This window comes from Dicentrarchus labrax, unplaced genomic scaffold (assembly GCF_905237075.1).
Source record: "Dicentrarchus labrax unplaced genomic scaffold, dlabrax2021, whole genome shotgun sequence".
NCBI lineage: Eukaryota > Metazoa > Chordata > Actinopteri > Moronidae > Dicentrarchus > Dicentrarchus labrax.
The window spans coordinates 12,778,166-13,066,523 of NW_026136708.1; the positions used below are offsets into that span (position 1 = coordinate 12,778,166).

A 288,358-nucleotide genomic window follows, 5' to 3' on the forward strand; every position below is an offset into this window, starting at 1 on the left:
CTGTGTATTAAATATATTTGGGTTTTGGACTGTTAGTCGAACAACTAAAGCAATCTGAAGACATGAACTTGGACTTTGGAAAACTGGAAATGTTTTTTATGAATTATAGGCAGAGGAAATGTATTAATTAAGAAAACCCAATAATGAAATTATCATAAGTTGCAGTAGTCTATATGGAGAAAAGTTTGGTACATGTGTTTGCATTCAGTCACATGTTGCCTGTGTGTATCAATCAATATCATCAATATTACAATATCAATAAGAAAATGTTTATCTATTTAATAATAGTGTATATCACTATATGGCAAAACAACAATCAAATGTAAAATAATCAAACTGATGCTTAATGTAATTAATTTGTTATGTATAACATCATGACATCATGATATGATCATATCAGCATTATATAAGTTCATAATAATTATATTATGTCATGATTTAATAATAATAATATTCAATTATCACTCATCCCAAAGTCTCTGGGAGGTTTCTTACTTTGCAACCCTGGCACATTGCTCCTCCAAAGAGAGGATGCTCCAGAGAGACGTTGAGGCTTCCACAGGAGATGCAGATATCTGAACAAACACAGACAGAAAACAAGCACACAGTGTTATATTGAACTCTTTGTTTGGCCCTTTGATTACATTAATGAACGAATATACAACCAGTAAGACTTTTACTGACCCAAACAACCACAATGTGCCAGTGATCAATAACACAGACTGAATAATTACTTGGCCAGGTGCTGTGATTTACAACTTTAAGTCTACTTTCCAGCTCATAATCTATTTTGGATTCCCAGACCCTCACCACCAGTCCACCGGGGAATTATTATTGTAGCTCTTGTTGAATGAATCAGCTAAATAACAAAAATGTAAACAAAAACAAGAATTGGATTCCAGAGATGTTTAGCTCTGAACTATAAAAACACTTCACAGTGAAAACTACACTGACTGAACCCTAAACTTCATTTACAATATAAGTAATTTAATTTAGGAGTAACTCTTAAACTGGTTAAAATGTGAAAAACTGACCCTAATTGACCTTTTTACTTATTTAAACAGGAATGAAACTACTGATACTGAAGGAATAACAGTCTTGCAAACAGTGTACTAACATTTAAAGATACAACCAATGTTATCTCCTGTATTGAGAATGGGATAAAACCTCAGTATGTATTGTAATGGCAGATAATGTAACAAAATTACATATACAAAAGATTGCTTCAGAGAGATAATATTTTCTTAAATAACAATGTGGGTGTTAAATTTAATGATTTGTCACCTTTAAAACTAATTTAGAAAGAAGATACTTTATTCAGTTTTCACAACTGGGATGGTTAATGCTGTTTAGCCATTAAAATTAAAACAGTCAATCCTTTTACAGAAGACATAATTAATACATAATTTCTTATTTCAAGTCTACATTTAAGAATGATGATTGAAAAAAAGCCTGAAACTTTTACCATCTATGTTCCTGGTCTTCTTTTTTATCTCCAATATGAGTCTCTCTGGAAGAAAAAATACACACAGTTCATAAAACAGCCAAGATTTTATGTAAACAAAATATAGTCAGCAGTATCTTGCAAAGGTCGGTGTCTCCAAAATGTGAATAACAGTTATTAATAAAAACTACCATCATTTTTTAATCCTTTGACATTTTTTCTTGTAAAGAATTGTCTATTTCTGATATAATGTTCTGGGTGTTTCTCAGTGCGACAACAGTAACACCAACAGTGACAAAGACATAAAATATTGACCTATATATAAGCAGTTAATCAGAAAACCTGTGCTGGTTAAGCGCAGGCATTAAACAATGACTCAAAAATGACCAAAAAGCTCTCAGCTCTTAACAAACTTAAAGGTTAGTGGTATTTATTTCAACATTTTTCTCTAAGTGGAAGAGCTCACTCACTCCTCCACTTACTCATTTTTTAAATAAACACACAGAGAAGTTTGAAAATAAGCAGCTTCAGCTGAAATTGTATGTTTACCTCTGGTCCCTTCGTCGATCACCTCTCTGATCTTTGCTTTTTCAGCTGCGTTCTTGCGCGGTTTCTTGGCAGGTGGAGGCGTGTACGCTGCCTCAGGTTCAGCCCACATCTCTGGGTACACTTCCTTATATTGATTCTGTTCACCTGAGGGGATATGGACAGAATTAACATTGTCACCTGACCTTCGAGTTTGGCTTTTCAGAACAGCTATAAACACTTTAAGCCTTTAGATAATTTGTACAAACTAGTTAGGATACACCTGCCTGTACTGTTGATACAGTTCCTTATATGTTTTTAAGCAAAAAACTAAAAATCCAAATAGTAAATGGGTCCTGCCATCATATTCTTGGAGCAAAACTGGTCAAATGAAGGTTATTTTGTTGGTTTTATTGTTACTTTCAATGATATTATTCAGGTCAGGTCTTATATAATAATATAATATAACAGTGATACTTTTCTGTTGGTCAATAAACTCAGAATATTTACTGAGCTGAGGGCAAAGACGAACACAGAGAAACTTGTTCACAGTTCACAAAACTGAACACATCTTAATTTCCTTTATTTTTAACAAGACATTTGCTTTGTTTTGTTTGTATGGGTTGTCATTTTGATTGTTTTTTGTGTGAATGTGTTTATCGTCATGTTTCTATGTATGAAAAAATAAATAAAATAAGTGCTCACCCTCTGGAGGGTCCAGTGATTGTGGACCATTGGGGAGGAAGCCGGTCATTGCCCACTCGATCATCTGTCTGGTTTGAATCTCTACCCCGTCTGCATCATCGCTCGCATCACAGGAAGGAACTGGCCTCCCCGCCCGTACACTGGCCACCTACACACAAAACACACACAGAACGTGTCAAATAAAAGACATAAATACGGTAATCATGTCCGTACATGAAATAGTGCTAAACATGTGCAGGTTTTAGTGTACTAATCCTTCGCTGCTTGTTTATAATTGTACAGAAGTTCTAATGAGTGCTAACCCAGTGTGACGCTGTGGAAGAAGTAAATGACCATGTGTTCTGTATTAACTACAAGAAATAAAAGTATTGCTGGATCAAAAAAAAACCCCACAAAAATATGAGATTGAAACAAACGTACCCACATGTTACCACTTATAAACTGTGGGCAGAGCATGATGAGAACAACACCTCCACAAACGCAAAATACCAGCCAGTCTCAATGCAAATCTGCAGAGGAATAAGTAAAATGTGACCTTTTCGACTTGTACATTTATATTTTGGTCTTTTTAGATGTTGGATTGCATCCAGACAGCAGCAACAGCGTCAGAAATGACACAAAGCCACACACACTCCCTGACGTTAAGAAGTAGTTTTTAAAATGGTGGGTTTGTTACCTGCAGAGCCTCAAAGATGGCTTTCCGGTACATGGACTGTTTGTTGTAGGTCGGCTGGTGGAAGGCAGATGAGAAGGAGCTCAGAGGCATCAACTTCTCCACACACACCTGTAAAACAAAGAAAAGGTCATTAATATTATCAAGATTAAAAGGAAAACAGATCAACACTAACAAGGCCTTAAAATCCTTAAATAATGTGAAATTGTGTGCCACAGTAAGTGCAAATATTTTTAGGAAAGATGGCTACAAAGGCAAAGGGGCATTGGTGCAAGATATCTGTGTCACGTTTTTATTTTTTTTTAATTGTTTTACTAAATTCTAAATTTAGTCAAAAGAAAAAGAGAAAAAGGGAAAAATCCAGGTTGTCTCATATCAGATCACAGTTAAAGTATCATCTGCTCACTAAAGTTTCTGCTAATCAAGTGTTGAATTCACACTGAAATTTAGTTTGAAATAGTTATGAATGCCTTAACTGGGACAGTTTTCTGACGTCTTTAAAAGCATGAAATCAGACATTAAGCTACTGCCTTGCGGCCAAATTACTTCCCTAAAAATGATATCTGTAACAACAACAGATGTTCTCTCTTTCTCTCTTACTCTTTGTAGAAGGACTTTGGGTCCCCTTTCTTTGCATCTGATGTGACTCTGCTGGGCATTAAACACACATTATACCAGTATTTGATCAACTTATTTAAAGGATTCCTCAATAAAACTACTCACCACAGAGAACTTTCCATCTCCAAACCACATCACCCAGCGAGTTCCGTCTGCAGCTCGACTTCGGCCACTCATCCACCAGGAAACAATCCTGCCGGGCCACCAAGAGAAACCTCGCAGCTTCCCAAACACCAGTGTACCGATGCCAAAACCTCTGCCATCCTGTTAGCACACGAAAAAACAAAGCAGTCAAGACAGAACAGACAAAGAGTCCAGTCAAGTCTTCTGTGTTACAAAAATTACAGATGAAAAGCAAATACAAAGGAATGTAAAGGCACAGTTTCAACACAGTTAGAAACTAAAACATTTTACACTGTTAGAGTCTAAAAACGTCGGATGTAATAAAGGGGAAATTACTTTTTCGAGGCCAGAGATGGAAAATTCACAACAGTACAACAAAAGGACTTTTCAGTCAGCGTTCTTCATCTTGCAATGGTTCAGTCGTAAAGGTTTATGAATATTTGAGTTTGCAGAAAGCAAAGCAATGAGTAAAAGATGTTATATCTACGAAGCATCTAAAGATTATATGTTTTATCGTGTGTGCACATGATAAAAACTTGTGGGCAAAAGTTATTACTTTCTGCAAGCAAGACAAAAAGAAAATCTTTTGGGGCTTTGGGAGCTCTGCATATTCTCTCTGCTAGTGAACTCTACCATTATTCCCTCAACCTCTACACCTTCTGCTGTTTTATTAGTTGATCTAAACACTGAAGATTACTTCCGGAGACCCACTGTGGTTTTCTGTAACATATCTTGGGCACGCACTAGAAACGTAAACGCAGTAGAAAAAAGGACCGAAAGTCATTCCGATGACTTATTAATAAATTTACCTGGTACTCTACCTCGCTGGGTGTGGCTTGTTCTCCCCTGGCAACTGGCTCCGGTGTCACAGCAACCGTTGGAGACGCGGGGTCCGTGTGTTGTTGTGAAGGGGGAGGGGCTGGGCTGGCTGGCTCCTCCTCTTTGTGAAAATCACCCTCCGATAGGTCGTCCATCATGTTCATCTCCGCCTCTCTGTACGCCCGTCGCTCTGCCTGTGGAGGAGGAGCAGAGACCAGCGTCAAATGGTGAGCCACCAGAGGAACGCTGAGACGATTTTAAAATATTTTAACACATGTCATTGTGTATCTATCCTTGCACAATGGCTGGACCTGTTCTGAAATCTATTTAAGTAAAGTTAAAATCAAGTTAACTACAGCACAAAACAATGAAAAGCTACACAAGCAGGGCTACCATGGGACTGTGCACTGAAAGAATACATAAATAAGTACGTCAGTGCACGGTATTTAAATGGTTTAATATTTATTCTGTACTGTGGAAATTAATCCTTAAATCACGGGTTGTAAAAAAGCTTTTTTCTCTAAATACATAGTTGTGGTAGTAGTGCTTGGATCTCAGCATTTAATTCATTTCTGTGAAGAAAACTAAATGAAATTGTTATTATTTAAAATATAAACCTAAAATAAATCTCACAGGATAAATTCAATCTTGAATTCAGTACTTAGTTTCATGGTACAGTTGTTCTTTACTTTTATTGTAATGCATAGGCTAATATAATATAATATATAATCACTTATGTCAGGGGTCGTCAGTTTACTTAATGATAGAAAAAGGTTAATGAAAAGGTTGGGAACCACTGCCTTAAACAAACTCTGGCTGTGGGAACCGTCCACTGGCATTTTTGACCTCATCTGGAATTAATTATAAGGCAGACAAAATTATCTGTTATTCTACTAACATCACCATCCCCAAGTCGGCAGGTTTCACAATTTCTGGCTGACGGTCAAATTTTCCTTTGGGGAAAACGCCTCCACATACACTACATAGCCTCCTCCACTAGCGCTGCTACGGTTAGATAATAGATTACTCATTCAGTGCTTTCATCAAGGAAAAATACAAAACATTTACAACATAATCTCATATGTCAGGAGTCGCAACTCTGCTAAATTTTCACATAATTATAAACTGAGGACCAGGACTTCCACTTTAGTCCAAGGAAAAGGCAACTGGAGGACATTTAATTGTACTCCAGCAACCTTTGATGGACAATTTGGAGAATTAAATCAATAATGCAGAGGAATAAGTAAATAATAATGATATTGAAAAATTCAATATTCAGTTAATCAATCTAGCACCTTTTGTAGAGGTTAGTGTAATCCAAAGAGCTTTAAACACAACACAAATGTCAACAGTAAAACAATTTCAGACTGTATGTGTGTGAAATTAGAAAAATGTAACAATCAAACCAATAAAATAGATAGAAAACAAAAACAATATCATGCATTAGAGAGTAAATGCAACAAAATAATTGCTAAAAAAATAAAACATTTTATTTAAAAAAAGACTGAAGAGGTGTTGTAGGTTTTACGTTTACATTTGAAGATATTAGAATTACTAATATTATTAATACTACCAGTTCTAATAATTATTACTTATTCTGTAGGTGAGTGTGGCATCTGATCGATAATCCATATTCAGATCAATTCAGATTATGGGACAGACAAGTATAACACAAGACCATTTTGTATTTTAGTAGCTACCTTCTAGTTTAATTTAATGCTTCTATCTGGTTGGATGCTACATTACATTTCGTTGTCCTGGTACTTTCAGTATGCAGTTGAATTGAATCTACGTAAACAAACTATTATAAATGTCATTTTAAATGGAGTCCACTGTCGGGTGCCTAGACGCTGTATGAGTCTAATCTTAGTTGAAAGGATGAGTTACAAAAGTCTCCACACCGAACGGTCATGTTGTCAACTATCATATCAGCTACAATCCGTTCTCAGACTGTAACATCGAATGTTATTGTCATTGAATGTCTGACAGTCTGGTGCTCCTGTGTGTTATTCATTCGTCATAACCTTTGTGCTTTATTCCTGTTCAGTCTACAGGCAAACACTGTCCTTCGAGGAGGTCCTATAATTGATGTTTTATGTGGGTCTTTCGAGCTGATGTGGTGGCTGCTCTAGATCAAGGCCTTAGTGCTCCAGGCCGTAGGAACAATCCTTTAATTGTTTCTCTAAACAGGAAGTGAGTGGGGAGAAAGGGTGCGGTGGGGAAGCAGTTCAATGGGTTCAAAGAGAGAGAGAGAGAGCGAGAGAGAGAGAGAGAGAGAGAGAGAGACAAAGAGAGGGGGAGAGAGTAAATAGGATTATATTATAAAAGTGAGGAATATAATACAGATAGACAGAAAGTGGAGCATTTTTAGTAGAAGACAGAGAAGATACATTACAGAAGATTAGGTTTTCAAGTTAAGGTCAGTTTTTCTACTTTATGATCAATTGTTACACTACAAAAGTGATTTATCCTAAAATGTATCAAGAAGTATTTAGATCTTGTTTTACTCTATAAAAATACACCATTACAACTTAAAGTCCTGCCTTTATAATGTTGCAGTACAAAAGACTTGGAAGAAAAATGTACTTGAAGGAAGAGTTGACACATACTTGCTTTCTGGTGTTGAGTTATATGAGAGGATCAATACGTCACATCTCCCAGTTAAATACAAAGCGACATCCAGCAGCCAATAACCTTAGCTTAGCATAAACACTGGACAATAGGGGGAAACAAGAAGTGTAAAAGCAGTAAGTTGTGCTTTTACTATGGGGGGGGTTATGTGCAGGACTATTTCTTAGCTGGGAGCCACATAACCCCCAATGAAACTCCAAATCGACACTTTTACACTTGGGTTAAGTTTGGTGTGTTAAATCTTGACCTTTAAAGTAACTTCTTCCCAAAGCTGAGACATAATTGTAGAAGAGGAAAAGTATAATATTTCCCTCTGATAGGCACTAAAGTAGAACCTCTAAAGTGCCTTTGAATGATGTGTAAGTGCAGTATGAGTCGCCTCTCTGACAGGCAAAGAAAGACAAAAACAAACACAAGATTAAAACTAAAAGTCACAATACTGCTGACATTGTTTGACAAATTATATGTGGGAATTCCAGTGTAGAAAGAGTGTAGCGGTGAGTGCTCAGCTTCAAAAGAGACAAATTTAAAAATAATCATGACCTCACTGGTTACCAAACTTCAAGAATCTCACTGGCCCAGATGTAAAATCCCACGACTCCTCCGGAGCATTTCCATGACCTAAAAAACATTCTCCCTTTTTGATTTCAGAGAGAACAATTTGGTTTCTCCTTCAACTGAAAACCACCGTCTAATGTAATAAATGTGTGAAACAATTTCATGGGAACACATTCTGCTAAATTCGTTCATAAAAAACCTGAAAGAAAGAAACACGTGGTAGAGGAAAAGGGAGGGATGATGGCCTAAATTCAAGTGGAAGAGACAGTAAAAGTGAGAGTGTTAGTTCATGACAGTTCTCTCCTCTGGCTGACCCCGAAAACACAAGGTCTCTCTTCCCTGCTCCTGTTGACCTTTGACCTCATAAAATCCTAATCAGCCTGTTACACGGATCATAGACCGACCACACACACAAACACACTGACATAGCGCACACACATATACGTGCATATGTTGTCACTAGTTTCTAAAACATCTGGGGTTCTGGGACATAAAGTCTGGATTTTTACTTCCTACGACTAAACTAAAGTATCGGTGCGTCTCAAATCAGAACTATGAAGTACTCTCAAACTATGTGACTTTAAACTGTACATTTTAAACCTTTATATTCTCAATATATTGTATTTCTATTACATCTGGAGTATATGTAATGAAAGTAATTTCCCCCTGGGATTAACAAAGTATTTCTGATTCTGATTCTGATTCTGAACTAGAAAGACTGCGGACTAAATATGGTTGAGTGTGAATGAACACAATGCAATGTACAAAGGAAATGGAGGAGCTGCTCACAGCTGGAAAACATTTACATTGATTGTGGTTGGTGGTGAGCAGCTCTTGCCCTGATATCAGACATATCAACTCATTTCTATCTTCAGTCGTACAGATTGTCGTCAACGCTGAGGCGTAGCCGTGCCAGTATGTCGGTTAAGAGCGGAGTGGAGCGAAGTAAAAACAAACTACAATGTCAGGCGATGTTGAGATGAAGGCAGAGTATGAACAGCCTTGAGAGCAACATCTATCTTTTTCTGTAGCAGTCGTCATTGTTGTTCTTACTCCTCCTTGGTTACAGCTTGACAACAGCATTATTCCCGCCAGTGGCACTGATTGACTAATCGTTGGTCCCCCCGACGGCGCTCACTGGATGGAGGTCTAATGTCACACATATTGTATTATTGCCTGTTAGTATAAAAAGGTAAAGTATTCAGTACTGTTAAAACAGTATACAGTGACGATAGTATATTATATAATATACTGCATAGAATCAGTATATAGTGTAGTACAGATTAGCAACTTATTTACTTTTCCATTTTTATGCTGCATGTGTTTCACATTTTTGTAACTCTCTGATGCTGCAAATATTAAATATTCATTTTAGAATTAATTAAAATGTTACCATGAATGTGGCGTCAGTGTCATTTTGTATCAATAATGTATAGTTTATTTTATCTGTACGTTTCTTTCATTCATGTTAACAGTTGAAAATGTTGGTGGCTTGTTGTTTTTGTGCAGCTTCATAATGTTGTTGGTTATCTGGATATTTATTTATAATTTATTACTAATTCCACATGTAGTTTTTTAAACTTAGCGACTTTGAACGTGCTAGCTGTGTGATTTGTTTTGGGGTTTCTTTATTCTTTCTTTTCTTATTTTGTGTTTTTGTTGACGGTAAGCTGCTGCAAAAAATGCCTTTGCAGGGATAAATAACGTATTAAATTCAGCTGAAGTCAAGACATCTAACCATATTCTTATTCAAACTTTTCATCGATTAGTAAATACCACTATTTTCTACATCAAGGACCACATTTTCCTGCAGCAATCATTTCTACACGTTGTTGTTGATGTGGAGGAAACCTGATGTCCGCATCTGGACCGGATCAGCTCGTTAGAAGACTTGGACCTGACTCATGTTGCAACGAGATATCAGCCAAAAATCCCACTTACTGGATGAAACTGTGTTTGTTGCCTGGCAACATTCACTGATTGAACACCCCGTCAGGAAGCTTTGCTGCTTTCAGGGATGTGGATGTCTCACTGATGACAGACAAATCTGTATTCATGTTTCTGTGGAAGCAACTCTGGTCTGAAATAAACTGAAAGGTCAGCGTCGTGCAACCAAGGAGGGTCCTCAAAAATAAAAAGCATGCGTCTCTGGTTGATTATTGTATCACTTCTGTCTCATTATATTTATACTGCGGTAAAAGAATGGTTGACTGCTACATAAAAGTATAGTTCAGTGTGAATAACACAATTTTAAATGCACACATTTACAAAAAACACAAACCTTTTGTGTCTAAAAAAGAGAGTTAAGAACAGAGAGTCTGTTTCTCTGAGTATTCTGTACACTGAGCTGGAGAAAGGAGCAAATTCACTGCAACAAGTGATATTTTAAATTACCTACTAACCTATAAGAAGTACAGTATTTAGGTCAGTTGACAGCATTATAACTGGGATATAACTTCCACTCTGAGCCTCATTTAGAGCTTCAACGGTGCAGAACATTTTCTGTGTTCTCCCAAAGATCAACACGCCACCGTGTACTTTGTGTTGGGGCTGCTGAGCGGCTAAATTTGAGCTAGTGTGGGTAATCAGTCTCAGGTAGAAAACAAACTAAAGGCAATTAAAATTACTAGATATAAACAAAAGCTTCTAATACACATGAATCAACAACAGTGCACACAGTCGCTGTAACAAGAGGGAAGTATTCACACCACCTCACTCAAGTCTTTTATATAAAGTTGTGAATCAAGCTGACCACCAACATGAACATTTCATTTGTATCTGGATATAACTGCTCAATGGTTCGTATTGATAAACCACTGATTCACTCACTCGCCCAGAGAAGTCTCACTTTTACAGTCTGCCTCATTCAGCTAAATGGATGTTTGATAAAGACTGACAATAGGAAGAAATCAAATGGACAGAGGGCCAAAACCACAGGCAACAGTGCCAACTGAACATCTCACTGTGTGTCATGTCCACAAGATTCTAGTGCTGAGCTAAACGCTCATTGATTAACAGCATTTGACATACTACAACCACTTCTAGTGTATGATTTATATAATATATAATATATCTGTGCACTTTTGATGATTTGTGCACATCAGATGGTTCTGTATTAAACATTATGGAGAGTTTAAAATGTGTTGTAGAAAGGTCAGTGATACAGCTTTTGCAATGTATTTAAACTAAAGCACAACAATACTAGATACTGATACTGAAATTGATATTTGAGAGGTAAGAAAAATTAAAAAACAAACAATATAATGATATACATTTATATTTTTTAACAGATAAATTAAAGATATATATTTTTTTGTTAATTAATTATTTTATTGAATAATTGCGACCCAGATATGTACTGAGTGGAAATCTTAACAGTTGAAAAATACACCTCTCACCACCCTAGACCTCAAACACATTGTATCTTTGTCATTTCTGTACAACAATATCTTGTTTCTTACTGGCCAACATATGCAAAAATGTATCTGTCTGAAATCAACGGATATTACCTGCCATGTCAATGTATTGTTCAGGCACCAACTTGTACCACAGCACCACCACAATGCCGCAGTCTCACATGTCTCTCATGTCTGTAACATGTTATGAGCTACATTAGAGTTTGTGTTGGTTATGTAATGGTTGTTAATGCCGAGCTAAAATATAAGTGATCCAGAACAGGCATGTGTGTTTTCATGTGAGGGACAAACCAATGCAGGAAGGGGGTAGGAAGGCAGAGAGAGGTTGTAATACTGTGAGTTACAACTTCGAACTTTGACGAACCCCGTGGCCTGGTCAGTGTTTTCACTCTTAGTGCCGCCCCCTTGACCTCCGACCCCTCACCCCACGACCTCGCCAATGAGCCATTTCTTAAACCACTCCCCCTTTATGAGCGTGACTGACCCTGACCTCGAGATGAACCGGCATTGCTCAATGAACACACACACACACACACACACACACACACACACACACACACACACACGTACAATCAAGAGAGCAGTTAAGATCCTCTCTTACATTGTCAATAGGCAACACACCAACAACACACAATTCTTTCATTTGGCGATCGATCGCAGCCGCAGGACATGTTAAAGGAAAACAATCAGTGGTTTTCCATCAAGCTCTCTGAGGTCTCTTATAATGAAATGAACCAAACAACATCTGTCTGGTGAATGTTTAAGGACAATACGAAAATAATTGACCTTGGCTTGGTATTGTTTTCCAATTAGTAACATATTAGGAAGCTATTTGCACACCTTTACAGCCAGTGGGAAACTGATGAACACTGTAAACTGGTAATTCAGCTAAAAGGGAACAGGAAAAAAGCTTTTAACTATTAATGCAATTCCTCTAATCCCAAAGACAAAATCAACAAACAACAACAATGGACTAAACAACAAGTGTCTGATAGCTGTTTAAGGACAATACCAACTCTGACTGTGCAGCATAATAATGTGGTGGTTTGATGATGTTTTTAACATATTTGGTGACTTCTTCAAACTTCTTTAAACTATCTATCTCTATAACAAGATGTATTTGTCTGTGACAGACAAATACATATTGTTATAAAGATAAATAAATTATAAAATAAATACAAATAAATGTTTGCTGTTTGCTTTTGGACATCACCAAAGTATACCAAACCTGATGTCAACCATGCAGCTTCCTACATAAGTGGTTTGTTTTCCAATTACAGCAGTAGCACTAGCTAACTTTTACAGACTACTGACAGTACTATGAAAAGTTATATTATTATTATTACGGTTATTGTTATTTTCAAAAGCGTTTTTTTGCAGAAATGTGAAGCTTTATGTCACAGTAGTTGACATGATGACCAAGCAATATCCATTTTTCTGAGGGCTAGCGTAAACTAAAATACAAATAAGAAATGTTATGTATTCTACTTCTGTCTGTTACATCAGTGGCCCTCAACCTGGGGGTCAGGACCCCCACGAGGGGTCACAAGATAAATCTGAGGGGTCTTAAGATGATTAACAGAAGAGAAAAGCAGCTGTTTTACTTTTTATACCTCCCTCTAATCTTTTTTGTTTCTTACAAATAATTTTACATGTTTGGGACTCTTTTGGTCACAACTGGTCGACATACCGTATGCAACTGATGACGAGGGTTTTGTTTTGCCAAAAAAAAAAGTTATGAGTTGTCTTACACTGCAGTTTGCCCTGGTGGACCATGCTACATCCACAGAAAACTCAACTATAACAACCACAGATGTCTGTTATTAGCCAGCTTATTAACTGACTTATTAGCTGTAATTTTGTCAGAGCAACCTCAAAAGGGGGGCAGGTGTTTAAATGGGGAGCATATTAAACATTCATTATCACGTCTTAGCTGCCAGTGGAAAAGAAACTGTTTTTTTTTTTTTTAAATCTGCACTCCCAACTTGCCCCAAACAAACAAACAAACAAGCACGTAAACAGAAAGTGAACTAACACGTCCTTTGTTCAGTCTAATCAAACTTTCTTTCAGATGTTTTACTGCTGATATCTCCCATGTGTCAAGCCGTTGGCATAATGCCAAGAGAAAGCACTAAAAAAAGCTGAATTAAACACTGTTTTACTTCAGCAAACAAAAGGAAACCCTGCTAGCAAACATAAAAACAAACCTGCCATAAAATAACTTCTTGATAGCAGAAACAGCTTGTATCACAAACCTTAACACACTTCACACACTTGTATAGTCTGCAACATGTGCACACATGGAAAAAAAAAATTAAATCACTTACAGACCCGACATGGCAGCTCTGTAACTGCAATCCCTCCTCCCTGGCTCTCTTTCTCTCTGTCATTCTCTTCGTCTGTCTCTCTCTCGCGGTCTCTCTCACACCGCCTCCACTTTCTCCTCCACTTTTCCGCTATGTGTGTCTACTGGGATACACTCAACCTCAAGTCTTCTTTGCCCTCTCCCTCTCTGCTGATTGGACACAGTGAAGTGTGTGATTTAATGGCTCCTTCACCGAACAGATGTTTAGGTTAACTTCAACAACACACACACACACAGACACACACACACACACACACACACACACACACACACAGACACACACTCGCACATCCAAGCTAGTGTTTACGTGTGTGCGTGTATATATGAGGTGGGTACATGCACTGAGGTCAAAGGTTAGGTAAGCCTCAGAGTTGACAAGGCAATAGGATGTGTTAGGGTCAGGACCTCGCATACACACACACACAGACGTACACACAAAAAGTACACATCACTGTGAAATGAAGTTACACAAAGAGTCACATTAGTTTAGAGTTACAGAAAGAAAAATAAAGTGAAGCTGACATAATATAATATAGTGAATGTATGAAATAGGAATGTATGTATGAAATCTGATGAAGTCGCGTAAAAATAAGTATTTACAGCTGTGTTTGTTTCCTTCCAAACAAAGCGGAGATAACTTGACATATAAAAGTCTTTACGATTAAGGTGTTAACAAACAGTTTCCCATTCACACATCCAGTGGTCACAAAGGAATATTAGCATTCACTTTTCACATTATACTCATTCAGTTCCTTGTAAAAAACAAAATACTGATTAAAGAAGTTTTAAGGATGTTGCCAGTTCAGTTACTTTTCAAGCTTCCAAAGATTTGCTGGTTTTAGATTCACAAATGTGAGAATTTGCTGCTTTTCTGCTGCTGCTCATATATGATAAGTTTCTGAAATGTGCGAAATAAAAAAGGGTAATTTTGAATCAGCACATTAATCAGTAATGAAAATAATTGTTGAAGCTTTACAAGTAAACCATAAAACAGTTGGTGGCCTTAAAAAGCACCTGATGAAGGTTGAAGAAGAGAGGATGGATGTAAACAGTGCAGGTTTTAAAAGGTTAAAAGGCACACATTAGTTAGCCCTCAAGGTTACACACAAAGCACCTCAGCGAGTCTCTGGAAGTGAACCATTTTTGTTATTTTGCATGTTTGTAATGATCCAGTGATCAGATCTTATTACAGATAGTTTCAGAGGTTGTGTGTCTGACTCTCACTGCGGTCCTGCACATCACACCAAGTGGTTAGAGGTCAAAACAAAGTCGCAGCTGAGCGTGTGTGCAGCACATGACTTGCTGCTCTACCCTCTAATACATATAGTACACTATAGCTCCACTCACTATTTATTTTCTTGGCTGTAACTTTAGACATAAAATTAAAAGATGCCAGATTTTTTTCCCCCATCTCAAATGGAAAAGATTTGCAGAGTTACCAGGTTTCCTTCAGACGGCAGTGAGCTGGGATATTGATGGGGGTGTTAACAGCTGGCGGCAGTTCAACTGACACACACACACACACACACACACACACACACACACACACACACAACACACACACACACACAGGCAGAAACCTGGAACTGGTTAACCTCTGTCTCCATCACTGATTTCACCTCGTTTTCTCTTTCTGTCAAACACACACACACGTACACACTTTCTCCCAGGTTTTTCTCTTCTTTCACCTTCTCACTTTGTTTCTTTTGTTGCTTTACATCTAAGTTAAGTATCTTACCTTTTATTCTTTCCCCTTCCGCTCCTATATTTATTTTCTTGCCCTGCTTTAATTATTTTTTTTCTCTCTACACCCCTGCTTCTCCTTTACATACCTTCCCCCCCTCTACTTTTTTATCTTTCTTCCTTCCTTCCTCCCTTTTCTGTAGCCTTTCTGTCTTACTTAATTCATCTTTCTTTATTTTACTTGCTCAGTTTCCCTCCTCAGTTGGTGGAAAGCTTTTTACCCAAGTATCGTACTTCAGTACAATTTTGAGCTACTTTACTTGAGTATTTCCATTTGTTAATACTTCTTCTCCAACACATTTCGGAGGAAAATTACCCCACGACATTTACTTGACAGCTTGCATTTACATTTAATATTAAGCTTTTTGAAAATAAATGATAAGATGATACAATGCATTGCTAAAGATTAAACCAGAGGTTCCCAATCTTTTTGGCTTTTGACGTCAGTGTCGAGAGTGTCTCTCTCTACCAAAGCATGATCGACCCTCTAATCTTCTCAGATAATTTAATTTAAATTGTTTGTGGCACCAAGAGGTAAAATTATCCAACATTTCATTGAAAAGCAAAGATTAGACAGAAGTAAAAAAAAAATGAATACAACTTTGTTTAGCAGAACTTTGTTTTATCCTCTTCCTCCTCCCATTAATCAACTCACAACCCCTCAGGTTTGCTTTTACTTTTAGTACATTTAGCTAATAAGTATTTTTACATTAAAGGGATACTTCAGGTTTTTTGGAGTAGGTTTGCACCAACTGCTGTCCATTGTAGGTAAAACACTAATTATGGATAACTACCTCATACAACCATACTCCAAAGAACCTGAAGTATCCCTTTAGTGTTTGGTCATTTTACTTAAAGAAGGGATCTGAATGATTCTGAATTAATGTGTTTCTGTGCTACTATTTTACTTTCTCTCTTTTATTTACTATATATAGTTCAACTTCCTTTCCTTCTCCCTTTCTTTCAAATTAACATAAAGTTATGAGAAGAACCTGACTTTTAGTCTCAATTTGTTTCACAGAAACACATGACTTATGTCTTGAGAGTAGGTGATGAGTCAGTTACTGAGAATATGTGTTAACAGGATGTCACACACACTTATCTCTCTCTCTCTCTCTCTCTCTTCTCTCTCTGCAGTATAAAAGACAAGCTGGTATCAGTTTTGACCAACTAGAGCTTGTGTGTGTTTAATTAGGCATGAAAGATTTGTGTTTTTAAACCATCATCTTCATTTAAGTCTCTCTCTCTCTTTCACTCTCTCTCTCCTCTCTGTCTCTCTCTCTCTGACACTCACATCCCTGTGTTTCCGTCAGCCTGTGTCAATCAACTTGAATGACTTTCTCTCTCATGACCAGACCCACATCCTGTGTCTCTTAGTAATTCTGTCTTTCACTGTTACTGCTCTTGGTTACAGCAAAGCAGCACACAGTATTTTCTTTAGGGTACTGCAGACTGTTCTCTGTACACTGGGGCCAGATGTAAATGCATGTGATACAATCTTATGATCATTTAATAATATGAATATTAATAACTGATCATTTTGAACCACACTGATATATTATCCCCATTAAGTTGTAAGGCTGAGCAAACATTACCATTTCTGGCCACTCTGTCAATGTAAATCTAATATTTACTCTCTTTCAGCTCTGTGTTTGGTCTCCACCAACTTCCGATGGAAATATTTGGCTCTTTAGCTGCTATATGCGCCACTATATTTACCAGCTAGTAGCTAGCCTGCTGGCAGGTAGTGTACAGTGGGTTTTTAGAGGTTTTTAGAGGGCAAAAACAGATTTATAGAGCTGAAGGGAACTGCAGAGTCTAGAGATAATTCTCTCTGTTTGTTCATCCTCTTTCTTATACAAGTTCTCATGTTAATATTAAAAATATTTAAGATTGCTGCTTTAAATGCAGGTTTAAAAGGTGTCCACTTTGGTACACTTTAGAGCAGTGACATAACATTATTAACATTTCTATCCACAAATTTGTGTTTAGGGGAGAATAAAGAGCCAAATAGGACTATGACTTGATGTGAGACTGATGTCTACGATATTCACTGTCACAAAAACCAGTAACCTTCAAGCCACCACAGGCTTTCCTCACAGACCTGAGTCAGCTGTAACACCTAAATAGCACACGTTCCAATTGAGAGTGAATAAATACTAGTTAGCCACAGCTAGGATTTTAGAAATATTGTAGTCAATGAGTCCAGATTTCATTTAATTCTGTAAAATAATTATTATAAGGGATCTTTCACATTCACAGTGTAGTTGCAAAGCTTTTTCTGCAAGTATGTAACTATAGTGGAGAATCCCTACTGCCTAAAACAGACTTTTAAAGACATTTACTCCAATCAGAGTCACACAAATCAGCCTTTAAAACTACAACATGTGTAATATGTGAACGTAAACTCCACTTGATGATATTAACCCCATAGATTTAAATAAGTATTATTTAGGACATGACCTTGTTGGCCTCAATGACAGCTACGGCCTTTATTGTCAAGTGAGCAGAAGTTTAAATAGATAGTTTACACTAATAGACAAATGGTTGAATTATCAGGCTTCTGCCACTGTATGTGCTAAAAATACAAATGAAAGGTTGACCAAACCTACTAAAACAAAAACAGATAAATGAGATAAAGCCTAAACATCAACAATTTGAGGATCTATAAATCTTGAATTAATTCAAATGTTATAGATCCATCCAGTGTGTTTTCTATGCAGTAAAAATCAAACCAATGAACCTATCTGACAGGGCTGTTCTCCAGCAATGTTATAGTCCTAAAATGTTCCACTGGTACACTTCCGGGCAACGCATGTCAAAATCAACTTAAGTTGAGTTCTTCTAACATGACAAATGGTGCATGACAGGGATTTGCAGCCACTGAAGGGCAAAGCACCATTTTCACTTTCAACGGCACGTCACTTTGTCAAATGTTGAGTAAACGTCACAAAGAAAAAAAGAGCCAATGAAATTAGAAGAATACTCTTCTTGTTTCACCAGCCAACTATGTGTTTGTATAGAAAGGAAGTTGACTCCCTTCCAGTGTAAACAAATACAGACTACAGAGTAAACAAGGACGGGAAAGCTGCAAAACAACAGTGTGTGATGAAGGATCCAAAAAATATCGAACAAAAAGTGAAAATTTATGATAATGTAATCATGTTAATATTAATAATAATGTCAAAAATTATATAATATTATTGTTTTTTTTGGGAAATGTATTTACGGTTACGGTTTGACAAATGTCCTTTCTTATATATGCTGAAGATGTGTTCCAACAAATGATGGCAATGGCTAACATTGGATAAACGGGAAAGAACCAAAGGGACTTGAATACTTTTAAGGACAATGAAATGTCGTGTCAAATGTTCAGTTACATGTAATCACCTTTATTTAATTAACATGACCAGGCCTGAGATATGTCATAAAAAATTAACGGCTGGATTAACCAAATTAAAATTTAAATTAATTTAAGTTAATTTAGTACATTTTCTAAAATGAACACTTGCCTAATAATGAGTCCATGAGCTTCCCAGCGACTGTAGCTAGCAGTAGTATTTGACCTCCTACACGTACAATACACTGTCGAAACAGTTATTTTATTTTTATTTTAGTTTATAGGTGTATAAGATCTATCCAATAGTCTACAGTCTGAAACATTTTATAGCTACCATTACTGTCCACTGCAGGAAAGAGAAAATAACTTCTATATTTAGAGATTATGCCCTCTGACATAACCTGAATTGCTTTTGCGTTGCAAGTGTTTTATATATTTTGCAATACTAGATGAAATAGATTATATGTGAATGTAGAATATGTACAGCGTTAATGGTTGTTCGCGTCGTCCCTCCCGACCAGAAAACACGCAGTTCAGCCCACCAGCAACTAGTTTACATGCTTCACTTCCCTTTTAAATTGTACAAATAATCTTCAGTAGTTAGTTTTTAAGACTGCTCTCTCATTTTATTTGAGTAAAATGAACATTTAACAAAAAACAGCAGAGTTAATAGGCCCTAACACAGGAAATTTAACTGCTAATCATGATAACATTTTTAGAGATATCGCCCACCACTGAGCACAGTGCATTTCTGTTGTGGAGGTAGATTCCTCAAAGGGGGTTTCCCCTTTACGTGACTACTCAGTGCAACACAGAGCAAACCACAGCTGACTTCTACTGTATTTTGGTTATTTTACAATACAAAGCACCCATCTACAGATCCAATCCAAAAGCTTACAAATCCTCTCAGTTAATTTAACGTTTACAGAATATACGATATGACAAACATATTCCAAAATTGAAATGTAATCCAGAGGATCTGTGAAGAAGCGTTTGATTGAGGCGTCAACATGAGGCATTTTATTCTGATTGGGCTCCAAAGACAATAAAAGCCTCCATGTTACTGTAGCTACAAATTCACACAGACAGAGACCTGTTTCTCTCCCACCTCCATCTTCCAGCGGCTGAGCCATTCTTCTCTCTGTCTCCTGCTGATGTAGTACGGATCCCCAGCCTGGAAAGTGACTCTGGGGACAGGCCTCCTCCGCAGCCTCCCAGTCTCACCCTGCACATACATACGCACACGAAAAGCTTGTTACATGCTTAACTCTTAAATCTGCATGTACTATGAGTGCGGTTTTCCTTCATTTTTGGATGTGAAAAAAGAAAAAAACATCAGAAGCAGGATATAAGCTGCTTTTCTCACCTCTCTGGGGGAGTCGCAGTTTCTGTCGTCTGGCTCGTCTGCAGGAGAAGAAAAGTGAAAGGAAATGGCCCATTTGTACAGATTTAACAAGAGCTTTAATGAGGAGGTAAAGCCATGATTTTCATCACTTTGCCCTGGCATCCATATTTAAAGTCGAAATGCCTTCAAACACTGCAATCTGGAAGTTATTTGACTATTTAAATTTCAGGTAAACTGACAAGTACTCCTGAAGACCTTTGGGTAAATAGTTTTTTATTAATTAGGCATTAATCATTAACTTAACGTTTCACATCCTTAAAGCATCTAAAATGTAAAAAAAAAAGTGATCTGTTGTGTAATTTTCTTAAATTAAAGGCTTTTAATTATTGTATAAATGAGCAAAGTCATATTATTAGAATTATATGACTTTGTATTCTATACCCTTATTCTTCTCGGTTTGCTCTAGTTTCCGACGCCCGCGCTTCTTGCGAGGGGAGGGGGAGGGCTCCGGCTCCTCAGGCGGGGTTGGGGGGGCGTTTGCACAGGGGTCAGAGGTCGCCATCTCCTGGGAAACAGACGGAGCACAGTCTAGGTCTGAGAAAACTGCTGCTGGCCCTTGTCTAGACTCATCAAAGACCTCCATAGACATAATAACTATACACACACACGTACAGGCCTTATACTCACACATGCACACACACACACACACACAAAACTCATGCATACACACACTATCAAAGAGCTACTGCAATACACGCACATACCTATTAGAGTCTGCCCTTGTTAGTACAATGCAGTGCAGATACGTCCAGCAGAGTGTGTCTGCATAGGATCAGTATAATAAACACCCCCAGCTACCATTAACACACACACACACACACACACACACACACACACACACACACACACACACTTCTGAGATGAGAGCAGTATTGATGTCGTTAACAGTGCTAATGATTAATGAGCACATGTGGGAGGAACACCTTGTGTTAAATGATGCTCACCCCTCATAAAATTAGGTTAAAATTATATATAATGTAAAATAACCTTAAAATGAATACTTTCAAACAAGTATTTACACAGCAAAACATTGAGATGACAGTATGCCGTTTGTTTAATTGTGCATTCAATCTCCCGTGTACATAATCCTGTCTCTAATTCAATGGCTTATCCATTAGCTCACCAGCATTAATGATGCTAAACGCTGATCATGTGTCCGCTCTAAAAGGCCAGCAGGATTTTTATGTGTGTGTGTCGCTAACAGGCGAACAGATTTTATAGATTGGTAGTTAGAAAGTGGAGAGCAAGGGTGAATGTCAAGCTCAAAGGCTACGCTAACACTAGCTCGGACTAACAAGCCCACAAAGGCTGTAATGAGCAGGTGAGAAGGCCTGTAAAAGGCTGAGAACACAAAAGGTGACTAAAAGGGCCTCAGGGCAAACTTAACTACACCAGCACACATCAGCACTAACACTGGGTACTTAAACAGGAAGGTTTTCAGTGCCCAAAACATCCCACCTAAACACAAAAATCTATATTTTGCGTTAATGTGTGCTTGCCCTTTTGTAAAAAATAGTTTTAGATAGCTATGTGCATGTGTAGGGCCATTTATCTGCCACTGAATCTGAAAATTAACAACAATACTCTAAAAGGCAGATGGATTTTTATGTCTCCATTTTGCAAATAGATGACAGTCAGCTCTAAATTTAAAGAATACTACACTATATTAGAGAGTTGGCTGCAGAATATTAGATTACTTCCAATAAGTCTCAATCAACTCTCATTAAAAGTGTGTTTTAACTGTGTGAAAATGTATAAATTATGTTATGTTATATGTGAAAAGCAACATGTTTACTTCACGTTGGGACAAAACACTGGGAAATGAACTGCTGAAACAAAAGTAAAGAGACTGGACAAATAACAAAGATATTTCTGTTTATAGCATTTCATAGAAGCAAAAAAGTCAAAACACATTCAAAACAAATTCAAACTAAACTCAAAGCAGTCAACTAAATTCAACCACTTAAGTCAAGTGGTTGAACTCAGTGTAAAACTTGCTACATAAAAATCAACCAGGTGCTTCTTTATAAATTAGCTCACATGAATTTAAAAACTGTTCGCACAAAACAATCCAAATCATGGCATGAATTAACCGAGATGAAAGTAATATGTTTCTTTAAAATTAAATCAAAATGAGTGCACCGGCGTCTATCCTGTGCACATGCAATACCATCACGTGCCCCTTGATGTGAACACATGGCCTTAGCATTTATTGTTTTAACCCCAAACGGAAATTAAAGCTGCATTAAGCAATTTTTAACATTAGGAGGCAAAAAGACTCTGATACTATAGCAACACCTACAGCTAACTTTAAGGCAAACAACTGACTACTTACACATTCAGCAGAAACAGAGGAATCTGGACTTGCAGTCATCTTTTTGGTCACATGTCGAATGTAAATCCAATTTCAGCCCTGGTTTGGTCCACCAACTCCTGAGAAAAATATCTGGATGTCTTTGGATTGCTATATGTTCGACGTTCTTCAGCCACTTCACAGCCTCTCCGCCATTTTGCGCTACACAGGAAGTGGTTTGATTCAGGCCGGTGAACCAAAACTATAACCTTAATGCGGCTGCAGACTACAGTTTTGACTCAGATCACAAAGAGTCATTTGATTCAATGCGCCTATCAAAGAAATTGCTTAATGCAGCTTTGAGAGAATTGTACTGAGAGAATTTAAACACGTCAGAACTTACTGCACAAGACCAAACACAATCTTGCCCTCTTATGCATCAAACTGTAAGAAATCTTCATAATTTGATAGTACAGACAAAAAGAGACAAACACAGATAGTGCTGCCTACATGTAACCTTGTGGTCTATGTTGTCTTTCACTTTTTCAAACACCTCCTGCTGTCCTACACTTCCTGTTCTCTTTCTGATATTGAATGACAGAGTGGAAAGTACCTGATTTTTACTGTGCACAATATAGCAATCCAACCAAGGGCAGTTTCTTTTTTAACTTGGATGAAACTTTGATTATACCCAAGGGGGGAGGGGGCTAAGGAGAGAACAGGATGCAGCAAACAATAAAACTACAGTGCACCAAAAATAATAAAATAAGCAGTCACACCAAGCTAATACAGCAAAAAAAATGCATGATTGGGCCAAAATGTGTCTGTTTTCAATATCAGTGTGACAGATAAATGTAACACATGTGTGCAAAAATATGTGCACAGCAGACATTTGTTTTTTTATTTCAGTTATTAGTTCCTGTCACAGTAGCCGTGAATCTCGTCCAGATTATGTTTTGGACATGACGTGATTTGGAGAACTGCCCAAACTGCACATGTCACAGCTTTAGCGGTGTCCTGCTTTACATCATAGATTATTATTTATTATTATCTTCAAGCTTGATACTTTTTATCACGTATACTTTTAATACGTTTTATTATATTTTGTTTTGATTTGTTTGCTTTAGTTTTGCTAGCTAACACTAGTTATTACTAAAGATAGCTACTGTGGCCATGTTGGTCAGTGTAGCTATCTCTAGTTATCCCTAGAGTTTTCAAACTATCTAACAAAGTAATTTCTTAACAATAAAAACAAAGATGAAACATAAAAACCTATTTTTTCCACAGTCCAAAACGCAAAGATATTCACTACTATCTACTTCTATCATCTATGACAAAGAAAAGGATTAAATTCACACATTAAAAAAATCTGGAACCATCCAATGTTGATGAAAAAAAAAGACTAAAACAAATACTTGATTATCAAAATAATTGCTGTTTAAATCTCTGTTAATCAGCTAATCTACGTTGCAGCTGCAGTTTCTATTATTTTGTCCACTGCACTTAAATCAATGAGTGTAGACCAAATGACAGAAACATCTGCAAAGATTCTGACCTCTGCTGGAAAAGGTCAGGCGGATCTTTATCCCTTTAAATGACGGTGAATATCCAGATTAAAGTCATGATTCAATTATTGTTTGCAGTAAATTAACGTGATTGTGTGGTTCGTAACAGCTTAAAGGACAATTAAAGGACCAGTGTGTGGGAACGGGCTGTGAAAGAGAAACTACGGTGGCAACGAAACCCGCGAAAAAGGAGATAGTCCCTACCTTTAAGTTAATTAATACAGGATCTCAACACAAGCTCAGTTGTTACTAGTTGTAACTTAAAAGCTGTTTCATTTTTTGACCCAAGAAAGTCATTTTTAATTTGTGAGCTGACTCATGGCACTTTTTGTCAAACACAACCATAGTTTTTTCCACACTGTCTCTGTGACCTTTGTGGTTTTGGCGCAAAAAGGAAACATCAAAAGAAACCAGATCAAGCTGCATACATGCCAAGATCAAATCGAAAATTCTAGCAATGAAGTCACGCTTAGTCCGAATTAAGACCTTAAGTTTTACATGAAAGAAATTCCAGTAATGATAGTTTTGCTTTACTCCTGATAAAGTCTAGCTATTAGTGTGCATGAAAAGTTTTATTATTTCTATCAGTTGACATCAAATCTGACTGTGGTTGCAAGATGATTTCCATGTAAAAGCATTGAATAAATGGTGGGAAAGGTGCTAATGTGTCTCTTTAGTCCTACTGTGCTACTACTCTGAAATGTTTAAGCAAAAAGCACAAGCGCAAACACACGTACACATGCATAAAGACCCACCAGCTGCTCCGCACATGGGAGAGAAACGAGGGAGAAAGGAAAGAGGAAGAGGCCGACACCTTAACTAACTTATAGTGTGAGTGTGGAACAAAAAAACCAGCAGCCAGATAAAATGCTAAACAATAAGTGTGAAAGGAACAGGAAAAAAGATGGAGGCTTGAAATAGTTAAGGACCATTTAGCTAATCCACTTATCCATGAAACTATCATCATCACTGTGATAATATGTGCGTTCGGGGTAGTGTATTTGTGTAAATGTGCGTGCATGTGATTACTTGTAATGGAGGTGAACGGGTGAGTGAAGGAGACAGAGGAGTGAAAGTGAGGCTCCCTCCCTCTCTGCTCTCTATAGTTAGTGTCACTGACTGCTCCACCCTGAGCACCACACAATGGCTCTATTCCTGGACACACTCCACTGTGTGTGTGTGTGTGTGTGTGTGTGTGTGTGTGTGTGTGTGTGTGTGTGTGTGTGTGTGTGTGTGCATCAGAGAGAGAGAGAGAGAGAGAGAGAGAGAGAGAGAGGGAGAGAGAGTTAATGGCTAACATACTGTGCGCTGGGCAAGAGGCTTCTTATATTATACTCTGATCCAAGAATACTACATGTGATAATACTGCTGTACTAGTACTGTCATCATCAGTAAGCATTACCTAACCTACTACAACAACTAAGGTTGTTATAGGTCTGTTATACTACCACTAACCCTATGTCAACACAGCAGTGTAAGCAGTGCGTGGTGCTGCTGCCAGTCTTTCTACATGAGTTTGTCCTTGATAAATACAATAATACAGCCTTGTTAATGTATGAATAGATTCTGTCCACAGAAACACAGAAGAGCTTTTAATCTCAAACAGATACAGGAGGTGTTGAGGTAAGCTCACGTCAAGGTTCACGTCTGTGACATATTCCACAGATGTAGACATCGAAACTGTTGTGAATGGTTATGTTGTTGCTGGTATAATGTCGATGTGATTATTAACAGATCACTTTCACTGTCTGTTTTTGCTGAGAACCGCCGGCTGCACGTAGAATAAATAGGCAAGATCTCAACTCTTCTAAGTAAAGTGTAAACGTGTGACACACACAGCTCACACGGGCAGTGTGGCTGCTCTAACCTGTTAACATGGGGCCCAAATAAAAAGCAAGACGTTTCACAATACACACACACGTTGCTCACGCATGCTGTGTGGAACGGGCTTTACACGGCTACAGCTTACCTATACTAGCCCTACTATGTAGTCCTGCTACCAGTGCTACTAAACACTACTAAAGCTACAACTGCTGCTACATGTACAATATATGACCACTACAGCTGGTACTACTACAATGCTACCACAACTACTATTTTCACTATCACTACTGCTACTACTAGTTTAACTAGTCTACTAGCTTCAATTACAACTATTACACCACTACTACTATAATGCTATTCTAACCACTATTATGCTACTATCAACACCATTACCACTACTATCTCTACTGCTACACCTACAACTGCTGCTACTGTTTGAACTATTACACTATTATTATTACTGCTACTAAAATTATAATGTCTACTACTCAGTGTTTCCTCTATGTTGATTTTGGAGTGGCGGCCGGCCGCTGTTAAATTTCTGCTGCCACGGTATCAGAAATGGGGCAGACGCACAATGTAGTTGTCAAAACGTTCGCTTTCTTCCAAGTCGACTATTAAACTAACAGCTCCACCAAAAACGTCACCGCGGTGGGTCCGTTTTAATTGGACAACGTTCAACTTGTCAGTTCTCAGCTCAACGTCCTGATATCAAACAAATGGAAACATTAAAACGGTAAGTGAGTCACTAATATAATATTAATTAAACTAATATAAATTGGAAATAGTCTATAGATGTGGTCATAGATGGAATGATGTTAAAGTAAATAGTTATGTTAGTTTAGGTTTTAATGAATTAGGCTTCACGCATGCACGAAGGCCACAAGGCCGAAACGTTTGTTACCCCCTGTTCGGACAGGCCTGCCCCAACTGCTAAAAAAATCCTAGAGGAAACACTGCTACTACTACAGTACTGTTGCTTTTATATTACCACTACAACTACTACAGTACAACTACAGTTATACTATCACCAATACTACTACTTTAGTACTATTATGCTCCACTACTGCTGCTATTCAACTTCGTTGAATCTAATAAAGTTGAATCTAATCAACTACTGCTATTTAAACTTCTATTGCAACTAATATATTAATACTGCTACCACTAAAATGATTTTGCTTCTACCACTACTGCTGGTACTATTACTACTACTATAAATATTACTCTAACTATCAACACCTGTATTACTACTACTGTAGTAATAGAATAACTAGTACTACTGTTACCACTACTATTACTACTGCTATGGGACACTACAACTACTACTATTGTACAACTACAACTACAGCTGTGTTAGTTGTGCTATATCAAATATTACTACTGCTGTGATCGATGATGTTATTACAACGACTACAAGTAGTGCAGAAAATACAACACTAACATGCAAACCGTTTGTTACGTGTAACACATTAGTCTGCACCCGTGTGTGTTGTATGTGCACGTTTGTGTTTGTGTATGTGCGTTAGTATCTGTGTGGCAGGACCAACATTAATCCTGCCTCCCTTGTCAGAGCTCAGACATCAAAGCATGATCAGACTTGCTCTCCTGCACACATGAATGCACACACACACACACACACACACACACACACACACACACACACACACACACACACACACACACACACACAGATAACACACTCACTCTCACAGTAGTTCACTCGGTATTCCTTTCTGTTCGGGGTTGTTTGATCAGCTATATTGACTTGCTGATTCGACCACAGAGTTCAGTCAGCACAAAGACAGGCAGACACACACAAGGTGAGCGATAAGAGGATGAATGGAGAGAGAAAAATAGAGGAGAGGAGCTGCCAAAGATCTGAAGTCAGAGAGCATTAAGAAATATAAAGTATGGTGTCATTACAGTAATAATGCAGCTCTGTAACACCACTCACAGCTTATTACTGCCGGCCTAAAGGTGATTGGAAGGTTGCCAGTTCAAACCCCCAATCAAGCTCACACAGAGGAAGTAACGCTTTCACCTTGTGAGAAAGTAACAAAACTCAGTCCCCAACTTTCTTAAAATAAATAAAAAACACAGTTGAAGTGGGAAAACGTTACAAACCGATTATAGCCACTGTAGTTGTTATACTCTGTTGTCTGATCAGTGCTGGTTATGGCTTAAAAAGATCGGTGACCAGTGATGAATCAAAGGTCTCTACATATTCAATCTTCCTGTCCAACATACTGCTTTATTTTGTTCTTTGAATATATGCTGAGTTTGATCTAGTTGGGTTTGTTTATCCATTATTTTTTGTTATTCTCCATGACTTGCTTATGATAAACAGGTAACACAAACAGGTGATCTTGCTTATATGTCCTTTGTTCTAACGTCTTTCCTGCATAACAATTCAAAAATAAACCAAACAGGATTTTGAAAACAAGAAATCTGCTAAAATCAATCGTTATTATAACTTTCTTCCTGCATAGTTTCAGCCATCATTTCTATCAGTTATGATAATATTGTACTTAACAGAGTAATTTAGAGAACTCAGAACGTGGCAGTATCTCTAAAAACAGGTCTGACAAGTAGACGAGAATAAGAAGACAATCATACAGCTTTAAAGTGAGCCAATAGCTTTGTCAGATGAGCTACCACGTTGCTAATAATCCCTCACAGGAAAACCACGAGGGTGCAAAACTATAGAAAGAATGGTAGGTCGAAGTTGAACCAGGAAGTTCAGCTGTAAATTGTGGTGGATGCTTAGAGCAGCCAGTTTGAGTTGCCTAAATTAGTTTGTATCAATGCGACTTTGATCCTTTCTGACTTATTTTTAACACTGTTTACACATTCTGAGCACTTAGCCATTACTCTGGCGAGTACAGTGTTAACATAATGTAAGAGAACTTGTGAGGTTTATTACATTTTCTTTCAACTTTAAGCAAACCGGTAACAACAAGTATGCGGAAAATGTGGTAGACAGATCCAGACTGAAAAGTAAAAATGGTGACATCTACGAGGAAATGCAACTAGCATTACATGTTGAGCATATGTATTGAATGTTGAGCCCTGCAACCGCTTAGTGTGTATGGGAATCCCTGTTCTTAGACACACTGCTAGAAAAAAAAAAGTCTAAATTTAACACAAAAGAGCAGAAGTAAAGCTACCAAAAGAAGCTGCTGCGAGGAGGCAAGTTCTCTGTCACATTATCTGTAAAACACACTCAGATGTGACAATTAATTAATGCAGTAAGTGTGTCTAGTGTTCTGTGTTATTAGAAAAAGCTGATCTCACTGCATGTGTCACTCAGCAGCTAGCAGGTGGAAATACATAAATGTGAAGCAAAGTGTTCCTGGAAACAGTGCATGCATGTTCAACATATCTTTTCATGCTAGACAGGGGAATTTTGTATAGGTGAATAGATAATCAATCACTCTGCTGCAGTGTAGAGTATAAAAGGCTGACGACAGCCTGTAATTACAGTACTCACAGGAAGCAGCTGTTTGCGTTTCCTGCCAGGACGACCCACTCTACGCTTGGCGCGGGGGCTTGCTGGCGTCCCCTCCTCTGGACTGTCCTGGTCTGCTCCATCTTCACTCTGGCCAATTATAGAGAGGCCACATCAAACACTGAGTCAATCCAATGATCGTATGAAGTCATAATTGATGTCAGCAGTGAGGCAAAACAGGAGGAAATAAATAAATGGTAGCACACTCTTGACAGCATCTGCAGTTTTTATAAAGTTTCACATTTTTAATGACATTTTCACCAGAAAACAAAAAGATTTAAAAACAAAGATCTCAAAACCCAGCCAAATTCTTATCGAACAAAGCAGTTCTCGAAATATAAATGGAAAGAATATGAAAGAAAAAACTATAAATTATATGTTTGCAGACATGAAATCCGACTTTGTTTAGAAAAGCAAACAGGACGGATGTTGTAGTGTTTCTAAATCTGCTCTGGACTGATCTAAATGTGGATATGCAGCACAAAAACTCTCATAAGATAAAAATGAAGACGTTACATTTCGATCATCATTCGAGATCTTTTAGAAACCTGTGGAAACGTCAGTGACATAATACCTTTTAATACCATCTTATATTGATTAATTCATCCCAGCAGTTTGTTCCTGTGCTCAGTACACAGCAGAGACAAGGTGGTATGGTACAGAGTTTTAGAATAGCAGTGGTATAATTTTACAGTGATATATAAAATAAAAAAACACACACAAATTTGGGACTTGACTTGTGACTTGCAATAAGAATTACTCTGTCCCACCACTGCCTTTTTACCTCATGATAGTTGGTGTTTTCTCATTATATTGACATAATCATAAGACATTAATGCACACAAAAACAGCCAATAGATAGTGGCTTGAGAGGAGGGGATTTCTGAGTACAGAGCCCCACATACACCAATCACTGTTTGTTCACTCCCTCCACTATCACGTACCAAAATATCCATCCTCATTCACAATCAGATTTTTTCCCAGAGCTATAAAACCGCTCTCTCCCACTGTGGGTAGATGCAACCCCCTCCCCAATAATTTAAGGGAACAACCAAACCCTCAGTTTCTATTTTTACTTTGGATCTGGGCAAGATTCGAGTTGCTGAGAGTCTCGTGTCTGTCCAAAGTTTTATTGGATCCAAGAGGACGTTAAAGAGCCGAATGAAATAAGCAAGACCTGCTGCATCTTTAGTTAAGCAGCGAAAACTTGAATGAATTTGACTGCTTATGTTTGAGCTTTTTTGTTTTATTTTATGAGAATCATATCTTAGCCAGGAGACAAGAATTTACCAGCCGCAGTGATTTTCATTATAGGCTCTTTTATCTGTATTTGAGCTCTCTCTGTATGCATTGCAGCCTCAGGCAGAAATTAAGTAACTGTTACAAGGAAGAACCATTAGACTCTTGTAATGCAGAAGTGAACAAGGCAGCTTTAAATGTACCAGTGAGGATGAATATTTTTAAGCGTTGGTTTTCCAAACTTGTTCAAAGCTTGGTTAAGAGGCAAATGGGGTTAACGCAAAGTGTGTGAGAGTGTTAACGATTTCCTTGGGGCATATTTAAGATTTTGGTGCAGTTGCTGTTGGGTTTGATGGACTGGGTTTTCTTAAGTTTGAGTAAGACATTAAAGGTTGAATACACCTTAGATTGGGGCTGGGCGATACTACTTGAAAAGACTATCACAATATGATAAAAGATGTTTTCCACTATTGATATATTCACTAAATTTTAAATTAATGGAGAAAATAACCAGACGGGAATGTTTGTGTTTGGCAAATCCAGCTAATTAAAAAGAGATAATCATTTCATAATTCAAAAATCCAATATTGCCAGAAAACAGTCTTGCACATTGATTACCACTATCCACAATGGTCTAATTCATCCAGAGATACTTGAGAGATTAAAGAATATAAACAATATGGCAATATCTGACTGAATTTATATCGTCTCATGGTATATCTGGTGTCTTATCGTCCACTTGTTCCACAACTAGAACTTTCTTATCTCCATCAGTACCTGTGTTATACTGTGTCTTACTGTTTATAAGACACACTGCTCTGTAGCCATTTCTCCTGCTCTGTTTGTTGTGTTTAGACTGTACAGGAGAAACTGTCACAAGTTTTGTGTCACACTGTAACTCTCAGAGTTAGTTTAATAATAACATCCGCTCTGTTTCTCGACTCTCTTCTCTGACCTGACACTGTACGCTGCCTGCTCTCAGCCTTGTGTTTCCATTAAAGTCTTCCTTTCTCTCTCTCTCTCTCTCTCTCTCTACTCTGCTGGACCCTCTGTTGCGGTGACAGTGGAGTGGTTGCTAAGGTGCAGAAACTGCTTAGCAACTGTCTCCAATGGGGCTGCCGTGCTGACTAAACATTCTGATGTCACTTCCCTGACGATCAGCATAGCAACCAGCTAGAACGGGTAATGGGCCCTGCTCCTGTCTGCCTGGTGTGCTGTCCATATGCCTGTTATCACGACGCACACTCGCAGACACACGCATTTTAATGCTACAAGTGTACTCAATCATGTACAGAAAGTGTGACAAGTACAAAAAACAATTTAAAAAAGCATACAACTAAGTCAAATATAGATCGACAGAGCAAGAAAACCACTAAACCAAATCCCTTCAAGAATGTGTCAACACACACAAAACACACCAAACTCACACACTGGCCAATCTGTCCATATATCTTTGGTCTATTTCTGTCTCCCGGCAGGTTATTTTAGGCCACTGCAGTTGCTAAGCAACCAGACTGCAAACCAGGCGAGCAGAGGAGGATCCCATCAGCAGCAGACGGCTTGTCCTCTTTCTTTCTACCCTATCCCCACGTCCTCCTCTATGTCTCTCTCACGTTTTCTTCATGGGGCTCGTTCCTTTTAACTTTCCCCTTTTCTGCTTTCTTTCTGTTTTTCACTTTAAATCTACTGTCAACAGAACAAATACTACACTTTCTTTTATCTAGCTTTAGCCTTCGTGCAGATTTACAACACTGAAACACATCAGTAGTACAGCAAGATACAGCGCTATACCAGTGTTAAAATTATCAATATTTACACATTTACATGCATTTACACACGGGCATGTACAAATTCACAACACAATGGATTGAAAATTACAATTGACCTGAATCCTAAGCGCCATTATCCCCTAGTTACTCGTACTTTAGGTCATGTCGAACCACCTTTAGTCAACAGAACACCAAGTATTGCTTTTACAGATCATACACATCTTTTTACAATCGATGTCTAGTTCGTTGTGCTATATATATATATGCTGTATTCATAGGCACTTGGCAGCCAAGGCATTGAGGTCTCTGCTCAAAACAAAGTAGTTCTTGTATTGTCTAACAATGATGTCAATTTCAGAATCAGGGGGCTGAATATTGGTGTAAATTCCCAAAACAGACAATCTGACAATCAATTTTTACGCAGTAACTGGTGAGGTATGGGAAGGTGACTAAATAGGGTTTGAACTTCTCTCTAAAGCTTTATTTATTTCATTCTTCACACAATTCAATACATTTTGATTGTAAAGCGTAGTGAAACACTGTTATTACAATCCATTGCATTGAGACAGCTACAGGATCGTAAGTTTGATGCAGCTAGGAGGAGGCTGTGAATTCAGATTGTTTGACCCACCGTTCAGAAAAGGTATAAACATTTTGCTTTTAGTCTTGATCAGACGCGTCATTAGAGCTAGTTTGTCTCAGGCATACTGTAGCCTTAAAGGTCCAGTGTGTAGGATCCAGTGGCATCTAACAGTGTAGTTGCAAAACCCAACTTCACGCATGAAATGCCATTTTTTCCCTCCCAATACCGATTCCAATACTCTTGCTGTGGGTATTGGCTGATACCGAGTACCGATACCGATACCAGTGTGTTAAAAAAAAGAAAAAAATCATACTATGCCTGTGTGTGATACTGTGATACGATTATCATTGTGGTAAGGCCTGGCTCAGGTTAAACCCTTTGTAAAACATGAATGAATACAGCAAATGGAAGCCATTTATTTTTAAAATGTATTTATAAATAGAACAGTATAAAACAATAGTGCAACAGCAACTTAACTAAATAAATATAGGAATAATTATTTAACAAAATTAAAGTGCAGCCACAATATTGTAAAATAAAAAAGGCATTACATTTTTTTAATAGAACAGTATAAAACAGTAGTGCAACAGCAACAGCAACTTAACTAAATAAATATAGGAATAATTATTAAAAAAAATTAAGTGCACCACATATTAAAAAAAAAGCATACATTTTTAATAGAACAGTATAAAACGAGTGCAACAGCAACTTAACTAAATAAATATAGGAATAATTATTAAAAAAAAATTTAAGTGCAGCCATTATGTACTAAAATAAAAAGGCATTTAAATCCTTAAATAGTGCAGTATTTAACAATAGTGCAACACCAACCTATAAAGCAAACATAAAAAAATACAAATCAAAAGAGCAGCAACTACACAGTAAACAAAAAATACTTTAAAACAAGTAGGCTACACATTGCAGTAGCATTTTTAACAATTTAGTATTGCTCATAATTTCAAGAGCAAAGGCAGATTCTTCAAGAAGATGAGCATTTCTGCCCTCTCTCCTCCTAGCCTGTTCCTTCTTGCATCAACAACGTTGGACGCTGCACTGAACAGTCTCTCACTGTCGACACTGGTACAAGGAGCACAGAGAAACTTTGCAGCAGTGGCAGCCAGGGTGGGAAACCGAATTTGGTTGACTCCCCAGTACTGGAATGGGCTGTCTGAGCGTGGGACCGTTAGCCTTGTCAAATACGTCTGTATTTGAACTTGTGTGCTTGTGCTACTTGCCCCATGTTCCTCATCATGCTCGTGCAGGATTTCCTCAAACAGGCCTTTCAAGCTGCTCTTTCTGCTGCTGCTGCTGCTGCTGTCTGGCTGTGCTTCCATACGTGGGGCTTTATGGGGGTTTTCTGGCACTGTCTCTGCTACCTCAGGTGTGGTCCTGCTCAGTAACGCCTCCATCTTCTCCACCTCTCGGATCAGAGCATCCTTGGCATGCTTGATGCTGTCTGCACCTGTGAAGTATCTGAAACAACAATGAAAAATAATAAATAAATGTCTTAATATGTAAAATAAATAAACAACCTCCTCCATAATAGCTTTTAGTGGTAACATATTAATGCAATAGTAATCAATAATGCAATATCTAGTTATCCAAAACACCATTTAAAAATTTTGTTTATAATATAGACATTTAATAAAAATATTAGACATACCTGTCTTTGAATCGTGGGTCTAAAAGAGTGGCAACTGCATACAAGGGCTCATTCTCGATGGTCTTGAATCTTTTCTGGACAGCCTCAAGAAGGGTTGTTTTCATGGTTTTTATCCCCTTGTCCCCCTCGTTCTTCTGTCTGGTCAGTTCTTCAAAAGGTGCCAGAACAGTGATTGTTTTTTCCAGTAAAGCCCACTGGTTAGCCGTAAGGGTCACTGGCAGGTCGTGGTCAGCTCCATATGCTGAAATTGACCGCTTCTGCTCCAGTAAACTCAATCATATAATAGGTTTGGTTGGCATTTGGAGATCTTTTGAATATCCTCCAGGTATGCAGTAGCCAGTGGCGAGTGTTTGAAATGCGCAACTATCTTCCTACCATTCGCCAGTGCATCACTCACACTTCTCTGTGACAGTAGCCCTTCATGCACCACCAGCTGGAGAGTGTGGGCGAAGCATCCCAAACTTGGTACATCCATCTCGTCCATGGCTTTCTTCATTTTGCTAGTGTTGTCGCGCAAAACAACATGGACGTTGGACTTGGGGATTTTCCACTTTACTAGCATCCCCTCAATTGATTCGGCAATTAATGTGCCAGTATGTGACCCTCGGAACTCGTTGGCGTGCAGCACCGCACTTCGAGGGGTAAATGTTGCGTCTCTGTCCACCCAGTGTGACGTTAAACTTAGTAAAGACATGGGGCACACGTCGGAGGTCCAAATGTCCATGGTAAAGCTGATTGCATGCACGTCTTTCAGCATACACGAAATGTGTTCCCTAACTGTCTCGTATAATTTGGGTAGCGCAGTTTGGAGATAAATTTACGACCTGGCAAACAGTACCTTGGCTCCAAATGCTCCATTAAGCAGCTAAATCCCACATTTTCGACAGACAGCGGTTGGTCATCCAGGACAATAAACTCCAAAATTTTGTCGGTTATTTTTGTTGCTTTTTGGCTGTCTTTGGGGAATTTATCACAACGCTGGAAGGCACTTTCCAGAGTTTTCTGCTGCTAGCTCCTTTTTCGGATTTAGGTGTCAGGCGTCAGCTAGGTGATCAATTCTTCTTCGCCCCTCTAAAACAACAGCTGCCGATGGCAGCACAGCACAACTGTTTTAAGAGCAGCGAAGAAGAACTGTGTCAGAGCTAACAGAGCTAACCAGTAAATAGACTCCTATTTCTAATAAATTACGTGGTATCGGATCGGTGCCTGGACTCCAGTACTCGCCGATACCGATGCCAGCATTTTCGGCAGTATCGGAGGCATTCCCGATACTGGTATCGGAATCGGAACAACTCTAGTATTAAGGGAAAGGGGCAGTTCTTAAGATACAGAATCAATTCTCAAGCTATTAAAGATCATATAAAGTATAGATGCAAATAAAGGTTTGAGCTGGTGAAGGGATGTTCATAAATAATTTGAAGGGCCTATGATTGTAAACCACATCAACCGACACTGATGTAACACGTGGACACAGACGCACACACATTAAGGTTACAGGTGTGAATTTTGTGAATCTGGTTTTACAGCCAAAGACAAACCTAACCACACCGCTGATATAATTTGTGCAAACATTTTATTTAAACATTTCTTTCAGTATCTTTAAATCTTTTCTACACATTCACAAACTTTAAATTGAAGTTTTCTTTCACAGATTTAGTGCGATATACAACTTCAGGCTTTGAAACGTGTTAACCCTTATTTGAACAGTACAGTAGCTTCTGTCATGTGTAATGGATTATAACTGGAAACAGTCAAACCTCACACAGCTCTATTCTCTTTTTATTTACAGTTTGCTATGTCTCCCACTCTGTGACTCACTCGGACCTCTCTCCAGGATATTTTTTTAAAATTCTGTGAGTTAAGTCCCAGGAAGTTCAAAAGCACAACCAACTCTATAGTGAAAGGAAAACTCTATAAGGGGAACTTGTTGGCTCTTTGCCAGTGTGTGAATGTGGAAGTAAGTGAGTAGGACAGCTCTTTATAGATAGCAGCACTATAGAATGAACTTCAAACTTCTCACAGATTTATGAGGGCTGCCCTGGGCTCTTGGGGTGCAAATGAAAGGAGCCATTTTTCACCTTGTGTATGTCTGACTGTGTGTTAATGTGTGTGTTTGTGAGTGTGCATGCTCATTTGTGTTAACCCCCCCCAAAAAAAGACTGTTTCAGACTCAAAACCCTGCGCTAGTTTCTCCTGCATGTGGTCGGGTTAGTGTGTGGAATGCAGACAGGTCTGAAGTGAACGTGAATAAATAACTGTAAGTTTAATTATTACAAACACACACAATCCTACTCGCCAGGTTTTCTGCGTGTGGAGGCTAAAAAAAGCTCTCAACTGCAAGCTTAGAAGCCAAAGTAGTAGTGGTAATGATAGCTGTAGTAAAAGTGGTGGTGGTTGTAATAATATCTGTGGCTGTGAAAATAACAGTAGTAGTAATTTAATATTTATAATAATAGAAGCAGCAATAATAAGAGTAACAGGAGCGGAAGTAGTAGAAGTATCTGAAATGTAGTAGCACAAGTGGTGGTAAAAGTCCTAGGTAAAAAAACTGAGTGTATTTATTTAAGTGCATATTTAAGTTAAATTTTTCAGTACTAGGAGTACTAAGTATTACGATGTTATATATATAATTCTGGTATATGCTGTTTACACATACTATACTATGTTGCTACTAATCATACCACCATGTCACTCCTGTCTGGAAGTCTTTTGTATAGTCTATTTTAATTTCTATTCTTATTTTTACTTTATGTACCCTAAATAATTTCTCTATGTATCTGTACTTATTTCTGTCCAACACCGGAATTTCCCCTCTGGGGATTAATAAAGGTGTAACCTATCTTATCTTTATTGGTATTTTCATTTCTATTTACAAAGGGAAATATTGTATGATTTATGCTTAAACATTTATCTGATGGCTGTAGTTACTGCATGCAAAACAACTGATATAGTGCCATAATTTAAATTACAGAAAAGGTCCAGCGTTCAGTCTGCAGGTTACAGACATCTAGTCTTAACCCCTACAACTTGATGATCTAATGCAGTGGCTGAGGTTGAAGGCTGAAGCACAATGGTTGTCAGTAAAAATGGCCCAGGTCGAGAGGCAGCCAGTTCTACGGAAGGATGACACACTTGCCTCTGAGAAGAGTCAGTCAGCCACTGTTTATCATGGCAGTGAGCAACCTAAAGTTAAGGAACAACTCAGCAGCAGGGACACTTTTAAATCTCAGAAACCAAACGGACCGGAACAGATCTGCCTTTTCTGATAGAGTCAGGAGCCTCTCACAGTGTGAAGAGGTAGCTAAATGTCACCCAGAGCAGATTGTGAAGTGGATCCGGGAAAGAATAGATGCTGGAAATGTGGGCACACCAGCCACAGCCCTGATGAGTGTATCCTGAAAAAGGCATGCAGTGACTGCAGTGTAATACATCTTCAGGTACTCCTGAAGCAAGAACCTAACATGCTGCTTGTGTCTTCACCAGGTGATGGGACCTAGTATATGCAAGCTGGGAACAAGGACATACTGCAGTAGGTCGAGCAGTGCTTTTATGTGGACAATTGTCTGCAGGGCCTGACATCAGCTCTGTCTGCCCAACATCCCATTGACAAAACGCAGGATCTACTGGCTGCCGGAGGCTTCGAGATTTGGCAGTGAGAAAGTAATCACCCCCCAGTTGTGGAGCATCTCCCCACAGCTGCACTCTCTGCAAACATCGAGTTGGGGCCTACTCAAGACCACACAAACCCACAGGATACAAGCACAAACCTCAAGAGCATCACATCCCAACCACAAGGATCCGAGCCTGCCAGGTGCAACCGACAGTTGTCTTGCTGCTCTTGCGCCTGAGATTGACAGGGACTCTTTTGATTTGGGTAGGAGGTAGGCTCAGACACACAGAAGGCCCAATACTGATTGAAATCCATCCAGTTGTCTTGGATCCTCATCATGCCAGCACTGAACATCATTAAGGTGATGAGCGCCTTCTCTATCCGGGTCCAGACTGTGTTTTTGCTGAAATACGACAACAGTTTTGGGTCCTGCGGGGCGGACAGGCGATTAAACGACACCCTTTGCAGAATGCCAGGTGATGCCAGGCATAACTCTGACATCTATTATGGCTGACCTACCCCCTTCTTTTCTACCGCTGTTGATTGTTTTGGGCTGTTCATGGTCAAGTTGGGCCATTGCACTGAAAAACGATGGGGACTCATTTTGAAATGCCTAATTACCCACTCTGTGTAGACCTCCTTCCCAGTTTCAGAATCAGAAATACTTTATTGATCCCCAGGGGGAAATTAGTTTGTTACAGTTGTTCTACTCACACGTTAAAGAAAAGAAATAATACTTATATTACAATACCAAAAAGTTTAGATGCCACCGCTTTCTCGCTGGCCTTACAGAGGTTCATAGCCAGGCAAGGGACGCCATCTGGAGCCAAAGCTACATTTCAGCGGGAGCGGGAGATTAGATTGATCAAGAATGCTCTCCAAGTGGTGATCGGAAGTAAGTCAGTGTTGGAAGATGTCTTGCTCACAGTTTTGGTGGAGCTCGACAACACACTGAATGCCAAACCCCTGAGGTACGTATCCTCAGATACTGCAGGCCTGAACCCGTTTATTATGTTTGTGTAGGACTCGATAACCACACCGTGTAGCTCCGTTCGTGTTGCTTTTTCTCAACTGCCTCAATTACATTTTACAACCCTGCCGTACATCAACGCTGTAAGCCTTAAAGGCACAGTAACCTGTCACTCACGGTGCATAACATAACAGAGTCCAACAGGCCACAATACTGAACATTTTCAGACATAACACCGTTGACACTCAATAAGCTTCTCAGGGGGCAGCGGGATGCCGCACCACCTCGAAAGATGTCTTGCTCACAGTTTTGGTGGAGCATGATGGCCCCCTGAATGCCAAACCCCTGAGGTACGTATCCTCAGATATTGCAGACCCGAACCTGTTGACACATATGCTCGTCATGGGGCGGCAGGATGCTGCACTACCTCAAGGCACCTATGTACCAGAGCCACGGACCAGACCTCCTTGGCGTCATAGCCAGACCATTGCTGGTCACTTCTGGTCTCACTCTTATTGAAACACATTATTTGTTTTAAAGGGAATTGTTGCTTGATATTTTGTTAGCAGTTACATATACTGACTGTAATGTTCATTGACAGAATAAGTATTGGCTGTATGTTTCATTTCTATTTACTGTTATGCTTGTATTACAGAAACCACAGCATTTTTTGCGTGTTTCACTGCAGTTTCTCCTTGCGTACGCCTCATTTTAATGTTTTATTTTGACAAAGAGAGAGAGACTTCCGCTCTACCACGTGACTGTGTTTCACCAATCAAACGTAGTTGTGCAGTCTCGTCACGTGACCATACTCATTCTCAGCAGTGGGACGGGTTAGCATTACAGTCGTAGCAAACAAAAATGTCAGAATCAACCGTCGGCAATGCAGACACAGACGAGGAGGAACACCGCTGGCCTCATATTGAAAGCATGTTTACCTTAGTAAAAGTGCAAAACAGCAGCTACATTATGCGGTGTCTTGTCACACACACACACACACACACACACACACACACACACACACACAGTTTATGAGAGTTTATGGGGCTGCCTTGTTCTAGTTCTGCCTGCAGAGCCTGGTAAAAAAGTATAAAGGTTTGGAAATTTGTGTTACTTGTGCTTATTTATTTTTCATTTATTATTATTTTATTGATTTTATTTTTTAAGTACTTGAATTTAACTGGATTATTTTAATTTAAGCTATTTTGTAATTCATTAATTAATTTTATTTAATTTTATTGATTGGATGAATTATAATTTGCCTAAAGATGATTATTTTGTATTTTTGTCTGTCTGATTGAATACTTGTGTTAAAAAATAAATCGGACGTTACTCAGTACTTGAGTACATTTTTACTCTTACTCAAGTAATTATTTGGATGACTACTTTTTACTTTTACTTGAGTCATATTATTCTGAAGTAACAGTACTTTTACTTGAGTACAATTTTTGGCTACTCTACCCACCTCTGATCACAATACAGTAATTGTTCTGTAAATTCAACTAAGAAATGGTTTAAAATAACCATACCGCACTGCACTTCATAACATTTGATTATTTTCTTCTTTTATGTGGAACTTCCATACAAACAAAAACAGTTGCCTCACATGAGACCAGACTTGAGTTACATCAGTCATATTGGTGAACCCAAAGGATACTAAAAGACAGCACCCACCCAGCCACAGCCTGTTCACTCTGCTGCAATCTGGGAAGAGGTACAGGAGCTTCCTCAGCTGTACGACCAGACTTACAGACAGCTTCTTCCCTCAGGCTGTGAGACTGTTAAATTCTCCCTCAACACTTAATCATACAAATTACTATTGTTTTCATTTTTATTTGTTTCTTTGTATTTTGTTTTTAAAAGTAGCATAAAGGAAAACTATATCTAAATTGAATTCTTCAACCCTGCGTTGTAATTGACAGTAGGTCCCACAGTGGAAACGGTACTGCCAAATCTCAACTGGTGGACATATTTCTACTGTTGCACGGTATATACTGTCATATCACCCAATCCTATTTACTAAAGAGTCATTTATCTCCTGCTATGACATTTATTGTTTCCATTTTGTGGGCGCTTTAATGTAAAGAGACAGCATATGTTTTGGCACACTCCTGACTCCATACACTGTATGGACAATACACAATGTTTACTAGGATATTTTCTCCATTGTGGTATGGCTAGTTTCACTCAAGTAAAAAAGGACATTATCTTACTGTTGTAATATTATATGTAATAACAGCAGTAGGAAATGTGCTTGCAGCATTCATTTTATAGATGTTAAAGTATAATCAGCAGTAGTAGCGATATATTACTTTCAACTGAAATCATTTAAGAAACAAAACACCCCGGTAAATCAATGATAATCAATCTCTCTCACCACGTCATTGGCGGTGTCATTCTCTGGTGTCTGGGGCGGTTCGGCGGCAGCAGGACTGTTGGACGGCATGGCAGGCAGCGGCTCGGTGAAACCAAGTTTAGAAAGTAAAAAATGGAGCAAATCAAAACATGGGAAAGGCCCTCAGAAGCACCAGGTGCAGCATCATTCAATCTGTCTGTTGGTCTGTCTGTCTGTTGATCGTTCGGACGTACACTCGCTCACTCAGTCCTCCCCCTCTCCTGGAAGAAGAAAGAGAAAACACACACAGTAATGACATGAGTGGATTTACAGCAAGAGTCAAGTTTGAGTAAGAAATGAATCTCAGTATGTGATCTTTTATTATCTCTCTTTCTTCCGTCTGGCCTCCTTTTGCTCACCCTTTCACACACACACACACACACACACACACACACACACGCAGCCCCAAGGTCACGGCTGTACAACAGGTGTGTGTCTCTATGAACTGCACTTGATTAATGGGACCCCACTATACCGTTTCCGAGCAGCAACAGGTTAACACAGACACAAACACACACACATTTATGCAGGTGGCCTCAAAGGAATCTGCTGGAATCAGGGTAGCTTTCAACATGGCTGTCACAGTGTGATTGATGTAGCTGGATAAAAAATGTCATAGACAAAATGGGTGCCTTTGAACTGCAGGTAAACACGGCCAAAATCATAACATAGATTAGTTTTTTGATGATGGTATAAAAAGTGAAAAATCACATTCAAGCTTAAGTTTTTTAATCTTGATTTGGGCCACTTTCTCATCTGTGTTTTTTATTTATATCTATCCATCTCGTTTTTTTTGTTTTGTTCTGTTTTGCTAAATATTATTTGACAGAGAACAGAGAAGAGAGAGGTGGGTGACATGCAAAAAAGGTGCCTAGGTGTATTTTAATGCTACCAGGATCCACTATCAACTATTTTTTTGGTTTAATTTAGAACATATAAATAATAATAATAATAATAATAATAATAACGAAAACATCTCTAATGATCATCTAAGGTGACATCTTTAAATTGCTTGTTTTGTTTGACTGACAGTCCAAAACTGATATTAATTATACAATGATACAAAACAGATGAAAACAGTAAATCTGAGAATTTGAGAGTTTTTTTTTAAAATTACAATAAATATTACGTCACTCCAATTTGACATTATTCATGATCCCAAGCAACCACACATACATATCATTGGTGGAGCTAGTGCAGGAAAATGGAGGGCAGCTGTGAATGAAGTGCTCAGTGGAGAGTCAGCCATGTGTGACCTTGTAAGTATTTGGACTCTCTTGTGTCACCCTCATAACCTTTACTTTATTATATGAAATGAACAAGTGACAAAACTATTGAGTGGGCACAAAATAAATTAAATCTGTAATTAATCACAAAGAGGGCAGAGGGAAAGATTTGTAAGCCCTGAACAAGTTGTGGCTTTTCGAGCTGTTTTGGCAGATTGTAAGCTCTTAAGGCAGTTAAAGGACGTTTACCAATGACAGACTTCAACAAAATGTGCCCATATCTGGCTGTGAGGCTCATATCTGTTTACAGTTTCAGACAAACGAACAAGCAGTAGAGCGCACCAGGAAGCCTAATGGTTCTTAGAGGGTGGCGTCTAACATGATGATGCTTCACTTCTTGGTCAAATTCAATACACTTGAGTTTGAGTTTGCATGTTACTGCCAAAAAGGCGGGCGGTTTTATGACAGCCCTGTAAAGGAAGGACTACTTATCAGTCAAAACTAGAGACACAATTCCTCTTGGCGACTTAAAACATTGCTTAAACTCATCTTGCTCTAACCTTACATATATCTACAGCTTTTGACCAGCAAGCAAAAACACACACTGATATACCAATAAGTCTTGTTTGTTATTTTCTGTATCATGATATCCCCAGGTGTATTATCGCACTCATGCTAAGGACATAAAAACAAACAAGGTCACCTGTGTTTAAGTGCTAGCTCATTTGTCGTCTATTTAGTGAGCATCGAGCAGAAGTGCTTTAGCTATGCAGGGCCGGATTAAGCCACTTGGGAGCCCTGGGGCAATATTTAGCTGTGGGGCTCTTTTGACACTGGTTCCTCCCACCCTCTTTTCATTGGGTAAGTATCATGTTACTACTATTATAGTATTTATTAGGTACAAAACACACAGAACTACACACGGCAGCTGCATAATATTTTAACCGGGAGACCAAGGCACCAATCACTGCCACGGTTGTGAAAAGTTGTCGTACTAATGCCTAAATCTAGGAATATACGAGATGTATGCATAATATGAGCTGAAACAATAATTAAAAGTTGATTTTGGCACAGAACAATCCCCTGTGGATTAGGTAGAAATGTGTCTTAAGGTTGTTAGGATTTCAGTTTATATGGTTCTTTAGTGGTGCATTTTCCCAAACAAATTTACAATTAATCAAATTACCACAAACTAACAGCCACACAGTGATTCTTAGTTTAATACACCTCATGCACTGATTTAGATCAGTGGTTAAACTGTTGACCAGATTTTTGTTTGAGGTGTCCTGAATTTAATGGACACCTGCCTCCCACCTGCACATTAGCATACAAATTACACCACACAAAAGAGCAAGGCATTAGTCACTGTAGCCTCCATTTCACTTCTGCATGAGTGTGTCGGGTGTGACGGTTTTTGTGGCTTGAATTTTTGCGAGTCAGTTCAGGAGTGTGATTTGTTCAGACTGGTGTCAGATACTGATCACAATCTGAACACAAAAGGGGCTTAAAAATACAATGTTTGCACGTAGCTAAAAAGAAAACTGGAACTCAGCAGTGATTTGGATTTGAGCACAGTGTGAGTGCAGCCAATACGTCTGGCTTTACTCATGATGTATTGTACAGTATGTCACTCCTCATGCTGTGGCCTTACATCACCTACTGTGAAGACAAGAGGCAGCCGGCCAGGGTTACCAGTGGAAAGACAAGGGTGGAAACTTTGCAGAAATGGGTGTACAGTATCCACCCCACACCCCCGGGGGCTCCCTGCACGAGCTCCAGGCTCCGGGGCAACCAAATCCTCCAAGTTCTGCGTATTTAGGTCACCCACACACCTCGCACTCCTATAGCAAGTCTATATACAATTATTTAAATTGTTTAAGTGTTCATGCAGCAGTGGTTTACATTAAACTATAGTCAAAGGCCTAAGCAGAAGCCTGCACTAGTGGGAGGAGAAATGGTTGCGCAGAGAAAAAGCTTCAGAGGAATGTCAAGGTAGTGAGAGTTAGGCAAGGGAAGTAGGTGATGTGTCATCACAATAAAAGCATAAAATATATGCTTTTCTTTAGAGCCCTGTTTATTTAATAAGTTAATTTAGCTCTTTGTCTGTTTCCTTTCCTCTTAACCTGTCTTTATGCTGCTCTATCATTCCTCCACTGGTGATTAACAGAATTATTTTATATTTTATCAGATTTCTGAGCTAAAAGGCAATAATAAATAATATTCTACTGTATTCTACTATTGCTATTGACAGATTCACACTTGAACAAAGTAACACATTCTTAAAGGCAGGTAACTTTTTATCTTTGGCTTAAACATCCCAACTTTTAACACTTCTCAAGCTGTCCAGGATATCTAAATAATAAGGTCATCTGAGGTCACAAGTCTAAACACATTATGCCCTAACTTAAACCCTCAGATAGGTTTGATAAGACACCAACAATTAAGTTCCTAAAATATTTTTATTATGTAGATTTGTCATGGTTTATTTATTCAGCTATATTTTATTTTTAAGGTTTTCTGTCACTGAGCCTGTTTCGAAACTTCTTGCTCCTCTACACTGCCAGGAACTAAATCCTCAAGGGGAAATAGTGAATCCTTTACTCATTTATTGTTGGCATAAAAGTGGTGCAATTTAAGTCTAAAAATATTGGGATCTGCAAAAGAATACCCATCATGTGTTAGCTGAGTTGATTATATAATGTAAACCCCACTCAGCTTACTGAAACCCCCAAATTCCCAGAAAAAAACACAGATGACCTCAGTGACCTAACTGTAAACTACGACAAGTAATGATACAACAAGACTTCAATGAACTCAACAACTAGAGATCACACAATATTAGAGATGAAACAGTTACACAGCAATATATTCAATGAAAAAAAAACAAACGTGAATAAGTTCTGTTTTTTAGTCTTCTGTGAAAGCAAATTGAACGCCTTGGGGTTTAGGACAATTTTTAGTATTTTCTGACAACCCAAATGTTATTTGATTACTCTAGAAAATGATATAATGATAATAAAAGTAATCTTCAACTTCAGGATAATTTAACAATTTAAACCTTTAACTAATAGGATATTAATTCAAATTAATGGCTTATAACCTGTAAAATATTGATTACTTCTAAAAATATCTATGTGACCAAATCTGAGCGAGCAGTGCAACGAACGTCAATGCTTTTGTTTTTAAAGCCAGGACCGGAAGTGTCGCAGCTATCCCTGCTAGCTCGATGCCTGCTAGCTTTATGACAATTAATATTGGGAGCGACCTTACGCGGCCTTTACCGGACGGCCTCAAATAAACGGCATATAATCCCGGTGGGGGTGTGTGTGTGTGTGTGTGTGTGTGTCTGTGTGCGGGGCGGGCCGCCGGTGAGAGACACGTGTCTGAGTGTGTAGCGACGATAAGCTTTACTGGGTCAGGTAAAAAAAAAAACAAAACACACACACACACACACACACACACACACACACACACACACACACGGGGCGCGTTTCAGACCGAATGCACTCAGTAACCTCAAAAAGGCGCGCGCCCGCCCGCCCGCTCTCTCGCTCGCGCTGATGTGTCTGTCTGCATCTGGTGGGTGAAGACTACGGGGCGCTGTGGTTTAACGTTACCTGCTGGTGTCGGTCGGAGCGGAGGGAGGGAGGGAGGTGAGGGGGTGAGGGGGGGCTGGGGGGGAGATGGGGTGTATACGCTGCACCGGACAACACACATTAACACACGTTCGTTATATAACGGTTGTGTGCCTGCCGTGATCCCCCCCCCCACCACCAACCGTTTCAAAAAGAACTCACCAAGTTCACTCTCCCCGTGTACGAACCGCTCCGTCTTCACGCGCACATCACCAGCTAAAACGGAACCAACGGTTTTCGTCTCCGCGGCGCGCGAGCGATGACTTTTAGGAGATGACTGTTAGCTTAACTTAACGGGCGCCGCTGTGCGTTCACGAGCCAAAATGTAATGTTTATATTTACCGTGTCGTCCGTCCCTCAGGCACACGGACCCTGATGGTCGTCGCTCTCTCTCCCTCCCTCCTCGCGCTCTACCGGGTCTTCTCTCTCCGTTGCTGCTTACGTTCCCCCCCCCCTCGCTTCTCTCTCTCACACACACACACGCACGCACACACACTCACATACACACACACACACACCGGCCCGCTCGCTGTTCTCACAAGCTGCAGAGGCTGTCGTACCGGAGAGAAGGTTTCCTTGTATGGAACGCCAACGAGATCAAAAAACGTGAATTCTAACGCGTTAACAACACGTAGACAACACGTAGACAACACGTTAACAACACGTTACCAACGCGTCACGCGTGTTTACGCGTTGTCTACGTGTTGTTAACCTGTTCCAAATGTTAGAATTCACGTTTTTTGACCTCGTTGGCGTTCCATACACGCGAGGTCCTACATGTCTCTCCACACACAGAGACGTGCTTGTACGCGCACGCGCACTAGCTAGATGAAGACAGGTGTAGAAGAAGCCAGACTCTCCAAGAACTTCAGAGTTCAGGTTGACAGCAGGGATTACTGAGTCAGTGAAAGACGGTTCACCTTCATTGTTTCTACATTTACATGTTCAATCTGTACCATTAAAGGAGATGTTACTTTTATATTGACTATATTTAGATATATTTTATTTAAATATCGTAACTTCCAGACTATTGAGCGCACCTGAACTTAAGTCGTACCAACTAAATTTAAAAAGAAATTTTTTTTTTTACGTATATAAGCCACACTTGTCTATAAGCCGCAGGTGTCCACGTTGTAACATGAGATATTTACACAGAAATATTTTTTTAATTTTTAATTAAATAAATGCTGCCGTCTCCAACGTCTCACCATCGATTCATTGATGCCAAGCTTACGTGCAGCAGCTCTTCTTCGACAGCCAGATCGATTGCCTTTAACTTAAAAGCTGCATCATGTGCATTTCTTCTTGTGTTTTCCATGATGAGGGTGTGCGCATGATGTGCAAAATGACTGAATGAATTGAATGAATTCAAACTGAATGAATTCAAAACAATCAAACTAGCGTCTTCCTCGGCGCATTATCTCTTCCACCTGTCTGTCTCGCTCTTGCGCTTCCTGCTAGAGCGCCCCCTGGAGGACGTTATTCTGTAAAAATCAATAGATTAGCCGCATCATTGTTTAAGCCGCAGGGTTCAAAGTGTGTGGGAAAAGTAGTGGCTTATAGTCCGGAAATTACGGTAGTCACTTTGTTGTTACAAATAACTGAACTATCTGTTGCCGTACTATCCAAATAAAGTCCAGAATATACGGTGATACAGTACTTTTTTGTGTACACATACAAGGGATTTGACTCCGGTTATAACTCACATTCACAGGAAGACAGAAATAAACATACAGCTAAAAACAAAACATAAACATATAACTCGTAAAACAAAACTGACAGGTGCTGAAAAGTCAAAAATCTAAATTAACCACCGCACACTGTGATTTATTAATAGTGAGCAATGTGTTTCACCTGTAGCTGACTTTGATTTATAAACATATTACTGTACATTTAAGTATTAAGTATAAATATAGATAAAAAGCAACAATGAACAACATTTGAATTATTGAATTATATTTGAGAACTAGACAATTAACATTAATTATCACTGGTTACTGACTGTTTAAATCCTAAGAGAGAGTTGCATTGTGGGTAGCCTTTTTGTTGTAGGAAGTTTAAGTCTGTCTGAAGTGTGTGAGCCCTAAAAGTGTAAACTAACTCCTGTTCAACCTACAGGAGTTTTCTGGTGTGTTTTACTGCCACGGAGGGAATAAATTCAGCGAGTCAAAGCGTCTCCTGACGTCTTTACTGCGGAAACAAACCTGAGACTGATCTGATCTGTCCGCCAGCCAAACAGACGAGGATGAGCTCAGACAGACGGCCAGAGAAAATCATTTGGACCGCCTCAAGAGCCTGACGGGGAGAGAGTGTGTGAGTATTTAATGTCTTAATGTCATTAAATCTACCTGTAGACTCCACTCAGGACCTCAGGGGGCCCGAAGGATCCAGGTTCTATGTATGTGATACATAATGTACTATACAACATATACTGAAGCATTTTTACCTTGTATAAGAGACCATAAATTCAAGTTTAAAAGCCTTTATTATCTCTGTTTATCTTATTCTGAAATACATTTTGTGGTTACTGGTAATTAAGCTGGCACCAACTAATTGGGGACTGTTTGAGAAGGCACAGAGAGCGAGAGACAGCTGACTTTGCCTCAGGGCGAATATAAAAATACAGGATTAATCCGGACGTGAAGGTTCTTCGTGAATGTGCAGAAATATATGCAGATGGATCAAAGATAGAAATCTACTTTTAAGACATTTCAGCTGTTATTGTGTTGTTAGACTGATATATTCCTAAAATTAAACCAATTAATACGAATATTTCAGGTTGATTTAGCAGGTTGTTGCTGTTAGAGGAGCGTTTACTATTATTATTATTACAGTAGACAGAGATTAGATTAGATTGATATTAGAGGATTACACAATACCCACAAGTATGTTCAATAAAAATATGTTTTAATGTTAAAACTTCTTGCTTTTTACAGCATCTGTCCCTTGCGGACTGCATTATTGTTTATAAAATAAAGGTTAATCCTTATGGACACTGGTCTGACTCACCATACAGTGAACCTGGGGGCCTTGTGGTAACCCAGGTGTACTGTACACAGGGGGCTTTGTAGAGTCCCAGCTGCTCATTTGTGACACAGATTACTCTCAGAATCATTAAAAAAGAGGTGTAACACAAGCTTCCTGTAACAATATACAGTATGTTTGATTAATGTCAACGTGTTACAGCCCCCGAAGGCAAACTGTCATATTTTTGTTTTACAGGTCCGAGTCAAGTCTAAGCTTCAGACACTAGCAGCACTTACGCTTCAGTTACTGTTGGACATGAATCAAACTTTAAAGTCAGTTTTACTTGTTGCACAAACGGATGTTACTGCCTAAGAATCAATCAATATCTGCTCCCCTCGTCACAGGCTGCAAATGTCTGAGTTTCAACAGTTTTTAGAGGCCTTGAAACTTCATAATACAGGAAGCTAAATTTGAGAAAAATAAGAAATAAGTGAGATAATTTGTGTAGCAGATACACTTCTTCCTTCCTATCTTCTTCATCCTGATCCACCCGGTTGGGAAAACCTCTGTAAAAGTTAAGTTTCCTTCAGTTAGAGTTTCACAAACAGCTACTGTTGATAGTGTTTTTCTCTAGGCCACCTGTCTCCACATACAACACAACTGAACTGTGAACTCATTTACCCATTTCTCTGTTTAGCAGGTTTGTTTCTTCTGATCTAAACTCCTGTTTCTCCTCCGGCCCTGCGACAGGTGAAGTCTGCTGAGACAAGTTGAAACCTGCTCTCTAACTGCTGTGGACACAGTACTGTTGCAAAGCTTGGAAAAGCAGAAAATGTAGTAAGAGCGAATAAGGCAGATACATTTTTAAAGAGCGATTTACAAAGTAACTCCTAGTGGTCTCTGTTTACCAACATCTGGAGACCTAAATATGGATGAAAATAGTGAAGTAATTATTGGTAGAGCTACAACTAACAATAAATATGTTAATTTAATCAACGTTTGAACCGTTTTGTCCATAAAATGTCATAAAACAGTGGAAAATAGGTGGGTAGTAACTTGTTAAAAGTAACACAGTTAGTTAAATAGCTAGCTTTCATGGTCCTTTTTGATACTGTACTCTTTATTGAAATATTATTTGTGCCAGTAATCTCCTTTTTTTCCATTCATACCTTTGTTACAACTGGTCTGTTATCTACTCTGCATTTTGCTGCATTAACCGTAAGAAGCTGTGATTCCAGCTGTGTGTGCACAGTTACACAGGAGAGCTTTAACCCTCCTCTACTGCAGTACAAAGAGAGTAAAGAGAGCAAATGCCTTTTAAATTTAAGGTTTGGTTGTTCTAATATAACTGTATGCTATGTCACCGGTGGCCATGTTGGAAAGCAGCCTGCAGAAATAGTTTAACTTTCCATTAATGGCGTATTAAACCCTTATTATTATTTAGTCTATGCAGAACACACTGTATAAAAATCTAAAGCAGACGATCATTAATTCTGATATAATAACTCTTGTTGTGCAGATCAGGGCTTTCTTTTGATGGAAATTATTGTATTTAATTGGTCTAATTCTCATTGATTGCTATTTGTTTTGTGGCGATGTTTGAACTTTAAACTTTACTTGGATTTGGCATAAAGTGATTGGGAAGAACAAATGGGCTGTTTTTGGATGTCTATCTTGTGTTAATGTTGTGTTTGTGTATGTATGAGACTGTGTACAGACTGTGGCAAAACATTTCCTGGAAAGAACAATAAAGGATCAATTTATCTACTCAAATTTGTTCTTATATACTTTTACTTTTTCAGTACTAATACAACACTCCAAAATTAAAAAATATCCAACATCAAACAGAGAAAAGAAGAAAATAATCACATTTAATAAGCTGGAACCAGCAAATATTTAGATTTTTTTCCTTAATATGACTCATCTATAATGAGATTCAGGCTCAAGCATTACTTCAAGTCTCAAATGGACTTTAAATTATCTTATTATTATTATATTTATTCATTATTACTAGTAGATTTTCTCCAGTTGGTGCTCCAGAAGAGGAGGTTAAACTCAGATTGACCTCCGAGGAGAAGAAAGTGTTTAGATCCACACTAAACAGGGTCATAACTGCACTGGGTGTTGTGAGTATAAGTATAGAAGGTGTTGGGTTGGGGAGGGGGTTATTTATAGCAGTCAGTGAGGTCACTAACAACAGACGACCTCAATGAGCTTTATTCAGTCTATAGTTTACACCCCCACCTCGCATACACACTCTCACAAAGTCAGATATACAACACACACACACACACACACACACAGAGTCATGACCTCTGAGGGAAGCTCATGGGAAAAGTGAGAACTGCTCATCCATACTAATGAGGACACTAAATCAGGGAGAAAAGTTAAAAACATGCAGGAGAAAAACTGGGTGTCCATGTTGGGGGTGTTTATTTATAGAAACTGGGTTATGACCAAAAAACACCGGCTCATAGGAAGATGTAAAAATAAAATAATAAATAAAAAAAGTGTGATCAGTCTGCGGTGAGCTGCTACCATCACACTGATATCAATGGTTGAATGGTTAAATGTTGTTGTACAGTGGTATAATGTAACTATGTTTATATTTCTCTAAGTATTTCCACTTTCTGCTGTTATTAACTTCTGCACTGCACATTTCAGGGGGGCAAATATTGTATGTTTCACTCACTCACTACATTGATTTCACAGCTACAGTTCTACGTCTAAAACACACGATCAGTTGTTAAAATGTGATTCACTGTAGACTAAAACATCTAAAGTTGTTAAGATTAACTCCAACAAACGTTACTTCATCAGTAATATTCCAGTGGTATACGTATATTATTTAACACTCTGAATGGGGCCATTTTATATGAGGACGTCTTTCACACTTTCTGTATATATTTTTTTAAATATTTTTTCAATTAATTATTAATTATTTCTTACTGTTCTACTTGTGTGTTACCTCAGGGAGTCGGGCAAAGTAAGATTTTCATTGTGCGTACTAGCCTTGTGTTTATACTGTACATATGATAATAAACCTCTTGAATCTTGAGTGTAGCAGCAAAGTCACTAAATGTTTACGGCTGAATTAAGTTTTTATTGCTTACGAGTTAAATTTTTAAATTAAGAGTAAGAATGTGTTATTTCTTATGACAGTGTGAAAATGAATTTACTTAAGTACTTAAGTACAAATGGTACTTTTAATGCCACTTTATACTTCTACTCCACTACATTTATTTAACAACTATAGGTATTAGTTACATGTTAAATGTAGTTTCTTGTCACTAAAATTATATTTACACAATCCTTTTGCATAAATAATATGTACTGTACCAGTATAACACACACAAGCACTGTAGCATTACTACTGGGGCAGATCGAGAGGGAGTTTGGCTGTCAAACACATTCATTTAGATTAATTAAAAAATGTATTGGTAAAAAATTAATTGATTTAATGATCTGTTATGGCCACATTTTAGAAGTAATAGGCCTTAGTTCAGAGAAAAAATGTCAACAATAATGTAAATAATATAAATACATATTTCTAGTCAATGCTTTAATAATAATAATAATATAATGAGTTAAAATATCTTCATTTGGGGGATTTTCCGAGGAAATATGGATATATGTGATTTTTCTGCCAGTCTCCATGCCACCCTCTTCCCACCCCAGAAATATTTCTCTAGATCCTCCCTGCTTAAGTAAAGAATCTGAATACTTTTTCCACCACTGGACATTTTTGTGTCTTAACATTCCTAAAATGGTTTAACTTTGTAGCCTAAAAATACTTGACGTTTTGTGAGGCAGAGGCTCCTTTTCAAAACTTCATTGCGTTTAAATCGAACACTGTGCTCGAAGGGGTGCTCTTGCTCTTTTAGATTTCCTTTGCCTCTAGTTTATTTTTCACAGTTGCTGCGATATAATGAGATTTGGGAAAAGCTGTATTCCAGATGACAGCAGTCAAGGAATTTTACAAATGGGTCACTTTCCAGGAATACAGCAGAGTTTAGTTTCCAACTGTCTGACAGATTTATTACATTAACGTTTGTTTGGCCAAACTGTAGCGCGAAGCAGACTTTTAAGGAACACGAACATGAACAAACCAGGAGGGACTGAAATGTTGAAGTCATGGTAGAGCTATGACATAGTAGAGGAAAGTCATGGAGAAGTTATTGAATTATGCATCACATCCATGTTTTTATGTTGCTGCCCAGATTATTAAGACCAACAGTCACAGAGACAGACGAAGCTCAGACGTTAAATATTATTTATTTCAGATGAAACACAGATGAACACGTTTCACTCACACCGTCAGCTCCAGCAGGCTCAGAGCTGAAGGTGTTTACAGTTTCATGTCAGGACACGTCAGTCCTGTCAGTGATTTCTCTCACTGTCCCTTTCACACATACGCACTGACACACATTCATTTACTCAATCACTCATAAGGTCAGTTAATCGCGCAGCAGACTGAAAATGTGATTATCTCAGTCACAAGCGGTCAGTCAAACAACATGGAGGGCTGGTGACGTCTCATAGACAAAACAAACTGTCCAACTAATCCAAAAATATACAGTACAGTTAAACAGCTTCCTATGAGCACAAACCAAACACCCTGAAATGCTAAAAAAAAAAAAGTGTTGAAAAACATATTTTTGATAATATTATCTACTGAAATTAAAATAATATGAAAATAAATCAATCTGACCTGACACAAACTCAGTAAGTCACTTTGGGTCATGTTTGATTTGCATACAGGTATCAGTCTGAAGGTTTTTGGGGTGCTGAGTGTACACACCCACAGAGAACATCATCACCCACAATGCACTGCATTTTACAGGAAGCTTAAAAGGCATCATTGAGTAGCAAAGTGTGATTAGTACCTGGCAGCTGGAGCACCTTAAAGTCTTGGGGTTAGCATGAAACTGGTTGAATCCTTGGTTATAAGACTGTGTATGTAAAAACTTAAAGGAGAAAAGTCAACTACAACTCCCAAGAAGCACTGCAGTTAGAATCATCCGGTCACAGAGCTTAAAATTCTGTTTAATTCTGCGTCAATTTTGAACGACTGTGTTTTGTTCTTGACTACAAAATTAAAATGTTTAATATTTTCTAAAGCTCAGCTTTGCAGCTCTGGCTGACTTTTGATCCATAGTAATAGCTGCAGAGGCTCGTGGGTATCGTAGTATTTAGACAATACTGGCATCCTAACATAATGTGGTTCAATTATTCAGGAGACAAAAGTTCAACAAAGTGAAAAAACAAGAGCTGGAGACTACAGTATTTCTGCAATAAAAGGAAGCTCCAGTAAAAACTTGTTTCTATTCTAAGAGCACTACAAACAAAAAGGCTTTTGCCTATACTGTGTATGTGTGGAGGGAAAATACCTTAAAGAGACAGATATCTCAAACATGGACAAGCAAGACGGCGACCCTGGCGTGATTATTAAACTGTCGAGTCAGGATTTTAAAAGAAGCACCAAGCCATCACGAAACTGAAGTTGTGTCTTTCTCTTAACATTCGGATTAATTATTGCTGCCCTTTTTCTTTCTTCTCTTGTTGAAAAATAAACATGATTTCTTGATATGTATGTTGTTATATCAAAATGCAATAAATAACTGATCACACAAAAAATAAATGTGAACATGTGTTGTCAGCAATTCAAAAAAAGTAGGGAGAATTCAGTGAAAATGAACATAATTTGGTGTTTTTTTTTCTTCCTTTGATCATCTTGTGACCCTCAGATTTATCTTGGGACACTCAGGTTGGGAAACACTTGACTACAGAGTTAAGTGAAAAACACTTTGTAATTTGGGTAAACTGACCCTTTAAAAGACAGATAAATACCTCCAGAGCCCACTTCTCCACCCACTTTGCTACTCTGTTGCTTCACTGACCCTGTTGAAAGCAAATGGTTTTATATTCTCCCCCTCACACACACACACACACACACACACACACACACACACACACACACACACACACACACACACACACATACAGTAATCAGATATCTCCTCTTTGACTGGAGTCCCACTGCAGTACCGAGATACACAGGGAGGCCTGGACAACCTGAGCTGCTATCACACCAGCACCCATGGCACTAATCTCATCCAAGTTTCAGACACCTGGACCAGGACTGGGGCTTCCACCCTGCATCACTACACCTGGAAGGGGAGGGCCGGGCCGGGCTTGTTACAGCAGGAAATGTCCCATTAAAGCTTATCGTCTCAGCAGGGCCTGAGCACACTCACATACATGCAAACTCAAACTCACTCAAACTGCATGAATAAATGCCAAAAATCAAATCAAATCAAAGCAATAAATACTAAGCACACAGTGCCGAAACTTTAAACGTTACAACTCGCTTCTCGTCTTTTTAACTTTCCTTTGTTTTTCCTCCTCTTTCTCTCTCCGATGTGGTTACATCCCGTATCTCCATCATGAAACTTTCTTGCACTTTTATCCTTCACAAATATCCTAAATGCATCTTTCTGTCTCTTCACGGCGTCCCTCTCACTTACTCGACCCTCTCGAACCCTTGAAAATGCAGAGCACACACACACGCACACGCGCTACAGTACAAATCAGTAGGTTTCGGACTCCTCGTTTAGCTATGCATGATCAAATCAAAACAAAAGTAAAACCACAGTGACAAGACACACACACAAAATCACAGCTATACATCAGTAGGGACCCAGCGGTCATTTGGTGTCCAGCATCGTGATTGTTGGTTGATTGGCAGTGGAGCTCTAATCCCCGTTGGCTAACGATGAATATTAGAAGATATATTTGAATCCCATCAAGGTCAGTCTTCTTTGGCCGTGATGAAACATCACTCTGCCTGAGGAGAGAGTGACCAAACAGTCAGACAACAGTTCATTTTCTTTCATATTCTGTCACATGGCATTAAAGGAATAGTTCGACTTTCTTTGTCGAGAGTTAGATGAGAAGGTTGATACCGCTCTTGTGTCTTATGTTCTCATATCATAAGACTGGAAACAGAAGGAAAGTGCTAGCCTGGCTCTGCCTATCAGCACCTCTAAATCTAATTTATGAACACATTATATCTTATTTGCTTATTTCTAAACCTAATGAAAACAACAATATACGGAGTTATTGCCCCAGAAAAGAAATAGTCTGTCTCACAACCTCCTGAAAAACCTGTGCTTGGCTTTTTGCACAAATTAACCAAATTAGATATTACGTGTTATATAATATACATATTTTATAAATTTTTTTTATTTGGACAGTGCCAGGTGAGTCGTTTCTCCCACTTTCCAGCTAAGATAAGCTAACTGGCTGCTGGCAGTGGCTCAAATTTTATTAAAACATGAGTGCAGCCTTTTTTGTTCAAAAGCAGAAATGTGTCTAATACATTTGGTTACTGATTTATAATTAAATAATACAAAAGGTAAGCAATAGTTGCACCATTGTAGCATCCTTTAATTGTACAGTGTGCTAAAACTGAAACAAACTAAATAAAGTAATTTATTTGTTCTAGTTTTTATCATCATGTGATTAAAAAAGGTGATTGACTTACTGATTTTGTTTGTCCTGCAGTCATTTTAACCTGCTGAAAAAAGAAACAAGGTTTGTTAGCAGTTAGCAGAGGACAGTAAAGTCTGAAGCTAAATCAAGTGCGACAGGTTTCTGCCAGAAACCGTAATAAGAACCAGACCAGTCCTTAGCATAGAAACATAAAACATGACTATACTTGGCAGGTGCTACACAAATTGACAGGAAAAAAGCTCTATTGTGGACAGTGTAACACAGTATTTTATCTTTAAACTTTAAGACTTAACTGTGTTGAACGTGGGGCTGAACCCTGGCCTCCTGTCTGTCTGTCTGGTCGGGGGTAGCTGGGTTAGTACTGCAGGTTAGTGTTCTAATAAGGGTTTAGTCTGAGCCCGGGGAGCAGACCAGGAAGCAGTTTCTCTGCAGGCGGTCCTCTTGTAAAGAGGAGGGGCTCCATAAAGCATGGCTAATGAGATGGCATGTTAATGAAGCTTGCTGCAGTACAGACGAGAGCACCTGGAGAATAAGTGGAGTCGTATAGAGACTGTGCATGTGGTTTGCACAGATACGGAAAGAAATGCAGGAAGAGCGCTAAAGTTCAAGTGGATTCAAAGTCTTAGCAAATAAATTGACTTTCATTTCATTTGTACATTATACTACAGTGCCTTTATCTGACAACTATAGTTAGTAGTAATTAAGTAACTAATTTTACAAATAAAACATACAATCAGCTTATAAAATATGATGCATTAGCACTGACACAGACCCACACAAGTGTTTTCAGTGTTTTCTTTTATTGCCTTTAATGGATAGTGAAAGCTGTAGAGTCCCAGGTTGGAGTTGAACCCATGGCTGCTGGAGCAAGGACTCTGGTATATGGGGCTAGGAGAGCTAGTTGTAATTTTGGTACTTTTACTTTAGTAAAAGATCTGAATACTTCTTCCACCTCTATCTTTTAATAGCTTTACTCCGGCCTGTTCACAGTGCTGGCTTTAAAATAATAAAAATCAGAAGGCCTGACGTTCGTTCATGTCCTCAAGAGCTGAACGACAAGATCAACTCAGCTGATGTGTGGACGGACGAATTAACTGGGGAAAACTGGCAAACTTTTTAATGTCATGAGATCGAATTTTGGTGCTTTCATTATGAAATATAATTTCCATGAATAATGGGTGCACGTGGACATGCAAAATAGATTAAAAGTTGATTTCAGTTATGAAAAGCTCGCCAGTTCTTTTAAACTGTCAGAGAAACCCTTTAAAAGGAAGCATGGAGTCTTGGACTTATAGGTTATTTTATTGATCTATTATGTGTGTTGTTAGTTTTGCATGATTTAAGCCACTGATTACCAGTTCCTGCCTCTTTAGACTCTATAGTGTGTTACATTAATTCAGAAATACTGAAATAAATCTCTAGAATTATTATGATATATGATATAATGATCATGTTAGTGTGAAGTTTTATACATTATATATTTTTATAAAGAGAGGATGATAATTTAGGGTTACTGAGGAGATTAATTTACCTCTGCCCTTCCCGTTCAGCAATCTCTCTTCTTCCTCCCGAACATCATCTAGTAAGAAAAAAAGACAGTATAAAGGCAACATATGAACATGTGTTGGATTCATTTCATTACTTTCTAAAGATTTATTATTAGGTTTGTGTGTGTTTGTGTGTGTGTGTGTGTGTGTGTGTGTGTGTGTGTGTGTGTGTGTGTGTGTGTGTGTGTGTGCGCGCTTACCAGAGTGCAGCTCTTTGACCAGTGAGGACACAGTGTTGGTGATGGAGTCGGCTGCTACCAGAAGGTCATTCCTCAAGTTTCTTCTTGGGCCTGAGAAGGAGAGATGTGACAAAAAAAAAAACCACCAATGATCACCCAGTTAAACAGTAAAACATTAGACTAGTGACTCTAAAATGTTAATATTGGGATACATAATCATTAGTTTTATGAGATCTGAATGACACTTTTATACTGTCTCACTGTGGCACCAATTACAACTAAATCATAAAACCACCTAATCTGCATATGATATAATGTGAATTTCAAAAAGCTTTTTAAATGGACTTGACTCCTTAACTTCATGACACCTTTTTCTTAAGATTATACCTAAAGCAGAGCAAAATTCATTAAACACACATACTGTAAAGCTCACAGCAGCTGGAGCAAAGACATTTTACCATATTTTAAGCCTTCTGAGGCAAATGTGTGATTCTGGGCTGTATGAATCAAATTCCACTGGATCTGACTTAATGTTTCACACCAATTTTCTGATAATGTTGTGAATGTGTTCTTGTTAAACACTATTTCATTGTGACACAGCATTTTCCTTAACAAATGGGTTACTTCTTATGGGCTACTATTTGTTTCTGTCAAGTGGTTTATATTACAGGCTGAAGTTTTTAAAGTGCACCATGAACTAAGACTAATCTTAAAAACTGATGGAAACTATTGTGTCTGTAGCGGAGCAGAGATTCAGTAAATGCATGTGATAAACACAGCTGGAAGTCTCACACAACAACTCATTTTACAAGTGATCATTAAAATATCAATATCTTTTAAGAGTTAGAGCCAAAACGTTTTCCAACTCATGTGATGTCCCATACAAAAGTCTTAACAGGGAAATTGTTGTGCTGTTCAGAAATGTGGTGGTCCAACATATAAACTTTGTTAGATCAGAAACATCTTTCCTGTGTGTCTCAAAGAGACTTATTGTACTTTTTCTCAAAGCTATAACTAAACCAAAGCCATCAGATCTGTATGTTCCTTTGTGTGCAAGACAAAAAAAAAAACTACTACTTTTTCAACTACTTAGTACCTCACTTACCTTGGGCGAATGCTTCTTGTACATCACCACCCACCCCAGCCAGTGAATCTTGAGGAGGGTACATGTGAGCCTGGGGTGACGCAGCACCCACAGAGCGGACCGTTGATGGGCTCGGTCGAGAAGGAGAGGCGTGAGAAGAACCAGCCGCCTGTGCCTGAGAGATGGATTTATAGGGGTTGTTACACGTCACCATCAGCACGTATAACTTTCAGAAAAATCTAACTTGTTATTTTTGTTGCAGCTGACATCATCTCCTCAATGTAGTAAATGTTCTGGTAACTGCTGGAAAAAGCCAAGCCATTATTTCGGTCCCAATTGGGAAAATGAAGCAGCTTCCTCATTGCTTGTAAAGTTGACTTATTTTGACATTTAAAGTCAATTTCACATTTACACCAGTCCAACGTAAGGGGGATGAACTTACTGCCTGTCGCTGTTCCTCATCCTACAGGGCCACAACATGGGCAGTCGGAAACAAATGGGGAAGAAAAGGATGGAAAATAAGAGGTCAGATACAGTCAGAGCTAGAAAAGGTGAAATTATGAAGGAGGAAATAGCAGAGGGAAAAGTGAGGCTTGTTACTGCGAGGACAGACACAGGGAGGGGTGAAGAAAAAGGGAAACTTTGCCCTCTTGTGTGTGATAATACACCATGCTGAAAACAATAGGCAGTCTATTTGTGTGTGTGTGTGTGTGTGTGTGTGTGTGTGTGTGTGTGTCACCTTCAGCAGCTTCATCAGTCCCTCTAGCTGTACCATTAGCTCCCTCCTGCTCTCTTGCAGAGACGACATCCTCTGCTCCAGCTCATCTTTCCTTTGTCTGCAACACACAGCAACCCTCCATTACTGTCACGTAACAGAGTGTCAGGAGGAAGCAACAAAAGGACCCAAGGACTCACAGAAGGCAGAAGACACAGTTAAAATAAAATGTTACAGGTATACAGACAGACAACAGGACAGAAAGCTGAAAGATAGATACGATTCTTTATTGTGCTTTCAAGGATATTTGCTGCTACAGTCTGTACATAGCCTCACCAGACCAGCATCGTCGCAGTAGAGGCCCCATTTACACTTCTGTTGTGACATACATCTCCAGATTTGATTTAATACACATTCATTTGTACTTAACCACATACGACAAAAGTAGCAACAGCAGCAGCATTGATCTCTATTAGCCAGATCAATAATCTGGAAATAGTTTTTTTTCCTGTGAAAGGCGTAAATGTAGAGTTACCTTGGGCGAATGTACTCCAGTCTGTCTGATGAGGACAGATAATCAATAGGGCTGCACTATTTAAATCACATCTGTATATAAAAAAGCTGTATATAGTATATCTTGGATTTTTCTATTACATTTTTTTGTTTAATCTGTATTTTCTTATCTGTTGTGTTGTATCTGGAGCTGCTGTAGCGAGTGAATTTCCCCACTGTGGCATCAATAATAATATCTTATCTTATCTTAAAATTAATCAAATATTATCAAAATCGCAATAAGTGCAACAGGCAAGTCACAGAAGCACTATGTAAATTGCAGAGGCTATAATTTTTCAATAAAGTTAAAATGATAAAATACTGTACTGTGCTGAGGAAAACATGTTTGTTTGATACAGACTACAAAAAAAATCTCAGCATTAAGATATTAATAGTTTTTTGATCACTGATTGTATATTGAAATATCTTTAAATATAATCCCAATATGATGTTTTTACCATATTGTGCAGCCCTAATTGTCCCCTGGTTAGCCAAATAAGATACATATGCTTTTGAGCTCAAGATCCCAGAAGACTTCCCAGGAGATCACTGCTCCCAGGCGTGAGCATTGCCAGAGAAAATCACAGAGAAATCAGATGGAAACATGGAGTTTCATGTTTGTAAGAGGAGACTCGGTGGAGATGAGATGTGAAAGAGCGAGCTGACTGGAACAGGAGAGTGTCATGAACATCCTAGACACACCACAAGACTTTTAAACCTTGAAAACACAATCACGACTGATGTATACTGGTTGTCAGATGACAGAAGCAGCAGGGATGTTCATCATGCAGACCACCAAGACTTTAAAAGTACTTGAGAAGCACAATTGATAAACTCTTGCTATTTATAGTGATTTGGCAGCAAAAAAAGGACGAGGTTCAAGGGTCCGTACATGTTCTGTAACTAACAACATAACAGAGTAACAAACATATAGGGGTGTTTACAATATTTTTTTCCCAAACAGTATGTGGTCTGGATTGGACATTAAAGCGGGAACATAGCTCTTTTCTTCCCCTCTTGGCTTCCTCACATGGTAGGATAAATGAGCAAATAAACAAGTACAACTGAGTCATACAGCAACTCCAGATCTGAGTCACTGTGATCCAAAAGTAAAGCTTCAACAGTGACAGAAAGCTTTAACCACTTTAACAACATATTTTACTAGAGATATTCTTCAATGATGATGTCTTGTCCCGAATCTGTGCTGAAAGAAACCCTTAAAGAAGATCTAAAAAGAGGATATGACCGAGATATACATATATCTGAGAAGCCACTAGCTAGTTAACTGTCCTGCACATATGCACAGTCTAGCAACTGGGAATGACTACAAGCTGCAAGAGTTTACACCATTGGACGATTCCAGAAAGCAATATTACGAATAATGATATCAGATGAATAGTTATAGTATCTGCTGTTGAGGTGTGAAGAAGGAGGGGAGAGTCGGTCATGCATAGTTTGCACTTAACAAGTTACCATCAAATAAAGCGTGTTTACCTTTAATTATGGCTATTAGCTAATGTGTGTCATGAGGTTGTTTCAGTTTTAACTACACAGTTATAATTTAGTCCCAAGTCAGATAATGAGAGAGCTTTCAGTAAAAATGCTGCATTCATCAAAGTGTATTTTGAATATTCTAGTCAAAACCATTTACAAAGAACTAGAACAGTACATAGTGTGATTTGAACAACTTAAACAATGTATAGAATACAACAATAATCCCTCTCAATCTCACTTCTCAGTTGGTTGTGGGCACTATAAAAACCTTGTGCTGGCTCCGGCTGCATTCACACAATGCAGTGTGAAGTGTGGCCATGTTTATTTGTGGTTTAAAACGTAACTGCGGTGAAAAAAAATCAGAAAATAATGTTTTATTTCTCCGATTCATTGCTTTGTTTTCGCTGCTCCCTCTCTTCATTTACTCTCTAGCTCGCTTGACCACTATTGCTCTCTCTCTCCCACGCTCGTTGAGCTGTGGAGGAGGGGCTAACTTTAGATTGCAACCAACAAATCCTACTCATTATGCCTTTAAAGCCACTATGTGAAGAATATGAAAACCTTTGAATTTAGCGCCCCCGAGTGGCCAGCAAGGCATACTGTCACTACCAGCATGACTGAAATAGTGCTGGGAAATACACAGGATGACAGTTTTAATTTCCTGTATGATGTTAATTTTTCATACGTCTCTATACCGGCGCATAGCAGAAACAACTGCTGTATATCTTCAAAACAATATTGTTTTTGCAGCGAAGAACGCTACAGTCGCGGCAAGCTATGTAGCATGTATTCAGAGGGGAGCCCTGTTAACTGCGTACTGTTCATAACTTTATAACACAACAATTAATAACCCACAACTAACTGTCTTCAACAGAGCAAAGCACCATGGCACACAACAGCTTTTGAAAATGTATTTCTTATTTGTGCAATATAACATCTAAGAAATATCTCTTCAAATATTCAAATACTTTTGAGTATTTTATGTGAGTTCATAGTGTTTATACAACATATCTTTTATTTTAAGTTCTGTTTTTATTACTTTGCAGTTTACACAAACCCTATAGTAATTAAAGCCTTCAGTATATATATGATAACGTGATGAAAACTTTATATTTACTATTATTATATATTTCTATGTACTCCTATCAGTAGAGTGAGACATTATAAATCTATATAAAGACCCAGTCAATAAAAACAAATACTGTAATATACAGTGAAACCCCCAGAATCTATAAATTGTTGGTCAAACAAAAATTTGCAGCATTAAAACAAGTTTAATGATGCCATAATCACATAAACATGTATACGCAGTGGATTTAAAGCTGCACTGTGATCATCATCATTAATGCAGCTCTCTCACGAGCAATATTACTTTATATCAAGTCTGCCTCATCTTCCTTGGAGTTTTTGTTGTTACCGGAAAAAACATAAACAAGTAATTTTTAGATCGGCTTTTCACAAATTCCACCATCTGTCATTGCCATCTGCCATAAAGCACTCTCCCTCTGTGCTGCAAAGCAACACGGCAGATTTCCCGCCAACTCTGACACTGTGGCACATGCGGGCTAAGGGCTGGCAAACTTTTTGTTTTTGTTTTTGAAAATTATATTTGGGCATACTTTCGGTAGGTTTGATTCACAAGGTTGTAGTAAAAACCAAATCGTTATATATACGTGTATATATGTGTAGAAGGAGACCCAGCTGGGCAGTCTGGTCTATGGTGGAGTCTTTGTTTACCTGAGCAGACGAAGCTCAGCCAGCAAAGTTGGGTTGGTGCTGCCCTTCTCCGGGCTGGCATGGCACGCTGCGTCATGCTCCGCACGAAGATGTTTGATCTCTGCCAAGATCTCTCTGGGAAATGAAAAACACACTTGTCAGCTGAGGCTGGGGGAGCGTAACATGACTGAACAGACTGCGTAAAGAGAACAACACACACACATGCTTCTGCACGAGTTTGCGGATTTTTTGGGAGGAAAGTACATGTTGGATTTAGAGAATATGCTTTAAATCTGAAAAAACACAAACTCAGACATACGCATATTGTAGATATTAAGCACATATAGTAGATTAGCACAGACATATGTATATACAGAGAGGACTTTTATTGTGAAGGGACATAGCCTTCTTTCAGTAAAAAGAAAAAAAAAACATGTCAACTGTGCTTAATAGTAGTAAGTAAGGCAACAGTTATTGACCAACAACACATTTATTTCAATAGTTTTGCCTTTCATATTGTGTCAAACAGTATAATTCTGTAAAAATAATTTCAAAATAAGATTAAAGTTCTCTAATGTGTAAAACTGGGCAGGGACACAGTGTAACAACCAGGAAGAGACACCTGTAATTCTACTGCAGTAGTTCCTCAGTTTGCACATCTACATACAGACTTATAAGAGTATGAGTCAAACTAAAAGAAAATGAATTTAAATGAATAACTCATCCACTATTTACACATTTCTACCTGTTTTTGCACTCCAGCTGAGCAATGAGCTCCCTCTTCTGTTTGTTCACATCGAAGTTGATGCTCCGGTTAGGTATCACCTGAAACACACACAAAATGACTTGAGCTTGTTTGGTTTTACGCTGACTATGGGTTGATCATTTCTCATTTAACAACCCAAAAAAAGATCTCAGTTTAGAGCTGTGGCTTTAAGATCGGAGAGCAACCACCCACAATTATGTGTCAGAGCTCTGTTTACATGTCACACACAAGATGATTGTGTATTTATGTATTAGCAGTTTACTGTTTACTGTATGTGAAAAACAAGGTGGTATTGACTCACTCCTGTGCCTTCAGTCTCTGCCAGTCTGGAGGTGTAGCGGGCGATCAGTTTGTGCTCTTCATCTTGTCTGCTGGGACTGTCCACACTACTGACACACACAGAGAGCAGGGAAATCAGCAACTTACTGAGAGCAACATTCACTAATGATCATTTACAGGGCTTTTTTAACCTGTTATTGTTCCTCTGTTATACTTGAGTTGTTAAATATTCACATACAGTATGGATGTGTCAAATGTCCCCTGGCTGTGGGCAACTGACAGTGACAAATGGGAGTTTTTGGTGCCTGTAGACAATCTTGCCACTATGCACCCATAAGTAGAGGACCGTGCTAACCCCACATAAACTACTATAACAAGAATAAAGCAAACAATAAGTGAAATATGTATTGCTCTAAGGGGAAAATGGATGTTCTGTAAGGTCAGCTGCCAGTTTACAGCAGTAATGTAAAAAAAAATATTTGTAAACATGCAATATAAAACTACTTTTTCAGTGCAACTACCAACCGGATCAAGGGGGCAAATATTTCCTTCAGAAAATAGTTAAATTCAAACTCTGGTTTGGTGAGATGTTTTTCATAACACTGACCATGTAAGTTTTTAAATCACTGGCCTAATAGAGAAACAGTCTACAACACAAACTGCAAACAAACAGCTTGGAGAGTTGATCATGTGTACATATGATTTACACATAGATTTGTTTAGTTTTTTACGTGCTCTTTGCTCTTCACTGAGATAAACTACAAGATCTGGATACACTGTGACTAAGTTAAGGAGTGACTGTACTGCTGCACCTTGCTCTCCTCTTTACACCCTCCCTGATTCCCTTATGTAACCGCCCCCTGCTGTGTCACCTCTCTCACCATGGGCTGCTCTGGAGGCGATTCACATACGCAGCAATCAGAGCGTGTTCCTCGTTCATTCGCTGAGCAGTTGCCAAACTGTGTGAGAGAAAAAGAGACAGGACATAAACACATATATGTTGTGAATTTACATTATTCAGATTAATTCACATTCTCATTAATTATATATCACATCATTTGATGAGACCAGTCCCACTCAGGATAGAAATGCTTCATCATAGGATAAAAGTGATCACTCAGAACAACTTCGTATTGATTTGCAGTGACGCTTCCCTCTGAGGAGACAAGTGGATCCAAACCATGCCAGCAAATGCCCCCCACAGCATAAAACAGCCACTCACTGTAGGGGTCAAGTTCCAGCATTCAGGCCTGTATCATTCTTTTGGTGTACACCACACATGCACTCGCCCACCTGGTGTGGATATGGTGAAGCATGACTCATCTTACCATCAGTTTTTCCACAGTGCCTACTATTTTTGCACCACTGAAGTCTCAAATGTGCATTCATCTGTGTAATGATGGGCTTATTCACTGCATCCCTACTATAATATCCCTCTGACAAAATCAGAATCAACTGGGCCTCCTCAGCATTATTATACATGCCACAGAACATGATTGGATGTTAATTCCTTAATTGTCCCATGCAGGACACTTGTGTGGAAGGATCTGCATTCAATCTGTTTCTCCACTCATTTATTGAGGTTTTTCCTTTAATTGGTTACCCATCTGTATATGTTGGCTGCAGCATGCTCTCTCAGCCAGCACAGAAAACATACTATTCTTTAGCCCAACTTCAAATGTCTTGTTTTATCAGGAAAATCCCTGAATATTCAATTTACTATCACATCAATTTAAAAGCTAAAACTCAGGAATATTTGGTAAATTTAGCTGGAAAAATGTTGCTGATTAATTTTATGTTGATCAACTAACTAATTAAATCGAAGAAGCATATAAGTTAGTTTACTTAACATAATTATGTGACTACATATTCTATTTCAAATAGCAGCTTAAAATAATTTTGATGCTACACTGACTTGTAATAAGGTGTTTGGTGCTTCTGCCATTCCCACCCTGCTTCATGTACACATTTTATTGAACTATGTAACTTTTGCATGCGTAACTCTTTATAGCAGTAGTCACACACCACCAACTATATCACTGATTTTGGTGAAACTGGATCAAATTTGATGGACAACATTTTACGATTCAGGCATTTTTGCATCATTTTAAAACACACATTCGATAAATCAATTTCACTGACTTATTTCCCAGCTCTGGTATTTGTAACAACAAGGTTTCAACAGGTTTGATTAGGGTATATATAATCTATCAAACATCTACAGACAAAGCAAAGGTTACAAATACTATCTATAGCTGGAATTTCTACTCTTTATTTCAGTCTTTACCTCTTGGAGGACTCTGCGGCTGATGGGGACAACAACATGGTCTGACTGGTGTTCCCAATAGGACGAGAGGGTCTGCACAAACATAAACACACAATGTTTCAGACCAACATTATCAACAATGAAAAGGATAGTACGGATAATAACATTAAAATACAGGGCCTGCCTATCAGAAAACACACATTCTTTCACTCACACTCACATACTAACACACTCTCACATGCTTTTGAGTGCAATCATGCAATAGTGAATTGTACTAGTCTGAGCAAACACAGGCAGGGCAAAGATCAGCAGAGGGAGAGAAAGAGAGCGAATGCAAGCCAAAGGGAAAAGGACAGAAATTCAGGAAAAGGCATGTTTGAGAGGAATAAACCTGATGCAGCATCATTATACGCATACTCACAGCTGTGCTAAGTGCTGTCTCTGTGTGCTGGCCTGAATATGTGCCCAGTGCATGGAGGTCTGTAATGACCCAGTCTGTCATGGTTGGGAAAATCAAACAGTGTGGATCCACCACAAGGGGTGGAGCAACCACAGTGGTTGGATATAGAGGTGGGACTTTAGAGGTCTCCTGTTATCTGAACTTTGTATGTACATGTAACTGTACCAGTGATAACGGACTAAAATGTTATTTTAGTCTGCTGCTTGGTGGTAAATGTTTCCTGTTCTGCAATACAAGTAACTGTTTTCAGAGTTAACATTCCCATTAGAAAGCTACAAAGCTCTTCAACCGCCTGACTGACCTGAACACTAAGTAGTGTTTTATGTGGCATTAACATTATGTGTACTTCCATGTAGGACTGGGCAATCATTCTGTACTATTGCACATAGTTTTTCAGAGGAATAGCATTCAATGGGATCACATTGTGTTACAATTTTATAACATTTTGTTGATGATCCCAATTAAATTGTAATAAAAACAAGTTATAAAGATTGAAGCATATTGCTAAGTCCTACTTCTGTAACCTTGACTTTATAAATATCATGCGACACTGTTTCCATCCATATTGTTGAAATAACAGTGCTGTTTTCAATGCCACTAAATGCAAGACTATGTAACTTTTGCCACCACTGTGGCCATGAGCGGTAATTACAGAATAATGGCACATTGAATTTCACTAAAATCCCTAAATCCCTTTTTGAGTCAGCTGCTTTATTTAATTCCTGGTCAATTCAGGTTTTCTTCAGCTAAATGTTTCTGTGATAGCTAAGAACTAACATAAATGTAGCACATACTTAGAAAACTCATAAACTCAGACTCCTGGACTCCTAAATATCTACATTATCTGACATTAGGCCCTGATTGTACCCAACAATTTAATGGCTGTAGCTGCATCCTTATAAATTCAACATTTTTCTATTTCTTTCTTAGTCAAATGTTAAACATGCTGGCTTTAAATAAACCATTCCTAAGTAACTCTTGTGTCAATTATCAAAGTGTTGTGAGGTCTTACACTATGTTGGCGAGGTTGAGGGTCCTCTCAGGTTCCTCTGGGTAAATTGGATGAGAGGGCTCTCTGGATGACACACAGCCCAGAGTCCTGCTCAGGGCTCGGCCAAGCTTTGTCGCCGATGACTTCTATACACATACATACAGACACACAAATGTCAAGTCAACATTCATGAAACCTTTTTTGACATTTAGAACAAAGATATTTTCTACATCAATGTCAAAGGTCCAGAGTGTAGGATTTAGTGGCATCTAGTGGTGAAGTTTCAGATTGCAACTCACTCACTTCATCCTCGCTTTCCAAGTGCGAGGGAGAAACTATGGTGGCTGTGAAACGCACAAAAAAATGCAAAGAGCCCTATCTACAGTCAGTGTTTGGTTTGTTTGTTATGGGCTACTGTAGAAATATGGTGGTTCCACACGGCGGCTGCCACAGAAGGCGACACGCTGCATTAAAAACAGCTCATTCTAAGGTAACAAAAACCCAACAATTCTCATTTTCAAGCGTTTATACACTAATGAAAACCTACCTATGAATATTACATTTAATTTCTGCCTATAGATCCTCCTAAATGTTACACACACTTCATGGATAAAAAAGCTAATCTTCCCCCGATAAAATCTGTAACCTTTTGGTACTTTTTTGTGGATCTAAGTTTGATGGTATCAGACTTGTTGAGTCTTGCCAGCTGCTCTTCTTTCTCATGTCCGCTACAGTACTGCTAGTGTAATATTTTCTCTCCAGGAAATCCTTGCGGACATGTGGGTGATAAATCGCTACGAAAATACATAAAATATATATATTATTTGAAGCACCTTTTATTTGTATTTGTTCATTTACATGAATACTTATGTATTATTAAGAACTGTTGTGTTGTATTTTAACATGCAGCATACCACATATAACTATGTTTCGTTTTAGTGCTACTCTGCTGAAGTGAAACAGATAAATAGAGAATAAAATAAAGCCCAAAGCTGAATCCTGTTGGAAGTGTAAGGTTAAATATGTCATAAATAAATAGGTCTGCTGAGGATTATTAGGATGAGTTTCCTGTGATGAGAAGATTCTATTGGAGAGGCAGGAGCTGCATAAGTGAAGACATTTATCCCTGAAACTGAAACATTAATAAGACAAATTATGCCATGGCTGGGTGATGAATAATTCAACAACTATGTTTCCATCTATTAATACATAATTTCTTCATTGAAAACATTCTTTGCCGGTCAGGCTTGTGCAGCTTCTTTGCAATATCATTTTGTAGGATTGTGACACTTAAATTCAGATTTTTGGCAATAAATACATCTTAATTAGCAAGAAGCTAATATTTGAATAGAAATACACCTGTCTGGCTACTGACTCCCAGTCCAGATTTATCAAAGGTAAGATTTGGACACAATGTGATGATCTGTTGTGCATTCACAGTGAATGTTTTTATAATAAAACCTGTTTTAAACCAGATTGCCATGTCATGTCTTACTTTTCAAGTGCCCCACAAGTGTCTAAAATGTAAGTGGTCCTCACAAATATTGAGGTCCAAGAGCACACACACACACACACACACACACACACACACACACACACACACACACACACACACACACACACACACACAGAGTGCCCCCTGGTGTGATGAATGAGCAATCACAGAGTGACTCACCCAGGATGAGTGCTCCTTCATCTGATGCTGGTTGCTATGAGAGCCACTGGCGTTGCCACGCCAGAAGCAGTTCTGGCAGAGCTGGTAACCGCGGCAACGGAGGCAGCGATAGCGGAAGCCTGTCATACCATTGCCACGACAGTAGGAGCACGACACGGGGTGATAGACTGGGAGAGAGAGAGAGAGACGTGAGACAGAATCTGTCAGTGATAGTTTTACAGGTTGATCAAGAGACACAACTGGTCTCCTGATACAGAAGAAGGTCAGAAAAAGATCCAATGTAACTGGAGCCAGACTGAAACTTTACTTTTGAGGCCAATATTGATAAATAGTTGACAATAATGAAGATCTGAAAATGTGTTACATATTTATTTATTTATATTAGTTTTATCGGAAGTGTGATAAAATGTGTGAAGCATCTGATGTCACCGTATGTTGCTGTAAAATATTTTTAAAATTAATTCTGAACATTAAAGTTTACTGGGAATTAAAATTCTCTTAAAAAATAGAAAAAAAACCCAATTATATTGAAGGCCCAGTATGTAAAAATGCAGCCTATGAAAACACGCATTGCTGCTAATTTACTTTCCTTCAGTGCAAGTAAATATCAGCCGATAAAAATTGGCCGGTTGATGTGTTTGTGTGTATATCTGTGGTGCGTGTGTGAATGTGTGTACCATGTTCCACGTTGGCCAGGCGGTGCATGAGAGGCAGCCAGACAAGACACTGAGGAGGGTCAGCTACAATGTCCAGGAACATGTTGAGCATCACTCTCTTCTACAACAACAACAACGACGACAATAACAAAAGAAAAAAACTCTTCAGGGTCACAGAAAAAGTCACAAAAATTATCCATTAGAATCAGATTCAGTTCTTAAAATCCTTTGCGGAGAAAGAAATTATTTAATACCGTTATTACAAATAGCAAGAAAATAGAGAAAAACCAGTTTACAATAAACTATGAAATATATGTATATAATAAAGGACAGATAGATTAAGTGTGTAAGCGTACCTGTTGTGGGAAGCATGAGCGGGCTAAGGTGTGTGTGTAGCCAAAGGACGGTCCTTCATGTACAGCGGTGGGCAGCTTGAGAGCCTCCCTCAGAAAACCATCAAACTTGGATTGAACCAACACGCCGCTTGAGTCAGATACCTGAGAAAACACATCTACACACATGCACAAAACACAATTAGAAGAGCTTGAATTAAATTACACCAGTTTACTAACTAATCCCAACCATAACCTTATCCACACAACATGCCTCACCCCAACCTTTAACCAAACTCTGACTTTAACCAAAAACTAAATCTTAACCTAAATTTGAATGGTTACCTTTGTAGGGAGTTTCCACAAGGTGGCGAATATGTGACATGTGTATATCTCCGTACATGCTCCATACATTCAGACTGAAAGATTGAGGGACCCTTACAAACAGTAAGTAAATTATTATAGGATTTCTGTAGGTTTCAACAGGTTAAATCTAAGACTTTTTAAGACTGAATGCAGTTTAAGACCTATTTCACATCCATACTGGCAAAAAAAGTATGTATGTAAGTATCAAAATCATATTTAAGACATTTGAAGGCCTAAAATCTATTGAATATTAGACTTTTTAAGACCCTACAGACACCCTGTATTAGACATAAATGGCAGTAAAAATGTGGGTAAGTAATATGTCCTAAAGCTGTGATCATACTGTACGTAGAAGAAAATACACGATAACAATTTGAATGACTGTGAAATCATGCTAACTTACGCATATTTACATTATAATCAATGTTGATTAATGAGCGTCCTCTTGTTATTCTATCATTATCACTATTTTTTGTTTGTTTTTACACCCAAAGCCTACAGGTTAAATTAGTAAGTTCAAGCCCATTTTCTGGGAAATGCAAGATCACTGATCTGTCAGTCGTGATGGTATCAACTGGTACTCACAGCGGAGTTTATCAACCAGTTTCCCTCCACACAGCATGGCCAACATCGCCTTCACAGAGAGCACTGTCAGACGGCTGTCTGGCTCACTGAAACAAACACACAAACAAAAACATATGATATTATAGTACAGTATATGGCATCCTCACTTTTACATAAAACTACATGTCAAACGATCACACGTGTTTCACATTTAAACAACAGAAAGTGCAAAAAGTGGGAATCCAAAAACTCGAATTTTCTTCCTAAACATCCACAAATTTCTCTATAGTTACCTGTCAATGGCAGCCAGTAAGAATTCGACTAACAGGGCGGTGCTCTCTCTCGGGTTGACGGTGTGTGTGGTGGGCAGGCGCTTGCTGAGCTGGTTGAACAGGGAGGACACCAAGTTCTCCAGTCGGGTCACAGAGATGCCGGCGTTCAGCTCTACAGCGTTCAGACCAGCGTCCCGCACCGCCTCAATCACATTGTATATATCGATCAGATGCACTGGAATGAGAGGAGATAATTAAATCTTCACACGTATTGGTTTTTAAGCTTAAAGTGTAACTAAACCCCTAACCCCTAGCTCCCTCCCTCCCAGCTACAGTCTGTCGGTATTGGTTTTATAGAAGCAGGGGCTGTCACCTGCCTCCAAATCAGCCAATAATGTAATTCAACTGGGTTTCAACCAGCAGAGGGAGGTTGCTATGCATGTTCATAGCACAATATGTAGAGTTCAAATATTTTGGACTAAAAGATTTGGACCCGTTTAGCTACTATTTAAACATTGTTCCCTCTTATAGTAAAAAAGCAGTGACAGTATTTTTGAAATAATTCCACTCGCGTCAACAAAAAGTAACTTGAATTAAAAGGGACATGGCTGACATTTTAATCTTATTTTGTCACATATACACATTTATATATCCCAAACATCTTTGATATAAAAGATCTCTGTAATAACACTTTGAAGTGTCATTAAAACTGCAACAGACTAAAATTCTAACTGTCATGTCATTAATATCTAATATTGGTATGCTGAAGAAGACCAGGGTTGACTTACAGTTGCATCTCTTCTGTATGAATCTGAGCTTGCAGGCTGTTCGATATGTAGAGAGACAAATGGCATCAAAGTTCTGCTCCCCTGTGACAAAAAGAAGAAGTTTATAAGCTCTGCTGGGTCACTATGCATACGCAATGGAGAAAAAATCTCTGGGCTTGTAACAATCTCATCAATCTCAGACCATAACCGCTCAGAATTAACCTCCTGTCCTCAGAGTGCTATTGATGGAGTGATACAAGAACACAATCCAAATGAAAAAACAACATTTCAGAGATGTGTGTGCTCTTTCATTTTAAAGCACAGAACAACTATCAAATAAATGGTAAAGGTGTGATGAGAAAATCTGTCCTAGGTACACTCAAAGATCGACTCACCAAGCTCCATGAAGATCTGTCTCCCCTCTGCTCCTGCTGTTGCTGGAGTCCCCCTCCCTCTGTCTCTCTGCCCCCCCTCCTCCATCACCATCCTGAACAAAACACAAAACAGCAGGAAAACTCAGCACAAACATTTCTAGCCTCCAGTAAGGAGATTTTAGCCTGTAAAGAAATTAAAATAAAATAATGATTCAGTGCTGCTAAGATCAGTCTCTTCAGTTTCTTGCTGCGTGGACATTTGGATTGACCTCCGGAGAGATCACAGCTATCGGTGCTTCCAAATACTGTAAGTTATTAGTTGGTATATTTGAAATCATAAGTGTTGCTATCTATTGTTTTATTTTATGGTCCATGTAAAACAGTAACTAAATGGTTACTATTTGGTGTATTGTACCAGAATTAGCTTAAACTTCATTTTCACCCACAGTGACCATCTCATTTTTTCCCATGTACACTGTGCTTGTGTGAGCATTGTTTGGCGCTGACGCAGCACATTTCCGTTTTGGTCTTTTGCAGGAAGTATGGACAACAACTTCAAAAACCAACAGCAATCGATTCTTGAACTGTTCTCTATGTTTCTGACAGGCGTGATTTGTCCAACATTTGAAAAACATACTTAAAACTTTAAAACACTGTTACAATTATATAAACTATAGAAAATGGACGGAAAACATGACACCAGAAACCAGGCAGGCACTGTCCAACTGTAACCTTTATTTTTACACACAGGTCTACTGTATGCATACCGACACACCCACCCGCAAACACAAGCTCAAGGCGGGCTCAGAGTCAAATTCAGGGCCACCAGAGGATGACTGGAGTGCTTGGTAAATAAACACATTAATGAGAGCAGCTGATGAAATCTGATCTGTAGGGCTGCCATTTAGACAACTTAACAAGGGTACAGAGAAGAAGAGAGAGGGGGGAGTGAGAGGGTTGGAAAGAAAGAAAGAAAGAAAGAAAGAAAGAAAGAAAGAAAGAAAGAAAGAAAGAAAGAAAGAACAGCTGTCAACCACTTCTGTCAGGTGACACAGAAAACACCAGAGGATATCAGTCACCATGGTAACAGTTACACTACACCACAAAACTGAAACACACACACACACACATACAAATATTTGCATTCCTTGTATAAATGTGGTGACAAACCAACCCCCAACACACACACACACACACACACACACACACACACACACACACACACACACACACACACACACACACACACACACACACACACACACACACACACACACACACATTCCAGAGAGGATTTGAAAGCTTCCCAGGAGACTTCATGCTTCATCTAGACAAAAGAAGGATTCCTCCTTTCTTTCAGTCACTCTCTCTCTCACACTCACTCAGTAACACACACTCTCTCTCACATTCTCATACATCTTCACACAACAGTTTCACTGCTATTCCTCACACACACACACACAGACACACACACAGACACACAACACACACACACACACACACACACACACACTCCAGAGGCTGTTGATACCAGATAGTCAAGTGTAACTTTCTTTCTTCTAATCCAAATGTGCTCTGTCGACAACTTACAGCGACAGTCCTACCACTTGCTCAAAGTGTCCTTGAGTAAGACACTATTCAACCTTTGTCAGTCCCATCTTGATCTCTTACTGAAAAAGAAAATGTGGATGAAACTATCAAACATGTTTACATCAGGAGTAGATAAGGAGCTTAGCACAGCAGGTAACGGTACAATCAGATATTTGGATGAACAAGCAAGCTGTCTACGACTGAATCTGTAGCACTGAGCAGATATTTTACATATTCAGCAGTTGTTTTCATTGCACACTGCCACTACAGGGAAGAGAGAGTCGGCCTCATTATATTGTTTAATGGTGCCTGACAATTCAGCTGCAACTGTTTTCCTTACTGATTAAGATTACTTTCTTGACTAATCACTTGGTCTGTGAAATGTCAGGAAATAGTGTAAAATTCCCAAAAGCCTCTGGTGATGTAATACAATGGTCCAAATTGGAAACACATTCGGTTTCCGATCACATTAAAACAAAGTAAAGCAGCAAATTCCCACATTTAAGAAGCTTTCACCAATAAATGTTTGGCATTTATTGCTTGAAAATACCCTTCCAATATCTAATATTACAGAAACAATACTGATGCCAAGGTTTTTAAAGATTTATTGGCATTGCAGCTCTGGATCTGCACTGGAAATGGAGCTGGTCTTGGTTGGTCGAGGTACAACTAATGACTACAACCAGCTTGTTTGAGATCTGAATCTCTTCCGAGTGTACAGGTATCCTGGCTCTTTGTATGTATGTGAATGCACCTGTAAACTGGGACACACTGACAACAGGGAAAACAACAGACTTCCCGATCCTGACCCTCCCATCTTGCTGATGTTAGGAATCAAGTATAACATTTTGAGTATTTGTCCTCCTGCCAACACTGTCCTCAAGTATCAAGATGTCCTTGAATAAAGCAGATAAATTATTATGTGTTACAGCAAGTTTGTGGAATAAGTTATTGGCGTCCTGCCAGAAAAGATAAATAATCTTAAATTATCCTTTTTATGCTTTGTGTTTTTGTACAAATGAAATGAACCAGATGTTATGTGTTAATTTGTGAGCTTTAGAGGTGCTGGTAGGCAGATTTTGTTACTGTTGGAAAGAGCTGGGCTAGCTGTTTCCCCATTTAGTCTTCATGCTAACCTAAGCTAACCTCAGCCAGAACGTGAATAAGCTCGTTTTTCAAAATGCCGAACTATTCCTTTAAAGGCCAGCCAACCATAAAGCAGCTAAACAGGTGGGTGTATTTGAGTCAATGAAAACTTTGTTGCTCAGAAGTTTTATTGATTCTAATTATGACTTCACTGGAGAGCTGTTTGGATTGGACGTTAACATGAGCCAAAAAAGAGCTATGACTGTGTCCAGAAGTCTCACCAGTTACTGCATCGGACTCCCATGGTGAGTAAATTGTTATTTCCAGCCTGGCCTTAGTGACAACTACACCCCGTCTGTCTGTCTATGTCTGTCTGTCTGTGAATAGCTGACACGGAGGAACATTTGGTCTGTGAGGTTTGCTTCCTTTTTTAACTCGCTTAAAACCATCTTAGATATAATTACCCTTCCCGCAATTACCCCCAACTATGTCAGAGGGCCAGGAGCAGCTTGGCTGCCGTTTTCCCAATCACTGGGTCGAAGTACAAAGGTTGGTCACAGGAAATTAATCCAAAAAATGTTTTAGAAAGTGATGTCCAAATCAGGATCACCCAGGTCTATAAATGAATGGTTCACCTGCAGCTACCCGACCAAAATTCACTCAAAACAATAAAGTGAAATATTGCTTTTGATAAAAAGGTAAACATACAAAATCACACTGAAGCAGCTCTAGGCTTACTAAGTAAAACATCCTTTCCACTTTTCTTATAATCTCAATTAGAAGTTAACAAATTACGCGTTCTGATTTCAAAGTTCTTATTAGCAGCTGAGGGCCAACGTCTAATAGATTTTGTGGTTTACAGGTTTTTTGTCAAAAGTAGACTTACAGTTGCATCTCCTCTTATCAACATACATCATATTACGTAGCTAAGCAACAGCATCGATGTTTGATATTCTGAAAAAAAAACATCAAGTAAGAAAGTCTGCACCATTTCTGACAATTTATAAAAAAGTAAAAAAAATATATTTGTAGGCCTCTTTTTGTTTGTATGACATTGTAATTACAATCTGAGAGCTAAATGCTAACAGTCACATGGTCACAATGATACATTGCAAATATGCTGATCTTAAGCAGGTATAATATTTATCATTCTCACCATCTTATTTTAGCGTGTTGGCATGCTAACATTTGCTAATTAGCACTAAGCACAAAGTGACATGATGGTGGCACTAGATGAAAGGTTGAGGGATGTGATACAAGATATTTTAGGACCGACCACCCGACAGACAGAACAATACTGCACTCCCTTGAAATACAAACGCCATTACATTATTTGAGTGGGTAGAAAAGTAAAAGCTTTACTACCACATTGCTTATAAAATGATTCTGTCTTGGATTATATGTTGAGGTGATAATTATGACAAAGAGCTTTGTTCACACAACAAAAACCTATTTTCCTGAATCATAATAAGCAGTGAACCTGTATATATGTTTCCAGTGTAAACAAAAAGCTCCCACATACTCTAAACCCTACAGTCTGTGCAACTGATGACTGACTCTGGTGGTTACAATCTCAGCTATAGACAGTATAGAGACAGAGGGAGAGAACAGAAGTAGAGAGGTATATACAGCTGACCGCATGTGTGTTTCTTTTCTATGTTTGTGTGGGTGGCAATGCACACTGCTGTTGCACCATGGTGTTTTATTGTGGCTGACATTTGCTGAGCTTTACGGAAACAAACACACAAACAACACACACTGCTCTGAATACACACACTCTGAACCAGAAGATACACTCTCAGTCTCTTCCACCAACTTCAGCACAGTCCCTCTGCATCTCCATAATGTGGGTGTGTGAGTGAGTGAGTGGTGTGTGTGTGTGTGTGTGTGGTCATACCTCTCTGTGTCAGGGGGTCACACAGGACAGAGGAGCCTCAATAAAGGACGTCTAGCAGAGAGACACAGAGAGAAGAGAAAGGCAATTTCAAAAGTCTTTTCAGTGTGGGGACAATAATGTCAAAGGCTCTTGGGGACAGCAGAGGACACACTCTGAGACAGACACACATTAAACACAACCAGTGCAGCACACACTCTCCTACATCTCTATACACTCATTAGACCTTTGCACAAGTTTGACTGACATCAAAAGCAATTTTTATTACATTTTTCTTTTTATAAATTCTGGTCAGTTATGTAATCTGTCTGATATGATGAAGGGTCCTCTCTGATTGTAGCTCACCTTAAACAGCTGAACATCCTTTAATACTGAATTTCTATCTGTCATGTTTTATCAGCTCCTCATTTTCTGACTTAAGTATTCACACTTTCACTTTCAGCTATGGCAGGTTGCTCTGTTTTAAAGAGTATTATTTTTTTGTGGGCTATCACAGATATGACTCTGCTGCGGTCAACCTTATCAATTCACATCACTGCTTGACACATTGTGGATCACTTAAGGTTATTTCAGTGTTATTTTGTAGTCAATCAGTACTAGGGCTGGGGCTAATGTTTAATTACCTATTTTTAGTAAAGACCAGGTGGAAAAAAAGGTTGAATGAAACCATTTTATTTTGAATTCAACCACTTTATTCTGAATTTAACCATTTTATTTATCAACGGTCACAGGTAAAACTTTTAATGTTAATGCTTTGTCATACGGTATTGTTGCTGAGGACCTCTCCATTGTGGACTTCCTGTGGATTGTCATTGTTATTGTTTTATTGCTCAGGCCTAATCAATACCATGTTCTTCTTGACATATGCACTGAATATATTCTGTAAAAGCCAAATTGACAATTTGTAATAATGCCATCAATTCCTTTGTGTTTCTGTACCATCTTTTGTTGTTGCTGAAAAACATTAGAAAGGACAGCAAATGCAGAACAGCTGGCAACTAACAAACAATTTCCTCCCCAAACAAAACATAACAAATATAATGGTTTCACACACTCTCCTACAACAAAGCATCTAAATATTGTCTCAAGTCTACAACTCAAGGCCCATGGATACAATGAGGACAAAACATGGGATATTTCTGCATTTTAATTATATTTCTGTGCATTAACTGTAAATGAAGGAAGCTGAATTCACAAAGACAGCTTTAACAACTGGGTGTGAATGTACCGAAAACCCTTGAGAGAGTTGGACGTGAACTACATCCAGTCTGAATACCAATCAAAACAAACTGCAAGAGGCAAATGGTTACATCCTGTCAGCAGGTGTCACAAGGAGGACAGATAGACATCACAGACAACTGATACGTACAGCAAATATTTTATTATCTTGTAGATGGACACTCAAAAAGTAGCAACACACACACATAAAAAAGCAGTGACACAAGGCTATCCTATAAGCCTATAGTATAATTAAAATGTGCTGTTTGCTATCACATTATCACCAGACATGTTGACATATGAGAGAAGAATTTGAGGTTTTTGTTCAGTCTCACACTTGTTGAATAAGTGTGGCTGACGATTCGGATTAGGAACCTTCATACTTTCTAAGCACTGTGTCCTTTATTTAAAGATTTTAATCCAAACCTGGTGTGTTTAACAGTTTTGGTACATGAATATCTGCCATTTTATGGTATAAATGATTTGACTTTATTTAAAAAACAGACCACAGCTTAGTGGATAATGATAAGATAACTGCCTGCTGTAGCCCTATACATGAGTACTGCATATGCATTTACTCAAGTAACAATGCATGACTACATAATGTAAATATTATTTTCAGGCTCATCAACATTTACTTCTCTCTCTGTGTTCACCACAGGATGTTTGTGTGTGTGTGTGATTGAGTGTGTATGAGGGGCGTCACATCAGTGCAGACCACCCAACCAGTGCACCTGTGCATTAACCACACACACACACACACACACACACACACACACACACACACACACACACACAGTATATTTAAACAGTGGTTACACTTTGTAGGCCAAACACCTGAAAGGTAAATGGCCCTGAAGACAAACACACACTATCTCTTCCACAACCCGTACTCTCTCACACACTCACATACACACCTGTTCTTAGGAATCAGTTGCTCGCAGTCTAAAACATGCAAACTACAGGCCAGATTTTATAGGCAAAACTGCATCAACACCCACACTTAACTCACCGCTGTGTTCTGTAGGTGAATCCACAAACTTAAGTGCTGTGTGGGACAGAAGACGGAGCGACACACTATCACTGAAACGGGCGTCAGGCAGGCGAGGTGGTACTAAAGAGGGGTAAGAGGGTGTTTACCACCTTCTGCACACCACACACACGCCATGCATGCCACATGACCACATTACCATTTGCAGCTGCTCGCTATTCTCACTGTCTGCTCTGACAGGACCTGACCAGTGTGTGTGTTTTTACATGATATACAGTATGCTGCAACTTTAGACACTGACGTTGCTGGAATACCTCTGAGCTCCATTTATTCTCTAATCCAGTGGTTCTCAACCCGCGGTCCATAGGGTCTCCAGAGAAATGTAGAATATTTTAATTTAAATATTTTGTCATTGACTGAAGATCAGCCCAATGAGAGAATGTATAGTAATGAGTACTTTCTTCACAGGTTTCACACTCTTCACTGTTAATCTGCCATCTATCTATCTACAGTATAGACAGTTATGGGATAACTAAATCTTATAATCTTAAGACTACATCTTATCAAATACAAAAACGTTGAGAACCACTGCTCCAAACAACCCAGTACTGTGACACATGAAACAGATGAGGCTTATTGGCAGAACCCACAAATCCCTCCAAATGCTCTGCAGCAACTTTCCAAATGATTTTTTTTTTCTAAAGTTAAGGTTTCAGGAATTTGAGAAACTTCGACGTTTGGGGATTTTGAAGAGTTGACTGCATTACTGGTGGTTTGCCTTAAATGTTTCAAATGTCCTGAAACATTTTAGGCATAATGGAGACCAAATAAACTGTGACTAGGTATTAAATAAAAAGCTGAGACCTTTTAGCTGAGGACAAGGAAAGTCTCTACAGTTTGATTACTGGAGGCCTTAATAACCCAAACTGAGTCCAATATGCTGCTGCAAGCATGCATGAATATGTCTTCAGAGGGTAAAAGTATTTGCAGATGGCTTGTTTTGTCTGATGAACTGTCCAAAATCCAAAGATGTTCATACAATGAACAGATTAATATTCTGTCAAATGACTAAACAAATAGTTTCAACACAAACGGATGGTCTAAAAACTTATTTATAGAGTTTTTTACACCTTGAAGAATACAGTTACAGTACATGTTAATATCACAGCATTAAGGCTCAAATTTAAAAATATTAAACTGTGTTTTGCTTTAGTCCTGTAATAAAGCCACGCTGATATTAAAAAGAAACTATCTTAACTTTTCTTAGTGCAACTTTTCCACAGAAAATCATTTTTAAAGGCACCGATTACAAGCAGGTTGAACCCAAACCAAAAGCTTCTCCTCCTGATTCTCCAATCTCTCACTCCTGACCTTTGATCCCTGTGCTGCCATAGAGACGACCCGACCGACCAGGCATGACCCCAGGGTTGTCACCAGCCAGATAAAAAGAGAAGCAGCACATCTTTGGTTTCACATTTTAGATGGACAGCTAGCATGCCGAGGGTGTTTAGAGGACCGGTCTAGAAGTTATAGCGTGTTCTGAGGTGGAGACATGGTGGAGAGGTGTTTACAGGTCCAAATAGTTGTACCGAAACCCCAACAAACCTGTTCCTATTCCACCCACACCCAAGATGGACTTAAAATAAAACATGACACCAAGCCTGAGCTGGCACTAAGGATCTTCCACAATAATTGGTGGAACTAGTGACTTTAAGTGATTTTAATATACCCAGACTGGAAAAATGCAAACTCTCCCTATTTTAATTTTAAGCTTTCCAAGACCGCATTCAGACGGGTGATGAAGCAGTGCATGAAGAAATACAGCTCCCCTATTCATTTTGATGGGAAATTAATGAGCGTTGACACAGCGGGCATGTGTGCCAGGTTACACACTGGGCTTTGGCAAAAAGATGCAACGTCATCCAGCGAGATGCTGCTTAGGCCGATAAAATGCTTACAAGCACACATTCTTGATAGATTACTAGTATTTCTACAGTTTATCTGGTGATTGACACAAAAAAGCTAGAACAATTGTTGCCATGATAACTTTACTTGTAGTGAATTTAAATCACTTTGAATTTATTTGGCATTTGAAAAGCCTTCAGACTCATGGATATATTACTCAAACCAGCCTTCCTGGATTGTATTTTGTTGTCTTACAAGCACCTGAAGCAACGTGGCCCCACCAATGCAGACCCTTGTATCGTTTTACAGTGACAGTGCTGTTTTCTGTCTAAATGCCTGATGCTGTAGTAACGTTTGTGTGTGTGTCCCATCATCAGACATCCTCACATGTACATTTACACAAACTGGCTGGAACTAGGGATGCATTAGGATACTGGCATATAAAGGCTTTAAAATGAAACATCAGCATGGGCAATTTCTTCAGATATGACAGGCTGAAAGGGATAGTTAAGTTGCTACTTGCAGTGATTAAGGCAGTCTCTGTTGTTATCAGGATTGGATCATTCGAGCCTGATAACGTAGGAAGAATCTTTCAGTTTTATGTCTCCATCACAATAGGAGTAGGTGTAATATGTTAATTCCAGAGCAGGAGAGCCTTGATGTTCTCTGCAATTAGGTTGACAAAATATGTGCATACATCAGCAATTGGACAAAATGAGCTGGAAAATAGCAGCATATCGAATGCTGGCAAAACTCCAATGTCATGCCTCCCTAGCTGGAACCAAAGTCGACTTAAGTGTAGAACTGAAACCTGAACATATCTGGCTTTTGGGTGGGGAGTTTGGTATGCCCAAAGGACTGTAAGGTGGCCATGCCAACTGCAAAGAAAGAGAGGATGAAATGAAGAGAGCGATGCATAGAGATAGAGAGAAATACAGCAGGAAATGAAGATGAAGATAAGAAGAAGAAAAGCAGAGAGAAATCAAGATGTACTAAGAAGTCAGACGGAAGGAAGAGTGAGAAACTAATATGATAAAAGATACAGGAAGACGGTACAAGAGAAACATAAACAAGAAGAAAGAGGAAGTGAAAGTTGTGTTTACTGTCATGAAGAAACCAGAGTGTATAACAGAGTAAAAATGTTTGATTGTTTGAGATTAATCTTGCAGGCTGACTGACTTGAAATATTCCACAATATGTGCAACCAGCTTGCAGATTCATACAAAATATTTCAGGGATTTTAAGACAAAAGGTCCCAGAATTCAACTCAACGTCTCATCACCACAACAAAACCCCTCCAAAGCAGGGTTTCTCAGTTAGCTTTAATCTTCTCATTTGCTAATTTCTTTGCCCTTGAACTAGTAATTCTAAAACAAGTCATATTATTTTTGTGAGGTAGAAGCAATAATCTAAGTATTTATACTGGAATGGATTAAGTCTCTACAGCAGATAGACTGAAGGTAGTATAGTATCAGTGACCTAAGAGAGCCATGACAGGAATTAAAAACAAGCTGTTATACAAACTTACAATGACAAAAACTGGTCTCTCTTTGCCTAAGCTTAACTTCTCTGTCATTACACGACTTAACTGCTATTCTGCAAGCTACCTGAGCATTAACTCGGTATGCATCAAACATACCAAACAGTGAACGAGTACAGAGCTCTGAGGTCAGGAGTATCGGAGGGCCATTCAACTGCTCCTGCGTGCAAAATGAGGAATACTTAAATTTCACTATAATTTAACTCTAGAGAAATTATATAAACTAGAAGCTGGATAGGAATGACTGTCCTTCTAATCACAGGTTTCACCCTCACAGCTATTATCTCCACACCCACAGTGGAGACAGTACCGCAATCAGCACTACTATAAATCAACAACTAAAATCTTTCCATATGGAGACACTGAGATGAAATGTTATGAATTAAAAGGCTGTGGAGAAGAAACCACTAACAATTCTCTGCAAGTAAATCAGATGAAATACTAAGCTTTTAAAAAAAAAACCTGTTTGGAGAAGCTAGCACACATACATACATATACTTTTTTATACCTGGTTATCATGTGCCGGGTGGTGGGAGCCAGGAAAAGTGGGACGCTTCTCTCATTTTGGCCTTTTAAAGATGTAAACGAATCGCCCACTGCCCAATTAAAGTACACAATCAGGGAAAAAGTAAAAGACCCTCGGGGGACAGTTTAGGACGCAGCCCATCAGTTACTGTGATCTCTCTCTTTTTACTTTCCTCCACAGGAAGCAACTGTTAGCAAAAGTCTGCAACCTGACTGGACACAGACTTTAAAATATACAAATTTTGTTTTTGTTGTAGGGTTTGGATTTTTACATGGCATTTCTGTAACAGCCTATAATTGCACTGTTAATGAACTTGACCCTCGTGTTTGATCTTTAGCTGCTGGTAAAACAAGTAAAATAAATAAAGAGCTGCTAGGTTAAGGGTCTGTGCACGTTTTAACTGTCAAAATAACAGCTGCTGAAAGAGAAAACACCTACATTTTGTATTTAAATTGGGATACTTGGGTTTGTTTGGTTTAAAGTCACAGGAAGAAAATAACATTTGAGTTCTCCACCCTCTACCTTTAGGGTTCAAATATTCAATGAGGGACAGGAAATGATTCATGAAGAGCCTGATAATGATATATTAGAAACATACTAATAACACTATGGGGGAAGCTCCAAAAATGCTTAGGCCATCTCTAATAACACCTTTTGACAGGCTGTGTGATAAATCATCCAACCCATAGGTCATATAAAATGATTCACTATATTCCTGATCATTCATTAAAGCACTTATGATTCATTAAACCATTGATTTTCAGCCAACAGGTCTGATTAAATGGTTTATTTGCCCTAATACTGGCATTCTATTATAATATAATTACTAGTTAACTTAGCATCTGTTTCCATTTAGTTTGTTGCATTTTAAGTGTATATATGTGCATACTTAACATTAATTAGACCCACTTAACATATAGTGTGCCGAATTTCGCAGTGGACCCTGACGATTTATAAAAAGTATTAAATTATACTGCACAAAGCCAGTGTGTTTAGCGACAGGACAGGTAACGTAAACTTGGCAGACTTTTGAATGGATCAACGTCCCTCCCATAGAGAACAGCGCAGCTACGCACACGTCAAACACCAGTAGTAGTTTTGATTTGAAAAGTGGGCATGACTTATCAGTCCACTACAGACGGACACCGCATCGGACCACTTTTAAGTACTTTATTTCATCGGACAAGTTGAGCTCAAATGAATTTCAAAGACTTGTGTCAAAACTCATTTTAGTTCTGCCTACTTCTAGGGAAGCTGTGTGACATCTGAGCGGCCATATTGCAGAAAGTTTAACTCCCTGTTCACCTTGTTCCCCCACGAAATGAATGTGTTCTTTAACTCTCTCCAAAATCAGATTCAATTTGAAAGTCAAACTTCACACCGACTTAAAAATCTAAACTTTTAGTCTTTGTGACTCTGTTATATCCTTTAGCAGACTATGTGAGACCGGGTTTACTCACCGGGACTATTTTCGGCAGGTATTCGTGGCCACAAATACATCAGCACTGACTTCAGCTAGCTGTAACTTCTTCTCTCTTGAAATATCCGCTTCCTCTTTTCACCGTGTTTTGTGGCCTCCTCTTTGGTATCAATATAATATCGTCCCGGTCCCGTTATTTATTTCCGTAGCGAACCATGTTTCACACCCTCCATACCCGCCCGCTGCCGCTGCTGTACCGGTTGCTTCGGTGATGAAGTGTACTATTTTTGAAAGAATCACTCCTCTCTTCGGTCCGGTCCTGTCCCCTCCCCTCTGACAGCGAGCGGTGTACGCTGCTGACACAAAACCAACTCAATACTCACTTGACATGTAACGGTACCGTTTCAGTTTCCACAGTAACTAACGTATTTTACTTCCAACGGTTAACGGTAAAGTTTAAGTTTCTATAGTAACTAACTTACTTTCCTTCCGCTGGTTAACAGTACGGTGTTTGTTGCTATAGTAACTAACTTACTTTCCTTCCAACAGTTAACGGTACAGTTTTAGTTTCTATAGTAACTAACTTACTTTCCTTTCAACGGTTAACGGTACGGTTTTAGTTTCTATAGTAACTAACTTACTTTCCTTCCAACAGTTAACGGTACAGTTTTAGTTTCTATAGTAACTAACTTACGGTACGGTTTAAGTTTCTATAGTAACTAACTTACTTTCCTTACAACGTTAACAGTACGGTTTTAGTTTCTATAGTAACTAACTTACTTTCCTTCCAACAGTTAACGGTACAGTTTTAGTTTCTATAGTAACTAACTTACTTTCCTTCCAATGGTTAACGGTACAGTTTTAGTTTCTATAGTAACTAACTTACTTTCCTTACAACGTTAACAGTACGGTTTTAGTTTCTATAGTAATTAATTGACTTTCCTTCCAACAATTAACGGTACAGTTTTATTTTGAGTTTTAGTTTCTACACATATTAACTTATTTTTCATGGCATAAAGACCTATTTTACTTTACACAGAAAGGATAATCGGTTAAATTAACCAGAGTTGGGGAGTAATTGATTACATGTACCTGAGTTATGTAATCAGTTACCTTTTTTGTATCCTCATTACCGAAAGACACGTCATAGACAGATTACTGTTACATTGAGTAAAAATGGGGATTATTTAGCAGGATTACACTTTGCAAATAAATAAATAAGACAAGGACACATTTTTAATGCTAAAAATGTTTCTGTTTCCATTTTCTTTAATAAGGTTACATTGTTCGGTTGTCTTGTATAATACACTTCTATCAATATTCTTGTTGACATTTCTTTTCTCTTGGTTTTATACATATTATGTGTTGAGGTAATCCAAAAGTAGAGGAAAGTAAATTACATTAATGTTACTTTCATGTTGTGATACTTGGATTACTGGCTTCATGTTTTTTTAACAGGTAGTTAGTAATTTGTATATTAAATGAGAATATTTAGGCTACTCTAGCCTTTTATAGCTCAATTTGGGGATGCGTTACTACTAGGCTTGGGGAGTAACGGATTACATGTAATTATGTAATCAGGATACAAAAAAGGTAACTGTAATCCATTATAGTTACAGAAAAAAAGACGTAATCAGATTACAGTTACATTTAGTAAAAATGGGTCTTATTTAGCAGGATTAAAATTTTAAATACATCAGTTTTACTTTATAAATTCACTGAGTATAGGACACATTTTGAATGGTAAAATCTTTCCATTTTCTATTTTTCCTGTCTCCATTTTCTTTTCTACGGTTACAAAACACTGAATTTGTAAAAAAAAAAAAAAAGAAGAAAGTATGTATGATTGTTAAAAAACAAAATTACATAAAAAGTTCCTAAAAATATAAAACTTCCTGCAGTTATTATGTTACCAACTATTTGGGTTCATGCAGTTTATCAGTTGTTCTGTACTGTTATTGTTATGCATTGAATATAATATGAGATATCCATAAAATATGTCACTAAGTTACATATTAACACTAAGTTTACTATCTGTTATAAAAAAGCGTCCCTTAAGTAAAAATGTTGGGAAACACTGAAAGGCTACTCAGATTTTGTGCAGTTTTGTACTTTTTTTAAAATTTCCATTTGTTGCTACTTTAGATTTAATTTCAACCACATTTCATAGGGAAAAAATGTCACTTTTTATGCTTGTTTTATTCTTTTTCTTGTTTATTTTGTATGTATTTAATCTTAGTTTCAACTCACGGTTCATCTTGGTAATATTATATAATACAGGCTTGCACAATGAAATGCAGTTGTAGCATTATAACCTATATATGCTATAACCACTATATATACTGTGTAAGCACAGGGCCCGTCTGCAAGACAAGGCCACTAAATTATAATATACTACTTAGTTGATATTGTACTGTGGCGGTTCTGATTCCTCAAGAAATGTGTAATTAATTCAAAACCAAAAGACACAATTGTCCAGTTTCCTCTGTTGCTAATCCAGCCTTGACTCCCACAGTGGAGGAGCTGGAGGATATTATAAAAGTACAATATTTGCCTTTGAAATTGAGTAAAATGGCATAAAATGGAACTTGTAAATTGTAACTTGAGTAAAAGGAGGCTACTTAGTTGCATCCCACTGCTGCTGATTCCAGTGACTTTTTAGAGCTGTAATTAATTATTGTAAGTAAGTTACTTATTCCTTAGTTATTCTATTCCCTACTAGGAGAAGAAGTAACATTACTGCCACAGCGTCAGTCAACCTCTGTGTCTCTTGCTCTATGTATTGTATTTGACAAACCTTCATTCTCCAGAGGTTGTGAAATTCACCAGCCCTGTGTGATTTAACTACATATACGCACCACACACACACACACACCCCTCTGCAGGAGTTTAGGCAGATTAATTACAATGAAAATTAAACATGGAGCATATTATAGGTTACCTAATTTGGTTTCTCTAACTGAACAGGTGACAAGAACCATGAACTCATCACACCTGTAGGAGATAAACACCTGTAACACACTGGCCTACTGTAAACTATAGTAGTTTTTCTTTATGCTCTACATCTTTTACTCAAGTAAAAATAGCAATAACATACAAGTAAAAGTCCTGCATTCAAAATGTTGTTTTGAACATACGAATAAAAGTATTATAGGCAAGATATTTAAAGTATTAAAAGTAAAATACTTGTTTGGCAGAGAGGCCCCTTTGAGAGTGGCGTATTGTTATATTTACCATATAATTAGATTATTACTGATACATTCACATGTTAGCAGCTGGTTGAGCTGGAGGTAAGTTTTACTACCCTGTAAGCCGTTAGTTTAATCTACTATATAACAATGTATCATACGTTAATAATAAGTATTGTACTGTATCATAATCTGTACCTAAAGATACTTCAGTTTTCAGACAAATGTAGTATATGTATCTATAGTGGAGAAATAGGTCTATAAAGTAGCAGTAAAGTACAAGTATCTCAAAATTGTTGTTGAGTAAATGTACTTAGTTACATGCCACCACCGTGTAACAGAAAGGGAGAATTATTCAACATATGACGAAGGAACCTGGAAGATCTGAAAGAGGAAGAGCCTTTTTAGGAAACTGTTAAAAAATGTGGTCACTGGTTGCACATTAAGCAAAGTCAGACCAAATGTTTCCCACTATATCCTGTGACTAAAACAGTTTCACATCAAATCCATCTGTGTACAAATATATTAAGTACATTGATGTAACTGAATTTTACTTGTAATTTCATTAGTTAATGTGGCAGAATTACTGGTGTACCATTTTAAAAATGCTGCACATTTTATATAAAATTACACATTGTCGCAGCTCTTCTTAAAGTCAGAGAAGCATCTTGAACCTACTAACTAATACAATAATAAACAGAATACTAATCCAATAGTCAGCTAAATATCAGCAAATGCAGTTATGCATAGTAAATCAAATTCTCTAAAATTTTTACTTGTTTCCTCTCAGAACATATGACCGGATTAATTGTGTGTCCTTTTGTATAGTACTTTACTATATCTAACAGAGTGCAGATTAACTCTATACACCAAATCCCAATCATACACATACAATGTTCATACAGCAACAATAAAACAGCTGAGGAAAAACAAAAAAAATACAAGATTTATATGTTTGATATCTAAATGTAGTCACTAGTACAGTGAAATACGTTATCTTTTGGGAGGCAAGAGCAACAAGTGTTTTAAACATTTTCATAGCAAACAATAAATTTATTCCATATTCCCATTAAAAACTAAATTAAAAAAATCCAATTTAAAACTCTCAAATGTAATCCACATAACTGATATGCAATTTATGGCTCTTTAAAGCATCTAATTCAATCCAATATACAATGTTGGAAACAAAAATCAAGACATAACTTACACAACACAAATGTGGGAACATCAGATTTAAAAAAAAAAAACTGCCAGTTGTGCAAAATAATGTACCATCATAAGCCCAGTACACAACAACAAAACATACAATACATAGCAACGACGGCACACATGCAAACGTACTTCCCACCCTCATATAAACTGGGCAAATAAAGGAAAATCCCATCCAGCGTCACGTTTACGCTGCAGGGTCAATGCAATGCCCAACATGAGTTACGCAAACACTCAGAGATAAAGAGGCTGCAAACAGAAATCTCTGCAGAAAAGAACATAGAGCTCTCTACACTGCAGAGACTGGATCTTCTGACTTTAACAGAGTGGGACTTCATCTGGAAAGCAGCTGAAGATGTGGATGCCGAGTCTTCAGGTGGCTGTCATCTGTGTTTTACTACAGGTACATACATTTATAACACAATACAAGTGTATATTAATATGATACTGTGTTCATTACTGCAACTATGTACACAGAAATTAGCCTAAAATCTTAAGGCAAGACAGGAATATACAATGTTTGGTAATGCAGAAAATCTTTTGTGAAAAAAATACAGTGGATTAATTCTAAAAGATATGTTTTTTATGTTACGGTTGTATCCAAAAGGACACAAATAAAGAAGAATGTTGTTATGAACAGGAAGACATAATATGAAGACCATTTATTGCTTTAGTGAATTATACACGGTGTATTGTTGTAATTATATATAAAGATATAAATTCAATCAATGAGATAGTATTTGATAATTATTTTCTAAGTAGAATTATTTTGTTCTGGATGACAGATAATTATACATAGAGGATGGATAGATCATAGATGGATGTTATTTCCGTGCAGTTACAGACCAGTAATAAATAATACATTAAAAAAGACAAATTCATCAATCAAAGGCAAAAGAAAAGAACGTTTCTGAAATTGGCTATGAGTAAAAAGATATCATGAGTAAGAATGATTTCTTTGTTGATTTCATTGTCCTGGGGTGATAAACATTATCTGTTATATGGTTTGATACATATATGTACATGTAAAAAATAGAAAAATTAGCATTAAGTGGTAATTGATCATTGCCCTACTTAATAATAACATTTCTGCTTACAGGTGCCGGGTTGTTTCCCTTCATGCCTCATAATGGGCTCTGTAGCCAATTGTGCCTCCAAGAACCTCCGCTGGGTTCCTCCTCTCCCTCCCCACATCACCCACCTGTACCTGGAGATGAACCACATCGGTGAGATCAACTCCACCTCCCTGCTGGGCTTGGAGGAGCTGCAGGAGCTGGACCTCGGACAACAGTACGTGCCGCTGGTGATCAGGAACAACGCCTTCAACAGACAGAGACACCTGAGGAGGCTGGTGCTAGGCTTTAATGTCGGCCTTAAACTGGAGCCAGAGGCTTTTGTGGGACTGTCCAGTTTGCAGAATCTCCACCTTTATTACTGCTCGCTTCAAGACTCCATACTGATGGAGAACTATCTGGAGCCGCTGTCCTCCTTAGAGACTCTTGACCTCTTTGGAAACAAGATAAACAGACTCAAGCCTTCAATGTTTTTTGCAAACATGAGTAATTTGAAAGATTTGAATCTACAGTTGAACAGAATTGACAAAATGTGTGAGTCTGATCTGGTTGGTTTCCAGGGGAAGAACTTCAGGGTTCTGAACCTGGACTCTGTTCACCTTAAGGCCATGTCTAGTGTAGGTTTTGACTGGCAGAAATGTGGGAATCCTTTCAGAGGAATGTCATTTCAGACACTCGACTTGTCCCACAATGGGTTCAGTGTGGGCAAATCAAAGCAGTTTTTCAGAGCAATTGAAGGGACTAAGATCTCCCATCTCAGACTGTCAGGACACATGGGTAAAGGGTTCTCATTCAATAATCTCCCTGATCCAGACCGTAGCACGTTTGAAGGTCTGAGCAACAGTTCAGTCCTCTCTTTGGATCTGTCTAAAAACAGGATATTTGCATTGCAACAGGGAGTTTTTAGTCCACTGAAAGAGGTCGCAATCATTGACGTTTCCCAAAACAGAGTGAATCAGATACACAGAAATGCCTTTGAAGGTCTTCAGGGACATTTAAAAATGCTCAACCTGTCACACAACCTGTTAGGGGAAATCTATTCTTACACTTTTGCTTCTCTGACAAACCTGCACGTGTTAGACTTGTCTCACAATCACATTGGTGCACTGGGTTATGGTTCCTTTAGTGGCCTTCCCAACTTGAAAGCATTACATCTAACAGGAAACTCTTTGCGAGATCTCGGCTTCCCTGCATCTCTGCCGAGCTTAGATTATCTCCTCTTGAAAGACAACAAGCTGACGTCCTCGTCTGTGAGCGGTATCACGCGGTTTGCCAGCAATATTGTGCATCTGAACATTCAGGACAACAGATTAACAAACCTGGGCGATGTTTACACCTTTTTGACTCGCCTGAAACGCCTCCAGCGTCTCCTCTATGGGGGAAACACAATCAGGTGGTGCACACTCAGTAGAGAAGTTCCAGCAATTGGTTTGCTCCAAGTTCTTGATCTTCACAGCAGCTCCCTGCAGTCTGTTTGGTCTCAGGGTAGATGCCTCAATCTGTTTGACAACCTTGGACATATGATTGGTGTCGACTTGAGCTTCAACACATTGCAGTCTCTTCCTCAGGGCATTTTCAAGGGTCTCACCTCCGTAGTGGAGATGGACCTCTCATCCAACACTTTGACTTACCTTCAGCCTGATGTATTACCCAAAAGTCTCAAAGTACTCAATCTGTCCAACAACTTCATAGCGTCCCCTGACCCCGCCACTTTTCGCTCTCTCAGCTTCCTCGACCTAAAAATGAACCGATTTCGCTGTGACCCAAACCTGAAGAGCTTCCTCACTTGGCTGAACAAGACCAATGTAACTCTACTGAGCCCTGCTGAGGAGCTCAAATGTGAATTTCCTTCTGGTTTCTATAATGTTCCTCTGTTAGATTACTCTGCTCAGGTCGGACAGCAGTAAAAGCAACTAAAAGTGAACAAATATATGTGTCCTTTCAGCATGAAACCTAGAAAAGTATAAGGAATCTAACACAGGTGTCATGTATTGTTGATTTGAGTTCATAACATGATGTTTTCTGTATCAAATATGTATTCAGATTTGTATCTGATAATGTTAAGAATGAAATATTTGATGTTGTTTTGCTGCTTTTATGTTTTTATGTAAAGTGTCTTTGAGTATTTAGAAAAGCGCTTATAAATAAAATGTATTATTATTATTATTATTATTATTATTATTATTATTATTATTTCAAAACCTGTAGACGTATTACAATTCCAGACCTACTGTACATAGGAAAATCACAGCAATGACTTGCAGTCCACATGTGGTCCAAATCTCATAGCCATAGCAGGCCCTATTTTGTCCCAATGTTGGATAAGACACGTTTCAAGTGGAGGAAGGATATGAGAGGAGATTAGGGGAAGGGAGGAGAGAAAGGCAGAAGAGAGTAAGGGACTGGGAGAAAGGAGAGGAAGAGAGATTGTATGAATTATGACATTTTATAGTTTTGCAAAAGATGCATGATGTGAAAAATCAATAAATATTTGTTCAAAATACTGTTGTTGTTGTTGTTAAGGTTTTAGACTGGTAAAGACTGGGAGGGTTGATATTATGTTTAGGCGTCACTGTGTTTCTATCATTATACCAGCAGAGGGAGCTGAAGAATAATCCTAAAAGCCTTTTGGCTGTAAAAGACTGTCTTCTTTTCCAGTGAATGCTGGGAGAAGCTCCAGCCCCCTATGACCCTGAACACTAAAAGTCAGGCTTGTAAAATGGATGGATGAATGATCTCTTATAGAATTAGGCTGGCAAAACTCTCTGAGACAGCAGGATGTGCTGCTGAAGCATCTGTAGTGCCCACTGACACCAACAAAGAACCTGGCAAAAGACAAAAAGCATTTATCTTTCACTCCTTTATTAACAGGTTTTCTTCAATTTATCAACTTTAATTTGTAGGTTTATCTTGGATGTAGTGCATCAACACTGTGCATCTCTTTAACACACAGTAACCAGCTTTTGTTGTACCAGCAGACATGCATTCATTTATAATTTAGCATGTAAAGTCCACATTAAATTTCAAGTGAAAGTAGTTCATCTGACACTACAGCTCTGTCTGAAGGTTCATCACAGACAGTGTTTTCACTCTGGGTGCCCCAGTTAATGGCAGCCTGAATTAATGTTTAACTTTACAATAAATAATAAACAATACAACAGCATCAAATGCAAAGAGATTGGTTGTTATCAGCTACAACATATAGATAAATAATGTGTTGTTGCGCTTCTCAGACACACAGCAACCATAGACGTGAATCTGTGCAACTAGAGGCACCAGTTGTGACATGAAATGGTTGCACTTATTTATTTGTTTATGTTGTTGTTGTTTACATCAACAGCTTATTGGTACATCCTCCCCTTTCTGTTCAATGTCAGTGGAAGTATACCTGGAAATTCGGAAGAAGGTTTATCTGAGGGACAGATGGTCAAATAAAAAGTACATTTCAGTCCACTGGAGCTGAAAGGACTTTATTCTTTTGATAAATATTTCACTCCCAATAGAAATACTGTTTTACAGCTGAAAATGAGCAGCGCTGCCTTCGAGCTGGTACAGGAGCTACATATTCCCCCACTTACAGCAGAGGGCAGCATCAGCCCAGTTAGACTGTTGGCCTCCATGCTGCTTTTCAACAGTGTGGTTACCTTTAACACAATACCAACCACACTTCTCCCAGCTGAGATAAGTGTGCAGCAATCCAGCATTTAGTTGTACAGCCTCTGATAAATTAAACAAACAGCTAAAAGCTTCGTAATCCATGAAGTCATATTTATGGAACAGGAATAAAGAATAATCAAAATGATGGATGATGAGATAAACTGGATAAATAGGTCTGATCAGTAGTTAAGTGAGACAATAACAACTGTTCAGTGTCAGTGAGGTGTTCTTGGTCAATAACAACATACAATCTTCTTATTTTAATGTCCAAGTCAGGATTCTGTATTGTGATTAATATTATTTCCTATTTCTGCTGGTAAATATCAACAGAGCTCATCAATTTATGTTTAATTTGTTTATCATTTGATGTTGATGTTGGAGAGCGGCTGAATTAAAAATGTGCTCCTACTGTCCTAATAAAGCTGCTCTCTGGTCATAAAATATTAAATGTCGACAGGCGGGGGGGTGAAGAAGAGACGCCCGTAAGTCAACTGATAAGACTCAGATTGCATGAGTGAATTTATAGACCTGTGTGTGTGTGTGTGTGTGTGTGTGTGTGTGTGTGTGTGTGTGTGTGTCACCTATGACTCATCACCAGACATGACTATATGACGTTTGTGTGAACGTTGCTCATAAATTGCTTTAGTGTCTGCATCCAAACCTGTAGGATTACTAATCTTGACTGTGTGTGTGTGTCAGTGTGTGTGTGTGTGTGTGTGTGTGTGTGTGTGTGTGTGTGTGTGTGTGTGTGTGTCTGTGTGTCTGTGTGTCAGACTGAATACTAACTGACTGACTCCTTTTGTTTGATACTAATAACAGTTCGGTTCCATGCAGGTCAAACAGAGTCATTGTGTTGTTATTGTGCATGTTGGCTCACTGGAAAGACTCTATTACACTAAATGTAATGGAGCCTTAATCAGTATCATTGGTAACAACCTGTGTTTACCCTGTTAGCCTATTTCATGTCAAAATGGCTGCTGTGAAAGTGGTCTATTGGACTGGTTCCATTCTCTTTAAATGTACCTTTATGTTGTATTTTAACAATGTATATATATATATATATACATTGTGTACATATACATAGACTGTGTATACGCAAATATGGAGGATTTATTCTAAATTACTCCTTGTTTTAGGATCAGAATCTATATAGTTATTTCATTCAAATGTTGAACTGTCGTGATAAAGCAGAATTGTGGTGCATGTATGAAATGTATTAATGTAATTACTTGATCTGTAAACCTCCTACTTTATGTTTTGGAGCTATATTGGTCTGTCAGCTGGTCTCTGGTGAGGCTATAATGTGATTTTTGGATCATAAATGTTGAAGGTAATGTAGCCCACAGGAAGAATAGCTTCTGCTCCAATTAAGCTAATGGGAATCTTAATAAAAATGAAAATGATAGCTCTTGAGGGCAATCGCACACATAGCGTAGCCTGAGTGTACACGCACACAATAACCTGAAACAGATCGTTAGATATTGATTAGAGGTATTTAAACACGGCGCCTGTGACAGTGTCTTTATTAATTTTTTTTTTTTTCCTTAGCCAGACACAAGCTCAGCCCGACCATGTAACATACATACATACATACATACATATAGATACACAACCCCCCCCATCCCCATCCCCTTTACTGGCAGGTTACCATGGAAACAGGCTCACCTCCTCCACAGACTCACTTCCTGATTGTCTTTGGATCCCTGCATCCATCCGTCCATCCTCCCCCCCCTCTTCCATCGTCATCCTCCCCCCCCCCCACAGCCCACACACACTCACGTTTATACAATATTTTACAGCCCTGACACAAACGGGAAACGTACACAGAGGATTTCACCGACTAATATGACCAAATGTTCGTAAACGAGCAATGTTTAGAGGCAGCGTAGACTGATAGTAACTGCCTGTTCTTCATCGTACATTTGTTCCTAAATTATTTAACCCAATCACGTTCATCCTTGCATTACAGTCTGCTCTATTTTTAGACCATAATTCATGGATATCTTGAGGCAGCAGAGGTGACTGATGTTGCATTACACTGAGATAAATAGTTAAAGGAGCTGCAAATTGTCAAAGTGTTTGCTTGAATATCAATATTTGAATATCTTTATCTGATTAAAAGCACCCTGAAATGAGACCTGAAACTCCACTCCATCCATCACTTCATTAAATGCACAGTTGCATGTATTTTAACCTCCATACAGCAAGAACCTTTTCATTGAAGCCTCAGAGCATTTTAGTTTTTTTTTTTTTTTTATAACAAACTGGGTCAATTATGTACCCAGATACTGATGACTAAACACATAAAATCCTCAGTGTGCATCTGTAAATGGTTCAGACAGTGAGAGAAGTAGGTTAACACAGAAAACTGCTTCTGAATGTAATTTGTACAACAAACAGAACATATTTTTGCCATTTTAACCCTTTTCCCTCATAACTGTTTTTATTACTGGCAGGGAGGTTCAGTAGGTTACTGTTATTTTCTAAAAATGAGTGTGAATGCAGCCTCTTACAATTATTTTCTGCCTCTAGCTTCTTAAATATGAGGATTTGCTGTTCTTCTTTGGGTTGTGGACTGTTGGACGGACATAAAACACAATTTTAAGACGTCACCTTTGGGCTCTGGCGCATGTGTGATAGACATTTTTCACTATTTTGTGAAATTTTCTAGATCAAAGTATCAATTTATTAATTAAAAGAATTGTTAGTAGATTCATCCATAATGAAAACACCTGATACACTCTTTCGGCCCTAGACTGAGCAAGTAATTGTCACATGCCTTTAAAAGGATCCGGGACTGACATCTCAGTGAACTTCTGTGAGGACATTGTCGGATATTATGAATGATATGGTTTGATTTTTGGGTCATGAACCACACAGGACACAATGCTGTATATCAAGTATTTAAAAAAAAAAAAAGGTTAAAAAAGGCTTCTAGATGTTCAGCACAGTGGTAATAAATGTTGTTTACCCACTATTTAAGGACTGCTGCTGTGCTCTCCTGTACTTATCAGGGGGTCCAGCTGCAACTGGATCTCTTGCATCAATAATACAGTGATAATTAGTCACCCTAACCCCCACTGTCTGCTCCTCTTAACCTCCAGCAAGTAAAGAACCCTGTGACACTAAAACTGTGCACACCTGACTGCAGACTGTCTAAACAACGAGCCAGAGAGGTGCACTTCAACTTGAGCAGTCACCATCAGAAGCCGGTGTGTTGAAATGATGTTTTACTGTATTATAGACCTACAGTATATTAAATAACTCCTGTACTGTACGCTCAACCTGAATGTTTAAAGTAGCTGGTGTGGGAACGAGACTCAAACAAGGTAGATGTGTCCAAGTGTACATATCGTCATCATTCATAGAAGCTTTTGTTGTTTTTTGATTGTTTAACAATTGTTTAGCCGGTTCTCGATTAGAGAGAGAGAGAGAGCAGAGTTTGTTCCTCTCTGAATGGAAAGCGAATGACAAAGTGTCCTGATACATGAAAAGAACACCATAAGGCAGAGTAGAGAGTCATTCTCCATTATTTTATATACATTTTGAGTAAGTGGCCATTCATACAAAAGGCAAAATCCCTTCTCATTGTTTTTTAAAGTTAGTTTAAGCCACAGTTGCGTTACCAGTGAGTTAACTGGTAAAGTAGGACACTGAGGGAGTGAGTGTCTACTTACAAGCTTTGTCTGAGCTATTAAACACATCTAATGGTCTTCCTCATTGGATGGATATAATCTAATCTCCATCCAGCTCCAGAAAAAGTTTGTAAGTGATTTGATTTTGACACAAAACTACAAAAAAACCTATTTCACACTCAGTTAACATTGTTGTTACTATGGTTACCCAACGTTGGACACTGATGTAAAAGAGCCAAACTTTAGATTCTTTTTTCGTGATTTTAATGGTTTCCCATTACCCTGCTGTGAATACAAATCCCAGTAAAATGATTTATGGAAGCGTGACATTGCCTCACTATTTTCATTTTAATGAGATTATTTAAAGGCGTTGCTTTTAAATGAGACACTGTTGGGGTGACACAAGAATAATGCAAGACGACAGATACGACAAAAGGTCATCATTCAGGTTTCAGAGTACCTTGTCTGACCAACAACATATGTTACATCATTATTCTCTACTGTGCTCAATTCCAATAACAATATAATCTCATCTGTCTCCCCCTTTTACGCAGAAAACAGAACAAACCTGCCCCGAAAAAACCCTGAATACATGAAATATTTACACTGATATCTTACAGGCAATTCAAGCAGTTTGTGACCTGTCAGATCTGTATTTGTCACAATTAGAAACACAAACAGGCAGCCATACAGCCCTGCATATACAGATAACACACACACACACACACACACACACACACACACACACACACACACACACACACACACACACAACAGTCTGGGCAGTACAGCACTGCAGCCAGTTGTTTAAGAGGATGATCCGAGGCTCATGGTCTCAAACATGCAAGGAAGAAAGGGTTCTGGTGGGTCTTTACATCTGTAGAACAGGAGGAACTGGTGTTTTACAGAGTTTCTGAGGTTCATCAGGTCATTTTGTTGTCTGTCAGAAGATAACGTCCTTGTTAACGACTCTTTAATGCAGTTAATCACCTCTCAGGATTCGGCATAGGTGGTGGTGTGTGCTTGTGTCCCAGCTGTAGGCCTCATTGAGAAGTCTGTCAGAAGATCACTGGCCAAAAGGGGAAGGGGAAAAGAAGAAGAGGAAGCAGAGGAACTAAAATAAATAACGATAAAAAAACCCCTCTTTACTAAAGCTTTACTGTGCTGCCATGGGTGTGGCAGTATGACACGCCGCCAAGGAAACATTAGAAGAGGAGGAAGTGATGGATTTTGGGGTCTGGCACCTGCAAGTAACAAGAAACAGTAGAAATTAAAACTAAAATACAGCTAATCGCCACCTTTACGTACAATTTAGACACAAGTTAATAATATTATACAGCAATATTGAGATTACAGGCATCTGAGCAAATGAGAGATAAACCATTAGATTAGGAACTCCTAGAGAGGGTGTGGCTAATCCTGAATAATCCCATTTAGAGATGCATTAACTCTAAACCATTTACACTAGTCAGACACTGGCCAGTAAAAGCAGGTGTCCCCACATACAGTAAAATGGTTATCAGTGAATAACATAAATAATAATGGATACATTTGTTATTACTAATATGCATTTTGATACTTGATTATATCAGCTAATACTCATCTTTTTACATAAACACATGATACAACCAAACATTTTGGATAAGGATCCCTTAAATTCAAGATATGTACTGAACAGGCTGTTTCACAGTTAAACTATAAAGTTTGTTGCACAGAAGACAGTAAATTCTTTGGAGTAACACTGATCCAATTTCTACTACTACTTCAGCAGTACTTTATGTGTGATAAAAGCCTATACTGGAACATAATAGATCATCACTCATGCTCTGGTTTGGGGGTTCAGGCTCACCAGGATCGAGACTTGCGGACCCCTCTGTCCTTGGTGGGCGAGTTGTCCAAAGAGTGACTTTGGTTCGGCTCCGCCACCGCTAGCGAGGCGGTGTTTGGAGGAGTCATGTCGAGCTCCAGAAACATGATGTTCTCAGCCTGCACACACACAGATGTTTCATTGACATAAAGGTGTTCATGCATTACGTTTTGCAAAGTGACAGCAAACATAAAGGTTTTAGACACATTTTGTTATTTTTTTGGTCATCAATGGGTCAAATGTGTAAAGTGAAAGGGCAAACTTCTGATGGTGACACCAGAGAGCTTTTGTATCTGACTCTGCAGTCCCCCTTTGTGTTTTAACATTATTCAGCTACTTTGGTTTTATGGAAGAAAACTGTTAAGGTTCATACTGTATATACCACTGTCATCAGTGCCACTTCCATCTGCAGCAGACAGCTGTTTTCAGCAAAACCTGCTGTATGCTGGTAGCCAAGCACCAAACATCAGATTAACACAGCTAGCGGCTAGCTGGTGAACATAATTGAGCATTTATCAGCTAAATAATCAAATATTTTCTTCAGACGCTGGTGGAGACCAAAATAGAACTAAAAGAGAGTGAATAATGGACTTTAAATTCATCTGGTGGCCAGACACTAAAATCTAAATGAATGCAAAGGTTGTTTTCTGTGTGCTGGTTGTACATATAACCAACTGTTTGCTAACTGTTTATCAACTTTATACAGTTATATTATGTCAATGTTGTGTTTATAGATAGTTGAGTTGCAACCACACGGTCAGTAAAATTATTATTTTTATTATGATGATTTATTGTAGGTTTATTATTAGTATTGTATTGTAGTATTGTAGTATTCCACTGAAAATCTATTTTTTGGGAATCAAAAAACTCCCTGTAGTCGTTGTAGGTGGTTTTTATACGTTTACAGTGTTTAAAGCCTGCAGTGTGATTTTCTGACACTCCAAAGATACATTTATGGCAGATTCAGTAAACTCTGGACATGGATGCTCTCCTGTAAAGTGGTTAATTCTCAGCTTCCCATTCAACAGACATCCTCCTGTAACACACACACACACACACACACACACACACACACACACACACACACTTACCCGGTATCTGGAGTGAGCTCCCATCGCTATGGCAACCCTGGCGTACTGGCTGATTGGTCGTTTGTATCCGACTGCAGATGTCGGTCTTTTCTTCATCTGCGAGGATTTACTGAATAGATGCGGGGGGGGGGTCAATAAGAAACAAAGGAATCAAATAGAAATCAATGCTGAAAATACCAAAATGCAGCCCAATGAAGCTCCAGTCGAGATATCTTCTACAAAATAAATATGATCTAGCTTTCACAGAGTCAGTTTAACAGCATCTCTAAAGGCTTTTCTGCTTTAATAGCATTGGAGGATGACGGGAAAGAGACGAGAGAAGAAGAACGAGTGACACAGAGAGCTGGAAGGTCAAAAGGTCATGAACCCCGACTCACATTAAACACAATGTTGAGTTCATTATTTTCACCTCACAGCCCAGATGGGAATATCCAAACATCAAAAAAAAAAAACCCCACACTGACCTTTCAGCAGGAACCAGAGGCTGAAACTTCCACTGATCCTCCTCGGGGTCAAAGGTCAGCCGGTTCATGATCTTATTCTTCTCCTCTGGAGGGATGAAGTTCTCTATGATCAGATACCTGCATGTGCACCACACACAGCACTATTGGGTTTAGTTTGAGGTCATTTCAGAAACAAGTGGCTTCAGAAAGTCTGTAGAGGTAAATAGTGTCTAAATTGTGTTTGTCACTCACTGCATCTCAAGAGCCTAAACTCTTCTTTCTCTATGTCTGTGTTTCTACAGTATATGATAGAAAGATTTATAGAAGAACTGTTCTGCACTAAGATTAGATTCAACTTTACTGTTATTGCACACAGAACCAGCACCAACCTGATAATTAACAAGATAATTAACATTTACATTCATTTATCTGACACACACTTTTGTCCAATGTGACCTTAAATAGACATTTTGTTGTGTCAAACACGGGTGCAACGAAAAAACATTAAATGCTGCATTACATTGCAGTAATTGCTGGCAGGGAAGCCATCGTGAATAGTTCCACCAGCTACGACAAGTCAAAATGTCAGCTGAGAAATGTGGAACAATAAATTAACGAGAGCGCTCTGATGCTAATATCAAGATTCAAGATAGTATGTAAAACATGATTAGTAGGAGATGGAGAAACTTTTGAGTTTGAGATGTTCATACAGACAACAGCAGCAGGTGAACACAGTGGTGGTGCCAACACAGAGGGCTCGTTTGCAGGAACAAGGTGGCAAATCAAATCCATGTTCTAGTTCCTTCATCTTTGTACTTTTACTGCTTGTATGCTGAACCGTTATCCTAACATCTCCGATCTGTCAGCATCTCTCTGTGTTTGAAATAATGAAATTCCTGTGAAGCGTGTACGTATCTGATGTGAGTGCGCTCTGTGTTTGCTGAACCGTCGGGCCATATTTTGCTGATCCCGCTGACTCTTCTGGATGTTTGTTCGACTCACTTGAACTTGAGCTCTCGGGTGAGCTCGTTCTGAGTTTGTTCCAGTTCCTGTCGGCTCCTCACGTGCTCGTCGTTCACGTCCTTGATCTCGGCTTTGATGCACTGGAGCTTGGCATACAACTACGAGGAGAGAGAGAGAGAGGGAGAGAGAGGGAGACAAACAGAGAGGGTGAGGAGGAGAGATGTCGCCCAGTGCAGTGTAGTCGCTGATGAACTGGTCTCCGACTCGCTGCAGCATGGTTGCCCCTAGCAACAGCACTGGAGGCACTGGTGTCTGGAGAAATGGGCAGCTAATAGGAGAATGGCAACATGGCAGCCCTCCCTCTCTCCAGCTTTATTCTCCCTCTTTCCTCGCGCGCTCCAGAGCTTTCACACTGTTCATTCTTTGACTGCATGGCCTTTAAACAAGTAGGCTAATCCTGACTTTAGCCCTGGTGTAGTTAGCCTGAGAGATGACACTGCAGTTCACAAACTCTGTGATGTGGCGGCATACAAGAAAAATGCTCAAAATGGGATTTGTTGTTAAAACAGCTTAAAGTTAGAATCAGATAGTTAAAGGGAATACCATGTACACAAACACAATTTTTTTTGTTTATTCAGAGTTTACTATGAACTACAAACAATCTCTTCCTGAACTGGGATGGACTTGCTGAGTAATCACAATATTAATGTAGCCCTGAAGTGTGCACGAAGCCTGCAGCAGCTACATACATAAGCTGTGTTACTACATTGCAACTCCTTAATGCTCCCTGACTATCATCAACCACTCTGTTACAACTGCAAAAAGTTCAGCAAACCACACTCTTCACAATCAACATACTTGTTGACTGCCTAAACCTGAAAGTTTCTCTGAGCTTCACAGGCTGCCCTCTGAGCTCTGAAATCACAGTGAAAACACATCCCTCTTTTCCTCAGAGAGACGGCTCCATGCAGTGAAGGAAAGGGAAGATGGCTCGCGTGCCGCGTTCGCACGTCAGGAGAGCAAAGATCAACATGGGATAATTAATCACATTGTCATCCACACTCACACCATGGGTTGTTTGGGGTTAGTCCTGCTGGCCGTGCAACGGATTGGGAAGCAAGAAGAGCAGGGAAGGGTTTGCAAGGTTCAATGTGTTGTTTTAGGGTTTGCACTGAGGGATTTAGGAGTGAGTTACTCGGAGGTCCTGAGCGATTTGACAAGGAAGGGAAGACGGATTGAGAAGGTTAGCATTGAAAGCGTGAAGAGGCCCAAAAGTGAAAGTGATAGAAAGTGACGGAAGGAGAGAGGAAGGGGACGGCAGGACAAACCTTGAGGTACTGAGATTTAAGAGCGTCAGGACGGAGAATGTGTCCGAAGAATGGGGTCATTAAGATCCAGGTCAGGGGTCAAAAGGGGTAAAGAGGGATATACTGACATTAGGAACAAAAAAAGGAAAGTGTATTTGTGTGTGCATGTTAATCTGTATGTCCCTCTTCTGTTTATAAAAGTGTGTGCATTTGCTGCATCTATAAACGTCTCCTGCATGTGGATTTGTGTACACATGATATTACCTGAACTTTATAAGCAGAAGGAATATCTGTGCATCTTTTACCTTTTTCAGTTTCTTGGTCTTGGCCTCCACCTCCTGTTGCAGAGAGGTGAAAGTCTCTCTCAGCTCCAGCGTCTCTTCGTCCTGGACCAACACCTGCTGCTGAATCTCCCTCTCGCTGCGTGACTGAAAGAATTTAATCAAAATGTTACCTTTCTCTTAAAGCCCTATCTCCCCCCTGTCTCCCCAGGTTAACCTCAACACTAAAGTTGTGTTGAGGGTTGAAAGGTGGACCTGAACTTTAGTGTTTTCAGTATTTCATGCTGCAGTAGATGCAGATTTACTCTTTTTAAAGCAGGCTTACTGTAGCCTGAGTATGCAATATACAGGTTATTATTATTATACAACTGAAACAAACAAACATCTTTATCAATTTGTGGTTAAACTAAGCATTATTTTCTAAGTATCTAACAGTAAAATGCAGTTTACCATGATGTAAGAAATATTAATTCTGTCCCTACCTACCTCTGTATATATCTTTAAACACACACACACACACACACACACACACACACACACACACACACACACACACACACACACACACACACACACACACACACACACACACACACACACACACACAGGTTTACCTGCTCAGCAATCTCATGCCTTTTCATCTCCAGCATCTTCTGCTGCTCGTTGGTGTGATCTATGATGTTCTTTCCTCCAACCAGCAGCTTGCTCTCCATCGCCTGAGAAAAACAAAATAATATCTGGATAAATATTTCTGATGAACAACCTGTATTGTGTCCTTGTAACAGCTACAGTGAACACAGCAAACCTTTACCTGCGCACTCTGTGTCAGACACAAAAGTCTGTTACTACACATTAGAAAGTAACTTAGATACATTAAGTTTATTCTGACTTTATTTATAAGGAATAGAGGCTTTAAAAGGTTGGTACATGGTAGATTTACAAAACAAATGACCAGTTAACTAGAAATTACTTTAGACATGTCTGGTGTTTTCAAATGTATTAAAGAACAATTGTCAATTGTAAATGCGGCTTCTGTAGGTTGGTTACTACTGTGAACTTCACTGTTTTGTTTTGTCAGTGTTTAGTAGTAAATGCCACTATGAGACAAAATAGTAGGAATCTATGAGGGAGGAAATTTGAGATTTTGAGAATAAAATTTAAATATTTTGAGTAAAAGTTTTATTTTACAAGAAAGAGTCATAATATTTCTTATCCTGTTAGGGTGCAGTATGTGTTGATACTGTGTTGATTTAAATAGATTTTAAATAGTTTCAATTTAGGTTTAACAGCTTGTTATAGACTTTAGGTTCAGAATGGGTTATAATAGGTAAGTCATGTTTGATTTTCATGGTACCATTAGATGATTACTGTGTATTTAATATTAATTTCTTACTAAAGCAGTTAGATCAGATAATATTTGAGTAGACTGATCTTCATTGTCAGAATTGTCTCGAACACAAACAGAAAAATTAACAAAAGATTACATTAAAGCACAAAACAGTACTGGATTTTACCAGGCAACATTTCATCTTAACTTAAACAGGTCTTTTTATTTACATTATATCTACACCAAGATCCAGTAACAAGAATATACTGTAGCTGGAATTAATAATTAATATAATTGAGAAAGTGTCTTGCAGTACTCCTCAAGGAGAAGGATGGAGTGTCTTTCTTTTGGTCAAACTAAGTTCATCTGCACATCTAACAGTTAAATCTTTGTGTTGGTGTTAGAGCTGCAGTCAGGGCAGACACTGTGCTGACGGGGCAGACGGAGCTGGAAGTCGGCAGCTTAACGTCCCAATGATGACACCATCCCACAACAAGCTGAGCTCGGCTGAAATGTTGCAGTGCTTCAGATTTCAGACTGAATCACATTCACAAGCAAAAGTGACATAGTGTGCTTTCATCGAGTTAAATATGGTATCAACCTTCTTGTCGACTGATGTCTGATAACCCTATTTGATACAGACTTTTTATTTTACAGATATCTCTTAACCTTTCATCTGGCACCATCATCAGTTCACAATTTGTCTAAATCTCTGGTTAATGACTCAATAACTACATTACCATCAGCCTCAGTCGTACTAATGCGTTGTTAGCAATCACCTGGTACCAATGACACGTGAAATTCAAATGGAGGGCAGGAACTGAAGAGCAGTGGATGAGATGGAGGAGAGTCCATGCTGTGCTAGTTTAAACGATTATAGGAGAAAGGTACAAACGACATACGTTGGATGCGATTCTTATGTTATAAAGAGGAGCAATTTTTCAACTAAACTGACAGATTTGCCCTTTCAGACGGGAAACTGAAGTCATTATGTGGCTCTCTTTAAAGCCACCAGACTCCTTTGATTAAAAAGAATAATTTTATCTTGCAGAACACAGGAGTTTGCTGGTCTACTACTGCCTCGGTTGGTTAGTTCTTGTGTTATTGGTGATCCAAACTGAAGTGTCCAAACACAAGTGTGGTAGCTTTGAAGCTTCAGAAAGCTGTCTAAAGGTGAAGTGACTCCCTTATGAACAACAACTTTTGGTACTCAATAAAAGCTTCTTGTCATTTCTCAGTTTGAATGATTTGAGCAACTGTAAACGACTGAAAACAGGAATTTTGAGAGTTTGTGATCGTCCTTCCAATGTAGAAAATTACTTCCTGCCCTTCATCTGCAGTTTGTGCAACATGTGAAAACAAGTTAAATGTTATCACACTAACAACGTGGAGAACATTACACAGTGTAGCCGTTATGAAAGGTTTGCTCTCTCCGGCTGCTTTCTAGTTATTATTTCAACCTTTTAAGTGTGTTAACTCTGATGAAGAACCATTATCATTTCATGCCTCTGGTTACAGCGTCTTTGGTTACCGTGGAGATTAAAGACCCGGGGTCACACACAATCACATACATGTTGTCTGTCCTGAGGGGGAAGAAATCTAAAATTAACATAGAGAAGCAGGAATGAGTGAGAGGCAAGGCAGTGTGAGAATGAGAACAGAAGAAGAAAATGTAAAGAAAAAGAGGGGAAAAGAGAGAAAAGGGGCCCGAGAAGGGCAAGTAGGGGGCACAGCCATTTTGTATTGGCCACATTCCAGTCACAGGACTTTATACAAAAAGACAGTGTGTGTGTGTGTGTGTGTGTGTGTGTGCAGCCTATACATTCTTTATTACGAGCACTAAAACACACACTCAAACTCATGCAGAGTACAGTGGAGTCCTTCAGAGAGGATGCGTCTGCAGCAGGTCTTTACAGAAAGCCTCTTTGTTTTCGAGCTGTCTTTGTGTTACGTGTGTTTGTGTGTGTGTGTGTGTGCGTGTGTGTGAGACTGCCTGGTTTTTGCTGCTCTTTGTGTTTTGTCATATTCTTTCAGCTTCATTAAAGGGCTGATTCATGTCAGGTTTTTTTTTCTCTCTCGTGCATCCCGTGTCTCTTCCCACTGATAGGCTGGTTAGAAAGACACAATTGCTTTACATTCAGGCTTTTATAAAGCTCGGCTATAAGTGGACTTTAATGGACAACTTGCCACTTTACATTTAACTCAATGTTTCACTTTTTCACCACCAGGCACTTGTCAAGACACACATTGTGAATAAAATGCATATTGGTGTCTTAACTTCAGTAGAAGATCCACTGTGAGTCTCACTGAGTTCATGAAACTGTGTTAAAAAACCTGAATTACATCAAAACACAGCAACATCCAATTAAAATCGAATAACGTTTTGTCACACTGTACATGCCCCCTGGTTATCCTAAAACAGCCTGCTTGCACTGAGTTCATAAGTGCACTTCTTCTGCACTAAATATTAGTTTGATACTCGACTGTAATGTTTTATTTACTCCTCAAACAGGTTCAGGAAGAAGTTAAGTAACATGCTCTGACAAAGGCTTCATGTCAGCAGTGGTATCATGTGGTGCTCTCAGCTGTAGAAGGAGGATGCCACAAAAGGATCTTTGTACCTATTTGAAGAACATGCCATTGTAATTGAGTTAATAAAACCAGTTTAAGTAGCTGCACCATTACAAAAACACACACCGCAACATAGAAGTTCAACGAGTCACTCATCCCCAGTTGGTCAATTTGAAGTATTTGCAACACATGCAAATTTTACATTATAAATGTGGAGTATAGTCTACAGAATAAATACATGAACCTTCTGGTAAGATTATTTTTTCCAAGTACTGTATAAAGCCAACATGGAAACATCTTCAAGTGCCCAGAAAAATGGAAACTGTAGCATTTATATTTCCAAACTCCTTCTGCTGAGGAATATCACATAATATGACAAAAAGCTACAGAAGAGCTACTAAATATACCTAAATGAGGTTGTTTGATCATTATCAACGTCACAAATTAACTTTTTTGTCCTTCATTTAACATTTGAGGTCACTGTCTAGAAGAGAAATTATCTTGAAACGCATTGCAGTCGTGGTGTCATGAGTTCATGTGGCAGATTTCCAAGCACGTCACGTTTTTAATGTCCAGGTCAAGCTGTTTCACATCTGACCTGTTGTAATAGAGGTGAAGATGAAAAGAAGACATGAGAGGAGGAGGAGGGGGAGGGAGGAGGGGGAGCGATGACTCAGTCAGGGGTCCAAATGACCTTCAATCACATGAGAGACGACTCACTCGTCATTCGACTCTTATTCTGTTTTCAAGCAGTCAGGATATGTGATGTTCTCTACAAAGGTCACAGTGGAGCTTCAGTTTGTTCATCATGTCATTATAAACCTTCCTGTTTCTACATCTCAGTCCTTCACAGGCTCAAATATTATCCCGGCTGTCTCTGATCGATGAAACAGTTTTTATATCTTACAATGTGTGTGTGTGTGCTTCAGATTGATTTACACTGGATGAGCCGACGTCTCTGCGGATGTACGCGCACTATCTGCGAAGATTATTGCATTCATAGCTGCACTCTTGTCCGTGTAGGAGTCTCCATTACTGTACACACTGTAGAGGGCACTGTGGATAAGTACAGGGGACATTTTTACACTAAGACAGGCAGACGCTGTTCGAATTCAGCCAGATTTTAAACCTCTGCTTGCTAGTGTCGTCCATTTTTATAGTAAACAACGTAATATCATTAGTTTAGTTTAAGCTCAGACTTCAAACCGTCTTCTCCGCTTATGAACTGCAAATTTTGGATTCAAACAGGTCATTTCACTTTAAAAATGAACCACGTTTGAACAAATGTTTTTAATTTAGAATAAAAAGTGAAAGCTCTAATGGAAAGTAGCCATTAGGTTTTATTGTCATAACGCAACCTTTAGTCTGATCATGGTGGTGTACTTAAGCTATCAGCGCTCCTGCTTGTTTATATAATAACACATGGAAATCAGTAAAATATCAAATATAGTGGAACAAGACATATTTTTGTATTTATATTTTCTGAGTCTGCTAAAAAGAGCAAAAGAAAACAGTGAAGCATTTCTAAAAGCGTCACACTTTTCCTGGAGCTTCTGAGAGCATGTGTGTGCCAGCCCGCATATTTGTCTGTGTATGTATAATCTGCCCATACGTGTGAGCTCAAATTCTTCTGGCTGTGACTGATCTGATTTCCTGATGGGAAAGCGAAGAGAATGGGAAGAGTTGCATATTGAGCTGGCTCATCCACATCAGCCAGCCAATCACAGCAAGGCCGGGGCCTTCTGGGAGCGACCGGGATATAAATACAATGTGACGACAACGGCTCTCGTGTGTAAAGAGGAGCGACAGAAAGCTTGCTGGGAAGAGACAGAAGAAGAGAGGGGAAGTAAAAAGACAAGAGACACTGAGCATGAACAACGAGGTAGAAAAAGAAGAGGGAACAAAGGTCAGACCATCTCTGAGATTCACGTCATTCCTGGTCGATGCAAACACCACTTAAGAAGCCACAACTTAAAGCCTAAAATCTCATTACCATTCACTCACTGTCAGTCATCTCCTGTATCCAGCTAACACACAAGGGAGATCCAGTAAGTGACACACAATCAGCAGATCACGACGTAAGACCAGAAACTGCAAACATCCGTTCATCCAGCCAGAATGAGACAGAATAAGGACACAAATGGAAAAGTCCTTTGTAATACAACTTATTTAGTTGTTTATTCAAATAGAACATAGATCTATTTTTATCAAAGATCATGTTCCTCTTTTGTTCTCCTGCCTTCTTTCAAGAAGGACTGTATTAGCCACTACTAGCATAACACATCTGAATCTCTGACTGAAGTGTCGCTGGTTGGGTTGCATTGTGGGTGATGTAGGTGCCAGGTTTTGACAAGGAAGAGCAATGCGTGGAATAAAAAGACTAATCAGTGGTGAAGTCTTTAAAGACAAAAACAAGAAGGTTGGTTTTTAACAAATTGTGTACTTAGAGGTCCTTACACAGCTTGAATAAAGTGGTTAAATTAATTATTCAAATGTTTTTATCCAATGTTTTGTATATTTTATGAGGCTCTAGTGGTTACATTAGCAATATATTCCATCAGTCATTCATCTACAATGACCATTTTCACTCTCTATGCCTCAGAAGATAAACACATATACTGCACATATATATAAATATTTTACGTGCAGGCATTTCTCTGTTTGTTTATCTCCGTATATGACAGACAGGAGAGTGTGTTGGTAAAGAAATGGCTCTTCTTTCTCCACTGATCCCATGACTGGATACTCAGTTCACACACACACACACACACACACACACACACACACACACACACACACACACACACACACACACACACACACACACACACACACAGAGGCTTCAAAATCATGTAGACACACATACAAACACACATGGGCACACTCTTATTCATCAATATTTCAGTGATGCAGCCTTCCATGCTGAAAGATGAAGAGCAGCGATGCGCTCTTTCTGTTCATTAGCCAACACACACACACACACACACACACTCACTCACACACACACACACACACACACACACATATACACACACATATACACACACGCCTCCCTCTCTCACCCTTTTTCCTCCCCTAATTAGACAGGAAAGCAGCTACATAAACAGGAAACAGTCATTCTATCCATAACTCTATGTATGTATGTGTGTGTGTATGTGTGTGTGTGTGTGTGTGTGTGTGTGTGTAAAATACATTCTACATGCTTTAATGGATTTCTATGGTATATTGTGGAAAGCTGATATAAGCACAGTGTGTGTACAGTACAGTATGTGTGTGTGTGTGTGTGCCTGAGTTTGTGTGTTACACTGGCGATATTTCCCATGAGGCAACAGGCATTGTTGTTGACCATGCGTTCTGATTGGTTGAACTTCAGCTGGCAGGATGTAGGAGAGCCCTTAATGCACATTCAACGTCCATTTCCTCCAACAACAAAAGAGAGCAAACACTGGAAGATGCATTCATGGTAGAAAAGAAAAAAGAAACACAGTATGTATTTGTTTCTAATCTGAAAGATTCAATTATCATCCTGCTCCAGGCCGACTTACCCTCCTCTGTTTGCTCTAAAAGCCCGACGATACAACATCTATGTTTGGCTTTTTTCAAAAGAAATCAAAAGATCAGAGGAATCAAAGAGAAATAGCTCAGTGTTTCCCACACACAGACTTTATCTGGGCAGCTTGCCACAGAGGAGTTTTTTATATTCTGTTTATTAGATTCACTCTTGAGAGCCATCTGTGCTAATATTATTTTCCTGTTACCATAAATTAGACTTAAAACTCTACAATTTGATCCAAATTTGCAAGCATGTGTGGTGATATTTTTACAGTAACAGTAACTTCAGACTTTCATCTAAGATGCATGAAATTGACCTATTTACTGTGCTGCTTCATGTCGTAAAAAAGGCATTTTTCAAAATAGGAGACAAGACAGGTTGAGAGAAAGTAGGATCAGAACATTTTAAGAAAAGCTTTCTTTTTAAATTACCGCTGTAAAAATAGGGATCACCTCAGATTGATTAAAAGTATGAAGAATTAATTCAAGTAAGAGACAGAAAAGAAGGTAGAGAAACTAAAGAATACTGGTGATAAAGAAACAAATCAGTGTTTCTCAAAGTTTCATGTGAGGAAAATCTGTCCCAATACAACCTAAAAAAAAGTAACAAAATAAAAGCACGTGTCAAGGTCTAAAGCTCAGGTAGCTTTAAGGCATTTTATTCTTAACCTACAGATACTTTAAAAAGAGACAGATAGAAAGAGATATGTATGATGTGGAGTAGAGAGAGAGAGAATAAGAAGAGAAGATGGGAGATGTTACAGTTGTGACCCAGAAAAAGTGGATCTAAGAATAGTCCGCTGGAGGGAAAGACAGCAGCCTCCGTATGAGAACCTGCTGCTCAGCACGAGGCTCTCCACAGTGACTGTACTGATACCTGTTACAGTGTGCTGTGTAAAGGGAGACAAAACACCTCCACAGTGACTTGTTGCTGCTCAAATACACAAAAGCTAAAGCTAAAAACTTGGTAGGAAACACTAGGTTTTTCTTAATCGCTCCACAAAGTAGGAAACAAAGACAGAATACGGTGTGTGACAGCATGAAGATAACTCACTCTTAATCAGTAAATACTGATATAGTGATACTGTAGCTGAGGGTTATATGTGAATATTTACATGTATATGACACCTTATAAGGTTACATTCTTCAGCTCTTTATTTATTTGTGTTGCAAACCAAACAATCACTGGATTCATGGAGAAAGTAATCAGATTAATCCACAATGAAATTAATCCTTTACGTACATTCTCCTTCATATTTTCACTTAAGTAAGATTATAAATACAGGACTTTTACTTGTAACAGTATTTTTTACAGTCTGGTATTTGGTACTTTTACTCTGAATACTTGCTCCACCATTACTGTTGCCCATGTAAATGAAAGCAGAGCAGACAGCAGCTCCACTAACAGTTGCACCGACAATACAACACAAACCAACACAGATGGAGCGCTGCACCTTGGAGGCCAGTTAGCTAACAGCACCCTGCAGAAACACCAGCTGACCCAACATACTTTCACAAGGCTGGTCCGTGACCTACTTACATTTGTTGTGTGTGTGTGTGTGTGTGTGTGTCTGTGTGAATGTCGGCTGTCTGTGGGCGAGAGGGAGGGAGAGAGCGAGAGGAAAAGGGAGAAGGGACTCGATTACCTTTCAATCTGATGTTATCTATAACTGGTTATTTCTGAGCTCATTTCCACCATGTTTACAGTCTCTCTCTCTATTTTTCAGTCTGTCTCTCTGCCTAGCAACCTCTCGCTCACTGGTTACCAGAGCGGAGAGAAAAGTGGAACCTGCAGGCTTCGGTCTGTGATTGGTGGGATAATTTCAGGCTCAGCCAATCGGAGGAACGCTGGGCTGTTAGAACTGGCTGATTGATCAGACTGGAAATGTATAATGAGAGTGATATCATGGGAATTAATAAGGCGGTTAGATGAATTATTGTTTTTGGTCATCATCCGGAAAATTTAGGAATTATAACTTTATTAATTTCATACAATAAATAATTATGGGACATGAAAATGTTGATGTGATAAGCTAAAAATATGAAAAATCTGAGTATAGACATGAGCTGCATTTAGTATCTTTACATCCTCAACTTATAATCATGTTTTGTTGGATTACAGGAAATATTGGAGCGACTCCCAACTGTAAATAGAAGCAGTGTTGAGGGAGTTTGCCTTAAAGTGTTTTAAAAAATAGTAAATTGCTGCTTTGTATTTGTATTTGACAACAGTTTACAACTAACAATTATTTTTATAGTTGAGTAATCTGCCAATTAATGATTTGATCTATTAAACTTTAAGCTAACAATCAAAATGTCCCTGAGCCCAAACTGGCATCTTCAGACGAACAGTCAAAAACCTAAAGATCTTCAATATTCTATCACACACTGTAAGACGAGGTACGATAAAGCAGCAAATCCTCCCAATGGAAACACTGGAATCAGCAATGACTCAATAATTAATCGATTATCGAAATAGCTGTTTTTAAAGGACCAATGTGTAGGATTTAGTGACATCTACAAATTTCACCCCCCCTTCCAAACTTGTAAGAAAAACTACGATGGACACGAAACTCGTGGAAAACGTGAAAGGCTCTATCTACAACTAGTGTTTGGTTTGTCCGTTCCGGGCTACTGTAGAAAGATGGCAGTTCAACATGGCGGACTCTGTGGACAACCTCTCTGTAGATAAAAACAGCTCATTCTAATGAAACAAAAACACAATGATTCTTATATTCAGGTGATTATACACTAATGAAAACATACATATGACTATTATATTCTCTCAAATACAATCAATGCGTAATGCTCAGTGCAGATTATTCCGTTATCGAGTTACTTTATGATCTTCCCATCAGCCTATCGCATCATCTACGCTTCACTCTGTTGTACCTGTTTTGGAAATATCTTAACATGACCCAATCACATGTCAACATTTAGCCATGGAAATAAAAACAAATTCACCCAGAATCCCTCCCAGACCAAAGAAAAGACCCAGAATCCTATTTTCTAAAATAGCTTTGAGTACAGCAAACAAGATTTTAGAGCCTGAATTAAGACAACAGCACTGAGCTGAAGACTCCAAATAGACATAAACGGATCCTCGTACATGTCTTACATCATATAAAATGGTGACCTGTGACCTAAACATGAGACACGTGATTCTGACTTCCCGAACCAGGTTAATTCATTCTGACTGAAGATGTAAATCTTTAAAAAAAATGAGTCATTAATACATTGTTTTATGTTTAAAAACAGCTGAGCAGTGTAGTTTCTACTTTACTTCTACTTTAATCAGACTAGAGTAAATTGTGCATTTGTTTGGGGACTATTTTCAGCGGCTTTATACACATTTAGTGGTCTAGAGAGGATTGACAGTAGCAGGAAGGGTGTGTGTGTGTGGTATTGACTCATAAACTACAGTGACCATGTTCATGATAATGAAGGAACATGTCACCCAGTGACACAATGTGCCTCATTGATGTATTTTTTATTGTTTTTGGACAATAATGAACCTACATGACACATACAGGCTACACAGACAACACTTGGTTTTGGTCTTTTCATGAGATTTGTTGACAGTATAAAAATTACATAACTTTAAATGTTTGCATCCTGGAACAAACTAATTAACTTGTATCTTGCATGACAAACATAGTTTCGAAGTTATGCACCAACAGCGACAGACTGACGCATCACAGGCAGGAAATACTTCTTGTCCTCTATCATCTTCCTCCTCGGGGGGGAGAAAGAAAAGAGGGAAGGCTGATTCTGCGCACTGACATCACCCAGCAGCCACCCAGTCAGCATCAAGCACATGAACCAGCAAAGACCCTCTGAACTGTGCTGCCTGATCACAGATTTGATAAGGGTTAGCACAAAACAGCGTTAGCCCTGCGGTGCTTTAGAGGACTGCGTAATGGGGAGAAATATGAGATGCCTCACAGAGAAACGTACATGAAAGCAGGATATACGTTACCTCTGTCTTGTGGGACTTTCCCCAGTCCTCAGACCTTCACTTAGAAAGAAAAAGTGCCACATCCTACTGATGAAGCAGAACCTGGAGAGTGCTTACACTGCTCTTTAAATGAGTTTCCTCTAGGTTGGCACTAATATTTCTGCCAATATGAGGGATTTTAGACATTTTCTTTTGAGTGTATGCTGCAGTGTGCATTTATTACACAAAATACATCGTAAATACACAACTATGGACACTCAGTTTGGTTTATCCTGTTATTTGCTACAAACCCTATTAATCCTTCACATAAGTTACCTTCATATAGGACATAAATACTTAGATATGTGTGAGAAATACCCCCTCAAACGTTTTAAAACTGTATTTCCTTGGCAATATATCTAGTATTTATGGGTACAAATAGTTATTTTCCTTATTGAAAGACGGAGAAAAATACTCTCAACAACAGACAAAAGAAAGATGGGGTGAGGTCTAATGTCTTATATAAGATGAAATAAATAAAAAGAAAATGAAACCAAATTTAAGGCGTTATGCGAGGGGTTGTAATGTGTTAATGTGTCAATTTTATAAAGAACAATTAATGATATTTATGAGAAAACATGAAAACAGCTCTTAATAATAAACTTAATGTGATGGTTCAATATTATTGACCTCTAGTGATATCATATCTACATATAATATGATTGCATCATGTTCCGATTTCAACCAAATTGTGATTAAAAATGAACTAAATTAGTTTTTTACACATTTAATTTAATAAATCAGATCTATATGCGAGTTTGAATACATTTGCCATCAATATCTGTATTAATAGAATTATTTCTTATTATTATTTGATATTGAGCTCAAACATTGTGCCCTACATGGAAGAAATCTATCGTAGAAGAGACAAACAAATCAATTTGTCCACTGACAACAGCTCCAATGGACCAGAATGCAATGCAGCGAGACATGAGTATAAACTGTAACCTTCTGTGAACTGGACAATGTCTCTCTTTTATCACACTTCTCCGGTTGCTCCCTCCTGTATATTACCCACAGCTGGATACATCAAGTTGATTCACACCTCTGCTCTGAGTTAAAGGCACTGTAGGTTGGAGGAGAATACGCAGCACATCACCAAATACATAACAGAAAAAGAGGATACTGGTACAACCTCAAGCTGCCCTTCTATTGTACCCATACACTGAAAATATCCCTTTTCCTCCTCTCATTTCCTCACATTAGGGCCTCTGGGCTGTTTACTGCAGTAAGCTGATCCAGTAGTGTCTCATGTTTGATGGTCCAGGCTGTAGCTACACAATTATAGACTGTAGTCACTCAGCCAATCTGCACGGGTGACTTATTTGACGGGATATGCCCGTGAATCAGAGCAACTAATTAATTCAGCTGTGACTCAGTCTTTGATTGCTGCCTGTGAGTGTTAAAGGACAAAGAAAGGACTGGCTGAGTTTAAGCTACAATGGTCACCAGTTTCCTGTCTGGACATATGAGACAACCAACCAGACTGTGGAGAAAGAGCAAACACACAGAACCAGTCGTTGGACCCGCTGGTGCTGGAGTCACACCGGCTGTTTAAGAGTTCAAGCTTCCGATCAACCAGGTGAAACATCTACAATATAATCTGTAGAAAGTCTACAAGTAATTAATAATAAGGATTATTGTACAGTTTACGTCTTTAGAGTCTATTATGAACATGTGATGTTCGTCTATCTGACTGAAATAAAGCTACTCACAGTGTGTGTTTGATTTTTCTAATAAAAGAGTCGGTTTAGTTTTTATTTCCAGTTGTTACCACAGAGTCGCCTTGTGTTATGTTATTGAGTTACAGTGATGGAATAATAGTGTAAAAACATTAACAGTGAAAGACTATCCCTCTGTGGGTTTGAAGCTCTGTTAATGCAGAAAAGCCTGGAACAACAAAATGATTCAACTGACCCTCGAATATATCTATTGATCTTTATTATTTGTCACTCAGTACTTTTTGTACCCAGGGGTCACTGCTGTCTGCCTCACTGAACAAACAAAACAATCCACCTAGTTAGCTAGTTAGTTTGCTAATATACGACCAGTTTAGACTACAAGAGATTATGTGGAATATGGACACTTGATAAAAACTGCTTAATAATGAAATTAAAATTTGAATTTCGCAAACTTGATACCACAAAATAACAAAATGACGTCAGTAAGGTTAACATAATCATCTTAATCTGTGAATACTACCAACTCTAAAACACACTTATTTCTTTACCCATGCATGTAAAAATAAAACACCTACATTAGTACCTACATTTACGAAGGATTGATAGTTGAGTTAAATATATATAATTTATGCTGCGACTTGTGATGCTACAGTGATTTCCCGTTTCCATAGGTGACTGCTGGTGCCACAGTTGTATCCTAGCAACCAGAGTTATGCATTATTCAAGTCTTTTAAGAGCTAAGACATTTCTTATTTTTTAATGGTTGCAACCAGATGTAGTAAATCACTATTTTGGGAGTTTAGGAAGGACTTTTGCACACAGACTTACCAATTCTGGACTTCAGGGTGTTGTTAGTCTAAAATAAAGACTTACAGATGGTGATAATTTGGAGTATTAGTAGTCATGATGAGTATTTCTCAGTCTTTATAATCTCACCAGGATTTTCTTGTCTTGTTTGGAGGCTTGCTTAATAAATCTGATGTATGGATATTTACCAGACTGGGAGGGTCTAATGAAGAGATGCTATCAAGTGACATTATGGGAAATGTCGGATATGGTTTTTTGATGAAGTGCTGACTGGTACTGTGGACCACAGGTTGGGATATTTCAGCCTCTGCTGCACCCAAATATAGAAAGAGTTCCTTTTTCTCTAATATCTGATATCAAAACCTGATCTGTCGCACACTTAAAGGTCCAGTGTGTGACATTTAGGAGGATCTATTGGCAGAACTGGAATATAATATCCATAGGTATGTTTCAACTGAGTTTAATCAACTGAATATAAGAAATGTTTTCGTTAGAATTCATCTACAGACCATCTCCTTCCATGGAGGTGCCATGTTGAACCACCATGTTTCTATAGCATATCTGTAGATAGGAGCAAAACTACACCTCTAGATGGCACTAAATCCCACACACTGGACCTTTAATGTCAGGAGTGCACAGTTTGTTTGTAATGTAGTCTGTGTAATGCACAGGAGTACTGTCTGATCTCTATGATACACACACACACACACACACACACACACACACACACACACACACACACACACACACTCAGATGTAATTAGATACGAAGCTCTCAGTGTCCATAATGTCCTTTACTAACGGCTCATCAGATTATCACACATGATAATCCCTCGGACCACATGTCCTTAATCTGACTTCCTGGATTGTGTGTGTGAATGAATGAAGCTACAGACTGGACTCACAGGTTCGAGCTCTCACCTTGTACTTGGCGGTCAGTTGCTCGGTGGCTTCCTGCTCCTTCCTCAGATCTCCCATCATCCTCTCCTTCTCTCCCAGGAGCTTCTGCTTCTCCTCAGCCAACATGAATTGATCCCCTCTGATGGCCTCCGTCTCCATCTCCAACCGCTGCTCCTCCAGCTTCACGTACTCCTCCGCCTCCTTCTCCACCCCCTCCTCTTCCTCACCCTCTGTCTCTTCATCCCCGTCTTGCTCCCAGCCCTCGCCGTCCACCTGCTCCTTCTTCTGTTTGCTCCTCCACTTCCTGTGGTTGAGCTGGGCCCTGAGGCGAGCGATCTCCCTCTGGAACTCACGCAGCAGAGCATCCTTGGGATCCTCGTTGACTCTGGGCTGGTTCTGGATGTTCTTGGCCCGGTTGGCGTAGCGGAGGGTGGTGAGGGTCTCGTCGTAGTGCTGGGAGGCCGGGCCTAAGGTGGCAACCATGACAGTCTTTGCATTCCCGCCCAAAGAGTCCTGCAACAGCCGGGTCAGCTTGGAGTCCCGGTACGGCACGTGGCTGCTGCGCCCGTCTGCCAGAGCTGAGATCACGTTCCCCAGAGCTGACAAGGAAAGGTTGATCTTGGCGGCCTCTTTCAGGCGCTCTCCCTGGACACCCGTCTTGGCTTGGCGCTCGCTGCCAGCCAGATCAACCAGGTTGAGGCGGCCGACCCGGATGTGTTTCCTCCCATCTGGTCCAGGCTGGCTGCACTCTACTGTGATCAGGAACAGGGCGTGGGACCGAGATGAGTGTTCGTTCATGTCTGTCGCCCCGACCGCTCTCGCCTGGTTGCCCATGTTCATCACCTCCTCGATCTCCTTGATGCTCTTGCAGACACACGAGGTGAGGTCACGCACATACACCCCAGACTCTGGACTCTCCCGGAGCTCCAGGGCTCTGGCGTTGCCGTGGTTGGGATCGAGAAGATCCCGAACCTCTTCTAGATAGATCTCGAGGTAGGACGCCCGCACGAGGTACTGCTTATCAGACTGGGAGCGGGAAATGTGTGTGAAGATGTGGTCGAAAGCGTTGGGAATCACGCCTCGTTTCTCTGGGTCCATCCATGCCCCCTGCATGGTGTACGTCTTCCCAGTTCCGGTCTGCCCGTACGCAAATATGGTGCCATTGATCCCTGCGAGAACTGAATCTATCAGCGGCCGAACGCTCTCGTCATAAAGGTCCCGCTGCTTGGAGTTTGCATCATAAACCGCATCGAACGTGAATGTCTTCTGGGGCTCGCTGACTGGCGCTCGAGGGTTTCTCAGGATCACCTGTCCGAGCCGCACATCCATCTGAATGATGCCCCCTGCAGGCCCATTGGACTCCTCTTTCCGGTTCAAAGGGCGGCATCGAACTACCACCTTTACCGACTCGCTGCTCTTATTCTTTGACATGACTGGCTTCGGTTTCTTGTTGTAATAAAACAAAAAGGACAATTTATATGATATAAATCAAAATGAGCCGGAAACCTTTATGCTGCCTTCAATCTCCTGTCTGCCTGTCAATTGTGTAACCATTGATTTTTTCTTTTTCTTTGAACTATTAATAACAAATTCAGTATGGCTTCTTGATCATATCATAAAGGAGCATTGACACCGTGCTTTACAACACAGACTCCTATAATAACCAGCACAGATGATGAAATGCCACTGTGTCTAATGGGTAATTTCCTCTGCTTATTGTCTGTAACAGCTTACAAATACACGGACGGTCAGCAGCTCTCACGCGTTGGATCGACGCTCCTTTGCGGTCCCGCTACGCGTCCGGATTCATTCGGTGAAAAAGAAATCCAACAATAAAAACATTCAGACATCATTCTCACGTCGTCCTGATTTCACTCGCCCGGTGGATCCGCTACAGACCGTCTGTCCGCACCCTCCGGTCCTTCCGCTCATTGATGCTCCGAAGTGGATTTGCGGCTCTCGGTGTGCGCGGAGAGACAAGAGCTCCCCTCCTGTATGCAACACACACACACACACACACACACACACACACACACACACACACACACACACACACACAGAGTCATTCAACCACCACACCCCACATCACTGCGGAGCGGAACAGAGGATCATGGGAAATGGAGTTTCGTCTGAGTGTCGAGTGGCTCCTTGTCCAAGGCTGCCACCAACTCCTCAACTGGACTCACTGTGGGTTCAATTTACAAATGTAACTGCAACATTTGTGTCTTTTTATGGTTATAAACATTTTACACTGTTGATTTTTCCCACAATTAGAGACATGTATTCATAACTGATTACTTGTTTTACAAATACAGTAAAGAAATCTATTACTCAATACTTATTTATTTGCACTGTAACTTGGGACCTGGGATTCAAACATACATCTTAGTTTCTGTGTGAACTTTTTTCACCCACAAACAGATAAAGGTGTAAGTGTAAACCTTTTTTGTAACTGAAATACCGTTGATACACAGCTGCTTTTGTCCCTCAGGGAGTCGGTTTGTGTTTGATGATAATATCTTAGCTATCCAGGAACAGCACTTAAACAACACAATGTCAGTTTTATTTTAAGGTGGATTTTAGGTTTAACAACAAGATGTTAATCTGGTTATTCTCTGATGTTTGTCTGGTGGTTGTATTGCAAGAAACCTTTTCCTTTTATTAATTTACAATAAAAAAAATTGACTAATACTGTTTGGTGTTTTTTAGTTTTCTATTTGTGTTATTATCTCGTATTGGCTCTAAATCTGTCTTTAACTAGAGTATTGCCTTTTATTGATATATGCAGAGCTGTAGCTCGAGGTAAAGAAGGCACAGACCTGCAGTCACTGATAATCAAAAATAACCATAAATATAATCATTAATAACTACATTTGTACTGTAAAAACCAACATCACACAATTTAAACCAGAAAGGTTGAGTTAAGGTGAGTTTATGGTCCACTGTATGAGCCAATTAACCAGTATTATAATATCTATCTCAAAACTTGCTGTCGATATTTTGCATGTGGAGGAAAACAATGATTTACACCTGATTGTTGGATAATATTGTCAGTCAGGAGTCAGGTCAGTCAGTCAGTTCTATATATATATATATATATATATATATATACATAACTGGACTCTCAAAGCGGGACAGACTGAGAACTGGGGTCCAAATGCAAAATGAATCATCAGACTTATTTAACCGTTTAAACCTGACACAACAGCGCCACTTGGTGACATAAGTGTGTAACACATTATGACCTGTAGGTGGTCAATGACAGGGAAGGAAATGAGAAATCTGTTTCACTTTCCAGGTGAGATGTAGGAGGTGGCACTGGGGGATAACTGGGGGATAACTGGGGCGAGGGGGTTCCCTTTACAGCTGCCAACATTTCCATGCAACCTCTTCCTCTTTCAATGTGATCATTTCAGTGTTCTGTATTAATGCTGAAGGCCTGACTAACCAGAAAGGGGAAAGACTAAACCACATGGGGAATTCAGCACATATTGCTCTGATGCTAGAAGACTCTTCATAATCTTTAACATATCCCCCGACCAAGGTGTGTGTTTAATCTGGCTACACAGGCAACAAGTAACGAATGACTGAATATGTGTTTGTTGGGAATTCATGGAGCAGAACTAGGAAAATTACCCACGCACCCACGTTCACTAAAATCTCCTCGGCTCAGGTGCTCGTAGTGTCACCTTCTATGAGTCATTCTCAGGGAAGTGTATATGAGTGAGCCATTCATTTCCGAGTGTGTTTCCAAAAGCTAGACCTGCTGATGAAAATAACAATTTAGATAAAAATCTAAATATATCAAGAATTCAGTCCTGTATTTCCTATTAGACCTGAAAAAGGGTTTAGTACTCACACTGTGGCCTGAATGGAAATCTGGACCGAATGAGTGGAAGCTGGTTTATCCCCGTCCCTCTTCCACTCACGGTCAGCAAATTACTGAAATGATTTAACTTGGGAGGGTGGGATCGTATTGAAAATGAAGCTACACTGTTGCTCGAAATAAAAGCATCTGGCTAATGTCGTATGTATAGAGCTGCAACTAATGATTATTTTCATTATGGATTAAACTGGTAATTATCTTCTTGATTAATTAGTGAATCATTGGTTTATGTGTTGTACAGGAATGTTTTCTAGAATTCTTTCTAGAAAATTTGAAGTAAATTTCAATTTTTTTCAGCACTTTAAGGAATTCTCATCCACATTGTTTTATTATTTTGTATTTATTTGTTGGTTCATCATTCAAATAAACATTGTTCCATACAGATAATCAAAGCATCAGATGTAATGTGTAGAGCAGTGGTTCTCAACCTGGGGCCCTTCAGGAGGGTTCCCAGAAATATGTGGAATATTTTAATGTAACTATTATTTAATTGACTAAAAGTTAGAATGATTATTCTGTTCATAGTCTTCACACTCTTCACTGTTAAGCTGCCAATCTACAGTACTGAGACTGGATCCCTGAGACTACATAGAGTCTGTGTCCTGATAGATATTAATCTGGGTCCTTGATACTAAATAGGTTGAGACAACCACTGATGTTGAGGGTAGCTGAAGCTAGTTTACAGCCCACATCCCTGGTTAGACTTTTAAATCGAGAGTAAATAAAACAGAATAAAAACAGCAGGACAGATAAAAAATGTACCATCACAAAGACAAAAAAAACAGAACTCGGGAATAAACTGACTGATTTAAGTTGTAGTATATATTAAATTGGTGGGACTAGCATTTGGTGGTGTCGTCCCGGTGGCCCAGTGATTAACATGCATACCAGACACTGTCCTGTACTGTTGCTCAGTTCCCAGTTACATGTTATTCCCCCCTCTCTGCCTCTCCTTGTTTCCTGTCACAGTTTCAATCGTCCATTGTCCGTTAAAGGCCCCCAAAAATGCCCTAAAATAAAAACTTTAAAAGCCCATCTGGTTTACTTGTCAAACAGATGCATGTGAAGACAGATTTCCTCACTTAAATGTGCGTATCACTGCCAGAACAGAGTCAGAGTGGTAGCTGCTGGCTGTTAGTGTGATAGTGTGAGACGAACCCTCGAGGCCCCATGCAGCAAAATACAGGAATGTACGCTGATCTGGGAGGATTTTTTTTTTTGTGTGTGTTACAACATGATTTATTGGCTTAACACAGGTTACTTAAGTGTTGAAGATTGAAGATATGGGTCAGAGATACAATTAAAATATGGGCTGAAACCAAAATGAAGCTGTTCTTTATTTAGCCTAAAAGAAACTCCATGGAAACTTCTGCTCCGTGTCACCTTTTTAACCTCTGTACCATCTGTTTTAGGATTCGTATCGGATGGTTTGTGTTAAGATGGTTGCAGCTTTTTGGTCACGCTGTCGGCTGTGAACTTTCTACTTTGGTGGAAATATCTCATCAACCGTTGGATGGATTTGTATTAAATACAATATTCATGGCCCTGTGAGGATTAACATGTTTGTTTTTTCCTTAAGATCTGTATGTACACATGGCATGAAAAAACATCTGTATATTCGTGTGATATTCACCTTAATGTATTTATATTAACAACACTTTTTTTGATAGTTATAAAGAATATATAGACACCTTAGTAGTTAAATAAAATGTGTATTTTTCTTATTTTTTTGTTATTTTTTAGGCAAGACTCCTTTGAATTAGACTTATATTTTTATTCATATTTATACATTTTTTAATTTCCTGTTAACAAATATATCTTAACATGACTGTTATTAGATGATTATGATGTCTCTGGTCATTGTGCTAGATACAGTACATCCTTCATTTCCTTACGACTGCCTGAGGAGGGGCCTTTAAACGAGCATGAGGTTTACATTTTTGTTTTTTAGTGAAAATATCTTGACATCTGGTGGATACGTTACCAACTATTTGATGGCAGTGGTGGAAGTACATTTAATCAAGTATTGCACTTTTAAAGGTAGGCTACTTTACTTGAGCATTTCCATCTTCTGCCACTTTATACTTTTTACTCCACTACATTTATCTGACAGCTTTAGTTACTAGTTACTTTGCAGATTCTGATTATGGTATTTAATGCAAAAATATAAAGAACAAATAAATAAAACTTGATTAAGTTACCTGGCAGTGTATTATTTAAAAGTTACCAGCTGCAACATTCAACAATAAAGTATATATTTTTATCTGAAAAGGACACTTTGACTTTGTCCTGATAATACTTTTACTTATAAAAAGAGTGTATTATTCACTCCTTGTATAGTAAAAGATCTGAGTACTTCTCTTCTTCCACCACTAGTGCCACCATAAGGTCAACACTGTTCATTCCTTCTTTATTCTCTAGCTTAGTTTTCTTTTCAATCCCTCTTTTCTTTATATCTTTGCTGTCTGTCTTTCTTAGTCTACTTTGTGGCAAGCCTGAACTCGGCAGTAGAAAGCAGGGCATACTCCACATTCCTAAGGAGAGTGTCTGAGAGTCAAACTGCTCTGACAGGCGGAAGAAGTAAAGTCTCTCTCTCTCACACACACACACACACACACACACAGAAAGTCAGCTCTGAAGAACCTACAGTAATGATGTGCTCGTACTCTCTCAGTGTGTACAGTGTGTTTTAAAGACTTGAGAGGATCAATGTTCTTGCAGTGTACAGAGGATGTGGGAAACGCCCGTTAACAAGCACAGAAGTACTTATATATGACATCACTTTGCCTGACTCACAGCTGGGGGATAGTCACCGCATCAAAATGCCAGCTCGCAGTGAAAAAAAAACAAAAAAAACCCACAAAACTGTAACACACCCCGGCTGGAACAAGATCCGCAAGAAACCGGCCGCCATATTGGATCACTGGATACATTTCATTCGCTGAAGCAATGGGAGCTTTGAGCCTGAATGTCCGCGTAACATGCGCAGTAACATTCGCCCTCTCTGTCACTCTAAGCCACGCCCTTTTACCCTCTCGATGCATGCGGCGGTAGCCAATCGCATTAGGGCGCCTGGCGGAGTGACGGCGATGTTGACCAATCAGAGGCGTGGATTTTGACAGACGGGGCGGGACGAAAGGCGGGTCTGTGGGGCCTTTAGGGTGTCGCCGTGGTGGCTCCCATTCGAAGGCGACGGCGGTCGTCTGTGTCTCGGTCCTAATCTCTCCCGAATAAAAGCGAAATAACTCCGACAGACAGGAAACTTTACACACTTTAACGTCAACGTCTCGCTTTTACAACTCGTTTTTCTCGGTCGAGCTTCGTGGCCCCGGGCTCTGGCATGACGGGTGTGTGTGTGTGTCGAGAATTTGAATCAGCTCGCCGTTAGTTTGAAGAAAGAGAGAGAGAGAGAGAGAGAGAGAGGGAGCCATTTTGTCCCGACTGTGTGGGAGAAAAGAAAGAGTGGAAAAGAGGATTCACACGGGAGGAGATCCTGTTTTTTTTTTGCTTTCTGTTCTCCTGTTGTAAAGAGAGGGGGGGAAGAAACAGTCGGGCTCGGGAGATCTAACTTCACGCACACGTCTGCGGGGCTCGGCGGTGTTTTAGCCAACTAGCTCTCCAAAAGCTAATCAACAAATCCCAGATTGTTCACAGTGAGAAGAGAAACGGGGGCAGTTGGTCCGGTTGGCTACGGAGCTGGCTCTAGACCTTCACACAGGACTGCTTTAGGCGTATCTTGCTTTGTGTGTGTGTGTTTTTTTTATTTTTTGTTTTTGTTATTTTATTTTGGGGGTATCTTCTGGGTGATCGCAAGCTGTTTTTCAATGGCGAAGAAGACGTACGACTTGCTGTTCAAGCTGCTTCTGATCGGGGACTCGGGCGTGGGGAAGACCTGTGTGCTGTTCCGCTTCTCTGACGACGCCTTCAACACAACCTTCATCTCCACTATAGGTAAGACATGTTACTGGACGGTGTGTTGTTATGGGTGTTGTAGTCGAGGGGAGGAGAGGGGGGGGAGGGGGGTTGACAGCTGGGGTGACTTCGCCTGACTCTCCCCTGCAGCTGGATGTCGGTAGGCAGGACATATTTGGTTAGCCTGCATGCTACCAGCGTGCACTGGCTGCCTCTCTCCTAAACCAGGCCTGCACGGGTTAGCTGTGAAGCTGGCTAGTTGTGCGGCTTCATTAAGAAGAAGAGAAACTCCTGTTTTTTTCAGAACGGCCGTGGCTTTAATAAACACAAACATGGTTCATATTTAGGCTTTTATCCTACCAGCAGTGTCGGGTAAAACCGGTTTAGGTGCCAGAGGAATTGCTGTCATGTCACTTGACCCAGTGGCTAGTGAGCTAACGAGGCTAGCACCGGGTTGGCAGTGCAAGGGCCGTGCTGCTGTTATAAAAGCACTAAAAGCTGACTCCCCGTATGTCTGACAGGCCTTTACATCTAAAGACTATCCTTTATAACTACGTGTGTGTGTTTCTGCCTCGATTCATACCCTTAAAAAAAAAGAAAAAAGTATAATATCTTTGGATCTTTGTTTTAAATGATAGATGCCACACAAGTAAAGCCCCTCAGAAGCAGTGTTAAGATATTAAATCTGAAGATAAATTATATAAAATAACTCAATTACAAGTAAAACTAACTAAGTCCAGCAGCGTCGTTAATGTACTTAAAAGGAAACGTACTAATGGTTCAAAATGGCTTGTTTTAGATTTTAAATGCATATAATTTTGCTGGTCTATTACTGCTACATTAATGTGTAAGCAACATTTTAATGGACTGTAGCTGGTGGAGGTGGAGCTATTTAAACTACTTAAGATACTGGCGCTTGACTCATAGAATAATTGATCATATTTTGTAAGATGATCAGTTGTTTTTGTATGTGAAATCTGAATCTGCGAAGGAGCTAGTGACTTTAGCTGTAAAATGACTAATGGAGTAAAAAAGTGCCGCATTTCCTTCTGAAATGTAGTGGAAGTACCTCTGATTTGTTTATAACTACCTGAGTAAATGCAGGTAGTTACTTTCCATGGCTGCTCCCACAGACAATTCATCATGGTGGCATCATCAGCTTGTTTTCCCCCTCTGACCCTCTACGCATGTGTCCCAGCATCACGCTCACATGAGTCAAGTGTCAAACTATGTCAAATCCCTGCACAGCCCGAGTGAAGGCTCCATTTACTCCTGTTGCTTAAGATCGGTGCTTAGTAATAATGTAACATTAGACGTGTTTTGCAGAACCACATGTAGCTGACCGTTTGCAATGCCCAGGAATTATATCTGTAATCTTTTGATTGAGCTTGAGTTTCAAGCCCTTGCTTTTCGTAACTTTAAGTGTTGGCAACTCCTCCTTACTGTGTGTCTACGAACGAGGCATCCATATTGGGCGAGTGTTCCCAGTGGCATCCAGGTTAGATTAGATAAGGTACAGCAATGAACAATGGCTCTGTTGCAAAACTTGCTGTCATATTTATGTTTATGCTTTGGTTAATGGTTTGTCTTGTAATCCGCCCGTAATGTTTGTGTTGTATTACCCTCCTGTTTCTCAAAATACAGGAGGTTGAATGTGAAACTGAATTACGGTAACAACTGGTATCTGCCTTATTTGAGTCAAAGCCACTTTATCAGAGCTCTGCCAGTTTAGCCAGTTCAAGGGAAAGCTGTGTGATGATGGGCTGACGGTTCTTCAGCAGTCAAAGACCAGTAGTGACCTTTGTTTCTTGCAGGGGTGCTTTCCCTGCCAAGTTGTGTAGTAAGTCAAGTATTTCAATCTGAGCTTTTGCAGCAACTGCAGAGGTGGTCCTTACCTTATTGAAAACCTTAGAATAACCTGTTTCACACGAAGGATAATGTAATTGACCCTGCTATAGCGATTGTGTCATTGCTCACTTGTGGTAGTCCCACCTCAGTTTCTCTAAAACATGACTGTTGGTAAGCGAGGATGTACTGAAATGGCACAGACCAACATCATTTTACTCACTTTATGTTCAATAAATGTGTTCACTGATTCCCTTTTAAGAGCTGTCTCCATTTTAAAAACTACAGCTTGTCTTTGTTCTACATCTGTATTCAAAACAAAGCAGCGTGCAATGTGATAAACTGTAAAGAGTTAAGAACATGGTCTGTCGGCACATCATGTAATTAGGACTTGTAGTTGTCAAGGACTTCTGATTGTTAACAATATACAGTAAATATATGAAATTATTGGGATATCCTCATTAGAATAATGTTTTTGTATATAACGTGTCAGAAGAAAGGTAAACATATTCTATAGGTGACATCTTCAGATGATTTTTGTCTGACCAATAGCTCAGAACCCAAAGATAGGTAGTTTACTGTAACATTAGACAAAGACAAGCAGCAAACAGTCATAACTGAGAAGCTGGAACCAGGTAATTTTTTTTACCTTTGTGCTAAAAAAAATGACATGAACCAATTGCAGATGTGATTGATAAATATTAACACAAACCTCTAAGTCAGCAACCATCTATTTTTGCTTTTGTTGTTATATGATTGGTGGTTTCATGTTTTTACCCAGTATTTTGTTGGCTACGGTGCTTATCTTTTGGCTTACCGTTGTCTTTAAGTTTAGTGGATGCAACAAACTACTTAAGTAAACACATTATCATACTGTAGTGCAAGTACAAAACATAATCATTTAATTACTAGAATCCATCTTATCAAGCAATGTCAAAATTTGCAAAAACTCTATGATTTTCGAGGAGAGGCCCTACACATTGTCCAGGTACAGCCGTTGATGTCTGACAGGAACAGAAGAAACAGCAGAACCAGGACGTGTGAAACAGGAGTGTGTTCTTCCTCTGACACAGTGCTCAAACCTTTTGGAGACACTTTGCACAGCTGCTTCTCAAAATACCCCCACTGGAAAACCCCCCTCTCTCATCAGTCACTCCTCCTCATTTCCAATCTCTCGCTGCCCTTCCTCCTTCATATATTCGAGGTTATGCATATTAAGAGTGCTGAATATGCATGATGTTGCAATCTGAAATCTCTTTCCACAAGACATCATGAATTTTGCATGGAAACTGGCGATGGCTACAGTGGAATTCATACTTGTGGAAGGAATGGTTCCTCTGGGAAACAAAAGCCGGCCATAAACTACGTACTCCCTTTTCTTTTTTTTTACGATGTCAAATTCCACGTTTTGGCTGTGTTTGAAAGTGTCATTCTCTTCTGCTAAAGTGTGGCCATTTTTCCACTGATTGCACAATGCACATATTTTCTTGACAACTTGCCAATGCACCTCACCAGGAAGAAAAACACACAGATTCACTCAGTGTTTTTACTCCTTGCCAGGAAAAGACAAATATGAAGTCATCCCCGCTGAGTCTGATTTCTTCAGAACACAACTTTAAGTAATGGTTCTGGATAATTGTATTATGCCCAGTATTTATTTGGCACGCCTTTAGCTTCTGTTGAATGTATCAGCGTCGATGTAAATATCAATGTAGGCACAGTAAGCTGTGTGTCCTCTTCAGAACCTTTTTTCATCTCCTTCTCCTCTTTGCCTCTTTTTGTTTCTAGTTATAACTATATCTTTCTGTCCCTCCTGCCCTCCCTCTCTCTGGGGAGTGCATATTATTTAGTGAGTCACGCATTGGCAGCCAGTCCCTTCATTATTCTATGGGCCTGCCCCACCTAGAGCACAGCTGTTTCTTGGACTTTTTTAACCAACCACAATTTCTGACCAAAGCTGAACTGACGACTCACTACTGAGCTGAAAAACACAACTTCTTGTCTCGTTTCAGTCACAAGTCACTCCTTTTTAAACTGGCCTCCCCAAAGGTTTCATGATTATGACAGTGAGGGTTATCTTGGTTACTCTTTTAAATATTGCTAACACGATTATTTATTAGGATTGTTTGTGTTTTTTACTTTTTGCCGCATCTAGAAGCTGTTAAACATCTACATTTTCTAGACTTGCAAAGCGATTGATCTGTCAGTTCTGTTGTTTAGTCGATTTAAACAGAAGATTAATCAGCAACTGTTTTGATAATTAATCAATCAAGCAACTTTTCATTTGCAACGAGGGGATGTGCTTCCTGTCTTTGTCCTATATGATAGAAAATGTAATATTTTAGGCTTTTAGATGGTTGGTTGGAAAAAAACAAGCAATTTGAGTGCGTCCCTGGGAAACTGTGATGGGCATATTTTGGTATTATTACATTTTATAGACAAAAAAGATGAATTGCTTCATCAAGAAAAGAATCGGCGGATTAATTCATAATGAATATAATAGTGGTACTCCTAGTTTAGTCTCTAAAATTTCAAATGCCAGTGATAAATGGACAGAGAAGAACCCAAGGTAACCTATTCAGGTATCTTGTTTTGTGTCAGCACACAAATATATTCAGTTTCTATTGATAGAAAATGGAGAAAAGCAGTAAATAACAATCACATTGAATGAGCTGAAACCAGAAAATATTTGGCATTTGTGGTGGATAAACTAGTCAACTAATCATTTCAACCTCATAATATGTCTAAATGCTTAACAATTACATTACCTTGTAGTTTTGCCATACCAGAAATCTTAAATTCTGATCCAGCGTGAGTCAGCTCACCACTAGGCCCATCGCAGAAGTGTTTATTGATCAGCGTGAGCACTTAAAAAGAACAGATTTATAAAGATAACTAGTATAACATAGAATATGAGACAGTTGGCCAACAAAGCCTTGATGGCAGTTAACCTCCTGAAAGGAAGCGTAGCAGAGTGTACTGTAATGATAAATAATTAAATCCAAAGCCCAACCAAGATGGAAACTGAAATAAGTCTTCATTGACAAACATGCACACGTAGGAAAAACTGTGTGCTCTCCCACCACAGCCTGTCCTCTCACTCCACCATCAGTCCAAATGCTCCAACCAAAAAGACTTCAAATATGCATGATGCCGTGTTTCTAACGAGCTGCATTTAAGCACCGGTTTAACAGTGACGAGGTTATTGCAGTGCATGTAAACATGTTGTCAGTTTTCTTACCTTAACCTGGTTTGTGTATGTGTGTATGCCCATTGTTCGCCAGCTGCTGATCCCCACAGCTGTCTGCTGATAGGCTCAAGGTCTGGGCATGACACTGCAGAATCAGGAAGAGATAATGTTATTGTCTCTCTGATGGAAGCACTTGTCACTCACTTTCCATTTCCTCTTTCCTAAATGTTTTTCTTTGGCTCTTTCTGATTCTCTATTGTTGATATCACCATTTTTCTCACTGGGTTTCTGTTTCTCTCTGTTTGCATCAGCGCCATAAGTCTCTGTTTGTAAGCCTCAGTCTCTCTATTCATCTCCGTCTCATTGTCAGTGCTTCACATGCTAGTCATTCATTTATCTTTTGATAGACGTGTAGCGCTGATCTGTTTTTCCTTGTTTTACAGGAATAGACTTCAAGATCAAAACAGTTGAATTACAAGGAAAGAAGATCAAACTACAGATCTGGTGAGTCAATGTACTGTTTTGAGACGTGACCTTTTTAGTTTGTTATACCCAAGTGACGATTCTGTATGTGGAGGGGTACAGGGCTGCAGAATACACAAACATTGTGAGACTCCTCTTTTAGTTCAGCCTCTTCTGTTTGCGCCTTACATCATAGTGAAACATCTGTTTGACATACCTCCCTCAAGCCCAGAAATATGCTAGAACAGGAAATGGTCATCGGCCCGTCTGCTGCAGGGTTATCATTGTCCACAAAAGCGGACTTTCCCCAACTGAAATGACTCAAATTTTAACATTCTCTTCTGCAGATACGATGAAACATGAATATTGAACTTAGGTTGATTGGAAGGGTTTAATAAGGTTGCAAATAAAGCTCCAACAATTAATTTTCCAAATATTTAGTCCATTAATAGACCTTTTTTACAGCACCCACTAATAAAATAGTAGGGTAAACACAATGATTCTGCTTAAGGCTCCATTACATTTAGTGTAGCAGAGCAGTGAGCCAACTTAACCTTAATTAGTGTCATTGGTAACACCTCTGTTTACCCTACTATTTTATGTCAAAATGGCTTCTGGGAAAAAGGGCTATTGTTTCATTATTTGGTGTAACTAGATGTGATGTCATGGTTTTGTCCAAACAGCAGTTCAAAATCCCATAAATATTAACTTTACTGTTATTTAAGATGGATTAAAACAGGAAATATTTGACAAACAATATGTGAGAGGCTGGAACCAGCAAAGTTTTGTCATATATTTACTTAGTACTTATACCTAAATATATTTACTTAGCAACGTATTCTTGGTGTAAGCTTGGAGGAAGAAACAGAAGTCAAAGGAAAAGGTTTATTGTTTGGAAAATATCTCCAAAGTTGAGATTGAATGATTCTCAATCAGAGTTGTGTTTTTATCGTTTATTCAAGCTGCAGAGTGTAGGTCAGTACACTGTATCTGTGAATGAAATACACATACATTTATAGTGCTGAATAGTCACGTTTATCAAGATGCAGTGAAAATCTCAGCTGACAGATGTGTTCAGTTAAGGCTCATTGTTCAGGCTAATTGATTAATCATTAATTTCTAACCAAAAATGCCTGACAAAATGAGCTGATTTCTAGTTCCTAAAATGTGAATATTTGCTGATTTGTCTGAATTTTGGACTGTTTGTTAGACAAAACAGTTTTTAAATCCATATGTCAACTTGGGCTCTGGGAAATTGTAATGGGCACTTTGGACTGTTTTTGGACAAACAATGAATTGATAAAATAATTCACTGCAACCCTAGATGTGTTGTCAAAGGTTAAAGGCATTATGGGGAGTTTTAATAAACTGTGACACAGTGTTTGTCTTGGTATGTTTTCCTCTCTATAACCCCAGAGAAAGCACAGGAAGGACATATTAGAAATATGTCAAAAATTTTCCAGTCTTTTGATATTGGAGAAGTGCCCGACTATCATGGATCTGTAATTTACAAGTTTGTAGAAGTTATACTAAATGCTATTCTCTAAAAATCTCTAACTTCTGTAACTTACATATATAACAATTCTAAAATGGCAAAATAAAAGAATTGTCCAGCTCATGTGAAACTCATAATGATTTAGATCTGAAACTTGATCACACTTGGCCCGATACTGTCCATTAAACCTCTTCAGTGGCTCTATTTCAGTCTCAGTCCCCATCACATTCTCTCCTCCTCCTGTCCCAGCACATCATGTCTGGACTTAATCTTCACTACACAGCCTGAGCACCCAGAGATGTGGTCATGCTCACCAGACTCAATAAAATCTCACTTTTGCACAGCCAGCTATTATTTTGAATGTCATAGTGAAACAACTATTGTAGGAGTAGGTTTGATTTGCTCATGTGAGTCTGGTGCCGCTGGGCTATTCTCTGTTTTTCCTGTATCAGCAGTGATAGATGGATGTTGGCAGGGTTTCCGCAGATAAGAAAATGTCATAGTTAAGATGCATGCTAGTGCGGACGTGTGAGGGGACATGGTTCGCCGTGTGCGTGCGCGTGTGCGTGCGCGTGTTTCAACTTGACTTGTAACGCTTACCAGGTTCCTCAAGTATTGTAAAAGTTTAAAAATAAAGTTGTTCCTCTGTGTGAGATGAGCTTGGGATCATCGGATGCTTTTTCAGCTCTGAGTTATTATTGCGCTAATGGCGCATTAAATATTTTAAGGCTTTTTATCGGCCTCTTTTGGTGATTAAAGGAATTACATTACAATGACTGACAGATCTCTGATACACCCTTTCATGATGTGTTGCTGATATGTGTTGTGGTTTGCAGTCATGGAAAGCGGGAATTCTCTGCATCTTGTGAAGTAATTGTTGAGTCACTGAGGGATATAATACAAGAAAACAGTGAATACCAGCAAATAAAATCTGTGTGTGTGTGTGTGTGTGTGTGTAGGGACACAGCGGGCCAGGAACGGTTCCACACCATCACCACCTCCTACTACAGAGGAGCCATGGGCATCATGCTGGTCTACGACATCACCAATGCCAAGAGCTTCGAAAACATCAGCAAATGGCTGCGCAACATTGACGAGGTACCTCCTTTCTTTCTTTCATTCTTTCTTTCTTTCTTTGTCTTCTTTCTCTCTCTCTCTTTCTCTTTCTCTCTCTCTCTCTCTCTCTCTCTCTCTCTCTCTCTCTCTCTCTCTCTCTCTCTCTCTCTCTCTCTCTCTCTCTCTCTCTCTCTCTCTTACTCAGAGCCGGTATCATGAAGTGTATTTATGTTACTGGGTAAAATCTTATCAGGGTTTTTTTTGTGGTTTTGGAGAGTTAAGTGTTGGCACTCCTTTTTTATTGTTACCTCTTTGGCAGAATGACAGAGTGACTTACGTACATGCTAGCGAGCTGGTTGATCTGTGTTCAGTGAGCTGTGTAGCAGCTTGTGTCTCAGCCTGTGAGAAGAGCCAGATGTCTGTATACATCTGTAGGAGAACCAGGGTTCCTTGAATACCAGTGGAACCAGAAGTTAAACACCAGATGATGACAAAGACATGACTGCTGTTTGAAACTGGGTTTAAAGCCATCAGCAGGAAGGGGAGGTGTGTCTGGAATAGCAGCTATTACACTCAATAGGTGTGACAGCTAATTGCCCAGTAACAGTAATTATGTTAATGTCCTAGACAATGTTACATCAACACACTTACAACATTATATAAACAATCTTAGTTCTTCATAACATTAACCAGGAAGATTGTATGTATGTATTATACCAAATTATTGTTTACAGCAGGAAGTACAAATTATATATCGCCATATTCCAGTGTTGTTGCACACTGTCCACAAATGGTCTTTCTTTTCATGTTGTGTGTCCGCCTTAAGTCCAAAATGTTTCATCTCCATATTTAACATAATACAGGAATGAGTCACTTGCTTACTCTCAAAGTGTTCTGTGTTTTGTGTATATATAAACAGCATATTTAAGTCAATGTTAAAATGAGGTTACACAGTCTCTGAGTACTGTATGAGGATCTCTAAGGACCAGTGTGTCCATCTTTGATTTGTCATAATGGATATAAGACCATAAAGGCAAGGATGTTTACCTTAATGCAGACAGTATCCAGTGACATTGGTTTCCAAGCCTGATATTTCAACATGATTAGCTGATTATCAGATAAATAAGACAAGCTGTCTGTAACATATGGTTTGTCCTGCTGCTCACCCCTGTTCTTTTGTTTTGTACCTTTACAGTGGCTTTTATATTATCGTCACTATTTACCGCAGTAGTGATTATTCTGTTATTTGATTAATCTTCTTGGATCCATTCCAGATCCTGGGTGCAACAATACATTATGGTATTACAACACATGATCGGTATAAATGTGTTACGCATTAAATGAAGCGGATTGGGCGAGACGGCGAGGAATTTATTGCAGTTTTTCTCACCCTCGCTTTTAAAGAGCTTTAAGTCCGGTCAATGAAAGGAAACACAATGCATTTCCTGCTAACTTAGAACTCGGCCTTGCTCTTGTTGCACTTTAATGTGTGAAACCTTTTTGTTGCCTCCTGAGAAACCTAATAGGATACAGAGGTTTTTGCTACTTGGAAAGTAATATGAATACAGTCGAGATCAGTGGTTCCCCACCTTTTTTGGCTTGTAAAGTGTTATCTACTTGTATCTTTTGACCAAAGAGTGTTTTTTGTTTTATTGTAGAGCGGCAACGATTAGTCAGCCAGCAGAAAATAAATTGGCAACTATTTTGATCATGATTTTGACCTAAAATGCGTCTCAATAGCTTCTCAAATGTCAAGATTTAAGTTAATCAACAATTATTTCTACAGTCAATTATTAATTTTCAAGCAAAAATGCCCAAATTCTCTTTTTTGTTTTATATCATTCAAGATTGATGAAGCATTTTTCACTGTTGTCTCACATTTTATAGATTCATCATGATAGAAGTTGTTAAATACATTGATAACAAAACAAAAAACTATCCAGCAGATAATAATAATAAATAATGTTAAATATTAATGTCTAAAACATTATATTTGTAATATAAATATGCTTTATTGAGACTGAGGGTCTTGTGGGACAGATCTATTAGTTGGCTCGTGGTATCTTGTCCACGTTGCAACTGTGATGTTGAAATCCAAGATGAAGCTGCGTTTAATGTCGCTCATATGAAAAAGTAATCTAATAATCAAACACTTCTTTATCTTTTTCAGCATGCAAATGAGGACGTCGAAAGGATGCTGCTAGGCAACAAGTGTGACATGGAGGACAAGAGGGTCGTACCAAAAGCCAAGGGGGAGCAGGTGAGATGGTGCAGTCCACTGCAGCGATTAGCAACCGTCCGTCATCAAGGTCCTGTGTGTTGATTGGCTGATTTGTTACTGCCACTTTGCAGCTACGCAATCAGTTCATAATCCTGAATCTAGAAACACTTCTGTTCATTTAGTCCCCTGATATTGATCACATTTCAGTCCCATCTTCACTTGGACTGTTTGCCATGGACTCATTCTACACTGGAGGTAGCAGAAAAAAACAGCAGAGAATCTCACAATGACTTTCAAACACATAATTCTATAGAGATAGGAGTAAAAACAATGTATTAGAACTGGTGAATATTTGTCTGGAAGCTTCTTGAATTTACTTAAACTATAAACTAAAACAGTGCCTCCTCATACAACGTGCAGTAAGCTGCTGTTTGTCTTTGCATGCCATAAAGGCTTACTTTTACTATAACAACTCAGTGACTACTCAAACAACCGTTTATTGGGACATAAACAATCTCAAAAATAACAAAGAAAGCTTTTATATTCTATATTTTGAACTCCATTTTATACATTGAATATGAAAGGTTTCTCTCTAAAACGTAGCTGCTGCAGTGTGAAAGATCAGAGAATAACTGAACTTTGTAAAGAAGCTCAGAGCATCAGGATCAAATCAATTCATCTGCAGGAATATTTTGTTTTAAAACTATAAATGTTTGAATAGCAACATTTCAGAATTTGCTATCTTTCTGTAAATGTTTGTTTACTTAATGAATATGGGTCTCCAGACAAATTCCAGACCTACTTTGGGGATATCACTGGCCACATTTAAGTTCCTGTGTATTGAACTCGCTGCTCAACTGTGTGGTTATTTCTGATTTGCTGAAGAGCAAAATATTGTGGGTCAACTTGCCTCAGAAATTCTCACATGTTCTTTTGGGGGTTTAAAACTTGCTGCATTCACGCTCAAACAAAAAAAAATTGATAAATTGGTGGAGATATTGTTGCAGCTTGTGCTGGGTGTTTATACCTGAAATAAAAGGGATGGCTTTATTGTCAGGACATAATCTTTACAGACCATAATTCAAACTGTATATAGGCAGTAAAAAGCAGTGTAATTTGTGGTGAATGGGTCTGCAGTAACAGTTGCAGGAGAACAATAAAACAACTGCACCTCCTGCAGCGCTGCTTACACAGCACAGTGGCTGCTTGATCTGAGAGTTCATAAAAACCACAACATGTCCATATCACCGAGGAGTTGTGGTTTCCTTTTTTATAAACAATCTTACCGGCAGTGCTCACTTCAAACTGCGTCTGAGTAAAGACCGACATCTACGCTACTAGAAATATAAGACCACTACTTGTGATGCTGAGTTCGGGCTACACACCAATGGTCATTTCACAGTATGTACCAGACACATTGAGTTTCTAGACACACGTTTATACCTTCTCATTATTCTTGTGAAGTACGCTAAACAAAGCCTGAAGGTGTGCAAGAAACTAGTGCGGTTGTGCCATTTTAAAAAGCAGGATTTCTCATTAAAATGTAAATCATACAAGTCCTCACTCATACCAAATATAGTCCTATGACAATCCAAGATGGCGTCACATACCAGCACAATGTCTATGGTGTGAATTTACACAAACATGCAACATGTCTGACACAAAAAGGGGTCTACAGATCCAGGTTTCAGCACCAGGATTCAAATTTCCAAAGACTAAAGAGAAGCATGTGATCCCTGCTGTTTGAGACAGTCTGTCTGAATTCAATGTCAAATGTGCCAAATCTCTGAAGTGTATTAGCAGGATTTCCTTCTTTTACCCTCATGTGATTGCACCGTTTGTTTGACGGGAGGGACCGGGCGGCTTCAGCATCTGGTGACGCCGCTCACTCTACACGTCCTCTGTTAGTATATCGAGTTTGGTCACTTGATGAAATCTCCAGGATATATTTCAGCCCGAGCAGAGATCGAATGAATCCAGTGAAAACATCTGTTTTGGGTCTGCAGAGCCTTTTAAGAGCTCCTGCTCATTGTACCAGTGGAAACTAGCAGCGACTAGTCTGTCTGCAGATTTAGCAACATCAGATACAGATCTGCTTACTCATACACACACCTACCTGACCTGAATGGAAGTGTGTGTGTCTGTGTATGTATGTATGTATGTGTGTGTGTGTGTGCTTGAGTTGGTAACACCAGTGATACCTGATCTCTGTTCTGCACAGAGGATCAGCCACTTTATTTTTGGACTAGACCTTCTTTCATCGTTCTAACTCGCCCTGTTTTCTTCTCCACAGATTGCGAGGGAGCACGGCATTAGGTTTTTTGAGACGAGTGCTAAAGCCAACATCAACATCGAGAAGGCTTTCCTCACGTTAGCAGAAGACATCCTGAGAAAGGTATGTGTGTGTGTGTGTGGCTTTCACCATCTGTGTGATATAGTGTGTGTTCAGTACTTATTAAAGTATTTGTACCACTACCATTATTTGACCGGTTGATATTTGATGGAATTGCTGAATTACAGGTGGTATTATTGTTATTGTTATTATTATTATTATAGTTTATTTGTATTTATCATATAAGAATAATATATTATTTATAATATATTTAATGACATTCTTCCCACTTTAAATGGATAAACAAGTTGCTGAGGTGGTGTAGCCACTGCTTTTATTAACCTTAAATAATCTACAACTATTACTATTTTTTAAATACATTTTATTTGTATACGCCATGAGCAAGCACTCGGTGTCAGTGGCAAGGAAAAACGTCCTTTTACTGGTTCAACATTGTAGCCTTTTTAAATGTTTAAAAGTAAAGTTTCCTTTGAAGATAGAGTAGACGGTGTCCTCTTACAACACAGTTAGCAAAGCTTTTTTTCTAAAATCAATGAAATATAGTTGATTTAAAAAGGTTAAAGCTTCTGCACACATCCAATTGTTTTCCATCCCACTGTGGCATCTTTGACGGCCCTGCACTGCTTAAATGTGACACTCAGACAGTCGATTAAAGTGGAAGACAGTCTTATTACACCTGAGCTGAATTCTCTTGTGTTTAATAAGATGTTTTTTGTCTCTTTTTTTCCGTCTGGGTTTGTGTTTTCTGCGACAGACGCCTGTAAAAGAGCCCAACAGTGAAAACGTCGACATCAGCAGTGGAAGTGGAGTCACAGGCTGGAAGAGCAAGTGCTGCAGTTGAACAACTCCTCTTGTTTCACTCACACTAACGCACACAGACACACACAGACACAGACACACACACACACACACAGACACACACACACAGACACACACACACACACACACATATTCTCTCTCTCTCTAAATGCTAACTCTAACTCTCTCGCTCTCTAACCTGTCTCATGAGTTTTCTTGCACACTGACACTCTCTGTCTGTCTCTTTATCAGAGTAAAACAATAAACCACTTCACGTGTCTAATCCCCTCCTCCTACCCCCCACCCCACCCCACCATATTCTTCCACTCTCCATCTGATGATCATTTTTATTTCTGATAAAAAGAGAAATCCAGTCACGTTTCTTGTCATTTGTTTTAAAAGTTGTAAAAAAGATTAAAAAAAATGTGAAAAGACAAGCTCATATTTTTAATATTTCCTTTGCCTGAGCTCACCTGGTTGGACACCCTCACCTACCCTTAACTTCCCCCTTTCCCCCCTTTCCCCACTCACCCACAGCACTCACCTTCAGTCAGAGGAAATCAAAATAAAAGAGAAAATCAAACAAAAAATGACAAATGTAGGATTAACATTTTGTACACTTAGTGGGGTTTCTGTTGTCTAACCGTATTTGGTCATTTACAATTTGTTACCAAGTGACAGAGGCGTGGCTAGCTCCTTTTGTATGTGGGGTTTATTTTGTCCTGTGCCTTATATGGAAGACAGGGGCGGGGCTGTGTGGTGGGCGGAGCCACATCCACCCAATGAAATTACAGTTTAATATTCTGTTGGTTCAGGCTGTCTTCACGAGGAAGCCGAACTTGAAGCAGACACGTTTGAATTTCTCCTCCAGCCAAGAGAACGGCATTATACAGTATGTCCTGTTTATTGATGTTTTGTTTTTATCTGTATGATTTATTTTACTTTTGTTTTATTTCTTTTTCCCTATTTGGGTTGATTTTTTTTTTTTTTTTTTTGTTCCTGCATGCAGATTTCTTTGGGTTGGAAGCGTTTCTGTAACGTTGTGTAACGTTTGCCACTGGGTAACTGTGGGCGGGAGGTACAGAAGTTCTCTTTGGAAATTCAAACAGTTTTGCAGATCCATTAAAAATAAGCTTGTTTAAGTTAACTTGTTTGTCCTCAATGATGTGCTCTGTTGTAGTTTCATGTCTCCTTTCATGTTAGATCTTATAAACTGTCCCATGTTTCCATCAGCTTCACATCGACTAGATTTCTGATATGGAAAGACCTGAAGAGGAGACCAAGAAAAGCTAAAAACTGATCCTGGGCTCAGTTTTAGACCCTTCGTACCTTGTATGAACACCAACTCTTGACTTCAGTGCTCAGTTAGTTTAATTAATGCCTTTCCTCTACTTGACTCTATTTCAGAGCACGTTGGAAGCTGGTGGAGCCTCTTTATTTCAGCCTTAGTCCTCCTCTTGTGAGTCAGTGCGAGGAATCTTGGTGAGAGTTCGGTCACACTCACAAATATTCGCTCAGTCTCTCATTTGACTTACAAATGAAAGAATGTGTGTCAGATTTGTGGTGTGATGTAAGGCGTACTCCTGCCGATATTCAGCTCAAAGTTCACATTTGTTGACAGGTTTGACCTGCAGCGTAGACTCACTCATGTCCAGCGATAAAGTATTTCTCCCAGCAGACATTTTGACTCGTCATAGGTGGAGAAGCAGCATTAATAACCTTAATGATTAAGTGTCTGAGTGAGCCATAGCTCATAGTAGTGTAGAATGCAGCCTGTGTTAATGTCATTAATTACAACTGTGCTAATTGGACTGAAATGCTTTTTGTTTAGTTATGTAAAGCGTGCTGCGACGCTGGCCGTTACTACACAGGCCGAGTTAGTCCCCGCAGCTCGTGCTTTCATCACTGGCAGCATTATTTCCCTGATTTGTGCCACACCATGTGAGTGAAGTTCTCCTCACTAAACTTCATTTGGCTACGGCTTCAACATTAAGTATGAGTCTATTGTCAGTGATACAGTGGAATATTAGTTATTGATGGTATATAGTAGATAGCAGTGTGGACAGCCACTGACATAAACTATAAACAATGTTTTTAGATAAAATGTTTGTCTTTGTTTTAGGGGTTTAGGGTAAGATTAACAGCTGGTTTAAGGTAAACTATTAAGAATAAAGTCCCAAGAAAGGGACTGTGCTGTGCTGTTTAGGTAAAAATCAGCTGCATGTCCAACAAATTCTGCCTCAGGAAATAAAACCTAGACTTTTCTGTACTTATACAATTGAAAAAAAGTCCAATTTTTTCCTCCAGAAGTGCGTGCAGACTAAAATCCCTTCATGTCTGATTGTGGTATTGGATGCTTAAGTTCTGCTGTTGCATTTCACAACTGAAATAAAGGATCTACTTCAGGCTGGAGAAGAAGAAAAAACAAATATGTGGATAATGGGATAATAATGGAAAATGTCTGTTTATTATTTGTTAAAAGGGTCTTTGGCACTGGGACACCAGAGTGTGTGGAGGTGTCCATTATAGGTCTCAGTTGTCTGGCGCCCTCTGGTGGCGACAACTTTAAACTCATCACACCAGACTCATTTATATCTGACTGACAAGATTAAACTGTGCTGTCAAAGCTACATGCAATAGGCCACTTATTTCATTTCTATAATAGCTTTTATCTGTATGGAGACTTTATTACTGCAGATGTTTGAATTATATAATTAAGTAGCTAATTACAGTACAAGAGAGAGAGTCCTTTATTAAACAGCCTTTTTACATGGAACAAGTGTAAATACTATATTGTAAATATCTAGTGGAAATGGGACATATTTAAAGGTTAACTAAGGCTCTCTGCATCCGAGTTTATTTAATACCAGAGCTTCTAAACATACTGATCAACATTTCTGGACCAATTACAGATGATTTTAGATTTTTGCCAATAATCTTTATATTCACTGCAATGATTAAACCCACCAGATTAAATTCAACTGTACAAGTAAACACACTAAGGAAATGTAATGCTGCCTTTTATTAACTATTGTAAATGTTCTATTATATAAGTGGTATGTTAATGATTCAGAGACAGGACAGTCTGGTATGTTCTAAATTATCTTTGTTTTGTTCTACTTTTAGGTTTCAGCTCCAAAATATGGAAACACTGCATTATAGATATTTAATGTTACTTCACCTTTTACCTGACAAAAGCCTAATTGAGGGCTTAAATAGCTTGTCAATTAATCAAAACAGTTTTACAGAAAACAGGTATTATTAAAAAAAATTTAAATTGAGTTTTTTCTGCTTTTCTGCTCTTAAACTGAATATATTTGTATTTTGATCAAACAAAAAAAAGACATTTAAAGATCATCTTGGGCTTCAGTGAACTGCGGTGGGCATTTTTCGGCCGATTAATTGATACTGAAAATAACTGTTAGCTGCAGCTCTAATCTAAATCACCAGTCCAGTAGTTTTCTATCTGATGATGATATAAAAAGGAGCACAGTTGGTGTGCATGTGAAACATTTTGTTCTTTACATTCTTTATTTATCACCCTCTTCCCTGTACCCAACCTCCCAGAGCAACAATGTACACAAAAATAAAATTCTCTCACTTACAATGAAAACACAAAACCAGGCAGGATGCCAGTGGTCACCATTAAGTCCATAACTACATTCAGAGATATTTTCCTAAACACAAAGGAAAGTACAGCGGGTTACAAAATCAGCAAGATCTGTGACGGAGAACTGTTCTCTCCACCGTGAGTTCATCAATAGTTGTTCTTCAAAATCAGCACAGAGGCACGAAACACTCAACAAATGACAGTCAGCTGTAGTGTTTCTCAAAGACGAAAGAAAAATCACTTAAGGAACTGGGGTGTTAAGCTTTCAAGCCTCTCCCAGATCCTTAGACACAATGTAGTGTACTATAGGATGAAGTGGTTAGGTACCTAAAAGCAGAGGCATTTCTGGTTCATAGTGTGAGAACGGCACAAAATGTCATGGTCATGTGATCATTAACTTGGGTAATCCAACTATTTAGTGCTTTGGTTGAGAGACGAGCATGAAGTCTTACGCTATACAAAAAAAATGAACTGTATTCAGAGTCCTGTGGATTAGTGTCGTAGGTGTTTTGGGTGTATGAGAGACAGAAAAGCACACAACATATTGACAGAAGGCAGCAGGGGACACTGACGAGGGCCTGCCCTAAAGGAAAAAAAATAAATCAGCTGACAGGGAAGAGAAAAATATTTACATCAACTGTATACAACTTAATTTATAAATACATTTTAGATATAAATTAGAAAAATAAAACAACCTACTGTAGTTCAATCAGCTACTGCTACTCTCATTTTAAAATGCCAGTCTGATTATTAACCCTCTTTATATTTGGTGAAAGAAAACAAAAAAGGCACAGCAATGAATAATTAGAGCAATTTATCCCTGCAAATTTCTATGAGTCACTAAATCCCCATTGCAACAGACATTAAAATATAAATTAAGAGGATTTTTTTTTTTTTTTACCAATAAATGTAATTCCAACAAAATTCCCACACTCAAACAGCATCTACACTATCATCACCAGTTACAATTTTCTTAAATAAGTTAAGGCTTTAAGGGGGTTTGCGATAAGTCGTCAAAGAGAGCACCCTGATTTTGTTTTCTGCTTTCTGTTCTTTCAGGCAGCAAACGTTAAAGGAATAGTTCCACATTGAGAAAAAAAAACTAACATCTCATTTGCTTTCTTGCAGAGAGTTCGAGGATACTGCTCTCTCAGGTCTGTAGGTAACAAAATCCAGCTGCCAGCACCTCTAAAGCTCACTGATTAACATGTTGTATCCGTACAATAATTAATGAGGCGCTATGATCTCGACTATTTCTTGATTGAGGTGTGTCATCATCAGCGTGAGGTTGCCAGGCAGCCAGCAATTACTTGTTAATTACTGAGCATTAAAGGTACTAATAGGCAGGTTGTTACCTTTGGACATGGATGAGCTAGCTGTAGCTAACCAGAGTCACATCAACCTTCCTGTCAAGAAAGCGAATAAGTGTGTTTTCTCCCCAGAATGCCAAAAAACATCTGTAACTTGTAGTGTGAACATCTGGTTCATAAATCAAAGTCTGTTAGTGTGACTGTGTGCTGCAGTGTTCTGACTGCTCCTACAAACACACGTTCCTATGTTCGAGGATTTAAATGCTGTACCGTCGCAATCCCCTTCACACACACACACACACACACACACACACACACACACACACACACACACACACACACACACACACACACGTTATGTACAAGCGGCTCAACTGGCCTCACGCTACACGTAGACCAGGTCTCGGCCCTGACTCGCTGAGCTACTGGCCGCCTCCTGCGTCGGGTTCTCTGAGTCCGCCTCGTCCCCGTTATAACTCTCGTACTCGATGGGTTTGGGGCAGCTGTACGGGTGGCCGTTGTCGTCGAAGAAGCGGCGGAAGGTGAACTCGTAAAAGGCGTGCTCGGGGTGTTTGCCGTTGCGGAACCAGCAGTTGAGTGTGTCGTTGAGGTTGTCCTTGCCGTCGCTGTCGCTGCTCCACAGTTTATCTGGGTCCACGGGGTCGAAGTTGGAGGTGTCCGTGGAGTGGGCGATGGTGGGGATGTAGGGCGCCACCTGCTGCCGCTGGTCGCTCGAGAAGTCGATGGTCTTGAAGAAAGGATGAGCTTTTATTTCGTCCGCTCCGTTCTTGCCGAGGCGGTCTTCAGGGCCGCGGCACAATTTCACTATGAGATCTGACGCCTCGGGGCTGAGCTTGGCTTGCGGGGGAATGTGCAGCATGCTCTTCCAGTTTATCACCTGGTTTCAACAGAAGAGAAAACATTAACAAACAATGAGCTCTGCAGAGGCAAAACATTTCACTGCAGGTGCTTCACATACCTTCAGCTGTGTCTCCAGGGGTGTGGTCGCTAAGAAAGGAGGCTGCCCAACAACCATTTCATACAAGATCACACCAACGCTCCACCAATCACAGAGCTGGGTGTAACCTGGAGAAGATTAGAGACATCAATAACACTGCAACAACAACTCTGGAAAGTTTACAGTCAGTTTTTGTATATTCAAGAAGTGTGTTAGCTTTTAGTGCTCGGTTTCTTGTTCAGGTTTCAGTTCAAAATGCAATTACAGACCCCTGGTAGCAGCCTCCACATTAAATACAGTTTATTTGAATACAGAAATCCATGGCCTTACATTATTATACATAAAAAGGTTTCCAGTGTAATTCCACATTTGGAAATAGAGTGAAATGGGATCGGATTGGTACACAAGATCGGAAGATACCTTTAGTTGACGTTTGGTATCAGGAGAGAAGAGTTGGATCAGTAAATGTTTTCACAACTTTCTGACTCAACATTCATTAACTGATAATGTAAATAATACTAAGACTGCTCTTCTGTAGACTTTTACTATCAATGCTACTGATTAAAAAAGCACATTTTAGTGAAATATATACTCTAGTTGTGGTCCACTGTACCTGTTCGGAGCAGTACTTCTGGGGCTATGTAGTTGGGCGTCCCCACCAGTGAATGTGCCAAACAGCGCTGGTGCTGCCGGGCCTTCCTCCTCTCCAGAGGCTTCAGACGGTCCGTACAGCGGCAGTTGGCTGGGTCTTCCCATTCCTTACTAAAGTCCATGCTGTCCTGCCTCACATGGTCACCTGGAAAGAGACCGCACAGTAAAGCTCATTACTTTGTTCTGATCAGCTGTGGTTTTATGAATGAAAATAGCAGGTGCAGGTACATTTAAAATGTATATAAAAAACATCCGCAGCATATATGACTTACTGTCTGGTCAAAGCCAGGTATTTGACTGAACAATAACAGTCAAATACTTATTATTTACATACAGAAAATTCAGTGGCAGAGAAATATATTCTGTTTGTGTTCTGCTATCAACTTTATAACAGCAACAAAGTTGACTACATTAAATTACTTGTAAACTACCTGATCAATCTTTTTGAAGGTGGCCTCATCAATTTAGTACAAACCTTAAAACTTAAAACATTCTTGATATTGTGTTAAACACTGTTAAGACTATTATACTGTTAGTGCTGAAAACATTAGTTAATCTGATAGTCGATTAGCTCAATGTAATTGGATTTTTTAAAGCAAATTCACCCAAATTCAACTGTCAAATTTAGTAATTTGAAGACGTCACTCTGGGAAATGGGCGGTTTTTCGTTTTTTTTTACCATTGACAATTAATACACCTAACCATTAATAAGGAAAATAACTAAATTAATTAATAATGGAAATGGTCGTTAATAGCAGCCATTTGTTTGACCTAATGGAAATAATGAATGTTGAAAGCTATTTAATACAGGCTTTATTTGAATATGTATTGTAGATTAGGGAGCGAGTTTGACTGTTTGTTATTAAAAAAAATTAGACCCACCACTCTGGTAATACTTGGAGTCATGTGTCCAGCGGAAGCCGGTGCAAAGGCCGAAGTCGGTCAGCTTTATGTGTCCGTCTCGGTCTATCAGGATGTTATCAGGCTTGATGTCTCGGTGGATGAAACCCATCTTGTGGACGCTCTCCACAGCACAGGTGAGCTCCGCAATGTAGAACTGGGCCAGCTCTTCTTTGAAGATGCCGAGCCGGATGAGAAGGCTCATCATGTCCCCTCCAGGGATGTACTCCATGACAAAGTACAGGTTGTCCTTGTCTTGGAAAGAGTAGTAGAGACGCACCACCCACTCATTGTCGGCCTCAGCCAGGATGTCCCTCTCAGCCTTGACGTGGGCCACTTGGTTTCTTAGCAGCACGTCCTTCTTACGGAGCGTTTTCATGGCGTACAGCGCTCCTGTGTCTTCCTTTCTGGCCAAGCACACCTCACCGAAGGCTCCGATGCCGAGGGTCTTGATGCGTTTGAACATGGATTTATCCATCTTGGCCCGCTTCAGGCGGATGTAGTTGGACTCTTTCTGGCAGAGCATCATACGCATCTGCTCCTGAGCTTCTGAAGACAAACCCACCTAAGCACAGAACAGAGTCAAAAGTGATTTAATGGCCCCACATAATTTTAAAATGGCTCCAAAAAACCACACATGTAGTCCTGGTTAAATATAAACTGGCATTCAAGGGAATCAACTGAAGACACTGAAGGAAACCAGTGCAAAATGAATTTAAAATGATCTATAAACAAATCTACAAACAGACTTTATTGTGTTATCATCACTTTAGTCCAAAACACAAATGCTCGAGCAGTGACGTAATCAGTGAGGTGGTCCTGGAGTGACATGCATTCCCTTCAGCCACAACATGCTGCATGAAGTACATTTAAAATACTACAGATTCAACACAAGCTTACTTAAACAACTGATGTGTGTGGACTATTTTGTGTATCATGACAGCAGAGATACCTTTACCTTTTTAGATCAGCTGTTAGTGACAGCAAGGAGAGAAAGGAAGAGAAAGAACAGCTAAGAAAAAAAAATGAAATAGCATGAAAAAGACATAATCTCAGAGGCAGATAATACAGCGATGATAGATAGTAGAGAGAAAAGTTTAGAGAGTGACAGGAATTTCTTTAAAAAGTGAAATAGGTTTGTCTATAACTTGTGTGAATGTTGTTCTCACCCTTTGCATCTCACTTTCCAGCTGCTTCCTCCTCCGAATCCTCATCTGATGGTTCTTTAGAATGTTCTCCACGTGTTGCTCCATGAAGAACTTGAAGGCCTGGGGGGAGTACAGAGCGACTCTTCCTGACTCCCCTCGCCGCTCTTCGTCTCTCTTGTTCCGGCGGACAGGAACAGGCGATGTTGTGATTTGCTTCTTCTCTTTCTCTGTCGCCGCGGTGCTTTCGGGTGTTTCTGTCGTCTTGTCTCGGGAACTGTCACCGCCACTGCTCTCCTCTTCAGCAGGCTCCTCTCTGCCCGTGCCGAGCTTATTGGCCCCTGGATCGTAGGCAGGAGGGCAGGGTGCGGCCTGCTGCTGGAGGAGATGCTTAGGATAAGGCGGAGGGGGGCCCTGGTAGCTGGGAACTTCTGCTATGACAGGGATCTGAGGTACAGGGGCTGAGGGTTCTTGATAAGCAGGTGCAGCTGGAGGTGGTGGAGCCTGCTGCATCCATGGAGGGTGTGTGGGAGCGACAGCGGTGTGTAACTCAGGTTTCTGGACACGCATGCTGTTGACTGGCTGCAGGACGGGAGCCTGGGTAATGGCAGTGACTGTGGTGGCAGAGGGCTGGGAGCTGGCTGGGTGGGCCGGTCTGCCGTTCAGCTGGTGGTTGTTGAAGGAATTAGAGCGAACTGGAATGTTGTGCTGCCATGACGGGGACAGGTCCTGATTGCTGCTGTTTCCAGAGGAAGACTGGGGCTGGTTGGAGGCCAGAGGAGCCTGGGACCAGGACTGAGGAGGACCTATGTTGTACATGTCAAGGTTGTGACTATTCCGGTTGGGAACCATCATGGACTGAGGGATGTTTCCTCCGTTGACGTAAGAAGGAGATGACGCAGGTCCTCCTGTCTGCATCTGCTGGTCAGTGGGACTGTGCCGGCTGCTCTGGTTGACCGGGTATGGGGGAGGAGGCTGTCTACTGCCCCCCGCCATGTAGTCTGACTGAGGGGAGCCACTCTGAGACCAGATGGAGGGGAAGGTGAACTTATTCCCCCCAGAGTTTTGCATTATGATGGGTTGGTGGCCCATAGGCACTGGGCTGATCCCACGCTGATTCTGGGGTGGTGCAGCTTGGTACCCATCAGGCCAGGGCCCCTGGGGTACTGGAGAGATGCGAGGCACAAGGTAATCCATGTTGCCAGAGTAACGCTTGGTTGATGGGTTGCTGTCCCAGGACGGTGCAGGAGGCATGGCACCGCGGTTTGGTGGAGGTGTGACACTGCGCACCTGTGGCGGCAGTGGAGGGTTGACTCTCTGGCTGTTAGCAGGGTGACCCTGTGGGAAGGCAGGAGGTGGTCCGGGGCTGTCTGAGCGGTACATCATTCCATCCACCATCAGAGGACCGTGTCGAGGAGCTAAAGATTCCTTAGAACCTTTCCAGCTTGGCCTCCTCAGCACAGCCTGCGGGATATGAGGAGCTCCTATAGATACACAAAATACAAACAAAGATAAAAATAAACAATACAATGAAATGAAAATAAACAGGTGTAAATTAGTTTTTTTCACATCCGAACAGTTATTACACTGTGTAAACTCTACACGTGTGCATGTTCACATAGGAACAGTGCGCTCTCTAACTCTGTATGTTCAATATGATTAAATCCAATAGGAATGATAGATAAAACTATAAAAACCAAAGCTGTATAACATGTCTTATTGTATGATACACCCGACTTCTTTATATTATATTTTGTCTTTTGTATTTTATTAACAAAAAGGTGCAGAACAGTTGTTAATACTAACAATGGTGGTCAACAAACTGTAATACAATTCAATGTACTATTACTCAGAATGAATGAAAAACTAAAATATCCAGACAACTTGTTCCATTACGTGATGCAATGACTCATTCTCTTTTTGTTAGCATGTATTGTCGTTTCTTTAAGCAAATGTCCCAAATCCTGCAAACAATATCAAGATTGAATGAACACGCCTGGATGAAAAATAAAAGAGGAAACCCAGCATTTAGTCCCAGTGGACAGTTACGTACCTGGGGCTTTCAGACCTGTAGTGTTGGGGTTGGCAACAGCCATCTGTTCCCTCATCAACTCCTGGTAGCTCACCTTACCCATGTAGTCTATAACTGCCCCCATACTGCGACTGTTGCTCTGCTTTAAATGCAAAAAACAAAACAAAGTTATTTAATTTAGGTTTCTCACAGTCTTCAAAAGTCATCTGAATGGGCAAAAGGGTGCAACAAACAATTCTTTATTATTAATTCATCTGTAGATAATTTTCTTGATTACTCAATTAATTGTTTAGTCTATAAAATGTCAGAACACAGTTAAAAATGTCCATGACAATTTCCCAGATCCCAAAGTGACATGTTTGAATGTCTTATTTTGTTGAAAAGTCCAAAACCCAAAAGGTATTCTGTTTATAATTATGTAAAACAGAGAAAGGCAGTAAATCCTGGAGATGGTGGAGCCGGAAAATGTTTGGAGATTTTGCTTAAAATGGTTATCCAATTATTACAATATCTTATAATACACAGTTCATTTTCTGTCATCCAGCTAATCGATTGATGGTTAAATTTCTTTCCCCAACAGTTTAAATGTTAGTTACGGGTTGCAATTTAAAATTACTACACTGCATACTTTGCCACTTCATACCTGGATTGCAGTCACTGGCTCAAAACAAGTGGCAACTTCCAACAAAGAAACTGCTTTTGCATTGTCACCTGTACAAACACGTCATTCCACTTTTCATACTTTTCATTTTCGGAATAATTCTCTCGTAAACAAAGCGCACCAAGTGATTATTCTCTCTTACAGAGTTATGTTTCAGATGAAATTCCTCCACAACAACCTGTCTTGGTGACAAAAACAATCATCTCACCTCCTCAAACCCAGCAAACGGGACTTCCACAGACATGTGCTTGTTCACCTCGGGGCCTGAAGTGCTGGGCCCATTGGCAAAAGGCATCAGGGATTTACGGATCTCCTGTAAGGCCTTATGGTGGGGGTTTTTGGGGTTGCTGCAGCGACCCTGTTGCCTTGGGTCCTCTAAAAGCATTTTTCCTGCTCCACCAATGTCCACTTTAGGCGGGTCAGAGGGTTTGGACAGGTTGCGCAGGCTATTCCGTATTTCCTGCAGCATTTGTTGGCTGTTGCCACTGTAGTTACTGGTGGGGAAAGTTTTGGGTCTCATCTGTCTGTATCCTTCGGGTTTCTCCCCTCTCTTCATGTAAGAGCATGTATGATGACAAAGGGGAATGAAGAGGATGTCACTCAGTCCAGGGTTGCAGTAAAGGGTCGCAGGGGTCTCTGGTGTCTGCCCTCACATCTGCATGCTGCTGACAGAAATGTACAAAACCTGTGTGAGATAAGCAGGCAGAGGATATGTCATGTTACCTAACAGGTTGGGCAAATGAGATGAAGAAAGCTCTAATTAGCAGATGCTGACAGATAAACATCAGCAATATGAAGATTATTATAAGTAAATTAATATTCCCTATAGCTGAAAAAAGGTTTTATTCAGTGCTTTACGATTTCACCGTCATTTAAACTGGTTGTTCAAAGCTTTAAGGTGGAGATTAAGAACTATTCCTTCATAAAACAAAAAGCAGTCCACTTACTAGCGTCGTTAGCACCTCGGGCTAATAGATCGCTACTTTAACGCGACTTCTCTTGCGTTAAGTGTTGTAAAATTAAAAGCTAAACTTATTCGCCTAATATGTCTCCAACACGCAGCGACCCGTGAGCTGCAACCCGCAGTTATCGGACTCTCACTTTGCATACAATCAAACGGCGCAGCAGCTCCTCCGCGGCCTGCGAGCTAAAGGCGTCCATTTGCTGCTAGCAGCTAATTCAACAACAGGTTGCGAATTAGCCGTTAGCTCGACAGTTAGCCAGCCGTTAGCCAGCCGTTAGCCAGCCGTTAGCCAGCCGTTAGCCGCGTCTGACAACTTACCAGCGTCTGTTGCTGCCGCTTTCCTCGACACTTTTCTTATTTTGAAAACAGACGATATTTCCTTTTACCGTTCTCGGCGACAGGGACGTGGTTTTAACGTAAAAATGTCCTTGCTGTGCCGAGCTGGCTTGTTCCTAGTCGTGTTGAATTCCTGGGATGTCTGAATGACAAGTACAACAGCAACAAGCTACACACGCAACTAACGCACCACACTTCCGGTTCTTGTCGATTTCACAATAAGAGGAGGAAAGTAACTCCATGGGAGAAACAATTTAATCCAAGTTTTCTCAAATTTGAACATTTTCACCAGTTATAACAATTTAAATTATATTAATAAAACGGCTAATACTAGTTTTACAACTGCATACTCTTTTTTATTTTATTGAATTACTTTATTTGCCAGGGGAAATGGTCATTGATCAACTAAGAAATGAATGAGACAGCGGATAAAGCGGATTATTTGTTAGAATGAAACGACAGGTCATATTATAAAACACGGTAATCAGCCGCCATACCAAACACATGCAACTATGAGAAATCAGTTAAATTAAAACCAAACAAATCCGGAATTACGGAAGTGCATTGCATTCACTGGAATAAAAAAACAATTGACACCATATTACGAGATCAGATAAAGAAAAAGGAAACGTCTGTAAATCCTCTCAGTGGCAGTGATGGCGCTATCGCAGTTAATCTGCTATTACTACCTTTCTCGGTTTGAGACACTAGGAAACACTGATGTTTTTTTAAAAATGAGGAAGGTATTAATATTAGTATGTCAACACTGTGCAGACATCTCAAGTCGTTAGGAGGATGAGAGAGGATTTACAGACGTTTCCTTTTTCTTTATCTGACCTCGTAATTATGAGATATGGTGTATTATTTTTTTATCCAGTGAATTTCATTTGAAAAGAAATACCGGAAGTACTACTGGGGAAACTATTAATTGAAGTTTGTAAACTTTACTTAAATTACCCGGATGACGCTTTTTTTTTTAATTGTACCTTTGTCTATAATTATTCACTTCACCTCTGAAACATGTAATCACCTGTTGTTCCTAAACACCCCTGGTCTCAACTGGTAAAAATAAAATTTTAATTAAGTTAGTGGTTAGTTTTACTATATGTGAGTACACAGTATTTGACAGGTTAGTGGGGGAAAGATATACAGTGACTGCAGCTATGATATTCACGATCGACTTTGGATTTCTTTTTTTAAATAAAACATTTGTGTCAAGGCTTTTTATTTCTATTTTATTTCAAAAACTGTTTTAAATTACATCCATACAAAAGTACTGTTTAGTTGAAACACTCTGCTTGGAATGATCTAAAAAACAAACAAACCCTTAATCCATCATGATCCATCACAACTGCAATAGAAATGCACAAATATAGTGTGTATGCAACATTATATGACAGAGAAATACACAAGTAAAGCCAAAATCTCACAAACATACATTTGAACATAAAGTATTTATGGCACCCTGTGTGGTCAAAGGAGACAATAAAACCTGTGTTGTGACTGAAATAGACAGCAAATAAACAGATCTCCATCCACACCTTGTCCTGTACACTGACAACTCTCTTAAACTGGGACCTGTCTGTTGACAAAAATAGCCTCTCCGTCAGTCCCACAGACAAGACATTGTCCGAGTACATCCAAACTGTTGACGGACAGCGTCTGGCTAGGAAGCATGTGAGTCGTCTCCAGACGGCCTTTACTAGAGTCTCCACTGAGCCACGCGTTGATGAGGGACTGGTTCCCTCCAGCCGGGGCCATTGCACTGCGAGATGTCATGCTGCTGTTCCTGCCACCTGGAAAACAACAATAAAACATCTATTAATATTTTACAAGACTATTATGGTTCCTAGACTATTATTATGTTGGGGTAGTAGTTTTCTTAGCATGTTGCTAAGCCGGCTTTGTAGCTTTTGGTAATGTGCATCACGCTAGCTGACTCAGTGCTGTGGTCACTATGACAACCAAAAGATAGAAGGCACAGGTTGTATGACTAATAAATGAATTATTATTCTATTAATCATATCCTATGATTAATATAGAAGCTGCAGTTTATATCATATGATTGTGCTGTTGGTAATTGTCAACTTGTGGATATTTACTGATAATATCTGGGGACAGGTTTAGGTTTTAGGAGGCCAGAGGTCACTGTTGACATGAAATTGTACTGAGTACTTCAGTAAATGTACTTAGTTACATTCCACCAAGAATTAAAACAAAATCCTTTTTTATCTCAAAAACACTCAAAATATTTGTATTGTATTTGTCTTTAATCATTCCCCCTAATCGTGAATCATATCTAAAAGGTAATATGATTTTCTTTAGCATATGGTGCAGCCCTGCTTACATGACAAAGCTGGTGAACTCTGTTAAAACCTGTCCTTATATCATCTGGATTATGGCACAAATGGCTTTAACTGCTGGCTAAACTGAATAGCAAACAGAATAATTTGACTTGCCTTGTAAGAAGGAGGGTATGTCTGACTGTGAGGAGGTCTCCCAGTGCAGCAGCGAGCCATCCTCCGAGCATGTGAACAGATGATCTGGGTTGGTTGGGTGGAAGTGGACTTCCCACACTGTACAGAAAACAAAACAAAGAGGAACTTATAATAAACAAAGCAAAAGCAATTGCAAAAGGAGAAATATACATTTTCCCATATATGACCTCTTCAAAATGTACTTGTAGAGTTAACTCTGGTAAAGTAAAATGCTCTGCCCACAGTAAAGCCTTACTTTCAGCAGAGTGCGCCTCCATGAGTGAGAAGGGTGTGCTGCCTTGTCTCACATCCCAGACACAGAGCATGCCGTCCTGCCCTCCTGTGGCCACAATGTGCTGTTGATTCGGATGTCTGTCCACACAGTGCAGAGGGACTCTATCTCCTGACCTGAAAGGAACAAAAATTATTACTATTCTTTCATTTGCTTCCAATCAAAATCAGCCAAACTGCAAAATCCACTAAGAAAAGAGCAGCAGAGAAAAAGTAAACATTTACAAATGTAATAATTTAGTTAGAACTGAGGAGATCTTACAGGGAGAGAATCTGGGATGGTGAGTTGCTTTGTTGTCTTAAATCCCACAGCTTGAGTTGGCCGATTGAGTTCACAGTCAAAATCTCTGTTGTCCTCAGGTAAGTCACAGCGTGAATTGTGCTGCTGTCCGCATTATCTGGCAATGGTTAAACAGTCCAATAATAAAAAATAAAAACACGTTAGTGACATTATTCTCTTCTGCGTGTGTTTTAATCTGACATGGTGTTTCTGGCTAAAACATCTTAATCTTAATCTCACCTATGACTCGAATCACTCCCTCCTGGTCAGCTCTGAAGACGATGATCCGGCCATCTTCACCAACTGTGACAATCTCAGGACTGCTGCACACAACACCAGTACAGGGAGCGTTGTCACTAGGGTAACGATGTGCTCTGGCCCACTGCTGAGAAACTGATATCGTCTGCATTGGAGACAGAGAATGAATGAAGTATGTAATATATATATTTTTTAATTTTTGCGGCTTTTATTGCCTTCAATGGATAGTGACAGCTGAAGTGGAGCAGCAAAGGGCCACAGGTCAGAGTTGCTCCCATGGCTGCTGCAGAAGGACTCAGCCGTGGCACACGGGGTGAGAGCCCTACCAGGTAAGCCATCAGGGTTATATATACAGTTAAACAGGTTGTTCAACATTCACTCCCCTGATCTGCACTGCCAGTCTGTTGATGTGAATTTAGCCAAATTTTCTTGTTATATAAGGGTAAATGAGGGTTTATAAAGTCAATAATAACATACCTTAAGTCTTTCACTTTGGGCAATTGGCCTCAGCTAGGTGAGTGTACCTTGTAGCTATAATCAGGTCAAAAGTTTCTCTAATCAAAGTTCACAGATTTATCCATGTCTGTGACAACACATTCTCGTCTTGAACAAGGATTTAAAAGACGCTCTTTTCCTAAATATCATTAACAGTGTTTATAATTCAAACATATTTTCATTGGTGAATGGCTGTCCCCGTGTTTTAGGCTCATTATGGATGTCTTCATAGAAAGACTGGATCTGGATGAGCTCACTGAATGTGAAACTCGTGTATCTAAAAGACCTAACTCGGCCAGTGTATACCTGACTGTTCTGGTGGTGACGGAAGATGGTGACTGCTCCAGTTGATGACGCTGTGACAATTCTGTCTTGGTCCAAAAACTATGAAACAAAACAAAACAAAGACAAAACAAGATGTGAAATTAGCAAATTATAGCCCGTCTTGAATCAATAAAGATGTGACATTAATAGTGAAGTGTGATGCATCATCCATTTGCATGATCTTTCACTCTTGATTTACACTAATGTAAAGTATTGTGAATTCAAGTTGTTTCCTGCAACAAATTAAATAACAGGAACTTTATTATTTATACTTAAAAAGACCTCTTCAAAGTTTAATTGAATTAGGGAGGCACTGATTCACCGCAAATACAGATCAGATTAGACAGATCAAGTTTTCTATATTAAATACAATTTCCCTCTCAATGTCATAAAGTTCACTATCAGTCACATTCCTTCTGGTTTTTTATATTAATATTCTTTACTTTAGTACAACTTATATAGGCTGATACATTAGCTTGGACTCCCACGATTGTCTTACTTGAAGGTCCAGAACATCTCCGTCATGCTTGTGTTCACATAAAAGCTGTGGGTCTCCTTCAAATCCATCTTCCACGCCAGAACTGCCATGACTCCCAATGGACCAAAAGGAAATCTTGTTGTCCTGTGACAGACACATATTGGGTTATTTTAATAGGTAAGATAAGATGTTCCTTTATTGATCCCCCGTAGGAGAAATTCAAATCAGACACAGCAACATAGGGGAATGTAGTGGAAAAAGTACAATAAAGAATTACAAAACAAGAATATTATAAAATAATAGACTTCAAATCTAAGAAGAAAAAGAGACAATCAGAATAGGATCTAGCTGACAGTGAGTTTCAACCAGTTGTCATAATCTCCAACCATTAGGCTCTCTCTATTTGGCAGACATAGCCAGACTTTATACCTTAAATTATAGATTTATGTCACCCTGACAATCCCTACAGGAAATGTGAAGTTTCTTCATGAACTGGTTTAAAGCCGAAATGACACCCTACGATTCAAAACATGTCTTAAGTCGTCTCATGACAATTACAAAACACCTAAGTGCGCAAATTGTTAAAAAAATCACATAAAACTCAGATTTTTCTATGGAGTTTGGCGACCTCATGTATCACAACTAACAACACGAACAACTTGCCGACCTCGTTATCCCACGAGCCAGTCGCAAAGATGTCTGCTTGCTGCAAAGAGGAGTGCGAGACAGGTCGCCACCTGCTCTTACTGATTTTCTGGGACACGTACTTCGCGTTTATACTCTCCATTGAAACAGTCTCGGCCAATTTCAAATTAAAACCGCTCGTATTAGCTTAGCATTCACATCAGCAGCACCGGGTGAACGCGCCCGCTGCTTCATACGTCACTACGGTGGCGCAGTGGGGTCGAAAATTAACCGCCTTTTTTTTTTTTTTTTTTCCTATTTTCTCCGCCTCACATTTACTATAACAAGTGTCGCACTCCGCTTAGCGGCCACCGTCGTATGCTACTGCGGCAAATCTAAAAAAAAAAAAAAATGCATTGAGTGAGCTATATATATTTATTTTCTCCTGCAGTGCAATCAACCTGGGCTGAGGCTTATCTCTAAACAACAACAACAACAAAAGCAGATTATTAAGTGAGTGAGATGGCCCCAGCTGTGTGTCTGTGTTAGAGAGGCCGCGCTGTGGATGTCTGGTGACGTATCCGCCGCTCCGCCGTCGGCTCTGGAGGTCGTCAGCTTCCTCGGCACTACAGTTGGCGCAGGCGCGGCACTGACAGCTGCTGTCTACTTACTCCGCAAAGTCTGTCTAATAATGGCCTGGAAATCCGGAGGAGCCAGCCACGCAGAGCTTGTTAACAACCTCCGCAGTGAGTACACGGGTTATTATGCGGCAGCGAAACCACACGAAAGAGACCACACACACACACACACACACACACACACACACACACACACACACAGAAACAACGGTTTTAGTTTGACGGTTGAGGGTGAGCGCAGGAGCCGTTGCTAGCTGGTTGCTAAGCTATGTGGCATGTTGTTGTTGACCTAGCGTTGTTACCTCTCTCCACCCCTTCCTCGAACCACGTTCACAGCGTGGGACGGGTGCATGCCTGCTTAACAATGCATTGCCTGTGAAGAGACACGTCGCCTCGTTCCTTGTGTGCAGTGAGAGTTTATCTGTGCAGCTTTAGTTTCGCGTTAGGTTAGCCTGCTAGCTCTATGTGCGTCATTTGGGACGTTGTTAGCTAGCGATAGCAGCTGTGCTAGGTGCCCTGCCCACATTCATTGATAGCTGACTTACCCCCTCTGAGCCGCTCGCTATACTTGTACGTGAGTGACACTGACAGCTGGAAATGTGAGGCTAGTTATTTTTATTTTATTTTATTTTTTTACTGTATCTTTGTTAGTGGATGATTGGAAATGACAGCATGCTGTGTCACAGTGGCTGTTCGCTAGTGGACGATAGTGGCTGCACAGAAAGAAAAGGGGCAGTGACTCAGTGTAACGTTACCACCCTGCTAGACCCACTGCTATCTGGTACTAAGTCCACTGTGATCGGTGCCATCAATGCCACTTAATGCCACAGATGGCAGTGCGTTGTGTGGTTTAAAGGAGAAAGTCTGTGGTCGGATGCATTTGAGCTCTGATCTGACATGTAATGTTTCTTCTCACTTGCAAAATTATATTGTGTGTGAGGATATCTGAAGACGTCTGTGTGTGTGTGTGTCCTCTTTCAATATAAAGTATCTACCAGGGCTATTTATGTTCTGGGCAGTTCAGCAAGCATTTTGCCAAAAGCTGTGTGGTTTTGGGACAGAGGCCAGTAATGCTCCATTTCCTTTTTAAACGAAAGCAAAAGCATCATTTGCAACATTATTGTGTTTTTATCTTTTTTGGCAGCAAATATGGTTTTATATCTCAGTTAATTATTGGCCATATGTTTTAGTTGTGCATGGTGAAATAAAAAAAAATGACCTAGAACATTTTGTTTAAGCTCATCAGTATGCAAAGCTGTAATGCAGGATAATAAAATGCTGAAAATCTACAAGAACAAGCAAATTAGTCTTTTGCCAAAAGGCTTTTAAGTCAAATTCAGTAACTTCCGCTTTTAATTTGTGCCAATTATGCAAATTATTTTTTTTCTAGCTTTAGCACAAGAACATATTTTCAAATTAAAACTTTTAATTTGCTTCTATATAGGTGTTAAGTAAAATATTTGTATTCTGTTTGTCCTTGAAGTGGTCATTACTTAGATTTTCAGTTTAGTGGACACTGACCCATTTAGACACACCAATGGCTTAAATTTAACCCTCAGTTTACATAAACTGGATTTAAGCAGGTCACACTCAGGATGCATGCTAATTCACAACTTTGTTTTTATTGTTTTTGTGTGTCCTCCTGACCAGTGCTTTGGACTGGCTCATAAATTATGTATTGGGTTCAAAAAACAACACATCCTGTGCAAAGAAAATGTTGACTTTTAAGAATAATTATGAATAGACAGTTTGTAATCTACCAGTACAGGTTATTTTAAATTCAGAAATCCCTAGTCTGTCCCCATCTGGCAGCTTGTATAGTTTATTTGTAATGTATCCTAAAGCAGTACGTAGCTCTGAGGGCAAGTGGAGTTAGTAATGAGAGCAGCGCCGGCTGTCGTTGGCTTTTCCTGCCTTTGGCACCAGCTGCTACAGGAACCTGTTATGAGGGATTATTCTGAAGACACTAACGCTTCTTTGGGGAGCTTTTCTAGTGTATTCCACCACACATGTTTACACTTTAACACTGTCTGACCTCTTGTAATCCATTTCATGTAAATAACACTTGTGTGGCACGTCTTGCCTATATGCAGCTGACTTCATTTCGTCTTGCATTCTCTGATATTCTCAGTTTTCATATTCGACATATGGTTATTTGCAACTTCCTTTTGATTCTACATAATTCTCACACAATCATTCTCCATATTTTGTCTATGTCTCAGTATTTTCCACTGCTTATTCCCTGCGTACTTAGAGTCATGCTGTTCTTTTATCTTCTCTTAATTTATATGTACCGTTCCTATAGTCTTGGGTGTTATGGATGCAATCCTCTATCACAGCATATGTCATTTATATTATATTGCATTGTGGACATAGGAAGTGCCTTTAATGGGTAAAATAACCAGACAGGAATTTCTATTTATGGTTAATCCAGTGAATTAGATGCCTGAAAAATTAAGGCATATCATCACAGTCACATGAAAAGGGTGTAAAAATTAAATTTTGCCATACAACAGTTCAACTCATTGATTTGGAAAATTGCCCACAATGCTCAAATACACTGGGAGTTTAAAAGGATAGATAACTCCTCTGATGGTCGACAAATTCTCACGGTATAAGTCATCATATCTCTCACTCCAAACATACCATTCATTGTAATAATTGGTTGTGTTATATCCCTGAATTCACTTTGTTCTTGCCTGTGTGTTATTTTGCTTTTGTAAATTTCTATTTGCATCTGCTGCACGATTATGTAAGATATTCCTGCCTGGTGTTTGTACTTGTTCATTTTTCCTTAATACACAGTGACACAAACTCTTTTGCATCCCCAGAAAATGGCATTATTAAGTCCGACAAGGTCTATGAAGTCATGCTGGCCACAGACCGAGCCCATTTCTCTAAGTGTAATCCATACATGGACTCGCCGCAGTCAATAGGTACGTCTGCTCATGTAATCATTCATGCACCCCTGCACACTCAGAAATCCAAATATAGTCTGTTATCAGAAGGATGAACTAACCAAATCTTATGCCTCTCTTTTAACCAAAAGGGTATCAAGCAACCATCAGCGCTCCACACATGGTAAGACTTTAAAAGACTCTGACATTTCTGCATCTTGTGAATCTGATTTTTTTGTCAGTCTTGCTCCCGTTCAATCAGTCAGTAGATAACAATGAGAAGCACTCAGAGAAATACAAATAATATGGTTTTAGTGGATTACAGTGGCAGTTAACTAAATATAAGCAATTTGATTTTTTGATTTTTTTTTTTCGGTTGTTAGCATGTTAGCGTTGTCAAACCTTTCTAATATGCAGCTGTCAGAAGTGTCAACAAATGGTAAATGATTCAAACTGAAGACTTTGTAAAAGGGCTGTACCATATGTCATTTTTTTAAAGCTTCGATTGAAACGTAGAATGTTTGTTGTCATATTTTATGCTGTCTCTGTCCTAAAAAAAGATTAAACATCCTGGAACAAAGTGATGTTAAAATGCTTTGAAGACACAGAAAGAGACAAGTAGTGATGTTGGCTAGCTGCCTGGGTGGGGTTTACCTCGTCACAGTCAGTGGTTGATGCAATATGAATGCTGGCTGACAGGTTGTAATACAGTTTCCATGTTGACGTCCCCTCCTCCCAGCATGCCTACGCCCTGGAGCTTCTACATGACCAGCTGTACGAGGGAGCCAAAGCTCTGGACGTCGGCTCTGGCAGTGGAATCCTGTCCGCCTGCTTCGCACGAATGGTGAGCCACACATGACGGGTAAACACATACAATTTCTCTTTGGTGGCATTCTGATTGATCAATTGGCTTGTCAACCAATCAGCATAAAACGAGATAAAAACATGTTTAATGCTGTGATATTCTTGTATGAACTGGGCTCTGTTCATCCCTCCGTGCTTTACAGGTAGGTCCTAAAGGGAAAGTTATAGGAATTGATCACATCAAAGAGCTGGTAGACGATTCTATAAACAATGTGAAGAAAGATGACCCCAGTTTGATAACATCGGGCAGAGTCAAGCTAATAGGTAAGATGCCATTGATGAAAGGTAACAGATATTTCATTTATGTCTTTGTTCTATTAATACATTTTCTGGAAATTATTTGAAGAGGAGAAATGTCTGATTGTTCCTTTTTAAAGCTAAGGGACAGTGCAATGCTTCCTGTCTTAGTAGACAGGATAGTGCAGTGTTAAACAATTGAGAAGCAAGTACCTACTGTGAGCTGCTCTGCAGGAGGGTGGGATTGTTCATACATTTAGGCGATTAATAAAAGTATGCAGTGCACAGACTCTCATTCTTTGTTTTGTTATATTTTTAATGACTTTGCTTTTACAATGTTTTGACAGATTGTTTGTGTGGGTGGGCAAACAGCTGTTATTTGGCTCCAGTGTTTTTCTCATGTGATCTCGTGTCTCAACGAAGTCTGTCAACGGAAAATAAATTCCTCATTAATTGTGTTATAGTACCAAAAATATGCTAGATACTGCTTAATGTACTATAAACTGTGGTCTGTACGTAATTGCCAAAGAATTTTGTGCAAAAAAAAAACAAAACCATTTTCAGATAAAGCCTTAAAGAGTTGCCATTAAATGAGTAACTGCAGTCAATGTTGTATATACAGAGTTAACAATAGAAAAACAACATGGTGAAACAGTGTGTGTGTGTGTGTGTGTGTGTGCAGTGGGAGACGGGCGAATGGGCCATACTGAGGAAGCACCTTATGATGCCATCCATGTTGGCGCAGCAGCACCTACTGTCCCCCAAGCTGTGAGTATTTTTCTGAACACTTTCAGAGCCGATGATCAAGGTCACATTCTTCCAATTCCCTTAAAAACAAGGAATGAATACCAATACTTTTAAAAACCTAGAAAACCGCATTAAAATAGCAATGCTGGAATGTCTTTTTAAAACCTCCATGGTTTTTATCCCCATGTTATTCACTCACAAACCTTGTTTGTCTCCCAGCTTCTGGACCAGTTGAAGCCTGGCGGCCGGCTGATTCTGCCCGTCGGCCCGGCGGGAGGAAATCAAATGCTGGAGCAGTACGACAAAATGGAGGACGGCAGCACCAAAATGAAGCCCTTGATGGGGGTGATTTATGTGCCTTTAACAGACAGAGACAAGCAGTGGTCCAGGTGGAAGTGACTTCCTTCTCCCCTTCCTCCCCCTCTCTCCTTCTCACAGTGGCAAAGGTGAAATGGTGTGGCTTGGAGCAGGCAATGGATCACAAGGGGCTGCATTTTGCTGCTTGTTGACATTTTTTGCTTCTTCCATACCATACCAACTAGCTGCACGTTTCCTTCATCTTTTTTTAACACCATAGTTCCAATTTGGTTCAATAAAACCTGCGTGACTAATGAAATTTGAAGTCCTAGTTGTTTTGGAACACAAACATGAAAGAAACTGAAATAGCAGCAGTGTAAAAAGGATATGCTTGGTTTTCAAAAGCATGACTATAATTTGGATGCTCATAAAGCATTAAAACCCAATTACCCAGCTATTCTGTTTGGTCTTCTACTCTGTGAGATGTAGACAAAAACCAATAAGTGTTTTGATTTTACTGTGAGAATGTATGTTAACATTTTGCATGTGATTCTAACTCTTGAATTTTTGTTTGCATGGTGCATGCCGCTCTTCTTTTTCTGCCTTCTCTAACGGTGGACTTTCTGTTTCTCACAGGGATGAACTTTGAAGAGGAAGACGGTCCATGATCCACCTTTAAGTTTGAACCTGGAGGAAACTTGGATGGGGTCAGACAGCCCATGACATTTTGTTCAAAGCATAACAAAAACATGCTCTTTTTGTTTAAGTCTAACGATGGACTAGAGTATCACATTGAGGACAGCCCAGAGGGGTTGGGAAGAAAGACTGCTTGAAGCTCAGCACAGAAATATTGGAGAGGGCTTTTGGTTTTTCTTTTCAGGCCTGCATCTTTTTGGTTGTGTTTTTTTTTTCTTTTAAAACTGCTGGATTTTAGGTTTGTTTGTGGTTTCATCATTTGAATTGCAATCAGCCATTTTTACAGTATTACATTTCAGCAGCATCAAAGCTGAATGTAGGAGGAACGCCGGACAGCGACGAGGAAAGCCTTTTTAGATAATTCACCTAGCTACAGCGTCTGTGTGTGTGGATCATCAAACTGTAGACTTCTCTGCTAACATTTGAGCTTTTTCCCCTCTGCCAGCAGTATTAGGACACACACACACACACACACACACACACACACACACACACACACACACAGACACACAGACAACACAATGGCTGATGTAACTCACACATCCTGCTTGATGTGCAGCACTCTTAGGTCATTTCACACATAGAGTAAGAAACGCATTGGATCATACTGAAAATACTCCAAAAGAGAGCAGAGCACTAATAACACCGACACATGTGCACATACAGGGCTGTGCTTTTCACCTGGTGACGTGTTGCTTTCTGCCGCTGGTTTTCCATTAACAATTTGCGCAGGCTCTTCTAGTGACTGATACTAAATGGGATAGTCACTGCTTTGCCAAAATAAACTCAAACGATATAAAGCAAATGAATGTCTGTTTTCTTGAAATCAAAAAGCACATTTTATTTTGGGTGATCTAAGAGATTGATGATATTTGGCTTTCACAGTTTCTGGAACAGCCTATGAAAATAAAGAGATGCTTATGTTTTTCTTTGCCTTTTGTTTTTGAATCTTTTGTGTGCAGGCCCCAACCTGAACCTGGTGTTTAATATATATTAGATTTATTATTAAGTCTTGCAGGCAGGGCTCTAACAAGTATTTTCCAGGAGTCCCAGTTCTTTAAGTTCAGCCCCCCTGTGAAATGTATCACTTATATTATTACTTATGAATAATTGTTTAAATGTTCTGATGATTTTTAATTAACAATATAATCCTGGTAGAGAATTTTTTTTCAACTTTTTTGGTCATAAAATAGTATAATAAATATAAATATGCCAATTAGCTTTAAATAACTCATTTAAATGCAATTTGCAAAGTCAGTATAAATTCCTCCTCAGTTCCTACAAACTAAGAGTGAATAAGCTCACTGTCCTCAATGGTAATTTAATAATGTGTTGTGGAAAGTATTACATTTTAGTTACACATCACACCAGTGGGTTTTTTGATATAATAAACTTTAATATATCACATTAAAGACAGCACTTTGAGGAAATACACCTGCGCAAATATAGCACATACTCCACAGAAGTTTGCTTAGTAAAGAAACGTGTGCAACAAACCTTAGACAGGAATAGAATTTGAACAATACAATTTGCTATGGCTTTATATGATCCGAGAAACTTCAGGAATAAGTATTTAATTCCTAATCAGTCAAAAAAGTGCACTATATTAGGCACTCCAATGTGTTGCATTTCTGCCCTTCAGGCAAGTTAATTTAGGTAAAATGAACAGCACAAACATAGCACATTAGTGTCACCCAGTGGCAGAAATAGAGCATATTTATGTGCTGCACTAGTTAGGAAATACCATCACGAGTGAAAGTAAGTGTCAAATCAAAGTAACCAGTGTTTCAGGAATAAAAGGAGTTTCAATAAAGGGGACAAAAGAGTCTCTTGTACTGGATCCCAGAAGTCACAATGTGTAATAATAGACAGCTGTATATCAGTATCGAAATAGGAATGTTGACTCTTTCATCATGGATTCACAATCAGATTTTGTTAAGACAACATAAATATGAATTCACAAGCAATCTGAATATGTGTCATTGGCTTAAAAGGCAGCATCTATCAGCAACAGATTAACCAGTCAGAGGGGTTCAGTGTGGGCATGTTCAGAAACGTTCATGACAGCAGAGAGTTGGGGTGTTTCCAACCTGAAGTGAGGACAAATTAGCGATACCGGGCTGCAAGGAATACAAAGTGAAAATCCAAAAAATCCTGGCTGAGGCTCTGGTGACAACATATCACCCGTGTTTTTCTTTCTCAGATCTGGCACTCTTGCATTTGCTGCCCCCGGTTGATTAGCTACAGGTACATGCCGTTGATGAGGTAATCTGACTCCTCTGTGGTGAGAGGTCGGGCTTTCTTCAGCTTGTGACGAACAAGTCTGAGACGACAACCGATCATGAGCAGCAGCAGGGCAGTGATGATCAAGCCGAGAGCCAGAGGAAGGATTGCACCTGCAGGAGGAAACAGACCATATAGAAAATTAGCAGAGCAGAACATGACACACGAAGAAGAACAAGAGGGGACACATGAGAGCAGAGACACGCTGCAGTACAATGATATAAACCAAACCTTTCATGTTGGGTCGTACCTGACTCTGGCACTGGATGTCCTCCCTTTACTGGAAATGGTTTGGAGATGGGGACATCACTCTCTGCTTGACTCTGGGAGACTTTAGGGGCAGCTTCAAGAACAGCACAAATACAATTTAGATTTGGAAACGTTAAATAGTTAACACTATATTACTGGTATGTGAATGAAGTGTTAGCTTTACCTATCTCAGTCTGTTTGGTGATTGGAGGAGCCACAGTTGCTGGTTTGAAAGCTGGACCTAGAAGATGTTTCCATGAAGAATAAAGAATTATAGTTGTTTTAAGTTGTTGCAATTACAAAATTAGGTTTAAAAAAAAAAAAAAAGTAACAAGAAGCAGATTCTCACTTTTTTGTATACATTCACTGACACAGTCAGATTCCTGGAGGAAGTTGTTATGGTTGCCCTGGCAGCCGCCATACAGGAAGTGTTTGCATTCTCCTGCATTTCGGTCATAGTACCATCGTGGGAAGGTGCCTTTACAGGGTCCCACAACTGGAGCTGCAGCACATGGATCTACAGGAGAGAAAGAGACAGACACAATCAGCTTCTCATGTTTGACAATTTCATATTATGCATATTAAGAGTGCCTTACATGGAGTGCAGAGCTGAGATGATTAGCTGATTGATCTAACAAATTTGTTGAACGAGAATAAAATTGACCTATAACAATTTTGATAAATAATTAATTATAAAACAGCAGAAAATGCCAAACATTTCCATTTAGAGCTGCTCAAATGATGATTTATAGTAAAGAAAACTAACTTTGTAACTGTTGGAGGACAAAACAAGATGAAGATGTCATCTCTAGCTCTGCAAAAACGTGACAGGCATTCTAAAATTTTGGGATATTTTTTAGGATATTCGATATTTTTTGAGAAACTTAATGGAATTAATAATCAGTTAAAGCTGTTATATCCAGCTTGTCAAAAACCCAGAGAGAATTATAACCAACTCTGCAGTTCCCCTCAGCTCTATGCATCCTTTTAGCTTCTTCGAGTTCAGTGTTTTGGTTCTGCTTTCTTCACTCTCACTGCTCTCAACATTGTTCCCAGCTGCAGAAGCATATTTTTTTGTGCAGATGACTCTGATAAACCTACTGAATTGCACCCAATGGCAGACAGACACAGTTAGCAACTAAAGTTAGCAACTAAAGAGCTAAATAGTTTTCTTCAGGAGTTGGTGGGGTTCAAAACAGAGTTAAAAGAGAGTTAATACTGGACTTATATTTTCCAGGTTGCCAGACACACAGCTTAAAATTCATGCTAATGTTTCTCCATGTCTGCTGGATGTGTAAATAGGCGACTGTTTACTTTCACCATATCAACTTGATATTGATATTCATATCTTGTTTCTTCCAAGATGATCCTGTGGTGGGAAACTGAAGTTGCAGCCCTAGGAGAGTCAATACATTCCCATCAACAATGCTGACGACCAACAGAGAGCAAAGGTCAATGGATTTTGATCCCATTCCATGTGACTTCTCCTCCCTCTCTCCTAGATAATGAGGTATCATCTTTGTTGGTCCTTAGTTGGACTGAGCATTTGTGAAATGAAGAAAAGACTCCTGAGAATGCACCTCAACCATGTAATACCTGCAGTGAAATACCAGTGGGGGAAGAAGTCCTTTTGGTCAGCCTGATTCAGGGATCAGATGGCAGAGAGGACAGAGGCGCTTTGTTCCAGCACTCAGAAGGGGACACAGGCAAGGAGCTGCTTTCCCAGGGAATGCAGAGTGGCCCTGTGGCTTTGCCAGCACTGAGCTTAGTGCTATGACTCAATGGCTGCCTACAGGGTCTCCATCTGCTTCTATGTCCAGATACACACTAAAAAACCTCTCTGTCTCTTTACAAAGAGATACCGCACTAATGACACAGCGATGTAGCATCATATTGTTTTGGAAACATTTTAACAGGCACAGCTAAAGGAAAAGAAACAATTACTGATTCCCATCCAACCATGTGTTTGAAATGACCACAAGAAATGTAACAGAGTGTAAATAAAGCACTAAAACACAACTTTACCTTGACTGGTCAGTGCCTCCTGTTGACTGGGACTTTGTGGAGGAGTGGCCTTGCTCCTGTCCTGAGGAGGGATGTTGTTCTCTATGGTCTTTCTGGCTGCAGTCTGGAGCATGGAGCCATCCCCGGCCTCTTCTGTCTGGGCTACAGGCCGATGAGGGCTTGACAGATCAGCAGGATGGGTCACTGACTTCCTGCTGCTGTCAACTAAAGAAATCACAGAAAAACTAATGAATGGTGGAGAGGTTGTTGATGTTTTTGCTCATGTTTTTCCTTCATTCTTGCATTCCTTTAACGGATCTGGATGATACAAGAGATTAAAAAAGACCGTAGGAAACAATGGTTTTCTTACAGTTTGGGCAGAAGTCTTCATCTGAGCGGTCTGGACAGTGTTGCTTCCCATCACAGGCGTAGGTGATGTCAATACAGCAACCGTCATCACACTTGAACTGGTAGTTTGAGCAGTGACCGGTACACACTGTAGGAAGAGTAAGGTACATCTATCTTATAACAATCTTTCACTGTAACCGCAAAACACAACTTTTAATAATTTGAAAATGGCAACAGTATTGTATAGATTTTATTTATGTTGTGGGATCATCAACTTCTCTTTCCGTTAGTAAAGGCAATATTTTACAAAATGCACCTCTTAAGAATTGACCCTTAATTGGGACTTAAACAATAACCTTGAATTTTACAGGAAGTTCACAACAAAAACACAAGAAGAAAGAGCACATCACCTTCTGCTTGGTGTTTTGGTGCCAGCACAGTGACGGAAACGTTGTCGGAGCTCTTCTGGCCTGCTGTGTCAGTGACAGTAATCTGGAAGGTGTAAACACCCTCTTGGAGGCCTCTGATCTTCAGCAGCCCCGGATGAGTCGCCTTCAATACATACAAAACAAAAAAGTCTTGGATGGCAAAGAATTTTGTTATAGAAATCACATGTGCCTACAAAGTTTATCTCTCTTTAAAACTTTAATTGCTTTAAAACTAAATATTATTTTAATTTACATAACAGCATTCTTCAGTGATCACAAATCACAAAAATAGCTATTTATTTACCCTCTTACAAGCCCCTAATGGTATGCAGTCATGCAGATATTTTTTATCCTCAGCCAAGACAGACGTGAAGGGACTTTTGTTTGTGGTTGCATTAACAAATTACATTTGGTGGATGCCCTCGTAGCCTAGGGGTCCATTTAAGGCATAAAATGCACAAAACTTTAAAAAAACTAATACATTGCATTTGAAATATGGATGAAATCCTCTTTCAGTTTTTATTTTATATCACAATATAAGTTTAACTGAAAATCAGTTGAGAAATCGAGCCTTTTTTTTGGCTAATCCAGCAAAGTAAATATCTGAAAAATAAAAGTACTTGGCCGTCACATTGATGCAAAAATCATAGGAATCCAATATCACACAGTCTTGATCATTGACTTAATACACCATGTGGTCCTAAAGGGGTAGTTAAAATGGTATATAACAAACAATATGGCAAAATCTTTAACTCAACAGCAACGTGTGTTTCAAAAAAACACTTTCTCTGTTACTCAGGATAATCCACAGAGTTTCAAGGCAGGAAATGTGTGAGACCCTCCAGCAGGGCAGCCTCCAGCATTGCTGCTGTCCTTGGGGCATATTTGGACATAGTAAACTCTTATCTCTGTTGGTACAGCAAGGTATTATGGAGCTCTGTTGACTTAACTAATACAAACAAGTTATTTGACACTGGTATCCCTGAGGGCGATTCGTGACTATTCATACTACATATTCAAACGTCAGAGTCAAATGATTCCTGAAAGCAGAGAACATTTGAGCTATTCCTGTATATTTTTTTAACTCACGCTGTGTTTCCTCCAGTGTGTGTTTTCAGTTGTTTTCAGGCTTTCATTATCACACTGGGCACTAAAATTAAACTGCATACTGTCATTTTACTGCAAGATGGCTTGGGTATTAGCGTTGACTGAATAGACTATATCCGTAAACACTAACCTTCATATTAATGGCTGTGTCCCCCCTGACAAGAGTCCATTCATAGCGGCTGATCCCGTGGTCGTCCACACTGTCCCGTCCATCCAGGACAGCCCAGTCTGTGGGCAGCTGGATCACCACATCCTGCCCAGCGTCACTGCGAGGAGGCTCATCGACCTCTGCAGAATCAAACAGGAAAACCATGATAATCTAAAGGATGCGTACTGTACTTTATTTCAATTTTACTCTTTTATTGTTATGTTCCACATTAATTCTTTGTTTTACTCCACAGCTGACATGCAACAAAGAGCTAAAGGTCAGACTCAAACCCATTGCCGAAGCAGCAAGGGCACCACAATATCCACTTTTCCAGCTTTGATGGAAAACACTAGTAAATAAATAGAGGAGTTAACTATAAAAACACCTGCTGCTGATCTTAAATTTCAGGTCTAAGCAAATCATTAACTCACCCTGGCTGCTTTATCAAGATAAGAAGCAGTTGCTAGTGGCTTAACCTAAGGGCTGAGATATAAGAGCTTATATACAACTGTCCATCAAATTTGATGATGGTGTTCAAAAATTACTGTCAGGGAGCTGAAAAATTGCCTCACATGGTCAAAAGAATTGACTCTCCATACACCTTTGGACTATGGGGAGTCATGATAAAGCCTCTTAAGGCCAATAACGTTTTATGTACCAACCTTTGGATTATACCTCACCCTCCTCATTTCAGTAAGATAGGAGTAAACTGTGCATAAGCCTTTCCAATATGGCCTTTCACAATAAATAAATGTATCAGGGACTCATCCAAATATACAATATATATATATATATATATATATATATATATATACCAGTCCTAGAAAACAAAGTACCACATTACAGTTAGCCATTGTTCATCTTTGTCCATTTGTTTTATATAATCTGCACGTTCATTAAGTAAAGAAATACAATAATGAAACCTCCATAGTGCCCATAGTGGCACTGGAAATTATCCTTCCTTAGTTGTATTTCACTTCAGCAACACACTTATGTATTATTTAAGCTTTAATAAATCAACATTTAAAATTCTAAAATGTTGAAATCAACAACAAATTGATTAATTAAAAAATCTAATTGATTAGTTCACCATAACACCAACTTAATAACTTGCCTTGTTATGTCATACTTTAGCACTAGTTAATTAAGCTTTAATTGGTGAACAATACAGCAAATTGTTAAGGGTCACCAAGGGCCCTGCAGGTTTTTAATAATGTCAGCACAAAGATGAGCAGATCTTTAAATCATGATCAATATGGACCAATAATTAAGTAAGCCTGTGATTTGTGAGCTCTCTCACCTGGTGTATCGTCCTCATCCGGATGACCGTCCCCGGGCCTCCGGGCTGAACCGCTGGATGAACTAGGGAGGGGTCCCTGCGTTGTGTTTACAGTCCAGCTGTATGTAGTGAAGCCTTGCTGCGGTGAGAAGGAGCAGACATTTTTATTCCTATAGGTGCAGTTGAATAGGTAGCAGCTGAGGCTCTCCCCGGGCTGCCTCGGGTCCTCCTGGACCACTGCCACGGTGCAGTGAGGCTGGGAGCAGCAGGCGTGCAGGCAGTCCTTCCAGGTGTACACCGTGTCCGGGGCCAACAGGAAGGTGGCCCCCTGCTCGATGGAGGCCTTGGCCCGGATGATGCGCTCCCCGACGGCGTTGAAATCGCCCACACACGGGTCAATCACCTCGCCTACCTTGTACGCCTGGTCCTGCTGGAGCTGCTTGCGAAATTCCTCCAAGAGCTCCTCCACCCCTGTTATTTTGGATTTTAGGTCGAATATTGGTGAAGACCGAGTGTCGATACGTTGGACCGCGATCAGCAGCACGACACAGGCGAGCAGCAGCAGTCGGGGATGCTGAGGAAGAGCCATGTTGTTCGCGCAGTTAAACGGCGTCTCCCTCTGCCTCTCCGGCTGGTCTCCGACGCATCAGGGTGCACGCAGCAGAGACGGCGCCTTCCTACATGAAATATGTCCCCCGTAATGCTGCTCTAAAACACGATATTTTACTAAATTATTTGTGTAAATAACGAGAAAAGGGAGCTTACGGCTGGTTCTCTGACGATGCTAAAAATCAGTCGTTGTCATAGTGAGGGGGAGACGGCCGCGAGACCAGAGATGCTCAGCAGAAAGCACTGACGTCACAGTGATAGATAAATATGAAGAGCGGAAAGCTAACGCACCTGTAGCTCTCTCTCTCTCTCTCTCTCTCTCTCTCTCTCTCTGTTTACATGCATAGACACTGCATGCAGCACACAAAGGAGGCTGAATTGGCGGTCACATTTTTTTAATCATTATAGCTTTTAAATTGTTTGTGTTCAGTTTGTTTTTGTTGTAAAAAATCCGAGGCACTGTATCTATCTATAGCAGTATTATCACTCTGTAAAGCAATTGCCTCTATATGAGATTGTGCTATTTAAATTAACTGTACAAAAATAAGAATAAGAATAACATAACGTACAGAGTAAGCACTGCTGATGTAAAAACTACAATATTTCTTAGGAAAAATGGTAGAAAAACTTGCTTCTTAATCAGTTAATCAATTTATTCTAGGTTTTTTGACTGAATAACTTTTTAGGTATACATTTCTAGCCTGTATTTGTGCTTATAGCCAATGTCCAACTGACACTAGCTGTGGCTGACTGCAAAAACCTTCATAGTATAAAGTTTTGCATTTACTACACTTTTCACTTCACTTATGATAAACTTAAAATGCCCAGGATTAATAGTATAAACCTTTGATCTAATTTTTAATATTGTGTTTTGTAGCAAGTGGAAAGATAGAGTAAATGTCCTAATACCCATTGCACATACCAGCCTATTCTTTAAATACGATCATCTAATAAACTATAATCAGTCACATTTGTAACAGAATATTTCTAACACATTTCTTTCACAGTTTCAAGGTGAAAAAATTTATTTTAACAATATGACACAAAAACCTTTTAATACCTTTAGATATGAAACAAAGTGGACACACTGCTCATGATTATTTTCCCCATTTCTGACATCGTGTTTTGAAATAAAAAAAGGTCAAGGCTCCTCCGTATGAAGTTTGTTTGCATTTTAGATTTTCTGTTACAACATATATCTGATGGAATGATCATATCTACAAAACCAAGATAAGCAACATTTTGTCAGTGTACAACAATAGAAACAGAGCAAATGATTTGATGTAATATTAATTACTGTCTCTATATTATCTCATATGATTTGTGACACTTGAAAATACAATACTATACAATTCATTTTTCAAATGTGTTCATTATAGACTCCAAATCCACATGGAGATTTAACTATGTTTATCAATGTATTTCTAAGTACATAAATGTCACTCACATATAATTATATAACACAATATTTACATGATTTTTGAAAAATTAAAACATAGATTCGTATTATAAAGGAAATGTGAAAAAAACAAACAATTTAAATAAGTCTCAGGATGGATAAAAAATAAAATAAAAACAGGGCATGCACTGACATCCTTCAGATTACCATAACAATTAAATAAAAAAAACATTTAAATAAAGTAGTGATAAGATACGTATTTTAAAAACATGAGTACAGATGATTTTGAATGTAGCATTTTGTATCTCAGGCTTGTATTAGAAAACGTCTCCAGTTTTGTAAACGTTACATTTTGTAAGGACAGGAGGAAATGTTGACAGTTTTCAAGATTTTCACAATAAAGTTCCCACCCAACTGTCATTTTTAACGCACCTGTAACAAAAAGCTATGTAATGTCCATCAGGCGTAGCAAAACTAGTGGCACTTCTCAGTAATTGTTGCTTTCAAAGTGACCTTTTTTTCCCCCAAAAATTATCAAAATACTCTGACATGACCAGAGTTTTCTTGTGTGGGTGGAAAGCTTCTCTGCTCACACGGCAAACACAGGGTCTTCTCCTAAAAGTCTTGCTCTTATAAATACTGAGGTAAAGAGGAGAATACTGAGTTGTTGGGACAAAAGTCCTGACTTGTCTGAGTGGTTGTTGGCACCACTTAAGGCCTCAGGTTGGCTTCTGTCTGTAGTCTGTGATGGCATTCCATAGTTTACACAGCATCCCGCCTCTGATAAGGCAGAGAGAAAAGACTGTAAGGTTACAATGTATAATGTACTGTATGTTTGTAACCAACAGAAATGACACTAATGCACAGTAATAACACCGTTAAACACATGTTTACATTGTTTCTCTTGTCCTGAGAGTCAGAAAGCACTTCCTGTACATGTATGTGTGTGGAAAACATCATTATCTGTAAATTCATGTTACATGAAGCAAGGTTTTTAACAACAAGATTTCTGTATGGCTTGTCACATTTTTAATAGAATTCAATTTAACACCTGTTTCATGGTCAAACCGAAGTATGAATATTACAAAATATATACAGAAACATACAATTTTTGCTAAAATGTACACGTTATGAGTCGATCAGCTTCAAAGCTGCTGCAGCAAACAGTGGTGACAATGTTTGTTATTGGTCTCCACAAAACGGCTTGAGCAACCTCCTGTGCACACAATTCACTGTCGCACCGGTCTCACTTGTAGTTTACAAGTATATATCTCCTGAGAAGAACCGCAATGGGTAACCAGTATGCAACTTATACATGTGTGATGTAGAAACCTGAAGCCACCAGTACACATACACAGAGAATGGACTTTACAGTGAAGTAGGAGACATCTTGTGTTCAGCAGGATAACTTTAGAAATGAAAAAAAAAATTACCATATTACAAAACATTTTTAATGAGGTAGAATGAGGACATGACTTTTTAAGGATTTTAATGTGGAAATGAAATTTTGTGGTGAAAAAAAAACCTACCAGTCATATCTTATTGTTCCAAGCAGACTCTTTGTATTATGGAAAGTATTAAAAGGTCATAAATGTAATTTATATAAATTTAAAGATCCCCTCCAGACGTGTTAAATTAAATGCTTTTAAATAATTTTTCAATAGATGCCCTGAAGAAAATGTCAGTGTTAATAGATTCAGCGTGTATTGCTTTCTGCCACCATGCATTGTTTGATATTACCACTGGGGGACACCAAAGGCAGAAATGTACAAATCCTACACACACACAGTAAAAGCTTGAAGATTGTGTATCAATAATGACTTTTGAAGTGATTCTCTCTTTTGTGAACATGACATACTATCAGCTGTTATGCTGCCACAAATGGGATCATTTTAAAATGGAGATGAATACTGCAGTAGTAGTAGTAGGCAGCTAATAAAAACACAGATGTGTGTGACAACTTGACTAATCAACCACAGCTGGAAAGAATTTCAGAACCTGTGAGCAGTTTCACACTCCTTGCTCAGGCCACCTCGTAGGATTTCTGAGAAATGAAGTTAATTTGAGCTCCTGCTGCCACCAAGAATCTACAGTAAGAAACAATAAATGAGCACAAAGAAAAGGTTTTCACAGCTTCACTTCTGTGTTTCTAGTATACGGAGAGCTGCAGTGCTTTTTAGACGTGAGAATCAGCATGTTTTTTTTTAGGGACTAAATACTGAATACAGAAGTGAAACTGTCACAAGTCATCTTGAAAGACAAAATAAAGTTTTACTACCTCAGTCTTAAACTCTTCAGATCGTCTCTTGTTACATCATTGAGGATGTCGTTCAATGTGTACGCCTCATTCAGTATCTAGAGAAACAAAATGCATGACATGAGGACTGAAAACAAACACCTGCACTTAAATAAACTATACAGTTACATGAGATTTTACCATTGTTCATTGGCATTGTACAATGCGTTACATTGGCTTTTATTTCATGGTTTAATCTAGTTGCAAAGAACCTAGTAACATCGTTTTAAAAAGGGCGTTATGAAAAAAGCCTTTCTCTTCTCTGTAGAATACAGAAACAACGACAAACATCAGCTCTGATATCTCATAATAATCAAGTTTGTACTGTATAATCTGGTGCTGTCACTGTGTGACATCAACCAATAGACAAGGTCCAGCTCCAGCTGGGACTCACTCTGTCTATGGAGTCCTGGTCAGCACCATAAAGCCTCAGCCAGCTGGTCAGATCTGGGTCTTCATGTCTCTCTGAAGGTGAACTCCTTTGTTCCTCTGGACCATCTGATGATAGGGGGACATCTGCCAGAGAACACAGTGAACTACTTTAAACACATGGGACCCATACAGCCGACATTTGCACAGGAAAAAAACTGAGTGCAGGAAAATACTTAAAGTATTAAAAGTGAATGTAGTCAATGCAGAAAAATGTCCCCTGTGACTATGATACTGTTATAGATCATTGGAGTATTACTCACACATTAATGTAAAAGCAGGATTTTACTGCAGTAGTTGGTTGAGGTGGAGCTAATTTTAACTATTTTGTATAAGGCTGAAACTAATGATAATTATACACATGTAACATTAACATATTTTTACAAAAAAGAAGTTCTGTTACATAAATTAAATATCGGCTGATACATCGCTATCAGATTGTAATTGTTTAATCTTGGTTCAGTATCAGGCTCAAAGTCCAGTAATGACTGAGCTTCACTTTGCAACACAAGAAAGATGGCAGCACATATAAGGATATATATGATATCTGAGAAGTGATGTAAAATGTTTGCACAAGGAGTTTGTGGATTTTGCTTGAAACATCAATATGAGAAACACGGGGTGCATATATTGTGTAATATTGTGTGTTTTCAAACTGGAATCTCAGATCAGATCAACTAATTAGAATTAAAATTCACAATTTCCACCTCCAGTAGATGAGAAAGCTTTGTTCATGAACGTTGGTCATGTCCCAACTTGTATAAATTATTTAGTGAGCTGGAGGGAAAGCAGCCTGATGCAACCTCACTGAATTTTGGATATTTCGATTTTATTCATTACAGATCAGCTGTGAATCTCCTCAAACAGCCACAGCTGGTTGTACGATGTAAAGGCAGCCTGGTAATAGTAGCAGCAGAATCGGTGCTAGTATTGCGTTCAGTCAGTGTAAAAAGATAAATTAGATTAAAGTAGAGACCTGCGGGCTCAGATCGCAGCCTCAGTAGTCTGATCTCCTGCTCTCTCTCCTCCAGCACTTGTTGCAGGATGGCCTGATACTCTCTCTCCCTCTCCAGCAGCTGTTCCAGCAGCCTGGAACCAAACAAATAGGATGGAGGAAACACAACAGGAGGATTTATTTTAATTTAAGTTGATAAAAATGACATGAAATACATGACGGCTAACTAAAAGCTGTACATGTTAAAGCTGAGAAGAGCCCATGCTGCTGTGATGTATCTGTTCATGGCTACCTGTTGGTCTCCAGCTTCATCCTGCCCAGCTCCATGCTCACAGAGCGCTGTGCATTATGGGACTCGTGTGAGACAGTGGAGCTGAGCGTGCTCACTCCTGAGGTGGCCACGGTGTCGTCGTGAGTGGCGACAGGAGGCGCCCGGCTCTGGTGGGTGGAGTTTCTCTCTGGCTCCCCGTCGTCATCCACGTCCTCCTGCTCGGCTGGGTCACTTTCTGAGGCCAGACTGAAGTGAGGCCTCAGCTCTTAACACAGACACAAGACATTACAGATTTAATGAATGATGATCAATAGGATTCAGTTTAACTACGTATTTGTTATGGAAACATATTTCCTATGGAAAGTATCATTGAGTATGTATTAAATATGGATTCATTGAAGTATTCACTTGTTGATTTAACCTCACAGACTTAATATAGTCAAAATAATGTGTTATATATTGTTATTTTTACAGATTAATGCTACAGTAGAATGAGGTTTCAGATTAAAAAAAAAACTTCATAATGAAGGAAAAGGAGTTGGCTGTGAGTCTTTTGCGTTTTGTTGAGTCAAACCATGGGAGCTTTTTGTCCCAAAAACTAAACTTTGACTCAAACTAACAGTCGGTGTTGAGACGTACTGTTGTGTCAGGTTTAATTCTCTGTTGTAAAATAGTGAGCTTCTTCAAAAAACATACAAACTCAGCTGCACATCAGTCAAGCTTTAGACCTATTTTCTAGTTCTCCTCTTCTTACTTTTAAGTTACAGTACTGCTCTTATGTTGCCCACTAAACACAGGACACTAGTTAAGAGAGCTAGCTCTCATATATTTGGCACAAGCAGATGAATTTGGTGTCGAAGCTGTCATCGCTGAACATCCCCAGTCGTTCAACAAAAAGCTGTGATTACTGCAGCTTCCAGAGGGAGATATTTATCAGCAGTCAGCGCTGCCTCGGGGGACCAGCGATAACTTATTTATGGGAGATCTGCTCGAGACGCTGATAATGTTACCTGGCACCAGGATTGTGATGGCCGTCTGCACAGCTTTGCGGATGATGTTGTCCAGAGCGAACATCCAGTGAGGCTTGATGTTGTGGTTTCGCAGCACTTTGTTCACCTGAAGAAGTGAAGCGTTTCATAGTCAGAAACACGCTTTATTGTATTTTCATACTGAATACATTTCATATTATAGGTATATTTTTATATTTATACTTAATATTGTTGGTTTCACAGTTTTCATTCTTGAAATTTTAGTGAACATAGATAACTACTTTACTTCCTACATTTTTATCAACCGGTATATTTAATTTTATTGCTCTTTCTTTGCCCCAGTATCTTCGGCTGCAATTACCAAATCTCCACAAAGGGGCCTTTAAAGCACAATACTATTATTTACAGACATTTAAGTATATTTCAGTCTTAATTAGAGACAGAGATTCAAGATTATTATACATAGAACAAACAAAACTATAAAATCTTCCCAGCTGCATGACTCTCCTTCTTCTACTATCAATAGTTTGCACTGATGACCAGCAGGAGGCATCAGAGCTTCATGTTCTTGCTGGATTACGCAACACCCCTAACAAATATGAAAACAACCACTTGATCTAGAGTAATTTCATCTGCATAACTGCAATTCTGAGGGTGAGAACAGATCAGCCTTTTTATAGATTCCCCTTTTATCATCTGACTTGAAGGTTACAAGTATTCACAATTATCTGTCTGATCTCTGTGCAGGAGGAGCAGCAACATGGCAGCCTGCTGCTGCTATCTGCAGCTCATGTAAAATGACAACAATTATACTGAAGTGTCCAGAGCCCATGGTTTATGCATAGGAGTCCCTCTGCCTACAAATAGGGGATGGATAATAAAGAGGGACACATGTTGCAAGTGCAGGAGAGTAGAAAATGAGCAACATGTGAGGAGAATTTCAGCTCAGAAACAAAGCCTGAAATAAAGAGATGACATGAAGCTGCACTGAATTCCTTCTTGACCCTGAATCTATCTCTATAATGTTCAGTGGTCTGTGATACTTACAGCATCCTGGAAGCCAAACAGCACGACCTGCAGCTGACTGATGGCGGTGCTGTCGAAGTCCAGCTCCAGCTTCAGTTGAGACAGCGTGTTGGCGATGATTTTTCTGTCCGCCATGCGAACAAAGTCGGCCAGACTGACGACAAGGGTGGAGATGTGCTGGGGCTTCAGCTTCATTACCTCAGAGCCCTGGAGGTGAAACGGTGAGGGAAAGATGGGAGTGGAAGCCAGTACAGGAAAGGCTGAAGTGTACACAATGGGGTTTCATATTTGAAGTATTCATGTCTTTAATAATATGTCTGACTGACGCTGTCTTCCATTACCAACCTGTGTGATGGCCTCCATCAGGTTGGCCACCACCTTGTCCCGGTCCTCGGTCAGGATGTGGTGCAGGGTGGCTCGTCTCTCGCTGTCCTTCCGAAGCATAAAGAAGCCTGAATCCTTTTCATCGGGAGATGGAGGCGCACTGTGGTCCTCGAAGTTCTCCACTGGAATGCTGAGTAGAAAAGAAAACACTTTGAATTCATGTCCTGTGGGCTTAGAACTTATTCTATTTTCTAATCCTATGCAGCTCCCACGGTGTAGTTTGTAAACAAACATGCATGTAAAGCTCAGGATATATGTAAAAATGATGATTCATTCTTTTGCTTTGAAATGACTGAGTGCAACATGCTTCAAAGAGGCAGTCCATCCTATGTAATTCAGTGCTTCTTGAATATTTTTTAATGCTAATTATACAGAAATAAAAATACAAAAAAATATGACCACAGATTGTGTGTGTCTAACAAACAGCCATCTGTATATGAATATTTGTATTCATAATTTACTAAACTTATTTTAAACTTAATTTAATACTGATGCCCTTTATATGACCTACATTAACAAACAAGACCATCAATGAGAGTATTGGCTATTTCTATATAGATATTCTTAATGCCTGCTACCAGGTTGGATTCACTCAATGAAAGCGGTAGAAACACTACTGCTGTTGACCACAGGGGCCGCAAGAATCAACAAGAAATTCAAGTTCCTTGGAGGGGTTTAAAAAAGAGCTTTAATTGTGTTTTTACTCATTTCTGTATTGTATTTCTGGAAAATAGCTCTTTGGTTCACTGGGAAACACATGCAACTGAATATGAATGGGTTGCAGTAGATATTGCTTCGTTTTAGGGGCTCACAAGCTGAAAAGGTCAGGGACCACTGATTTATACCATCATGTGACACCAAAACAGTGTTTGCATTAGAATTAAATCAGCTACAGGCTTCATTTAGACACTCAGCTTAGTATTTATCAACACTACAATCAACCTATGGTGAAGCAAAATAACCGATCATTAGTAAAAGGCCAAAGTGACCCCAAAAATAAAACATGTCCAAGTCCCACTCATCCTACCTGAGGAAAAGGGACCTGGGCCCCTTGACATCCCTCTCACTGTAGCACTTGACGCTGGGCTTGAAGATGAAGGGGTTGGTGTTGAGGTCGTTGTCAGGGGAAACAGAGCCATACTCGCTGCTGCTGCTGGTGTCCTCCACCACCACCGGCACCGGCAGAGAGATGCTGCGAAGGTACTCTGAAAGACGAACATGAGAAAATGAAAACCTCTGCTCATGCTTGTTACATAATTTATGCACTAATAGTCTGATGCATTGCTTTGTAGCAAAGAGGGAGGCTGTTTTTTTTTTTTTTTGGATCGATAGGGAAGTAGGAGCTGTTCTTTAATAAAAAAAAGAGCTAAAGCCTTGAAGATTGAAGAGGGTGAAATTAGTGAAAGTGCAGATGGAAAATTGGCTTCATTTTCACAAAGAAAAATCTGATAATGCTAGCCTTCATCATGTTTAGGGAGAAGAGCTCCATCTGATGTATCTGGCAGCAAATTAGAGCCATTGTGTATACATTATGAAACAGGGATTATAAAGACATTCAAGCATTAGGAAAGAAGTCATGTTGTGCAATGTCTATTTTGAGTTCTAGGAAAGGGCATAGTCGTGCGAGGCAGGTAGCCACTGGCAGAAAAGAAAACTGTAGCCTACATACTCTTCAGCAGAGCAGGCAGATGTTTCATGGAACTGACATAGTGATTAAAAAGTAGTTCCTCTAGTGGTAAATATGTCTGAAAGAAGAAGAAGAAGTGTAGAGAGTAAAATAACTCACCTGACCCCGGTGATAGAGCTGTGGGGGAAAAACATAAAACGTGCGTCAGGAGTTAACAGAGAACAAAGCAGAACATGATTTCCACGTAAAACTGGCAGAACAACATTTCCAAGTATGTAGAGAGGTACAAGCTTTTAGGCTTTTTACGAATCTTTTGTGTTGGTGCCAGGGCACATGATAGTATCACTGCAGCCGGGTGGAAATTCAATGAGAACTGAGTTTATTGTGAAATCCAGACAATGAAGATTAAAGGGTGTGTTCAGGTTTTGAACACCTATTCACTCCATAATGAGCAGATACAGCAGGTGACACTTAACAGTAACTCTGTCAGCTGTGAAACTTTACAACTTTATTAACCTTTAAATGCAGTCTGCGTTCCTGTAAAGTGGTCAGTGTTGCCAGAACCTGCTTTCTATCCACCCTGCAGCAGTTTGAAGGAGGAGCAGTTATTGTTTTTTTGGTTTTAGGTGTTTTAGGGTTTTAAAGTGTTAATTTAATTGGCCAAAACAGTTAAAGAGATAGTTTGGGAAACACCAATTCAATTTCTAGCATAGCGTTACATGAGAACATGGATACCACTCTTGTGTCTGTACAGTAAATATGAGCTTAGCTTAGCATAAAGACTGTAAAACAGAGGGAAACAGCTAGTGCTGGGCTCTGTCAAAAGGTCCACCACAAATGTTTTTATGGCCAGGAGCAGGGACTGCGAGAAGTTTGGTCATCGGCATGAAGTTGTCTGTCGATCAGTTTAAACTCTAGGAAGTCACTGCTCCCGGCCAAGAAATAGTCCGGCACATAAACCCTCATAAAACAACCACCTCTGTTGTTTTTTTAAGTTTGCTTTCAAGCCGCTAGAAGTTGGATTTTGTTACCTTTGGGCAGAGCCAGACTAGCTGTTTCCCCCTGTTGCTTTATGCTAAGCTAAGCTAACCATCTCCTGGAAGTATCTTTATGCTGTATTTCATGTTACTGCACAGATATGGAACATCTTATCTAATTTAACTTATTTTGCCTGATGTTTGTATTTAGTTTGTTGAACCTTTTCTTGTTCCACTGATACTGATTGATTTTTAATTGCAGTATATTTCTATTTTGTTCCCCTAATGTGGACCCTAGGAAACCTAGCTATAATGTAATGAAAGCTAATGGAGGTCCACATAAAGAATAAAGTAGAGAAACATCAATAAGGCATTCCCAGCTGCTGAGCTCAATAGAACTGAACTCACCTGTGAAGCTACTCTTGCTCTTCTTCTTGCGGCTGGTGACGGTGAGGAACTCGTCAGTGAGCAGGTCGAGGGCGGTGGCTCGACGGTCCGGGTCGGGCTCAAAGCAGCGCAGAATGAAGGCTTTGGCCTCCAATGACATGGACTCTGGTATCTCTGGGTGGATCTTAAACATGCCCACCTGGACACAAAGGACACACATTTCAGACTGGAGCAGAAATGTACAGAAGATTAAAAAAAAAAAGAGATTCTCGGGGTAAATTATTTGATTCTCTGTGAGGAGACAACATAAGTGAACTGTGAGACTGTGTTTCAGGGTCAGCTGTAGCTTTGGGCAGACGTTGAGAGCAATAATGTTCTAAGTTCAAGCGCGAGACTCATGACAATAAGAAGACATTCCTGTCGTTGCTGTTGAGGAATGTTGAGTTTAAGATCAGCAGGGAGATGCCCCTCCCTTGAGACATTCCACAGGGATGAGTGAAGAGTTTATACGGGCTGTTGCACTATTTTGGAAAGCTCTGCCTACCATACACTGTGCAGATAGAACATGAGATCCTATCAGACATAAACACTCTGTGATTCTGTGATCTTTGTCCAGGAAATGTGAGGAGCACCCAGTTTCTGCTTTTATCTTTTGTTTACTATTCAGCAACACACGCCTCCTTGTTTGAATTCACAGCCCTTTAATTAAATTACATCTTATGGAAAATTCCATGATTCAGACCTTTGACAGTGAGTGCTATAATGCTTTCCAGACAACCCTTAAATATCTTTATTGCCTGTAATGGCCCACACATGGCTAAGAACAATATTTCATTGGTGTGGAGCATTTTACATTTCCATGCAAAGCAAATACACAATGTAAATTGAGTGAGTGAAAGATTTTAAACAAAGACACGTGCACACAGAAACTGGAAAAAAACAAAACAAACATGAGGGAATCTGCGTCGGTTCCTCTCATTGAGCTACATGTTTATTTGTGTTCAAACAAATGTTCATGCATAGACAATATTTGGAGTTTCTACTGAGCTAGATCACGTTACAGCATGCAGGTGGCAACACAATGCAGGTGCATAACGGCTGATTCGCTGGGTTTGTTTCCATAAAAAGAGGAACTGATAAGTGCAGACGCCAGACTTGCAGATTGTTTGATTTCATGGCGTCATTCTGATGAAGTTAGCCGAGAGAAAGCACCTATTAAAAGCATACAGCGAGCATTAAAATAACTAAACACAGTCCAGGCTGATAGAGGAAAGACTTGCACAACTCACTACACCTGCTTGTTTGCACGTACAGTAGGTTTCCGTACTTTGAATATGTCAGTTTGATGGATAGAAGCCTATTGTTTTACTCCTAATAATCACGTCTGGTCCCATCAGGGAGGTCTAGCTGTGCACAAATAGATTATTTAATCAGGCAATAAAAATAATTAAAACATATTGTGGTAGTGTTGGTGTATTTCATGTCTTAATTAATGAGTGTCATAAGTGTTTTTTGCCAACAAGTAACGGTAATCTGTCTCTCTCCTTTAAACCACTAAAAATTGTTTGATAAAAATTTGATTACAATCTTATTTAACCTGAACAAACCGTTTCTGTTGTTATCACGTTATCACATAAACATTTTCATATTTGGGTCACATGACCAAACAAACTCCATGACAACTGAGCGAACTCAGTCCGCTGATGAAGACTGTGAGAGGCAGTTGCATGCAACAGTAAAAAGCCAGTAAGTGGACCATGAATTAAGATTATTTTTATCAAAAAAAAAAACTTTTTTTCTACTATATTTTTTCTGATGCTTATGTTAGCTTCTATTATATGGTTATGTGGTTCAATTGGACTGCCATGACCACCATCAGTTTTCCCTATACTAGTGTGACTTTTAATAGCTCTTAAATAATTAAATAAATATTCAGAAGATTTTCTTGCATGACTTTGTAATTTTTTAGATGGGCACAACTTAAACCAATCATTGCTGTATATAGGCCTTTGCATGTTATTTGTACATGTCAATGACTTACCTGGCTGTAAGTTACTACAACAGCTGGCAAATTTTGTTTGGTGACTTTAATAGAATGATGTTCCTTAGACATCCAAGTGGAGAAACACTCAGATAAAGCTAAAAACTAATTCACTTTCAGTGCTCTTAACTTCTGTTGGTGGGTGGCAAGAGAGAATGTTCTAGCTTTTGTAGCAAGTGCACAAATGAGCGATAATAACAGGAAGATGGTAAACTCATAATCACACATAATCTTAAAAAAACATTGTATATATCAGATACTTAAATTAAAATATCAAGTACATCAGCAGAGCAATTATCAGGAAAATTGACCACATCCTCAGTTCTGTTGAGATGGCAGAGCTGCAGCTGTTCATTGGCACTGCTGATCAACACTGTGTGGAAGATATCACTACAGAAACAGATGTTCAGCTGCTGCCTACAACCCGTTTGCTAAAATTAAACACATCGCCCTGCGGGATGACGGGATTTAATAATGCTGATGTCTCTCACCTTAAACATAGCAGCCTGCGGCTCTCCCAGTTCATAGAAAGGTGGTTTCCCAGTTGCCATCTCTATGATGGTGCAGCCCAGAGACCAGATGTCCGCTGGCTTGCCGTATCCCCGAGGACCCTTGTCTATGATTTCAGGAGCCATGTACTGTAGTGTGCCTGGACAACCAAACAAAAAACTTAAGAAATACATGGACAGAGAGCCAGATATTGGGATGTTAGACAGTGTAGATGCCCCTTAAGTATCAGGGCCAAAAGGTTAATAAATAAGTCAAATAAATAATTCAGCAAGCAAGACTGTATATGCTTAACAGGGTCTCAGTGTTTGAGCTGAATACTTTCAGAGTGTATAATAATATAAAACTCAATGGACTGTCATCTGCCTGCCAATTTATCAGATATATCTGGATCTGGATGTGCTGGTTTTATCAATTTATTGTTGACAGATCTCTCTTCCTTTAAGTTTGATCTTAAACTCTCATTCATAGTTAATGGCCAGACATCGATCTTCTCATCAATCTTCTATACCTCTAAAATGCAATCAGCCAGATTAGCTGCTTCCCCCCCTGTTTCCACTCTTTATGCTAAGCTAAGTGAACTGGCTGCAGCTTCATATTTAACAGACATGAGAGTGGTAACGATCCTCTCATCTAACTCTCAGAAAGTTAATTATTGTTTGTCGCTAAAATGTCTAACTACTGCTTTAAGGTATGAGATCTTTTCCTCTTTCACTAATAAATAAATAAATTAATAAATAGCAAAGTAAATGATTGACTGTGACTGTGTCAGACATGGGCAAGAAAAGCAAACTAACTAATAACATGCAGTAAACACGTCTCAGTAGCAGGAGCTAAAGTGCATCAAACCTACTTCAGGCAACATAAATGCACATTTGCTCTTTTTGCTCCAAGTATAACTAAAGATGACGCCTGTTCAGGTTTGGCACTACAGTGTGTCTACAAAACTATTAAAAATAATATTTACACTTGAATACATTTTCAACTGCATATAAAAGAAACTGACGTAATTGCTTGAATTAAATCTAATTATAAGTTTCTTCTGTCCTGAGGTTATGTCACAACTCTTACAAATGACCAATTAGGTTATTAGAGCTTTATCTGGGCTTATGAACTTGTGTGAGCAACAGCAAAGAGCCTCTCTGTGTTGTCAAATAATCACAGCTCAGTCCAAACTAACATTTTCAGCTCCCCATTGAAAGGATTCTTTTGTTCTAATAATAGCCGGCTGGGCGTTATTTGCTGCTGTTAGAAGCTCGTGTACTGAGCTAAAAACAGGCAGGGACACATTTATAGCAGGGCTGGGCTATAAAAAGGAGTAGCCCAGTTTCCTGAAAGAGCTCCACCATTCAGGGTAAGTCCCTGTCTGTTCCAATCAGCTGCCAGATGGTCTAATCCAAGAGGTCAAACTGAGCTGCAATTGGCCGCTGTTGTGCCGACATCACACAGGCACAAACCTGTCCGCAGACTTGTGCCAAACCCAGCATCTCTGAATAGAAACAATCTGCTTTTTCTCAGCGATATGACTTAATGGTCATGGAAGTGAGACTAGGATTAGAGCTCTGAAATGTTGACAGCCAAAGACAAGTATTATCTGTATGGGGTTACTTACACTGCTCAGCTTGATTTATGGCAACTGCTGAGCAAAGCTAGTATTGTTTCATGAAAAGGGGGATTTCCAGGAACAAGCATTTTAAGCATTTTGTAGGGTTTGTGTAAACAGAAAGCAATTTAACCTGTCAGTCAGTGAATCAGAATGTACCTGTGAAAGTCTCAGTGCAGGGGTTGATCCCAGCCAACCTCTTGGACGTGCCAAAATCTGATATCTTCAGGACGCCACTGTAGGTGTTGATGAGAACATTATCACCCTGTGGATTGAAAAGACATCCATGAGAACAGATACACCAATTCCCTCGCTGAAATCCCCTGGTTGTGATGGTACTGACATAATGTGAGGTGCTTGCAAGTCCTTGAAAGTGACAAACAGCAGGTTGGAACATGCTGCGTGTGAGGAGGAGGGCGACAACACAGCCAAAACAAGGTGATTAACATTTACATGGAGCTAATGGCGCTTATATGACCGCGTTGTTAAATCAGGTGGACACATGGGGAAGCGGCTGCTGACCTTAATGACTGTGAGTGTGGGAGCGTTATCAGTGTTGGTTTGTCATAGATGAGATAAAACAGGGAGGTTTCGATTTTACATTAAGAAAAAAGGGAAGTCGGCATGGCCAGCGCTCTTGGAATGCATTCATACCAAATCAGATTTACTGTGCTCAGAGTCCCAGGAAACGGGTCCTCAGAGCGCAAGCAAACAGTGAAGCATTCAGCTCAAACCTTTAAATCCGAAATTCTGCAATACTTGATTTATCTTGTTTTTTATTACTTGCTGTGTGTGTCTATGTATGTCTGTGTTAGTCGTTTGGGACTCATAAATATCTTTGATTTGGTGGATTTTTTCCTGTAATTCTTGCATATTCTTGTAATCTTTTGTACATGTTTCCTGTTGCCGTATGTATCTTACATTAAAGCAGACAGACTTTACTTGCTATAAATAAAATTACTTTGCCTTACAAACCTCTAGACTGCACTTCAGTCTATTCTTTTTTTTCTTAAATTGACATAATATTTTGCAGTGCTGCCTCTACACATTTACGCTGAGGCAGCTGCAGTGTCCCTGAAAATCTGGCAAAATGAAATCCATTAGTTCAAACTTATAACGATTTTCTCCTTTTTTACTGGGATTTACATGCGTACACTGGTAATGAGATTGTTTATTTAAATCATTTGATCAACTAAAATGTAATAAAATGTGAATAAAATATTGCTGATAAGTATTAAATAGACAAATAATTGTGGCCATTCAAATTAATACAAAAACCATGAATGTCATGTATTTAGCATTTAGTATGACATCATTAAATAGAGGGTTTCTCTTGAGAGGGTTGTGCACTAATTCCTTGTCTGTTCAGCCACTTCAGCCACAATGCTGATACTAACTAACCGGTTCTTCCGTCTATTACGACAAAATGCAAGTGTTAAATGTATCATCTCCTCTGCACCGGAGGATTCCTTCTAAAAAATTAATTACCAGACACAAGAGTAATTGGGACATTCAGTGTAAACCTTTTTATGAATGTGATTTGAGAGTCAACGCTGTATTACGGTTATCAATCGAAAGAAGCCCCTAAATGCAGCCTGGTTCAGCATCTTCACAGGATTTAAACAAATGATAAACTCTAATATGGCTTAAGATCAACGAGAAGCCAATGATTCCCCAAAGAAAACAGAATATTAATTGCACAGTAACTTCTGTTTAGCCACCTTGATGTCTCTGTGAGCTATCTGGTTGTCGTGCAGGTATTTGAGTCCCTCCAGGATCTGCCGCGTATAGAAGCCGATGGTGGACTCGTTGTTTTTCAGAGGGCCCCACTTGGACCTCAGCAGTGCAGACAGACTCCCTGGACAGCAAGTGACAAAGTACAACAAGGATCAATGCAGTCACTCTGACTTGAGATTAGCAGCACATTTCTGATCAGTCTGAAATAAAGAGTGTCTGTGAGTCTGGAGTAGTTTTCTTCTACCTCGATACTTCTGATAAATCATGTACAAAATCTATGTATTTATTTTAAAAAAAACAGTTATTTCAAGTTGTGTGTTTGAATCAAATAGATATTCTCATCTTTAATTTCCTCCTAGAAGGAACATAAAAGCAACAACAGGTCTCACCTCCAGGCACCTGCTCCATGAAGATCTTTATGAAGCCGTTCTCGCTGATGGATCCGAGGTACTGAACGATGTTCTTGTGCTTCAAGTGCTTGTGAAGAGCGATCTCCTCGTGGAGCGGCTGAGAGTATCTGTATTTTAAAAAAAAGAAAACAAGACGTTAAAACTCTATATTACGGTCTATGCTATCAAACAGGTTAGATACTGTATATAAAGTATATAAAAAGGTAAAGTTCTTTATCTCCCCTTTTGAAGGAGTTGAAAGTTTCCTGATGAGTCAGTTAAAATGATTCATCTGTTGAAGATCAAAGGTCCTAATTTTATAGGTATTTTTTATAAGTATTAAAATTTTTTATTCCCTTCCCTGATTAAAAATGTGCACTACACACTTGCAGTCTATTGAACTTGCTGAACGTCATTGCACCTTTAAAAATAACACCCAGACGAAAGGAACTGAAACTAGAAATTATGTAATGACTTACTACATTACTTACATTACATTAAACTGCAATAAAGCTAAAACTAAGCATTAAGTTAATATGGATAAAATGACCAAACCCAACAAAAAACTAGATTAGGTTTTTAACTATTCATTTTCATTATTAATCAAACTACAGATTATTTTCTTGTTTCCTTGATTAATCATTTGGTTTATCAAACATCAGCAAATGGCTGTCACTAGTTCCCACAGCCTATAGTGATGTATTCAAATGTCTGGATTTGTCCAACCAAGTCAAAGTCAAAAGTCAAACTCAGCTTTATTGTCAAATTTGCTATACATGCACGACATACAGCACAGATGAAATTTCAGTCCTCTCGGACCCACGGTGCAAACAGGCAATAAGTGGTAATGGATAAGACATAAAATAACATAAAATAAACAGTCAACAATCAAGGGCACTTGTGGTATTTACAGGAGGGAGAGAGAGGAGCCGCTGCGTGTGTATGTGCCGCCATCCATGCATAGGGCAACTGTAAACAGTCAGAAACCCAATGATATTCAGTTCATTATCATAAAAGGCTATGAAAACCGCAAAATATTCATATTTAGAAGAGGGGACAATTTAAATGTTTTTATTTCTACTTATAAAAATGACCTAAATGATTAATCAATTATCTAAATTGTTGCAGATCAGATTCATTCTTCTGTTGATTGACTTATATTGGGGGGATTTTGTGTTTATTTTGACAGCTTTAGATAGACAGGAACGGTCGGATTCATGGCTGCTGTAGCATGGACACATGGGACGCCAGCTCTAACAGGTGAGCTACCAGGGCGCTAAAGCTTAATTTAAATGAAAATGAAAATGAAAATCAATAACTGCATTAACCTGATTGATTAATGGCCTGAGTGTACATTATTCAGCACAGAGACAAGTATTATGTTTGCTCCTGGTGGATGGGTCTCCAATATATTCAGAATATTCTTCTTCAGGTGACATGGAAGTAAACAGAATAGATAAAGATGAGATGTTAAAATCCAAAGGGATAAACCAGAAGAACAATGAGGTGGAATTTTGATAACATAGCCTACCAGCAATTTCTTTCCACATTCAGGTCTCTGCATGAATCCCCCCCCCCTTCTGTCTGTCTGTCTTGGGATTTCAATCCACTCCTGAATTATTTACCCAAATTCTCCACATTCTTTGCAGCCGAGCGCCCAGCTGACTGCTTGATGTGATTAGTGGAACAAAGTGTGGCAGTGGAATCATCTAGTCTGCGAGAGACTCGTGCAATTCGAGATGAATAGGTATACTGTAGAGCTGCGAGGAGACAGGCGTTTTAAGCAGAAACAGGGGTGGGAATTTGAGGCGGAGGGTGGGAGTTCGCCTTCACAGCTCTCCACTAAGCAATCACTCAAGTGGATTGCAGCCCAGAAACCACCAGGGACACTGCTGATCTGTGCTTCACGGTCTCAGTCGGAGGGAAGCAGCTCTTGTCTTAATGATGCTCAACAGTAACACTGAACAAGATGAGGCATTAACAGCTCAGACACCTGTCTACATTCAGGCTGTAATTTAATCTTTGCACATGATAAAAAATAGAAGCTAAAGGATTGCTAAATAAAAAGTTCAAATTGGATTCAAATCAAAAGTTTAACCTCTTCTCATCATGAACACGCTGAGAATTAACGTATTAAATTGTAAGCTGATTGTTGCTGTTTGATGTAGCGTGATGTGATTGCGTGTCTTCCACTATGAATGTTCAACGGCTGACTTCATCTTGTTGTGGTGTGGACAGTGATGGAACATCCAGGACCATGATGGAAATACGTCTCTGTTATCCCTGACAATGTTTTATATGCTGGTGTTTTTATTTACTACTGTATTTGAACTTTTGTCATATAAACTAAACAAACCTCATGTCAATCTGCCAATTACACTACGAAATATCTTCGATAATATGACATTTTGGTCTGATGTTGACACTGTGACTATCCGTGGTTCACCAAAAATATTATGGGATTCTTCCACTTGGGAGTATTAACAGATAACTTAAAGGTACCCTGGGAGTTTTTGATAACTATGGAGCAATGTTTTTAAAGCGTGGTTCCCCGTTTCTTTTTTTGTACCGCGCATAAGGATGCATCTGCACGCACTTGAGCAAGTTTCACATTATTCAACAGTTGGTAGCTGTACAACAAATGCAGGGCAGAAGAAATCTGTAAGCTAGGAAAGATGGTTGTAAACAATCGAGGAAATTAAAATAGCATTTTGTGAGGAGGGAAACATAAAGGATACACACAAAGGTTATGTTTTAATTATTTCTCACAAAAATGCATTACGTTAAACGTGTTAAAATGTGTCCTCTTTCCTTGTAAACTAATGGCTTCCTAATAGAGAGACTGACTGACATCACTGTGTGTGAGGCACAAAATGGGAAATGCTTGTGCCTGTAAGTAACATTGCATGACAAAAGTGAGAAACAAAAGAGAACAGGATGGCCTCCTTCTGAGAAATGTCTGAGCAGATTCTCACCTGCTGTCTCTCTCTGGGATTTCTTTGATGGCCAGTCGGACCTGGTTGCTGAGGTCTCGGCCTGCGTACACAACACCAAATGTGCCTTTTCCCAGAACCACCCTCTCTCCGTGCTCGTCGTACTCATAGTCGTACTGTGGACACAAGAGCAACAAACAGTCATTTTAACATGTGATAAAGGGATGTAGATGTAGATTTAATGTTAAAATGGTCACTACAAAGAGCTGATGTGTTCTTACCGCAGTGGCTGTATTAGTGTTGTGTCTGATTACTGATAATGAGACTGCATTTGGCTTCTTTATAATTCAGTCTAACTCTAAACTATTGGAGTAATCTGAGTTACTGCATCTTTCTGTTATTTTTTACAGACTACCACACAGTAAAAATGAAAATGTGTTTTCTTTTAATCCTTTAAATATATCTCACAAATAATAAAATAAGTTGAATCACATAAAAATAATCTAAAAAACATTGATAATTGGATCATTTTTAACAGATTACAACACATTTTCTTTGGTATTTCTGTATATTACATGTCATTCTTAACATTAATAGGACCCAGTAGCAAAAATATACAAAATAATTGATGGTTATTTCTTTATTTACACCTAAAAATCTTTTTAAAGTAATAGTGAAAACCTGAAAATCTGAACATAGCAGACCTACTTTCTTCTATGTGTTTTGTAACTGTCCTGTGTTGTACTTCTCTTTTAGTTACAATTCCTCGAAAGATTATTGTTCTCTTGTTACAGAATCCACTCCTGTTATTTTGTGTTGAGCAAATACAAACAGTTTTTTAATCCAAACAAATCTGATAACTGATTTATTCATTAACTTTAACAACTTTATACCTGTTACATTGACTCTTGAGCCTGGTGAAACCATGGTAAGAAAGGCTCAACTAATGTAATTTTCTTTCTGAATTATGTAATTAATGTTTACAGGAAACAAGCTAAGACCTTGTTTTTTTAGGAAAAGTTGCATTCAAAATAAAAAGTTAAGGCTGGAGAGAAAGTGTGAATTTAGTTTGACAGATATGAAAGTAGCTCTGGAGAGAAACCTGTTAGACATTTGATCTGTGCCATGCCACTGAGTCAAAAAGGGTGCGGCAGTGTTTTTCGGGTAATTAACTTTTCTTTTCCCCGGGCTCTACTGGGAAGACAGGTGAATGCAGCAGCAGGTGTCTATTCGGTACTGTCAAAGCATACAAAGCGCACAAGCTGAATCCAGGTCTTATCCCAGCAGGTTACCGTTCTTCTGGGTTTGCAACTGGGTTTCCATGCAGTTATTAAAATGCAAATTGTCATGAACTGAATAAGAAAAAGCCAGATGGAAATCCAGAATTCATAAATGCTTTTTTTTTTTGTCCAAAGACATTTTGTTATAAAAAGCGAGGGAAATACATGAAGTCAGACAAGGAACTCATCCAAGGCTAATAAACAGTTGAAAGATGGTTTTTGTGGTAAATTACAATTCTGTCAGCAATTCAAATCTTTGGGTGGAAACACCACAGTCACATCATATTTCCTGTGACATTTTAAAAGTGTACCGCAGAGACAACAGGATGTAACAAAACAATGTACGAAAACAAATGGGTGTATTGTTTTTTGGTTTCCATGTACTGAAAAAGAGTTGCATTGCTGTAGAATTAGGAAAAGTTAGTGTTTGTGAGGTGATTTTACTCCTAGTGCTCCTAACTGGTTCCCCTGTATATGAGGCTTTTACTGCCCCTAAGGCTATATCAAGTTAAATATATGGATATAAAAGCAGTGGAACTGTGAGTTCAGTCAGGAAGCTTGCAGTTATCTTTAGTGCAGGGGAACCAGTAACCAAACTATAGGAAGCTATTTTTTTAGTAACTTTAAAGCTACAAAAGGAAACTAAAGAAATATGGGAGTGAATCTAGACTACTGTCCTCTCACCTCTAAGGCGTCGGTGTCACAGTCTCCCTCCTCTGGACCTTTCCAGGCCTCTTCTGTTATGCTGTTGACCAGATCGCAGAATCTGCCAAAGAAAAAGCCAAATACAGATCACACACATCTCCACACAGCTGCATGAAACGGGAAATAGTGTGTAGGATAAGTAGGACTTATCGTAGCCTTAACAATAAGTTTGATACAATAATAGGGCCATAGTTCCTACTCTAAGCACTCAATATGGAACTAAATACTACATTATTGTTATAGAGTAATTCAGTATGGACTTTTAAAATAAATCTAGTTAAGTTAAAATGCATTACCACTCAACAATAATGTATCATTGACATGTATTACACAATATGAGCTGGTTTCTGCTGTTTTCTGTTGTACAAAAGAAAACTAACAGCTGCCTTAAAACATAGGAAAAATTATGGTACAGCCTGCATTTAAACAGCAAAAAAGTTAAATATACATAAGCTAAAATCTGCAATCACACTGGTATACACTGTTTTATTTAAATGTTTAAGTCTTTTCCACATAAAGCCCTTTGTCACGTTGCATTGAAAGATGGGACATAAATAATTTAATAATTACATTTTAAAAATTTTTAAATGTATTATTTTTATATTTTTATATTATTAATGCACCTGTTCCTACAGCCCTTAAAACAAAGTACAAATATCTCTATGTAGCGCATCCTTATTATAATTAATAATTGGTGATTGATAATAACGCTATTTATCTATAAAATCTTATCCAGAAGGGTACAACAGTATGTTTACATATACACCTCCCACACAGATATATACATATTATGACCTTTACCACTGCTGCTGCACACAAGCTGTGAATTAGCACGTCGCCTCATGCCTGCAGGTGTGTTTATGCATGCACACATGCTAATCACGCACATGCACAAACACAATCACATGAGTCTCTTCCTCCTGCTACCACCTTTTTCTACTTCTTTCTTCCTTCCTTTCTGCCTTCTCACCTTTTCTCACCCCTCCCTTCCCACCGTCACTCCTTTCTCCCAGTATTAAAGGAGAGCAGCTTCATAACAACAGCAGGCATGACTCACTGACTCTCACACTCCACATAATGGAACTGGAAGTGCTGGGGAGCCTCTGATGTGACAGTCACAAGTCTGAACACTCAGTGCTTCACTCAGGAACACGACGGTGCCGAAATGAAACAAGGTGTGTTCGTGGTGCCGGGAAAGTGCGAAATTTCCCACCTGAGTACAGAGCTGACAAGAGTGTCTGAACTACTGTAGGGCTGGTGCAAGCAGAGAAGAGATAAATATTTATAATCAAAATTATATCAGAAAAATCTAATGTTGGTTCAGTGATGGAGTTTTAAGGATTAAAATCATAAGTCATAAAAATCTTTGTTTTTCCTGTGAGTAATAGAGCTTGTTAGAGCAGGTTGTCCATATAATCTTTGGCAATTCAATCTCCGGCGTGGTCTTGAGTAACACACTGAACCACAAATTGATGCTTCTGATTATAATTTTTGAATATTGGGCAATTTTTTATTTGAAACTGTGAACCGTTAAAGCATTTATATACTGGAAATAAAGTTTCTCATTGACTGCTGTAAATTTCAAAGAGAAGAACACAGATCACAATTAAGTTGTATTTAAATTTCAACATTAAGAATTCAGTCATTAATTTGCTCATAAAATTAAAATCTTTATGGAAATTTGGAGACAAAAGCTGCCAAATGAAATGAATGCACCACTTGTCACTGTCACAATGCACTCAGAGGTTAAAGGTTGTAACTAACTGTAGTGGCCTTATTCTCTCCTTATCAACGAGTCAATTTATGCTTTTATTTCCCTTTTAATTACCTTAAAAGTTTGGATAACCTTATTCTACACTGATGGTATCATATGAACAGTAGTCTTACTAGAACTCTTAGTTGGATGGTATTAATGAGATTAACGGGATCGCCACTAGGATTTATGATAAAGTTGTTTAGTACTTCTTTTATTGATCAGTTATCCCTCTATTTGGCAATAATGCAGTCGTTTGTTGCAGCTCTTTTCCAGAAGCAGTAGTCATGAGGTCAAATCAGTCAGAGGGATTTTTTCCCAACCTGGCAACCAAAAAGTTGCTCTTATTAATGGATTATAATTGATTTATAAAGCTTGAGCAGATAGTTGACTCACCATTAATACAAGTAAGTAAGTTTATCCAACAAACACCACAAAGGGCCTCTTCTACACATTTACATCCCTCTTTTTAGCTTTAGAGCCATTCTTTTTTTATCTTACATACATTTAAAGGATACAGGCAGCTGAAGGTTAGAGAGAGGGGATGACATGCAGAAAAGGGCCACAGGCTGGAATTGAACCCAGGCCACTGTGGTAAGGACTCAGTCTAAGTACATAGGGGACATGTTCCACCTGGTGAGCTACTGGGACACTCTGAGATTTAGAGCCATTTAATAAAACTGGTGACAGTTCTTATTTTAAGCTAATTATCAATTTCTGACTCATAAAACCAAATAATATATATTTCAAAGTAATAGGAAAAGGTAAATAAATATTGTACAATGTACAAAATATAAACACAGAGAGAATGAGAACAGACCTTTTACAGTGCATCTCTGTACAGAAATAGATCTGGAAGTCCTCTGCATTGTGAAGGACGTAGAGGAAGGCACTGCGCTCGTCAAACTTGGAGATGCTGAGGAGAAACAGTTCACATTTAGTTGGACAATAATCCCATGAGAGCAGATACGACCTAGAGAATGAATGAAGCCTTTCACTAGACATCAACCAATAAATCTGTGGTATGAAGTAAAAGACTGTCACTGCATGTGGATGGCCATCAGAATATAAACCCCGGGTGATGTGACAAATGCAGTATGTACGCACAGATGTAACAACAATACATCTTAGTGAGTGAGGATGCAGGATTATGAGTATGAGCTGCAGCACCAGTTATAGTTATTTTCTTGACAAATTCTGCATCTGGAACAAACACAGAACTCGTTTCCAAATTAAATTATGCTGAATTCCTGCACCAAAGATGGAGAGAGCTTTGATTCAACAACTAAATGGAAACTTTTATCCGCTGCGATGAGCACTTGTCCAATACCTAGCCAGTGTGCCAAGGCCAGAGCTGCTGAGCCAGACAACAACACGACTGTATGTGTGGTGTTGTTGCTCGCATAGCTGCTTTTGTGTCCTGCTGGCTGTCTGCAGGCTGAGTGGGCACAGAGAATGAGTCGTTCCCTAGCAACATGTGAGCACAGCCCTTCACTTCTCCCTGATCTGACACTGAATTCCTTTGAGGACCGTGGAAAAGGAGGCGCAGAGAAGACATCACGAAAACTGTCTACGGTAGCCTGTCTGTGGTATTAATGGAGCACTCTGATACAGTCTGGCGCTGGGAGAGTTGAAGTGATAGTAATGTAATAAATAATACAATCTGTATGCTCTTAGGTCATTTACAACTGCACATTGCAAAAGCATTTAATAAAATGCAATGCTTTGATGCATGCTCACACACCTCTGCACACAACAACATGTTAGACCATAAAATAAATCCTTCACCTATTTACATTTAGCAGATAATCTTTACATTTGTTTGGTTCACAATGTGACACTTTTCCTAGCAGACACTGACCTGACACCTCGTACTGATGTGGCGCTGAAGTTCCACTCATGAATCCCCTTGTGCTGCAGGATAGATTGAAACAAATATCATTACAGCTTCTGGGAATACACCACACTAACTGATCACAGCAGATTGATAGTAGAAGCATTACACAACATGTGCTGATTGACCTTATAGTAATAAAGAGACATTCGTGGTTTTTATTACACTGGCTATAGCACATGAATTAAATGAAGTCAGTGTAGCTGATGCAGCAAGTTTACTAGGATCAATTTCTGGTGAGCAACCACTTTTATTTATGTGCCGCCGTGTAGGGAAGCAATAATGTTCAACAATATGAGAAAAATAATCAATGAAGCAGAGGCAAAGAATTTCACGACAGGAAACAAGAGTCCATTATCACAGCATAGCATCTAACCCAAGATCACACAACAGGAAAACTGACATTCATCTTCCATCTGTTAACTTCTGTTGGCAAACAATATGAACACCTTTTAATTTAATCATTAGTTTATAAAATGTAAAGCATTTGATGTTATGGTGACTTGCAGCATGACACAGAGCATGTTTGAGGCGTATGAATGTATGATTTTGTTTGAATTCATGACCAGCCAATCAGAAACAAGCCTGTTCTGTGGCTGTGGTGTGATGATCACACACCAGTTTCACTTCCTATCAGACAAGCTGAGCAGTCCATGTTTACTAACAGCCTTTGTATCATATTTCAGGCATAATTATCTTCCATCTTCCATCTTAACAAAAACAAAATCATTTTAGACTCTTTCTGACTTCTACTGTATAGCTCAGAATAATGTACGGCAACATGCTAGCATGGAGAAAGCTTCTTCCCATACTTGGAATTGAGCTCCAAGCTGTAATAGCTATATATAAGTAGAAATCTCCCAAACATACTATGTTTCTCTAAGACCCACCCCTATAATATTATACAGCAATTATGCACTTTCCGACAGGAAGTGTAGGTATTTCAAACAAAAAAAGGTGAGGATAGATGTTTCTCTAAGTAATTCATGTTTAAGTGTTTCATGTTAGATTATTACTGGTAAGAGATGGTGAATTTAGTGCAAATGACAGAACTTGACAGAATTTGGAGCAATTAAACAAACGGTAAGAAAAAAGCAGAAGTCGCTGGTCGAGATACATGACGGACACCCACCTTGTCATCAGGAGCAACATGCCAGATAGACACCGTGTTGTCATCCACGTCTTTATTGATGGACAAATATGAAGGCTGGTACACTTTAGTGGGCTCTAATATCAACACCTGGAGAAGAGATGAATGTAAAATTATACGTTTTCCTTTATTGAACAAATGGAAGTTTGCTGAGCATCTTTTTCTTTTGATTCAACATATTAAACATATCGACCGTTAGGTGCATCACTTTGGGTTAATTGGTTCCTTGGATGGAGTCACTTACGGGAAATCGGACGGAGGAGACGTCTTTCTTAGTGGCCTCCACCAGAAAGTCCATCCAGAAGTCCACCAGCTCCTGCTTGGGGGCCGGCTGCTCAACGCCGGGTTTCTTAAACTGTTGGTAGATCAAAATGGTCTCCACTAGTGAGCGCAGATACCTGAAACCAACCAGAGAAAAATATAAAAGAATAAACATTTACCAGCTGTGCCCTGAAAAATCTGAATCCCAATCTTTATTTAACCAAATGTCACAACTACAGGAAATGTTATTGGCATCCAATTTCTCATAAGAAAATCATATGTTATTATACACAAAATAACTTACTGGCAAATAATTTGCATGTGTATTATATTGTTTTAAACCCATGAGCATAGATCAAGAAAGATCATAGAAACAAACAACGCCATGTGATTGTGTTTCCATGCTAGGGCTCATTTTTCTTTGTGACATTAATGGAAACTTAAAGAGTTTTCACAGCACTAACACAAATAAAGAACAGCAGGGTCTTAAGCATAACAAAAAATGAGCTGCAGTTTACTGTACCCCTCCACATGTTGCACATATGACACAGTCTCATAAAGTCTTGAGGAATGGATATAAAGTCTGATTTTAGTTAGGACTTTGTTCCTCCACTGTGAGGGGATTATGTGAGAATGTGAGAAGTTATTTTATAAGATTAAAGGATAATTATTGGCCTTATTTCCCTGTTTTGCCATTAAAACACACCAATACCTTTACATGCAGGTTAGGTTAAAGTTTTTGTTTAGGAAAGGTTTTGGTCATGGCTAAATAGGAAAAAATTCCACTGAAACAAAAAAGGTCAAACTGTTTTTCATGGTAGTAATCATGTTGGCAAAATAAGGGAAGAGCTGGAGGTAATTCTAACAATTTATCCTCTCACTAATCTCTGCACACCTATAATGTCAAACTGCTTGTTTCTAGTTGTGTCTCCTGAGCAAGTTATTGTACTGTAATACAATTCAAACTCCTCACAAAGTGTCACAACAACTGGCTGGTTTATTCATCAAATCCATGTAAAGACAGGTGCTTTTCAAATGAGCAATGTGAGTTTCCTTGTAATATTTTTTGTTCTCCAAAGCGAAACACACCAAATGCTTGCACAATGGCCACAGATGGCCACTGTGGTTTCAAGGGAAAGCAGAGTCACACAGTTGGTGATGGATGCGGTCTAAACTGTGTTTCTGCAGCACGCTAATCTGAGAACGGCTTATCAGTGTTCTCACCAGACGGGGGCTTTAAGTTTGAAGAGTTTTTCAGAGGCTTGGATGACCCTGGTGTTGTCGCAGGCCAGGATGCTGGCGCCCAGGAAGAAGCCCACATCCCAGTAGCTCTGAAGCTTATCCAGACTGCCTTTTTTCCCCAACAGGCTGCTCAGCTTCACTCCTGGAAAGCAACAAAGAGTTAACCTTCCCCTCCCAAACTGAGAATTTAAGCAGACAAGACAGTTGAGGAGAGACCGGAGAGGAAAACAAATGTGCCACAACTTGCAGCACAGTGATCTAACTACATGATTTGTCATTGTATTCTACAAGAGTTTAAAGGTAATTGTGATAGTGTTTTTGGCTGCTGGTGAGGGAAGCTGCTGCTACTTGTCCTGCTGCAGTAACCAGCCATTTGGAGAGGCAGGAGGGGGTCGTAGAAATAAGTGTCAGGGTAAGCAGGGTCTACAGGGACGGAGGGTGGGGCTAATTTAAGGAGCTGCAGGCCGATTCCCAGGACTGCTTTCTCTGCTTCCCACATTCCTGAGCTCCTCTGAGCCTCAGATTTCAGGTCAAAAGCAGAAGATTGGGAACAAGGGCTTAACAGAATGCTTGCTTGCAACAGGAGTGAATGTTCCCATATATTATCAGATTTTTCTTTTCTAAAGCAGATATAATCAATAGTTTTATAACACAGTGGCTCAAACAACTACTGCATGTGTAATGTGACAGGTGCTGAGTGCTTGTTATGATCAATCCACAGAGCATTATGCAGTTCCCCTGAGCTCTGTGGAGCTATATAGCTTCTTTCAGCTTATTGTTCAATCATTGCTCTCATAGTGTTGTTAATGGTTTTCAGCAAAAAACAATTCAATGCTACGTTTCCCAGCAGCAAACAGCCGACAGACACAGTGAGCAACTAACTATTGAACATTTTAGAGCTATTAGCTGCTTAAAGAGGCACATATTTCCCTTGTGGGATGAGGACAATATTGGCATATCATCACCGGTTAAAGCTGAGGAGCCGGACCGGTTAGGAAACTGTTGCCTATTTTTACACCTAGCAGGCACAAAGCAGCAATATCATTCATTCCGAGTCGTGTATCTGGTCACTTGATGACTCCAGGTCCAATATTCACTTTCCTTTTAGTTCTGTTTTGGTCTGTAGGAGCTGGCTCTTTAACAGCTAAAGGGTTCACTGTGTTCACAAGGTAGTTGCTAACTTCTGCCGTTCGGTGCTCAGCAGGTACCATACAGTAGGTTTTAGGTTAAACAAAAACAATGAGCTGAAAGACGGTACAACACTCTGTATACCTGAGAGGAACTTTAAAGTCAGGTGATAATTCACTTTGTTAATATAAGTGAAGCCTTTAACGTTAGACACAATCATTTTCAGATTAAACTACTAATAAGAGCACATGTATCCTTCATATTTCCACGTATGGATGCAAATAATAAAATATAATAAAAGATTTCCTTTAGTACAGTTTTTGCCCTGGACAGATGTGACCATATCTAACAAAGCATGGACATTCTAGCTTCCACTTACCGACTTTACGAAGCTCAAAGGATGTGTCAAACTGGTGTCCGGATGCCAGGAGTAAAACAGCATAGTTGATACCAGAGTGTAGTGTAGGCTCTGACTCAAACCCCTTTTTAAACCTGCAAGAAAAAGAAAAAAAATATTCCAATAAACACATTTCTTGCGTCATTTCCAATCCCAAGCATCTCTGAGATAATGGATGGCTTCACGGGGGTCCCCTGGCTTCCTGAGACACTTCAAGTTAGAAAAAACAATTACAGCCATATTGAGTTGGGACCACAGAACGCCAAACCGCAACTGTGAGCACCCTCGCAAAACAAGAAATTTCATTTATTTAATGAGCAATCTGTTGTGTGCTGAAGGAAGGGGTGTGAATGTTATTAGGGGCCTCTGCCAAGTGGTGACATGGAACTGAAAATAATAGGCAGATGGGAGCTCGATAATGCAAGCGGCATATTCATTCGACAAAGATATAAGGTCTTAAGAGCTATTTCCAGAAGAAGGCAATCAGCAGCCTCTGTTATTAAGTCAACTTCCATCAGCTGTTAGTCTCTATATGCTAACATGAGATACTCATAAGGGATAAATAGCTATTACCAAGTAATACCCTGATTTGCCTCAGAACAGCCTTAATTCCTGGATTCAAGACTGGGATTCAACACGGTGCTGGAAACCCTTTATAAACATCTCACTCTGTGCTGAATCACGAACATCAAACAGATCCTGCGGGACTTTTAGCAGCAAACTCTTTGAACATCCAGCTTTATCACCCAAAGGTCTGTTCAAAGTTTAGTCATCGACTTGTAGATTGAAATACACCCCACTCTCACTTTCTTATGATATTTAGCAGGAAACTTTAATTAGAAGTAATTAATCTTTAGTGTGTTGAAGACACAATTACTTAGGATTCATAGACTAAATGGGTCCAAGTCACATTTAGCCAAATTCCAATTAGATTAAGTCCAGAATGATGTAAGTATATTACAGATATCCTCTCTCTCTGTTCTTGGTCTAAGTGAACAAATGTATGGCAACTAATATTTACATTTTTATGGAGATTTCTGAAACACAGATTGAATGCTGGGACATTTTGAGACATGACATATTGCTCTGTGAGCAGCTTCAGAAAATAAAAAATGCTCATCAAAGATTAATCTGCACTGAGTTTTTCAAAATCAGACTCAATGTATAGAAATTAAACAATAACAACAGACAGACTTCAACCTTTGTAACACTAAAGAAAGCAGGTTTATTTTACAGAACTGAAAAAGGCCACAAACCTCTGCTCACATTCTGTGGCTGAGGGAAGTGATGCAGCATCTTAAATTAGAAAAGCTCAGGTGCTTGTTTGTTCCCTTGAAAAATCTAAGAAAATATGGCAGACCTATGAATGATGCCTCCACTATGACAACTGTGTCCTCCCTGCATCTTCTTCTGTTTCTGTATAATTATGTTTTCATTTATATTAGTATGTTAAAAACAACAACAAACAGAGCTAAATGAGTAAAAAAAGATACATTATTAGATTATACAAAACTTGACCTATTACTAATCACTTACTTTACATAAAATGTAAAAATCTTTAACCTTCACACATATTTTAGTGATTAATGTTATTAAAAGAGGGAACAACAGATCGCCTCGGTAGCTGAGTTGTTACAGCACATGGCCGCATGGTCGCAACAGTCGCCAGCTCGACTCCAGCCGGTTACCTTTGTTGTGTGTCATACCCCTCTCTTGTCCCTGTTTCCTGTCTGCTTCTCTGTCATTTTAACTCTTGAATTATTTCATTATTTTTAGCTGACGGTACTGGAACCTCCGGTGGTGAAAGAGGTATTCGGATCCTTTACTTAAGTAAAAGTACTAATACCACACTGTGAAAATAAAGCCCTACATTCAAAACCTTACTTACTAAGAAAAAGTATGTGAGTATAATCAGCAAAAATCATGCAGTAACATGGCCCCTGTCAGTTTGACTATGATGTTTTTGGATTAATATTACTGCATTAATGTGTATGTTACATTTTACTGTTGTAGACATTTAAAGTCAAGCTAATTTTAACAACTGTAAATCTACAACGATGCATCATATTCTATAATATTATCATATGTTTGTGGTGAGTGCCACATATATAAAGTCGACTTTTTTCAGCTTTGTAGTGATGCATTTTCCAGCTAATCTAAGAGATTTTTTAAGTATTAAGTTTAAAAAGTATAGTTTTTTCAACCCATAAAGGAACATAATCCTTCAGTTTATCACTGGACAGGAAGGTTATGATTTAACATTTTTAATCTCTAAAGTAACTAGTAACTAAAGATATCGGACAAATGTAGTGGAATAAAAAGTACAGTATATCCCTCTGAGATATAGTGGAGGAACCTTTGAATGTTGTTCTCATGCTTTTGCACATTTGCTTTCAGGTGTAACAAGTCGTGCGGTGTTAGAGGCATCTTTTGCATGTCACTGCTGTAATGAGCTGTCATTTGCAGACTTGTGGCCCGCCTGTTTCCCTGAATGAAACTTATAATTCCCCTCACTTGACAAACGTTTTTACCTCCTTCATGATAACAGCTATTAAAGAGTCCTTTATTCATGGCACCATTTACAGTACACCCTTAATACTGTGGTGCCACCATCCAGAGAGTCCCCTTAAAGGGATCTATCATGCATCTTGCCCTTTGGAACATTTGTTATAACAATATTTATATGTGACTCAGTGTCTGGATGAACCAACTGTTTGCCTGAACAGAAATGTCACACTCACACTCACACTCACACACACACACACACACACACACACACACACACACACACACACACACACACACACACACAGACATCCTGCTGGGCTTTCTCACCAAAGTGCGCCGCTGTCTCTGCTCTTTGTGTCAGTGAAGTGAGACTCCAGGAACATGTCCTTATAGATCCGTCCCACCAGGCAGTAGATGTCCGAGGCAACCTGCTCATCACCTTCCACCAGGGGCAACATTATGTCCAGAGCCTTCTGTCTGTCGCCCGGTAGGTTCCTCCTACACAAACAAACATACACAGAAAGCACACACAATGTCAGAAAGAAGGTAAATTACAGTTCAGACATTTTTTTTTTAACTGAGTGAGATATTTTCCAGTAGCAATGATGCAAAAGCGAATCAGTTTTGAGCAAATATCTATGCAGATGTGTGTCAGCGGAAAACTGCTGTGGGTATTTGTGACTATTAACACTTCAAGTGTTGAGACATCACACCATCTTAATCTTAAAGGGGCATTCCGCCAATATCAACACTATATTAGTCATGTGGAGCACCCAGCCTGTGGAAATAGTTGTATAGAGTCTTCTGTGGCTCTAGAGGGAGATGAAAATACCTTATTGAGTTGCATTATGGGAACTGTAGGATTGTGTTTTTGGAGCTTGACGTTCATTTGTGCTCTGCGATGAACATTTTCAATGAACAAGTTCCCCAAACCTATGGAACGGCTGAATCGTGGAGTACTCTCAAGTCTCTAAAGGTGACATTAGCTGCATTTACATCAGACCTTGTACATCAAATAGGAGGAATGAATGAGAATAATAAAAATTAAGAATTGAGGGGCTGGATTAAAGCTTTCACAGTCCATTAACAGCCTAAAAGATTGGTCATGTAGCACTCACTTTTTGTCTCAGATCTGTTTTTTTCTTGACAGCAAAATCTAATTTAATCTGATCTTTTCAGTCCTGATTCAGGGTCTGATTGAATTCATGTGACTTTTACGTCACTCTAGACTGATATTCGTCAAGCGGGTCACTTCAGCACAGTGACCTGTTCACACATTAAACAATTCTTCTTTCGGTTATTTCAATGTGGGAACGGGACACCTTAAAAGATAACTCTACTGATTCCTAAACCACTGGAGTACTTGTGTAAGCACATAATTGTGTGTATGTTTGCATGTTTGTATGTGTGTGTGTAGCTAGGGAACAGCTGCACAGCTATTGTTGTGGGACAGTGATACCTGGTACAGAGGAGGCCATTAGGAGCCCGACTTAAATTACTGAGGTTACTGGGTTCATTTAAGGAATGAGCACTTTTATTTAGTACTGTGAGCCTCTAACTTTACTGCAATGGATCATTCAGGCGCTGAAGGTTCTGTTGTAACTAACCTATAAGGAAATAATAGGAACTCAACAGTATAATGAGTAACCCACTCAAAAATAACACAGAGGGAGGAAGGAGTCTCTCACTGGGAAATTAACTGCGACCTCTTAAGGTGGTAATTAATTGAATTACATGAATGTCTGTTCATGAAAGCTTTTCTATTTCCTGTTCTGATCAGTCCAAATCAGAAAATAACAGAAACTAAAAGAACAGAAAAGTGTGTTCAAAAGCAATCAGGGTTGGACAATAAGCCAAAATCAATCAAATTACCTAAGTTAATTTACTCACAATTTTAATTCTGAGTGCAATTTTCAATAAATAGAAGCTCTGATTCACACATATAATCAATTATAACCTCACTTGTCAGTTTATTGGGTACACTTAATTAACTAAGTCTAATACAGCAGCCCTGCATTAAGTTCAGCCTAATAAAGGCTAATGTTCAATTGTGTTGATTCAATTTCATGTCCATTTTGGAAGCTGTAGGTTTAGGTGTCGTTGACTCGTACTACGTTAGTCTGAGAGGTGTTTCTAATGTTTAGTCTTTCCCATTCACATCAGTGAGGGGACTATCACAAATCACTTCTAAACACAAACAGCACACAGTACAGTCCAGGCGCTTATATATTTATACAGGAAGGGTATATTTGGAGGACTTGTTGCACAAATCTTATGCACTGACAACGAAATAAACTAGAATACAATAAGAAAAAGGCAGAAAAGCCACACTACTGAACACTTTTTAAATCACACGTGATGATCGTGTTCTGATTTGCAGAAGCACCAAAGCAATGAAATTAAGTCAAACAAGAGTCACTTGAGCTGCATTATGCGCCCCCGTTAGTGGCCACTGTATATTAATTATCAACTGCCAGATTTGATATATTAATCACTTAGGATAAAGAGACTATTAGTTAAGATAATTCTCACATTCTTGTCAACATACTTACATAACATATGGGGTATTAATATCAACAAATGCCCCTAATAACTTCAGGAAAAAACAGTTTCCTCAATATTATGGTAATGTAAGCAGCAAAGTGCTTCCTAGCCTCTACTCCATGCTAATTTTTGTTCTGAGTTACTGAACGTGTCAAAACACAGTCTTAAGAAAGAAACGAGTTAAGTCTCACACAGGCACAATGTGTGACAATCATGAAAAAAAAAAAGGAATCCTGATAAACATAACGCGGTTCCTCTTCAGAGCGTGAAGGTTAAATAAAACATATGAGCTGACAGCTATTACCATGGAGACTGTCCAGAGGGAAGAGTGCTCAGGGAGACAAGACCTACTCTCTTCTCATGCATCTCTTTATTCCTCTCTTTCTTCTCTCCAGAGAAGCTGATTGGTATTTGGATGGAGGAGATTTTTCCCTCGCTCCTGTCAGGCTCCCAGCAGTGAGCCGTGCGCAACGGGCAGCGTTCAACACTCACATGCCGGACACTGCCCTGCAGCAGACAAGAGGCTGAAGCCAATTAGTCCACACACACACACACACACACACACACACACACACACACACACACACACACACACACACACACACACACACACACACACACACACACACACACACACACACACACACACACACACACTTTAACCTGGTAGATCCATTTAGAAGCAGAGCACCTACTTCAGACCAATCATTGCCAATCAATTGATCTCAGGTCTCAGTGGGAGGCCGCATGCTGCTGTGTAAGAACTCAGAGAAAAGAGTCAAGGCGTTAATTTATACGACTGAACTTGAAGTGGAAATCAACCTCAGAATAAAAAAGATATTTCTGCTTTATCACTGTATTATGCTGCTTCTCACAACCTACAAACCAACATCTGACAGGTATGGCTTTTTGAAGACTGCAGTAATATCAGTAATTTTGCACTCGCGCTTCAATATAGTTATTTCCACGGTTAAATGTCAAAGATGTTTTTTTTCAGGATGGAAGAGACAGCTGTTAAGACTGTTGAGGACTAAACTGTCCACTAATATGGAGTTCTCTTAGATAATGCCGTTGGTTTTCACCATGGCAACAGAGGTTATTATCAGGGCATTAAGTGGGTCAGAGTTATAGAGAGAGACCTCAGGGAGGGCAACACTTACAATACTGCAGTATTGATACATATATGTGTAGTATAGAAAATCAACTGAGTATTAATAACTACCACTTCATCACATTGATGCAAAAATTCTCCAAATTGCCCAAAATTACCCAGAAATATTAAAGGATATTCAGTAGTTACCATAGTATAGATGGTATGGGAAGCTTTCAAAACGTTAGATGAATTATTATCATCTCGAGGAATAATGTCTAAGTGCCCACTTGATATGCAAAATATATATTTTTCCCAATCAAAATGCTGCTTTAATTTAGATTATGTAACAAATGTGTCATCAAAAACCTGTACCCTAACCATCCAATTAATCTCATCAGAGGTGGCCAAAATTAAGATGACCGCAACAGCACATCACATAACAGACACATGTAACAGCTATTGTAATTACAGTGACTCATCCTACTTTGTTGAATAGGTAAGCCGACACAAAAGACCTCCCACAGCTGTTGGTCTGTACTCATGACGTCCTGTTCGAAACCTGAGGGAAGCACCTCACGACGACAGTGTCTGTCATTGACACTTATCGTATGAATTTGTCTCACAAGATGTCCCAGTGCGCTGCCAAGAGCTCGCAAACACAATATCACATCCTGGTAATGGGCCAGAGAGTAACAGCGAACACACGGGTATCTTGGCACCCTGCAGAAACATTTTCCAATCGTTGCCAAATTAAAGAACAGCTTTATTGATGTTCGAGGCAGTCGCACCACGAAAACCGCAGGAAGTTTACAAGAAAAGCAGCTGGTGAGAAACAGGCAGTTAAAACCTCCTATATCTGCCTTTCTATTGGGTAGCTGCACACATGCTACTAATGTCACTGCCGCTTGGGAGCTCCGTAACCTGAATCTGCTGCTGCTTGTAACTTCTGTGATTTATTTTTTGAGTTTGAATAAAGTAAAATTAATATCATAATGTTTTTACTGGACACCTCGATGTTGATTGGTGCGACAAATGTAAGGGGTGAAAGGGCCGAGAGCTGTATGGATACTTTTCCTCCACTGTGTTGTTCTAACACCTCAGAGTCAATCATTGTCTAAAGACAACGAGAGTGGTTGTGTTCAAATCATAATCTGTAATCCAAAGTGAGTTACCTGTAGAGCACATTTCAAACACTAAAGCAATTCAAAGTGCTTTACATAGTGTATGAATATTTAAAATAGATTAAAAAAAACATAGAGATTAATACTACATCGGTAAACTGGATAATGATTCAGGTTCAGTAAAAAGTGGTAAAAGTTCTTAAACTAGATTTAAAGTCGCTGTAAAATGGTGAGTACATTATTATTATCCATTCAGTCCAGTAACATTTTAAAAGTCTAGACGTAACCGCACGGATGAATCATTTCATCCCCATTCAAGTTAATGGAGGGATAAACTGGAAGATAGCTCAGCCGGTAGACGTCTCTGGTTAGTCAGTAAACATTTATCGGGGTAATTTCTTTACAGCAGGAAGTGGCTTTTTTTTGTTTCATTCACCACAGAATAGAGCGCTGCTTCCAGTGCTGTATCCAACTCTCTTTATACATCCATGGTCACACCACATTGCTTCCTATGTCAATATCAGTATTGCTGTGTCAAGAAGGTCGTCGCCATCTTACCGATTCAGTGCAAAGGCGTAGTGGAACTTCACATGGGGATGAGCCACAGGGTCAAAGGTCGGAAGCTTCTCCAGAGTCTCCACCAGCTTCACGATGGACTCATAATCCTAGAAGATAAGTAAAGAACACACGTATGAGCTCCTGTTGCCCCTTTACCCCGACCATCGCTGAGCACTGTTGGACTGTCCTCCAAACATACACTCCAACTCATCAAGGTACCGAGCTGCTTTGGGGCTGGAGGGATTTTCCGATGTCCTTTAATTCATTCTGTCTGAGACTCAACTGTCTGCTTAACACCAAAAGCACTTCAATAATTGAGTGGCCCCTTCATCACATTTTTGTTGCTCCTACTTGCCTACATAGTTACTATACCCAAAGCATGTTGAATAATTCAGCACATCCTCAATGCTTGTTGTTCTAATGAATCATTCATGAGGCTAAGCGCTGCCTGTGGTGAGTGGGTGGATCTGGACGGTGAGCGCCATCGCAATGCGGAGACTAAAGAGCGGAAAGAGCGGCAGATTTAAGACAAGCAGACCAAAAGCTTCGCCTAGAGCGCTCTACAGGCGGTCTGCAATTGGCCTCTGTTTGAAAAAATGCGACTCGTAATGGGGACAGATTGATGCTGAGGCAGTGACCTCTCTCTAACTTGTACAGTAGGTTTATACAGTAGTTTCTTCTGTCAAGGTCAGGGACACAAACAGCACACACAGATCATCGGCACTTAGTTGGCAATTTGTTTGAACTTAAGAGGGGAGTCAGTGGATGGCTGACTGTCTGATATACCCTCAGAGTTTATCCTAGAAACTTTTTGAGGTGTTGAAAGGTGTTGCAGATGTCATTGTTTGCCTCCCAAAGTGTGATAAAGATATGAAATGTTGCTTATAAAGCTGAACAGTTCAGTCAACTTGATTAGTCAGCAAAAATTCTGGAAGTCTTTCAATATTTTGAGTAATATTTCAAACTGAAAACCCAAACTTTTACTGGTTACAGCTTCTCCAATGTAATGTAATGTAATTGTCTCCTTTTTCAGTTTTATATCACTGACAATTTGAGATTTTGGACTGTTCATGGGACAAATAAAGACACACATCACAGATAACACCTTGGACTTGGACAATGTGATGGGAATTTCTTACTATATTCTGTGAAAAAAGATCAAGAATCAATAAAACATTACCAGATTAATCAGTAATGAAAATAATTAGCCTTATTACATTCGCTGTCATTTAGTTTAAGTTCAAGTAGGACTGTGCCCTTATTCTTATTTCCTACTTTTTCAATCTATGTGCTATTCTATCTGTGCAACCTTTCAATTATAAGATAAGATGATAAGATCACTGTGATCTCCATGCTGCTGTCAAACTATCTCTGTGGAGGAAACTAAGAGGTAGCATTTGATAAAGAGGATGAGCAGTCTCTGTGGCGGCTGGAAGACAGGGATTGTTTTACAGCACAAAGGCAGGTTGCTTTATGTCACAGAATGAGAAGAGGGAACTTTTCTATCACTGCAAATTAATTTAAACTGATTTCTGGCGAATGCACAGGTTGAAATGAGTAAGATCCACTTCCAGAGTTCCTGTTCTGTTCAGTAAAACAACAGGAATCAACCTTGTTCATATATAGACATAATAGCACCAACGCAATCAATGACATCTAACCAGCAAAAACCAATTAATTTGTTTAATTATCCTAAGACAGCAAACTTAATTTGACAAATGACAACAATATGCTGATGTTTAGAGATGCTACTTGGAGCAGGTGTACCTGGATGTCCCTGTATGTCAGCAGCAGGTTGATGACGATGTCGACTGAAAGGCACTCCACGTTGTCCAGCCGCTGCTGGATGCGGTTCAGCTCGGCAGCCAGCTCCATGCCAGTGTACAACTCCCGAGCCTTTCGAATCTCATTCAGAATCGTCTCACGGAAATACTGGCTGTGAGACAAGAAAATATATTAGAAAATTTTATTTTTTCTTTACATTCAAGAACAAACAAAATTCCAATTAACATTGTAATCTACTTGTTTTTAGGTAGTTTAGTGTCTCGTAAGGCAATTCTGGACGACTGGAGACGTTACTAATTTCCTAGCAATCATTCTCTAGCTAGACAAGCTATTTCCACTTGTTTTAAATGAGTTGAGAGGAAATATTTTATAAATGTTTGTATAAATATTGTATTGTACTTCCAGTAAACCTCACATTTAATGCTCTGAGGTCTTTTTTACTAATTCTTTTGATGATTTCGGATTGTTTTGGAGGAGAGATCTCTGTGGATAATTCCTGGTAAAAAAAAAAAACCCTGAAGGATGAACACTGAAGGAGTCCTAACTGGGAGAAGCTGACTGCAGTGATGGCAGTGGTGGTGAAGACAAAAGCTCCCATGATCTGACTCTACCTCATGATGTGATCAAACTTCGCCTTTTCTTATTGTTTTGATGTGAGAGACCCGCTAGCAGCAGAAATGACATATTGTACATTTAACATCAGAAAAACATGTTGCTTCAAATAAACTATTGAAAAAACGGCATATAGTTTTAGTATTAGGATTAAAACTCAGAACTAACAATGACAAAGATCAAAGGATTATGTACTGATGATCACCTGCTGCAGATTATCGTCACTCCCCGCTCTCTTCGGTTCTGAACTTTGTGTATCCTTGCAAGGAGTGACAAGGTTAAAGCCTAAATGCCAAACAATCACTCAGCAAATACGTTCTAGTTGCATAATAAATCTGTTCCATGTGAGCTGACTAGATTAAATTAAACCTCCCTCGTATTGGCAACATTGACACTGACTGATATTCAGTTTCATTTAAAAGAGGCCAATGTCAGCCCAATATAAGGCATCAGCAAAAAGTAAAGACACCATTATAACAAAAAGGACAGCGTCAGTTCAGTACAGGTCTCAGCACCATAGGTCTTTATAAATAGCTATTATAAATAGTCATGCTCCTTCACACAATGTACAGAATGTATCCTAGTCAGATAACAGTGATGGCTGAGCTGAATGCTCTGCAGTGCTCACTGGTTATAACAAAAGCTTCATCAAAGTGCACGTTTTTTCTTTTCTGCCTGTAAAACCTGAGTCACTATTCTTGGAGCTGAGCTAGAACTAACTGGCTGCTGCATCGCCTGTTGGCAGGAAAGCCTAAAATATTACCCCAGCAACTGAGGCGGTGATAAATGTTTTTTTTTTTTTTTTTTTTTTAATGTGGATCACCACGCAAGTCAAAGTTGAGGGATTCACAACATAAAAATAATTATCGCAAGTAAAAATAGGAAGTGTGGGATAATGAAACAAAGGCCTGTTCTGCTGAGAAAGACAGACACAGTGCTGCTCAAACATGAACACCTGTGAGCTAAATTTTGCTCTACAGGAACTTGAAGAAATCATGCTATAATGGCTTCTTCACCCATCTGTCATGTACCTGCCTACCTACCCATACAATAGACACCTCAGCTTGCTTTTTCACTATAAAAAAACACCACATTCTCTTCCTGTATTACCTTTATGATATATAACGAAACATTTAACATGTACAATATGGCCCTGTAATTAGCAACAGTCATATTACAAGGCCTTTGCAGGAACTTCTTGTTAGCAGGAATAGCTTTAAATAGATTTTTTTTCTGTTGCTTCCTCATACTCAAACAAATTGCTTTGTCTTAGTGTTTCAGTACCTGAGAGGAAATAGCCTTTTCTATTTAACCCTACAAAGACAGGATTCAGCAGCTACATATTTGATCAAAAGCAAGTTGAGGAATCTGAGTTTTTAGACTGTAAAATTAAAATTGGAAGTCTGTGTGACTATGTGAAGCTCAGTGTGGTCGACTCTGGACGTCGCCATCTTGGCAGCCCTGACCCGGCTAATCCAAAAATAGGCAGAGACGTGGAGTGTGGTTGAATGAATCCTGGTTACTGAAAACAGCCGACTGTGACGGCACCCACCTGTTACTCAAAGCAGCCATGCCCTTAATTTTGCATAAGTTTCAGTCTTAATATAAAGTAAACAGGTGAGCTATATAAAAATGTACCCTCTGTACACCAGCTGTCATGAAATGTGTTTATTGTACCAGGCTGTAAGCGTGTTTATTTCTGCTGTAAACTTGGGCATTTTAATATGGGGGAACTTATGTAGATTGATCACTTCTGTAGCCAGCTTCGTCCACTAACTTAAATGGGGATAAAATGATGGAATCGTGTGACTCTTGTAGATTTTCCAAATGTTATCGGACAGAATGGATCAAGTTTTGACTGCTTCTGTAGGTCCCTGCCTTTGTCTTTAATATACTTACTGGGAGTTGGCCTGTGACACTTTGAGCAGCTGGACGAAGCGGTCGAGCAGTGGCATGCAGATGGGTCCCAGCAGCATCTCGAAGCTGGGCTGCATCAGCTCGGTCAGGCCCTTCATCAGGCTGCTTTCACAGCAGTACACCTTGTTGTGGGGCGTCACCATGTATGGGATGAAGGTGTAGTTGGCTGAGCATGTCTGTTGATACAAGAGTCACAGCGGAGTGGAGTTTTAGAGCTTTTAAGAATAAACAACTTTTAAGCCAACACTGACAAGAAAGTGCTGAGCATCTACAGTTCCTCGATAACTGGGTGACTCCCTCCTCACTCTGCGAGAGCACAAGTTGTACTATATACTAAATACATGCTAAAACCCCTCTGAGTTATATGTACAAACATTGAGACAGGGCAGTTTGCAGCTATCTTCAAAGGTGGGAAGTAACGACTTCTATACCATATTTTCTACTCCTTACATTTTCAAAACAGGCTTGTTACTTCAGCTTTAATGCATTTGATCATTTCATTTTTTTGCATCATTGTACGCCATCTCAACATCCAGACTGGTGCAAATCACGCATGACAGATGTAACATGTCGAAAATGACATAAAAGACAAAACAAACACCAGCTGGTAGAAATGTCCTTCAGAGAAACCAACCAATTTCATTTTCACTTTTACTTAAGTAAGGAAGTTGAACCAGTATTTCTCAGTATTTTCACAAAAGTATCTGTCTCTCTCTACTTGGGTAAAGAATGTGTGTACTGTTGCCACATCAGATAGTCGTGTTTTATTTCTTCTTCTTGTTTTTAAACATGTACATTTACAAATTACAATGCACTATAACAATAAAAGACTAATGATATGCTATTTAGAAGCAGATCTATTGAGGTTATATTTTTCCTAATATTGGGTATATTGAGCTATTATATGTATTAATAACCGAGTGCAATGAGTCATAAGAATATAAAAATATGCTTACAGTACAAGGTGTTGTTTTACAGAAAAGTAAATACAAACCCTCATTAAACAATTACCTTGCTTAAATTATGTAACAAACACTTGTCACAACATATTTTATAGACACTGTACAGTAAAACATTACACTGTATTGGGAGGAAGCAGAGTTCCTAGAGGAAGTCTGAGTGGTTTCCCCTCTTTGAGACAGTTTCAGGTAATGACATGAAGTCAGGCTCTGATGTGTCTACACAGACGATAGTGGTTTTTTTATGTGGCGTTGTCTTGACTGTCTAAACAGGCAGCTGACAGGAGGACAGATGTGCATCAGCGGTGAGAGTCCCATTAGGAGCTGCTGTCTTACAACCACAAACACTTAAAGCAGTGCACTTATACAGTCCTAGCCTGCTTGTTCATGCAGCCTGGTGCTCTTGAAAATCAAGCAGAAACAGAAGTCTTGCTGCTCACCTGCAGTGGGAAGCTATACTCTGTTATTTGCTGCAGCTGTGGCATTCAGGAGTAATTTCGTTTCATGTCTGTTTCAGCTTTAGCTGCAATTGTGGCACTAAAAGTGTTCTTTATTTACTTAACTCTAATTCTAGACATGTGTGTTTTTGTGTCTGGAGGTGGAGTTCTGTATTCTGTATGTGTATTCGCTTTTTAACTTAACATTATCCTCCAGCAGCGGTCGTGATGCTCCTGTTGCGGTGCTGAATAAACAAAGAGGAAACACGTGCGTGTGGTGTTTACAGACAGCACAGAGAGATAGAGAGAGAGGCAGGAAATCCACTATTGACATCCTCAAGAAACAGCCGAGGTCTTTTCAAGGAGAGCTATTCCCAGAATGTCAGATGTGTGGTGAAACACAACATTAGAGCGTCTGAAGGCGGTTGGGCTGTTACCCAGCTGCATCCTGACGGCTTTAATATTCTATCATGGTTTCAGCTTTTCAGCAGCCTCTTTGAGAAAGCACACTGCTGCTGCTCATTCTGCCAAGAGAAAAAAAAAGGAAGTGAAAGGAAGGTGCAGCGTTGAAGCAATGAAAGCCATCCGCAAATAACTACTTCCTCCTGTGCAACAGTGGTTTATGACATCACCGGTTGCTGCAGTGGCGGTGCATGCCTTTCAAAAATAAACCTGTGACCCCCTGTTTTCTGTAAGGTGTAACCAGTTAGCAAAATCCTGACGCTATATTTAGCTCCACTGTCTTTGTATGATTCATGCCGTCCTGGGGATCACATGACAGGTTTGTTTTCACAGGTCAATGCATATTTAAGAGTGGCTGCAGGTTACAGGTAACAAGTGTCTCAGCTGCAAGTGAAACACATGTGATAGCACTGGCTCACGGATATTTGGTGAATATGACTGAGAATGACTCAGTTATTCAGTGAGTGAGTCATCTGGTTTGCTGGCCTTGCTGATGGTCCATCTGTCCATTTGCAGGATAGTATTGAAGCTGCATGCCCACTCACTCACCTTCACAGAGAGACACACAGAGCTGACCACAACTTAATGTTAGCCCTTCATTTTTATGCCCGTTCTGTCATTAACCCATTGAGGAAGTAGTCATAATGACTAATAACCTACCATGGCCTCCTGCACCCAGGCATGAAGCTTAATGCCAATGCAGATTTGAACCCAGTCAGTGGGTAGCTACAGTCAGTGAATTTACACCAACGCAGACGAAGCAATGTGCATGCAATTACAGTAATTGGATACACACCAACAGAGGCTAATCACCTGGATTTATGATGGGTAGTTAAATGCACTTTGTTAAATACAATGAACAACGCATGCTTTTGTAACAGCGGAGGATAATCAGATACATTTACACCTGCAGATTATATTGTAAAACACTGACTGTTGGCTGAACCCCGCCCCCAAACAGTGACTGTTACTAGCTACAGTAGTGACCTGGCGTTACTAACAAAGCAAACAAGCACGTCATTAATGACTGTAACTACATTATTTTTTTGATTACAGGTCACGTAAAAAGAAATCCTGCTCAGGACTCAAACGCCCCACTCCATGGAAACAAACATGCTATTATATACTGTGTAGTTGAAAGTAACTTTAGTGCCTGTGTCTTAAAAAAAATATAAACTCTTCTGCAACCACAGCCCAGTTGGTTTGTTCTGTTTTCCAAATCTTTCCTTTTTACTTGTCATGTGAGACACTTTGTATGTTTTTCTAAGTATGCATCTGATACCATTTTAATATATTTTTATCTTTAATAGTGTATTATAATTCTACGGCTAGATAGCTTCACCCTGCAACACAAGTACAATGAAGCTAATATTTTACGTATACACGTATCACAAATTGGTGACGATGCTGACCTTTAGGCTGCGACCTTCAAGCAGTATATCATGCATGAAGCCATAATATGAATCTTTAAGACTGTTATACAGGGTTCTTGTTTAAAACAAGTCAGCTAGAAACATTGAAATGTCAGCAGTAGACTCATGAAATCGATGTTTTACTACCTCACTAGGTACAGGAGACGACTGATTATTTCAGCCTGCAAAATCGATCAATTAACTAAAGACGTTAACTAAAACTGAAGACATAAAAAAATAAATTACAACAAGTTTGAAGTAGTAAATCTGCCATTGTTATCAGAGTAAACTGCCTTGTGAGAACAGAGACCTTGACAGGCTTAACAACAGTGACTAAGCAGGGCAGGGGTTAGGATATGGGTTAGTTAGCATGACTGGCATTTTTTATCATTTCCGGTGCCCATTCTTGTCTCCTCTCTAAATAAGAAATGAACAGTGTCTATATTTGATGTATGTTACTCACAGAAAATAAGAGGGCTGTATGGTTAATTGTAAAGTTTGAGCTTAAGTGTCATGCTTTTGTTGTTTTTGTCTTGAAAACAATGTTTAAAATGTATTTTAAACTGACATGGTTTACTTACTGTTGGAATAAGGATGAAAATTGATGAAAAGTGATATTATTAATTAGCACAATACCCTTCAAAGGGATGGAAAATATAAAAAAAAACAGATCAAAAACTCTACTGGTGTAGTTAAGAGCACATGCCCCAGAGAACAAAGACAGTGAGAGTATATAAGGGAGATCAGTGGGCTCACACTCTCACACTGTGGGTGATAATCAGCTCTCTTCACATGGTACGAGTCAGTGTCAGAGATCGGTACGTTTCATGCAGCACAGGACCACTTTCTTCCACTCTGAAAAGCCACTTAGAAGGGCTAAGCCTTTCATCTCGCTCCTGAACATGAACTGCTCCCATGCTTCTGTCTTAATCACACTTTGTACTGAATAAGTTACCTAACAGAAAATTAATCAATGTATAAAATGTATTCAAGCAAAAATGCAAGCAAACATTTGTTACTTCCAGCTTTTTCTGTTTTATATCACTGTAAATTCACTTATCTTTAGATTTTAACTGTTGGTTGGACAAAACAAGCTATTTGAAAACATCACCTTGAGCTCTGGGAAACTGTGATATGTATACTTCTAATTTCTGACATTTTATTACCATGTTTTCATTGACAATAGTAGTAATTTAGGAACCCACTGTAACAGGCCTCATAGGTGGTTTATAATGAAAAACACTATCAACTTTGTCTTCTACACAGACATGGCCTTAAAATACTAACACAAAGCACATCTCCAGCTAAAAACATTGTATGCATTAATAGAAATGTATATATTTACACCTAATATGTATCAGTGGGTGACATTAAATCAGTTTTAGATTTTATTAGGAACTACAATAAGGTGTGAGTCAGTAAGGAACAGGATTTCCTTAACTTTAAGGCTGCACCTTATTTGAATGCTGCACTTTTTGCAAGTCAAATTTTCATAATGCTTGTGCCCTTTTATGCAGATTGTACCCATGCAGTCACTGTAACTCTTGATACAGCTGTCATCTGAGAAAAACATCATGATAATGGAATAGAAGATGTTTTCATTTTACATTTCCGTGAAACCAAACATTCATTATTGCTTCTAAACAAAAGCAGGCTACAGAAGATAAAACACCAAGAGAAACATAAGGTCGACACTGTGCTCCCTGCACGTTGTGAAAAAACATATTCTTTGCACCACATAATATGTGTGATGTGTGAGCAATGGGTGACTAATGTGTGAAAGGCAAAGGCGAGGAGAAAAAAAAAATATTGCTTTGTGTACTTACAGTGTTCTTCTGGCAAATTATGTCCTGAAAGACGAGAGGAGAAACAGACATTTAGAGATTTAACAAGAACATTTTCTCTTAAGGGCAGTCTTGTTTTGGACACTGTTACCGAATAAAATTTAATACATAATATCTGAGACAGTAACATTTTACACTGACTTTTTGGGAGTTTGGCTGCTTGTCAAATATCTGATGAATGTTTCTTGTTAAGCGCTGTTACAATAGAGCAGCATGGATCAAGCAGTAACAGTTGGTGCCACTAATGCATCATTACAAGTAGAAATGCACCAATAATGTAAAAGAAGAAGACCACAAGCTGAAGTAAGCAAATGTAGGTTTCCAAATATTCAAAGAAGGTTTTGCAAATCTTTTATGAGGAAGGAAATGCATGTTTGTTAGGCCTTTTTTTCAATGGAAATGTAAAATAAACTCCACAAAGTATTTTTAACCGTACATGAGTTACACTGCAGGGCTAATGTAATATAAAATGGTACTCTGAACTCCAGCATCACACATGGTTCAACCTGCATACTGTAATTAGCGTTTGGCCTGGTATAAAGATACATGTTGTAGTAGTAGTAGTAAATAAGTAGTAAAGATAGTATTGGTCTTTATTGAATCATTTGCGCAATAAAAACTAAAATCTAGAGTCAGTAAAACAAATGCTGTCTGGCCAGTTTCAGTTCCTGTGTAAACAAAGTCACTATAGGCCTCAGTATACTTAAAATGATCTGCTTGTTGAATCATTGATTATAGTACCTGAAACTCTGAGGGAGGTGGTGGTTTAACTGGAAATGTTTGTAACTTTACAAAATCCTATAATCACGCCACTTAAAGCAGCCATCAGTTAGGCATGCAGAGTTGTGAGCAGGAAGGGTTGTACTCTGCAACAGAGCACCATGAATTTGTTTTAAAAGAGAAAGTGTGGGCTTTAAGATGTAGCATACTGAGACCTTAGTGTTGAACACAGTCAGATATTATGCCACAGAAGGGAGTCAGTCTATTTGATCAATCCAGTCAACAATTTATGTAGGATTTCTAACTCTGGGATAATAGCATTGCCAGATTTAACTACATACATCTCTAAGCCAGAGACAGAGAAATTAGTTTGGTGCCATTCCTCTCATCTCAAGATGACCGATAGGCTGGTATTTACATTTATATTAAAATGGCACGCAGCATTATCTGCTGCTCACTGAGGAATACAAGATAATAATGGGGTTACTTACAACATCAATACCACATTTACTTTGAGTTTGTCATATCAATGCTGGGATCACCTTTAGGATGTGTTACAGTCTGAATTAATAAGAGTTTTCCTCATGCTGGTTATGTTTCAAAATTAATTTAAACAAATTAATCCTAAGCAGCATTTCAAACTATAGGTGAAGATCCAATTCAAGCCATCTTTTGAAAGGAAGCATGACCAGCACAAGTACACAGATAACACAATAGCCTCTTTAGTGTTTTGGCGTATTTTATTAAAAGAAGAGCTCCATTATTTGAATACAACCTCCGACGTTGAAACAGGCCCCTTTGAAACAATTTAGTAGCCTGATAGAGATCAGAGGAAACCACCGACCAGCCGAGTCAGGCGGGCGGGCACCAGGACAGACCACAGGAAGGGAAACTCCTATTGGGTACCAGTTTGCATTAGTGGAAGGAAAGAATGGCATCCTAAACAACTTTTATAACTCAGAAAGCAGACATAATGGAGCTGAGAATGCTAATTAGCATGCGTATGTTGACTCTGAAGACAAACATCTTGTGACAGGCTGTATAGAGCTATAAGTCGACTATACAGTGTGGTTGCTGGCTGGTGATCCCTGTCGCCATAAAAATCCTCTCACTACACAAACAACCTACAATGAAGGCTTCAGTGTTCCTCTGCTGCAAGTTGCCTACAGCAGGAGTTTTCAAATGTGTTGAGCTTGGGCCTCAGACTGTGTGAACTACGTCTCGTCTGCTGTACAGGCGCTATAAGACTCACACTGTTGTCATATGCTGACTCAGACAAAAATGTGTCAGAGGAATCTTGGATTTCAGCCCATGAAAGTAATAGCATGACTTTTTTTTTTAACACAGTTTTGTCACTCTCACTGCAGATTGCTACAGTGCAGTAGTGATTAAACATTTAGTTTACAGTAGGAACTTAAACACTCATTGTCTGGAGGCTATTTCTTGGGTAAAACATTTGTATATTATCAGAAATTTAATTGTTATAATAGAAAATGGTGTCCTGGTGGCCTAGTGGTTAAGATATATAGCCCATAACCGCAACATTACATTTGATTACAGTGGATTCCTGTCTGTATCTATTTTGTCACTATATATTAATATATACAAATAATATCTTTAAAATGTTAATTAAAGGACTAGTGTGTAGAATTATGTGGCAGCTTTGTGGCGGTAAAGCTGCAGAGTGACACACCGTTTGCATCTGTATTTGACGACCTGGGAATGAAACGGGCTGTGAAATGCGTAGAGGAAACGACAGTGGCTGCGAAACTCACAAAAAACAGAAAGGACCTATCTACAGCCAGTGTTTGGTTTGTCCGTTCTGGACTACTGTAGAAACATGGCGGTGTAACATGAAGGCGACCGGCGGGATCACTTGATAATAACAGCTTGTTCTAAGATAAAGAAAACATGTATTATATTCCATTGATGCCAATAGATCCTCCTAAATGTTACACACTGGACCTTTAAATGATATATGATCATTTTAATTTGTAGCTGCGTCCTGATTTGCATCACAAAGATGAGAATAAACAGTAGTTCATGATAAAAAAGAAAAAACGTTTTTGAGTTTACTCATTTATGAGCAATCCTTTGAAAAATACCTGGACCCACACTCTAATCAACCATCCACCTGTTCTTTCAGCCATGTCCCAGCTTCCCACTTTACTTTATATAAATCGGTTGCCGTAACATGTTTTAAATTTTCCAGCTAACAAACAGGACTGAAATGAAAAAGTACCGACCACAGACATTTACAGACATTACATAAAAATGAAAAACAGAAAAGACATGAAAGCACTGGACACACAGAAGACAACAAAATAAAAATAAGTGTATTACCACTTTAAAAAGCAGCTGATCAGTAATTGAAAAACAGAATTGTCTTTTCGCAATTAACCAAATTTTTTGCTCATCCACCAATAAATGAGGCCACTGTTGACTTCCTATCTCAAACAGTTTTATAAATGCATTTCCTTCCATCAAATTATTGATGCATTTCTGTGCTGCTGCCACCAAATCACATTTATGTCAATCCCTTGTCCCCCCCACCTCTACCTCCTCCCTAAATATAGCCTTTAATCACCACCCTTGTGAACCACAGTGATTGTTAAAGTGTGCTGAAGTGATGAGGGCAGGATTGTCCTGGTTTGTGCTCATCATGACAGCTTACCTGCAGAGACTGGAGGGAGTCGGAGTTAGTGTCGCAGTACAGGATGATGTTGTTGGCCATGCTGAAGCTCTCTCTGACTCCCAGGTGGTAGAAGAGCGAGGGCTGGCGGAAGGCATCGGTCATCTCCACAACGGCTATGTCTGATGATGAGAGGGTAGAGATGTTATGTTAGATGTCAGTGTAGCCCTCTGAGTGAAGAGTGACACCAAAGATGTTTTTAGAGACCAGAGAGCTTATATAGTACAACGGCGTATTAGGGCCATTGTAGGTTAAAAAATAAAAATAGAAAGCCGAGTAATATTCAGAGAAAAAACGAGATCGAAGAGGTAAATTTATAAGAAAAAAACTTGAATATTCCCCAAAGTCAAAAATGATCATTCAAATTAATGCAAAAACCATGAACGTTGCACAGCATCTGGTATGACGTCATTATATAGACACAAAACGTTTGCTGGTTTCAGCTTCTCAAATGTGAAGAATTGCTGCTTTTCATGTTGTAAACTAAATAATATGCTACCTTTTCTACAGAGTTAAACAACAACAAGCCATTAAAAGACATCCATTTAGGCTCTGGAAACTACAATTTGTTGTTATTTTGTAGTCAGTTTTTGATGCATTATATCACAGGTAAATGTCACTGCTGTAACTGTTGATGTCTTTTTTTCATTTCAGCAAACAGGGACTGGTCTTTATTGTTTTGGGACAGAACCACAGCACTGAGGTCAAAGGTTAATGGACAGATCTAAAACCACATCATGTCTCTGTGTGTGTCAGTATTACAAACTAATAGGTTGTTACAGGTGATGTTGCTGCCTTGACTGCAATCTATATGATGAGTCTGTTGTCAGCTATAGATTCTCATGTCAGAGAGACAAGTGGAGCTAATTCAGAATCGCTCTCTTCAAAAACAGATCATTTTCCATGGATGGAGGTGGTTTGACCCCCCCCCCTTTTCAACTCTACCAATGAGTACAAATACACTCAGTACCACACTGACTCCAGCTGGACTCAAGCATATGATCAGGATCAATAGGTCAATATGAGTAAATATTGCCAAGTGTCACTCAAGCCAGCAGGGACTGTAGCTTCTGGTGAAGGGGTGGAGAGTTCCCAGCCTTGAACCAAGAGTCCTGTGCTTAAACTAGCATAACAGGCCGCTGTGTAACCAAAGAGCTCATACATAGGGGTGCTGTTGAACTGAACTAAAACATACAAATCCCATACAACCCTGCCAACGACCTGAAATCCCTAAATTCCTGCATTCATGGAGCATTAAAATGGGTATGTGGCATTAAACACGCTCATCAAGGTGTAAGAATAAGCCAGGGCAGTGTTATGGAAGCTCACACATGACGTGCAGCAGGACACGATGTCCCTGAGGCCACCTTACCCTACTGATAACAACAAAAACAAATGAGGCCGGTGGCTGCGCTCCAGTAATGACAGAAGAACTCAGAGTCGGAGAGATAAGGCCGCACCCTGGTTTTCTCATCTGTTTCCAACTATCTGTCTCTCTGTGTCAACAAACACATTACATGGAGCTGAAGAGCAGAGAATCTCTGATCCAGCCGACCAAATCTTTTACCCCTAATGGGTCGTTTCAAGTGCCCATTATAGTTGGTGGGGCTAGTACTGGAGGAAAGCACTAAAATATTCAGTCATCTTGAGTCAATGGGGCAATGCAAGCACTTGTTCACACTGCAAGCGAGTCAGATGATGGGTTTCTCTATTCTGACCGATTGCCTCTGATTGCCTCTGTGTAGTGGTCTTGGGTAGTTTTGAAATGGAAAATAGTGTTATTGTCAGGCGTTACCATTTTGCAAACAAACAGTGAAACAAATACATTGGGAGAGATTGGCAAGTTCAAAATAGACCAAAGTAGACAACAGATGTTCGAAAAAAGATCCCATCCAGTTTTTTATACAGTGTGGTTGAACTCACATCAAGTCAAGATCATTGTATTCATGCAGCCCAGAATCCCTAATTTACAATCTTAACAACATTAAACATCCTCTATCTTTAGACCCTTAATTCAGGTAAGGAAAAACTATATAAAAAAAAGAGAGAATGAGAACAGAGTAAAATAATTGAAAAAGTCCAGACAATGTCAAGCACACATTGCAATATATCACATATGTTTAACTATTAGGCATATGCAGTGAAATGGTCTTAAATATGCAAAAAGAACAGGTTCATATGCTGTGGCATTCTGGTTAACATCCTCACCTGCAATTTGCCCAATTAAGACTTAAGGACTTGGACTTACCCCAAAATACTTAAAGCTGAACTAATCAATACTTTTATGTTCAAAAATGGATCAAATGACTGTGTCATATGAAAGTGAAAATCTTACCATTGCAGCTCTATGGAGCATTTTAGCGCCACATTGGTTTGGTTTTCCGGCCTACTACTTTACAGTTCTGATTCACTCTCACTGCTCTCACCAGCTTCTCTACTGACGGCAGATTCAGAAACAAGGCTCTGATAATCCCGCTGCAGGCTACCTCCCCAGCACCAAACGGCAGACAGACAATATTACCGACTAGCTGGTGAACATAATGGAGCAGTTAAAGAGCTAGATATTTCCCTTAGGAGGAGACCAAAACAGAGCTGAAAGGAGAGTGAATATCAGACGTACATTTGTTGGATGGACAGAAATACGACACCAAAGGAACGCTCAGGTTGTGTCTACTGGATGTGCAACAGTTTGCTAATACGTAAAACTGCAACAATATGTCCATTTTGTGTTTACAACTTATTTCGCTGCCCACAAGTGGCCATAAAAATCTCTCAATGCAGCTTTAAAAACAGCTCTGATGGTGCACTCATCAAATTCCAGTGTAACATCACTGCAATGCAACACCAAAGATAATGACAAACACATTCTGTGTTACAGGAGCAGATCACCACATACAGTTGATGCAATCAAAGCTTCTAACACCAAACCATCAGAACAAATTACTGAACAAATTACTCAAAGCAACCATGTGAATGCACACGATTTAAATGCACAGTTAGCATCAAACAGTCACTTTTAATTCAGTGGCTTTGTGGCTACATGCCAACACAACCCTGCAGAGAGAAGCCTATTGGAGGCCGGCTGGTTGTAGCGGTGGAGAGCTTTTGTCAGTGATGAGGGGCCATGCAGCTCCTCGCACTCATCATCAGAACATGCAAATTCAACCAGGAAGCACGTACTTGTTGTTGGCCTCAGAGGTTCTCATCATCAACCCCTTCCTCCACACAAGCTGTGAAAAAACAGCCTCACATTTTCATTACAGCCAAGTAGGCAGAGGACAGGATATCAGGGATTTTAAGCTCTGCGGCTCTGCGCACTGATGCGAAATATCAAGAGGGTTTTGTTGTCCGGATGAGCAGCCAGCATCTCCACATCAGGATACCTGCTCGGTGATTGAGAGCAAGTTAGGTTTCACTTTCTGACGTATAAGGCGGAGGGGGAAAGCAGACTTTAATCCCCACTCACTGACCTCTTCTTAGCAAACACTTGTTACTTTCATATCTGTGACGCATTTCTATCAATGATGTCTCCACAATCAGGCACCAAAATCAGACTAACTGAGTGTTCGGACATCTCATGGGTCATTAAAAGTGCAAACCGACACTGACTACCTTGTACAGGATATTAAGTACAGAAATACTTTGTACACCATGCCCAATCTTACTGCAGATTTGTACATGGAATTAAAGGCTGTTTATGTTCTTCAGTGCTTACTTTATTCACACAAGGTGCAACTGAATGTCAACATCCAGACAGCGCAGGTTGGCGATGAATAAAAGATAAGCTTGTCTCATTTCTCTGCAGGCAGGAGACCCCATCAATATTACATCTCAATGATACTTTAAAGCAAACAGGCCAACACTGCAACACACAGCTGTATTTTCCGACAAAAAAAGGAGCCAAATGCAGTCGTGTTTTTGAAACGCAGCAATGAACTGGGTGGGGTAATTTTGCATTGCTTTGCTTGGAAACCTCACCTGCTTTACAGGATTGCACCTGAGCTAATATAGATCATAAACAAGGAACGCAGCTCACTGTGTTGCATCATATGAAAAAAAAAAAGACAAGACAGAAGTAAGGCTTGTCGGGACTCGGGAGAGTCGAGCGGAGCAATCAGTTCTCATAAGTGCTTTGTACGAACAACAAAGCCCCTGAGAGCTGACAACACTTATAGTGGCATATGATGTATGTCAATGGAGAGTGTATTTCAGTCTAGATGTTCTCTAGAAGTACTGAACAATAATATAAAACCAGAATAACAACACATCCCAGACTTTAGTCATCCTTCATTTCCCAAACAAGACTTTTGACTTTAGTAGCAGTTCTTATCTGTGCCCAAACACAGCGAGTTACAGATCATTTTGACATTCATGTTCCCCAAAGGACAAACCCTGGTTACTCTGATGATCGCCGGACTTTTCCATTTGAATGGATTTTGTGCAGACAATACTAATGACATTCCCATCAACCCCAGCTGTACTTTGTGGTTGTGTGCTAACTAGCCAATGTTAGCATGCTAACACACTAATCTAAGATGGAGAACCCGCTAAACATTATACTTGCTAAATATATGCATGTTAGCATGTTAGCATGTTGATGTTAATATTTAGCTCAAGTTTAGCCTAACAGAGCCGCTTCCATGGCTTCTTTTTCTTTTCTGTTTACATCATTGTAAACTAACATTTTTTTTGCATTTTGACAGCTGCTCCAACAAAACAAATAATTTTAATACAAACTTTCATGAGTGCTGTGCAAACTTTGAGGATTATTTTTTTTTACAATTTTCAGGTAGTTTATAGATAAAATTGTTAATCGATTAGTTACGAAATAACAGATGAGTCGATACAGAATATCAGACTCAGAATATAATCCTAACAACCATTTGAATATATGACTAACCAAACCAAAGGAGGAAATGATTCACACTTCAAAGCACTGCAGACATGTTTTGAATGCACCCTAACAAAATGTCACACGTCTCCTGTAATGACAGGGTACATCAAACATGTGTTTTGTGTTCTGCCAGTAGTGTCATGATAGGCTTCTTGCCATTTTAAGGACAATAATCTTGAATTCACGGAGACAAACAGCACAGAAATGGGATTCATCACACAGAAAGCGTGATTCAACAGCACAGCATCTGAGTGTTTCTGGAGAGCATTCAGATGTCGTGATTGCTTACCAATGCTACAGCACAGCTGAGTGCATGCCAATGTAACAGAAGACCTGCCAACATAGTGTTGACAGAAGGCTGCGTAAAGCCAGTAGGAGTAACTTTAGTCATCCAGTGACTCTTTTTAACAGGGACTGCCACCTGATCACATGTGCTCACCGCAGCTGTTGTTGTAGTCATTGCTATCACTTAAAATCAATAGTAAACTCAAGTCTACACCCGGGAGAGATATGACAAATTGGGGGAAAAAAACAAGACCAAAACATGCATAATGCTACCCTGATAATCCTGCTACACCTCCTACGGCTGGACCTGCTACTGTTGACCAAAACTAAATTGATTCCCTCGCCTACTGCTCAAAGCAGAGCAGGAAAAATAATTCAATACTCTCGCACACTGTTTGGCTTTCAGCAGCACTCGGCCTGCTAGTAGCAGGTTCCTCAAGCCCAGCGGTGCCTCTGAGGGGGTAGAAGGAGGGAGGAGAGAGGGAGGGAGGCGAAGGGTTATGAGCAGACTGAAGAGCTGCATGAAGTCCCTGTGAATTGTTCTGGTGTCTGTGGTATAGATCCTTCTCAGCCCTCCCCTGAGGGCCTCCATGTTACACAGGCTCTTTTTGGAGGGGGGGATCTGCTCAATATTATAATCGCAGCAGGATCTAAGTGGCACAAGAGACTGTTCGAGTGGATATGGATTATTTCAGCAACTCAAAGTGTCTTTTTTCTATGTCTCCTGTGCTCGGAGCCAAATGGAAAGCATACATTTGGACATAAATAAATCTATTTTAATGAGTGTGAGCTGTTGAGAAATGTAAACAGTCACTACCAACAGCCTTCAGCTATAAACCACACTGAGACTGTGTGTCTATGCATACCTACACTATACACCCCTCAAGCTATAAACAATGTATGCAAATGCAACTAACAATTATTCTCTTTATTGGCTAATCTGTAGAGAATGGAGGTTCATTCCTGACCATGGCAACGTATCTGTGAGCAAATATTAGATAAATATATATAAATAAACTCAATAATCACTTACAAGCTTTTTCTCAAAGCCTTGTCACACACAAGGTCTTGAGATTGTTTTGTCCAACCATCAAGCCAAAAGATAGTTAATTTATAATGATAAAGAAACAGAGAAGAGAAGATCTTTCAGCACTAAATTACAGACAAGAGCAACATTATAAAACTACATGACATGAAATGACATAATTTTTATACAAGAGGTAACTATAAAAGCAAGAATAGGATTTCATGTTTTAAATTTGAATTGCATTGGCAGAAAAATGGCTAAATACTGTTATTTATCCAGAGGCATCAGGAAAACAACTTCAAACTAGCCATACAGGTGGTGTGGGATAAAATATATATTGAGGTTTTTCTGTTCAAATCTAATGGGGCATAAATCCTCCAGCTGTTTTCGATGTTTCCAAATCATTTTACTTTCTCCGTTATCCAATCTAGGTAGACTAGTTTTGCTGTTTACAACTGACTTGCCTTTACCAGGAATTCAACTGAATGTGAGCACATCGTGTACCACTATCCTACCCTTCTCAAGGGGCCCCAGCATGTTTTCCCTAGCAGGCTAAGGGATAAAATGTTTGCATGTGTAGGTATGTGCCCTTAATAACACTTCATATTTGTGAAAATGTCATCGTACTGCAATGCTAAAAGCCCTGCAATTACTATGCACTGTTTACATTGGTCACTCAGGGGCCAGCTGAGAAGGCCTGCAGTTTTATTGTGTTTGACTCTGAGTAGGTAGGAACAGGACAGGTACAGTGGGTAAATAAAGCACTCGTTACAATCAATTACATAACAGCTACACATAAGATGTTGTAACCATGGAGACTCAACCAGGCTGTAAAAGATGTGAGTGAACCCCTCAGTGTCCTGCTGTTTTCCCCTTATCGTTAACGGAGAAGGAAGAAAATGAGGCTTGTGTTAGTGGAGCAGAGGGCAGCGGGAGGATTTCCCTGGAGCTTGTCCCACACCGAGGATAGAAAGGCACAGTGGAATTACTGTCTCCGAGCTCCACTGGAAATCATTTCCCACACTCACAAAGTCTTTTTCCTCTCCCTAAAAAAAAGGAGCCTTCGAGAGGAGAAATTCTCTGCCAAATTTCCAGGAACAGCAGAGGATGGTTGTTCCTGTGTGCTGTGGCAGCTGCGTGATGAATACCTCGTGCCACAGATGACGTTTTACTGCTGTCAGGTTGAAGCGACATGCAGGATAACAGAGCTGCAAACTTGAGATTAGAGACTCAGGACCAACTTAAAGGTGCCCTGTGGAGTTTTCTTATAAACAGACAGCAATGTTTGCATTCAACGTTTCTCATCAAAATGCATTGTGTGTGTATCCCTGAAGCCTTATAAACATGTTGAACATTTCTGTTCTCATAAAACATTTGCATACTACTATGTTTTCTCACCCATTACTGTCACTGTCAAATAGTAGAATATATATAATATATATCCCCTTCCCTTATCATATCCTATGAATGTGATAGTAGAGCATGATATACAAACTGCTAATCAAAATATTACTCCTTAGTGCCACTAGTAGTAAAATATGCCCAGGGTACCTTTAAGTTGAGGTTAGGTTACTTTATTTGTACCCTCAGGTAGTAAAAAACATCCTCTTGACAGAAATATTTTAACAACAAACAACTCGGACAATAGACAAACATGATACAACATGATAAAAGATAAAAGAGGCCCATGAACTAAAAATCAAGACTTAGAAAGAGAAAACAATAATAATAAAATTAAAAAAAACGTAGAAAAACTTGACTTGGACTCCAATCACAATAATAAGAATAAGAGTTGATTTTTGCTCTGTGTTTACTTTTTAAGAAGACACACCTGATCAGTTTGTTTTGGAAATGTTAAAATCACAGACACTACTAATGCAATAATTCCAGGTAAAAAGGAGTGGAGCATGTTTGGCCCTCAGGGAGAAACCATTACTCATGCGGAGTGACATTTTTACTGTTGCCGTTTTCCTTTTTTGACCATGCCAACTGCTCCTTCACCACACTTTCAGTAAACAGAAAAAAACAGAAACAAACAAATACAAACTCTGACTGAAAACGCATTCAGGTAAGCCAGGAACAAAACAAATATCTTGATGCACATGTGTCGCTGACAACTGAAAGGCAGAGTGGAAACTGTCTCTATAAGTGGTCAAACATCTATAATGAATTATTTATCAGGTTCAGCTACATGTGAGGCCAAAAAGTCACATAAAGTATAAAAAGCCAGTGGCAGCATTCTCCCAAAAATACAACCCTGGGAATGGAAGAAAAGCGCCAAACAAGTCTTTCAACTGAGCATTTCTGTCTCCAAATACATCTCCACTCCCAGAGGATAATATGGGAAATACTAGACAATGGTCATTCTGTAGTTTAGATGCCCTGCCCAGCAGAGGGATTAATGCTCTCTTTATTTTTAGACACAAGTGTGCTCACAAGAAACGACCCCAAGCCCTGAAAACACCACGATTCAGGAAATAAGACCAACCAGTTGCACCGTTCTCCTGGCAGTCTGGTCCTTTTTACCTCTGCTCCACTTTGTTGCCTTTTCACACACAGAGATTTTACAAACTCCAGTGCCACGGCCCAGAGGGGGAAAAGAGCTGAGAACAGAATGTGAATTCATCCGCAGCTGACAAACACGCTGGGAGAAACCCGTGCTGGTCTGCAAGTTGCACCGACTTGTCTGCTTGGTCCATTTCCTGCTTCCTTCTTCAGTTAAAACATTGGTATTTATGCCACGTGAAAAATGTTTCAACCTTATCTCAATTACTTTGTGAGAGGATTGAGGAACGGGTGTGCTTATTTGCTAAATGCTGCCAAGAAATAAAAGCCGCACTAAGCAGGAGTTAATGTTAAGATTCATCATTCAACATCATACACTGCCATGGTTGATACAAATCTCCATACAGACTGTACAGCAAACTGTGCCAGATGTCAGTGTATGACGTTATCTGCTGAGGTTTTGAAGAATAATTTCTCCCCTGATCTATTGGATGGATTGCCCCTTAACTTTGCATATACTGACACCACTCATTCTAAGATTGTGAACATGGTTAACGTCTGCATGTTAGCATAGTCATTGTGAGAATGTTACCTTTAGATCAAAGTACCACTAACTACAACTAGCATGGCTGTAGACCTTTCAGTCTTGTTGGTACATTTGGGGGCTGTTATAAGATTTGCAGAGTTTCGATACGTTTACATGCACAGATAACTGAATTACAGTGAATAACCACATTAAAGTAATCATATGCTGAAAGCTTTAACATGATTTGCAGTAAGCCTGTATGCATGAGAGAAAAAATAAGGCAACTCTGCTGGTTACAGAGCGCCCTAACAAAACGCGCCGTAACTTGTAGTTCACATAGTAAAATGAGTTTTTCTGCGCCACCTAAAAAAGATTTTACACCTTCCCACAACCACCCATATTTTACTTTCATCAAACACTCAGTTTTCACTCCGTGACCTTTGTGATGCAATTACACAGTCAAAACAGCCTAAAGCTGCATATATGTGAGAAGAGTATTGTTATTATTAGAGTGTAAACACAAAGAATGACTGAGAACTTGTTGCATTCAGCGATGTGTTTTTATATGTATGTAGGAGGAGAAAGCAACAATTCACAGTTGTCCTCTGATAAAGAGTTTTGCCCTGGTAGAGAAACTGGTTCCCTGCTTCTACAGTAGTTTTTATGATTGGACCAAAAATGCATCCCCAGTTTTTGTGTATGTTCTTAAATTTTCCTCATCTTAATTACTGTTTGGAACACCCCCAGATATACTTCTCCCAGCTGAGTTCCGACACAATAACAATGTAAACCTACTGATCTTTTGGGGGTAGGTAGAGCCACTCATTGCCACCATATCATCATTTTCATATATATGAGTCACTCTTTCTTACCCTTCACTGTTTTCTAAAGAAACGCATGTTACCCGCTCCTTGTGCCTTTCACCCTCGTACGAACCCCCGATAAAAACTGAAAGGGAGCTTTGATACGCCACTTCTCCACCTCCTGTCATTTTTCTGTGGAGCACTTAAAGAGATTTACCCTGGGCTTTATCCAACAGTGTACTGCACTTACAACATGTTAAGTGTACATGAAGAATACCCTCTTAACAGACAGTTTGTTGTTGAAATGCTGCATATAGGGATGCAGGGGATTACTGTCATTAGTCAAGCAAAAAAACTGACGTAATACGACAGTTAGACGTTAGCTTCCGATTTTGAGTCGACACTATACTTCCTGTTGAGAAATGTCAGCATGAAAAACTACTTTTCCCCACTAACATTGGGCTTCTGTCCACAGTCAACCTCTCCCACCGAGGTGAAGTCACTTTTTCCCCCAGACGCCAGTGAGCGACCTGTGGGCTAATTCCTTCTGACCTTGTGCTCTCTAACCTCTGACAAGCAGCCAAGCATGCAGAGTAAACAGGAGGGAGGATAAACAACTTAGGAGAGGGCCAGCTGATGGGATTTCAGAGCAGCCGGGAAGCTGAATGCACAATCTTATGCTGGTGAATACAGCAACAAGAAGCTGTCAGCTGACGCCCGGCTGTGTTGACACTGAACATAGTAGGACCTCACCCGCTGTGCAAGGATTACATCTGTGCCCTGCTTGTGTCTACTGTTTGGATTTGGTGTTTTTAACTAATTAGAATATTTCGAAGACATGAAATTTAAGATTTATTAAGAAAAAACATCAAGTTAATGTAAGTACATGCTCGTGTAGGACTTCAGCAAGGAAATAAACTTCACAATGAAATCTGCCAACTAAAAAGTCACAAAAACAACTAAATCTGGCAGTAAAACAAATTCATTCTAATTCAATTGCTGCCATCTGTGGATTTGCTCGAGGGGGAAAAGTAAATCTTTTTTCATCGTGTTGAACTTTGGCAAATTCCTGCCAACTGACCACTAAGAGTGAACTAAACAGCACAGTACAGAGAAAACAGAAAGAAGCTCTGGAAGTTATTGTCACTCCTGCTAGTATGTTCCCAGCTTGCCAGCAACAGCAGTTCTCTATGAATTTTCGCCCTATCTCATTTCACTTAATGATTACCACGGCGCAACTCTCTAATTCCATCCTCACACAACTGAGGATTTGTGATTTTTTTTTGGTGTAAATTGAAAATATTTGGACTTTGAAATGTGTTGGTCACGCAAAATAAAGAAATTTAAAGATAACTTGGACTGTGTGAACCTGCAAAGGGCATTTTATATATGTTCTGACACAATTCATTCACTAATTAAGAAAAAATATTGATAGATTTAATAAATAATGATAATAACCAATAGTTTCAGCCCTGGCTTTGCTCAGGCACCTAAACAGTAAAATGCCCAGCAAGGAGAAAACGCTTCTCCTTTGCTTCTATAATGATGTGAATGTAATATTTGAACAGTTGAAGGCCACTTCAGGCAATACAGATATAACGTACCTGTGAGAAATTGTGTTTACTTTGCATTTAGTGTAATGTTTCAGTGGCAAACATGCTTTCAAAATCTTTCTAGCTTGTGACTGCTTCACCTCAGAGATGAACAATGTGCCTCTCTCAGCCTTCTCAATGCAACACCAAAGTAAAAACACGAGTGGACGGACTGTGAACAATTTGTGAGTTGTATCTGCGTTGCTGGCAGAGCGGTGAGTCGAGCTCTCGGCACAGAACAAGAGGAAAGCAAATACTGAGGCAAAGCTGCTTTTAAAGTGCTCAGGAATTGTTCAAAACCCCATTGTGCTTTCTGTAAATTACACAGTAATGCACTGTAATGATCAACTGGAGAGATAAAGCTCTGCATACCACAGCTATGACCCAACCTGCTAATACAGGTGAGACAGCACAAGTCTGTACTATTGATCCCTCATAGATTACAATATTTACTGATGCTTTTTTAACATTGCAGGAGGTTTGAAACAGGGTGTTCAGATGTGTTGGCTAAAATAATTCTTATAAGTTTCATGAAGAAATCAAGAGCAACCATCTCATCATGAATTTCCTTTTCATATTTCAAGAAAAAGAAGTACTTCGCTTATTGCTTTGGCTGGATGTGTTTCTAGCAGCATGAGAATGTCAATATGCATCAGTACAAATTGTCATTTTGTTATCGCTCTTTTATTCAGTGCGACATACATTTCTGAGCTGCTGCTTTCTGTTCAGTAGACACACAAGTTGCATTAGGGGTGGCTTCAAAAATCAAAAATATGTTTTTCACTGTGCAGAATGATGTATGCACAGAGTTTTACACTGGAAAGATGTTTTCATGTTCATCTGCAGATTTTAAGGGGTGGGGTCATAATATTTTTAGAGGGCATAGATGCCTTTTTAAAAAAGTATTTTAATGTGGAAATTAGTCCTTCACTACACAGTGTGGTTCTAATTTCAGAGATGTTATTTAAGTAAGACTATTTCCAATATCCTCAGATAGCCACAAATACATCCACATTTGTTGGCCTGTTTGTTTGGATGCTTTTGATTTGGATTCTGGGACTGGCACCATTAGATTATGTCCCCATCATTATTCCCAAATACAAAGGCTATTGACTGGCTTGGTTGTATCTCCAACCAGGAACACAGCCATTCACAAGAGCTTTGAATTTCTGGACGATGCTTCGGAAATCTGGAATCCAGCTAATGCAGGACTTAGCGGACAGAGGAATTCATTCTCCCTCTGCATTTCACAATGACGTAAGGCCAGTTCACCACAAGCAGTCTGACCCCTTTAAAGTCAGACTAAACCATCACACACTTAGCTCAATCAGTGTGTAGAGTATGTGTGGTCAATATTCAACAAAGTTTAGTTCTGGGGTTCTACAGTCAGGCCTAGATAGATTACAACCTTGATTTACGAAGAGACCAACCAAAACCAACATCTATGACAGATGCAGTGTATCGATCTTAGCTGCTGCTCTTTTTGTGACCCCTTTTTGAGACCACTGGAAGCAGCCGCTCACTGCAGCAAATATAAATGATCTGCAGGTGGATGAAGTGGTTATTTGCTGCATAGATTATCACCACTAGACTCTAATGATGCAACTACCATACATGTATTAAGTCCTACATGGACAGAACATGTATCTTCATTTACTTTACACACTATACAAATGGAAATTTGAGTTGAGCCATTTTGCTAGGTCAAAATATGCTTTCTTCCTTCACGCTGTGCAGTTTTAGGCAGATCAAAGTTGATGGTTGTGAAAGTAACATGGTGTTTTTTCTGATCATCAAATCAAAACGGTGGTCCTATAGATCATTAAGGAAGACAAGCATAGCGACAGCCATTCTTAAGAGAAATACCCTCCACTTCTTCCTCAAAAGGTCGCTGATTGGTCTAGTGCCACCAATCTTTACCGGCCACAAACGCATAGATTGAAGCCCAGCAGTGATCTCATGATCTCATGATCTCATAAATCCAGCTGCCTGGAAATTTAGTAACAAATGATCACAATGTCACAATGACTGCTCCTGTGACCCATGCCCAGAATCAACCAACCAACTGCAACACCACATGAAATGATGCAGAATACACTTTTCGAATGCTGTACTTGTTTCTGTTTCATTTTCACCAGACATTCATTACTCAATCTGACCTAAAAACTGATATTGGACACAGAGATAACATTAGTGTGACAGTGTGAAATGAAATCAACCTGTAAAGTTACTGTTTGCAGTGTACAGAGGCCTTAACACTGTTAGGAGTTACTGACACTTAATTCATTGATTAGTTAGTCTGTAGTCAGTCTCAGCTTCTCAAATGCAAGAATTTGCGGCTTTTCTTTATTCTTAAATAGAATATCTTTGTGCTTTGGACTTAAAACAAGTCATTAGAAGACGCCATGCTGGGCTCTGGGAAACTGTGATGGACATTTGTTTCTTTTTACAATATATAAACCATGCAAAACTAAATATATAGCAGATTAACTGACATTAGTTGCAGCACTACTGTTAACCAAATGTACACTTGTTTTGCTGATGGTTCTTTTCTTTTCATGATTACAACCATAGCATGTATCCTGACATCACTGTTGACTGGTCTCAGCCAATAACATGTGATCACGCTGTGAGTAACACGCAGACTGAAACTGAGTAACAAGTTCAAACTACATCTGATCAATATGAGTTCAGATCTGAAGTCTGACTCCAGGAATACGATCAATAGGTGAGCTCTAAGGAATAAAACTAATGATAAAATATGGTTACTGACTACTGTCTACATTTCTACATTTCCTGTGTAACATTGCCTGAGGGATGCGCAATCAGCAAATGCCATCACTCCGCCAAATGTCCTCTTTGTCCACGGTATCATGTGAGGAGGACATTTAAGGACAGAACAGCTTCTCGTTGTGTTGGAATCTGGCAAATCATCTTTCCAAATTAACAGGGACTTACATACTTCTCCGCCTGGCTCTGAGCTCATTGTTTAAAGTTTTTCTTTGTCTGGCCTTCATCTCTGATACACACTTGTGCAGGAAGAGGATGAAGCTGTGTATGTTTGAACTGATACAGCAGACACTGTGTTTCTGGGAAAATGCCTCTGCCCTCCCATGTGAATTATGAGAAAATTCCACAGTAGTTCAGAGGAAGAAAAGTAAATGGAAAAAAAGAGAACTGTCTTGTGTTGAACAGAAAATATACAACTGTCTGGTATTACTGATACGCTCTTATTATGAAGGACTGATGGTCTGATGTGAGTAAAATAAAAACGTGTTAATTGCGTGATAACAGTGCATTTTAGTTTAGTACTCAGTGAAGTTATTTCCTGCTTAATTAACGTTACATCCCAGTAAGCACTGATTTAGTGATCTAGGTTAAAACTGGGCGATGGCTGCAATGAGTGATTGTTTATATTATCGATTAGCCAGTTATCTTCTTAGTTAATCAATTAATCAGTCAAATGTCAAGAGAAGAAATGCATGATTACAATTTCTCAGAAGATCTTCATGTTGCTTGTTTGGTGCAGGAAACGGTCTTAAACTCAAAGATATTCAATGTATTAGCAAATATAACAAAAAAACTGAATATATTTATTATTTCTGTCTCTATGTTCTGTATTTTGCAGACTAGTACAAGCAGTTCATTATCTGCAGCTGTCCTTGTTGAAAACTCCTTTCAATGCATTTAGACTTGCTCGGAAAACAAATTAGGCCCAAAGGTTTCGTATTTTCATTCATGTTTGTCCTTTGGATAAAAGTCCTCTGAGGTAAATCTTTATAATTCTTTATCACTGTGCTTCTAATAAAGTTGTATTCAGAGTTACTCAATAGATAACAGTGGTCCCCATGAGAGTTGGATTAAACCTGGTTCTACCCTTGACATTTATATTCTGGTATTTTGCAGTCATAAACATCCAGACTATGTAGTTTCATTCCTGCAATATCTGCTGAACAAATCCTGATACCAAATATCTGAGTGAAATGCAAACACAGGCTGCTGTTCCTGCTCTCCTCAACACGCTGGCCAGCCCTGCACATTACAGCTGCTTTTTATTTGACCACAACCCCTGAAAGGTCTGCTTTCCAAAGAGTTTTTTCTTCAGTGTTTATTATACAACTGAACATTTCCAGTAAGATTAGGAGCCAACTACTACACATACAGTATGAATAAGAGAGGGGGTGTTTCCCTGCTCGTAGATTCCAGTGGAAAGTCTAGCCTCATGGCACAACCCATGACACTCCGGCACAATACAATGGAAGGGGGAAACTATACGTGGGGGGGGAATATAACAATCACCCCCACATTTGTGGAGCAAATGAAACAACCCCAATGATGTTCTCTTGCTCCATGAGTTCCAGCTTTGTTCTGCACAGTGTGGAAATAACTGGGACACAAAGGCTGCAGCCTCAGGCCCTGAAATGCAGACCTGTGTGGTGTGTTTTTTGGAGCTCAGAGCAACCTGTCCTGCAGGCAAACGGCTTCCAGGAAAGAGGTGCTGCAGCAAGGCAATGACCTTTGACCCCCTGACACTAGTTTAGAAGAGAAGTGCATTCCTGCCATGCCATCATGAAGTAATCAAACTTCAAGGGTTACCATTGATCTTATAGTTGAATCACTATCATGGAGAGCAAAGATTAAGTCCTGTGAAATGGATTAAGATAACTGATCTAAAACTCCAAACAGGCAGCATTCAGGATCAAGACTGGCCATATTTAGAATAAATAATCACAAACGTTTATTTCATCTCCTAAATTTCACTTTATGGAGACAGTTCTGGAAGATTTTTTTAGGATTTGGAAGGTCTCTAGAAGCTTCCTTCACTTGACTCACCTGCATTGTAGAAGCGGTCCAGCACCGTGGTCTCCCCAAAGTCTAGTTTACCAAAGTTCACCGTCTCCAGCTTGCTGCCCACCGTATCGCAGGCGTCCTTCAGACACTGCAGGGCCGTGCTCTCCGCGTTATTCTGCTGGCTCGCCTCTCCATTCACCACATAAGCCACCGTCACCGGCCTGTTTTTGCACTTCCCAGTCGAGAGCAAGCCCCCGCCGTCCATCGGACAGCTCCCGGGGGTCGGACTGACCCCACCGCTGACCACAGACTCATGCCAGAAAGTCCCAGCTGCGGGGATACCGGAGGCGCCGCCACCTCCACATCCACCACTACCTCCACATCCACCACCACCACCACCTCCGCCGCCGGTGGTGCTCTCACCGAGGCTCTCTCTGCCGGGACACGCACCGAAGCAAGGCACCGGTAAGGATATCCCGTCCTGGTCTTGACTCATCTTGTTTCAAGTGTCACTCACTGTCTCAAAGTGTGGGTTGTGATGAGCGACTTCTCCACCAGTCCTCCATGGAGAGCCAGCGTTACGCACGGCGGTTACCCATGCAGCCTCGCACGGGCGCCGACGTGCAACCTCCGCTCCGTTACAACAACACAGGTAAACAGTCTGTTAGAGGCGGAGGAGCGACAACACATCGTGCTGCATGTTAACTGTCGATTGCACGCTTAGATAAACACACGATAACACCGATGAGCACCGCAGATGGACCGAAGTCACGACACTGTTCCGAGGAGGAGGAGAAAAACACACACACACAAGAGGAAAAAAGGCACCAAATCCGCGCATTCCTTCTCAGCTCTCACCACGAATCCACATACTTCCCAAAGTTGAGCGACGCCGCCGGTATCCGCAGAGAAACGCCCACAGGAACCAGGAATGTCACACGGAGTCGAAGTTAAAGCGCAGTTAAAGCCGCGGATCGGCGCTCAGCTGCTCGTCAAGCTCGCACAGCACACTGCGCACGCACCGAGGCTGCTTTCATGTGCAGGCAGACCCTGCCCAGTTTCCACTGTTATCTTCCAGTCCAGACTCACGCACTGGGCGGGGAGACAACAGTGTCTGGTGTAGCTGGGCGGAGACACGATAACCGTACGTGGAGTTGTGTACTACAGGAAAAAAGGAGCAGTTCACTGGAAAACAGCAGGACAGAAACACTCACTCAGCAGTGTTTCAGTTCACAGTGATAAAGAGCTAATTAGTCCAAACCATAATATTGATAGGTCGCGAATAATTTAGCTGATAAAAGAAGAGAAATTCTCCAGTCAGGCCGTCAAACAGCCCGTTATTGAACATTAATCTTTAGAATGATCACAGTGTTTTGTGAGCTGGAAGTATTTCATAATGTTGCAAACTGATTTAATTGTTTCATCCATTAATCTTGTTTGATCCAGTCAGATTAAAACACATTTGGACCGTGTTCATCATTAGTTTATGACAAGTTTTTAGGCTTCAGCTCCTCAGTGGTAAACTGTGGCTTTCACCTCACCTGATTTAATGAACATATGTAGAAGCTGTTGGATTATATATGAATTGTTTTCTTTTCTGTCATAAGGAGGACCTCTTGTGGTGAGGACTTGATATTACAGGTCAGTAGGTCTGCAGGAGGGGAAACATTATTTGTACCTGGGGGAATAAACTATTCTCATGTTCTGTTAAAACATACAGCAGATATTTATGGCTTTTAGGAAGAGAAAGTGGACTCAAGAGCCCAAACTATGTCACTCATTACCCAGGCCCATGACTAGTTAGGTGTAATTAGAGTAAGTAGGAGAGTTTGCAGATATAAGAACAACAAAGAACAAGGAATATAATATGATGCTCCAATATCTGTGGTCATTTATGTCACCTTGATTATAAAAACCCTCTTAAGCCCAGTGAGGAAAACTCAGTGATATAGAGATCCGTGTCAGTAGGTAGATATTTCTTTCAAAGGCTCAATACTGAAATATGTTTTATGTGGACCTCAACAACTTTATATTGTGGAATCAGAAAAAGGTGAGACCTAAAAAATTAAGCCAAACTAGAAAACAAAGTATTATATTGCTTTATATTTACATCAGCAATAAGATGTTTGTTATGTCTTTGTTTGTAAATTCAGATTATTTCCCATGATGATTACTTGTTGTACAGTTCCTCTACTAGGATTTAATCAATTAATCTGTTTTTATAACATCTGCAAATATTAATTAAATATAAACTTACAAATTATGCCTGTTTGTTTGCTCTTCAGGATAAAACAAAAACATGAAGAGGCACATGCATCCCTTTTAGTTACTATATTGTAGTTTGTTTGTTGTTTATTTATTTGCACAATATAAAATAGAAGATAAAATATAAAAAGTTAGATGAAAAATGATAACAGATTAAAACACAAAGAAATACTAGTACAATCACAAAAGTCCGATTGGCTCCTCTAGAAGATTTCTTCATCGCAACTTCATATTTCAGGAGTTAAATATAAAATATAAACATTTATCTGCTCATCTGTGCAAGCCAGAATCTACAATATTGAGTTGAAAATGATGAAATCCTTAACATACTTTCTAAAAACCTCAGCAGTTAAGTACAAAATGTTTGAAAGTAGTTAAAAGCAAAAGTTATTTTTTTGTTCATATTCATCCATCTGTTGCTGCTTTAATGTCACAGTGACCCTTGAGTGTAGCCTTACTGTACTACATATAGTCAGTACTAATACATACAACAGTTATGTGTAATATTTTCCAATATACTGTATGAAGCTGCTACATGGACAACAATCAGTGTTAAACCAAGGCTTCCACGTGGGTGTGCTACAGTGAAATCTGCAGATCTTTTCCTCGTTTCCATTTGGTTACTTATTTTTCTGCCTTTGTTGCTTCAGTTGACAAACGTTAACTCAGCTTTCCAGTGTCTGAGGTAAGAAAAACTGAATGAAAATTTTAACCTTCAGAGAAAACCTAATCTGGTTGAATAAAAAGAGATTAGATGACTAATTATAAAGTGTCTTTCTGCTGTGCTTCCACTAGATGTCCCACATTGACCACACATTCATCCGTGAGTTTACAGTCTTCAGTACCAACAGCTCTCAGTGACAAGGCTGCCAAACCAAACACATCCACAGGGCTGTGTTATTTCACTGCCTTTAAACACATCTGTCTGTTCCTCATCATTTAGCTTTGGGCAAATTACAGATAATCCACCCAAACTATTTATGCATCGCTGTGTCTCTTATTGACACTCAAATCAAGTGCTGTGAATGTTGAGTCAAATTACACATTATTGAATACAGTGAACATTTACATTTTTATATGAAAATCTAAAATTTTATTCTCTTCACTTTTCCCCTTACTGCTCATTCCCTCATTCTCATTCTCATTCTCTCTCTCTCTCTCTCTCTCTCTCTCTCTCTCTCTCTCTCTCTCTCTCTCTCTCTCTCTCACACACACACACACACACACACAAACACACACACACACACACACACACACACACACACACACACACACACACACACACACACACACACACACAATCTGTCTAACATCTACATAAGAGGATGAAGAAATATTGCTGACATCACTGTATCAATAAGAAACAATTAAGGCATGGAGACATAAGGATCCAAACAGAATATAACAATATAAATATATAAACACTAACAGTCGTCTCTGCTTGACACATCTGGCACATAGAGCCGCTGAGCTGCTGAGCCTCCACATCCTGCAGTTGAGCCTCAGAAAGTTTCTGCTGAAGCTTTTCATTTTCACCGTATTACAGAGTGCAAAGAAAAGAAAGAATCCCAGCAAGGTGCTTCCAGTGACCCATGCTTGAATTCAAAGAATATATATATATCATTTTATATACTATCCTTATTTTCATAATTTTGTCCATAATAACCAATGGTTGAAGAAGTACTACATCATCATCAATACTACAATGTAGTAAAGTAAAAGTCCAGCATTCAATTCAAAATATGCGTCTTAGTAGCAAAATGTAGAATTATTATTACAGATATATTAACATGGAACATTTTATGCTGCAGTTGGTGAATCTATTTAAACTATTTTTATTCTGAAATGTAACTAAGTACATTTACTCAACTTCTGTACAATGTTGAGGTACTTTACTTGAGTATTTCCATTTTATGCTACTTTCTGATACTAATGATCTCTATATACATATATTACACTGTGCTATAACCAATAAAGCCCCACTGAATTGAACTGATTTGAACTGAATTAATACTTTTACTCCACTACATTTATTTGATAACATTCGTTACTAGTTAAGATTAAAGCTAATACATTTTTATTATAAATAAATGATTATAGGTTACACTTAACTACCCAGTTGAAATAAGCCTCATCTTTTCTAGTTGCAACATTAAAGTGATACTTACACATAATGGATGACTACTTATAACACAATAATATAATATACATCATCATAAAGTAATTAATAACATAATCTTAAACATACATTTTTTGATGCACTATTTTAAATGATTGCTTTTGTGTTTTATCTGAACTTTTGGAATGGCAAACTATAGCTTTCTGACACATGAAGTCAAGTAAAAAATACAATGTTTGCCTCCTAAAAGTAGAGTACTGTACTAGTAAATGTATATTATTACCAATGATAATCCCTTCCTCACCAGATGGAGTTTGCTCAGCTGTCATTATGTGAACTTAAAGTTGAGTATTCACATGAAATAAGCCAATATAAGCCAAAAAATATAAAGATAAAGTGGGAAAAAAAAGTTGTTATTATTTATGTATTCATTAATTCATTTTAAGAGTTGCCCACCAAATTCCCATAAAATTTTCCCACAGACAATGTTATGTAACTCGAACGTGGAGCCCTTGAATCAACTCAAGGTGCATTTTATATACAGTAACTGAGAAATTCTGTATCGTGCACTGAGAAAACTGAAAACACAATCTGCAGTTTAAATTAGTTTACTTTTAAATTGTGGTTCAATTGTGTGTGACAGCAACAAAAGTGATGTGTTTTGTTCTCAACTAAAACGATGAAGGATTTTGAATTAGCTGCTACTCTGATTCACACCTCTGACTGTGGTGGCTGAGACTCTTGGGTATTGTAGTATTTAGACTCGTCCGCCATGCCAAAAATACAGACTGAAATGAATTAAAACTGATTCCATAACATAAACTCATAGGATCATACAATTCAGGAGAGTTGTTGAGTTTCTGCGTTCAGTAACATTGTTTACAACGTATAAAGACATTAAAGAAAAAATTTTAATGGTTTGCTCCGAGTTCGTAACTCTGCTCTCATATTCCTAAATTCTGACTGGTGCCTGGAAATAAGACATCACCGGTTTCTAACAGAGAGAGGCCAACAACAACCCAGTGAGCGGAGGACAGACAAAAACACAAATACACCAATTTCTTATGTGAAATAAACTAAAACTATTCTAAATTTGATATTCGTGTAGAATTCCTTCACTAAAAAGTTGAATGATAAACTAAGTTTTCTTTAACAGCTGAAATATGAAGGCATCATTAGGACATATTGAGCAGTTTTATATAGTTACTATGTCACTTAATCTACTGACTCACACAGACTGTTTGTTACATAACAGAAACTGATATTTTAAGTAAATTTCTTAAAATTAGAATGAACCTTTGTTTCCAATTATAAATCATTTGGTTTATTTAAAGGGGTTGTAAAAAAAACATAATGTTCCATAGAAGTTTTTTTTAAAAGTGATATTAAGTGATTTTTTTTGGGCCACTGGGGGGCAATAAAACGACCTCTGTAACTGGCAATTCGAAGCCACAGAAATAACATTAACTTTAGTTCCTCGAACGGCCCCCTGAGGCTGGCTACAGAAGTGATCAATCTACATAAGGCCCCATATTAAAATTCCCAACTTTACAGCGGAACTAGACATGTTTACAGCCTGGAAGAAGAAGTCTCTATAGCTAAATTCCCCATTCATGACAACTGTACGGGGAATAATTTTTATATAATTCACCCATTTAAATTATATCAAAGCTTGAAATTATGCATAATGCTCGTGGGTGCCGTCACAGGTGGCCGTTTTCAGTAACCAGGCTTTACTCAGCTCCACCCACAGTCCACATCTTAACCCATTTTTTGGAATAGCCGGGGGCTGGCGGAGTCAGGACTGCCAAGATGACGACAGCCGGAGCCACCACACTTTGAGCTTCACAGTGGTTCTCCAGAATCCTATTGGTGACGTCACATAGACTATGGCCATTTTCAATTATACGTTCTACGGTTTAAACACTGACATATTTTCGTCTTATAAAGTTATCAAGAATCTGTTAGCAAATAATAGTTTAGTTACACATACTACTAAAACATATAATCTCCTTTTAGCTGTTTTGGTCTCTGCCATGTCCTGAGGGAAACCTGGTTCTTTAGCTACTAAATGCTGAAAAGCTATTCCCCGACTTTGTCTGTTTGCCGTTTGGTGCTGGATAGATGCACAGATGGTCTATCAGAGCTTTTAACAGCTGCTGGATAGGAGGCCGATGAGAGCGGTGAGAGTCAACCCAAACAGTGAAGTTGAAGTGAGCTGAAAAATGCCGAAAATTATCCATGGAGCTGAAGGGAGCTGCAGCATCGGGTGATAATTCTTTGTGGGTTTGTCAATATGAAAGATGCCTTTCTTTAATGTTGCTTTAAAGAACAACGTAACAGCATGAAAATCTTGTTTTTTTTTAATTCTTGTAATCTCTGGTGTAGAGGTGTACTCCAGGGTGTGGTCGGTGCACTGTGACATCACATCAGAAGTGGTCAGGAGTGCAACAGATTTGAAACTTTCAAGAAGAGAGGACAATGAAACACTGCTTTTGAGCCTGGTAGTAAGTCACTCTTTAATCTTGGCCTGATTAGGCTTTTGTTCCAACTGGATCTTATGAGATAAAAGTGCACATAAGACTTTTCTTATAAATATCAAGTGCCAAATGCACATCTTATAGTAGAATTACATACAAACAAACCTACAGTCTGGAGTAATGGGTGAAGTTTGTTAGGGTTTGAGTATAGTTAACCATCAATAGGCCGTCCATGCTGCACCCTGCAAATAAAGCTTTTCATTCTGCTTTGCCACAGACCATGAAATAGTCACTCAGCTCTGAAATGGAGAGAATCACTCACACAGAGAAACAGCGAGAAGTTCAGTTAGTTCTGCCGTGCAGGTAGGAGATAGATACTTGGAGGCACAGACTTATTGCAGCCCTCCATAGATATCTGCCAAAGTCTACACAAACATTAGAGGGAAACGGGGAAACAAAATTACAGAAATCTGCTAAGTTTGACAAATGGCGGGCCCAGCTTTGCCACTAGCTATTAGCCTGCAATGATTAATAAGTGAGAAAATAATTGCACTTCATTGAGATTGATGACGCCCCATTTAACCTCCACTCTCATCCTGGCTGCGCCACAGAGCACCGAGATGAGCCTCGGACACACTGCTGCTCCGCCGGCCTCATTGGCATCAAACACACACACACACACACACACACACACACACACACACACAGGGTCTATAATGATCCTGCGGGGCATTTTTTAAAAGCCTTGCAGCGCTCTGATCATAAGTTCATTGTTAGTAAGTGAAAAACAATGATCTCAGCTCTAGGAGGCCTCTGGGAATCTCTCACTCCACCAATATAGAAGCATTTAAGTCAAACACCATGGGGAATTAATGACAGTGGAGTCACCATTAACTCCTACGCTAACGAGTTTGTGAGCTTTGGCCCTCTTGTTAGACACATCTTGTTGTGTGTCTCTCTGTGTTTGCTTGTCTGCCTTCGTGCTTGTGTTGGGAGAATCTTGTAGATCTGAAACTACACAAGGTAAATGTGTTTGAATGTGATTTTCACGGGTAAAATGCAAACAAAACAGCGGCGATCAGGCGAGGCGCTAGGAGTGCGTCTTATCCTCTCAGTCTGCAAAGAGACGTGGCCAAGGTTATTAAAGAAGGATGTAGCAGAGCAAGATGGCCGCTGTTGTGACCAGAGGCGGTGTGGAGAGATAAATGGTTGACCCAGCCTGGTGTCAGGTTAGGATTGATGCCACTATCAGCCCCACTGCTTTCCCAATGATTTTCTCAAATCTCTGATAGAGTGTGTTATCTAGTTACTGGCATGAGGGCAACGGCCTGCAGGCACAGAGAAGGTCAATCTATGAGGACAATCTTTGTTGGACTAAATGAGAAAAAAGACCTCACAAAAAAGAATAAAAAGCAGCTGCTAGGTCTCTGGGATAAGATAAGCCAAATTACTTCTCTTTAGTAGGATAGGCCTTGGGCAAAACATCAAAAAAAAAAAAAAAAAGAAGAAAAAAAATTAAGTGAGGCAGCTGGTGTGTGCTCTCTAACTTCAATGTTGTAGATTTCACCTGGAACCTCGGCTTCCTTGAACTAATGTTGATTCAGTGGCAGCAACACCTCGAGGAATGGGCCGGCTGTGTGTATGTTTGTCTGCTGTTTAATCTGCATCCATCTAATAAATGTCCGTAACAGGAAGAAAACAGGAATTTCCAGAATGCATGTATATATATATAATACCAGTCAGCAGCGTGAACTGCCTTGCATACATCGCAGAGCTTCTCCGTAATCTCATTCTATCAACCTTTTGCTCTTTGGTCCTTTCTTTTAAACTGAGGGAAAGAGTTTGACTAATAGGTTGTAATTTACCAGCCGAGGTCCTGATCAATAATTCTGTGTCAATAATGATGGAGAGGTCTGCGTGAGGAGAAATGATTCCACTCATTGTCTGAGAAAAATGAAGGTGTGGACATCGCCTCAGGCTGTAGGCAGATGTCCACAGGTGCTCGGTTAGTATGATGGTGGAGTTGATGAGTGTGAAGACAAATAACACACACACACACACACACACACACACACACACACACACACACACACACTCACACACACTCACACACACAAAGAACACTGTGTTTTCTCTTGTGGTGAATAGGTTCTAAACTTTAAAAAGAGGCTTCATACACACACATACATCCCTAATGGATGTATTTTTCACTGAACTTTTCCGCTGACATTTTAGTCGACAGGCCTTTCTCATGACAATCTCATTATGAAAGCAGTCTTCTGACAGAAATATTGACCAAACTACTATAAATGGAGGGAACAATCAGTTTCTTTATGATCCAGAAAATTGCTAAAATGGTTTCAGAGAAATAAATAGCCCATTTTGAATCCTCTCTGATGTGGTGTGAAATTATAGGACCTCTTTATCTACATGCATATGAAATAAAAATACCTGGGTCAAATGAGTCAGTGCATCATGGAAAATGTTATTATAATAATACAATGACAATTATCACTAAAAACAGAATATTTACTGTATTCAAAAACAAAAATTAATTTTAATTTTTTAAACTTATTGTCATGATAAATTCCTAGGATAAGCACTTCTGGTACTGTTACTGTAATAATAATAATAATCCTTTACACCGACCCTCATCTTTAGGACAAAGCATTCAAACAACCACTCATTCTACATTATGGCATTGATTTAAGGGTGTTATCCCGCAAACTACTCGACTCAAGATTAATACAATTATTTTGTTACATGCAAAAACCTAAAAAAGTGTTCCTAATGTTTACTACCCATATCCATATTACTATCCATATTCTAAGATATATAAGCCGTTCTGGAGCTAATTTCAAATGATCTTTATCAGCTGAGACTTTCAGCATTCAGAGATTTGCTCAGAAAACTACAGCTCCCATTAAATTTTCTTTCCAGCGTTGCAGAGACTTGTACGCATACTGTTACTCCCTAATCCATGATATCCCCACACGCTCTCAACATGCCAGTTTTAGCTGTAATCTCTGCAGTCTATGTTGTTCAGCCCTCCCACATCCATTTTATAGTCCACAGCTCAACTGGCTTAAATAGAAAGTTCAGGTTTCTTGAAGCAGCTTCACTTTCCCATCAGAAAATATTCTATATATAGCGTATACTTAAAGGTCCAGTGTGTAATATTTAGGAGGATCTATTGGCAAAAATGGAATATAATATTCATTGGTATGTCTTCACTAGTGCATAATCACCTGAATATAAGACATGTTATGTTTTTGTTAACCTAGAATGAGACGTTTTTATCTACAGACACGGCGGGTCGCCTTCCATAGCGTCCGTCATGTTGAACCACCATGTTTCTACAGTAGCTCAAAACGGACAAACCAAAAATTGGCTCTGGTGGCCACCGTAGTTTCGCCTTAAGGCTTGCAAGGGAGTTTCAATTTGGAACTACTCCGCTAGATGTCAAAATGCTAGATACTGGCCCTTTAAACTGATATTGATTTTTTTGGGGGTGCTAAAATATGTTTTGTTGCTGCCTCCGTCCACAGTAAGACATCGCTTAGCTTCTACGCTGATACTCCTGTCTGCTTCTCCAATCTGTGGGGAGTACCATAAGCCATTTACTGAAGGTAACTCTGACTATAGATAAGTACCTAATTCAAAGGACCAGTATGTAGGATTTAGTGGCATCTAGCGGTGTAGTTGTAGATTGTAACTCCCTTGTTTAGCGTGGCCCAATCTAGAGTCAGTGTTTGGTTTGAACTGTTTGAACTGTTAGACACATGGTGACCTCCATGGAAGGGGACCCGTGGCATCTGTAGATATAAACCGCTCATTCTAAACACAATACCACAATTCTTATTTTCTGGTGATTATACACTAATGAAAACACATCTTTGAACATTATATTCTATTTCTGACAATCATGCTGGACACCAATGACAGCATCCCACCAACATGGAGACAACTCTGTGAAATTTGCATATCATCAGCCAGATTTCTAAAGAATGAAGAGACTTCATATCGGAAGCAAATGAACGATCATGCAGAGTGGTGCACAAAAAACAACCTGAGCTGATTGTTGGAGACACACTCCCCTCTTTACATCAGTGGAGCTGAGGTGAACAGTTTTAGGTTCCTGGGAATCAACATTACAAAGAATGTGTCATGGTCATATCACATCTCCAACCTGGATAAGAAAGCTCAGGATCGACTATATTTCTTAAAGAAACTTAAGAAAGCAAAAGTCTTGTTAACAAGTTCTTGTTAACTTTTACAGAGGAGCTATAGAAAGCATCCTGACTGGAAACATCACAAACTGGCATGGGATGTGCACGGCCCAGCACAGGAGGTCTCTGCAGCGGGTGATTATAACCACCTAGAAGATCATTGGTACTCAGCTGCCTCAGCCTCAGTGATATTGATGAGGCGAGGTGCCTGCAGAGCCCAGAGGATCCTAAAAGACAGCACCCACCCAGCCACAGCCTGCTCACTCTGCTGCCATCTGGGAAGAGGTACAGAAGCTTCTGCTGCTCTATCACCGGACTTAAAGACAGCTTCTCCCCTCAGGCTGTGAGACAGTTAAATTCTTCCTCAACAATTCATCATACAAATTGGTAATTTTAATGTTTTTATGACTCATTAATCATTTTTTATTTTGTTTTTAAAACTATATCTAAATTTAATTCTACAACCTTGCATTGAAAATAATAATAACCTTGAGTCCTTGAATGTTACACACTGGACCTTTAACCAATTAAACCAGTTAACACTATGACACTGTGAGGTTCTCTGTGTAACCTAAATCATAGTAATATTTATCAAACTGCTTGTGAGGTGAGGTACAGTATCCCTCATTGTTTCAATCATCTCAAATAGGAGAGAGTATTCTTGGTAAGAATTCCAGTCTGTTACAAGCTTGATATCAAAATCTTTGCTTCTCAAGCTGCTGTAAGCCACAGTTTAATGCCTTGATCTGTCAGTCAAAGTTAAATGTAACTGACTCCAACCAACATGAGTGCAGAGAGTTTCTGAAAGCAGTCTAAATATTTTGACACAAGCTTTCAGTTACAGCAGAACCGATGCAACACACACAGAGTACACACACTATTTTAAATGTATTACATTAAAATAGAAATGTAATTTTTTATTAATATAATTACTTTTACATCACTGCTTTGATAATAAAGTGAGGTTGGATGGATTGGATACAACTGATTAACAGGGTTTGTGGATGATCCCAGAACTATAACACCTTTGGATTTGGGTCGTCATCGTAATGATTTTTATATCTGAATAATTACCTAAGTACTATAGTCTAGCATAGCCTGGTGCTAGTTTGTTGTATGTTTCTCCACTGCAGCGTTAGTATGAAGCCCCACTGACAAGAGGACTGCAAAACTTTGACTGAGCAAAAAGCTATGTATCAACATAACACTAACATATATGAAACTGCACTAGGATAGTCCTTTTAGTTTCCCATGAAACTCCAATCTAAATAATAGTTTTGATATGTTTATTTGCCTTGTTTGCAGAAATTATTTTAAGATGTTTTCATTATAAATAACATGACCAGGGCAGTCTGACGGTCTTTAAGCATCGACATTTTTAATGACTCGAGGAGGCATGTGCAGTCAAAGATATACACAAATATCTTTTTTTACTTTGAGGTGTAGCTTGTAGCAGTAGTGGGCATAGAAAAAGGGCATAACTATCAATACACTTTCCTATATGTTCTGTATTGATTTTGATTATAGTTATTTATTACAGTATTCTAGAAAGCAAGTCAGCCAACTCCAGTGTCAACATCAGTGTGTAAAACATTAATAATAAACATGAAGGTTGGGGTGTTTGCTTCTACAAACCACAGATCAAGGGATTCTTTCTACAATCCATCAAAAATGGGACCAGATGAGGTTCCAGTTCATCTCCAGTGGTAGTAATCCTGCACTTATAGTAGTCTAAGTAGCCATATGTTTTGAGTTAGCAGCTGCACACACTGTAACAGTTGTAGCAATTATGATTTGAGCAAAGGAGGATGTCAGGTGGCGGTATTAAAGAACGACACAGCGCACGCAGGGAGTAGGTTGGGATGGATGGATGGGTCTGCATCTCCCACCAACAGATGTGATTACTTTGTGACCACAATCTTTCCTTAACAAACTTAACTAAGTACTTATTTTACCCCAAACTAGGATCTTTCCCCAAAGCAGCTGTTTCTGTGCCTAAATCCTAGTGTTGTATCATCATAAAACACATTTATTGTTTAACAGTGGTTTGCTTTGACGGCACAGACAAATGATCAGAGCGAAAACGTTTCTCAGTGTCTGTCAGTTCTGTCTGAGGACAAATTACCTATTTAGTTGTTTAATTTGAAAAGCTTGTTGACCAGAAAAATAAAACCACAAAGTAACTCTTGTGTAACAGTCTCTGGTGATCTGACGTTACCCTCTGACCCCTCTAACCCATCACCTGGCCTTCATTCCAGCCGGCTGCTCCTCCTCCTGTACCGAAAAGAGGTGTGTTTTCTGAGCTGACCTGAACAGTTTGAACATTGCGCTCTAAGTGGATTGGGTTCCTGTCAGAGCTGAGCGTTTGGACATTGATAAATTTCCTCCTGTGCAGGATCGATAACTCTCACCTTTCAGCCCAGGGCTCCTTCAGAGTGGGACGTCATAATTACTCTGTCAAGCTGAATGCCTGTCTGTGTTAAGACTGACGACTGTGTGTGTGTGAGAGAATGATATAGAGTCAGTCAGTGTGTGCGCAACATAGTAGAAGGTGGCTTTTTGTGTGAATATGGCATTGTGTGTTTTGGGATGTATGCATGGAGATTTATGGATTATGTTGGTACATGTGGGCTTAAAAGGTTGTGTATGTGTGTGTGTGTGTGTGTGTGTGTGTGTGTCTGTGTGTGTGTGTGTGTGTGTGTGGGCCCAGGTGATGTTATGTTGGCTGAGCTGGACATGTGACTGGCAGTGATTGACAGCAGGGCAGCCCGCCTCCTCCTTTTTCCTCCCACGGCGCTTTTTGAAGCCTGTCATATTGGCCAATCAGCGAAGTGATCTGACAGCTGTCCTGACACCAACATACACACACACATTACACACATACACGGACAAACACACACATTCACACACGTGTACACAGACAGGCCTGATTCAAAATTCACCATTTAAAATGAATCATTAGAAAAAAAAGGAAAAATTTGAAGTTTTTACTCATCTTTTCAAACTTAAAGTAGAAGAATACATTCACAGTAGTGAAACAGACCAAAGCCGCCGTGTTTACTCACCGATTAGCAGCAACGATTAGCTCCAAAAACAACACGGTAGGGATGACAGGCCCCTCACGTCGATCATGTTAACTGAATTAACATATGCGACGTTCCTTTCAGCTGGTTCCTCAGATCTGTTATCTGTCCAGATGTAATGATGATTTATTTATTCTGTTTCAGGGAAGGGGAATTGCCTCCATCTGCTCCATCAGACATTACCACTTCGCCGCATGCAGCCTTCCTCCAGGTTAGAGCTGGTTCGTGCGGGTATTTCATTGTAAACCTGTTTGTATACCCATGCATTAAAGTCTGCATTTTTGGCTTTATGTAGGGGAATCTGTTTGATGATGTGTGTGAATCTGTGCATTTGTACCTATATGTGACTTTTTGCACATTAACCAGTGTGTAAACATATATGTGTAACTATTCTGTAGATTTTTATTCGATTTGCATGCATGTGTGTGTGTGTGTCACAGCAGCCATGTGGCGCTGCTGTCTGTAAAAGAGGCAGCCTGTGGAATTAAAAGTGAATGAAGCGAAGATGAGCGAGGCTGCCTGCTTCTCATAACGCTGCCACAATAATAATAATAATAATAATCAGGGCAATAATAACCTCAGTGCTCATTTAGACATCAATACTAATCACTCTCATTTGGAGGACAATAATAATAATCAGGCTCATTTAGAGTGCCGTTTCTCCACAGAGGCTTTCACTGCCTTTGGGGTTGGTTGGTGCTTAACCTAATGATAATAGTCATGATTCATGGCTCAACTCTCCCTCCCTGCATGTTGCTTTAACTCCGCATGAACACAAGGAAGCGTGTGTGTGTCTGTGTGTGTGTGTGTGTGTTTGTGTGTGTGTGTGTGTGTGAGAGAGAGAGAGAAGTGTGAGGGAGTGAATCTGGTGTGACACACACTTTTTTCTTAAAACACATTGAATTTTCCCTTCTCTTCTCTTAGAACTTTACATTGACTCTCTAACCTTTAAATCTAATGAGAAGTTCTGGTTCTCATTACAATCACAGATCTGAGTACAGGGGAATAGTCCAACAGGTGCAAGAAAAACAAACAGATAAAAACACACGTCTTAAATAAACCTCCAGGTTAACCAAACTTATTAACAAGAGAAAATAAAGGTAGACGGTAAAGTTATAGCCTGAAGTGTCTATCAGAGTTTACAGACTGGCTCCACCTAATTTTCCTGTGCAACAAGGCATCATAACCAACTTTTGATGTACTCACTCTTTGTTTTACTTTCAAGTGGTTTAAATAATCTCACTGAGCTGTTCTCATGCCTGGTTGGACTTCTTTTTAGCCATGCTGCTTTATCTTATCATAATCAATAGAAATTATGTCAAAAAAAATTAAATGTAGTTGTAAAAAAAACTAATATTTTAATTTAAAGTGACTATAGTTAATACAATTATAATAAAGTAAAAAACCCATATAGAATTAGAACTAAACTTCAACCCTCAGATAGACAGACAGACACAGTTAATGACTGGTTAACACAGTGGAGCATTTAGCAGCTAAAGAGCAAAATATTTTGCTCAGGAGTTGATGGAGACCAAAGTGGAGATAAGAGGAGAGTAAATATTGGATATTGTGGCCAGAAACGTCAAATTATTGCTAATGAACTGTTGCTAACAAATCCCCATATCGTCTTAAAACATGATGATATACCAGTTATGTGTTCACAGCTCGTTCTGCTGCCTCCGAGTGGCCAAAAAATCTGCTAAGTTTAAGATTAATCTTAAACTTAAAAGTAGAGGTGTCTTGAGACGGGCATTTTAAAGGGCATTTTACCATCTGAAATTACAGTTCGATTCATGTTTCTCCTGAGGCTGCATGACTCTCCACACACACTGATGCACTGATGCACTAGCTAGCTAACACTAATGTCTGTGTTGGTACATTGGCTGTTTGCAGCAAATAAACTTAGGCTACAAAAATGCAACACATTGGTGCAAATAAAGAGAGGTGAAAATGTTCCTTTGCATTCGGTTTGAACCTTAACTGTGTCTAATTCTACCAAAATCTGGCCCCTTGTGGCTCAAAATTGGTCAACTAAATGATGTGCAGGATACCCTGGACAGGGTGCTTTGGAAGAATTGAATTCAGGGAGATACAGATATATAGATACAGACAGATTATACAGATCAAAATGTATCTGTTGCTATTAAACCTCCTCTGTTTTATTAATTCCCCCTCCCCCTGTTATTGCTCTATTTGCAATGGAAACAGATGGAATTTGCACTTTTATCTTAATGTAGTCACATGTCTCGGTTCAGCTGCAAAGATTTGTTTCTACTCAACTTGATCACAATCCAGTCAGCAAGAATGCAGGTTAATGCCACAGGAATTTAGGTGTTACAGCACCCCTCTCTCAGCCCCTCTACAGCACTATACGGTCATCCTCAAGACATGAAAATATTCTCTTCTCTTTCTGATGTATTGCGTGCCGGCACATGGGACAGTCAGGCACTAATGTAATTCCTCGCGAGTGGTGCTCATCTCATCTGGGCTCCAGCTTTGAACTCTTGGCTCAGCGGCTTTTCAGAACGAGACAGAAAATGGGGACAGAGGGAGAGAATTGTCCGGCACTGATTTGCTGTAAAAAACTCGGACAGAAGATCATTTCAGCGCTGCTCGGGAAGATCAAAAGCTCTGCTGGCTGAGAGCGGGCGCGAGGGGAGATGGTATCGCCGAGCTCTCATTTCATTCACAGACGAGTGTGAAATGACTTCATCTGTTGTGTGGACTCACACTAGACACCATTATACACTACTGTACCCTGACCCTCCCTTCCTCTCTCACTTTCTCTTGCACGCTGGCAGCTACAGGCCAAACACCACTGCAGCCTTGTCCTAATAATACATCTGTAAGGTATTGCTTTGTGTTTCTATTAGCCACACTATCAGCTTTTACCTACATTGACATTAAGAATATTAAACAGCCAGATTTTATTTTTTGCACTAATTGCATTGTGATTATCTGTAGAATAACACCAGTGGAGCTCAGGTCTGGTGTTAATTGCCCTGTTTATAGGAGCTGGAGATCTTAACCCTTAACACTGAAGGTGGAATATGGGAGCGCTAACAAGAGGAGATCAGACCTCAAGTCCAGGCCTACAGTAGCTAGTTTCAGGCCTGGCGGTGCACATCGTTACCACTCTGCCTCTTGCACTTAAAACAAGAGAAAAGGCATAAAATAGCAGCAATTTGCTCAAACTTCTGAGCCTTAAACACTTGAATAATTTAGTACTGAATATTATAAATCTGCTTGATTATTTCAGGAATGACAACAAACGGGTTTTAACACCACAGCTCTGTCTCTTGGCGTCGCTGCTAATGGAGATCGCAGCATATTTTGCAGGCACACACATTAAGAAAGACAGTGTGTGAGAGGGAATCATAACGAGATAATAAGAGGCGACTTAACACAAGGATTTTCCTCCTTTCTTCTTCTTCCTTCATCCCTTGTCTTCGTTTCCTCCGTCATTAAAAGTGGAGTCCTGTGCAGAGCCAGACTAATACTGCGTGTTGGCTGTGAGAGCTTTCTTCCTCTATCTCCGTCTCTTCTCTGTCTCTCTTTTTTCTTGCCATCCCTCCTCCTGTCTTCCTCCTCTCTCCCTTGAACACCCTGTTTAGCTGTTTAAGCTGATGACACAGAGAATATTGCACGTTGAAAGGCTGTTTCACTCACACACACTCACACACACACACACACACACACACACACACACACACACACACACACACACACACACACACACTCTTGCCCAGAGCGAAAGGCCCCAGGCAGTCTCTTTCCCGCTAGCCAGGGGCGATCATTCTGCCTCTATGATACTTTAACTGTGAGATGTCAGGAAACATTAGGCATTTAAAAACACAGCTACGATGCTGTGTAGATGCACACACACACACACACACACACACACACACACACACACACACACACACACACACACACACACACTGAGTCTCAACTGTAGTCCCATCCACTTTCCTCCAAGGCCAGAATACTTATGCAATCCTCCCGCGCTGAGAAAATTATTTTTACTGCTACTTTTTGCAGTAAATGGCTGTTATTTATTTATTGTTTATCTGTCTTTTCTAAAGTAATAATCAGAACTTTCAGGTAACGTTCACATCGCTCTCATCTTGCCTGCCTTTTATTACCTTGTGATGCACTGAACATCATACAACTTCAGTGAAAGGCGAGGAAATCACTCGTGTTTGGAGGATTTTACACATTATGGTTTCTTGAATATCTCACATGCATTTGATTGATACTGCATGTGGCTCTCTGAAAGAAACATTGTGTTTTTTTTCTTACCTTTTGGTTGGCACGACACTGCATTGACCACCTTCATTATAGGGCTCACAGTTACAAGAGCTCGGCTAGAAACAGCTTTAAAATCTAATGAGACAAAGAAATGCAACGTCTGAGGGGTTTAAAAAAATCTGAACACAGCTCTCAAAAGCAGCTGTCTAAAAGCATAAATGAAGATCCATCCATCCCTTAGCTATAACTGCTTATCCTTTAGGCGGCTGAGGCCGATCCCAGCTGACATTGGGCGAGAGGCGGGGTGCGCTCTGGACGTCGCCAGTTCATCACAGGGCTGACACATTCACAGAGACAGACAACCATTCACACTCACATTTGCACCTAGGGGCAATTTAGAGTTGCCAGTCAACCTAACCTTCATGTTTTTGGTCTGTGGGAGGAAACTGAGCCAGGAGGAGAAAACCCACACAGGCACAGGGAGAACATGCAAACGCCGTGTGGAGCATCTTGCAGGTCGATCTGTATCCACACCCTTTTGTCATTTATGGTGGGAAAGGTTCTTTAAATTGTTGTTTTTGTTAAAAATAACAAGAAATAAATAATCATTTCCTAAAACAGCAGGGCACTGTCGTTCTCAAGCAAGCGTACACAATGTATTTACATAATGTATTTACCATATATGTGCGATTGAGTCAGAATAAACTACAGTGCCCATGTTCTGAATAATGAAGGAACATGTCTCCCATTGCAACAGTGTGGCTCGCTAATGTGTTTTTAGTTTTGGACAACAATTGAGCTCTATGGCACAGAGGAATAACACTTATCAGGCTTTGGCTGCACAGACAGTTCATGCTAGTCGGATTAATTAATTGTTGGTCTTTTCATGGGATTTGCTGACAATAAGGAAACTAGAGACAGACAGACAGACAGACAGACAGACAGACAGACAGACAGACAGACAGACAGACAGATGTAAAAACTCCTGCTAAAGTACTCAAACCTGCCTGTGTGGTTGTTCCCCAGCAACTGTGGTGGATATAATATAATATAGTATTTGTAGTATTTGTACTGTAGCTGCTACTCTCAAAAAGTAGGACAACAACACCCAGTCTGCTGGAAGTTTTTTTTTTTTCTTCTTTACAGCTGAATATTCTTTAAACTGGTGTGTAAGGCAGTAGTGATGTAAGATGCATACCACATTGCAGCAATGTCCGGAACTCATCCCCCTCTCTTCCCTTATTTCCTGTCTGCCTCTGTGCTGTGCACTATCAAACAAAGACAGAAAGGTTTAAAATGTAATGTACATCAAGAGATACAAGGGATTTCATTGATGTAAACACTTTTAATTGTGAGTGTCTTTGTGAAAGTCTGTTGAGTGTTTAAATCCATTGGTGTTAGATAATAAGTTAAGATGTGTTGTATCTGGCATTATGAATGACTCCAGCCTGTCCCGTCTCTCTCTGCCTCTCAGTCTTTGAGCCTCTGAGAACTGCAAAGAGTGGACTGAATGCTTCAGAGTTTTAATAATAAAACATCTGACATCAGGATTTAGAGGGCTCTGCGCTGGAATACTTCATGTATCCTTGCAATAACTACTGTATTTTCCTCCAAAATCAGGGGGAGATCTATTTGTAAGCAGAGACACAATCAGAGAGAGAGTCTGCAGAGCTCCTCTCAGATATTAGCATTTAATGAAATGCACATTTTTTTCATTTAGTTTGAAACAGTTCCAAATCTGGGGAAATACCAGGATGTCCCATGTTTTGATATGCTCTTTATTAGTTTGTTTTCTTTTCATTCATTCTCTGTTCTCCACTTAATGTTTCAATCTGTCCACTTTGAGCCCTGCGTGCCAAGCTGCTGCGAGGACAGGCTGTCTACTTTTGGTGTGTGAATCTGTGTTTGCTGGTCTCTGTTAGAGCTGGAAAACAATCAGCTGAGGACTGTATCGAGTTCATTTTACACCTGTAGTCTCCTTACTGTCGCCTTTACATTCAGTGAGCGCAGCCATAGCCCTAAACCTCCATCCAACAGTAAAATTAAATATTATTCTTTCAACTTAATTCCAATCTGAACAAATGTTGTCACTATCTTATTCTATCTTTTGGGTATCAAACCTATAATTCCTGTTGTCTTGTAGTTCCCCTCTGTTATACTGGATTCCAAAGACAAATATCTTCCTGCAGCATAATTGTTCAATTGTGTGTTCAAAACAATTAATTTTCCCAGTTGTACGCTTATTCCATGTCATGTTATTGGCATATTTTAGCAAATGTCTGGGTTTAACATAAACAGATAGAGTGGTCAGGTACTTGACGTCTTAATATTTGGATTGCTTGTTAATGAAATTTTAATTTGAGTACAGCAGGTGAGTTTTATTCCCCCCACTCACTCAGAACAGCTGACGGAAACTATTCACAAAATAGCAATAAATCTGACCATAACTGCACATGATAATGTTGTGGGTGATTAATACAAAGTAGTGATCGCCAACGTTTAACAAGAGAAATTGGCACATATTTAACACAGATGCACGATGACTCCAGGTGTAAAGAAAGACAATATTATAAAGTGTTAAATGTCCCTCTTGTAACCTCAAGCAAAACAAAGTCAGTTGAGGTGATTTAAGAACATCTACTACATGTTCTCTGTCCAATTTAAATGACAAAATTAATTAAAGCATTACAATCTGCCACATAGACACTACAGGTTATAGTCTAACTTTCTTTATACTGTAAACATCTTTTAATGTTAAACACTGCACAGCTCTTTTCATTCTATGAAACATCTATTATATTTCACATATGATATATTTTCACATTTTTTATTGTAACTTTCAAATTTTAATTTATTATTTTTGATTTTTGGAGTACTTTTGTTTTTCACAATACATAACATTAAGGCAAATTCCTTGCATGTGAAAACCTACTTGGCAATAAACCTGTTTCTGATTGTGATTCTGATATAATGGAAGTATGTGCACATGTCTGAGAGTGTTATTTGGATAATTTTGAAGCTGAAAATCTGTATAATCCTTTCAAATCTGCAACACGAATCCAGGCTATACTCTGCAAATTCACCCAGATGACTCAGTAAACCTTAATCTCGGAACAAGCCTCAGGTGTTTCTGAAGGTGGGTGTATTTTAATGCTCGGTGAGGTTGATTAAGAAGAAACAAACTAGAGATTTTTAGTCACATTGTGAAGGTGATAGCAGAATCTGTGACTTTTATCTTTTATTCCCTCACTCCTCTCAAGTCTGTTTGTCTTTCAACGTCTGTACGTTAGAGCCTTAATAACAACAAACCAGCTTTAGAGTAATTAACGATCCTTCTAGTGATCAGGAGTCTTTGGATTTAAAAAAGAGAAGGTTTAATGTATCAGCAGCAGGCAGCAGAGCTAAAGAGCTAAAAGTTTCCTCCAACATTTCCTATTTTAAGTTTGTTGAAACCCACACACACACGCAGACAGACAGAGTAAGGTCCAGTGTGTGTGTGTGTGTGTGTGTGTGTGTGTGTGTGTGTGTGTGTGTGTGTGTATGTTTGGCCGCGGGGCCACATGGTGTTAATTGGATAATGAGGTACAATGACAAATCCCTGTTGCTGCGACAATAAGGTGCTGCTGTCCAGGTTTAATATCACAGGCCCTGGTGTAATGCTGTTTGGATACACACACACACACACACACACACACACACACACACACACACACACACACAGCAGCTCAGGTGTCGCTCCACTTTGGAATCTAATCTGGCTCTTCCTCCTAGCGGCCAATCAGAGGCAGCCATTGCTGCCCCAACAACCAATCAATTATCTCTAATTCTGGAAAGGCTTTCCACTCCACTCCACTCCTCGTTTCCTTTTCATTTTATTCTTCTCTCTCCATGTTCTTTCCTTTTGTTGTTCCTACTCTCTCCTAATTTCTCCCAGTTTTCTCTTTTGCCCTCACCACTCATTTCCTTTCCTTTCTATGTATCCTTCTCTCCTCATTACCCTTTTCCTGTCCTTGTTTCTCACTCCACTTCCACGTCTTGTTTCCTTTCTCTCCTAATTCCTCCTCATTTCCTTTTCTCTCCTCCTCTCATTTTCTTTACTTTCCTCTCCCCTAACATTTCTCTGTTCCTTTCAGTGCCCTCTCCTTATTTCTCCTGTTCTTTTTCTCTCCTCATTTCCATGCTTCTTATTTCCTCCTCTCCTTATTCCTTGTCTACTCCCATTTTGTTGCTTCTCTTTTCTCTCCTCTTCCCTCTCCTTTTCAATTAATTTACCTTTCCATGTTTCTCCTCTTCTTATTTCATCTCTTCCATTACTTGTCCTCTTTCCTTTCCATGTCCTCTTCTCTCCTTTACTCGCCTCTCCTCTCACGTCTCCTTATTTCACTCCTTGTTTCCTTTCCTTTCCTTTCTAATCTTTTCTTCTCTCCTTACTCCTCCTTTTTTATTTCCTCTCTTTCCCCTCTTCCATTTTTCTCTTCTCCTTGTTTTCTTTCCTCTTATCTTTCCCTCCTTCCCTATCCTCCTCTCCTCTGCCCTGTCCTCCTCTCTTTTGCCGAGCCATAACTAGGGGGATGATGGGCCATAATTCACCGAGATCCGGGCCGCCCCAGACGTGCTCACATTAATTGGATGTCCATATTAAATGGAAAATGAGAGCGACGCTGAGGGAAAAAGTGAATGACTGACTCTCTTGGCTGCTATTGACCTATGAGGAAGAGATGCTGCCCTTTTCCCCAGCGCTCTCCCTCGCCCAGTTTTCTCTGCTCCCGTCAGCGTGATGGATCTCAAAGCATTCATTTTCTGACCCCTCACCTGGAAGCAGATTAAGCGCTCTGATTCAATAGGGCTGTTAATGGGGGCGCCAAAAGTTTATGAGGATTTCTGGAAAAGGCCAGGGAAATTAGATTGTAAGCTAACAGATTTATTGCTCTGTTTCAACACATTGTAAAAAGATTATAGGACCTCGAGGCAGGTTGGAGGGACCAAGGGGCTGCAACGTGTCTCCCCGTGTGAAGGAGAGGTATAGGAGGGAGAGCGACAGAGTCCTGCTCTCACATTTACCAGCTATTCTACACTGACAGGGCAAAGACAAGCATGTCAGTCAGCAGAGGATAAGCTCACGCGTGACCGTAACCTGAAGGACAGATGTTTAGACAGCATGCTGAGCAGTTCTCAGTTGGGATCCTGCTGGAGGTGATGTGATGTGAAGTGATGCTATTTTGTCTGCAAGTCTGATCGGATCTGTTTCCTCTCTTTGTTTCACCAGTTATTTCTGTATCATTATGTTCCTGTTTTTGTGTAAATAATGATGTAGCAGCTCATCCTAAGGCAGGTGTGGCCAACTAGTCCGATTGTAAGATCTAAAAGGGCTGTGATTAATAAAGTTGTACTTTCAGGTTAGTCTATATTTTGATGAATAAAGAAACACTCTGGTCAGCTAAAGGAGCAAATTCTATGCAACAGTGTTTGCATACATTTTCCTTGACCTTGGTCGAAATTGCGTTAATTGTTGTGATCGCAACTTCCTGGAGGGACTGCTTATGATTCAGCAGTTTACACACACCATACTGCCTTATCACATCATGTACTGGCACCCACACATGCACATAGACACACCCAGCAAAACACTAAAACTTGAACAGAAATTCAACAAACCTCAATAAAAAGTATTTTTGGATGAGGTTGAGTTGTACCTGTTCACCACTAGTTGATATGATGTAAGACTTACTGTTTCTGGATGCTGACACATTTTCTGAACTGTGTCTGCTATTCTGATTGATGTCTCAGTGTTTAGCTTGACCTTCTGCTCAGGAAGCTCAGCACCTTTGGAGAAGGTCCATTAGCATGGAGTGAAATGAAATGGTGCTGGGGATTAGAAGCCTTGAAAAGCGACAGTGAAGTCTGGCACATCCGGCAAAAGTGTTCACGTTTTATCTTAATAAAAGTCCTCCGACAAAAGTGTGCTCATTCTCATATCTCAACAAGTGGTTAGACTGACTTCAGGTGGATTTCTTCTCCACAGCACTGGACTGTGTGTCATTTTGGTCAATACTTGAGTGAGGAGCTTCAGGCAAAGCTCAGATTTTTCTTCTGATGAATTTCTGACAAACAATAACAAGACATTTTAATAAAGTAAAGGCCACTAGAGTACAAATCTGAAATGGGTCTTCCAAGTTGCAATTCTATTCAAAAGAAATTCTTACAACCAATAGGAAACACTCACAAATTAGTTAACTCCCTTTGCCTTCCTCTGATCCGCTGGACTGCTTCTGGATGATCGTTTTAGCATAAAAGAGTAGTGTAACTCCTATAAGCATGACAATACAGAAGGTACGCGCCTCTTTTTCTTTGGATTTTAATGGCAGTTGACAAACAAGCTCATAGATGCACCTACTGGACTGGGGTGTGGAGCAGTAGATTAACGGGAAAAAAACACAACGTAATTATCTCTATTATTCCTCTCATTCTTAAATAATTTATTTAAAGATGATTCTCCAATGTAATATTGTGTCCCTCATCTAATGCTGATATTAATTCCCTCCTTTCTAAGGTACACCCTTTATACATGGTAATTCATAGAAGTGGACTAAACCACCAGTGGGGGCGCTCTCTATATACAGACAGAGAAACTTTGTCTGCTGTTGTCTGTACACGTATGTACATCGATGTAACAAACAACATCAGGAACAACATGTTTGGTCCAAAATTTTAAAATCCCCCCCATTTCCCTTCGAACATGGTGGAACCAGGAAGTATATATAACACATGAGATCCACTGTAGACCCATTTGCCTGAGCGCTAGAAATCAGGTGAGTAACAAGGTGAGGAAATTGCAAGCGTGATAGCAGTGCTTAGCATAGCAACATTATATATCATGAACAAGAGGAAACAAGTTTGTAATGGCAAAGAGAAAAGTTGAGCACTGATAAGATGTTAAAACAGAAGGGAATTAGTACAGGCTAATTAATGTTTTTATATGAACAAAAGGTTAAAGTGAAGGTTGTCCCTCGTGACCACAGAATTTTCTCCCAACTCTGCAGTTTCCCTTCAGGTCCACACAGCATTTTAGTTTCTTGACTTTGCTCCCCTCTCTTCCCTCTCTACAGCAGCAGGAAGCTTCAGTGAGAAAGCTCAAATGAATCCACTGTGCCCTACCTGCTGATACCAAACTGCTGAAATGTGAAGTACGCCACTAGCTAGTATTATTGACTAAAGACCATAAATATAGGACTTAACATTATTTTGTAGGCCATGATGTGTGAATAAGCAAATGTTTGCCAATGTGTTATGTGTACAGCTTTTTTTCTGTTGCCCCAAAGTGACCAAATAAATGATGGAATACAGGTTTAATATTGGTTGCCACTCTCCAATAAATGGAAAGAAGTGCCATCAAACAATAGAGACAGTCGACATGCCTGCGCTTGAAGTAGTGGGCCAACTGTTCATTCATGTTTTCTACTTTGTGTTTGCTGCGTAAATCCTGACACATCTTTGCGCAATCATTAATAAACTCCTAAGCACCATGAGATGGAGAACTTCCATCAGTGTGTAAGTGTCAGCAAAAAGCCTGCAGGAAAAAGTCCTCTGTTTGCTTACACATCCTAAATACTCATCCAACATGCAGCTCTCTAAAAAGGCCTCTGCTGGAAACGAGGCCTGCTGAAGGAAAAACAGATTTTTACGATGTCAGTAATGATGAGCTGAGATGCCAACACAAACCGATTCCCTGCTTGATCTGTAATCGACTTGGGAGTAATGTAAAATTCTGTCATGCGTGTTAGTTTGGCTGTTGCATGGCTCAGAGTTGAGATAAACTCACCAGGGCTGAACTGTCTCTGTGGGCTGAGCTGCAGAGTTTGGGTTTAACCCTCTGATGTCTTCTGTTCAGTTGCACACCAGTGCCTCAGGATCTCTTTCTGTAGTAAATTAATTTACATTTGGAGGATTTTCTAAAGATGCTGGCTTCCTGTGGAGCCAGGGAGATCAAAGTGTCTCATTCTGTGTGTTTGATGATGTTTGATGTTTGCTTTGAGTGTGAATGTTGCTGACTTTCTGCTGTCTTTTTCTCTGCACAGCGGGAGGTGCTCTTTCCTGCCTTTTACTTTCTGCCCTTCCTCGCCCAAATTCGGTAAGTTGCGTTTTACTTTTTTCCGGCTCTGCTTCAGATTCTCTTTGCTGACATATTCTTAATCACCTCATGATATCTACCCAAGAAGCATTTGATGGATGATGTGGGAGCAGGAGACCAAGTTCAACTGTAGCCCAAAGTAGCACGAAATCTTTGAAATTTAGTATCACGGATCAGTAAAAATCCAGCTTCAGAAACTTCTGAACTGACATTGGAGATATTTAGGTTCTGACTTCATATAATGATGCTGATTATCCTGATAATCAGGCTGAATTGCTGAATTTAGTTTTCACTTCACTATTGAGTCTGATGTTGTTTTTCGTGTCGGCCGTTATCTGTAGGGGAGGTTATTTTGCCCTAAAAACAAACATCGTGGCTGATGTTTCATCCCATCAATGAAATTTTCAGTTGATACAGAAGCTGCAGGAGTGGTTTCTAAGAGCAGTTTACTTTGTGTTTGTCATATGGATCAAAGAAATGCTGATTTTAAGAGTTTGTAAAATTGTTGTATGTAACTTTCCAAGCTGTAGCTTGTCTCACCGTGCTTGTTACTCCTCGTGTCAGCCGGCCCGGTCACTCACAGTGTTTCTAGCTCTGGCACAGGTAGATGACATCCCCATTCTTAATCTTCAAATATTAGTTTTCCAACTGGGGAAACGACCGTTTGTGAGCACAACAACAGACCTTTTTAAATACCTAGACATGGCCTCTGCTTGCATTATAAGTCCTATCAGTCCCTCCAAAACGCTGGTGTTACTCCCACTGTTTTATTGAAGCTTGAACTGATTGCCATCAATCATCATACCAATAGTCCTGTTCCTTATGAGCAACTCCTACTAAAGAGTACACAAGTTCATTTGTATGAACTAACCAGTATGTTATTTACAGGTTATGATGCTTTGAAAGGTAAAGTATTCCATATTCTAGGTGTTGACCCTTGACCCTAAGGAACACAAGGATTAGTGGCATGTTTGACTGGAGTAAAAGTTGTTCAAAAGAGTGCAGAGGTTTATTGTTGCACTTGCAGACAAGTAGTGTGTGCACATCCTGTTCTGTATTTAGTCCAGGTGAATGATACATTCACAGATTACCTACAAACTGAATTAAAGCGGCCAAAACTTAAATTGGACTGAAGAAAATCAGAATAACTATACTATTTCTGATACTTTGTATTATTTTTGTGGTTTCTATAACTCCTTTTTTGTTTTTATGCATCTGGGGTGGACAGTGTATACTCATTGAGTGTTTGTGTCCATACCTTGTCATTTGGCATGTTTGCCATTTTCCTGATAAAGACCTGGTAGAACAGGAATTACTTTTTTCAGATTAATAAAGTTTTGGGAGAATTATTCCAACATGTAGATACTCCTCCATTTTTCCTTGTTGTTGGACCTTTTACCTGTCATATTAAGTGTCTTATTTACTGGTTGTAGTGCTGCTGTGCGTCCATAGTTGCTGTCAGTTAACACCAAAAACCTCAGATTTCACTGATTGGCTGAACTACTGTTTTGTGACTTTATGATAGGAATACAACTATGCTCATTACATACTGGCAGTCCTAAAAAGACAATGTGCTGCACATACACATTTCAAGGGTTGTCAAGGTTGGTACAGACTCTCATTTTAACATCAAATCAATGTTAAAATATCACTTGATCATTGAAAATTGCACAATTGAGGTAAAAATAATCATAAATAGCATAATGAGTGTTCAGTGTCATCAGCACCCTGCAGGTAGAGATTTTTCCGTTCTTGTTCTCCAGTGACTGACAGCTGTAATCATTGCACTTGCACGTAAAATGAAATAAACAGTTCCTGAAAAATGTAAAATGCAAAGATATAATAGTTTTCACCGAGCAGCTGTGATGTGTTGCGGGGCCCCTACGCCCACTCTTTCATATACGTGTGTGTGTGGATAGACACAGCTATTGTTGTTAATCTGATTTGGTTAAATATCCCCAGGGCGCACACAAAGCAGAACCTCCTCACCTTTAACCTCCTCCTCCTCATCGTCTCTCCCTCTCCCTCACAGATAATAATCCCCAACCATTTCACTCATTTGAAGAGGCTAATCAGTTTAAATACTTTGATGCAGATAAGAATTTGGAGCAATGTGTGCGAATGTAAACTTAGTGTGACAATAATTCCTTTTCTCATCATTTGAAAAAAAAAAAAAACTTGTTGTATCCATGTGGAATTTAGCCCCATTTAATTTCTACATTAACTCATATTTATGGGATTGGGTTGTTAAATGCAACAGTGAAATGTTTTATACATCATATATACAGTGTAAGTATAAAGTATAAATGATAAAATAGAAGGATAAACTTAGAGCTAGGACTGCAACTAAAGATTATTTTTCATTATCAATTAATCTATCGACCATCTTCTTGATTGTTCTATTAAATGTCAAAAAATTGTGAAAAATGTTAATCACTGCTTTCCAAAGCTCAAGGTGACGTCCTCACATATCTTTTGTCCACAACCCAAAGATATTCAGTTTACTGTCAAAGAGGACTAAAGAAAACAGAAAATATTCACATTTGAGAAACTTAAATCAGACATTTTATCTTAGAAAGTGACTTGAAATGATTAATTGATTTTCAAAATAAAAGTCAACAACTAATTGATTCATCATAGCAGCTTTTATAGTTTTCTTAAGCAACCCAGCAATATACTGTAAAACTGTCATTTATATATAAGTGTGGATTATCATCTTGAATGAAGCAGTGTATGTCCTTATTCTGTAGCTTCATTTGCATTTTCAGTGGACTAAGGACATTTTATGTTCTCTTTTTTTCCCAATTGCCAGTCTGACAGGAAGACTGACAGCGTTCAGCAGCTGCTGCAGACATGTGTTTAACATGCACTGTGAGGCTTGTAGACATTTGACGTCACCTCTGTCAATGTCTCTCCGAGCGGAGACGTCGTTCTTGTTGGTTTAGCCTCATTATCCCACAACCAACATGTTTCCAGTCAGATGAATCTTGGTGTATTTACTCCTCGCTGCTTTTCTCTCCACCATCTGAACTGTGATATTCAGCTGACCTCAAAGCTAACAATTGCCCATTCTGTCTTTCCCCTCTTCTCTCCCTCCTGCACCCATCTCACCCCCTGCCTCCCTGCCTCCCTTCTACCTGGGGCAAAGTCTTATGTAAAACACATTTATTTTTAATAGATTTTTTAATGAATTTTTTAGCTGCCTATTAATAATGCCATTAGTGGTGGCAGAGCGGCGTCAGACAGCAGCCTGGCCTGCTAATCCTGCCCCCCAGCTCTGGCAAACGCAACTAATCCAGGCCCCTGCTTCGGCTCCAAGTAGGCCTCACACACACGAACACACACAGAAGTATGTGCAAACACGTACTGTATGTAAAACACACTGCCACACACACATGAGAGTGTTGGTTAATCCTCAGTGTGTATGTGTTCAAACATTCGCTCTGCTTCACCATAATTTCTTTCTTGCTGTCTTTTCACACGCCCCCCCTCTTCTTCCTCCTCCTCCTCCTCTTTTTCTTCACTCGCTCACCAGTCGTCCTCCTCCCCCTTTTAATCCCTCTGTCGCTCCTTCTCCCCTCCCTCCCTCATTCATGTCTTTCTTTTGCCTCCCACCTTATTTCTCCCTCGTCCCTCTTTCAAGCGCTCCCCTCCCTTTCCATCTTGACCTCCTCCCTCATTTTTTTTCTCTTCGTCTTCGCCTCCCTCCTCAACTGCCTTTCTTCTTCTACTCCCCTGGGCACCCAGCAGGCCTGGCCTTGGTGCTCGACTCCTCGCGGAGGCTCCTTACCTGGGGGCCCTGAGTGTGCACGCACACACACATAAACACACACCCACACACACATATGTGGATGCTACAAAAATTTGGTGCAGAGCAGGGAAATGGTGAGCTGCTTAAAGCCTTAATAGAATTTGAGCCCGGCTCAGAGAGCGCTGGAGAAAAGGTGTTAATTACTGCTGGTTTTAATGCTAATTAAATGTTTCAATTAATGGTGTGTTTGTTGCCAAAATGTGTGTCAGTAATTGACGAACGGCAATAAGGTGTTTGACGGCATTAAGGAAAGAGACAAAGCGAGAAAGAGAGAGCGTTCTACCTCATAGATGTGCCAGAGCCTGGAGCAGTGCAGCATGGGAAATTTCATTCATGAGGTGAAGGAAAAAAAAGAAGCTGGAACAGATTCAACACAGCTGTTTTCCATAAAACCGTTCATGGCCTCCATCAAATGTAATGTTTCTGTCTGGGCTGTGCTACTGGACTACTGATGCATACAATGTACTGGACTGAGGAGAACTACATAAACAGGCAGAGAGCAGACTAGTTTGTTTTTTTTATTGTCAAAGTGCAACTTTCAAATTTAAAAAGGAAGATAAAAAAACACCTCATAACCCCACATAAGGACAGTAAAATAAACAAAAACCCAATTTCATATGGGAGAGGTTTGTTTCAGATCAAATCAAAACTGGTTTGTACTCAGATTGTATGCCTCCACACACCTGGATGTTGTTTCCTGTTGCAAGAGGACACTGTAGTAAATGAGTGTTGTGATTCAAATCAGAAAATCCTTTTGCTAAAATGTGAGAAATTATAAGAACTATTAAGAGTTTGAGCTGTACAGGCAGAGCTCAATAATGAGCCCTGGGAATATTACACACTCAGTGCCATATAGTTATTATGACATTGTTAATATTGTTCCTTAATTAAATATTAGTGAGGTCCACTAACGAAAGGTCCTGTCTTACCACAAATGCAATTAAGAGAGGACATACTTCCTTACTCCTGTTCAGACTTGTTCACATGGAAAACCTGGAGACAAGAGAGACCAGAGGGGAGGAAAGCTTAATCCAGAAGTCAGAGCGGTGACCAACTTATTTGCAGTGTTTTTGTGCTGCATAAATTCTCTTTTCTACAATAATCAAAGATTCTTAAACAAAAACTAATCAGTTGTTGCTTGGCCAGTGGCCTCTGTGTAACTTTCCACTAGATTACATTGTAACCAAAAAACAGGACCAGAGACAAAACTTTAACCCAATATCAGCTTTTGGCAACATCTGTCTAAAATAACTGTATCAGTGCTGACTGAACTTTTCTCACAAGGACTCAACTTCAGCTGTCTATCACCACTGTACACAGTCTGTAAGAAAGACATGTTATTATAGACATGTACAGTTTCTTTTGTTGATGTGGAGCAGGCTGGTGTTCATGTTGTCAGTGTGTGGAGACCACAGGTGTGTGTGTGCGTGTGTTTGTGTGTGTGTGTGTGCTGCCCTAGGTGATACACTGCAGACACAGACAGTCCATCATGCTGAATTATAACCTCACTGAGGAGCCAGCAACGCACTCACAACTGCTTTGTGTTCACTTTACACACTCCCTGTGTGCAAATGTGTTTTTGCTTGTGCATACTCTTCTGTACATTTATGTGTGTATGTGTCACACTTGCTGCACACTGATATGAATTCCGTCTGACTTGATATGCAAATCAAAAGACTCTAGGTGGGGTAGTGCTAATCGCCCGGTGGCTCTTTGGGCAGTGAGTGTGTGTGTGTGTACAAGTTTTTTTTGTGTGTGTGTGTCCTAAGGCTTTCGGGATAAGGATGTGAAATTCCAGATCAGCGTTTCGGTGCTGAAGCCCGTAGGCTCCTGTCAATCCTGGTCTCTCTCTCTCTCTCTCCCTCTCTCTCTCACATGCACACGCACACACACACACACACACACACACACACACACACACACACACACACACACACACACACACAAACACACCCCTCTCTCTCTCTGAGTTTGTGGCTCAGATTAGCATAATTAAGTCATTTGTTGTGGTTGCGGCTGATAAAATCATTGAATTATTCAATACCAACAATATCACAGGATAGATAAATCTGTGTGTGTTTGTGGGTAAATGTTCGTTTGCATGTGTGTGCCGGTGTCACTGTGCACCTCCTCTCCATCACCCACAATGCGCTGTGCTTCTGGCAAAGATCCTGCAGCCCTAATCAATTGCTCCTCCACCCAGCATCACAACAATCCATCATAAACACACACACCCATTAATTATTCCATGGCGGCAACATTGCAGATGTTGTAACACTGTTTATCATATGCTGATGCTTTTAAGACTTCTAAAATGTTAAATTATTATTCTTAGATCATACTTGTTTCCATATTCTTCTATTTGAAAACAAAGAAAGGAGTATCGCTTTGTGTTGCTGCAATGAATTAGCGTCAGCATCTTCTGCATGTCTGAAAACAGCCAGAAAGTTCTTTTACTGAACACTGGCAGCAAAACAAAATGGATTGTGGGGAAGATGAAGGGGGAGGGAGGAGGAGGAGGAGGAGGAGGAGGAGGAGGAGGGTGGTGGTAAAAGTACTTTGAAGTACAGCAGTTGTGCGGCAAGGACAATAGGAAGAGTTTGATGAGAACAGAGAATTGCTGGAATTGTGGGGGTGCACCGTCTAAGTGAAACAATGTTTGTAGAGTGAAATTACAACTCCGTACAGAGGTGTGGGCTTTGTGTACACGTCGTTTGGGAACATGGAATGAGATTGAACTGTGCAGTGCTCTGAGCTCAAGTTGTTTTTAAAAAAAAAAAAAACATTTTCATCATCTTCCCACTTTTACAGGTTTAGGAGTTTGCTGCTGTTTAACTTGACTGTTAAAAGCTGAAGCTGACTCCACGTTTGTGATTCAGAGAACTGAAATCAAACATAATAAACCCATTTGTGTTTTTACTTTATGATCCGGTCTGTCATTTTATTATGAGCTCAGTTCATCAACTTGTGAGCTAAAGGATCATAATGGGATAAACTAATCAAGGCAATGTGTGGGCTGATATTTATACAATAAGACACACAGCACTTAAGAGTTTGAGAAGGCATATTTAAAAAAAAGGCTACAGATTGTAATATCACCTGTGTATTCTGCAGTACAGTGGATAATGCTAATGCTTTTTAGATGATGCCATCATGTACTGCTGATTAAACATAGTGTGCTGAGAAAAGAATTAGCAGCATGAAAACTTTGTTTTTCAGTGTAGCGCTTTATGTGAAGTCAAAAGTCAAAGAGTTCTGTCTGCACAATTATGTTCAGGTACATGACTATTGGCTATATAAACAGGCTATACTGCTCTGCCTGAAGAGAAAAGACTGTTTGGTATGTGATTTAGGTGAAGACAAACTGAATTTCACTGTTTTATTTCTCAATAAATTATGATATATATATATATATATATATATATATATATATATATATATATATATATGAGATGTGAACATTAATATAACAGAAAACAACTATCTTCTTTGTAAAGAGAGTGGAGTAAAGGTGATATGAGCAGATAATGACCTCGCACTCCCTTTTATCTCTGTATGGCCAGCAATAGTGCTACTATGGCTATTTATGGGTAAATAGAGGGTCCATCTCAGATCTTTTCCCTAATACTTTCAGACACTTAAAATCTTAAACTTAAAAGTCTGAGCCTGACAATGGCAACAACAAGCACATTTAGTGGACGCCCTTCATGGTGGGATTCATATCTAACAAACCAAATTATGGTTGTATTTTTACCAAACCACTACTGACTGTTAGAAAGACTAACAGGGTTTTATTTAGTTTCTGTCCCATTGTTTTGGTCTGAGATTCTGGTGCTCTAGTGTGACATCCTGTGGCAAGGGAATTATGTGTGTATACATTTTTAAGGGTTATAGTTTTTTTTTTTTTAAATGGTAATTTCTGATGAGTTCTGGATGAACTTGAGCTGTGTTTTAGTAAGGGAACCTTTTTGTGTGGCTGTTATTTGTTTGCAATGTAATGTAAAAAGTTAAGTTCATGTCTGACAAATGTGTGACCAAAATAATTTGCAGGGCTCTGAGCTTGGATTTGGAGACTGAAAGTTTATAAAAGAGAGCCTGCGTTACAAAAGTACATGGGTGTTTACCAGGCAGGGATGGTCTAATGATGATGAACTGCATTTTGGGCATCGTAGGATCCAGTGTTTTTGGAGCTTGACTTATACTAAGGACCAAAATTGAGGATCCCAGTCAATTTATTATATAGATACAACCCAAATGTGCACCCTTTGGATGCAACCAGGCATTAAACATTGAAATGAAGCCTTATCCACCAAAAGTTACCCCCCAAAAAACTAAAAACTCAGTCAAAAAGTTGGCACAGCACATTTTAAGGATTTATTATGTATTTTAACGAAATATTTTTTTTCTTACAATTCTACACATAGTGCTGTGGAGTTTATATTTCCCTTGGTTTTTGTGTTCCTGATCACATCCAGGCTCCTTCCTCGGAGCTGAGCTGAGATTGAGCACTCTGGAAGAGAGGTAAATAAGGAGGGTGATTAAGGGGAATGAAGCACAAGCCCTCGTTATGTTTGCGTCTTCTTTCTTTCTAATCAACATTAGTTCAGAGTCATTATTCCTCTGAAGCAATTGAAGTCTCCACACACTCATAACCTCGTCCATTACTCTTTGCCGCCAAGCAGGAGGGAAAGAGACCAGAGGAGGGATGGAGAGAGAGAGGGAGAGAGAAAGAAGTACAATTAAGTCACTTTTTGGGTAAGATAAAAACCTTTGAACGTGTTTTATTGACACAAAAAATAAGAGAAATTTAGTTTATATAAATGTTTCTATGCAACTCTCAGGAATTTCAACAGGTTTTACAAGTTTTAAAAAGCTACAACAATAACTTGTTCTTGAAAATAGGAAAAACAATGTGACTGTTATGGTTTTCTATTATGTGATCACATTTTATTTCTCCAAAACCTTCCAAAATAAACAGAACAACTCCAACGTTTCTCATTGTCTTCCAAAACTGTTACAAATGGCTACCACTGCTTAATATTTTTATATTAACAAACATGGGCCAAATGACTACATGTCATGATAAATAACAAAAAACATGAACACAGAATCATCGCCAACTCTTTGCTCCATGGAGTGTTTTAGTGTCTTTTAGATCTTTGTTTTGGTTTCGCTCTTATTGCTTTTGTCTACCTCATTCAAACCACAGTAGACAGTTGTTAGTGTCAGTGGAAAACCCACTGTACACTACCTGCCCAGTATTAAACAGCAGCGGGACAAAGTTGGCAACTAGCTGGTGAACAAAATGAAGCATTTCTCTCAGGAGTTAGTGGAGACCAAAACAGAGCTAAAAGAGACTTAAAACTCTTAAGGGGGCAGGAACATGACTCCAAATGAATGATAATGTTGCACCGTTTGCTAACACAGTATAACTTTTTATGGTGACATTTCAAGATTGTGTTTATTGCTCTGTCCCCAAGTGCAGTGCAGGTTTAAGATTTGGTTGGGTTTGGGCTCAAAGAGAGATACTGTGCACTTAAACATGTTTTTTTTAACTGTGAACTAAATACATAGTACTCTGATAAAACACATAAATGCTGGTGTTACTATTCTACTCATTAATCAAAATCTGAGGTAGCATAGGAATTTGGCATCAACAGCATTACTAATCTTGAAACTTATTTTTGTGAAACTATGCTGGAGTAGAGTTCAGTGTTGAGCTTCGTTATGTCCATAGTTCATAAGCTCGTAAGTTAGCAAGCTTGCTCACTGAAGTGACACAACTGAATGAAACGCCACACACAAGACAAGAAGCCCCCATGACAATGATAGAGCGGATCTATAGATGCTATAGATGATGATCCATTGATTTTAGGGTCCAGTCAAAGAGACGGAGGAGAAATGACATAATGTTGTTATTTTAAAAGCCTAAAGGATCTCAGAGCTTTTGAGAAAACGTTGGGCATGGAGCCCATGAAGCTACGCCCCCTGCTCCTCCCCTGGCTACAACACAGCCGCTACCTTAGTTACAACATGTACGACACAGAAACCTTTACAAATGGCCGCGAATGTGCTTCTAGTGACAGTAAAAGGTCTAACCGAATCGGTGTGTTTCCAGGATGGACCCAGCTGCTGCTCGTGGCGGGTTAGCTTTCAGCTTGCTGTTCTTCCCTGCTGCTGCCAGTATGTCAATCACTCCAGTCAGTGTTGAGGCCACGCCCCCTGAAGTGGCTGTCCTTTGCAGGTTTCTGATGCATTTTTTAAATTCGGTAAGAATGAGGGAGCTAGCAGAATTGTGCGGTGTACTTTACACTTAAATAAACTGTTGAGTCTTGGTAGGAAATGGGAAATGGTGTCAAATTCACTCAATTTTTTTGTTTACTACAACTTAGCATCACATTACTTATGCCTTTACTCCTGACAGATGAGTCTACAGGAGAATTCAAATGTCAACATTTAACCCCTTCAGACCCTGTGTCCATTACAATGGACGTCACTTGACAGGGGCTTCTTTTTTACTTTTTGCAACATTTAACAGACAAAAAATAGGTATGATGTTGTCATATGATGTTGGTACTTTAAGAATTGTTTGGACCCGATGTCCATTGAAAAGGACAAGAAAAATAACAATTAAAGGGTTTTGATTAAAAACATTTTTTTTATTGATTCTCATTTCTGGTTGCATTAAGGATGGGAAAAAGTCATTATTATATTTTTCACAACCTTGGAACATAAGGCGGGTCTGAAGGGGCTACGAAGAAGAATTAGCGACTTTATTAATTCTGCTTGGGGGAAGTTCAAAAGCACATGACACACACGACTGATTCTGTCGTTTTTCATGTCAAAGCAGTCTCTTGTATTGAACACTGACCTAACCTGAGTTGTCCTTGTAAACACAAAGATTTGTATGAAATATGAAAAATCCAGCGATGAACACATCAAGTCCTTGCTGTCAAGAAGAGAAGTCAGAAGTTTACTCACACCTGGAGCCATGTTTGATCCTGTGAGAGGAAGAAAGAGACAGAGAGAGAGGAGGAGGAGAGGTGAATGACAGAGGGATAGAAGCAGGGCGAATAATGTTATGAAGAAAAAGAAAAATATGGACAGAGAGCAGAAGGGAGAAAAGAGGTGCATGATGAAAAAGTTGAGAATTCGACATCCTCCTGTGTGTGTGAAATCTGGAGGTCAAGAACGGCAAAATGTATTTTTGTTGAATTAAGGAAAAGACACACATGTTGTAATACATGTGCATCATACAGTGGAGCAACCTATATCGAACTGTTTATCTATCCATATACATGTCTGTTGGATTTTGAGACTTTCCTGATCCTCTCTCAGCATCACTGAATTTACAATCTGGATATCAAATCACATGGAATCAGCCCTCCAATCAGAGCAGCTGTCTAATGGTTGGCAGTGGAATTGCAGACACACACGCACACACGTGTATACATGGAAAAATAAAACAATGTTGTGAGCTGCCACTTTAAGGAAACAGTAACAGTAAAGTGTAAAAAAAAAAAAAAAAAAAAAAAACTTTAGCAGCAAAAACTAATAATTGCAAAGCAGCCAATTAAATTGTGCGGGAGAGATGAAACCGCTCATATTTCCCCTGGTAATTTCATGCTCTAAACTCGCTTCCGTGCGCACATAAAAAGAGGAGAGAAAATATCATTTCAGAAGCTGACAGAACTCATTGTTCGTGGAATTTTAAATTCAAAAAAGTTAATAAAGGCGAGTGTGAGATGAAGGGAATTTGCATTTCTCAGATTAACAGCATGTAGAGCAGCGGCGGCGCGCGCAGCCTCGGGTCATCATTTAAGAAACCTTTGCATATTTTATTTAAGAGTGGCCCGGTTTGGAGCGTAATAAGACAGACAGATAATGATTAGAAGGTCGGGCCTGCAGGGCACAGCCGGGCTGGGCGCTGTAACGCTCTAATACCCAACACACACACACACACGCACGCACACACAAAGCTCAGCACAGCCTGTGCCGGCTTCTCTAATTGGCTGCTGATGGTTTATGAAATGTTTTCCAAAGGTTTTATTATTGTTGTTGTTGTTGTTGCTTTTATTGCTTTCATTATTTTAATGGAGGGTTCTGCTCGTGAGCATTGTTTTAGCTCAAAGCCACCTGGTTCTGCTAACATGCTCCTTTTTAATCAACGCAAAAACCCCCCAAAATGGTCCAGAGATGTTGGATCGTGGCTACAAGCTAATAGTGCTATGCAGTCATACTATAGGTACCAGAAGTGTTTACTGGCGAGAAGGGAAACACCTCTGTAGCAACATTCAAAGCATGTGAAACTGAGATTCTCCTTTTAATCAAATGCTTATCAAATTCTTTCACATTCTTTCATGTAATTAAAAGTTTAATTGAAGCCCCACCCATGTATTCACTGGTGACATTTTTTACCAGAGGTAAAAAAAAAAACATGATTTTGTAAAAAATGTTGACAGATGTTTGAGTGATTTACACTGTTTTCTGATTTATTATTATTATTATTATTATTATTATTATTATTATTATTATGTAAAAGTAATATATCTATAATGTTATTACTTTTTCTTCACATATTTCTGTACATTTGTAAATTGCACTTCTGGTTGATGCTAACTGCATTTCGTTGTTTGTACCTGTACTTACAATGACAACAAAGTTGAATCAAATCATTATTATTATTATTATGCCATCTACATGTAACCTGCAACACACAAGGAGCCAATTGAACCCAGTAGACTATGAAGTTCAGATAATGTTTAGTTGTTGATGTGACTTTTCCTGGAACACCTGGAATGTCTAAGCAACCAATTAAAAGATCTTACGTCTTATAAAATACATTATTAATACATGGCCTCTTTCTTGCCTCGCCAGAAGCTGATTTGGTGGATAGTTGAGGAGAAATTTTCACATTTTCAGAACAGCTGCCAAATCTTTCCAGTTGATGGATATGAAGCAAAGGCCAATGACGGTCTAATAAGTGATGCACTTGTCAAATCAGGTGTCAGAAGAGTTTATGTTGACGTATTATGTCTGATTGAAGAAGACAATTGACTTCATGAATGAGCTTGAAATTTCATCTGTCTCAATCACATTTTAGCTTTGCCAGTTTACAAAGATCACTGATTAGACAGGAACTGCTTTTCAGACGGTGGAAGAGTGAAAGTGTTGTTTACAGTGACTGAGAGAGACTTACATTGTAGCTATGTTGGTAATTTTGCAGCCACGGCAAGATGACGTGGAACAATAAAACCACAAACCCTGGTGGAGCCACAACCTGTTTATCACCAGCAAAACATGTCATATTATTTTGATAGTAAAATTATTTTGAAAATCACTACAATCTGACTAAGATTAAAAGAAGGGAGTAACTGAGACCAAACTTCTGTCACACCCTAACCCTCACCTTAACTCCAAAACACGCTGATTGATGTTTCACATTCTTCAAACAGTATATTTTTCTCTTACAGAGTAGAGGTGCAGTTAAATATCTAATTATTAACCATCCTTATTAGTTAAATGTCTGAAATGTCACATTTTGCAGCTTGTTTCAGTCTTAGAATCAAGACATCTTTGTTCTGCTGTTGGCAGGTGTAACATCTGGAGGAAAGATGATAAAGAAGTCGGAGCTCTGTTAACAGTACAATAACCTCTGCTGTATCTACAAAGCAAAATCGTCAATTAAGAATAATGTCACTGTGAAGACTTGTACTTCATAGGTGCAACAGAACCACATTAATGATCTTTTTTGTGCTTTTGTACTCTGTATCAGGAGTCGTGAATCAATGCATCTTTTTGATCTCTCTCACTCCATGTATACAACAGGGATGTGTGTGTGTGTGTGTGTGTGTGTGTGTGTGTGTGTGTGTGTGTGTGTGCTTGTGCTTCCATGCCCTTGGGGTTGCCGGTATAATGATAGTATCTCACAGGGCCCTCCATGGGTTTGAGGCCTTATTATCAGAGCAGGTAAAGTAATTTCTCAGTTAGACCAATGTTCCACAATTATTCCTCCTCTATATGTGTAGCCATGTGTGTGTATAAGAGCATGTGTGTGTTTTTGAGTGTACACACATCAAAGCAGTGCAGAGAGATGAGCCAGATAGTGTTTCTCTGATTAATTTAGTCATTTGGGATACTCTGTTAACTGGATTACACTCAGATGTGTTGATATGGCCACATGGCCCTGGGTGTGTGTGTGTGTGTGTGTGTGTGTGTGTGTGTGTGTGTGTGTGTGTGTGTGTTCATGTACACGCACATACGAAGTGCATTTAACAATTATCAAGAAGCTCTGTGTTTCATTCAACTTGTGAGGTCCAGAAAAATTCTACATTGACATATGAAGACACGCTGACTGAGGGAGGGAGGAGCTCTAAAGACACAGTATTAAAGTGGTTGTTCTGTTAATTGACTCACCTATTAAGTGATTAGACAGCCTTTTTAAAGTCTTCCATGTGCTAGTCTGACAATCAGAACACATTTGTTTTACTTCATTCATTCAGTCTGACATTGTTTTATTTTGTGGTATCAGTAGCAGTTCAATTAAAGACAAAATGAAAAATACATTTTCCGAGTTCTAATCCAGTCTTTCAAACCCTGTGTTTATAGTTCATTTATCTCTTGTTACATACTTAAAATGTGCCTTCTCTTTTGATATATAATATATGCCCCCCTGCCCTCATTTTCTCTTCCTGTAAAATGTTAAAATATTTGGTGTTATTCATCTTGAAGGGCAGTTACATACATGTATCCATTTGGGGGTGACTAGCTCAGCCTTATATAAAACCACACTTGAGCGCTAATGTGGATTGCTAGCAGATCAATAAGAGGAGTATGATTGGATTTCAGCTGCATACATTTCTGTGGCTTTTTTTCTGTTAGTTTTCATGGATGTAGCTAGCTAGCTAGAATGCCCCTGTTCTTAATCCTGTTTACAAAAGCTCTGATTGGTTGACGGCCGTTAATAACAACATTTGAATTGCTGAACAAATTGGTAATGTGGCCAACGACTCATTGGTCCACAACCATGTAGATCAGTGGCTGTGATTCTCTGTGCTACTTTAGCTTACACTATGTTGAGTAATTAAGATTTATCTGTTTATGAAAATGGGGATTTTATGATAGAATATATATATTTATGGATGCACTGATACCGCAGTTTTTCGGACCAAGTACAAGTCCTTACATTTGGGTACTTGCTTATACAGAGTACCGATATGAATACTTAATAAGTACCATTACAGTTCACTGACTTTCAAAAACATGTTTTATTTTCATCGAATGTTCATCACTTTCTGACTGACTGTAAAAGTTGCTAATGTTGTAAAAGTTGCTTAAAATATCTCCAAACTGCTGACATTGCTTCTCCTCCACCTACAGTGCCGTAAAGCGGTATTGAGTGCAATATCGGAGTAGTAATATGATTACAATTATGTGTATGTGAGCACAGTAACTAACTGATACTGGTATTGGTATCAGTGCCTGTATTAGATCATATAGCCTGCAAAGTAAGAAAAGTCTGCACCTAAATGTAGCTAATCTAGTAATTTTGTTTTACAAACAAAATTAGAACAAACCTTCACTTTTAATTGAAATTCAAAGTACTGCTCATATGGGAAAAAATGTAATATTCAATCTGTAATGATCCGTTCTAAAGCTGTTGTCTTGTGGTCCAATGTCAGTGTTTTCCAAAGTGTGTTGTACATTGACAAAAATGACATGCTCTGTTGCTCTTTCTGCTAAAACTTACGATCTGTGCTGAACAGCTGATCATGAGACCAAACTATCTGAGAAATAATGTGCTAAAGAACTTTGTTTGTTGCTCACTTTGTAAAATGCAACTGCCTTATAGTAGCGTTAGCTTGTAACTCAAATGAAGCAGCGGAGGCTGTGAATCAACACAAAGTTAATTGTATTACGTAGTTTACGATGAGGTGTAGGTTGTGTAACTAACTACGTATTATGTACTTGTTCAAATTTGTTCAAGTGTACTCAGGGAAACAGTGTGAATTTTGCACTAAACAAATCAGTAGTTTGAATGATTATATGTCTAACTCATATTGCTTTAACTGAACTTCACTTCATTTTTACATGGAACTAGAACTGTGCATTTTGTCCCTTATGTCTTAAGCCAGTATGGACAGGAAGAATTATGACAGCAACAAACAACTTTTGACATGTATATGGGCATGTGAAGACTATTGTATTAATCTGAACCTATCATTTAACCTATAGGATAAGGCGGGATGGAAATGACAAATGTGTATTTTAGTCCAATTGTCAGTAAATGTGTGAAAACAATTGTTGTGCGTAGGTTTGAATTTGTGTGCAGTGTCAAGATGCATCATGACAGACAACCAGTGAAATGTAGAGAGAGAGAGAGAGAGAGAAAGAGAGAGGTAGAAAGAGAGAGGTAGAGAATGAGTGGAAGGGGTTAGGATAACAACTAGGGGTACAGAGACACCAAGAAAGAGAGGGAGAGAGAACACATGAGAGAGAGAGAGAAAGAGAGATGGCAGAGTGGCCAGAGGGCAGTGTGCATTAGAGTTAGAGCCTGATTGGCTCTGACCTTCCTCACAGCCAGCTGTCAGCCTCTTAGACACACACACACACACACACACACACACACACACACACACACACACACACACACACACACACACACAGTGCACAGCCTGTTACGGCCCTGCAGGCTCTGATTACCATATCAGCACCGTCTCATTTGCATAAATCCCAGCACTCTTAATTAGGCTTCATCTCTCTCTTCCTCTCTTTACCTCACTCGCATTTTCAGCTCTTTCCCTCGACTTTTCTTCCTCTCTCTCTTCCTCCATTTGCTTGCAGATATGGGCTGGGGTTTAGGGTTAGAATTAGCAGATAGGAGGGTCCATGACTCCCAATTAGTTTAGTGCTGATTAGCCTAATGACAATTTCACTTCATCTACATGTATTAGCACACCATATTCTTTTACTACTTCTGTTCATATAAACATTATCTGCAAGGAATGTTCTCTTTCAACTTCTCCCTCTCTCTCTCTTTTCTTCATCTCTTTATTTTACAGGTGTTATGGTCAGAAAGGACAATAAGCTAATTATGGCTAGAAGTAAACTCTTGTACCTGCAGTAAATTAATGCGCAGGACCATTCAGCATTATGCTGCCATGTTAGGGTATTAAAATATGATTTTTTTTTTTTATATAATTAAGGCCAATACTGATCTATAATCAGAAGTTTGTTTACTTGCCATCTAATCATCTGTCATACTACATTATATTGGAGCTTAATCAGGGGGAGTTAGTGTTTCATATGCTGCCTACATGCTGTCAGAAGTGTAATGAATGTGTTGCCTATTACCTTAAAGTATGATAAACATTATTGCAATAGACTAAACTGACTCTGTAGAGCACATACTATATGCAGATATGCAAGCCTTATGGAGAGCCATACAATGGTGTAAAACAGGTGTATTTTGTTATTACATGTTATTTTTTGGAAAGGAATATCAATTGAAAATCAGCTTCTTCTGGACTAAAACATTTATCAGTTAACAAATAAATTGTCTAATAAATTATTGAAAGTATCAGTGACATACAACATAAATACATTAATGTTTCTCCTGTTCAAAAGTAGATTCATCTCCTAATTGAAACAATAGGCAGCTATATTGTGTTGGGAAGTTGTATCTTTACATTGAGCAGAGACAACTGAATATGCAACAAGTCATTTTACAGTTGAGTTCACATAAAGGAGCTGATGAAGAGCACTTAAAGGTAGCGTTAATATTACCATTGCCAGTGATGTTTATACTCACATATACCCAAGTTTGTAGAGAGCAAAAAAATAAAAGCTACTTGGCCTAAAAAAGCAAACATCTGACATGTAGATGAGGATCTTAAACCTATGTTTAACAGACATTTGACTTTAACTGAATTGGCATCATTAGAATGGTCTAAAATGTTTGCTAACTACGCAGCAAGTCAGCATGTAACATTAACCGTTCCATTAGTCATAAACACAGAAACCGAAGCATTTTGTTTTTTCAGTACAGTTAAAATGTCATTTTTCCCCCCATGGCCCAGAATGGAAGTGAAATCCATTTACAGGCAGAGAATAACGTTCATGTCCCTTTATTAGGTATAACTCACATATTGATCAAAATCCTAAACTGCATCTTGTTTTAACTTTTATTTAAAACTGAAACATTGCCTTTGTGAAGCTGCTACTGCCCGTTAGTACGCAGTGACAATTTCTTTCATGAACCAGGTAAAGTGATCATAAATATCTTCCTCATGTGATGAAGTTAGACATCAGCAGCACTGTCAACCAGCATGGTGCAACCTGATAAACCTGATCAACCTCTCTGAATAGCCAAATCTGGAGAGCATCTCCAATGAACATCTTGCGAGTTTAATTCTTGACCTTGGGAACAAATATCTATGATAAAATGAGTGCATATAAAAACTTTGATTAGCTTTGTTTCACTCTTCTTTTCATACTATGGTTGGAAAATAAAATAAAATTTGCTTTAGTTAAAGATTGTTTTAAATTATTTGAACTAAATACATAGCACAGCATTTTAGCAAAACACATTTACTCACTTATATATAGTTTAAAGGACAATTCTGTATTTGTGCATGTAGGCAAACAAATGAAAATGGACTGGGGGAACCAAATCATATTCAGCTCCGGTGCCTCACTCTGCCTGAGGCAACCCCGATCTGTGGACCTCCAATATGTCTGCCAGAGGGTGCGTTACATCACCTGAAAGCCCACGAAAACTGAAGTGGACTGTAGGGCCAAGTTAGGAGCCTAACTACAGCCGAATCTAGAAGGAGGACAGGGGACTTGAACATGCGAAGGTTCAACTACAGCTACATTATCTTAAACTAAGATACACAACCAGATGGTTTTTGGGGGGTTCAATGTGGAACCAGGGGGTGCTCTGGGAGGCTGTTGAACCCCCCAAACACTGAATTCTGTGTGTGTACACCGTATGTGTGTGTGTTGTCAGAGGGAGGTGTGTTGGGGGGTTAAACACAGCTATATTCTGTAGATAACAGGATTAGCTGGGAAGCGGATAATAAGTTAGCATTTCCTCCCTGCGGCGCTCTCTCCTCTCTCCTCTCTCTAATCCTGCAGCTTTGATGTCCCTGCTCCCATCAGGTATCTGGGCTGCTCTGGCCCCGGGGCCTCGGGGCCTCCAAATGCTCAGACACTGAGTTGTGTGTGTGTGTGTGTGTGTGTGTGTGTGTGTGTGTGTGTGTGTGTGGGGTGTGGATGTGGATGTCTGCCTGTCTATGTGTGTGTGTTCAGTGTCCTCATTAGTTCTGCCTGTTTACTAAAGTTGGCTTCTTGGGATGAAATCTGCTGTGCGGCCGCTCTGCCAGAGATCTGCTCACTACTTACAACTCTCTCTCTCTCTCTCCCCTGCCAGAGTCTGACCCAGCAGAAAGCTGATGAGGCATCGTATTCTGGGCATTAAACATCTAAACAACAACAATACGTTAAAAAACAAATCACAATTCAATTTACACAGCAAAGCAAAAAGAGACAATTTAGATGCTTTAAAGAAAATTCAATCAGGAGTTATCTATGTATGATACATTTTCCACTTATGAATGATTGATAGATCTCTGCACATGAGCTTTAACTGCAATCCCTGTGTCATGTTTCACAGATTTTTAAATGATATGAAGAAAACCTACGTCATCTTTTCCATAGAGAGATTCTTATCAGGGTGCAAATAGCTCTGAAACAGATGGTCCAGAAAGGTGACAGCACTTATTGTTTGAACAAACTCTACACTCAGTACTAAAAGTCGAAGTAGTGTGCATAGTGCCACAAAAAGATGGCCGGGGTGGATGGTTGACCGTACACGACTTAGACCCTGGACCCTGCAGTTTGTGTTGGTTTCTTTAAACCATGAGCATAATTTTTCACTCACCTTGAAGTAGCAGATAAGAAACACTCATACGAGTTATTTTAGGAGTGGGAAAATAGGAAGTTTTAGGAGGCGCTGACAACCTATTTTGTCATATAGACTGGAGGACTAGTTGCTGAAACAGCATTTAGGCCATCATGGGAAACTAAAAACCTCCGTAGGCTGTGTTGAGACTGACACTGACTCTAAAAATAAAACTAGAAGAGTGCACTCAGTAGAATACAGATCTCTGCTAGGTGTGTCTGGGGGCATGTGGGTGGGGAACAGGGAGTGCAGGGAAGGCTGTGTGTCCAGTGTGTATGCATGAGAGTATAGTGGAATGAAGAGGAGACAAAATGCAGGTGACATTATCAAGGTGTAACCAGAGTAGACAGGCTATATAGAGACAAACCTCAGACCAATGATGTAAAATGTCAATTTCAATGTGAAACTGACAAAATAATCCAAAATAAGTGGAAACAATGGTTTTTCAAAATTTGTGAATCGTCACAAACACAAGATGTTCTTGAGCATACAGTCAGAAATGTGCACAAAAATATTAGGCTGATGGGTCCAGTAGTATGTAAGATGAGATGCGGATGTGTAGATACATGAAAGTAACTCATGATTGCCTAGCAGAGATAAAAATGTAGCCACCTCATCCATTTCACTGACCACTGCAGTGGCAAAAAGTAATGGTTGAACCTTTCTTTTTCCATTAAGTTAATACAGTCATTAAGAACTGCTTTGTCCAGTCCAATATGTCTTTCAGTACCTGTCTGAAAGTGTGCTTAAATAACTGACTAAAGAAATTATTTGGATTCTTTTTTTTCAGGAGTAAGATGAGAAGATTGATACCACTCTCATCTAGGTTGGTTTAATATTAGGCTGGAGCCATAAGCTTGTGTAACGGGGATTATGTCGGAACTATTTCTTGCTCAGGCGCAGCTACTTCCTGGCGTGTTGATGTCACTGTGACTCCAGAAAGTCACTCCGCCCAACCAAGAAATAGTTTGGCATCACCACAAGTTGGATTTTATGGATTTTATGGATTTAATGGATTAAACAAATAAGATGCAATGTCTTAATTAGTCAGCTTTAGAGATATAGGTGGATTTTGTTACCTTAAGACAGGCTAGCTGTTTACCCATCTTTATGCTGAGCCAAGCTAACCGCCTTCTGGCTTCAGCTTCACATTTAAAGACATATATTTTCCCTAATGTCAAACTCTTCATTTAAACTTAAAATAAACTCTGCACCACACAGGAAGGCAATTGTGTCAGTGGCTTAAACTTAATCTGTCCCTAGTGTAGTCATGAGATAATAATAATATCCCATCAGCAAATCAGTAAAATATCCTCCTCTTTCTCTGTAAATTATCACACTGAGTTGTAAATGCAGTTTATCTTGAACCTATGTCTTAAACATCAGCAGACCAGATACATACGGTATATAGGGTCTCCATACCGTTCAGGCTGTTT

The 288,358-nt window shown here is 39.3% G+C and overlaps 10 protein-coding genes and 1 long non-coding RNA gene across 35 annotated transcripts in view; 4 read left to right on the forward strand and 7 right to left on the reverse strand.

Moving 5' to 3' along the window:
• The window catches only part of dnmt3aa (DNA (cytosine-5-)-methyltransferase 3 alpha a), a 63,918-nt gene extending 16,682 nt beyond the window's left edge, over nucleotides 1–47,236 (reverse strand). For 3 of the 13 annotated variants that reach the window (XM_051410042.1, XM_051410040.1, XM_051410036.1), the window contains exons 1-14: nucleotides 46,988–47,236; nucleotides 41,767–42,005; nucleotides 29,538–29,645; nucleotides 20,747–20,870; nucleotides 20,327–20,364; nucleotides 20,054–20,185; nucleotides 4,898–5,101; nucleotides 4,071–4,229; nucleotides 3,948–3,995; nucleotides 3,351–3,458; nucleotides 2,675–2,822; nucleotides 1,994–2,137; nucleotides 1,466–1,510; nucleotides 496–575 (exon numbers count right to left, since the gene is read on the reverse strand). In XM_051410042.1, the coding sequence (XP_051266002.1) occupies nucleotides 496–575; nucleotides 1,466–1,510; nucleotides 1,994–2,137; nucleotides 2,675–2,822; nucleotides 3,351–3,458; nucleotides 3,948–3,995; nucleotides 4,071–4,229; nucleotides 4,898–5,101; nucleotides 20,054–20,185; nucleotides 20,327–20,364; nucleotides 20,747–20,870; nucleotides 29,538–29,645; nucleotides 41,767–41,835 (1,407 nt within the window). In that variant the 5' untranslated portion in view covers nucleotides 41,836–42,005; nucleotides 46,988–47,236. Of the gene's footprint in view, nucleotides 1–495; nucleotides 576–1,465; nucleotides 1,511–1,993; nucleotides 2,138–2,674; nucleotides 2,823–3,350; nucleotides 3,459–3,947; nucleotides 3,996–4,070; nucleotides 4,230–4,897; nucleotides 5,102–20,053; nucleotides 20,186–20,326; nucleotides 20,365–20,746; nucleotides 20,871–22,700; nucleotides 22,973–29,537; nucleotides 29,646–41,766; nucleotides 42,006–46,807; nucleotides 46,962–46,987 lie in introns of those variants that run through there. The other 10 variants (XM_051410044.1, XM_051410041.1, XM_051410039.1 and 7 more) reach the window with 9 other exon arrangements.
• On the forward strand, nucleotides 46,178–51,385 carry LOC127368857 (uncharacterized). Its single transcript, XR_007885887.1, has 2 exons — nucleotides 46,178–46,429; nucleotides 48,764–51,385. It is a non-coding gene; the product is annotated as an uncharacterized LOC127368857 (long non-coding RNA).
• Nucleotides 51,386–55,192: 3,807 nt separating this feature from the next.
• Nucleotides 55,193–86,818, reverse strand: dtnba (dystrobrevin, beta a). Of its 5 annotated transcripts, none has more exons than XM_051410060.1 (22): nucleotides 86,393–86,818; nucleotides 78,756–78,806; nucleotides 74,204–74,295; nucleotides 73,830–73,910; nucleotides 73,063–73,276; nucleotides 72,791–72,876; nucleotides 71,864–72,018; nucleotides 71,529–71,628; nucleotides 70,852–71,018; nucleotides 69,198–69,322; nucleotides 67,747–67,818; nucleotides 66,341–66,418; nucleotides 65,482–65,569; nucleotides 65,160–65,239; nucleotides 64,436–64,549; nucleotides 60,677–60,773; nucleotides 60,380–60,400; nucleotides 59,959–60,112; nucleotides 58,875–58,964; nucleotides 58,659–58,706; nucleotides 57,159–57,188; nucleotides 55,193–56,459 (listed from the first exon to the last, which is right to left on the reverse strand). In XM_051410060.1, the coding sequence occupies exons 3-21, from the start codon at nucleotides 74,292–74,294 to the stop codon at nucleotides 57,184–57,186; spliced, it is 1,866 nt and encodes a 621-aa protein (XP_051266020.1). In that variant the 5' UTR covers nucleotide 74,295; nucleotides 78,756–78,806; nucleotides 86,393–86,818; the 3' UTR covers nucleotides 55,193–56,459; nucleotides 57,159–57,183. The 5 variants fall into 5 exon arrangements, with proteins under 5 accessions (XP_051266020.1, XP_051266017.1, XP_051266019.1 ...); XM_051410057.1 differs by having other exon boundaries at nucleotides 57,159–57,191; nucleotides 86,393–86,816; XM_051410059.1 differs by having other exon boundaries at nucleotides 57,159–57,191; nucleotides 65,482–65,566; nucleotides 86,393–86,815.
• Nucleotides 86,819–90,995: 4,177 nt separating this feature from the next.
• On the forward strand, nucleotides 90,996–94,325 carry LOC127368839 (toll-like receptor 5). The gene is made up of 2 exons (XM_051410056.1): nucleotides 90,996–91,152; nucleotides 91,849–94,325. Exons 1-2 carry the CDS (start codon nucleotides 91,105–91,107, stop codon nucleotides 93,727–93,729), a joined length of 1,929 nt encoding a protein of 642 aa, XP_051266016.1. The 5' UTR covers nucleotides 90,996–91,104; the 3' UTR covers nucleotides 93,730–94,325.
• Nucleotides 94,326–96,960: 2,635 nt separating this feature from the next.
• LOC127368836 (kinesin-like protein KIF3C) lies at nucleotides 96,961–121,926 on the reverse strand. The gene is made up of 8 exons (XM_051410051.1): nucleotides 119,924–121,926; nucleotides 105,681–105,782; nucleotides 105,091–105,213; nucleotides 103,518–103,636; nucleotides 102,537–102,653; nucleotides 102,073–102,181; nucleotides 100,964–101,100; nucleotides 96,961–100,358 (listed from the first exon to the last, which is right to left on the reverse strand). The coding sequence occupies exons 1-8, from the start codon at nucleotides 121,331–121,333 to the stop codon at nucleotides 100,271–100,273; spliced, it is 2,205 nt and encodes a 734-aa protein (XP_051266011.1). The 5' UTR covers nucleotides 121,334–121,926; the 3' UTR covers nucleotides 96,961–100,270.
• A 5,027-nt stretch (nucleotides 121,927–126,953) lies between these two features.
• On the forward strand, nucleotides 126,954–142,267 carry rab10 (RAB10, member RAS oncogene family). The gene is made up of 6 exons (XM_051410092.1): nucleotides 126,954–127,739; nucleotides 133,179–133,239; nucleotides 135,652–135,790; nucleotides 137,919–138,008; nucleotides 140,263–140,364; nucleotides 141,077–142,267. Exons 1-6 carry the CDS (start codon nucleotides 127,613–127,615, stop codon nucleotides 141,161–141,163), a joined length of 606 nt encoding a protein of 201 aa, XP_051266052.1. The 5' UTR covers nucleotides 126,954–127,612; the 3' UTR covers nucleotides 141,164–142,267.
• A 2,365-nt stretch (nucleotides 142,268–144,632) lies between these two features.
• On the reverse strand, nucleotides 144,633–153,864 carry lats1 (large tumor suppressor kinase 1). Of its 6 annotated transcripts, none has more exons than XM_051410030.1 (8): nucleotides 153,670–153,864; nucleotides 152,596–153,049; nucleotides 151,748–151,868; nucleotides 149,719–151,178; nucleotides 148,532–149,114; nucleotides 147,612–147,794; nucleotides 147,020–147,126; nucleotides 144,633–146,938 (listed from the first exon to the last, which is right to left on the reverse strand). In XM_051410030.1, exons 2-8 carry the CDS (start codon nucleotides 152,941–152,943, stop codon nucleotides 146,426–146,428), a joined length of 3,315 nt encoding a protein of 1,104 aa, XP_051265990.1. In that variant the 5' UTR covers nucleotides 152,944–153,049; nucleotides 153,670–153,864; the 3' UTR covers nucleotides 144,633–146,425. The 6 variants fall into 6 exon arrangements, with proteins under 6 accessions (XP_051265990.1, XP_051265991.1, XP_051265992.1 ...); XM_051410031.1 differs by having other exon boundaries at nucleotides 152,596–153,052; XM_051410032.1 differs by having other exon boundaries at nucleotides 151,748–151,865; nucleotides 152,596–153,072.
• A 1,031-nt stretch (nucleotides 153,865–154,895) lies between these two features.
• Nucleotides 154,896–159,259, reverse strand: nup43 (nucleoporin 43). The gene is made up of 8 exons (XM_051410073.1): nucleotides 158,958–159,259; nucleotides 158,312–158,434; nucleotides 157,795–157,872; nucleotides 156,976–157,138; nucleotides 156,718–156,853; nucleotides 156,421–156,572; nucleotides 156,147–156,263; nucleotides 154,896–155,483 (listed from the first exon to the last, which is right to left on the reverse strand). Exons 1-8 carry the CDS (start codon nucleotides 159,075–159,077, stop codon nucleotides 155,254–155,256), a joined length of 1,119 nt encoding a protein of 372 aa, XP_051266033.1. The 5' UTR covers nucleotides 159,078–159,259; the 3' UTR covers nucleotides 154,896–155,253.
• Nucleotides 159,260–159,353: 94 nt separating this feature from the next.
• Nucleotides 159,354–166,218, forward strand: pcmt (protein-L-isoaspartate (D-aspartate) O-methyltransferase). 2 transcript variants are annotated; one of them, XM_051410091.1, is made up of 8 exons: nucleotides 159,354–159,660; nucleotides 162,384–162,488; nucleotides 162,602–162,633; nucleotides 163,189–163,293; nucleotides 163,457–163,577; nucleotides 164,233–164,318; nucleotides 164,517–164,743; nucleotides 165,231–166,218. In XM_051410091.1, the coding sequence occupies exons 1-7, from the start codon at nucleotides 159,480–159,482 to the stop codon at nucleotides 164,694–164,696; spliced, it is 810 nt and encodes a 269-aa protein (XP_051266051.1). In that variant the 5' UTR covers nucleotides 159,354–159,479; the 3' UTR covers nucleotides 164,697–164,743; nucleotides 165,231–166,218. The 2 variants fall into 2 exon arrangements, with proteins under 2 accessions (XP_051266051.1, XP_051266050.1); XM_051410090.1 differs by having other exon boundaries at nucleotides 159,356–159,660; nucleotides 164,517–164,686.
• Nucleotides 166,219–166,665: 447 nt separating this feature from the next.
• On the reverse strand, nucleotides 166,666–174,014 carry lrp11 (low density lipoprotein receptor-related protein 11). Its single transcript, XM_051410067.1, has 9 exons — nucleotides 173,158–174,014; nucleotides 171,840–171,997; nucleotides 170,585–170,726; nucleotides 170,197–170,322; nucleotides 169,848–170,051; nucleotides 168,172–168,339; nucleotides 168,007–168,063; nucleotides 167,824–167,916; nucleotides 166,666–167,686 (listed from the first exon to the last, which is right to left on the reverse strand). The coding sequence occupies exons 1-9, from the start codon at nucleotides 173,723–173,725 to the stop codon at nucleotides 167,532–167,534; spliced, it is 1,671 nt and encodes a 556-aa protein (XP_051266027.1). The 5' UTR covers nucleotides 173,726–174,014; the 3' UTR covers nucleotides 166,666–167,531.
• Nucleotides 174,015–174,740: 726 nt separating this feature from the next.
• Nucleotides 174,741–241,638, reverse strand: map3k5 (mitogen-activated protein kinase kinase kinase 5). 3 transcript variants are annotated; one of them, XM_051410027.1, is made up of 31 exons: nucleotides 240,635–241,638; nucleotides 224,152–224,291; nucleotides 220,740–220,763; nucleotides 215,626–215,819; nucleotides 213,097–213,265; nucleotides 211,330–211,436; nucleotides 206,341–206,511; nucleotides 203,488–203,600; nucleotides 201,963–202,122; nucleotides 200,722–200,875; nucleotides 200,460–200,567; nucleotides 199,295–199,347; nucleotides 198,254–198,349; nucleotides 195,660–195,741; nucleotides 193,738–193,871; nucleotides 190,763–190,890; nucleotides 190,358–190,494; nucleotides 188,796–188,901; nucleotides 187,018–187,175; nucleotides 184,507–184,684; nucleotides 183,281–183,298; nucleotides 182,522–182,699; nucleotides 181,456–181,624; nucleotides 181,132–181,317; nucleotides 180,106–180,211; nucleotides 179,117–179,360; nucleotides 178,846–178,958; nucleotides 177,835–177,956; nucleotides 177,423–177,499; nucleotides 177,143–177,231; nucleotides 176,273–176,552 (listed from the first exon to the last, which is right to left on the reverse strand). In XM_051410027.1, exons 1-30 carry the CDS (start codon nucleotides 241,086–241,088, stop codon nucleotides 177,168–177,170), a joined length of 4,143 nt encoding a protein of 1,380 aa, XP_051265987.1. In that variant the 5' UTR covers nucleotides 241,089–241,638; the 3' UTR covers nucleotides 176,273–176,552; nucleotides 177,143–177,167. The 3 variants fall into 3 exon arrangements, with proteins under 3 accessions (XP_051265988.1, XP_051265987.1, XP_051265986.1); XM_051410028.1 differs by lacking the exons at nucleotides 176,273–176,552; nucleotides 177,143–177,231 and adding an exon at nucleotides 174,741–175,924 and having other exon boundaries at nucleotides 240,635–241,637; XM_051410026.1 differs by having other exon boundaries at nucleotides 176,273–177,231.
• Nucleotides 241,639–288,358: the final 46,720 nt, after the last annotated feature.

What these genes read in the sequence shown, in the direction of transcription:
- map3k5 (XM_051410027.1), bottom strand. Translation starts at nt 241,088, where the DNA reads ATGAGTCAAGACCAGGACGGGATATCCTTACCGGTGCCTTGCTTCGGT. An exon ending in AGAGACAGCGGCGCACTTTG is followed by an intron (nt 203,601 to 206,340) that starts GTGAGAAAGCCC and finishes TTTTTCTTGCAG; the next exon opens with GTTTAAAAAGGGGTTTGAGT. An exon ending in TCTCCTCCGTCCGATTTCCC is followed by an intron (nt 200,568 to 200,721) that starts GTAAGTGACTCC and finishes TCTCTTCTCCAG; the next exon opens with GTGTTGATATTAGAGCCCAC.
- LOC127368839 (XM_051410056.1), top strand. Translation starts at nt 91,105, where the DNA reads ATGTGGATGCCGAGTCTTCAGGTGGCTGTCATCTGTGTTTTACTACAG. An exon ending in TCATCTGTGTTTTACTACAG is followed by an intron (nt 91,153 to 91,848) that starts GTACATACATTT and finishes TTCTGCTTACAG; the next exon opens with GTGCCGGGTTGTTTCCCTTC.
- nup43 (XM_051410073.1), bottom strand. Translation starts at nt 159,077, where the DNA reads ATGGAGAGTATAAACGCGAAGTACGTGTCCCAGAAAATCAGTAAGAGC. An exon ending in CTGGCTCGTGGGATAACGAG is followed by an intron (nt 158,435 to 158,957) that starts GTCGGCAAGTTG and finishes TGTCTGTCACAG; the next exon opens with GACAACAAGATTTCCTTTTG. An exon ending in CATACCCTCCTTCTTACAAG is followed by an intron (nt 155,484 to 156,146) that starts GCAAGTCAAATT and finishes GTTGTTTTCCAG; the next exon opens with GTGGCAGGAACAGCAGCATG.
- lats1 (XM_051410030.1), bottom strand. Translation starts at nt 152,943, where the DNA reads ATGAAGAGAGGGGAGAAACCCGAAGGATACAGACAGATGAGACCCAAA. An exon ending in TACAGGTCTGAAAGCCCCAG is followed by an intron (nt 151,179 to 151,747) that starts GTACGTAACTGT and finishes GTGTATCTATAG; the next exon opens with GAGCTCCTCATATCCCGCAG. An exon ending in AGAAGTACTGCTCCGAACAG is followed by an intron (nt 147,127 to 147,611) that starts GTACAGTGGACC and finishes AATCTTCTCCAG; the next exon opens with GTTACACCCAGCTCTGTGAT.
- LOC127368836 (XM_051410051.1), bottom strand. Translation starts at nt 121,333, where the DNA reads ATGTCAAAGAATAAGAGCAGCGAGTCGGTAAAGGTGGTAGTTCGATGC. An exon ending in AACTGACCGCCAAGTACAAG is followed by an intron (nt 105,783 to 119,923) that starts GTGAGAGCTCGA and finishes TGTTTTTCTCAG; the next exon opens with GCGATGGAGAGCAAGCTGCT. An exon ending in GAGCTCACTCCAGATACCGG is followed by an intron (nt 101,101 to 102,072) that starts GTAAGTGTGTGT and finishes GTGTGTGTGCAG; the next exon opens with GCTGAGAACATCATGTTTCT.
- rab10 (XM_051410092.1), top strand. Translation starts at nt 127,613, where the DNA reads ATGGCGAAGAAGACGTACGACTTGCTGTTCAAGCTGCTTCTGATCGGG. An exon ending in AACCTTCATCTCCACTATAG is followed by an intron (nt 127,740 to 133,178) that starts GTAAGACATGTT and finishes CTTGTTTTACAG; the next exon opens with GAATAGACTTCAAGATCAAA. An exon ending in GGCTGCGCAACATTGACGAG is followed by an intron (nt 135,791 to 137,918) that starts GTACCTCCTTTC and finishes TATCTTTTTCAG; the next exon opens with CATGCAAATGAGGACGTCGA.
- pcmt (XM_051410090.1), top strand. Translation starts at nt 159,480, where the DNA reads ATGTCTGGTGACGTATCCGCCGCTCCGCCGTCGGCTCTGGAGGTCGTC. An exon ending in GGACTCGCCGCAGTCAATAG is followed by an intron (nt 162,489 to 162,601) that starts GTACGTCTGCTC and finishes TTTAACCAAAAG; the next exon opens with GGTATCAAGCAACCATCAGC. An exon ending in CCGCCTGCTTCGCACGAATG is followed by an intron (nt 163,294 to 163,456) that starts GTGAGCCACACA and finishes CGTGCTTTACAG; the next exon opens with GTAGGTCCTAAAGGGAAAGT.
- dtnba (XM_051410057.1), bottom strand. Translation starts at nt 74,294, where the DNA reads ATGGTGATGGAGGAGGGGGGGCAGAGAGACAGAGGGAGGGGGACTCCA. An exon ending in TTACTGGCTGCCATTGACAG is followed by an intron (nt 72,877 to 73,062) that starts GTAACTATAGAG and finishes TGTTTGTTTCAG; the next exon opens with TGAGCCAGACAGCCGTCTGA. An exon ending in CCTGGCCAACGTGGAACATG is followed by an intron (nt 71,019 to 71,528) that starts GTACACACATTC and finishes TCTCTCTCCCAG; the next exon opens with TCTATCACCCCGTGTCGTGC.
- lrp11 (XM_051410067.1), bottom strand. Translation starts at nt 173,725, where the DNA reads ATGGCTCTTCCTCAGCATCCCCGACTGCTGCTGCTCGCCTGTGTCGTG. An exon ending in GGATGAGGACGATACACCAG is followed by an intron (nt 171,998 to 173,157) that starts GTGAGAGAGCTC and finishes TTGATTCTGCAG; the next exon opens with AGGTCGATGAGCCTCCTCGC. An exon ending in CAGTGAATGTATACAAAAAA is followed by an intron (nt 168,064 to 168,171) that starts GTGAGAATCTGC and finishes AACATCTTCTAG; the next exon opens with GTCCAGCTTTCAAACCAGCA.